Source organism: Oryzias latipes, chromosome 14, assembly GCF_053564925.1.
Source record: "Oryzias latipes strain Hd-rR chromosome 14, Olatipes_Hd-rR_3.1".
Taxonomy (NCBI): domain Eukaryota; kingdom Metazoa; phylum Chordata; class Actinopteri; order Beloniformes; family Adrianichthyidae; genus Oryzias; species Oryzias latipes.
The window spans coordinates 17,640,122-17,910,518 of record NC_136250.1 but is presented as its reverse complement, the minus strand read 5'-3'; the positions used below and the strand labels follow the sequence as shown (position 1 = coordinate 17,910,518).

Sequence of the window (270,397 nt, the reverse complement as noted above, 5' to 3'; positions counted from 1 at the left end):
TAACTTTTAAACATGTATTAGTGTGAGCCTGTTTTTTTTTTTTTTTACTTATATAAGAGCTGTTTTAAGTTTTGCCTTTAATTTAGAGCAAAAGCACAATGTAGACAAAATTATTTGATGTTTTTTACCTTATATGGTGTACTTTAACTTGGCCTAAGTTCAATTTAAATTTCTAGTCTTTGAGCTGTTAATTTAAGTTTTTTTTTTCTAATCATACATTCTCATAAAAAAGTAAATTTCTCTGTTACTACGTTAAATTATGTGTACATATTAGTACCTTTTAGCTTTTGTACCTACACAGGAAAAATGAGAGAGTACTTTTTTCGGAGTTACCATCAGTAATTTTTATTTAAGTAGGTGTAAAAACCTAGAGGAAATATGTTGGAGTAAACCAGCGAGACCACGCCCACTCTACTTTCTTAAGTTTCGTTTCTTCCGCCATTTTGTTATCCCGCAGCGGCCGGAGGAAGATAGAGGCTGTGACTGAGGTAAGTCTGCTAATTGCTCAAAAACAAGTTGGAAACTTTTTTTAAGCGGGTTCGGTTATTTTATCTGTAAGGAATAACTTTGTTGTAGTGGAAAGCTGCTTTTCCACCGTGTATGTGCCTGTGAGGAGATTGAAAACTACGAGCAGGAGTTGGCTAACGGTTAGCCTCAGCCGTTTGAAGTTCAGCTAAATGCAGCCATTAAATTAATTAAGCTGTTGTTTTTATTGGTGTTGTACCGCGTTCCGTTAAATACATTGAAATATATACATTTTTCCCTAGATAATTCCGTCGCCGTTTTACCGATGTACGCTGGCGTTGATGCACCGGTTGTTGTTGCCTACCCCCCCCCCCCCCTTTTTTTCCTCTTCTTTCTGTCTTTCTTATTTATCAGGTCCGTCGAATTCAATGCGTTAATCATTTTAATCTGTAATGTGTAGGAGTCCAATAACTTTTCTTTTTTTTTTTACACCGCAGTATGGCAGTCATTCCCATTTATCATATGTCAGCCTGCCTTAGCTGCTGTGCGCGGGCAGCCACCATTTCTCGAATGCAAGACAGTGACAGACTGTTTAGGTTGTCATGATCGCTCATTGTTGGTCAAGCGAAGTTTACACTGTGTTGTTGATTTTGATCATTCTCCTGCAGAGATATTTTTTTTAATGGAGGTCCGTGATTCCAGATACTCGTCACGATTTCCCATACCAAAAACTCATCTATAAACCAGAAAAAATATTGTTTTTAAATGAACTTCCAAGAAATAAATCTGTAGGTCCTTAGAAGAATTCTGCAACATTGCTGTGGCAGCTAGTGTGAGCTGTATATTTCCCATTACTATTTTAAAATGTATTAATTTATTTGGAACAGGGCATAGATCTGAATAAATGCTGTGTTGGTACCTTTTGGTGTTGTAATGTTTTTTCTTTTTTGTAATTATTTTTTTTCCCACCAGGAAAGATGCAAGCTGTGCGTGAACATGTCGAACGCCAAAAAAAAAAATGTTTTGAAGTTCAGCTGACCTTCAAATCCTTTTGGGAATGCGGTGAGTGGAAACATCACAATTTCCAGCATTTTTCTTTACAGGAATCAGTCAACTTTGTGGATAAACTGTCAGCTGTGATGCAAACAGATTTTTTTAATTGCTTTTTAATTTAAAGATAATTTCTGTGCTGTATTCTAAACATAATTTTGCTGTGTTCACAGCTGCCAAAAAGTTCAACATCCCAACCTTGGACTTGAAAGTGTTTGATGACTCAAAGACAGAAATTGATGAGCAGGTTTTTGATCTCCTGTTAAAAAACCCAAACCTTGGTGTGTTGGAAATTTGTCTGGCCGAAGATACAAATCCAGAAGGTGAAGTTTTTATTTTAAATTGTAATTTATCTATTTTGTTTTGAATGGTTTTGGGTAAATTCCCCTTTGATGCCTGAATTTATTTCCAAGGGAAATAATCTGTGTTTTTGCTTTCAAGTACATGCTAAATTAAGAACATTTATGAGCTGAAGAGTTTTGATTGTATATTTGCATCAATAGGAGTCTAAGGGTTAATGATTTATTTGACAGGATAGTGTGGGGAACAAAACACGGGCAAATAAGTGAGTTTTTTATCCTATTGCTGTCTTAGAAAAGATAATAAATCTGCTAAACTGTTAAGTTGGTCAGTATTTAAAAATCTTTGTTTTTACTTTTTTTGTTTTTGCTATCATACTAATTCGAATATTACAGTAACTGAAAGCTTTAATACTTTGACAGATCAGCCGAGTTGTCTTGCAAAGAGCTGCAATACCAGTTCAAGTGGAGACCCTGAAGTGGACTCGGATGACACAATAATATTACAACACAGTCCTACAACAAGACGAAGAGTTGAAGACACCTCTCTGGCCAAAGTAAGTAAATAATCTTTTCACAAAGTCATTTCAAGCATTCAAAGTCAGGCTTTCTTTATTGGAGCTATCCAGCCTTATAGATGTGAGCCAGATGCCAACTCGGACGAGGAGAATGAAGACAAGCGGAGCAGGGAGCTTGTGGCCTGCCAAATGTAGCTTGTACGTAACAACTACAAGCTTTCTCAAATTACATCTTTTCATCTGCTCCTGATTCATCCCAATTTGAGAAAATAAAAATTCAGAAACACAGTTTTATTCTTAAATCTTATAACAATATGTCATCATAAAAATGCTACATTTAAAAAAATAACTTTCATTGGAGTGGGTCCCCCATTTTTAACATGTCGCAGTATTTTTCTCATGATGGGCACGTTTAAAAGAACACTGCACATCTGAGTATTCACTCAAATTGGGATGAATCAGGAACAGACAAAATAAATGCAGTTTGAGGAAGCTCTCTATTGTGACGCACCACATGAAATGAAGTTGGTCCGAGTCCCTCTGCTCTGCTCTATTCTGATGCGTCCACTTGCAGACAAACAGATCCATTAACATCTTCATCATACTTGTCTGAGCTTGATCTAAACTATGGCCGGAAAGCTTCAATATTGCTCACCATTTTGGTTTCACCACTAATGTTAGTTTTAGGTTGGAAGGACTGTAAGCTAGCGGGAGAGGGCGTAAACAAAGGGATGATCGGACATCAGCAGAAGGTAACTACTGTGTCAATACACAACTCAGAAGTTAATTTCTGATCAACTCCAAACCACTCTGCACAAACTGTCTTCAAACATCATCTCAAAGTGCTTTAACCCCAGTAAACTTTGCTTGCAGTTGTATTTTTTATTATTAATATGGACTTTTAAATTTGATCCAATAGGTGGTTGCTGTCATTGGTGAGGATGCATCATCCGTTGAAGGTCATGTGAATGTCCTGCATATCCAGTACAGCAAGGTGCGAGAGGATATACTAAAGAATTACCCTTTCTTGAAGACAACCTCAGGGGTCAGTGACATTTTAAATCAGTTCTCAGCTTAAAATACATTTTGAATGTCAATATAAGCTGAGACATCTGCTAAAATGATCATTAACAGCTTTAACTCTATTGTAAAAACATTGTAATTTTCTAAACCCATATATAAATATATAGTCATTCAAGCCAAGTAATATTTATACAATGAGATCACTAAAGGGAAATGGCAATGAAAGAGGCAACAAAGAATATTAGAATGTTTTATGTCTTTGTTTGTTTTAGTTAAAGTGAATGATTAATTTTCTAATTTTTTTTCAATTTTCAGTTGTTTGATGTTGACCGAATGCATCCATCACCTGTCAGTTTAAGCCAGCGCTTCAAGGACGGCGTTTACCAGTATTGTGCCAAAGGTGCTTGAGCTTGTTCAAAGAAAAGCTCCATTAGCCAAAGTCTCCAAAGAAGCAAGAGAAGAGATGCTTGCAGAGGATCTACTAGGTATTGACATAAACGTAATCCTTGGTAATCTTTAGTGTGTTTTATAGTTCTTTTTAGAATTCGTATCAATATTATCTTATCACATTTATGCATTTTATTATTTAAATTATGCATTTAAACTTGGTTATAAGTTTACTTTTTTATTATCTATTTTTAGAAAATGTAGAATGCTGTAGAAAGATGTACTTAAAATGAGGTCTAGTGCTTCTTTTGTTAATGTCACAAGTTTTATTTCATGGTTTAAAAATGGTAACTGAAGTGCTATGTGCTGTTTACAATTGATCAAATGTTAAGGTTATAGTTACAATGAATGCAATGTGAACTGAAGGAAAAATATAGATTTTTCATTATTGTAAAATTGCTAATAATTGTAAATGTATGCATCCTGTTGTGACACTGTGAAGCTTAAAACATTCATACTGTGAAATGTCAGAATTGTAATTGTTTTGAATGTTTAATAAATGTGATAAACATTATACTGGTCTTTTAATGTGCTGTATCTGGTACAAATTTGCCATCAAAGGGTACAAAAGGCTTGTCACTGGGGCAGTACCCTTAAAAGAACAAATTTGTACCTTTTTTAAAGGTACATTATGGTACCATAGCACTATAAGGTACAATTTTGTCCACAGAGGTACATATTTGCCTTTGAAAGGTACATACTGAAAGGGTACAGATACGCACCTATATGAAAGGGTACAACATTTGTACCCTTGAGGGTACTGCCCCAGTGACAAGCCATTGTACCTCTAAAGGTACAAATTTTGCACATTTTTTCTGACAGTGTGGGCGTGTGTTCTATGTTGTGAAAAGCCTGATTTACCTCAGACTTAGACAGAGTTTGAGCCAGTATTTTACAGACAAACTACTAACTTGGGGGTTTGAATTGGCTGTGTGTGTTTCACTGCTATTCCTGGAAGGCGGGCAGGAAGAAACTGGCATGACACAGGGAATTGTGAACTAATGTCTGCACTACAGGGACGTTTCTCAAGGTTAAAAATAGCAAAGAAACCAATATAATAATAATAATAATTTAGGTGTGTCTTCATAGATGAAAAAACTCTGCCATAAACTAAATGTTTCCAATCACAGAGCTAACGTGAGGAACTTTGATAGCTTACTTTGAGCAAAATTGTAAGCCACAGTCAAAATCCTGTGAATAATATAACTTGTTTATACATTAACCCTTGTGCTATCCTAGGCACTTTAACATTGGGAGTTGGGTCATCTAGACCCACTAGACAGTGCGCTAAACTTTTTATCTTCAATGATTTGTGAACCTCACTGGTGTCCATGGATTACATGAAATCTTTCCACCTTTATCCTCCTTGTCACGGTAGAGACAACACGTCAATGTAAGGGTGGGGTCATCTAAGATAGCACAAGGGATAAAGCAGGCCTTACTACAGAAATGCACAAATACTCATGTTTGTGTGTGCCTGTCAGCTCCTCTGTTTCCTGTTCCCTGACATTTTCGGCTCCAAGAAACTATCAACAGCAGTCAGTGGTTTGCATGACTTGAAAAGTGTTTGCATGAACGACAACTTTGCCTGCGTCCTCGGTGTCAGCCGAACGTGTAATGCAAACGCAAGAGCATGCACAGCCTTTTTATCTGTTACTGCCATTGAGGACATAGTTGCTTTTGGTCTCTTTGCTCGATGATTACACCCCTTAAAGATCTGTAATACCTGGGTGATATTTGAAAGTGCACAGACATGGAATCCCCCCCCCCCGAAGGTGAAAGTGTAAAGTGACATTAATGGAATGAAGGCAAAACAGGTTGCAGATTGCATGGGTTTTTGTGTCCTCAGTGTGTATACAGTATACATAACCAGTATTTGCTTACTTTAAATTTCATTTGAGTCTTTGTAACAGGTAATATTTTTGCACATTCGAGACCCTTTTTAGTGTTTTTATCATTTAATTCTGCTATTGTTTCCCTTCACTTGTTTTTATTTAATGCAGAATATTTAAATGTGGTTGCCTCATTTACTGTGCACAGAGGTCCTTTCACTAAAACCACTACATAATGAATCAATCCTCTTGGGCAGCCGATGTTCAGAGGTAGGGCGTTCGACCTCTGATCTGTAGATCACAGGCTAAGTTCCCGACTTGCTCGCCCATGTGTCGAAGTGTCCTTGAGCCCCACATTGCTCCTGATGGTATAGGTTGTGTTCGGCAGCGTAGCCACCATCAGCGCTTTGGGAACTCTAAGAAGCTAGTAAAGCGCTATGTAAGTATACACCATCTATACATACTACAGGACAATGTTTTATCTCATTACTCGAACAAGAAGAAAAATACACAATTGTTTTGCAAAGAAAAATGACATAAATATAACTGAATAAAAATGACAAAATAGTAACAAACTCACAGCAGTTATCTTTGTTATTACTTGTAGGCTATAGGACAGAACTGGGAGAGCAGTTTAGATCAGGGTTTTGTATATCATGCCACATTACGTACATATTAACAGAAAGGAATCTGTGGACAAGAAGCATTTCCCTGAAGTAACATGGGTCATATCGATCTGCTTTTGCATCTGGAATGTACAATCCAGATGTTTTTACACCCAAATGGGATTCTGGATGAAGTCCGGCCTTATCCAGGCACATTGCCAAGTACACATCATCAATGGGGAGAAGGGGGGTGGAGTGGGACATGTTGTACATGATCAAAGCAGTATATCCAGACAAAAGAAAGCCCCCGCCGCCGCAGTAGGCAGGGTATGGGCCAGAATTGTGCACTTGAGTTGGTATGTAATATTTACTGTTTGGGCTTCGAATTGGCTTTGCGCCTTTTATCACATCACCTACATAGAGATGCTTGCTTCCATTATTGTCTGGCAGGTTTTTGAGGTACAGAATCATGTTGTCGGTGTTGGCAAAGACATCATCGTCTCCGTTGAGCATGAAGCGAACATGAGGACAGTTTCTCTCCATCCATTCCAGGAAGAGAATCTGCTTCAAGGTGAGGTTGAAGAAGGAGTCGTGAAAGTCCCACTGGAGAATGTCGTTGTATTTGCGTTGCTCCAATGCTAGAAGTCTGTTTAGCCTTTTCTTGTTATAACCATCATCCTGTGTTCCTGAGATGAAGAGCCTCCGGATCCACACTCCGTTCTGAAGTCTCTCTTTGGCCCAGGTGTTACGGAGCACCTCTCTGCGGTCATAGTTCATAGGTGAACTTTTAATGACCAGGAGTAGGAAGACCTTTGCAGAGCCCTTGGGTCCTCCACATTTGTGCGGTGTGTCCAGCAGCATGGGAAAATGCAGACAGTGTTGATAGTAAAGGAAGTTTTTTATGTGATCAGGTAGGGTGTCAAAGCCTGAGATGCTTTCAACGGAATTGTCCCTCACGCATTTAGACCAGAAGTGCCTTTGTTTTGAAATTTGGCTGGTCGGTGTTATGTGACTGTCATCCTGCTGCTCAACAGCATCATGCAAACTTATACGAGTTCCTGACAAATCTTGAAAAAAACCCAGATAAAGTACCACGACAAGAGCTGTCATCAGAGCAGTGGCCGATGCCATGGAGGGTATCTTCTTCGTGATGTTGTTGGTCAAAAGTCTGAAGTGACAGAAGAAGGTTTATGATATGTTTATCACGTCAGGTTTTACACCATCTAATCTGGTTTTGATCATTAAAATTAGCCTGCAGCTTAATAACATCCATTGAAAACCAGTTTTATCTGAATTTAAAAAGCATAAATTTAACACTTTTTGGGTCAGCCTTTTTTCCCAGTTTTTAACCCTTTAACACTGAAGCATTTTCTCCATGTACACCAATGCACCTTATTTTAGTGGTATCAGTCGGTCTTTTATCGTGTTGCACACAAGGATTGACGTTTACAGGTATTGCGAATATGGTAACGTGGCCAATGCTTCTAATGTGGCTGACCTGTAGCGTGTTACAAACAAGTTCTGTAATAAATCTGAACTCAGTTGATAAAGTCCGACTGACTGATGGACTTATCTCTGACTCCTTTGTCTGGTTTCATGCGCATTAGAGTTTGAAGCGTCTCATATATGGTATAAATTTAAAATAGACCATTCATTGATGGTGCACAGCATTGACCTCTGACACGATCACCGTGAATCAGCTTATTCCAAAGCAGAGAAAAGCAGCCTTGTGATGCTGCGCCACACTTTACTTTGGTAATGTGTAGAACATTGGTGAAAAGTCTACATGAAAACCTGCTTTTCTCTGCGTCGCAAAAATGGTCGAGTTATTATATGTCAACGTGCATGTGTGTTATTTAGACATTGCTGGCGACGTCTCTGATGTTCAAGAGTTAAGTAAGTGTTCGTCTAATAAAGATATTGTTGTTCACCTTCCGACATATCCCTTCAGGGGTCGCATAGGTGGTTTGGCAGAGATTTTTGCGACAGATGGCCTCCCTGACACAACCGTGTATTCTATCCCAGCTGGGGACAGGAATGGGGGGATCCAGACTTGTGCTCCCTTGTAGCTACATAGTTAGGCAGTAGCGCCAAGGATCTTGCCCATTTGAATCTTATAACGTGCGTTTGAACACAATCAATCCATACAATGTCATTAAGAAGCAGTCACACTAAGCGCTTGTCCACTGACATCATGCACATTTGATTAAAGCTAACATGTGATTTTGCACCTGACAAAAGGATAATTTATATATTAAGGAAACGAGGGCACTGGGAAATGTATGAAACTTCCTTTAAAATGAAGTAAAACTGGACAATCAGGAATCTGACTCGGCAGAACAATAGTTAGACTTATTGTATTTAGCATACCAAAAAATATAGTCAGAAAGATATCAAAGGCTTTTTCCACCAGGGGTAGATGCCTGGATCATAATAAATGTCACTAAAACATTAACATTAAGTACTGTGGCCTCATTGTTAGTTTCTAAACCAGTGGTTAATTGTCTTGCCATCTGCAATCACTTCCTCACGTCTGTCATAACATGAAGTCATGCAAGTCGTTGATAAGTAGACTACCCACATGTCATGGAAAAAAGTATTATGATGTTGAAACGCCACGACAGAATAAACTGGAGAGGTAGCTAACAAACATGTGGAAAATCTCCCAAAAAAGTGGACAGTTTTGGCATTAAAATAAACAGTTCTAAATATTTGTCGTTTTTTTTGGTAGACGAAAATTTAAATCAGTTAGATACTATGTCAAAAAACAACTTTATTTTAAAAATGAAACAAAAAACAGCAAAACAGATAAGAAATTAAGATAGGAGATGAGGTCTTCATAAACTTCATAAACTATACATATTGTTAAACACACAAAATACAGATACACACATAAATATAAATATAAATGTCAGTATTTGTTTTACACATTAGGTAAAAATGTACCACAAAGCAAAGATGATCAATTCAAAATGCACTATGGGTAAATAATGCATAAAACACCGCTCAACAATTGGGCAAAATGATCATCATTGTTTTTAAATGTTTATCCTTACCTACACTTGTTCATAGTTCAAAGCAGTTCAGAGTAGACAGCGGTCCAGACAAACGGGAGGTTGTTGGAGTGACTGAGACAGTTGTGGATGATATACTGGTTTACCTTGCAGCTCTGTTTCTGGGTGTGGTCTGTCAGGCGGATAGGGAAACATTCTTTACATAGAGCCACATTTGTACATATATTCAGTTCAGCTGTAAATATTTCCTATATCTAATACCCTTCACCTAAGTTTATTCTCTAGCAGTGTTTGATGACATTTCATTGCATTTTAGTTCAGTGTTGAAATCTGCCTCTGGAGGCAGTCTGGATCACATATGGAGTCTGGGATCAGGCTGCTCTACAACTTCTACTCTGTCCTGCTCTGCTTAAATTTATTATTACATTGATCTGTGCTATTTTTAAATACCCACTCTGATTAACATCGCGTTTTGGTTGTTTTTAACGTGTTCTTGTGGCAGTTTTTGTCACGATGGAAAATATATTTTTTAACCTTTGTGCTATCCTAGGCACTTTAACGTTGGGAGTTGGGTCATCTAGACCCCACTATATAGTGCGCTGAACCTTTTTTCTTCAAGGATTTGTGATCTTCACTGGTGTCCATGGATTACATGAAATTTTTCCACCTTTATCCACCTTTGTCATGGTAGAGAGAAAACATCAATCCAAAGGTGGGGTCATCTAAGATAGCACAAGGGTTGAAACAAAATAGCCAAAAATGAGCATTTCTGAGTATTTCTTTATTCAAATTGTGGTGAATCAAGAGCAGACAAAAATTGCAGTTGGAAAAAGCTTGTAGTTGTGATTTAGATGCTACTACGGCAAGCCACAGGTTCCCTTCTTTGCTCCATTCTGATGCATCCACTTGTAGACAAATTGATCCATGTTCGTCTTTGTTTTCCTCGTTTGAGCTGGCATCTGGATCAAAACTGTACAGCTGGATAGATCCAATATTACTCATCATTTTTTTGTACCGGTAATGATGAGCAAAGAACAATGATGGTTGATGGTGTGAAGGGCTGTAAGCTAGCAGGAGAGCATGTAAACAGATGACAGGAAATAAGGGCAGGCTTACTTTGCACCAACAGTCCCACCCTCAACTCAGATGCAAATTAACTCTTGCTGGTCTGCAAACGACACTACTTTTTTTATTTTGGCTAAAAATGACATAAACACAAGTAAAAAACAACACTGGGAACATTTGTAAAATACATCAAAAGATGATTGGAGTCAGACTTAAAATGTTGTGTGATTGACAATCAAAATGCCCTTTCAATCAGAAAACATGTTGTGTGATTGACAATCAAAATGCACTTTCAATCAGAAAACAAGAATAATCTTAACCCAAACCATCTTATGGACTGGACTTCTTCTAATTTAGAAACTAAAGAGACTATTTTGCAGTTCTTAAAGAAAATGCACGATAATCTATTAAAATGGATAAAAGAAAAAGACCTTTTTTACTGTATTAATGAGTTATCTCAAACTCTATGAATTCATACTTAGCTGAACTGTTCTTCTGACTAGAAAATAATTCTAAACCATTACAGACGTTTTCTGACTTGTTAAACCTACTCATGTTATGAATGTGGTTCCTGTATTTGTTACCTAAGCAAATTCAGTTTCATTTTCATCTTATATATATATATATATATAACACTGCATAATTGTTCCTGTGTTACAAGGAAACGTCAACTTCAACTTTTTCTCTCACATCTTCCTCTTTTGAGTCGAATATAATCGCCTCTGAATGTAAGGTTTTAAAGGAGTTTAAGTCTATAGGACAAGATTTCCTCTTTAGCAAACTAATGAACTTTTGAGGAATGGTAAAATAGTATTTAAGGCTTGCAGAAAAAAGAGAAAAAAAACTTCCATAGTGACAACAAAAACAAATTAGACAGAAATTGACATGAATTTTTTATTCACATTCAAAAAATATTGCACATGTAACCATTATACCATGGAATACCTTCACCTTTCTTCATATATCAGTTTGTTTTTCTGATTCACAAAAAGTGACCACATAAGAATAAAAAAAAATTTAATAAACTATTTCAAATGCAAAATTTCCTTATCAATAAATATACCTTTATTTTGCACTAAAGTTGCAACACTTTGCTAAACTGTGAAGTGGTGTGGTTTAGCTCATTGCACATTCTTTTAAGTGTCACAATTCCTTCAGTTAAAATCCATTCGTAACATTTATAAATGAGCTGCATTAAGACGCTGAAATGATGGCAGAAAATTGTTGGATTAGTACACTGATCATTAGAAAGCAGTGTTTTCGCCTCTGAATGCTGTTTCATTTGCTTAAAGGTTGTTTGTAGAGCCCAAATATCTGTTAGCTACATTTTAGTACTGTGTGAGCAGTTGATATGCGGCTCGTGTAAACTTTGCCACATGACATACATGTTGACCGAGAGGAATCTGTGAACTAGTAGCATATCCCTGTAGAAGCAGGGGTCGTACTGATCCGCTTTTCTGTCGGGAATGTGCAGTCCAGCTGTTCTGATGCCTAAATGGTGTTTAGGGCGAACTCCGGCCTTTTCCAGACACATTGCCATGTACACATCATCGATGGGAAGAAAGGGGATGGAGTGCGACATCTTGTAAATTATTGAAGCTGTATAGCCAGACAAAAGGAAGCCCCCTCCTCCGCAGTAGGCAGGATATGAGTTGGATTCATGAACCTGCACAGGTATGTAATATTTACTCTTTGGATTTCGGATCGGTCTGGGATTGTAGATCACGTCACCCGTAAAGAGATGATTGCTTCCATTATTGTTCCAAAGGCTTTTGAGGTACAGAATCATGTTGTCGGTGTTGGCAAAGACATCATCGTCTCCGTTGAGCATGAAGCGAACATGAGGACAGTTTCTCTCCATCCATTCCAGGAAGAGAATCTGCTTCAAGGTGAGGTTGAAGAAGGAGTCGTAAAAGTCCCACTGGAGAATGTCGTTGTATTTACGTTGCTCCATTTCAAGCAGTCTGTTTAACTTCTTCTTCTCGTAACCGCTATCCATCGTTCCTGAGATGAAGAGCCTCCGGATCCACACTCCGTTCTGAAGTCTCTCTTTGGCCCAGGTGTTACGGAGCACCTCTCTGCGGTCGTAGTTTCCAGGTAAGCTTTTAATGACCAGAAGCAGGAAGACATCGGCAGAACCCTCAGGTCCTCCACATTTGTCTGGGAAGTCCAGCAGCATGGGAAAATGCCGACAGTGTTTATAGTAAAGAAAGTCTTTCAAATGGCCAGGTAAAGAGTTGAAGCCAGAGATGTTGGTGACAGAGTTGTCCCTCTCACATTTCGGCCAAGAGTACGTATATGTGGCGCTTTGGTTGGCTGGAATGGTGCTATTTTTCTGCTTCCTTAAGTTGATTTGAAGGAAATTGGGTTTAGTGCCAATGAAAGACTCAAATGACAGGTAAACAACCATGAAGCACAGTATGAACCCCACAGAGGCTACTTTGATGGAAACTTTCCTCTCCATGGCGTGTCTGAAGGAATTTCTGCAAGGATACAAAAAAAGTCTCATTAGACATAACACTCCTTTAACCACCCTCATAGAACTTGCAATATAAATCAACCGAAACTTAAAAGATTACATGAAAAATAAAGCAATTTAAGACCATAAAAACGCCTTTATAATCAGTATATTTTAACAGGGGTGGGGTTATATACGCTTGCTTCTTCCCACTTCTTTTCAAGCAATAAATCAAGCTTAACTTATACTTTAGTAAAAAAAATGACTGTATTTAATTAAGTAAATGTGATTTAAGTTACTTTTTTGTTTTGTTTTATTTTCTGTCTTTTTAATCTATGCATTTTATCATTTCTGTAATGAGTTTGATAAATAGGTGTAAATTCTTTATTGCTTTGACTACAATGCTTGAAATAAATCAATAAATCAAACAAGTCTGGTCTATACTTAAAAAAGAAGTCTTCGGTATCAAATCACATGATGCTATCCCATATAGTTGCAGACAGACAAACAGGAACTATTTTTACTTCACCGTCTTATAAAAAAACAGTAGTTCCTTACCTGATTCTATTAAAGAACAAATGTTAAAAGTCAAATATTTGTTCAAACACGTAGACAAACCGCTCAAAAAACATTTTTTTTCATGACAAAAGTCAAGTTACTTTTAAATGCGTTTTAAACTTTTGATTAGGTGCGCGAGAAAGAGATGAGAAAATAGAAAGAACTACATTTCATAACTGAAGTCGCGCTTGTGCCCAGACAGTTATGCAACTTCCCTACTTGTAAATAATCAACACTCAGCATTTCACCTCTGAAAAGAAGTGAAATCAAAATCACACACGTTGATTTAATTCAGCAGTTTTTGTCATAATTTGACTACACAAGTGGAAATAGAAAAATTCTCCTTAAAATGAAGCAGAACAGGAATGTTTGGATGCCGCCAGACCCAGTTGAAGTTAGGGATTGATTGATATATATTTAAACTAATGTATTTTGTTTTGTCCTAAAACAGAATTTAAAAAAAAAGAGTTGCAAAAATAAAGTCATTTTACTGTTGGATTTGCAGCAAAAAAAAAGAGTGAGCTAAATCAATGGACGAATGTTCAGTGACAGAAGTTTTTTACAAAAACCTTAAATCTCATTTAAACTTTCTTTAATTTTAAGTAAGTCTATGAAACATAAAGTAAAATGACTTGGGTTCAGGCTGACTTTGAGTCAAGATTGAAGCAGAGAAAGCCCCGAAAATAAAGATAAATGATTCAGATCTGTTAAAATGATGTAATGTTTTTTATTGAAGAGGACTCACCTGAGCATCGTGTCAGACGGCAGCAGTCTCGAAGACGTCCACATTTGTAAGGTGTTGGGTGGAGGCGAAGTGAAAGCTTTTCTCGCTCCTCCCATTACCCTGATTGTAGTCTTTCAGGCAAGCGGAGCACTGGTCTTAGGATCGCCTCGCTTTCTTAGTAATAGTGGGCGGGAAAAAGCTGTTGATCTTTGTTAAAAGTGTAAGATCTGTCATAGCTGCTTGATTTAAAAAAATAAATAAAATAAATAAATAGAAACTTGAAGTTTATGGTACGGCCTTTAGAGTGCCTGAGAAAAATAACTCAGGGCAACACTGCTGTTGATTTTTGCCTTATCAGGATTCTGATTCGCAATTTAACAAAGATCTGAACTACATTAAGTTTGAAGACCGTCAAGGTTATGCTTTTAACAGAAAAATAAAAATAATAAAAGGGTGGTACTGTATTCAAAGGCATTCAATTTTAGGGATTGTGTTTCATTGACCTAAACTGCTTATAATAAGAATTTTTTTTCTTCTTTTATTTGTTTTTACAAGTTAGTGACATTTTTCAAGAATGTAATAAGATTTTTCTTAAGATGCTGAAAAAAAAGCATAATGGTTGATGTAATTTTCTTCAGAACAAATGTTCATTTTCCAGTAAATATAAATAAAATTCTAATTTCCAGCAGAGTTTCCTCGAAGGTCTTCTAGGAGTTTGCTCAGATAAGTATGAAGGTACCCCCTCTAAACCTAAGTCTGCTATCAAAGGCATAAAAAAACCTTGAAAGTGCCCAATTCATTCCAGAAACCTGGCAACCAGTTCAGCAGCATTTTAAGAAATTTAGTTACAATAACATCTTAAACTTGATGCTGTCAAACTTGACAGACAAAAATAACAACTCAACTGTTGCAAAAGACTCAAAACCCCACAGGCATCAGCACCGACTAGTAAAACTAAAGTGCCACATCTGGTGATTGATTGAACTGATTGTTGATGAGATAACAGATAGAAGCAGCAAGCCTCTTGAGTTAGACAGATTTTATTTTTTACAATCTTGTTACAGACTCTTTGGACAAAGAATGTTTATATTTGTACAAACCCCATTTGGAGTTAAAGTTGAACTTGTTGTAACCCTTGTGCTGTCCTAGGCCTTTAACATTGGGAGTTAGGTCATCTAGACCCACTAGACAGTGCTCTGAACCTTTTTTCTTCAATGATTTGTGATCTTCACTGGTGTCCATGGATTACATGAAATCTTTCCACCTTTATCCACCTTTGTCATGGTAGGAATAACACGTCAATGTAAGGGTGGGGTCATCTAAGATAGCACAAGGGTTAAATGTATTCTTTTAAGTTCTGGATCTGACAGAAAGGCGATGTGAGGTAGATTTAGGTGGAGGAAAACAAAATAAGAAAAACAAAAATTGCCAAGATAAAGAAGATAGAAAACACAGAAATAAACGATGCTTCAAATTTTATGTCGTCAGTGTCAAAAACAAAATATTCACAGGAGTGGATCCCATCCACACAAACACACGAAAGACTAATGGAAATAACAAAGGAAACATTTTTCTATTGTTGACTTTCATTTTTCTTACACTATATCCTCCTTAGAGCTGGAGAATGCAATAATTACAATGACAATTAAGATTTACAATTTATAGTCAAAAGACTTGATATGGGGTTCTGCTTGTCAACCCTGATGAATGAATTGTGGTGCTGTCACTTCTCAACTCAATTCTATTCTATTTTATTTGTATATCCCAAATTCACAACAACAGTCGTCTCGATGGGCTTTGTGTCGGTAATTGAAAAACATAAAATCAAAAGGATCATAAATACATGGAATTCAATAGGAAAATACTAAATTGAATTAACAAACTGACTAAGCTGGACATCCTTGCCCTTAGACCCCCCTTCGCAGTAAGGAAAAACTCCTGAAAATACCGGAATCTGGAAAAAACGATGGTTTTGCCTACATTGTCCTGCTTTCCCCAATTGATTTAAAGATTCTTTTTGTGTTTTTTGACATTTCTAATGCTCATGGGCCTTCTCATCTCAATGAACTTCTTATATGAGCCCTTGTGGACCCTGAGGTCATCTGGCGTCGGCTTTTCAATGTTCCTAAGGTGAGGACCAAAATTTGAAGTGAGGCTTCTTCCTGCCATTGTAGTCGTCACCTGTGGAACAGCCTGCCACAGAGCCTCAGGAACTGTACAGATTTTTAAGAAGAGACCCAAGACGCACCTTTCTTTTTTGAGCCAGAGTTAGAAAAAGCCATGTAAGCTGGTTATTTATAACAAAAAATATTTATTGTATGTATTTATTTATATTTCTATGTATTTATTTTAAGTTACGTCTGCTTTTATATATTTAAATACTTTATGTTAACTTTTTATTTTAACTCCAGTGTTTCCTGTGGGGATCCTTTGTACAAAGGCTTGCTGGTTTGGTCTGGGGTTGTTGCCGCGGTGCTTGCCCTTGCTGTGGCGACTGGGGCACAACATCGCAGCCTCACGGCTATGGAGTGGACCCTGCTGCTGTCCGGTGTTGGTGGGCTCTGTGGCGATGTTCTGTGGCTGAGCTGGCTTCTGGTTTAATATATTCCAGATATATTGTTTTCTTACAGCGGAGCCCAGCTCTCTTCTAAATTTATTGTCCTTTTTTCATGCCTCTGTGCAAAGTTTTTTCTCTTTTTTGTATTTTGTTGTTTCTGAAGCGTTTTGAGCCACAACACACGAAAAGTGCTTTTTTTCAAACAAATAAAGCTTGATTGATTGATGACAATCAGTATTGAAAAAAAAAAGCAACAACATTGCTACAATTATAAAACATGCCTTAACTTAGTGTGTGAGACATCCATTTTTCCAAACCTGCCTAATCCCTTTCAGTTGCAGGCACAGTGTGTAAAATAGTGTTAATACTCATATATGGAACACAGCCTGACACCTTCCAAGCACACCTAGAGGCACCAGTTAACCAAAGAACCAAGTGAGCAGTGAGGCTGCAAAGTTGTACCCCAGCAAGGGTAAGCACCACCGCGGCAAAAACCCCAGAACAAACCAGTTCTTCTTCCGGTTCTTGGAGAAGACGCCACGCAAGCGCAGAGCAGCTGCACTTCACAACTATTTACCGCATAAAAGCGTAAATATTGAGAAAAAATATTCTTAAACATAAACATGCGCCCGAAAAAAACCAACCCAGTGTCGGAGGATGACCGAGGTGGAACGGCGCTCGCGGAGCGCTGCCTAGATTGGGCAACACCAGGATCATCACATGCCTTTAGATTACTCAGCTCATGTTTTGTAGACATTTTCATGACGTGTCTTTATTTTCCATAAATATATTCTTTGCATCTGCCTTTAAAAACACATTAAAACACTTTCTTTTTCCTATGGAGGCCTTGCAAAAAATATTTGAGAAGCACTGGCGTGGAGTAAGCCCGTCCCCATTTCCAGTTATCCCACTGTTTACACTAGTTTACAGCTCCTCACAACCCCACAGCTCCTCACAACCCCAACCTGATATTACTGGTGCAGCAATAATGGCAAGCAATATTAGAACTATCCAGGTATACGGGTTTGAGCCAGATGTCAGCTTAGATGTGGAAAATCTTGTCGTCTGCAAGCGGATGCATCAGAATGAAGCGGAGTGTGGACCTTGTGGCTTGCCGTAGTATTTTCTACATCACAGGTACAAGCTTTCTCCAACGGCACTTTTTATCTGCTCCTGATTATCATAGTTTGAATAAAGAAATACTCAGAAATGCAATATTAAGCTTAATTTACTTTAAAAAAGGCCACAAGAACATTTTAAAAACGGCAAAAACTAAATTTTCATTAGAGTGGATCTATAAGGAAAGTGTGTGTGACAGTAAAATTTAACTATTATGTTTTTCTTGATTAAATAGTAACCCAACCAATTAATCAATTAATGATGCAATGTTTTCAATTGTTAATGTATTTGATCTAACATACATTTTCAACCCGGGCTAACTGGAGTTCTTTTTTAACACATCCTTCTGTGTTGCATCTTAAGCTGACCAAAAAGCCCTGGTATCATTAAAATGATAATAAAACCTTTTTTTGAAATATTAAAATAAGTTCTTAAAAAGTATAAAATGCATTAATTCAATGAAAGTGCACATTGTTTAACAGGTCGAACAAAGAAAAGAGGAAAAAGTTTACAGTTTAGATTTCAAGTTAAGCCCCATTTCAGCTACTTCCATCTGTGTGCAGAACTGTGGCTCACAGCAACTTTCCCCTGTTTGGTTCCACCTCCAGGTTGTACCAGCTGACAGTTTCCTGCAGCCATGAGAACCCTGCTGAGTTTGTATACCACATTCAGATCATGCATGTATTTAGAGTCTGTATGCATATGCTGATTGCCCTAATGTTCTACATTTTGGTTTGGCACGTCTGATTTTCAACAAGATATTCTAGTCATCTGTTCAGAAAATAACTTTTTGAGTGATAAAGGTGTTTTGCTATTACTTATTTAGGGAGGTAAATATGAATATCAAATATTTAATGTTTTATTAGACTGTTTTGGGTAAGTGTTTGATAGATTTTTTTTATTGTGTTCCTGCCCTGAATTCACAGTGTCTGATTGCAAAGTGACTCTAAAAGTTTAACAGTACTGGGAAGAAGCGAGCTCACATAATCCCACCACTACTGTCTTAATTCATTTAATAGTTTACATAGTTTTCACAATCCTGTTCCGATCAGATAAATCTTTTTTAAGTAACAAAATCAAGTGTATATTAATAATTGCTTATCTTCAGAAAACATTCATTCATGATTTTTGTAAACTGTAACAGTAACAGTTATGTAACAGTCATCGATTCTCATTAGAACACATCACATTTAATCAGTGAACTGTAAACTAAATGAGTCTCTTTATACATTTTCTTGAATATTTGGATATTTGAACATTGTTTGAGCTCATTACTTCCCCTATTTTGAAGTTTAGTGCCACACACAGAAACACAGAAACTTTTCTTTGTGGTTCTTATCAGTTTGATCTGAAAGTTCCTACATCCCCTCAGTTTGTAGCCTCCTTCATTTTCTAAGAACTGTTTTTGGATATTGAATGGTAATGATTTCCAACTGGCTCTGTATAGAATTTGTGTGGTGTAAAAATCAACAAGGTCATACAGTTTTAAAAGTCTGGATTGATAAAATAAATTGTTTGCCAGCTTATAAAATTCTGATGGCTCGTTTTTGAAGTAAAAAGAGAGGATATAATGAACTCTTATATCTATTCCCCCAAATTTCTATACAGTAGGTAAAATAGGGTAATATTAAGGAGCAGTACAATAAATGTCTACTGTGGTATTCTAATATATGTTTAGATTTATTTATGATTGAAATACTTGTTGAGACTTTATTTTTTATGTGTCTGATGTCTAGCTTCAAACTTATAAACCAATAAAAACCTCTAAGAATTTGATTTCTGTAACACTTTCCATTGAGACATTATTTATTTTAATCAGTATTGCTATGTAGTTACCAAAAAACATCACTTTGATTTGTTGTAATCAATCAATGATTTTATTTTGTCGAACCTTGTGTTCAACATTGATGAGTTCCCTATGATTGTCCGTAGAATAGAATATATTTGTGTCATCAGCAAATAATGTGAGTTTTAAGATTTACGAAACATTGAATATATCATTTATGTCAATACTGAATAGTATCCGCCCCAGAATTGATCCTTGTGGGACACCACAACTTATCTCTTTGGCTTCTCATGTAAATTCATCAATCTGACTACCGGTAATTGTTTTCTTCCTGTTGAATAGCTTTTGACCCAAGTTAGCGCTAGTCCCCTTATCCCATGCCCTTCCAGTTTGTCAAGTAAGATGTAATGATTGAGAGTGTCAAATGCTTTTTTTAAGTCAATTTCTTTTTTTGTCCAGAGCATTTGTGATTTCCTCCACAGTATCAATGATGGCCAATGAGGTTGATCTGTTTTCTTTAAAACCATATTGGTTTTCATTTATAATGTTGTGTTTATCAATAAATGTAACTAATTTATTATTGAATACTTTTTCTAAATTTTTTGAGAACTGTGGAAGAAGAGAGACAGGTCTATAATTTGTAAATAGGTATTTAGGTATCATTGATGTTATAGTTTTCACCATTCTTATCTGTAAAGTAATCTGGGTATGTTCGCTTTTTTGTCCCATTTTTTATTTCGTTATTTAATATTTCCCAAACTCGCTTCACATTGTTTTTATTTTCATTCAGTAGATGACTGAATTACACTTTTTTACTCTGCCGTGTTATTTCAGTTAGTTTATTCTTGTATAACTTTTATCTTTGTTCGGTTTCTCTTGTCCTCTGTTTTAAGATTTTTTTTATAGAGGTTACTTTTCTTTTTACAAGCATTTTGTAGAATGGTGGTTGACCAAGGGCATTTGGCAAATTTGTTCTTAAATTTATAAATTGGACAGTTCTTATTATAAAGTGAGCTAAAAAATAAATAAATAGAACATTTATAAGCAATGTCCACATCTTTCTCTCTGTACACAGAGTTCCAATTTTGTCTGGATAAGTCATTATTAAGAGAATTCATATTTTTTCCATTTCTTAACCTGTTGCTGTTTTTTTATATTTTCTTTGTCTTCACATTGATGTCAAATTGTCTAAAAACTATTTAATGATCAGTTATGTCATGTATCATTATTCCACTTATATGAATCCATTCTATATTATTTGTGAACATTTTATCAATAAGAGAAGCACTTTGAGTAGTGATTCTGCTGGGTCTTGTTATGGTTGAATGTAAACTCATACCATACATTCTGCTGATATAGTCGGCGAAAAGGACACTGTTTTTTATATATATAATTCATCTTATTTATTTTTTTTTGTAACCGCAAAGGAGGGTCTAAGGGCAGGGATGTCCCGTTTAGTTTAGTCTGTTTAGTTATTTCAATTTAGAATGTTTTACTTTTCCATTTCCAAAGCCCATCGAGTCGACTGTTGTTGTGAATTTGAGCTATACATATAAAAGTGAATTGAATTAAGTTGAATTGAATTGAATTGAATGGATTTGAATTGAATTGTAATGACCTAGTTAATAAGTTTTTCTTAATCAATTGTGTTACCTCAGGCTTCCATCAGGGGGCGGTATTCTCCCATTTTCTTGCAAATTTCATTTTCAAATTTCACAAGCATTGTGTCGCTTTCATTCAACTGCCTCTTATTTTTCTAAGTTTTAGATAAATATTGCAGATATGTAGATAAAAAAAGGCACATCACTTCTTTCTATGAATTGTGTGTTTTAGTTGCACAAATATGTACATTTTACTCTCTGAGCTGTTTTTTTTTAAAAGGATTTTGAACAAACTTTGTACTTTGATGTTATGCAACAGGGTTAAATAGTTTGGTTTCTTCTCTTGAACTCACTGTCTTGTTTTTTGACAAAGGTATGGCACGGAGCACTTGGAGTGTCTCCCAACCCCTCCCCTCGAGTTACGCTGCTGTCCTGCAGGTTTTCATGCTAATTTGCTCAGACAAACCTGATTAATCTCATCCTCGTGCTTTGTAAAGTCTTCACAGTTGATAAAGCCAGCTGTGTCTAGGCAGGTTAGAATAGAAAAGATGCAGGACAGTTTGTCCTAAGGGTAAAGGAACACTGGAGGAGTTTTGCAAAAACGATTACTGCTGCATTACAGTCAGTTGTAGAAAGTTTAATGCACATGTAAGTCGAGACAAAGGTTGAAATTCTGTCCTGGAACTGTTAACCTGTTTTGTTGACTCATAACAGAAGTAAGTTAAAGTCGCATTTGTATATGTTATCCATCTCTCCCCATATTTGGAAAATTTAAGGGGCATTTCAAATAAAAACAAATTAAAGTCTTGAGCTGAGCTTGTACAGATAAATATTAACTATGATAAAATTTTAAAGCGATGAATGTTACATTCTTAAAAAAGCTGTATAATGTAAGGAAGAAAAAAAGAAAAGAAACTACACAGATTAAATCTAAGTAGAGCCTCTTAAACTGGAGTGGCTGCTTTACAACTGTCATTTGTTGATAAACCAGTTATTGAGGAGCTAAGAGCTAAGGGGAAACTGCAAATCTGTTTGAGGAAAGAAAAGTGAGCTGTGATAAAAGGAAAGCCGCCACACAAACAAGGTGAAGAACTGGTTGGGAGAGAAACAAGTTAACCCTTGTGCTATCCTATGACCTCACCCTTACATTGACGTGTTCTCCCTACCACGACAATGGTGGATAAAAGTGAAAGGATTTCATGTAATCCATGGACACCAGTGAAGATCACAAATCATTGAAGAAAAAAGGTTCAGCGCACTGTCTAATGGGTCTAGATGACCCAACTCCCAATGTTAAAGTGCGTATAGGATAGCACAAGGGTTACAGGCCAACAAGCCTTTAATAATCAGCTACATTGAGTTATTACAGAAAAACTATGCCGGCGATTATCCACAAAGACATGCTTGTGGGGAAGTTCTAGAGGCTGTCAAACATGGTTATGTGTTCTAACTGGAAATAGAGAGTGTCAAAGTTTTGGTCATACCCAAGAGTTTAGTGCTGCAAGAAAGCACCCTTAACTTTGGATAATACTGTACTATTTTCATATAACAAGAAATACAGCTCAGTTGGTTAAGAACAGGACTGGAGCATCGGTTCGAATCCCAGGGGGCACGTTAAGCTTGTGGGTCACTAGGCAAGACCCTTTGTACCACTGCCTAAAAATAGGGTCCCAAGTCTGGGTCTGGGTTGTGTCAGGAGGGGCATTCGGCATAAAAATCTCTACCAGACCAACCATGCGAATCAGTGAAAATGGATTTGCTGTGGCGACTCATAGGGGATATGCTGAAAGGTATACAGCTATTACCGGCAACAGGTTTACTAGCTTAAGGGGTTAAAAACCTGAATAAGAACTTGTTTTAGCAAGGAAGTCCAGGAGGGTGACAGAACCAAGTCAACAATGTTGGCTTCTTGTTTTTAAGGTCCCACTCCAATCATCTTTTGATCTATTGTAAAGGTGTTTCCAGTGGTCTGTTAATTGTTATTACGCCAGAATCTGTGTTGTTTTCTAGAACATAGTTTCTGCAGAGCAGCAAAAGTTCATTAGAAATCCGCCTCTATGTTGTAGGCGGGAGCATTGGTGTGGACTAAGTCTGCACTTACTTCCCCTCATCCATATGTTTACACACCCTTTTGCTACAGCTCCTCACAACCCCAACCTAACAGTACTCAACAAAAAATGAGTTGAGTTAAACTGAGGAGCATTACTGGAGCTGTCCAGCCGTACAGTTTTGAGCCTGATCAGAAAGACATGCATGTTTTTTTATTGGAGTGGGTCTTCAATATTACAACACAAGCTTGAGTAAGTTCACCAGGTAACCACTAGGTGGTTTTTGGTTACAGTAATGTCTAACTTCACAAACTACTTCCAGTCAGGTTTCAATAACCATTTTATTATTCCTTTTTTATATAATTAAGATCAAGTTGCACATAGGTGAGGGTGTGGTCTTTGATTGACAGGTAACTGTTGCCAGAGCTAAAAAAAAAGTGGCCTGAAATGGGTCCAAAATAAACTGTTTGTGAACTTCTATAACTGAAGAGTAAATAGTAATATGACTATTCTGAGATGTTGGACTCTACTGACAAAAAGTAGCACTTGAACAAGTTACAAAGACTGAGGGACGATGAAGGGAAGGAGAGACAGGGTAGCGTGACTACAGAAAGAGGAAGTTATCGATCCAAACACTGAAGGCATGCAAAGAGAGACTACTAAATAAAATGAGTAGCTCTAAAAAGAGGGGAAAAAGGAAAAAGGAAGTTAGAAAAGCTTGAAGAGAATGGAGGACCATTTTCCAACAGCGTGGAGACAGTGGTGCACAGTTGGAGACGCCAACCGAATTTTGACTTAAAGGATTCAGAGAATGTCTGGGAAATGTAGAGAAAGTGTGGGGATGTCACAAAACCTTAAACTATTGAGCAACTCAGAATCGTGTCACTTTTTCACTTGCACATACAGAATAATAATATACAAAATATGAATATAGAATGTTATGCAATCCAGGAAAACAAAAACACATGGTACATAACAGACTTTCTGTTTGTTTTACTGGAGGTGTTTCCATCAGCATCAATACACATCTGTTTACCACATGAGACAGCAACAATATGCTCTGTACAGTAATAAGGAAAAAAAAGGAGCAAAGAAGCAAAACCCCTTCCACATAAATTTCACAGAAAACGAAGCGTAAGTTGTAGACAAAGTGCTCTAAAGAACCTGGGCTCTCTCTCTAAAAACCTTAAAATATTTGACACACTTCAGCTTGACTTGACGTTTTGAAAACTACAGTAACCTCAGCAACTTTAATGACACTTTTTCAATGCCATGTCTCCATAACTTTTTTTATAACAGACAGGATGATAATTACAATCTGTTAATGTGTTTTATCATTAATACTAGTTATACGATTATCATGGTCATATTTATACCAAGCTTGACTGCAGCACATTTAAAAGCATAAGGTGCTATGTATTCAAATCACAGGTAATGTAAAAATAAAAAATAAAATCCAGTGGGAAGATGCGCAAGAATCATGAAAAGGAGGGCTGTAAAATAAAAAAATTTCTAATCAGAAAAGTGTTTGAAATTGTTATAAATGTAGATTTGATGTATTAAGGAGCATTAATTTCTGCTTTATGTTAGGAATAGCATGACTAGCCGAGTTTCTTCTTAACGCTTTTTGTCTCGCTTGGTCGGGAAATAGCACCACCAATCGGGAAGTGTTTGGAACTGCATGATTTTTTTTCACACGAGTGTTCGTGTGAAGGCATCTTCAACTACAAAATACAGTTTTTATGTTTCATTTTAATTGTTCAACTAAAAACAGCACAGGCCCATGTTGTAAAGATTTTTTTAGTGCCATTTATGAAGCTACATGACCATTTCTACATGTGAATGTCTCCGTGTATTTTTGGTGTTTTTCCATGATAATAAAGACAGAACCTAAACTCCAGAAGACCACATCTTGTTAAAGTGTTTAAGTCAACAATGATTACAAAATTGTTTCTTTTGTTTTTGTTCGTGACAGCTGTGCCTCCCTGGACACTCCTGTTTCCATTTGCTGGCACCAAGTCTGCGTCAATGCATTGGGCTGGGCCAGAAAAGAAATTTCCCATCAAACTAGAGCCAAATCTATCATGTAATGATTGATTGGATGCATGATTAAGTGTGGCTAACCCCATAGCTAATCCTAAACCCAAAACAACACTTTTTGTTGTTGTTTGTAAGTTCCTGCCTAGAAGTTATGAATTGAAAAAAAGTTCAAAATGTACTCAAATTTAGCTTTGTTTGAAAAAATAAACCAGTAGATTAGTTTTCATTGATTTGAAACATTGAAACATGGTCACACTTCTAGAATTAGACACAAATGAATTCTTGACCCCAAACCTCGAGATCAAACATCATCCTGGTTTTCTGGAAATCCTGCCTCATTGGCCCTCGTGGCCTGGAGTTTGAGACCTGTGCTTTGGAGAAAAAAGATTTAGGAGAAAAAAGAAAAAAAGACAATACTCATGGTCAGAAGGAACCATGGAAATTCTGTAGTTTTTTTGCGGTTAAATATACAGCAATTCCTTTGTTTGTACTTTCTCCCACTAGCTTACAGCCCCTCATAACCATAAGCTAACATTAGCGTGGCAAAAAACAGCAAGAGTAGAGCTATCCAGCTGTACAGTTTTGAACCAGATATCGGCTCGGACGAGAAGAAAAAACTTACCGGTACATGGATCTACAGTAATTGTCTACAAGTTGTGGATTTAGAACTGGATGAGAGCAAATAGACTTTGGCCCACCCATCTCAGTTGTTGTATCACAAACCTGAGCTTTTTCAGACCGCTGGTTTTTGTCTGCTCCTGATCCATCACAATTTAAATAAAGACATACTCAACAGAGTTTTAAACTTAAAATATATTATATCCTCCATCATCAGAAAAAAGCTAAAAGAACATGTAAAAACACCAAAAAAACAATTTTCATTAGAGTGGGTCTTGAACAGGGTAGAAAAGCTCTTTACAAGTATAAAGTAAAATAAATGAAAGGGGCCAATTCTATGAAACAACCTTGATTACATTTTAGTAGTGAGTGAACAATTGAGTTGAGGATTGTGTAAATGATGCCACATAACAAGCATATGCACTGAGAGGAACCTGTGAACAAGAAGCATCTCTTTGTAGAAACATGGATCGTATGGGTCTGCATTTTTGTTTGGAATCTGCAGCCCGAGAGCTTTTATTCCACTGTGAGATTCTGGGTGAAGTCCTGCCTTCTCCAGGCACATTGCCATGAACACATCATCAATGGGCAGAAGAATGATGAAGTGTGACGTGTTGTATATGATTCTAGCTGTATATCCTGACAGTAGAAAGCCTCCACCGCTGCAGTAGAGAGGGTATGACTCAGACTCATGAACCTGCACTGGAATGTAATATTTACTGAATGGATCACGAATTGGTCCCACATTCTTAACCAGATGACCAGCATAGAGATGCTTGCTTCCATCATTGTCCTCAAGGCTTTTTAGGTACACCACCATGTTGTCGGTGTTGGCAAAGACATCATCGTCTCCATTAAAGATGAAGCGAACGTGAGGACAGTTTCTCTCCATCCATTCCAGGAAGAGAATCTGCTTCAAAGTGAGGTTGTAGAAGGAGTCACAAAAGTCCCACTGGAGAATGTCGTTGTACTTGCGATGCTCAATTTCAAGAAGGTAGTTCAGTGTCATTTTCTCAAAACTATCATCCTGTGTTCCTGAGATGAAGAGCCTCCGGATCCACACTCCGTTCAGAAGTCTCTCTTTGGCCCAGGTGTTACGCAGCACCTGTCTGCGGTTGTAGTTCTTTGGTGAGCTTTTGATGACCAGGAGCAGGAAGACATCAGCAGAACCCTCAGGTCCTCCACATTTGTCCGGGATATTCAGCAGCATGGGAAAATTCCGACAGTGGCGATAGTACAGAAAGTCTTTAATGTGACTAGGTAAAGAGTTGAAGCCGAAGATGTTGACAGCAGAAATGTTTTTCTCACATTTTGGCCCCATCATTGTGTCACTCTTTTGTTTCCTTTCCATTTCATGGTTTTGATCAGTCCCTGTAGGCTGAAGGATTGCAGAGGTGTAGTCATTGTAATTTAGGAAAAACACTATAGAAAAAATTACAAACACACTAATGGTGGCTAAAGAAATTTTTACAAAAGACATTTTCTTTCCTCTGTCTTCTTTGACGAAAACTCTGCTGTGACAAGAAAAGAAAAGAATAATAATATATTATAAATAATTACATCTAATCAAATCGAACTTTAGTGCTTCTCATACTCTAGAGATTTTACAGTTGAAAACAAAAAACACAGACGGTGAAAATAAAAAACCCAGATACCCAGCCCACCCTTTACCCTACCCCCTCCGCTCTGTTCCCCTTGGGGAACCTGCACATCTTATTTCATGGATTCTTGAAGAGTCTGTGTCCATACATACAAGTGTTGATCTGTAAGGTAGGAATAAAACCACTTAAGAACATTTACTAAAAGCCCCACCAGACTCCTAAGTCTATCCGATAAAATCTGGTGATCTACTGCCTGAATCTGAATTCTTCCCCTACCCCTCCAATTTTAGGGGCATTTGGACGGTTAGGGGTGTCCAAAATTGTTTTTCAAATGCACCCTCATAAATACATCTTTCATTTGCATATTTGTGTGAAAGACGGTGTCACAATTATCTGGTCTTTAAAGCATGATTATTTATGACATTCTTTGCATTCATAAAAAGAGCAAACTCATCTTAGGGGACAGCCTAATCCAAAAAAAAAACAGAATTTTTACTTTCCTGAAGAATATTTTTGATTTAAAAAAGTCAAAAAAAAAAACGAAAAGCACATGAATTAACTATAAATAGGGAACTAACAAAGTTAATAGAAAACTTGCTCAAGAAATAAAGGGAATGAATATAGAATAGTCTTTTTTTTTCTTCCGCAGTGTCAACTCTTAGTCCACGTAAAAGTGCAGGTTGGGTCATGATAAAGAGGCCCTGCCAGTTCAGCTGCATGAGCTCTAAGTTATCTTGTTGACACTTTGTTCAGGCCGGCTGCATTCTTCGAGCAAAAACTCAGAATCCTTCACCCCATCCATCAAGAGCATGAGACAGAAGTTATACTTTTGCTCAGAATCTCTAAATGTAGCCATGAAGACTGCAAGTATTGGAGGTCTGCATTACTGTTGCTATCATGCGTGTCTCGTGGCAAGGAAGTGTGTCTAAATTTGAAAAACACTTCAAGTAATTAGATAAATTACGAAGCCCATTAAGACGAATGTTATTGTGATTGACTTGAATAAATAAAAACACATTTTGCTGCCAAACAGACTTTGCTGCAAGTTTACCTTACAAAGTCCTACTCATCAAAAGAAATCTTTGAGGAGCGTGCACTTCCTGTACTAAAGAGACAATGGTCCTCTACTGTGGTCACAGCTCTGCACAATGCACAGATGGACAACAAAAGAAGAATCTACAGAACCTCAATCTTTATTTTTTTGTTTTTAATCTATTCAGTTGCACTTACCTTAGCATGCTGACACAGCAAAGTAGTGCTCCTTCTTTCGGTGAAATGATCAGCAAAGTTCTCATTCCATGCTCCCTCAAGCATAAGTTTCCCTGGGTGTAGTCTGTCAGGTGAGTGGAGGCACAATTTTAAGGTAAGCATGAAACATTTCAAATTGCTTTATACAGAGACAAAATACAGTCACCATTCAAAAGTGTGCTCTTTTAAAACAACAAAAAAGAATTGTGTAACTCTGATTTTTTTATCACATTGTATCTAAACTACATATATGTATTTGTAGTACTCAGGTGGGGAAGGTCTCATTCAATAGATTGAGTTCAGCCATTTGTTTAACCGGCTCAACGACATTCTCTTCTTACTATTGAGGGTTTGGTCTAAGACAAGGTGCCCAGCCTAGATGAAGGGACGATCATCTAACGAATTGTTTTTCACAGTCAAACCATTATTATTTGGGTGCTTTTGGTTTTTCTTATTTATCCCTACAGAGAAATGTGTCATATTGGTGGCTGAATCCAGGCAGGATCCTCAATAAAATCAGTTTATGCAAAATAGTAGAAAATAAATTTAGCATAGCTTGTCTCATAGCTCTAGTATGAAAGAAATCCACAGCAGAATTAACTAAAATGAAGTTTAATACAAAACCGGCAAAATTACATCATCCTACAAAAGCTTTCACCTTAAAAAATGCATCGTTCATTTTGAATAAATCTCATCATCCCCCAATACTCTGGGGATTTACCAAACGGCTTTCTTTCCTGTATCAGCAGCCTGATTGAACTTTTACTTTAGGTTGCTCATTCCTAACTGGATTGACTATTCCACTCTGTGCCTCAATAGAAGAACACACTTTAAGCCTCATGCTACATTCACACAGAGAATGTGTGTCTTGAACGCGCTTTTAGCATATGGTGTTCACACTGCACTGTAGCTATACCCAATAGTAGCGCATGTATCTACAGCTGGAGAGGCTCAGCGTGATTCTAGTTCTATTCTGATATACAAAAGATTTGGTGACACACCATTTCAGCCTGGTACAAACCGCAATTATTAATTTGTCCTCCATGATCAATTTTCACACGTTTGGCACTTTTGTTTATATAAAAATAATGGTATACATATGTCCCTATCTGAGTCCCTGATTAGTGAGAGTTCAACTGGTTTAACTGTCAACTCGTGTTCCATGGTCGTGAGTTTTGTACATAGAACCCAAAAACTGACTTAAAAATATTTAAGTCTGCACATATTTTTGATACTTGATCAGGATATGCTATGAAGATTTCTGAAACAGAATCATGTCTATTTTTTCTGATATAGTGTTGTTTAATCATAGTCATGCTTTTTTAAAAATGAAAATAATAAATAATCTGCACATATTTTACGCAAGATGGTCAAACAGATTTTCGTTTTTTCACCCCCCTAAGTCCTGGAAAGCATGCAAGAAGCCCGTTAGTGCTGTTCAAGTGAAAAGTGTGTGCTCTTTGGGTGTAGCCTGACTGTTAGAAATGAGAAATTAGACAATCAGTTTGTGCAGGCTTCCTACAGCCACTTATATATCCTGTGCCCACCCTGTGCATGTAGCGGGGTCAGTAAGTAACCATTACCCACATTTTACTATTGGCCAGAGTGTGGCGTAGGGCACCGCACGAATGCATCACCCGTATGTAATAAGTCATACATTAGCCTTACTAATACTTCACGATACACTTAACACAGGCACAGCAGTCTTACATTCCATTTTCAATAACATCCCTCATAATGTGGTCGCTCCTCTCAATAAGCCTCCACAAGACCGGACAACCAGGACTTTTACGGATCCATGTAACTAACGTGAGTGTTCACACACTGAGGAGCTCTCTTATCTTTAACTGATTTTGAACATTGCATTGTCTTTTGGACACTACTTCAGGGATTCTTGGAAATTAATGCCATCGAGAAGATAAATAAAGAACAATCCAGCAAGACAGGTTTTTCTTTTGTCAAATTTCAGAGTAAACCTTGTGCTATCCTAGGCACTTTAACATTGGGAGTGGGGTCATCTAGACCCACTAGACAGTGCGCTAAACCTCTTTTCTTTAGTGATTTGTGATCTTCACTGGTGTCCATGGATTACATGAAATCTTTCCATCTTTATCCACATTTGTCATGGTAGGGAGAACACGTCAATGTAAGGGTGGGGTCATCTAAGATAGCACAAGGGTTAAAAAACAAATCATTTTAGCAGGTTGCCTGTTCAACTGGTTGAACTATCAGGCCTTTGGACCTAAACAGGATTAACTATTGCATGTCCGCTGAGCCTGCAATCCAAAACACACTTATTTTCACTTGTGATTCTTCAAAGGACCACAAATTCCTTGTTGGTTTTTTTACTAAACATTTAGCTGTAACGTTTTTTTATTGACAGTATACGTGATCTAAATGTCAGGATCACATGGCGTGCTTTTGAGCAACAGTTGCTTACTCCCCTGGAGTGACCATGCTTTGATTTTGCATGCTTCTCCAGTAAGGTATTTCAAGCTATTGACTGTATTTGAGAACTGGACAGATTTACCCCAACCCTGGCATTCCAAACAGGAAGCACCTGCTGGCTACAAGAAGTCAAAATCCCATAGACTTCTACTGAAATATAAACAGCTATTACTCAGTCATTATATTTGTCAGAATCACCATAGGGGCAGAAGTAGGGTGGTTAACCACTAATTGGAAGATTGCAAGTTCGGTTCCTGCCTTGCCCGCCCATGCAACAAAGTGTACTTGGGCAAGGCACTTAACCGCACCTTACTTTTGGTGGTTATGGGTTGGCACCAGTGTTCAAGTTATAAAGTGACCAATCAGATGCCTCAAAAAAAGCATGTGGTGCCTGCTGGTCCCCATGTCAAACTGTCAAAATGTTTGATTGACAGATTCTCTTAAGCCTGCTTTCAAGTGGTAAGGGTGTGGACTTCCAACAAACTCACTCCTCATTTGTGAGACTGGATGCTATAGAAACAATGACTTAGACAACTTGGATCAGTCACTACTTACTGACGTTGTCTGGCTTCAAACCTTTCTGCGTCTATATCATGAAAAAATGGCGACTGAATTGACGTGATTTGGTTGGAGCCAGAAGTATTTTTCTATGGGTGAAGTCCCATTTACTCGGTCTGGTTCTTAGAGACTATAATGCTCTAACCAACCTTGTGTCAAATGGTAAATGGTAAATGGTGTATACTTGTATAGTGCTTTTCTACCTACAAGGACAAAGTGCTTTTACAGTCACCGACCCATTCACCCAGTCACACACACATTTACACACTGGTGACCGCTTCGCTGCCAAACACAGGCGCCCACCTACCACCAGAGGCAAGGTGGGGTTCAGTGTCTTGCCCAAGGACACTTGGACTCATGGTCGTGCAAGGCGGGAATCAATCCTGCAACCTTACGATCATGGGTCGACCGCCCTACTGCTGCACCACCGCCGCCCACATGGCCATAGTCAAGAAACTTGGACTATGAGAAGTAAAGAAGATCACAGGGAAATTGGTACACACCAGTGTCATCCATACATATAGGAAGCATGATGTGTGCTAGAATGATTTTTTTGCTGCTCTGTACTGTTAAGAGCAGGGCTACGCTTAAAAAAAGCAGATCAACAAACACAATGACAAGGAGTCACTGATGCATGAATTTGCATGAAGCAAAAATGTGATTTTAAACAATTATTATGTAAAAATGTCTACCTTTTATGTGAATCGTAGATCAAACGTGCAGCTGTGTTTCCCTTGAGTAAGTAACTTCCTGTTAAACTACATTCTTACAAATTATTTGCAGTTGATTTAATTTAATCTCCATGCTTTACTTACATCTCTGCATAAATCCTGGCACACATTAAATGTAAAAGTACTTACTAAGGGTGTAGATTAAGAGCTTGAATTTACTCAAGCTTACTCATGTAAGATCAGCATCTGTCTAACTCCAGTTTTGCCAGTTTGGGCAAAAACAGCCCAATTTGAGTAAATACCCACCCAATTTGTGTGGGAAACTGCCCAAACTGGCAAGATTGTCTATCTGTGTAAACAGCGCTCCTCCATCTCTCTCGCTGCTGCTTACACCTTGTCCTTCCTTTCCATGCTTCATTGGAAAGCGGAGTCATTAAAGGCAGGATTTTTAGGGTTGCTTATATTTTTATATTTATTACAGTATTGCTTTTGTTTCGTTTCTTCACTAGTGACTTTAGTATTTTATTTTCTGCCTTTATGTCTTTTTAAAAAAACATGTTAGTGGTGTTGTTATACTAACATTTTTGCTTCTTTTTTTTTAAATTTTGCACTAGTTACTGTTTCCTCTTTATTATTATTGTATTATGCCATTAGTAATATACATATTCTATAATTGATTTATGTTCGGTTCAGATTTTTGTAATTAGTTACATATTATTTCTGTTTCCCTAAAGTCCTGTGTTTTATTATACACTTAACAAAAAATGTGAATTTCCGAAATTATTCTATAATCAAACTTTTCAGGAAAAAAGTATCAGTGGTCCTGTAAATACTTGGTATTGGATTGATACCCAAATTCCCACTTAATGAGTTTGCTGAAAGACAAACACGTATCTCAAAATACAGCTTTGATTTCATCCACAAGGAATAATCAGATACACAGATTCTTTTAAATTATTTTAATAGATTTCAAAACATTTTTAGTTCATATTGACAGACCAGTCCTTTCATAACCCACATGAGCTCCACTAAAGAGTCATTATGTCTGTTTGAAAAAAAAACAAACAAAAAAAATGACTTTAAAATAAAACTTTACATGAAGAAAAGTTCAATAAATATAAGATAATCATACAATTTTAAGGTTAATGTTCATTCTACTTAGTAAAAATCCCATTTATTTGCCAGATAACATAAATAATGTACTCATTTGCTGTTGTGCAGTTTTATTTTAATTCTCATAAACATCTTTTTTTCCAAATTGCTTAAAGATTCACTCCAATGAAAGTAAGGTTTTTGGTGTTTTCGACACGTTCTTGACACATTTTTATGTTGCTAGAGGACAAAAATACAGAAATACAGCATTTGTGAGTATTTCTTTATTTGAATTGTGGTGAATCAGGAGCTGTTGGTTTAAAAACGATCTAAAAAAAAAAGTTCCATATAAGTTTCCATTTTCCTCGTCTGAGCTGGTATCTGGCTCAAAACTATACGGCTGGATAGCTCCAATAATGCTCGCCATTTTTGTTGCACAACTAATGTTAGCTTGGGGGTGTGAGGCGCCATAAGATAGCAGGAAAGAGTGTAAACAGACGGATAACTGGAAGTTAGGGCGGGCTTACTCTGTGCCACTACTGCCGCTCTGCAGAGATTATTTTCTAGAAAACTACACAGGTTTTTTCATTTTGGCAAAATCAGCATTGTCAGTATAAAAGTCGGAGCTACGATCTTTGAAAATAGATCACAAAATGATCGGAGTGGGTCTCTAATGGTTTTCTGTTATTCACGTGTTTTGGTGAAGTGAGAAATCACCCATGTCTTCAAAAGAATTACAAAAAATGTATGAGCCGAAATCTAAAAGTTTGTTTCAGCCAAAGTTTTAAATACAAGTATACAATAATAAAATCTGCATAATCTGAAAGGAGAAATGTTGTTTTTTTTTTGTTTGAATTTGGTTGCAAACCTCAAAGGGATACCAACCTTTTTTTATTGTCCTTTGTAATAGTTCGTGCAGTCAAGATTGGGGTCCTGCAAACTGTGCCACATAACATACATGTGGACTGACAGGAATCTGTGGACAAGAAGCATTTCCCTGAAGTAGCAAGGATCATATCTATCAGCCTCCTTGTCTATAACGTACAGTCCGGCTGTTCTTACACCAGGATGGGACTCAGGACGAAGACCTCCCTTCTGCAGGCACATTCCCATATATACATCATCAATGGGAAGAATTGTGATGGAGTGTGACATGTTGTAGATGATTCTAGCTGTATATCCTGACAGAAGGAATCCCCCACCACCGCAGTAAGGAGGGTAGGACTCCGGTTCGTGAACCTGCACTGGAACGTAATATTTACTCCACGTTTCTCGAACTGGTCCTACATACTGGATGAGATGACCAGTGAAAAGGTGCTTTCTTCCTCCTCTCTTAAAGTTTTGGAGAAACACAACCATGTTGTCGGTGTTGGCAAAGACATCATCGTCACCATTTAGCAGGTAGTGGACATGAGGACAGTTTCTCTCCATCCATTCCAGGAAGAGGATCTGCTTCAAAGTGAGGTTGAAGAAGGAGTCGTGAAAGTCCCACTGGAGAATGTCATTGTGCCTGCGTTGCTCAAACTCCAAAAGTCTATTTAGTCTTGTTTTCTCAAAACCATCATCCTGTGTTCCTGAGATGAAGAGCCTCCGGATCCACACTCCGTTCTGAAGTCTCTCTTTGGCCCAGGTGTTACGCAGTACCTGTCTGCGGTCGTAGTTCCCAGGTGAGCTTTTGATGACCAGGAGCAGGAAGACATCAGCAGAACCCTCAGGTCCTCCACATTTGTCTGGAAGGTCAAGCAGCATGGGAAAATGCCGACAGTGGCGATAGTATAGAAAGTCTTTAATGTGACTAGGTAAAGAGTTGAAGTCAGGGATTTTGGTAACAGTGTTGTTTCGTTGGCATTTTGGCCACGAGTATGTATACTTGTGTTGTGTGTTGATTGGCTTTGTGTCAGTTTCATATTTCCTCACACTGACTTCACGAAATGTTAATTTTCTTTTTGGTATGTTCTGGAAAAAACCCACATAAACGACCACGACAAGAGCCGCCAGCACTGTTGCTGTGGCGACTTTGTTCTGCGTCACCTTGTTGTAAAATCTGCGGTGACAAAAAGGAATCATGTCAGCAGAGTTAAGGCTTTACCAAAATTCAACAGAACAACAACACAAAAACAGGCAATTATTTAGCCGTATGAAAACAATGAATGTATGGAAAAAAGACATCCTTAGCTGTGAATGCAGCCAGACCATACTTTAGTCAAAATAAATATTTTAATAGTGGTATGATAGAAATGGTTGAGCACAAAAGGATGGATAAAAAAAATCACCTTCATGTTAGTCACCTGGTAATTTCTTTTAAATTCAGCATCACGGTAAAGTTACACCCAGTTACTACATGAATTCCAACGTGAGTAGATCATTACAGATGGGAACTCTTCTTGGCTGTGTCTTCAGTTTCCTTAATCAGTTTAAACTCCAGTCTGATTTATGCTAGCAAAACATTTGTCTCTTTATCTCTTCTATTTGTCGGTCATAAAACCTCACATTTACGCTCTATCAACATAAGACACTAAAAGATACAGAAACATTTCATGGCTTTCTTCTTCCTTAGGGATATTACTCAGACAGAAACACAAATGTGCTCTGAGGAACAAAAAGGAGAAGAAACAAGTCTAAACTTATAGTGCTTGTCATCTGAACACAAATTAGCATTTCTGATCAAATCATAACAGCCATTTTTCATGGATATACAACACACCCAACAAATTAAAATTGTCACCAAAACTACATCTATCTATCTATATATTTGAAAACATTCTGAAATTTGTCATTTAATCAGAAAGTTTTTTGAACATACCTGAACATTTTGAAAGAACCCAGCCGTCAGTCTCAATTCTTCAAGCAAAAGGAAAGTAATGAGGGCTGAGTCAAACGTAGCACACAAGTTCCCTCTGTCAACACATTGCTGTCCTTTGTCTTACCTTTCAGGCAGAGCAAGGGGTGTGGGATTGTTTTTCAAAACAACACATCCACCTGGTTCATTCATGTAGAAATAAATAATGTAAGTGATTTGAAAAAAAGAGGAAGAGATTCATTTTTTAAAAGGGAAGTTTTAGTCAAAGAACAGCTTTAAGACAGAAACTCTCTGTTCAAGTGACAATGTTCACATACCTTTCTCAGAGGATATGTTGAACATTTTTGCAGGCAAATAATTCAAACCAAGGTTTGCAAAAAAGGTTACCTATAACCAGTCTGGTATAGCTTTTACATCTTTTCAAAACATTTGAAAGATTCCCATAAAAATTTAAACCCCCATAACTCACTCACATTGCTTCATTGTCCCTCAGGTTTGAGAAAAAAAGACAAATGTGTTATAAAATGATTCATTTTGATGCTTTGAAGAATTTTAATCCATTCTTTGCAGCTTCCTCTTTAAGTCTTAACCATACACTATTTATAACTAAAATGTAGGTTAGAATTAACCCATAGGATATTAATTTTACTCTTCAGACTTTTTTTGTCAGCTTTCCTGAATCACCTCCATGTTGGTTTGGCTATAGTGACATCTAACAATCTTAAAGAATTTTAATAATGTTTATTATTATTTTTTCACACGCCATCTTAACTATACGTTGTAAAATTCAAAGATTTCCCTCAGGGTTGTTCCGGGGGGGAGGTTTCTTGTGACCCATTGTTTAACAAATACCACCTGTCAAGCCTGTGACGAGAGTTGCCGGTCCAGTTTTTCACCGCAGCTGTCATGGTGATGGAATGGAAAGAACCTCCTCAATGGATAACAGCTTGCACTAAAAGGAATAAGTTTTGCCACATGTGCTGGGACTTGTTGGAGCAGGTGTTTTTAATGTAACTACAGAAGCACTGATTCTGGGTGTTTTACTTGTGAGATCCAAAGGGGAAAAGCAATTGATGAAAACAATAAAATAAAATAAAAATAGATTTCAAGCCCTTGTTGTTGGGTAAAAAAAAGCACTTCCTTAATGAGGTGTAGGGACTAAATAATAGTTGGAAATACTATGTGAATAAAAAAAAGTTCAACGTCATTCTTGGTCTCAAGAACTTAAGATGAAGATTCCTAATGTGTGATGTTGAAGAAAAAAAGGCAAACCAATGTTGCAAACAAACTTGTTCCTTTTCTTAAGCCTTATTGTCACAGTTCCTTTCACACCTGACAGTACAGACGTGAGTACTGGGTGTATCAGATACGTACTCACCGACTAAACAAATATAAGGCTGTGTGACAATAGACCACTCCCTTGTAAGACGGCACCTTCCATTAATTTTTAAATAGGACCTAATGTTGAGAGTAATTATTTCCATCTCTATGCATTATTAGTTTGAAAAACTAACGTTTTATGTCTGGATTTTCAGTTAATCTGTTTTGTCAACGTTTTGTTGCTTCTTAGGTTCTGTTATTTTTGAGTATATTATTTCAATGGTTATGTTTCTGCCAGAAAGCCTGGTCACACATGACAGTGTGGGTTACTTGGTACCAGGCTGTAGAGTAAAAAATACTATCAGTTGTATTCACCATCTGATTCTGAACAATATTTTATATTGGGAAACTACAGGATTGCTCCCATTGACTGTATAAGAGAACTAGACTGAGCCGAGAGTGACGTCACCCATATAAAATGACTTGCTTTGTTTCTAACCGAATCAAATCAATGTAGTCACCATTTTTCCGTGATACGTCCATCGCCATGTTGGAGCCAGAAGCCCTTAGTAAATCGTGAATTGTCCGTGTTGGTCTGAGTCTACATTTCTATGGCAACCACTCTCTCCAATCAGGAGTGAGCTTGTTAGAAAGTCACACTCCTTCCACTGAAAGTGGACTCGGGACAATCTGTTAATAAAACACTTTGAATGTTCAGCACGAGGCCACCTACTTTTACTAAGGCATCTGATTGGTCAGCTTATAACTTGAATAACTTGCATCACAAAAAATTTGTATTAGAAAGAACATTCGTAAACGTATCAGAGCAAGAATGATTATACAGAGAAATGTAATGACTGAGTAATGACTGTTTATTTCTCTATAGAAGTCTATTGGATTTCAGCTGTTTGGGACCCGCAGGCACTTCTATAGAACACCGTAGGTGAGGCGGTCATTCAGTCCAGTACTTACATACAGGCTATGTCCGAATTCTCACCCTAATCCCTAACTACTAAAAAAATATATAGTGCAGGACCATGTAGTGCAATATATGTACTGTCACGACAAATGGATTTGTTGTGACAGTTGTTCACACACAACAAGCGTGCTCTGTTTATTATACAGCAATTCAGGTTCTGGCACTTCCTCTCAAAAGGAGATAAATTGCTAATCGATATTAGAAAATACCATTTGAATTGAGGTATGGTAGGTTTTTTTTACTATAATATAAAAACGATCAAGTGCATCACAGCAAACAACACACATGTGATGGCAGCAAAAACTGATCAGTCCATCATCACAGTCCAATGTGTGGAAACACTTGGATTTGCCCTTAATTCTTGTTTATTTGTTTGTTTGTTCACATATTTAATTTACGCTTGATTATCTAGGAAGAAATACAAGGAATCTGGAAAACTTCACCTGCACTGTTCAGTATTCGTGTATTTCTCTCTGAGTCACACTGGTTGAACTTTCAGCTAAAGATGGCCTGGATCCATTTTAAGTCAGTGAATCGGATCGTTCAAAATAAACAAAAATTGATTATGAATTGTATCAACAACCACAAATTAGGATATGAATCGAATCATTGTTCAAATGAGTAATTACACTCGTAGATTTTAATTTTTTTATTTAACCTTTATTTACCCAGGAAATGTCCCATTGAGATTGAGAATCTCTTTTTCAAGGGAGATAAGAATGAAGATTACAATGTATGTTTTCTATTTTTATCAGTCCTGTTTGAATGCCTCTAGTCTCTTTCCTGGAGAGGCTCTTAACTAGAATAGTGGCAAATGTATAACTTTATCAAGATGCTGAAGAAGTTTTGAGCCATACCTGCGTTTACTGCTCTCAATGTTCAGATTTTAGAAAGATTTGGAATAAATGTGAGTATATTCCAAAAGAAGTTGGTACAGCAGAAAAATCAGACTACCTGCTGTAAGGGGCTTTGGCTCCAAAGTGGTGCACTGTGACCCCGCTTATTGTGAATTTGCACTCTCCATGTCACTCTGACTCAAAAAAAGCTGCACTCTTCTTTCGGGAGAGGCTGTTAAGTGAGGTACCTGTAGAAACATGGTTGGAGGGGGGTTACATGTTCCCTGTCTGCTATTTAGAACAACATTGAAATTAAAAAACTGAGCTCACAAAAGGACTTCTTTAGTCACTGAAAGTGTTCCTTCATGCAGCATATAACAATAAGTAGCTGTGGAAAGTACACTTATTTGAGAGAACAACCTCTGTGGGGTAGATCTCACTGAAAAAGGTTTGGGGCTCATGTCACTGCATGGTTCTCTTGTGGACTCCCTGTTAGCATTACAGCCTGAACCTTACATTTCCAATGTGACAGAACTGTAAATGTATAAATATTTCTGTACAAAGAAAGACACATCCAGCCTCTCAGTTTGCTCAGGACAGGACAAATATGAAATACTTAATAAAAAAAAAAAGAGACATTACAGCAAATCTGATATTTTTTTCCACTACAGAGCATGATGTATAAGCTCTTTTCCATGATGGCCTTTAAAAATGTTATTATGCTTTTATATTGAACTGTTTTGAGCAAGTTTTTCATGTGATACAGAAGCTCTGCCCCAATTACATCACTTCTCTATAACCCCTAAATGACTATAGTGCAAGACTATCTTCAGTGCCCTTGATTTTAAAGTAATATTGACGCATTCATGTAAGTTCATTTATTTCAAATGACAAATTTTAAAAACGCAATGAATTTTGGAGTATTTGCCAATGTAATGAGCATGATGCACAGTCAAATATAGTGTTTTCGGATCCCAAAGGTAAGTTGACCTCTGTTCACTCTTCTGCCAGTAAAGCAGGACTTTCAAACTCAAACTCAAACTTTATTTATTTATATAGCGCCTTTCATTTTGGTTAAAAACACAAAGCGCTTAACATAAAAACAGATAAAACAGTCATAAAAAATGAAAGTTGTTCAAAACAGAAAACAAAGGACAATCCCACAAAGAAGGTACCCCTCCCTCACCACCCCCCGCCCCCATCCCCACCCACCCATTTACCCCAGTAGAACAGTGAACAGAAACAAATAACTGCAGTTGAAGATGGTCTGGCTTGGTACTGCTGTGAGGAAACGATATCATGGGGATCCATTCATTCCAAGGCCCAGCCGGACCACAGGGGCCATTACCGCAGCGCCCGCCCAACACAGGGCAGCCCAGGGCCCCATCCATGGCTATTAGACCACAGAGTGGGACCCCAGCCCGCCCAACCAGAACGGGCACCACAGCAACGGCACGCCCTACAGGTCAAGCTGGTGGAGCCCAAGAACGATGGATCCCCCAGAGGAAACACTGGAGTAAAAAACATCAGAATAAAAAATAAAAATGATCATAAAATAACAACAATAAAAATAGAAAAAGATAAAAAATAAAATAAGATATAAGAATGTTAGTAATTAAAAAATAAAAAACGTCAGTGATTAAAACATAACCTAAGTATCATTGGTAAAATAACAATAAAAAGAATTGCATATTAGAAACAAAGATAATAATAGTCCTTACAAGAAAATAAATAAATAAATAAATAGATAAATAAATAAATATGTAAATAAATACCTCAATTAATAAATAGATGAATAATAAAAGACATAAGGAATGATCAAAGTCATATAAAAGCCAGACTAAAAAGGTGGGTCTTGAGCCTCTTCTTAAAAACCTCTACAGTCTCTACAGTCTCTGCAGTAGCAGATGGTTGTCACTGAATTCAAATGCTCCCTGAAATCCTATCTTATCTGGCCAATCAAATTGTCTTACTCCTTCTTAATGGGGTGATGGATTGATAGTTGAGAGTAAGGCATAATTAGTGTCATAATTAGTGTACTGCAGGTCCACACAACACTGCATTTTCCATGAAAAAACTACATTTATGTAAGGGTTGATGGCAGAAGCAAGGCTTCAGTTCAGGCTTCCACGGCATGCATTAAAAAGTGATAACGCATACTTCGAAGGCCATTAACCAGCTTGTGCCATGGTAACTTACAAAAGAAAAACATAGTAACCAGTTTTTAGTCCTTAATTCTTGTTTTTTTTCCAATTTGGATCAGTTTTCTCACAAAAAGCAAATTATTTGTTATGTGGTCGTAACAACAAATAGTCCGTGTCGCGCCGCACCACCGCTGCAGTCAAAACTCGGCGATATAAGGCAATCTGTATGCTGATCTTTCCGATGGGTTGAATAAAGCATCAGTTCAGAGAGAAAGTTCACCTGTTACCGCTTGTTTTTTCCAGATGAAGAAGCAAAAAGTTGTTTTAACCAATGTGCTATCTTAGATGACCCCACCCTTACATTGACGTGTTCTCCCTACCTTGACCAAGGTGGATAAAGGTGGAAAGATTTCATGTAATCCATGGACACCAGTGAAGATCACAAATCATTGAAGAAAAAAGGTTCAGCGCACTGTCTAGTGGGTCTAGATGACCCAACTCCCAATGGTAAAGTGCCTAGGATAGCACAAGGGTTAAAGAAGCCGGCGCAGTGATACAAAACATTTAAGCTAGGTGACCGGAACTTCTTTTTTCACCGTGCCGTTATCCAGTGGTATATCAATTTTTAATGCACATCCAGCAGCCAGTGAGAATCGAGTTTTCACCCGGACCATGGTATAACTTATTTTAATTGATCATGTTTGTATTTCTTTTTGTAACTGTCTGGGTTTTTTTTACTTCTGCAAAACCCACTTACAAATTTGTCATAACTTATTTTCGAAAGGTTGCTGATCATCTAAAATCTGTCTCAAGATTGTTCCGAAATGATTCCTGCAATATTCCTGCAGAGTTGATGCTCAGCAGTGAGTTGGACAAGTTAGCTGTAAACCATGGTGGAGCAGTTATGCAATCGCAGAAAATCCCGTTTGGTAACCTTCCTGAGCACAAACATTTGTGGCACGGGCCCTTCCTGTGAGCAGACCTTCTTAAGAGGATGTTCATGGGGCAGCATCCTTCAATAAGGAAGCAGTTCAATGAGGAGAGATAGCAGAAGGTATAAAGCAAAGGTTGCTTTGTTTCATGTAATATGGATGGAAAAACAAAGATAAGTGCACACATCCTGCATGATTCACATTGAGGACAACTACTAAAAGATAAACATTTATGACTGTCAGCATCCTGTTGTGAAACAGTCTTACCAGTTTCCTTTTGGCTTTGCCCTCATTTTTTGGGTTTCTGTGCATGTGTGTCAGCTGTGGCTTCTCTTGGAGGGTCCTGCCCACTCACCTGTGGTTCTCTGTGGAGAACACAGCTGCCTGCGCTTTATGTTCATTTGTTTGAACAGTGTTTGTCTGTGGGAACTGGACTGAGTGACTACTCCGCTCTTGCGTTCCAAACAGGAAGTACCCGCTGGTCCCAAGAAGCAGAAATCCCATAGAGTTCTATCGAGATTTAAGCAGCTATTGACAGATTCTCCTGAGCCCAGAAGAATCTGTCAAGTGGTATTGGTGTGGACTTCGAACAAGCTCGCTCTCAATTGGCGAACAAAGTGAAGCACTTTGAGTTACTAAAGTAGGAAAGGTGCAATACAAGTAAAGTTTGATTCAATTTGATTTGATTGGATTTGTTTTATTTCCTTTAATACTATAGTTTTGCAGGCAGAGGCTCAATGAATATGGCAAAAAGACAGCGAGAGAGTGGGAAGCCATGGCTGGTTCCTCTTTGAGCAACAAATCTTTAGGGTGATGTACTTGGATACAGATAGATTATTTTATTCAAATCCTTAGAAATCCTAAAAGTCAAAGCAGTGCAAATCTGGCTAATTTTGCTCCATGACTTTTTCTGTTACAGCTCTATTCTGATATATGAAAGACTTGGTGTCATATAAATACGGTCAGGCACAACCTCAATTATCAATTTTTGATCAATGGATGAGTCCATTGATCGTGGAGGAAAAAAAGGCAATTCTATGAGCTTCTCTATTTTGATTTTTCTCTCCCTAATTTTTTTTTATGACGTTGTTTTTCTAAATTTCTAGATTTTTTTTCCTGGTTCTAAAAAAATATGTGGCTGTTTAGAATAAACAGATTTCTTTAACTAAATCTTTAATAAAGTTTTACTTTCTTTTTTTTTAAATGCCAAGATGTAATATAATTATCATTTTTTTCTAACTTTAAAAATTTTCATAAATGAAATCTGGTATTCTACTTTGCAGTGTAATTTAGTCCACCACCTGAGTTTTATTTTCTTCCTTTTCTGATCTCATCTGCATCCTCCTCCATTTTTCTTACTCTTCTCTTTGGAGGATTTGGCTCCCTTTCCTGTTTCATCCATGATTGCTTGTCTTGTTCAGGTGATTATCCACACCTTTGCTGATTTTTCCTACTTTGCATTTAAACCATATTTTACTGAACTATCCCAAAATGCTCCTGATTTTCCAACCACTTCTCGTTTTTGTCTTTGCTGTTGATCATTTTTCCTAGTTATTAGTGTGACTTGGATCCCTGTGGAGGAATGTGCTTTGATTGGACAGCTGTGCACAGCCAAAGGTCATGTGGTCTGATTTTAAATTCAAGGAAAATACAGGTATTTCCCAAAAATTTAGAATATCGTAAAAAATATTTTCTCAGCTCAAAAGTGCAATTATATCATAGATATAGTTAAATTCAATATTTCCACATAGAATTTTGTAAGCCTTGTTTACTTAAAATTTGGATGATTATGGTCTATAGATAATGAAAAGTTTAAATTTAGAAAAGCACAACATCAGATCCTGCACATAAAAGGATGTTTTTAGCTCAAAGGTCAGACTTCTGAAAACTATAAAACTGCGTTCATTCCCATCCAGTTTTGAAAAGATATAGTTTACAGCACTTTGTTAAGGAACCCTTGGTAGCTTGAACTCTTTTTGAAGGTTGTTGATGTCTTCTGGACATTGGTCAAGTTAGCAGCCTTCCCTGTGATTGTACTGTATAGCCTATTGTTTCCAAAAATTGGAAACACTTTATTTTCATTACCTGTAGGCCACAATAATCATAGTATCGCAAGAAAAAAAAAGTTTGGAAGGTTTAAGTATTAATTCCTAATGAAACAAAGTTCCATTTTTTTTAAATGACCAATAAAAATATACTGACCCCCCCCCCCCTTATATTCAAATTCTTTGTAACACACTTGAAGTTCTTGTTTGCAAATTGATTTTTGGATTTCAGAGTCCTTAAATAAAGATATATTTTTGACTAAGACCATTTTAGTTTACTGCTTAGCATCTCACGTTTTTTCCTATGTCAAATACAGAATTTACTGTCCATATTTAGAGCCCCTGACTTTGTGATCAGTGGTCGCTCTGTGTTGGTAGTCATTAGGTAGGTTCATGGCCACTTGCTGTTCCTCATAATAAAATGTTCATTTTAAGATGTAACATGTAACCATGTAAACCTATTTGAAAATTGCTACATTACTGGATTCAACAGTAATCACATCAGGAATAATTCACATTAAAGTATCTATGGACAAGAATGGGAAGTCTTGCTGAGTTTACTTGACAATTCTCGTACTCAAACATCTGCCTTATCATATTTAAGAGTTTGTGTCATCTCTAAATATTTGTAAAGTACTGACTCAATAATGTGCACACACAATGCCTTTATTTGCTTAGAAGTAAATGATAACCGCATCTGCAAACAAATCATTGGGGTCATCACCATACTTAAAAAAGAGCTCCAGGAGATGTCTACTCTCCCAAACTGCGGCAGGCATTGAGGTTTATTGGCAGATCCTGTAGCATGTCCTTGTTTAGTTTGAAAAGGCATGACACATAGGATTGTTAAACAATGTGCAACGTCTCAAAGAAGGCCATTAACTGACCCCTAAAAATGATGACTACAATATTGTACTTCATGTAGGTAATCCTTTGTGGCAACCTTTTCTGGAAAAGATCAAAAAGGCTGTAAAATAAAAAGAAAACCACAAAAGTAACATTACACAGACACAAACATTACATCAAGGTGTAGCCTTTGAATTACACAAAGTTAAGATAAAATACCAAGAGACACTTTGGGGTATTAAATGCTTGACTGCAAAAACAAATTTTTGATTTGGAGACTTTTACAGAAAATATGTGATGGGAAGTCCGGAGCTTTAAAGACAAACATTAAAAGTTTTAAATTGATACTAAAAATACGAGAAGTTTGTAAAGTGAAAAAGAAATGTGGTCTGGTTTTGCCAGATGCGGCGGCTGTTACATTTTACACACTTGTTGATGGCATCTCAGAGGACACAAAGACATGCCGTCCTGGCACTGAAGTCATCAAGTTTGGAACTAATTTATCCAGATAAATATTGTAAATCTGTAATGGTGTCTGGACTGGCCATCTTTGCCCTCTTTTTAGTATTTTTGTTTTTACACCCATTCATTTTCTAAGTTCAGTCAGTTCTGTGAGGCATGTCCAGGCCCTCAGAAGAAATGTGAAGAGACTTTTGGACACACTGAACACAAACAGACCTGTAGGCTAATACCTAACATTGTCTGTTTACTGAAAGCATATTACTTTTGACACCATTCATCTTGATTATGTATGTATGTCAATACTAAGAAGCCACTCCACTTTCAGGAGAATAGGGATCACACTGACCGAAAACAGAAGTGTGAAAAAGGGCTTGGCTCCAGTAGGAACATTTTTAAAATTAAGCTACATCACTGCACACATTTTCTTTTTCTTTATTAATTAACATATTTTTACTTTTTATCTTTATGAATTTTTAGTATTTTAATTACAAAAATCAATAATATTCTATTTAAGTAAATTACTGAGATTTTACTTTTAAAAAATGAGGAATAATTTAAACGAAAATATTGTTTGTGTTTCAAGACTACTCACTTTATTTTGAATAATTATTTTCTGTGTTGCTTAAAAAGTAGACTCAATGCACACAGCGTGTTTGTTGAGTTTGATGAGAGGATTCAAATGTATCAAACCACGGACTTGTCTGACTTATCAAACTTCAGCCAAGTCTATTTGCTGTTATGTTCGACCTGCACGCTGGAAAAATAAATGTCAGATATTCAGTCAAAATGAATTTAGTGTTTGCCATCGATGTGACAAAGACCTTTTTTACAGGCCTAGGTGAAAATTTCATTAGTTCATAATCTCAGTCTAAACCTTCCAAAGAAAGTAATTTTAAAAAGTCAAATAACATAAATAAATAAAAAAGTTAAGTAAATTTAAATTTACTTAAAGAAAATATAACTGTGATGACATCAGATCAGTAGTAAAAAAAAAATTATAATAGCAAATCAAAGAAAGGGTCTGCAAGAGTGACACCTAGCGTTTATATGAGGAACTGTAACATAACATAACTAACATGAGATAAAAAGAAGCTTCCCCCACTAGCCAAGAGGGTTGATGGTGCTGGCTTTCTATATTATTTCACAGGAATATATCTAAATTATGATATACTAAAAAATATTAATGTTAATCGAAATATTTGTATATGTTTTATTTCAGCTAACAGGCTTGTCTCAGCGAAAATCTGTGTTGGCAGTTTCCTCAAAAAGATTTTGTGTTTCTCTTTCTCAATGTGTGCACTGGAAATATGTCACAGCTCTGTTAATAACAGCTACAGTCACAGAAACAACATGACACAAAAGATAAGGCTTTGTCATTAAACAAAAAGAAGAACTTTTGATCAAAAAACTCTGGATGCTTCCTAAAAACATGAAAACATAAATGTTATGTTTTAGGGAAATAAAATGAAGTGTTTTTTTTAGGTAAAAACAGCAAACAAAAGATGATTTTTTTTAGCAGTTAGGGCAGAAAATACGTCTGAAACTATAAATTGTTCATAATCAAATTTGTACTAAAATTCAGATTTAATAAATTGAAGCCAAGACTTCAACCTTTTTGCTTGGACTGCAACTCCCCTACTTAAACAAGAAGAAGTCCTTACACATTATGCGCTAAGTTTGCTAAATTAGGTTTGACCTGCATCCTTTTGGAATTGTTTTATGGTTAGTTTATTTACTAACATTTATTATTTATTTAGTTTATTTTAAATACTATAATTGCACTGTAAAGATCCTAAAGAAAAAGGTATTTGTGAAGACTCCATCTAGGATTTGAAGCCAGGTTGTAAGGAAAAACCCCACTGACACTGATGCAATTGTTTTCATTGACAGTAGATGATGAGCTGGAGACCTGTTGAAGTCACATCGCCAACTATTTGAAAGGTTGAAGCTAGACTCAGGTTAGTTGATATTTTTCGCCAAATAAATGTGAATCAGGAGTTTAGCCCTCTTTTTATGAGTTAGACTAAATTAAGAAAGTACTGATAAAAATGTAATTGTAAATGGCTCCATTGCCTTTTGGGGACAAAATACATACAAGGCAAATCATATGACAGTGAATGTTAAATTGGAGGAAAAGGAAGGTCATAATTTTTAATCTGTGTTTGGTTTTATGTGTTTTGACTAGTTTACAGGTGCAGCCATGCGACTGAGGACTAAGAAACACTAAAGTACAACCAGTGAATGTTTACACTTGTTGAGTAACTCAAGATTCATATTATTGCTCCCACTTCGGTTCTGGTCAGGACCACACAAACTAGAGCAGACCAACATCAGATTATCTAATCCGGCCTGCTTCCTTAACACTTTTTTCACTGCTGTGTCACTCTTCAGATCAAGAGCGAACATGTTCAGAACTGTGCTGCAAGGATTCTCGTGTTGGCGTGCACAGCTGACTGTATCACACCCTTCTGCCAGAACTGAATATAAGGCCTTTCCTCCTCACTCATCAGAGCCTCCACTGCAAGCCTGTCTTCTGCCTCAAAGAGCTGCTCACCCCACAGATTTAATCTCGCCGTCTTTGTTCCGCAAATAAATTGTCCGTCTCCCCTCAGAAACAAGGCCGGGCTCCCTAAATGGGTACCTTCTGCTTTGCTGCCCCTCATCTCTGGAATGCCCTTACGTAAACATCTGAGGGCCCCAGTGCGTCGGAAATTCTAACAACAAAACTAAATTAATTTGTTAATCTGTCTTGTTTTTTCATTTTTGCTGATCAAGAATATTTTTAGTGAACAAAAAAACCTATCAGGATTTCTTTATTCTTTTCTTTTTTTTAATGGCATCAAAGAATAGGAATATCTTTCTGAAAGTCCAAAGCAAATAGCACATATAGTTTTTCTCCAGCAGCAAAAACCTGTAGCAATGTGCTATAACTACACAGGCTACAAAAATTGTAACAACCTTCAGCAAACAGCCCATTTAACAATATTTTTTTCTTTTTATGTTGCTATCTTTCTGTTTTTTTAATAATGTGCACATTTTATAATATATTCTAAATGTGTCATATTTTTCATGCTTTTTTGTAAAGTTTTGTGTTTTTTTAAAGCTACCATTCCTTTTTCCCACCTGATAGATTTTCAAACAAAATCCTAACTTATTAAAAAAAAATTGAAAAATCTGTCCAAATAGCAATAAACTTCTCCTCCATCCGTGGAGCAATCATCGAATGCAAAATATGATCTACGTTTTATAATTTATACCATGAGAGAACTTGTAATAACTCAGCTTTGAGTAATATTTCATACTGTAGTTGTTTGATTAATTCCTAACAATGTCACACTCACCTGATAAGGCTCCCAGTTTAAGCACATTGTGTCTCCAAAAGGAAATTATTACAACTGAAGTTTTAATCGCTGAATTGACACTAACACACACACACACACATTTATGCTTCTTCTATCTGTACTTGGCAAACCATAACATCTCAGGGTAGAAAACCAAATAAAACTGAGATCAGTAAATCAAATGTGGCACCAGACTTAAACAGGAAAGCCCTCGTATTTCTTCAAAGGCTTCTTTGAGCTACTTATCAGTAGTCTGAAGCTCATTTTCAAGGCTGCAGTCACTTTTGCAGACTTATTTTTTGTGTTTTGTCAAGGTTGTACGCTTCTTGTGAAAAGCTGGTCATTTCACAGAACCGGTCTTGTTTTTCTTTTGGACAATGATTCATGATTTTATCTGATAAAAGAAAGAGTTTTCCAGAATAAATTTACCACTGTAAATGATTGAAATCAAATCAAAGACAAATCAGGATTTTTGTGTCTTCATTTTTAACCCACTAAGTCCACTACATCAAAGAATGCACAGAAAATTCTAATTTTTTTGGAGTGAAAATGTTTTTAAACCCTTTGATGAAAAAGCCCCTTTTTTGCCACTATTATGATTATTAATTAATTATTAACCAATTTTGCATTCTTTCAATACAAGTAGTCACTTGCAAAATAAAAAACAAAAAACAAAACATGGGTTATTCTCACTTTAACATTTTAAAAATTAGCAAAACTTTTCAAGTGTTTCTGAGATTTCATAGAAGCAAACATTTTGAAATGAACATAAAAACCACTTCTTCTGCCCCCGTTGACTGTAGGCCTATTTGAGAACCAGACTGAGCATCCCTCCCCCCTCGCTTTCCAAACAGAAAGTACCTGCTGGTCCCAAAAAAGCTAAAATCCCATAGACCTCTGTTGAGGAATAAGCAGTTATTACTCAGTCATTCTATTTGTCAGAATAACCATTCTTGCTCTGATACCTTTTTTATTAACATGTTCTTGCTAATCCTATTTTTTTTTTCCATTATATTCTATCTATAGTGCAAGGTATAAACTGACCAGTCAGATACTTCAATAAAAGTATGTGGTCTTGAAGCATTTGATTGACAGATTATCCTGTGCCTACTTTCAGTTGAAGGGGTGTGGCCTACTGACATGCTCACTACTGATTGGAGAGAGTGATTGCCATGGCAATGTAGACTAAGATAGATATGGACCAACCACAGCTTACCGAGGACGCCTGGTTCCAACATGGTGATGGACACACTGCGAAAAAATGGCGACTGAATTGACTTCATTTGGTGGGAACCATAAGCAAGGCATTTTTTATGGATAACGTCTCATTTTCTAGGTCCAGTTCTATGTATACAGACAATGACTTCTCTTAGCGGAAAGATGATGCACCACAGGGCAGAAAACATGGACCAAGTTCTACATTACGGGTGTCACACTCCAGGCCTTATCTGCTGCTGATTACCTGGATCAGGTGTGTTTAGTCAATAAAAGAGCTTAAGTGGCAGGTTGGTTGGAAAACATGTAGAAGAAGAAGAAAGAAGAAAGAAGAAAATTACTTCATTTATTCCTCAATGGGGAAATTCTTTCCCCGCATTTGACCCATCCCCCGGGGGGAGCGATGAGCTGCAGGCTAGCCACGCGCGGACTGTCGAGGCCTGAATTCTGACACCCCTGTTCTTTATAATGGGTTTTTAAGGAAAGTTTATATGAGACAGGGTTCTTAGAAATACAAGTATCAAATATCAATATATATATCAAACATGATACGACTGCTTATATATAGGGTTAAGGGAGCTTTTTGAGAGCTTTTTCAGTTGTGCATGACTACATCAGAGTTGGAGGTGTTGGGCTTTGTTGATCCCGTGTGCTGCAGATATCCTCTATGATCTCCACGAGGGTCCGTCCTCTTAGGTCATTCTCTTTTTAAGCTCATCCTCTTTGAAGGACTGAAATTTGTTCCTGCAAGAGTAAACACCGTGAAGGCCATGAGTGACTGCCAGAAAAAAATGTCCTCGATAAAAAGGCCGACAGCAACATTTAACACCTGCTCCTTGTGTTTTCTTTTTTTAAAATTTCTAAGTAGCCTTGCTTTTTGCCTTACGTTTATTTCTAAAGATTCAAACGCAGCTCATCAAAAACCAATCGTAAAGCTTTTTTTGCTTGTTTGACTAAAACCGGTCTCTTTTTAAATTAAAGTGAATTCTTTTAAATTGTTATTTTTTTAAATTGTATTTTCTCTTAAATTAACTGTATATGAAGCTTAGCATTCCCTTCACCCTTGAGCTGAAGGAGGGTGGCAATAAGGTTGGGAATGTGTGGGAGAGTAAAGAAGAAAACGCAAGGGTTCCAAGAGGCACGGTGCCAAGGCTGAGACTTTGGACCTTTACTTTTCCCCCCAAAACACAGAGAAATCTGTGAAACCGAATATCCAAGGTTACAAACAAACTCCATGAAACTTCCCATTTCAGAAAACCTCAAATACGTTGGCAGAATGGAAAAGAGGTGAATCACTTTTTTTGTTCCTAAACCCATTTAAGTCAAATTGATCCATGGTATTTGGAGGAGGATGAAACACTGACGCTTTGGACAGCAGCAGTGTCAGCTTAACTAATGACTGGGGCAAATACCCATGATGCAGCACGAGTAGGTCCACAACCACTTTAATGTCTTTCTTTGCAGATACTAAATTAAAACTAGAACCCTGGTGTCGATCTCGACTTGAAACAGTAATTTAAGGCGATGATGCCTCTTAACTTTATTGTGAAAAGCTGCAGTGGGAGTCCCAGCAGTTTATCTGACATGCTGCCCTGCAGAGATGGTTATCCAAGACAACGTCAAGGTAAACATAGATCAAAGAAAAGGTCCTTGACCCACATGTAATGGTCAGTAGTAGTCCAAGGATTTGAACGGGAGCCAGGGAATACTTTTTACCTCCCTATGCATGTGTCAGTTTCTGGTTCTCATGTCTGTCTATAATCACCCCCGAGCACGTGTGAAACCTAAAATTCTGTTTTATACCAATCTGAAATGTTTGCACTGTCAAAAAGGGAAATAGCATACTTATAGAAAAAAAAGAGAAGATTTTAATATTGATCATAAAAAGTAATATGTATTTATAAACCATTTTAAATGCTTGTATGATGTCAGATCTTCTCATACAGGCTCCAAAAAATATAAAAGCACAAAAAAAATGGAGCTGCATGTCAGTTTAACTGGCTCATGGGCAGTTATTGCAAATGGACTCTGTAATCTTTGGGCCGCACTCAGACATTTGGAAAAAGTCTCCACGGACTCCTGAAAAACGGCTGCAGATGATCAAATAGAAGCGCACAGACTCAAACATTAGCGAGTCCTCGTCCAAACTTCTGTTACTGGAAGTAGTTAAGATGGTGCAAAAAAGACAGCCACAGTGCTCTGTTTACTTTTCCTTTCTGCAGTTTCAGACCATGTTCATGCAAAGATCTGTACAGAATTTTGGACAGGAATGTTGGAAAAAGATTGAGTTGAGATTGTGAAAAAAATGAGTACACATAAATGACATTAAATCACCTCATCCAGAATGAAACCACAAGATACTGTTCTTAAGCTAACTTAAACAGTAATATAAAGTTTAAGGTACCTTTGCTTGACATTCTTTTGCAAATACAACATTTCCTTTTTTTCCTGGAACATTTTCAGCTTTTCTTAAACTGATTTTTACTCAAGTGATGTAATTTAACTCTTTACATTAAACCTTTCTCTCATTTCAGTTAAGCATGTGTCTTATCCAGTGACATACACCACAAATTTAATCGGTTATGACATTAATGTTCATGTTAAAACAGAAAAACTCATTTAACTGACATAAATTGGCACCTGGTGACAAAATTTATTAGTTAATTTTATGTAAAGCCTCCTTTACGTGTAGAGGTTAGAACCGGCTTAATGCTGCAAAGCCTTGCTAGGATGAGAAAAAAAAGCCTTGACTTTTTCAGGAAGGACAGCAGAAATCCAAAAAGCTCCATCTGAAATCCTGCTGTTGTGAAAGCAGCTCGGCGAGGATGGCTGTGTCAGGATGACAGAAGCCTGTGTCCTGCACAGAGTCATCTTCTACCTGCTGCAGACAGAGAAAATAGTCTAAGAAAAATCGTTTTTTAAATAAAAAATTTAGAGACATCCTGAGAGAAAATTTAAAGCGTCAACACAGCTGAATGATACAGAACTGGCAGACACGACAAGAGCAATGTGGACTAAAAAATACAATTAGCAGAGACGTGTCATCTGACTGGAAAGCAGGACATTGTATCCCGAATAGTGATTTTGTTATAATCAAACAGATTTATAGATGAACAGAGAGAAGAACATTTGCGACATTCATGGATCCCATCAGACAGTCGAGAAGATCAGATTAACCACAGAACTGGAGCTTTATGATGCCACTCCCTGCAGCTCAAACAAATTGGAGCTTTGAAGGCAGACCAGGGTGACTTTCTGTCTTTATAATTACTGTCTTTTGGTTGCACAGAGCAGGCAACGTTGTGGTTTGGTGGTCATCACTGTTGCTTAACAGCAAGTAGTTGCATGGATTGAGCACGAGGTCTTTCTGTGTAGACAACATTCTCTCTGTGGATGAGAAGGTTGTCTTAGTGAACTCTAGCTTGCTGCGACAGTTCAATGACAGTTTAAGAGTAGGGGTTCTGTACAGTCTTGTTTTGTCTCTGTAGGAGTCTGTGTTGAACTGCTGTTGGGTTGAGTTAGGTCTAACACAAAACAGGAAAAATTGAATAAAAATTAAATAAATAGAAATCTATTACTATTTACTTGTTTTTCTGGGCAGGCCTGAAGTGTCTAACTGGGGACTTAATGTTCCTTGTGATCATTGGCTGACAAATAATGAAAAAGAATTGACCAATCACCTAACATATTTTCTGCACGGCACTGGATTGTAAGGCGCACTGTCAATGCATGGTCTATTTTCGAAATTATGGCCATGTCCGAATTCCCTCACTACTTCCTTTTTTTTTCCCTATTTCCTAAAAACCCTTTAATAGTGCTGGACTAGTCCCTTAGATTTTAAAACAATTCAGAAACCATGCCCACTAGTTTTTATTAAACACCAAATATGACGTCATTAATTTCTCAAAGTAATAACCTAATAAATATGAACACTTAAAGTCTAAACTTAGTCTCCTTGTCTAAACTGTCAGCTCAAACAAGGAGAAGACTGATCAGAGATGCAGCCAAGAGGCCCACGATCACACTGGTGAACTGCAGAGATCTATAGCTGAAGTGGGAGAGTCTGTCCATAGGACAACAATCAGTCATATTCTGCACAAATCTGGCCTTCATGGGAGAGTGGCAAGAAGAAAGCCCTGTCCTAAAGATATCCATAAAAAGCCCCCTGGGAGAGACACCAAACATGTGGAAAAAGGTGCTCTGGTCAGATGAAACCAAAATCGAACTTTTTGGCAACAATGCAAAATGTTATGATAGTGTGTTCCCCTGAACACACTATCCCCACTGTCAAACACGGTGGTGGCGGCATCATGTTTTGGGCCTGCTTTTCTTCAGCAGCGACAGGTAGTATGGTTTGAATTGATGGGAAGATGGATGGAGCAGGACCATTCTGGAAGAAAACCTGATGGAGTCTGCAAAAGACCTGAGACTGGGACGGAGATTTGTCTTCCAAAAAGAAAATGATCCAAAACATGAAGCAAAATCTACAATGGAATGGTTCACAAATAAACAAATCCAGGTGTTAAAATGGCCAAGTCAAAGTCCAGACCTGAATCCAATCGAGAAGCTGAGGAAAGAACTGAAAACTGCTGTTCACAAACTCTCCATCTAACCTCACTGTGCTCGAGCTGCTTTGCAAGGAGGAATGGGCAAAAATTTCAGTCTCTCCATGTGCAAAACTGATAGAGACACACCCTAAGCGACTTACAACTGTAATCACAGCAAAAGGTGGCACTACAAAGTATTAAACTTCAGGGGCTGAATAATTTTGCACTCCCAATTTTTCGGTTTTTTATTTGTTAAACAATTTGGAAATATCCAGTGAATTTTATCCCACTTCATGATTGTGTCCCACTTGTTGATTCTTCACCAAAAAAACAGTTTATATCTTTATGTTTGCAGCCTGAAATGTGGCGAAAGGATGAATAGTTCAAGGGGGCCGAATACTTTCGCAAGGCACTGTAGCTCTACAGAGAAAGAGGGTATGTGTGTTAGCCTGGGGGCGGTGGAAGCAGTGAAGACTTTTCCCTTTTAGGGGCTGTTTTTAATGGTCTACGTCACAATGTGAGAACCTACTCGTTTTCATGGATTGGGAGGGGCTGGTGCTCAGAGCACAGGATTTTAGAGGAATACTCATAAATGCATCAACAGGAGCCGGTTTAGCTCGTGCTGGTTTGCGGCACCTTCCATCTATGAAACCAGGGTTCAAATCCGGGCTGCTCCCTATTCTGTGCCAGTCCCAAGCTCGGAGAAATTGAGAGGGTTGCGTCAGGAAGGGCATCCAGTGTAAAACATTGCCAAGTTAACCATGCAACTCATGTGACCCCTGATGGGTAAAGCTGATAGAGAAAGAAGAAGACTCAGAACTGCATGAACAGGTCAAAATACCACATTGGAGTTGTTTTTTTGTGAGGAATTAACATTATAATTCACTTAAAAGCCAAAACGTTATCATGACAAGTCACTAAGTCAGCACTCAAATTTAAAAATGTAAAATTAGAAGCTGGATAGAAAAAAAGAAAATATTTATATGTAAGACAATGTAAATTTGCGAACTTTAAAGTTGTCCGTGCACACTACATTTTGATTTCTTTAGTAATCTGGCTAATGATGTGGATGCAGACACAACCAAAAGACATAAAAAGGCTAATCTAAAGAGATGTTTCCATGGCAATAAATATACCTCGTTAAATTTACTGATGTTTCCATTTAACTTTTTTTTCCTTTTTATGACTAAAGATATGCATGGCAAAAATTCAACACTTCAGTTTATGAAGAAAATATGAAGCTATCTAAAGTCCTGTCAGCTAAAAACAGTCTTTCTCTATTTCTTTAACAGAGAACCTGCATATTACTGCTCAGGCAGTGCTGTTTCAGTTCAGAAACCCTATAAACATTAATACAAAGTAAAGTTCTGTTGAAGAGTTAAATCTTGGAGAGTTTTTGTTAACATTGTTAGGATTTCTCTTAACCCTTGTGCTATCTTAGATGACCCCACCCTTACTTTGACGTGTTATTCCTACCATGACAAAGGTGGATAAAGGCGGAAGATTTCATGTAATCCATGGACACCAGTGAAGATCACAAATCATTGAAGAAAAAGGTTCAGAGCACTGTCTAGTGGGTCTAGATGACCCAACTCCCAACGTTAAAGTGCCTAGGATACCACAAGGGTTAAAAGTGGAGCTGGTTGAAAAGAATCTCCTTTCATACTAAGAGCTGCTGGTTCTAAATTGGGTCAGAGAACTGTCCAGCGAGGATCCTGTCTTTTGAACCAATGACAGCTGTTGAATCAAATCTGCCTTATTGTTTGTTTTACTTATGACCAAATAAGTAGTTTCCCTTCACAGAAATGTGTTGGTCGGCTACACAAAGGTTAATCCACCTCCAGTCGTGGTTTGTCAGAGTTTGTAATGCACAAAAACTTTCCTGCCATCTTTACGCCCCAGTATAATCTTAATGTTCCTTTTCATTAAAAGGTAAAGGTACAGGTAAAGGTAAACTTTATTGTCCTCAGAGAGGAAATTTGTTCTGGGCCACAGAGCTTCAAACTGTATAACATCCTTCATCATTCATCAACATCATACACACATCCCATACATGGAGTGAGAGTAATAAAAGTACATAAAACAATTACATCATAAATACATAAATAAATGAAAAATACAATAAAAAAAATAGGATAAAATAAAATGAAAAAAAACCCAGAGTATACAGATTTTTCCCCCAGACCTGACCTTCACAGTCGAGAACATAAATAGCAAAGTAGTAAAAAATAGTCAAATATCAAATTCAAACCTTTAAAACCACATTCCTAAGAGTAATTTCAGTAAAATGCATTATCAATTCACAAAAAAATAAATTAAAAAACTCTCCATTAATCTACAACAACTATTAAAACTAGGGACTGGTACCCAAAATGATAAATACATAAGTTCCTTTAAACAAGTAGGAAGAACACCGATTTTGTTATTTCTAGTACAACTCCTCTACAAAGATTTCCTCCTGCAAATAGAACTCATGCAGCAAGGTGCTGGAATAGATGAAGATCTGAATCGATTTGTGTTGTATTTGACTGCTCCTAATCGTCTGCCTGAAGGTAAAAGCTCACATTCCGGGAACAGAAAGTGACCTGAGTTGTTTATTATTTTCTTTGCTAGCCTAAGTGTTGTTTCCTCATATGTGACTTGCAATGTTTGATGGTCCCTACAACCACAGATCTTGAGGGCTGTTTTGAGTAGCTTGTAAAGTTTATTTTTGTCTTTGACACTTAGTGCCCCAAATCATACTGCCATTGCGTATCTCACTAGGCTTTCCAGTACTGCATTGTAAAAAGTGATCAGTATCTTAGACACCAAACAGCCTCAGCCTTCTCAAAAAGTAAAGTCTTTGGGCGAGTTTCCTCAATGGTTTGGGTGTGCGTGTAGGTGTGTATGTGTGTAAGTGTACTCTGTAATCTCTTTATATAAATGTGACAGCAAAACACCCCCACCCATTCAATCAAATGTGTTACAATTAGTTTAGCAATGATGCTTTCTTTGGTTGAAAGTCTCAGTCCTCTTAAGCCAAGTTCAAACCGGGCATGTGACGCCCGTCCAAAAATGCACTAAATGTGGGTTCTTGAACGCAAGTATAGCCAATGGTGATGTCACTGGACAAGCAGGGAGTGGTTTCTTCTTCTTTTTTTTCCAGCTGTTTACAAGTACATGTCCGCCGCCTACAGCTGAAAGAGGCTTGGTGCGAAATCTTGTAAATCTTGCTCTAGACTTTTCCTTTCACAGCTCTATTCTGAAAGACTTGGGGCCATAGAATTCTGGCACACGCCGCATTTATTAATTTCTCCTTCATGATCAATTTTCCCACGGTTGGCACTTCCTTGAATAAAAAGGGACGCTCTCCATATGTCAATACCACATCCGAGTCCCTGATTTGTGAAAGTTCAACATGGTTTAACTTGCAATGCGTGCTCAATGGCCATGCTTATTGTATACAGAACTAAAAAACAATAGTAGAAACTTGCGAAACTGCACACGAACGTGAGAGTTTTGAACGCTGCCAGAATCCCCAAACCCCCATTTACATTGGAAATCGTCAGGCCTTGACAGTTCCTGTCCCATCGCTGCCCTCTCCTGTTTCTTTTGGGTGTTTTTTCCCATTTGGTTCTGTTGCTCGCCCTCTCCCTATCTCTCCTCCACAGGTGTCCAGAATGAGGCTGGGTATCCTGACACCCCTGCATCTCATCACCCCAGCAGCATTTAAGGCCGGTTACTCCAACTTTTCCCTGCCAGTCTGTCTGCGTCTGAGTTAGCTTCCCTGGCCATTTCCTCCTATCCTATTTGGATCATTCTGCCTGTTTTTAGTTTGCTCTGACCCAAAACCATTCAGCCTGCTCTGACCTCCCTCCTCCTGGACCCCCCCCCCCAACGACAGATTCCCAGCAGGTATCCTTCAATAAATCTTTTGATTTTAATCATCTCTCTTCATCTGGCCATGACAGAAATAGCTGCTTGAACGAGAGTTGCTGAGGGCGGTGTGGACGTAGCTTTATTGTCTCTTCCCAAAGCTCTCCCAACAAAGCACAGAAGCTGTCCCAATGTCTGTTAAAGGTGATTCTGCTAGTTACTGTATAAGAAATGTTGACACAAGCCACAGTTAGTTGTTTTTAGATGTAAAACTCTTCTTCTCTGTGGGCTCGCAACCATAGTCTTTCTGAAAAAGATCTAAATGTTGACACTTGTGGAAAGATGGTTAAGGGCTAGCCCTAAGTGAGGGCTAAGAGTTGAGGGCTTGTCAATCAAAAGACCCACCTCCTGTTTCACACGATTTAGATTTTAATTATTAATCAAATTGTAAGATAACTTAAAATATACATCTAATACATTTAATATAATTTCCAATTAGGCCACAGAGTTGAAAAAAGTGTTTTTTGTTTTGTCTAGTGATCTGAAATTACTCTCGTTATTTTATTTTTAAGGTGATTAAGAAATCACCAAATTGCTTTCATTAAAGCCAGTTCTAGGACACAAATGTCCTTCACCCTGTAGAGGTTGGTTTGCAGCTGCAATAAGTTCTGCTCTGACCTCTGTTCCCAGCTGTCGTCAGTAAAACACCCTCCACTCCATTTAAATTGTTGCCTTTGTTAATTAGGCTTTTTTAGCGTATGGTTAGAGTCGACCAATGAAAGGGAAAAGTGTGGGTGGAGCACAATAAAAGCAGCACGGGACTTGATGAAATACAGATAGAGCTTGTTTTACAGATGACTTCTGACACAACAAGACCACAATGACAAGTTAATAGGCTGGGGCGCTGGGCTGCTGTCACATTTGAGTAGAGAGCAAAACATCACAGGAAAAAGAACCGCTTAAGACTTCTGTTGAAATTCCCAACAAAGAGAGGATTGTGAGGGGTTAATGTCTGGAACTCCAAAAGTCTAATATGTTGAATGGCAGTATTTAAAAAAATGTACAGGAACACTGCCAAAGCTGGAGAAGAGGAGTCCCATGGAAGGCTTCCCAATTAGCAGAGAAAGAGTGCAGCACTAGACAGAATAAAAAACAGAGTCAGTGCCAGAAAAAACAGTTAAAAGGAGGACAGAAATAATCTTTATGAAGTCTGTTCTTTGTAGACAGGTGAAAGGCACAAACACTGAGGCATCTGAGTGGAAACGCAGTCTCAACTGGCTATTGTGACACAAGGAAGCACTGCAATCAACATCCATCATTGGGTGTTACTCTTCTGAAAAATGCTTGGTGGAAAATAAGGACTTATTCTGATTTAATGCTCTTGGGGTCCGTGAGGAATGAAATAGGTCAAATATCACTGTGTTGTAAAAAAAAACAACTCATGTTTAATGGCTAGTTGTAAGTTTTCCCAAGTGATCATCTCCCATTTTACAGGTTGAACATAAATCTAAACGTTTTTTAAACCAAAGTATTAACACATGTTATAGATAGTAAATGTACACACTTTTCATGAAAAATGTACCATTTATTTCCATACAGCATAAGCTTTATGTGAAGTGGGTCTTGACCTAAACATTTTGATTCATTTATAGCGCAACAAAAAAACAACAAAGAAAAATAAAAATACTTATGGAGTGGAAAAACTTTTAATAACTTAATCACCATAGCTTGAAAAAAAAACTATTTGACAAGCATTATTTAAAGGTATTCATTCATTCATTCATTATTATTATTATTTAAACATTTGAAAATAATCTTTTTTTATGTACTACTTTTTGTATCTTTAAGTCTCTGGAAAACAAAATATATGTGTTAAAGAGAGAATTAAGTTGTGAATAACCTTCAGTACATTTGCACTGTAGCAAAAATGTTATCATTGTATTGATTTTTACTTTTATCAAATTCTCTTAGTAATGCTTTGAACAACTGTTTTTACATTCTTTAGCAGGATCCGCCTTATCTGGCTTCCATATCGCTCAAAAGTTCACAAAATGGTGAAAATTCTCCTGAGCTTTTTTTCCAAAACTCTGCACATAAGTTGTTTTGCAGATTCTACGTGTCACACATTTCACATCTTGGACTGTGCTATTCCACGCCTAATGTACAAACAAGTTTAAGACTCAGTGATAAACGGACCGAAAAAGAAAATGAGCATCTTTAACCTCTGTGTATATATATGACAACAAAAGACACTAAAAAGCAAATTTTTATCATATTTGCTGGAGATGATCAGATCTGGGGTACAGAGACTTTCCACTGAAAGGTCTGTCAGTCTTTGAGAGTTCCCTCTTTGGGGAGAATTATATTTTCTTATAAAGGAGTTCATATAACAAGCAGGATACTCTTGAAAAAGTTTCTTCTAACTTGTCTCAGTATTTTATGGTAAATTATTTTTGCATAACCATTTTTTCCATACGTCAGTAATGTCATAATAATAGTTTCTCTTTAAACTGTACTGCATGTGCTCAAACTCTCTAAACTGCAAAAGCTATTTCAACCATGATGGTTTAATCTTTTAAAGAAAACTTTTAATGGTATTGAGGTCCTGAACCTGCCTGTCTTACTGATTATATATTCCACCTTTTCATCATTCTCTACTGCTGGCCTTTGCCCTTCTATATGACCAAACTGATCACCTTATAGCATTTTACGACTTAATTTATTTCATATATCCAGCTCCCTCAGTGCCACAGCTCTAAAAAAATGATAACATTTTCATATTTTACTGCAGACGCTGTCAAATGATTCCATCATCTGAAGTATCAATGTTGTTTCTCTAAGAGCTTTGCTTTTGTTTTCAACAAGTTGAATAAAAATTATAACATTTTCCCTATTTTTTTCTAGTCTTTTGTAATGTTTCTGTCAATAGTGGTGCCCTTGTTGTCCATAGAGGCCAGCTTGTGCATTGTACAGCCTGAAACTGGCAGACCAGATCGCTCGAGGTCAGCCTGAACTCTTCCTATCTTTGTGCAATGTTTATTTGCCCTGTAACACCAGCCTGTACAGACATCTCACATTGTGTTTCTTAACAGTTTTCCAGAATCACAACTGTGAAATTTGTTTCATATTTCAAACTGAAGGAATTGAAATAAAAATGTCTTTGGCAGTTCCACTAAAGCACTGCCAGGATCAAACTGATTTTCTCTCAGATTTATAGAACGTTCCATTTTCAAACACTGAAACCAAACTATTAGTTGATCAATATATTAATTTCTAACAAAATATATAAAATGACACAGCTTTTAATCATAAAATTACCATAAAATAGTAGAACAAAAATAAAATAAGGTGGTACCAGCGTTTGAGATATAAGTAAGAACAAGCAAAACACACCTAATCCACCGCTGATACCTATCATTTCTATTCATTTTTTACTGCATAATCAATCATCCGTATTCATCCTGACTTAAGCTACATCAGAATGAGAACAGTGAATGCATTTTGAATCTTCCTTTACCATTAATTAAAAAGATTTCTGTTCACTATGAAGGAGGTGTCAAAGTTCGACATGTTTGCAATGTAACTTCTTATTGGCAAAAAACACATGAACAAGGTTCATCAGCGATGGATTAAGGTTTCTAAAAAAAAAAACAGTAGAAGGCCTGAAGTCTGATAGAAATGCACATACGATGAAATGTAGTGTTAACCCTCAACAATTGATTAGTTAAAAGCTCATAAGTTTAAGTTTTCAAACTTTAAATATCCAGGATTTGCCTTTGCATTACAATGTTTGGAAAATAATTTGTGGAAAATCTCTTAGGAGAGAGTTTTGGAGATCTTTTGGCAAGAAAACTAAAACATTGTCTTTAAAAAGGATTACGCAGTGAAAGAATTTAGGTATTTTTTGGCATTTTATTGTTTTACACTTCTTTAAATCATTCCAGGAATTCCCCCCACAGTGACCCAGATCATTTTTCATTAATATCACCCTTTTACAGCACCTTTTGACTCGCTGATTGAAAGTCTTTACAAATGTCTCCATTTTGGTTGAGAGTAATTTATTTTTCACAAAAAGAAGATAAAAATATATCTGACCCCATAAAAGTTTCTTTTCACTGGTCAACCCCAAAGGACCCCAATACGGGAAAAGTCAGGATCCCTTCTGGACAAAAGTCATCATGAGGTTTCTTTTTAGACTGTAAATTTATTTTATGGACTGTAACTTTAACTGCACTGGTGTCCTTTGATAACCAAGGGTGTATGGCATCTGTTCATTATGTTCATCGCTATAAATAATTATCACTTTGCATTTGAAAGACTTCATTTATTCCAAAAAACAGGGAATAAAAGAAACACTAACACTTTGTAGCCAGACTGCCTCCACTAAAATCAGTTCTGTAATCAAACCACGTGTTTGTGGGGCTGTTCTTTACTGTCCCAGATCTTAATCCTAGTAGTTGGATTATTTATGTGTATTTTATCTGATAGATAACAACATATCTGATTGAAAAAAAAAAACACAAACACAAAAAAGCATAAAACCTTACTGTGAAAGTTTGTACACTTCTTGACAGAAAAACAAGTACGGCAAGATTAGGAGGTGCATTTGAGCCAAAATTGTAATTAAAGAGTGAATTTATGGGTCTGTTTGTAGGCCAGTTGGTTAAGCCTAACAGAGGAAAGAAAAGACACAAATGTAACACAAGTAAATCATCATCACATAACGTTGACGCAATTTTTAAATACTTCCATTCGGAAATAAGAATCAATCTCAAACAGGACAGTACATCTGTGTCCTTTAATCTGTGCAACTAGATAGGTTTTCCTTGAACATTTAAAACGATAAAACATGAACTACTTTTTTTGTTTCTTAAGAGATGTGCGTTTCCATTATTTGTTCTTTCTTGTAGCTATTTGCACTTAAAAACACACACACAAAAACGTCTTCACATAAAGTTGTATTTCTGCAAAGACTTGGGTCAAAGACCAGTGTTTAGTTTAACTCTGCGTTTCAGCATAGTCCTGATTATTTTCCAGCCCTGACACACCTGATTCAAATCACTGTGACTCATTATTGGGTTTTCTGTAAAGCTGATGAGATGAATCAGTTGAATGAATCAGGAAAATAAGCAAAACATGTGGGCAGAAGAACTCCATGACCATGACTGGGGATCTTTGGTTCAACTGAAATTGAACACAGACTGACTGCACAGGGCACCTACAAGTGGCCTTCCTTAGTGCCACCTTTAATAGACCAAAAAAACCCAGGACATTTTGAAACTTGGCGGGATGAAGAACTGAAAATCCATTGGGAAAGCTAGGGAATTACAAAGAATGACTGATGGGATTCAAAGAGTTGGTGGCCTCCCAGAGTAGCTTCAACAGCACCCCTCAGGTTTTTCCAAATGCATTTTTTTGTCTGCTCCTTATTCAAAATGACTTGAATAAAGAAATACTCAGAAATGCAATTTTAAGCTTAAATTTCTCAAAATATGTTCTCCATCAAGAGAAGAATGCCACAAGAACACGTTAAAAACACAATTTTCATCAAAATGTGTCTGTTTTACTGTTAGGAAACAATGCAGCTAAATGTTGCATTAAATTGGACTAAATATTGGGACTCCAACCAATCATTAACCTATGCAATAAAGTATAAGTTCTGAAACTGAAACAACCAAATTAAAGTGTAAATATTTTTTTTAAACTTCAAAATCAACTACAACTAATTCGTTGGATTTATGGTTGGGTCCTCCGTGCATCTGAACTCATCAAAATTCCTGAAAAACAGTGTCAAGTAAATTGCAGGATTTTCTCTGCAGAAAAATTACCTGTTGCATATATTTGAATATGTAGGATACCCTCATCCCCTCCGACATGGTGGTGGAGGGGTCAAATATGTTCCCTTCGTCAACTGTACAGGCATGCAGGATACTCAGAACTACACTGACTGTAGACTTTCTGAACGATCTGCATCACTTCTGAACTCTTGAGCATAACAAGGATGAAGCAGTTGATTATAATAATAACCATTTGTCCAAACTCTTCAGAGTTGAGATCCCCCATTCACAAATTCTTTAAAGCCTCATTGTCATGTTGCTGCAAATATAAATAGGAAATGTTTGTGGTCACACGATGAAAGTCAGCGGGAAACCCTAAAAAAATGTGATGCACACATGCAAGTCTATAAAACGGCTGCAGGCGGCGGCCATAATAAATAAATAAAGGCTTTGTTTTGCTGCAACGTTTATACAGAGCGAGTAATAATATCTACTTTTAATCATCTCGTTAATTGAACTGCAGGGTGTTTTTATTAGTCCAAAGCGCGTGTGATTGAAGCAGCGAACTTACGCGCCTCCAACTCTAAACATCGTGGTTTAGGAGGAGTTTGCGGCTCTTGCAGCTCCTCTCAGACCTTCACCAAAGCGTTCCCATCTACGTGAGAGCGGCAGAGCAACAAGCAAGGGGACCTGCGGACACTTTTTCAGCGTGCAAAGTCCAGTGTCACTTTCTGGGAGATGAGCCAAACCAGCCGCCAGTTATCCTGCAGCAGAAACTGCTCACAGGGGACGAGGGGGAAGGCAGGCGAAGCGGCGGGCGCTCTCACCATGGCGCGGAAAAGCGAAGAAAGTGGAGGATTTTTCACCAAAACGCGCGCAGGAGGCAGACTCGGAGACTCGGAGAGCGGCGGCTACGGATCCGAGCGCGGAAACCCGCAAGTCCGTGACATGGAGACGCACTGCTGTCAGGCGGCTGCAGCTCCCAAGGAGAAGTTGCTGAGCGCTGACTGCCGCGTGGGGGACAGTCGCGCGTTCTCCGCCTGCGCCACCATCTCAGAGACAGCCAGGGAGCTGTGTAAAGCCGTGTCCGTGTCTCTGGGTCTCACCGTGGAGTCCAGTGAGACCAGCAGCGTGGATGCTCATGCTGCGCTCCCCCCGTGTGCGCCAAGCGACCAAATGAGCGCGGAGTGTTTTTACGGCGTCGACTGTCCCGGAGCGCCAGTGGCCGAGTACAGGTGTCCTGACCGAGCACCCCACGAGCACAAATACCAGCTGAAAATGTTCAGGAGTTCTGAGACTCCTTCACCTTACCACCACCCCAGCTCCACGCGGACATCCGCGCAAAACTTCCCACCTTGCGAGGTTGATGACATAACCAGCGCTGCCCACTGCCCCGGCTATGTCCCCCCCGCGTCATCGTCCGACCACCTGGCTCACTTCGGACACACGGCTGCAGGCAGGCCGTATGGGGGGTTTGAGCCCCCCGAAGGAGCGGGGGACGTCGGGGATGGCGCGGAGGAGAAGTCCGACGGGTATGCGCCAGAGCAGTACGGCGTCAGAGTCAAATGCGAGGGCAGCGAGAGCACAGGAGCGCCGTGGGCAAGTAATTACACCTTCAACAAGAGGTACAACACGCAGTTCTGGGGGTCGAGGCACTGCGTGAACTCCCAGGACGCTGGGGCGAACCCCGCGTTCATCTCTAACCCCTATGAGGGCAGCGTCGTGCGTCCGGAACAGTGGTATCCTGGCGGGATGCCCAGGACACCCTATCCCAACTCCAACTACATGAAAAGTGAGGTCGGTGAGTGGCTGGACGTTTCCTACAGCGACGCCGGGTTAGTCCTATCTTTATTATTTCAATTTTTTTATTATTATTTTATATTTGGATTAAAATGTCATCCTTTCTTGTTGGAGCTGCAAGAAACAAAATTTGATCATTTCTTTCCAGCTAAAAAGGTTTATTTTTAAATCTCCTGATCTAATCCGTGCAGATAAATTTAGCTGATTTGTCTCCTAGTTTTTCTTAAGGGAATGACAAAAAAAGACTCAGGCTGCCACTTTGATCAAAGGAAGTTTTGTTTTAAATACGGGCAAAGGAGTCCCAACAGGTCATGTGGTTAATGACAACCACTAAGCAAATAAAGGCCAGGGATGTCTGTTGTTCTCTGCGTGGACAGTTTAAAATAAAGAACAGAAAGAGGGGTAGTATAAATTCTGCTGTTTGATTTCTGTGGAGGGAATGCCTTTTTCTTACAAATCTGCAGGTATCATCAGTCATTTTGCAAGAGACATTTGGTCTCAACCCTTTTCTTACTTTTTGGTATTAATCCAAACCGTTCTTGGACGAACAATAACAAAGTAAAATAAAATCTTGAAATGATTTAATAAATAAGTCATTATTGGTGCTCTTTCACTGATTTCCTCCCAATGAGCCATCGGCGTGTGACCCAGAGTAACCCTGGCTTGGCTCTTGTGTCTGTTTTCAGCTTTGGGGCTGTGGATTGGACTCAGATTAGACCTGAGGAGTGACAGTTGTTTATTTCAGACTAAGGGCATGAACTTTCTGACTTCAGTGTCTCTGATTCAGCATGGTTGAATGTAGTGTGTTCTGTCTCGTTTTCCATGCACAGTTAAAGTTATCCAGATGTGTGAGCACACAAAACAGAAAGCTTAGATATTTATGGGAAATGTGCGTTCTTTACTCTTTTGTCCATTGTGAATTTTTTTTCTCAAATACCTGGAGCTAGTGTGTTTAAATGCAGTATTTCTGACTTATAATAAAGTAATTAATGAAACTCTAAAAAAAATGCACCAAACCATTATTGTGAAAAACTGCAGCAACAGTTTTTTGTTTTGTTTTTTTCATTTAAAACGATCATGTAACTCAGGTACTGAGTTTGGGGTTTTACTAAAAAAAAAGAAGAATTATCTCATTCACAAACTGCTGGTTCACCTGCCAGAAATATCTTGAACATCTGTAGAGTAAATACAACATAAGTGCGTTCCACAAGTGTGGGCCAGATCAGGACTTTTTTTCATCTGTGCATGTCGTAAAGGGAATATCCGTAGGGAGTAGAAACACTGTGAGCGTAAATCACTGCTGGAGATTCATATAACTCAAAGAACTCAGTAATGAAGCAAGTTCTAGGAAAACATTGTTGCACGCACGGTACCTATGATCTGCATCCATTCACGCTCAAATACGCCATTCCTGGCTGTTGACCAGGTGCCCTGGTCAACAGCTCTACACTTGAGGAGACTGCTGAAAGGGGAGGTTGAAGGATGGTGTCAATAACGACTGCTATTTTACGCAGTTTGCTCGAGTTTATATTGGTATATAAAGATGAGATTGGGGTGGTCCAAGCTGCACCACACATGTGAGGTCCACGTGTGATGCACAGATCAAACAGTGGCACAAACTTCTCCCTGATGAGGCCCCAATGTCAACAACAAACAGGAAGTAAATCCAGTTAACTCAAGTTTGGGATCAGGATCACGTCTACAATCAGCTAAACTCTTCTGCATTGTTTTAGGAAAGTCCTCCTCTCTCCATTATCCCTTCTGTCCTCCCTACAAATGGTCGTATCCATTTGTTCTCTCCTCCAACCCATACTCCTTTCTCATTCATTCATTCATTACATTGTTCCCTTTTTTATCAGTTTGTCCATCCATATATAGTCGGTACATTTGTTTTTCTGATCCATTCATTCATCCAATATTTACCTATCCCTTTCTTCTAATACTCAATTCATCCTTTACCCATCCACTCTAATCATCCATTCTCTTCCAGTTGCCTGGAAGCTCTCCTTATCCATTTATATTCCGTATCTCCTATGATTGTGTTTGAGTCCAGTAGAACTAATTCATCAGCATGTGAGGAAACCAAATTTCCTAGTAAACATCTCATTCATCTTTCACAGCATCACATGCATCGTTGTGGTTTCATATTGCTAGTTAAACAACAACAAAAATAAAGGGTAGGAGAAAAGAGTTTAAAAATCACAACTGTAAACTTTGACACTGAAAGTTTTAAGTTCATAAAAGGAGAAAATTTGTTTTAATTATAGGACCCCCCCCCCCTAAAGGATACTTAACTGGAGAAACAAAATTAATTGGGCCACCTCTTTTTATTAGACAGAAGCATCATGCCAAAGTATTTGTCAGTCTTATATTCTGCAAGTTGTCTTATTTAAAAAGATAAAGAGATGTCTATAATGTTCATCATAGAAACACTTGCACTGTGAAAGACAGAATGTCAAACAAATGATCCTGGAAATCACATTGTATGTTTTTTTTAAATATTTTTTTGTAGAATGGTGCAAAAAATAAGTACTTGGTCAATAACAAAAGCTCAATTCATTACTTTGTAATGTAAGCAATCAATCAATCAATCAATCGTTTCCTGTAAGTTTTCACCAAGTTTGGACAGACTGTAGCTGTTATTTTGGTCCATGCTTCCATGCAGATCTTGTCAAGAGCTGTCATGTTTTGTAGCTTTTGTTTGGACTTTTTAACTTACTCTGCAGACGGGATTGTCTGTATACTGAGGTCTGGGGACTGGATAGACACTCCAGAACAGGGATGGGCCGATATATAATCTTTTCCGGCCGATACAATAACTGATATTTCTCCTGCAACTGTGGCCAATATTTGCTGATACCGATACTTAAGTGTCTACAGAAACATGTTTAGATTTCCTTTTTATTTCTGTATTAGAAATGCGCAACTTTTCTTTTACTGGGCAATCACACTGTACTTGACCTTTTTAACATTCAGCAAAAGATCGCATTGGAAAAAGTATCACTTTAAAACTTTCATATAAATATATTTGCAAGCATTCAGACCTATTATTGAATATTGGACATAACTGTAAACCATACCTTTCCAGGGATCTATTAGGAACAACATGTATTTCTATCAAAAACAACATTTACCTAAAAAAAACAGTTAATTACTGACAATGACTGTAAATATAAGCTTACCAATCCATTAGAAACAGGTAAACATTTAAAAAATAAAGAGTTTCTGAAAACAGAAGCATATCGGTCGATTTTTTTTTTAAATATTTGACCGATACAGATAAACTCAAATTATACAAATATTGTCTGATACCGATACTGGGATAGATATATAGTCCATCCCTTATCCAGAACCTTAAAATGCTTTTTATGGCCAGTCCTTTGTTGCCTTTGTAGTGTATTTGCAGAAAATCAGCCCTAGCAAGATGTTTTCACCCTCATGCTTCACCGTGTTCTTGGGATGCAACCGTCCTTTCTTTCCCCGCCAAAAAAGACGAGTGGCGTTTATACCAGAGTTCAATTTTGGTCTCACCTGACTACATGACATTCTCAATCGTCCTCTGGATCATCCAGATGGTCTCTGGAGAACTTTAGACAGATCTGGAAATGTGCTGGTTTAAGTAGGGAGACCTGGAGCTCTGCAGGACTTGAATCCATGCCAACAGCATGTGTTACTATTGTAACTTTTATTACTATTGTGTCAGCTCTCTTCTGGTCAATGACTTGGTCTCACGTGTCATTCGAATTGTAAAGCACAGCAGGAACTTTAGGAGGCGGTATAGCCCTTCCTCAACCGTAGAAGACGAAGACTCGCGTGTCATGCTGCATTCACTCTGCAATCATTGATGTCTACTTCGTGATCATGTTTGCAACGGTTGGTACTTTCGTGTTTTGATCAGATGCCACCTTCGCGTCACTACTAAAGCCGAGTCTCTGATTGTTCACAGTGCTGCGTCGTGATTCAGCGTAAAAATGTTCCACTGGTTGACTGTCATTGCGCAATCAATATGTACGTAGAGCATGCAAACTGACATACTTTTGCAAACTAATTCAGGAAAAATTATTGTAGAATATTTTACTGTTCACTAATTGCAATGCAGTAAAACTTATGTTCATAAAATATTTTTGCTTACTAGGAGGGCGGTAAGAATGGGTGCCCTATCTAGACTACCCCACTTTGGTGGGACACAGCCTGAGTATATGGATGGATGGATGGATGGATGGATGGATGGATGGATGGATGGATAGATAGATGGATAGATAGATAGATAGATAGATAGATAGATAGATAGATAGATAGATAGATAGATAGATAGATAGATAGATAGATAGATAGATAGATAGATAGATAGATAGATAGATAGATAGATAGATAGATAGATAGATAGATAGATAGATAGATAGATAGATAGATAGATAGATAGATAGATAGATAGATAGATAGATAGATAGATAGATAGATTTCTATGGGAAGTTTAGACAATGATTTAGTGCAGTGATCAGGAACCGTATAGCTGGCAAGCCATTTATGGCATTTTTTATGCTAGCATATAGCTTATGTGGGACCTTAATTTTTTTATTTTTTTTATAAGGTGAAATTGAAATTCATGAACTAGACATGTAAAATTTCAATTTGCGAGAATGCACCATACGCCGAGCATCAGCAGTACCATACATGACGCAAAGCTCCAGAGACTGAGTACCAGCACTATCACCTTTTGTAAAAAAGAAGATTGCCCATCACTGTACATTAATAATAATCGTCTAATTGACTACTGAAATAATTGTTAGTGACAGCCCTAGGGGAGATTATCACTGATTTTGTAATTCTTCCATTTTCTATTAATTGCTCCAACAGTGGATCTCTTGTCTGTTGATCCCAGTCTTGGTTAGGTGCATCATTTTATCCCTGATGTCTTTAAACAGTTGTTTGGTCTTGGTCATGGTGAAGAGGTTGGAGTCTGACTGTTCACAGATGTGGACATGTGTTTTTCATATGGATAACCCGTTCAAACAGGTGACATTAATACAGATAACACGTAAATGACATAAGGGCTTCTTAAAGAAGAAATAACAGGTCTGTGCGGGCAGAATTCTTTTTTTGTAGTAGCTAAAAATTTATATTCTGCATCAGAATATAACTAAATTCTTTAATAATAAAGATAATTTTATATAATTTCTTTCATTCTTTTTACATTCTGTGTCTCACAGTTGAGGTGTACCCATGATGAACATTACAGACCTCTCTCATCTATTTAGGTAGGACAACTTGTAGAAGTGGTGACTGACAAATCCTTTTTTGCCCCATTCTAAAACCAACATTCAGTATTAAAGTGCCAGGGTGTGCGTTGAGGGCAAGGCATGACAATGTTTTTAAAATAAGCTCTGTTTCATTAGCTAAAATGGTTCAGTTCAAAACTTTGAAATGCCAAAGACCACTAAAACTACTATAAAACCTCTCACACCTTTTTTTTAAATGAGATTTAAATAAACACTTGTTACTAAACCAGCTTCTACAAATGTAAGCTTCCACATCCCAAATGCAAAACTATACAAAGCACATGCAATAAAACCCAACATCAAAACAAAAGGAAGAGTCTGCCTGTCAGGCAGGTTACTTCACACACAGATAATGCAAGCAGAACGTCTGCAGGTGGCTTGGAAACCAGCTCAGCTCCCACTAAAACCAACCTTATTTTATCCACTGTGTCCTGATCAGAGTCATGAGAGTCTTGTTCTGTCAATATAAGGCGGTGATAGGGTACAAACATGGACACCAGTCTCTGAAATAGATCTTCTCTTTAAAAAAGGGATAATTTTATTTCAAACAAATTTTTAAACAAATAAAATACCAGATTTATTGTTGGTTTTCAAGTAAAAATATACAGATTTTTTTTAAAAATAAAAATGTTACTTTTATCCAGTTTCAATCAATATGCGAATACCTTTAATATCAAAATAAAATACATTTTAGAATTGAATTTGCACCAAAAATGGTGTTAAATGGAAGCAAGTTGAAAATAATAGATACAACAGAAATGAGCTAACTAATTATCATGGTAGGTAGACCCAGAGTTATCTGCAACAAGTGGTTTTGGAACCGCTTAACACTTTCATTGCTAAATTGCAATGTAGGTTACTATGTAATTCAGGGCTACACTTAACTTATCACATTTAATGGAAAAAACACTGAAGAATATCATTTTATATGATTAGCAATAAGTTAAGGACGTAATTACACTGTAAAAAATAGTGTACATTTTACAAAAAAATGACAGAATCACACTGTAAAAAATACATTTTTACTGTTCTTTTTAAGTAGTATTCCTATTTTGTTTTTGCTGTAAATAACAATGTATTTACTCTTAAAAAAATGCAATGCAACACTATAAAATTAGCAGACATACATTCATTTTTACAGCAGAGGTTGCCAGAATTTCACTGTAAAGAAATACAGTAAAAATACATTGCTATTGTTTTATATTACAGCTTATTTGGTGAAAATTACATCATAATTTTACTGTAAGAACATCAAATTTATCCCACTAAAATTGCAATGTCAGTCTATATAATAATAAACACATACATTAATTTTTATGGTAAAAACCTGGAGTTACATATGTGGACAAAATTAACTTATAAATGACCAAAAATGTTTTGGGTTTTCCTAAAAGTCACCAAAAAAAGGAAGTATATTTTGTGTGGCCTATAGGGAAAGTTTAAGCAAAGTATTAATTGATTCATAGCAATTCAATTAAAAAAAAGTAGAAATCAATTCATTAAATTTTGCTGAATTCATTTTTCTTTAAACTCTATTTATTGTGGTTTTCAGATAAAATTAAAAACTCTGTATTATTAGTGTATTTGTCTAATTATGTGAAGAAAAGTTTCAATAACCAAACAAAATTGGTTAAATATAGATTTCTTTGAATCATGCTAAATCAGAATTGGAGTTAAATTGTAAACTTGTGAATCCAAATTGAATCTATTCTATAGCTTATCAGTCTGCTGCTGTCTGTCTGTGTCTGATGCCCCCCTGTAGATAAAACAGCAAAAAGAATCCTTTTCGTGTTTGGAAATTTGGAAAATTTTGGTCTCCCTGAGAAACTGAAGCAGCTGTTGTTGTTCGATAAAGATTAACAACAGTCAATAAAAACAAATCACGAAGGCACTGAAATTGAATTTTCCTGCAAACATATGATTCCTCTTTTGAATAACCATTTGATCTGCTAGATTTAGAAGAAACGGGGTTTGTAGGACATACTTTATGGGGGGAGTCATTTAATAAATCACTCTTGATAATGCAGTGTGCTTGTTAACAAAGTAGCACTATTTTTCCAGGAGAACTTGCAAACACTTCTGAACAATCATGCTAGTGTCCTTTTCGGTTGGGGGAGGGTTGGGATGGGATGTTTGAAGGTCTGCGTCACCCTGGATAATTGCTGGGTTAGAGAGTCTGAAAGCTGAGCGAGACGCAGCAGGTCTTCGAATAAACACGAAAGAAATCTGTTAATTTGCCCTTTTATTGACGAGTTAGGAATAATTTAGTCTCTCCCTAATAATTAGATTGTTTCAAATGGGTGGTTTCATAAATGTGGTTGGTATCTTTATATTTAGACAAGAAGAAGGGCTAGATTATGTATTTAACGTTAACTTTGTCGTCTTTTTCTAGTTTTGGGTAAACCCTTGCAGATCTCGTTCAATCTAAGACAAAAATCTTCCATGTGTTCCGATTAAGCTGCGTGACAGTTTTTATTTCCGCTTTTTTTTGCAGTATTTTGTCCAGATGTCTTTAAGCGTAGTCGAGACACAGAGGAGGATTCATCCTTGTCCGTCTCATGCCAAACCTTATTATCTCCACCGCACGTCACTGAGGCAACGTTATGTCTGTGTCGCTTACTATCTCCCAGTTTCAAGGCTTTAAGCCATCACACTTATCCCACATCTGCCACCCTCCTCCCAACAGCACCGCTTGCATTTAAGGCTGTCCCTCATTTTTGGAAATCATTGCACTCTGCCCTTCTTAAATGCTTCACCGTACAGACAGTGGTGATCTTTACAGCTTTCGTGTGAAGTTTTGTTCCATAAGACACAGTCACTCCGAATCTACAAAAACAGTGAAATCAAATCAGCCTGTTGATTTCCAGTTAAAATAACCATAGCATTGAAACCCTTTTATGACAGGCAGGTCTTGTTCATGGTTCTCGTGTTCTTCATGTGTTTGACAGCAGGTTCGAGGCTGGCAGAGAGCACATGTTTCCCATGGAGTTCTTCTTCCCCCCTCAAAGGACGTGTCTGATCTGTTCAGATGAGGCGTCTGGCTGCCATTACGGCGCCCTAACTTGTGGAAGTTGCAAGGTCTTCTTCAAAAGAGCCGCTGAAGGTAACGAGGTCCTGGTCTCTACTGGATTTTTAACTCCACCCCATCACGTCATTTTAATTTGCTTTTAATCAAATCCAGTGATCTGTTTTTAGTTTTGCTTGTATGTAACACCTTTCAGTAAGAGGCTATTGTTCCATCTGTTTCTTACACAGGCAAACAAAAATACCTGTGTGCGAGCAAGAACGACTGCACGATCGACAAGCTCAGGAGGAAGAACTGCCCCTCCTGTCGACTAAAGAAGTGTTTCGAAGCTGGAATGACTCTCGGAGGTGAGATGAATTTACATTTGCAAACCTTCGTCTTTAGTCATTGCTGAAATGAAATGTAGGTCATTGCTGAGAGAAATGTAGGAGCATGAATAGTGAAAAATCCCCAGGATTGAGGCTTCAAACCTTCCAATGCATCACACTGCCCATGAAGTTGGATGTATGAAAGTACATAAGCTTTAATTCAAAGCTTTTTTTTTTTACATCCATCAGGTGAGAAGGCACAATCCTAATATTGCAAATGTTTAAACTCCACGCCAAAGTTGATGACGTTTGCTGTAGAGAAAAAAAAAGTTGCAGAATTGAGCATCAAACAGTGAGCAAGTGTTTGACCATGAAAGGCTTTCCTGTTTTTTTACATGTTACTAACAAGCTTGGGAGTTACAGGTATTGTGAAATGTGAATACGGTAGCGTTTCTAATGTGGATGAAGTGTAGCATGCTACAAACAAGTTCTAGACTTACTGTGAACACAGTTAATGTCTGACTTACAGACTTATCTCTGACTCTTTTGACTCACTTGATGTGCCTTATAATCCGGTACATCTTATGTATGACATTAGTTTTGAAACTATACCACTCACTGACGGTGCGATTTATAATCCGGTGTCCGCTATGGAGTAGAAAAAAGGGTACTGTTGTAAACCAAAAAAAAAAATTTAATTAAACATCACATGCAAATTATTCCCTTTTTTTTTTTTTACAATTTAACAGCAACTTTAAAGCAAGTTAGGTAGATCTCAATGTTTCTAGCACAGTTTTAATTAAAAAAAAGGAAGGACGCTGTGGTTTCTTTCAGTACAACACATGGCTGCTACTAAATTAAGGAAATCCATTGTTAAATATTTTATGACATTTTTTTGTACTGCAAGCCTCCCAAGAAACTCGTTTAGCTAATTTATTGTTGTTGTTTTTTTTTACCCAATTGGCTTTTTGCCAGATAACATAGAGCCAAGCTTAAAAAATAACACACTCCACAACAAATTTGCCATTTTATTTGAAACGTTATTCTTTCATGCCACTGAGGCCTCTTTTTTTTTAACTTTTGACAGCCAATCACAGACAGTGTTTAATCCAACCGCAAAAGTATTGCTGCATACCTGTTGGCTCGCTGCACAGTTTTGCTTATTGAGCAACATGTTTGGTATGACTAATAGTTTTGTTTGCTTCAAGGAAGATACATATAAATTACAATGACGGTGAATATGCCAAAATTAGCTTACGGGCCATTAGACTGCACTGGACAAATTTTTATTAAAAAAATATGAAATTAAGTTTTAAGGGTATTAAGTAAAACTATAAAAAGAGTCAAATTTCATACTCACGAATATTTGAATATTTTGCAATAGGTGACATGTTCCAAAATATGGAAAGTTAAAGCATCAAAACCACAACATGTGACAGAAACCTATAAATATCTCAGCAGGTGGTGCCATGATGGCTTTAGTTATGAGCTGTCCTCTCAGCTGTTACTTAAAGTCACTTAATTCTCTTAAATTCCTGATACTAGTGAGAAATCGAAAGCAGCTGAAATAGGAAAGGCAGTTTGATCAAACAAACGTAATAATAAAGCAGTGAAATTTCTTACTATTCAGCTGTTTTAAACGGTTGATCGAAGGGAAGGAGACTTTAAACTGTAAATTTCTCCAGAAACCAGACGGAAGATGAATTTATTTGGTCGTGAGTTCACAGCTGAGTCACCTGTGTTGCTGTAATATTCTCCACTTGTGTTGACATCTGCTGTCGGATGTGTTTGAAATTTAAAGAGTTCAATTAAATCTGATGACAGATCTTTTATTCAAATGGAAAGATTGCAATCTGCAACATATTTGTAGTCAGTCGCAACATGCAGCCTCAACACATCTTTAATTAAAGTGGGGGAAGAGCCCTGCCGCTGTGTTAGATGTTTTTACCTGTCTGTGAGTGTGTTGCCAAGCTGTGATGTGAAACCCAGACTTTTCCGCCATTTACTATAATTCTGCTCACTAAACCACAGTATTGTCTGCATACATTTAGGTAAAAACACATGAAGGCTGATTGATAAGGAGAGTTAACAAAAAAGAACCTATGGACCCATTGATAGAAATAGATTCGATCCCAGACATGTTAATAATAATCGACCAGATATGGTTTAACATATTTTCTGAGCATTTAAAGTCCCACTCCAATCATCTTTTGACCTATTTTAAAAGCGTTCCCAGTGGTCTTTTAATTATAACCATTAGGCAAAATAATAATTAAAAAACTGACTTTTTTTAGGATGTAGTTTCTGCAGAGTGGAAGGATTTCATTATAAATTCACCTCTGAGTTGTGGGTGGGACTGGTGGCGCAGAGTAACCTCACCCCATAATTTCCTGCACATTTCAAAGCAGGGAGTTTGTTTCACAAATAAGCTCTTCCACGGCATGTTTTTCATCTGCTCCTGATTCACAACGGTTTGAATATATCCTCACTCATCAGATGGAAAATGCCACAAGAACATGTTAAAAACACTAAAAACTGCATTTTCAAAGGAAAAAAAAAAGGAATCATTTAATGATTATGTTTAAATGCACACATCTTTTCTTTTATGAAAAAGAAATTTAAATTAATTGTGTTTACATCTGTAATACTAGATCTTCCTGAGAATATTCTGCATTATAAATGATACGCACAGTGGTTACCTTGGTTAAAATCCCGACTGGGACCTTCACGTGAGGAGTTTGCATGTTCTTCCTGTGCATGCGTGAGTTTTCTCCAGGGACTCAGGCTTCCTACTAGAGTCCAAAAACTTGCTTCATAGGTTGACTGATTACTCTAAAATTGCCCCTAGGTATGACTGTGAGTGTGTATGGGTGTGTGATTGTATGACCCTGCATAAGACTGGAAAATTGTTCATGGTTTTACTTCGCCTTCGCCCAACATTAGCCAGGTTAGGCTCTTGTAGCCCAGTGACCCCAAAAGGGATAAAGCGGGTTAAGAAAATGGATGGATGGATTTCTGTCTTATTATAACCTAAACAATTATATTTTGAAACAGCTTAGGTCCTATCTTAAAGTAAATTATCCTAAGAAATGAATCCAGATCACCCCGATGAGTTTAAATAAAGTAAACAAAGTTAAGACATACAGACAGGAAACACCATATAATTCAGAAAACATAGTCACCCAATAGAATGAGCCATAAAATGATCAAGAAACTGTTGTTATTGGATGTTAAATACTAAAATACTGAAAGAGAATTACTACCTTTTTTATCCCAACAATTCAAGAGAATGACTAAATAAAAATAGTATACTAAGTTTGCAGTATCTTACTTTCGGAAAGGAGGTTGTTTTGAATCAGTTCTGAATTTTGGTTTGTATGTAAAAAGTCAAACTCCTTCAAGTTAAAAACAATGCATCATGAACATCGTCTCAATGCATCATTCCGCTGATGTTTTTCAGTGAAGAAACAGCCCGAGACCCAAGGTGAATCATTGTTTCTGCAGCAAAACTGCATGTTGTTTACACAGTAAAAGCTTAGGGATAAAAGCGGTTGATTCATCTGTTTTGTTACTCTGCAGTTTTTGGTACCGTAAGTAAAATGATGTGTACTAAAACTTGATTCCAACCTGAATTGTAAAGTCAACACAACTATTCTTTTGTTTGGTTTCACTGCCAAATGTTTACATCTAATAAAGTCTGATTGGAGACGGTTTGATATTCCAACATTTTAGATTTGTCAACACCACATGGCACAAAAACATTTCTCTTGTGCATACGTACAGAGTTTTATACTATAAATACATACAGTCAATATGCATGTAATATATAATAACAGCAGTGCGACTTCATACTAAACCAACAAAGTACACAGCAGAGAAATGGAAGTCCTAAAAGTGAAACTATTAATGGTTTCCCAAGACCAAAGTACTTTATTCTCTGTACACTGCACATCTTAGCTGGTTCTCTTCAATTGCAGCATCATCACAATAGGGGATGTTACTGATAATCAAGCCCCTGACTGAGCTGCCATGCAATTTAGACCTCTTCCATTCACTTCTCCTTACTGTCACCCAGACCTACTCGTCATATTAGGCTGAAAGATTGACATGTAGTGGACTAATTTTAGTCTTGTGTTCAATTTTCACTCTCTTCCATTTTCTCATTCTGTTAACGGTGAAAATTGTGCTGGAAGCACAAAGCTGACATGAGACACGTGAATTAAAGCTGCAGACAGGTTGGTAATTTCGCCACCAGTCAGTGACAAACCCATGGAGGGAAAATGTGATCTAATGCTGTGATTGTAGTAAAAAGGCTCATCTTTTCAAGTTGTGGCTAAAAAGTTCTTTTCACTTATGTTCTCATCATGGACTTGTAATTCACTCCCAGCATTTCCCAGGGAAATTTATGGCAATGACTCGTGGGAGTGATTGTAGAAAATGATTATGTATTTGACCAGATTTTTCAGAATTAAATTTTTTTTTCATAGCACTGGCAGAAAATGAAAGCTGCAATTTACTAATTGCTTTTTGAATAGTATTCAGCAAAATTACAACACCTATTTGCCTGGTGTGTCTAGAAAATTTTAGAATTTATAGTCAACATATGCCATTTTCTCTTTTACTTTTATTTGTGAAGTTGACGCCTTTGCGTTAGACTTTGTTTTTATCTTTTTAACATAAAAACAAACCTTTTAATTGCAGTTTTGCTTCATTTTAGATCCATAGTATGTCTCAGTAGTAATTACATTCCCATATAAAAGCAGGATGGAGTCTAAAAAAACCATCACAGTGGTTTTATTTTTGCAAAAACCTAAAGTAAGCTGATTATCCATCTGTTTTTCCTTTCTTACTAACGGGGAGATACATTTTAGACTGGTTTATGTAAAAAAAAAAAAAAAGCCTAAAGTCTGCAATTTTAATAGCTCTCTAACTTTACATCAGGCACTTTTTATTGTTTCACAACCACCATGTTGGGGTTAAACCTTTTTGTTTAACGATTGACATTAACAAAAGTTTTCCGTCTGTGTGTCGTTAAAGGAAAATCTGTCCTTCGAGTGTCGGCTGGTCTGCCAGCTTTTGAGTCACCGTTCAGCTTTCATCCAAAACAATCAAAATCCATTTGACATCCAATAATGATACATACTCACTTTATCCCGTTTATTGACATTGACATGTTGAAACCGTAATAATTCCACTCTCTTTGAGGGTAACTCCTTCAACCTTTGCTGGGGATCACACGTGAAATCACAAAAGGGTTTTCCTTCAGCAGGTCTTAGACAGTTTTGCCCAGAGGGATGATTTAATCCAGTCAAGCGAGAGCTTCTTTAATCATCTAATTAAAAACAACATGTAGGTACTAGATATATTAGTCAGAAAAAGTAGCCACTTTAAGGCAAAAGTAGACCCTTTAGTGAAATTTTATTGATATTTCACGTGTAGTGAAGGTGAGGTAATAATTAATTGCAGTTGAGTCTGACACGTGGATAGTTCATTGAAATAGTTTATTGAAATGCGATTTTGATGCCAGCTCATTACTGAAAATAAACCAAAAAAAGGTGTGGAATCTTCTTTTTTTTCTTTCATCACATAAAGATTTTCATTACATTGGCGTGCTGTGGTACTTTTCTGGCTAAGACTCAAAGGTGACTCCAGTTTCTGTTTTGTGTTAATATGTGTTTGCTTACTTTATCTGAGTTTGTCCAAATGAATGTTTCAACCTTTTTTTCTGAGTTTATTTTAAGTGGTTTTAATTGAATTTTTACTGCTTTTCCTGTTTGTTTGAGAAATTAACAAGGATATTTATGTTAACTTGTTTCAGTTATTTTTTTTTGGGGGGGGGGGGGTGATGAACTGTCAGTCTTCTAAACTGTAGGCCTTTCTGTTTTTTTTGTGGGTCTGAACACACACCAAAAAAAAAAAAAAACATTTTTTTGGAGTATCTCACTACGTATCAAAGTCTTCATAAAATCCATACTAATAATAATTTTTTTAGGCATCATCGCACCTAGAAATAAGAAAAAGTTCTCAAGAATAAAAAATGCTAGATTGCCTCTTATCTTTTTCCTTTTAATGTACCTATATTATGCAATGTTGAGCCTTTCAGAGTAATCTATATCCATAGATATGATAATATATTGTTTTTGGCATGCTTAAGTACAGTTTGTTTATGAAATATGAGTTATTTTCACAGCTCATTTTCCTACCTAGAAGTAGGACGACACAAGCTCTGAGGCGCCCGCTTTCGTTCCTTGTGGGTAGCCCCCATTTCATGACGTCAACCTAGAGTCTGCCTCAGCAGCGTGTCTGCATCTCGTCCACAAAAACAAACAACATCCACATTTTTGCAAATATGGATTTTTATATCATGCATATTAAAGGAAAGCATTTAGGCGATCACCGCTAGCTCTGAGAAGAAAGTGTTTGTGTGTCAGCGCAGACTCTTCCTGGAAGGGGCTGTTCCACACTTGTCACAAAGTGAGAAATACTCAGAAATGCATGAATGGATCAAAATACAGCTTTGGGGTTGTTTTTGTGAGGAATTAACATTATAGTAGACTTAAAAGCTCAATAGAATTGATTTTGCATGATATAGGCCATTTAAAAATGACTGAATATATAATATTAATTAAATTATGTTTGCTGCATTTTTAAGCATTACCTTGAAAGATTAGAAAATCAAATTCTTAAATCTGTCAGGTTTGTGGGTAATCTATTCCCACCAAATATTCCACAAAACAATGTAGACTAGTTAGAGCTTAGTTCTCCAAGAAACGTAAAAAACATTTTGTGCAAACGGAAACCTTTCTCGTATCGTCCAGATCTCTTTTTTTTTTTTTTGCTCCTAATGGCTTTCTTTTGGTTTCACTGGTGTAATCCTTGTAAAAAGCTTTACGCCAACCATCTCAAAGTGTTATATAAAAGATCATTAGACAGAGCTCGGACAATAAAACCTGAATTAGGTCAGAATGAAAAATGTGTCAAACGTTTGGCTCTGCTCAAATCGTGGCATGATGGGTGCAGTTAAGTTATGACAAAAGAGGATAATGAGTTCAGGGCAGGAGCCAAAGTCCATTAAAGCACACAAGAAGAGGGAAGTCGCATTTGAGTCAAATTGTTACACAAAAGCTGGTAGGCAGGTCAGAAGGTTACTCAGGTAACAAAAAAAACAACCTGAAAATAACTTTTTGTTAAAAAGCACATCAAGTCAAGGAATTTCCTTAATGATCGTAGGAATAACGACGAACAGAACATTGCTGTAAAGCCAAAAGACTCGAGCCAAAATCAGCGGATGAAGGAGGACGATGTGTGGGAGAAAAGCGTGTTTTTTGATGCTCCTCTGTTAGTTGCCAGGTCGAGTCCAGTTGATTGCTGGTGTTGCGGGGTGGGATGGGGTCCCCGCAGCGGGATTCGGGGTCTAAGGACTGTCATCACACCTTTTGTTCTCCTTGTGGTGCCAGTCTCACCGCAGACTTACAAAACGTGTTTTTACTCAGCAGTGTTTACCAAGAACAAAGAACCTGAGGCAGACATGTGTGTTCCTGCAGTTTAAGGGAGATCTGCAAGAGACAGATGAGGGGACGGCCATCTGAAGAGAAAGAGGAAGTTAAGTCCTGAAAGAGCTGTGGTTTTGATCACCACTGTGGGTGGCTTTAACCTGAATTTACCTTCAGAGTGTCCCAAATCAAAGCATTTGCCCCTCCAACTGTTCAGTTTTAATTGATTCTTTTAACTCTGTTGATAAAGCAATTGACAGTTTTCATGTGTAGAGGTTTTGACTTGGTCTGGCATAAAAATCTGCGGTGCAGTTTGACAGCAGAGCTGCATGTGCACCGGCAACACTTTCCCGCAACTGAAAGGCAGCCATCATTAACTGACTTGTGCATTTCCTGTCGTGTCATGTCAGAATGACTGCTGTGAAGAAGCTTCATTGTGTTCAAATGCCCTGAAAAGCTGGTTGACCTCGTAGATACCAGTTTAGACTTTGTAATTGTCAAATAGACCATACTCTGGTAATTTGCCTCCTCAGTCGCTCCTCTCTTGCCCTTATTGTTCCACAGTTCTTAATTTTCTACCCTTGAATCCCATTAAGACATGTTATCAAGAAACATTTACTGTAAAATAGTTTTTTACTTTGTTTAAATGTGAACTTTATTTACTTATTTATTAGGTGGAGCAAAAAGTTTTGGAGATCAGAGGCCATAATTTTTGCATTTTTATTCAAAGTATTTCATAAAAATCTGATTAATTTAGTATGTGTCATAACCTCTACAACCAAATTTATAAACAAATGTGTAACATGTGAATGCAGATCCAGGTTACAAACGCCAGTTTTCCTGGAAATGTAAACTGGATCTTTGTCCAACAGTCAGTCAGGTCTCCCTTCTTTAAAAAGGGGGACCGGAGGGTGTGTTCCAACTACAGGAAGGAATTACACTCCTTAGCCTCCCTGGGAAAGTCTATGCCAGGGTACTGGAGAGGAGAGTCCGTCCGACAGTCGAACCTCGGATTCAGGAACAACAGTGCGGTTTCCATCCTGGTCGTGGAACAGGGGACCAGCTCTACACCCTATCTAGGGTACTGGAGGGATTGTGGGAGTTCGCTTACCCAGTCCAAATGTGTTTTGTGGATTTGGAGAAGGCGTTCGACCGCGTCCCCCGTGGTATCCTGTGGGGGTTGCTCTGGGAGTATGGGGTCCGGGGAGCCTTACTGAGGGCTGTCCGTTCTCTGTATGACCGGAGTAGGAGCTTGGTTCGCATAGCCGACAGTAAGTCAGCCCTGCCGGAGTCCACGTTGGACTCCGGCAGGGCTGCCCTTTATCACCGGTTCTGTTCATATTTTTTATGGACAGAATTTCTAGGTGCAGCCAGGGGCTGGAGGGGGTCTGGTTTGGGGACCACAGGATTTCCTCCCTGCTTTTTGCAGATGATGTTGTCCTGTTGGCTTCATCGAGCCAGGACCTCCAGCGTGCATTGGGGTGGTTTGCGGCCGAGTGTGAAGTGGCTGGGATGAGGGTCAGCACCGCTAAATCTGAGGCCATGGTTCTCGACCGGAGAAAGGTAGTCTGCCATCTCTCGGTGGGTGGAGTCTCCCTGCCCCAGGTGGAGGAGTTTTAAAAACCTTGGGGTCTTGTTCACGAGTGAGGGAAGACCAGAGCGTGAGATTGACAGGCTGATTGGAGCGGCATCCGTAGGTCTGCGTTCGCTGTATCGGTCCGTTGTGGTGAAGAGAGAGCTGAGCCAAAAAACAAAGCTCTCAATTTACCGGTCGATCTTCGTTCCAATACTCACCTATAGTCATGAGCTATGGGTCATGACCGAAAGAACGAGATCCCGAATACAAGCGGCTGAAATGAGCTTCCTCCGTAGGGTGGCGGGGCGTTCCCTTAGAGATAGGGTGAGTTCGGAGTAGAACCGCTTCTCCTCCACATTGAAAGGAGCCAGTTGAGGTGGCTCGGGCATCTAGTCCGGATGCCTCCTGGACGCCTCCCTGGAGAGGTGTTCCGGGCATGTCCCACTGGGCGGAGGCCCAGGGAAGACCCAGGACACGCTGGCTGGCCTGGGAACGCCTCAGGGTCCCCCCAGAGGAGCTTGAGGAAGTGGCTGGGGCGAGGGAAGTCTGGACATCTCTGCTTAGTTTGCTGCCCCCGCGACCCGGTCCTGGATAAGCGGAGGAAGATGGATGGAAGGATGGATTCTTTTTTTTTTTTTAGGGATTTTTAGTTTATTTGTAAAGCAAATTATCATCACCTTTAAGTTTATATAAACCACAAATTGTTATAAAATATGAGATACTTTATAACCTGATCATTGTGACAAAATGATATATTTATGAATTTTTCTTTTTTGTACTTTGTTTCTTCACTTCTCTGACTGCATAATTTAATTGATGCTCAGATTTTCTCAAATTAAGACAATATTGTATATTCGCCCAGTTTTACATTTTATCAGATTAGCAATACGGATCCTTTATACGGATCGTTTTTTCAGATCTCTGTCTAAATGCTCAGTTGCGATAAGGCATTGAGATGAGAATCAGTACCTCCAAGTCCAAGGCCATGGAGAAGGCAATGTGCCCTCCCTAAGAATGGGTCACTCCCCCAAATGGGGGAGTATATGAAGAATGGAAGTTGACGGTTTGGATTAGTGCTACGTTTGCAGTTATGCAGGCATTGTATGAGTCTGTTGTAGCGTGAAGGAGCTCAGTCTGAACTCAAGACTCTCGATTTACTGCAGTAATCTATGCACCCACTCTCCACTGAAGTTGTAAGCTGTTGTAAGAGATTGAGAGAACAAGATAACCTAAAATGAATGAATGAAATAGCCTCAACAGCTCAGAAATCTTTAAGAAAACTAGAAAGAGTCACTTCTTTACCAAAAGAACCTTACATTGTGGAGGTGGTGCTTTCCTGGTGAGTTTAGGTCAATAGACACCTACCTTTACTATTTTAGATAATCAAAAGTAAATTTTAATTTTTTCAAAATTTGCAAAATTCCCAAAACATTAACTTATTGTTTAAAAAAAAAACATTTGCACAACAAATTATTTTTCTCCTAAGGGTCATAAACAGCTGGATGAATAATTTCTTCACTAATCCATCAGGTTTTAGTCCAAAGCCATCTACAGTTGCATTTTACTGAGACATTAAAAACCAAAATCTATATATTTTTGAAGCTGCTTTTAGTTTAAGTTTTATCGACTTTGGCAAACAGTGACTTTTTAGTGTTTATTTAATATTTTCCAGTGTTTCTGGTGTTATCTAATGGATTTGGAAATGGTTTATTCCAAGCAATCAAAGCAAAAATAATACAAACAAGACAAACAAGAGAAATATATATCCTTATAGAGATATATCAAACCTAGGATAAGTAGTCACAAAATTGATTGGAAAATACACATACGTCCACATACACATACACAAAGCAAGCTTTTAAAAATCTTTCACTGTATATTTCCCCAAAACATTTAACATGGAGTAAGCATATTTTGTGATTTACTTCTTGTGACACCTCATGGTTTTTGTTTTTTTCATGTTTACAAGCACATGACACCATCCATATATTAAACCAAAATAAAGTCCTTCAAAGTTTGACCTGCGTTCAGCGGCAGCTCATTTTAAACATAGAGCCTGAAAATGGTCACAGAAACCTGCTTAGCTACGTGGGGTAACACAAGATTTTTGAACAAAATTACACTGACTTTTCATTGGAAGTGGCCATTTGAAAGCACATTGCCGAGGGCGGTGTAAATGTATGTAGCGTTACGCTGAGTTGTAAACTGAAGTACATGGCATTAATTCATGTTTCATACTTTAAAATTTATTGAAAAACAAAATTTTGTTTAATTTTTTTATTATTAAGGTAGATTATTTTAATGAATCATGTGATAGCATACCTGTGACAGACTGGCAACCTGTCTAGGGTGTACTCCGCCTTCGCTGGGACAGGCTTTGGCAACCCCATGGCCCTGAAAGGGATATAACGGTTTTAAAAAAAATGAATGGATGGATGTTTTTTACATATATTTGCGCTTGTGTTTCTGCTGGATTTACATGGATGAAATCAATATTCTGACTGACTGTTGGACAAAGATCCAGTTTACATTTACAGGAAAACTGGTGTTTGTAACCTGGATCTGCATTCACACGTTACACAGAGAGAAAAAGATAATAAACTAAACCATTAGGTTTTTAAGCATTCAAAAGACAGATCTGTCTAAAAACCTTTATGCCAAAACACAGAGAGGGCAGAGAAGGTTCAACAAAATGTAAGTTAGCTAAAGAAGGAAAGCACTGATAGATTTCCCATATGCTATTTGATTTGGAAATCTGCTTGAAATGGATCATTCTGCAGTTTATTTTCTGAAAGCTTTAGCTGACAGCAATGAAAATGACCCTAAATTTTAGTTTTCAGCTCAACCCAGACAGACTGGCAATACTAATGTTTAAGAAAAAATGTCAATGTTCGTTGTGTATTTATTTTGCTGAGTTTAATACATTTGTGTAGCAACTTTCTGCTCATGGGTGGATCTGTGGTTTCCACTAAACCACAAACTGTCTTTGATTTGTGAGGTTTTTTTTTTAAACGACTGTTAACTGATATGTGTGAATGACTAAACGTGACTGCGAGCGGCCAGTAAAACCAGAAAAGCTCAACATAAATCCCGCCCGTTTTCTATCACTTGTCAGTTTATGTTGGCTTTATCTCAAGTATGGTGATTTGAAGGTTAGTTCAACCTAACCTATTTACACTGTGCTCTGCAAAGATCAGATGCCTGCCTGTATCACGACCGACTATCCCAGAAGGAATTTTTAATTAACTGTTTTTGCTTGAAATGTTTGTTATTGGATCAGGAATGGAAATGGAAATCTTATGTAATCCGCAATTTTCTTTCGACGCAGGTACTTATGAGAGAGACTTAAGTCATGCTTATGACTAGTAGTTCAATATTTATCATTGGAGAAGCTAAGCTGCAGTTTTTAATGAGACTCTTCAGAGTTTTCCAGTGACTGACAATTAACCGTTATTTCATTTCTGTCAGTCAGGAGCGATTATTGAGGAGTTATTGTTCTTTTTTCTATTTTTAATTAGTTGAAAGTTGTATTTTTCACCCTAAAACTAGAACAGATTCTCTCTCACAGAAGTGATCACAGATTTTTATACTTTTCAGAGTTAACAAACTTAAATCTTTGTTTTTTAGGTGCCAAATGCACATTAGTCTTAGTTTTTAGACATTTTTTCAGGTTATTGTATCATTTGCTTGTTGACAAAAATAAAGTAAGTCATTTATTTATTGTTGGTGATGCTTTATTATTCTAAACCAGTCTTACAAAATATGGAACCATCTCCAAACAGGTTAAAAACAAAAGTATGATGTCTCTCAATCTTTAAAAAGATATAACACAAACCAATTTTTTAAGTTAGCCTGAGAAGGATTGGATGGTCCACATGTTTTTAGGAGCCACATGATGACCTGCTGTCCATCTGATGAGGCGCATCTGTTTGAAGAGTTTTCCTTCAAATGAAACATGATTCAATATCGTTAAAGCTATTAGTGCATCAGCTTTGAAGATTGTTGGGGACAATTTATATTTCCATGAAATGGTTTAAGAATCCAGGAAATCTGCTTCATCTGTGTGAGAAATCTCTAACGGATCATTTGAGACGGAAATGTCGTCACAGTGACAAAGGGTCTTTTTGTTTCCTCCAGCAAGAGGCTCAAGACTGATCATTGTTATCATAAATTAAAACTATATGGAGTATATCAACAATCTTTTTTTTCATTATGATTATCAGCACGCAAACTAAAGAAGATTGGACAGCAGAAAACCTCAGAAGATGATCTTCCTGTGCAAGAACCCGCAGAACTCCCCCACCACACTTCTCCTCAATCAGGTCCCAACTTCAACTCCCAGCTGGTCTTCCTCAACATTTTGGAGTCCATTGAGCCAGAAGTGGTGAACGCGGGACATGACTGTGGTCAGCCAGACTCCGCTGCCAGCTTGTTGACCAGCCTCAATGAGCTGGGGGAGAGGCAGCTGGTCAAAGTGGTCAAATGGGCAAAAGGACTGCCAGGTAAGATGCATGAAAAACACTGGGACATCACAGAACCCATCTCCTTCCGGATGATTTCACCATTTACCATTTTGATCTATTGTAAAAGCGTTTCCAGTTGCTTATTAATTAAAATTACATCGTTTTTAGCCCAAATCATTAAACCAGTATTGTTTAAAATTCGCCTCGGTTGTGGACGATGCTGTTGGTGCAGAGTAAGCCCGCCCCCTTCCTGTCATCCATCTGTGCATGCGCTCTCCCACTAACTCACAAGCTTTCACACCCCCAACCTTACATTACCAGATAAAACCAAAAAGGCAAGCAATATTGGAGCTATCCAGCCGTACAGTTTAGAACCAGAGGCCCAGATGAGGAAAACAAAGATGTTCATGGATCTAGTGGTCTACAAGTGGTTGTATCAGAATGGAGCGGAGCAGGGAGCTTGTAGCTTTTTCTAACAGCATTTTTTTATCTGCTCCTGATTCACTACAATTTGAATCAATAAATACTCATAAATGCAATTGTGAGCCTAATTTTCTCTACATATGTTCCATCAGGACAAAAATACCACAAGAACATTAAAAACAACCAAAACACAATTTTCATTGGAGTGGCTCTTAAACTGTCTTCAGGAGGATGAAGAAAAGTAGACATCAGGTCCAAACCTCTCACCAGAAACAAAGCCCCTGACTCATCGGTGGCAGCATTTGTGCATGCACACGTCTAAAAATAAGCAAAGGTTACATTTATTGCTGACTTCTTCATCCCAACAAATAGCTTGCCAGCGACATTGCAGTGAAAGTTACTGTACTGTGGTTAGTTACGCCAACAAAGTGGCTAAAAACCAACACCATTATCAGTGATTACAGATACTTTGACTAGCATGAACTTTGGATTCTGTATTTTGAAAATCTAGTCAAAAGTCTCCTTTCAATATGAAAACAAATTATGAGTTTTTTAAATAATTAAAAGGATCAAGGACAAGCTGTCTTTATGGAGCATTGTTATCAAGATATTGAATGAAGCTAAATAAATTAAAGGTTACTTTACCTCAAACTAACTGATACCTATTTGGATGTGAATTAATAAACCTTTCTGATAGTTATATTGTTTTTAGTTGTCTGTATACATGTATATATTTATATATATATATATATTTTTTTTTTTGCCTTTTAATGCCTCATATGACATTGTCCCAACGTTCTCTTAGTACATCCAAATCATCATTTTTATCCCTCAATTAAAAAATGACAAACAAGCATTCCTCTTTTACAAAATAATTATTAATTTTTAAACAAATGTATGTTTCTTTACATCTTTGCCACATGTCCTTATTCGGAGATGAAAACTAAATCTTCAAATGTCCTTGTAGCTGTTAGATTTCCTCAAGGTAACATAAAAAAACAGAATACAAAAAAATACTAATAATTTTATTAACAAGCATTCATTTTCGCATCAGATAAAAAAATCTTGAACCAATCCTTGTGTGTTTTTGTGTGTAACATAAGCAGTAATTCTTTGCACCTCCTGTGTAGAAGCCAAGTCACTTTTAATGAGGCTGTTACCTTCTGGGGTCCTTTCTGGATCAGTATTGTACACCGTTCAGTGTAACTCTTCGGACAGACTCCTGAGTCTGTGAGTCTTTTTTCTAACGTTTCAAGCATGGACCGTTGGTTGGATCTCTTTCTTCATTACACTTCCCTGAGGTTCTGATAGGTAGCTGACTTCTCTGCATGCCTTCTTGATAAGATGGTGAGTGTCTGATACTTTCAAAGCACCTTATTTACACTTTCCTCCAGAGAAAAACCTACTGTTGGACATGCATCTATCCTAATGTAGACAGGCCTGTATGTCTTACGGTAAACATTGCTCTCACTTATTGCATGTTCTGGAAGCTCTCAATACAGAAAAAATTTGTTTATAACTTGTAAGACATTCTCTTACATTTGATTATTTGCTGTTTTAAGTTTTTTAAATTGGCAAAGCGTGATCCACTCCCTACCATTTGACAATTCACCATGGCCACAAGCAGCAAATAGAGTTGTTTGCATTTTTCTGTTAAAGCTCTGTGGATGCCGTTTGCGTGAATTGCATATCTGAAATATTTTGCGGAACAAGCCAGAACCCCAATCTCATTATAAATAGTTTTACTGTGGACAGAAGCAGTGAAGCCTGAGGCCTGTATGCTAACCTCTATTTGCGTCATGGCGTGAATGACAGGGATTACTTTGATAAACATTGGCCTTTGAACGCAACTTTGGGCTTTTAATTGACAACACAGCTCGTCAGAGGAGTATTGCTGGAAACAAACTTGGCTAATCATTACTATGAATGGGACTAACGTCACAGTAAAACAGTGGCTGGCTGCAGTCAAGGAAACAGTAAAGTATATTTATTTTAGTTTAGCATCTGTATCAATCAGAGTGTAATAGGCAAACTTTCCAATTTAACCTCCACAGATTTAAAAGTTGATTTTAAGTTGCTAAAATTTTTAGAGAAGTTGAAATGTTTGTAGAAATAATGTAATTTATGTTAGGTTTTTGAAGAACGGAGATGCAAATACATGCCCTGACCAAATGGACAGGAAACTTTTTGAATGATAATAATGTCCACCATAGTTCTTTAAAAACTAACAATAATATATGTAACACTGTAATTATGTAATGTAATGAAAAATGTTGAAAACCACCATAGAAATAAGTAATCATAGAATAGACGTGTCTAAACATTTATATTTTATTTTTATTTTTAACATAATTTGTAACGTATATAATTGATGTATTTTTTAATTTTTTAAAATCAGCATTACCTGCCTCCCCTGACAGCACATCACTGAAAATGCCTAACTGTCTATTGCCCTGGATTTTAAAAGCAATTTAGACGTCATGCTCACTACTTTCTTTTATATGATGTCACAGATTTCCCAAAAGTAAAAACCTCATAAACATGAACAGTTTACGAAGCCTATTTATGAATACACTGTTTTCTACTATTGATAACTTGGATAATTTATTAAAAATTCCTTTTTTTTTCCGCAAGAAAAATTGTTCAAACGCAATGCCTTGTGGTCTACATTCGCAAATATAGTGAGCATCGATGCACACTGGTTTTTTGCAGAAAATTCTGGGAAATTTCCTGGGCATTGGATTTTGGAATTGTTGATTGGAGTAGCCCTGCAAAATGGCAAGCGCCCTGAATAGTGAACTAAGAAGGGAGTAGTGACGGAATTCGGACACAACCCAAATTTTTTGTTTGAAGAATAAAAGCAGCAACAAAGAATAAGGACATCTAGTGGCCGACAGGAGCTTTAGCAACCTCTAGAGAGCATAACTGAAGCATTGAGGCTTCAGTCTCACTGAAGCAAGCATGGAGTACCAGAGGCGGCGCAGAGGTTTTAAATTACACACGATCCGAAACAGAAAAACAGAGCAGATCCTGTTTTGTCCAAGTTAATCTGATAAATTTAAGGATTTACAGAGAAACTCACATCCCAGTTTTTAAAAATTGTTTTTCAGCCAAAAAGAGCAACATGGATAATTGACAATTAAATGATAAGATTAAGAAGCACTTTATTTTAATTTGACACAATTTTTTAAATTTGAAAGTAAACAGAATGTACAACCTATTATTCAGTCATAAAAATTAAATGTACAGATGCCTATTGTTAAAGAACAGACTCAGTGTAACAAAAGTCAGGAACAGATGTATCTGTATCATGGAGTCGGACAATGTTTAAATATATATATTTTCAAAAGTACACATATTAATTATAAAAAAACATGGATTTTGTAATCTAATAGGATTAAAATTTGTAGATAATATGGGGTCAAATCTGTGCTTTAAAATTTCCAATTAGGATTTTTTTTTATTGCACTTTAACCCCTGGAGCTCTTGTGTGATGTCCTCATATGTGGACGCCAGGTCTCTCAAACATGATAACGGTGTTCCATGTTCCTAGGTTTCAGAAATCTCCATGTGGATGACCAGATGACCGTAATCCAGCAGTCGTGGATGACTGTGATGGTGTTCGCTTTAGGATGGAGGTCATACAAGAACGTCAACGGCAGAATGCTGTATTTCGCTCCAGACCTTGTTTTCAACGAGTATGTACAGTCCTAAATACTTGAATTCAATTATTCCCCTTGAAATGATTTCATTAGTGAGTGGCCGGCGTTGCTGCACCACTCTTTATATCGGAGATTACTCCTCATTGAGCAAGCCGGCATGCTCATTTTTCTTAATCTCTTTTTCTGATTTGCTTTCCTGTTCAGGCACAAACACAAAGAGATCCACATTTTAAAAATGTTAAACAGGAACAGTTGCAGACTTCTTAAGGAGCAATTTTGTCAGTAGGTGTTCTTTTGTTGCTGAGAAATTAGATTCAGGGACATTTTCAGCTTTCAGAGTTTCGCGGCTCTCCGCAGTTTAGCAGCGTCTGATCTGAATGAGTCGGGGACCCGTGTTACCGATAAACTCATTTAGCTGCAGCTAATGCATACAAGCACTGAAAGAGATGGCATGCATGAGCTGTGACATAATTTTCCATTGTTGGGGTTTCCTGTAATTTCACTGTATTTGACCTTTTCCAGCTGGTTTTAAACACAAATATACATCAAAATAATGCATGCTTCTTGCTACTGTAATCAGATGTAAGTGCATTATTTACCAAATGCTTTGGTTTTTGGGGTGTCAGAAAAACAAGAAAGATGTTGTTCAAACTTTTTCAACCAGCAAATATCAAGTGATATCACATCTCCTTCTTGTTAGAGGCTAAACAGTAAATAATGTTTCACTTTGCTTTCAAAGAACAGACATAAGCTATTAACATTTAGGTGGATGTGCAATTAAAGTGTCCATCAAACTGACGTCCATTAGAGTGGTGTTTTTAGAGAATCTGCTTTATTTGTCTACAAATCCATTTGCTGCGATACACCACGGTGTCTGCCGTGAGAAGATGTGCCCAAACTGTTCAAATATGCAATTGCATTTTAAAAGCATAAAATTTTGGCCGAAAATCCATCTGAAGTGTGAAGCTAAAAGAGTTTTTCACAGACAGACGGAATTATCTCTGTCTGTTTTCATTAGTTTACGTTGGTTTAACCAGGCACACCACAAAAACACCATTATTTACGTGGCAATTAAAATGAACACCTCTTAGGGATTTACCAAATTGTTTCTGCATGTTTGACTTTTACGATCGCTGGATCTTTGATCGGGCTTACTTGTGTTTTTTCCAACAAACTAAAGCCCACACGGGACCAAATATCACATAGATCATGTGTTCGGATGGACAGCCGACAAAACAAAAACTTTGATGGGAAATATCTAGTCCTCATGGTGTTAATAAACATTGCACAACTGCGACAGCTGCAGTTAGGAAAACCAGGGCTTTTTCTGTAGATCCTGAGGCTTTTATTTTTGCATTCAAGCTATCAGTGATGGAAAATGTTAAGATCCAGCTCTAAGATGTGCCATAATTGCAACTGATCCACCTTTTATAGCTTAGGAAATTACAAGTTTATCAAAAAACGGAATTCGTAGACAACAGAAACAGAAGGATGAAGGGGAAAACTTTTCACTTCTCTTTCAAATGGATGACATTTCTCTTCCAATTTTCTTTTTTAAAATGTGTTTCATTCTGCTTTTATCTGCACAGTTTAGGAATGTGAATAAGTTATCTATTTCCACATTCATAATAAAAGGCAGAATGATTGCATGTTGGAGGAGATGGCAAACTTTGATGATAATGTCTTATCATTCAGGCACGGAGGAGACGAACTTTATCTAATCGCTTTCTATCGTTGCTCTAAACCGCAGAGAAATGATGGGTTCGCAGTGGAACAGATTTGTGTGTTTGTCGTCCCCCCCCTCCCCCATGTCAAAGATGGGATATCACAAATCTCTATTGTTATAATGTGGTTCAATCACTGCTCAAGTTATCTGGATGATATATCTGGATTTAACCTCTGATGTTTTTCTCCTGATTCTCACTGAGTGAATGTCTCCACCTCTTGGAAAATTGAACATCCCTATTAGCCCACACGTCTCATTTTGACCCTTTTTTGCATTTGCAGACATCGGATGCATATTTCTACAATGTATGAGCACTGCATACGGATGAGACATCTGTCACAGGAGTTTTCGCTGCTGCAGATCACCCAGGAGGAGTTCCTGTGCATGAAGGCCTTGCTGCTCTTCAGTATTGGTGAGTCCCATCATTGGAAACTTTTAGGTTGACAGAATCTATCCGAGGACGCTGGGGAAAAAAAAACACTTTCTTTTATTTCCACAGTTCCTGTTGAGGGCCTGAAAAGTCAGAAGTACTTTGATGAGCTGCGCCTCACCTACATCAATGAACTCAATCGTCTCATTAACTGCCAAATGGCCACTAATTGTCCTCAGAGGTTCTACCAGCTGACCCGACTCCTAGACTCTCTTCAAATGGTGAGATCCTCTGCTGCTTAACATTTTAATGCTGCAGAAGCATCTTTTCCATGAAAAAAGGGAGTGGAGAAGCTGGAAAAAATGTGCAAAAGCTTTAGCTGCTCTGCCTGAGTGGGGAAATTTTACCAGTTCTGCTAAGTTTGGGGACTAAAAGTGGAAAGAGGTGTAATTTCATTACACTAAAATGTTTCATGGCAGCTCGTGCAGTTGCTCAGGGGGAGGGGTTAATAACTCACAATCTACTCTTTATTCCTGCACAGTAGAAAAGGCAAAATCCGTAACCTTCCTGAGTCACAGTTAAAGCACGTCTCATCCCACCGTTTATTAAAATTACTTTCTCCTTTTTTTGTCTTCTCCTCTGCTCCAGATCGTAAAAAAGCTCCATCAGTTTACGTTTGACCTTTTCATCCAGGCTCAGTCTCTCCACACCAAGGTCAGCTTTCCGGAGATGATTGGAGAAATCATCTCAGTCCATGTTCCAAAGATCCTGGCAGGGTTGGCAAAGCCAATTTTGTTTCACAAGTAGATCTTTTTTTTCTCCCTCAAAGAGGTTTTTTTTTTCTGCATCCACAAATTTCAACCAAGGCTGTGAACTGTTTCCACACAAATTCAGTTTGACTGCTTTTAGCTCTGTCCTGTATGCACAGTATTATGGCTCTCGTTTTTTTGTTATACCCTTTTAGTCATAATTACAGTTTGGTATTCATGGCTGGTGGAGATTTTATCTAAAAAGCTACGAGGCATCATCTCCTGACAGCTTCAGTATCTGAGAAAGCTCCATGTGTGTTCACAAATGGAGCAGAAATGCAAAATAAGTTTAAAGTCGGAATTAAGTCTCAACTATAAAACCTCACTTGTGACTTTTATTAAACATTATGAATTCCACAAATGGCTCATAGAGCAGATGGAACTGGATCACAGAAACAAACTGCTATAAATTTAAGTATTACTTCATTCGCCCCCAAAGGAAAGTCAGGCTGAATTTTGCAAATTTCTTAAAAGCAATGCCCTGAAGTGCACTAGCTAAGCTAACTTTGCAGAAGAAGAAAAAAGATTTAGATTGTTTTTAAATAACATTTAATAAATTTTGCAGAAGTGTTCATGCGGCGCTCCTTCTGTTTCCGTTCACATCCTAAAGTGGGCTCTTGGGCAGTCCGCAGGAAAAGAGGCTTTTTGTGGCTTTGACTTTACAGCATTCCTGGAAAACAGTCTCAAAAGCAACACAAAGGGAACGTAAATGTTTAGGTTTCACTTGTTGGTTTTTTCAAGTAACATTAGAGCAAAGATAATCTTATCAACATTTGGACAGAGGACAGGTTATGTTGTCTTTTTTTGTCAGTCATTTTAAGGTTGTCTGTCACAGAAGGGTTGCAGTTACAGAACATTTAGCAAATTCCACAGCTCAACCCAGCAGGCGGGTTACAGAAGCAGAGCGCTTTTAAACAAAATCTGACATTCCAGGAGATGCACGGCCTTTAATGACAATCTTTTGTTCCTTGACCCTTTCTTTTACTCACACTTTCACATCCTTGATCTCTTTGAAGTGTACGGTTTTTAATCGAAAGGCATTTTATTGATAATAAACTGGATTTGTATTCCTTTATTGGGTTGGTGTCCTTTCAGCTTTATGTAGAATTTACAAATTGTAAGCTCCAGTTAAAGAAAACTCTAATTGGCTCTAACTTTTTAGGTATCTGGCCAGTTGCAGGCTCCCTGTTTGAGCCAACCCTTATGCTGAGCAATTAAAGCCATGCATGACATCACCTCTGTCCTTTTTATTTAAGTAGAGCTGCATAACCCTGCAGGAGTCACAGTAACATTTACTGCACGTTGGGCACAGAAGCTGAGATGTATACTGAGTTTATAACAAACATTTAGAACAAATAACTTTTTTAGGAGCAAGTTTGTTCTGCAAAGTCAGCCCAGGCTTAGGAGGTTTATGCTCCTAGTTAATTGACAACATTCTTCACTGCAATTCTCACGCCTGGAAATGTCATATGGGATATTTGTGTCTTATGTTTTGAATTTAAGCGCACAGAAGGACAATTGATGCTGAAGGATTGGAAGAAAACTTCAGAGGAAGGGGAGGCGTTTTGCATGCAGGGTTTCAGCTGAGCTGCAGACCCCATGCAGAGGCGTTGCTGTTGACCACTTTCTCAGTGAATATATCATGTTTCAAGAATACAGTGGATCACTTTAAAGCATAAATGTTATTTTAATAATGCATTGCATCAGCTTTAGCACACGAACTTGTGCCGACCTATTAATGTATGAATATTTTAGGGTTTCTGCTCTGCAGTTAAGAGATGAGAAGCAAAGCTGACAACAAAGACATGTTCCATTAATGTTCCAGTTCCAGAAAACTATTTACTGACAAAAAAATTCCAAAAGCATAAAAGCTTCTATGCGTAACTGTTGCTACTATGTTCCTTATGCCTCATTCACACTGAGCTAAAGACGCATTCTTGAACGCACTTTCAGCATATAGTATTCATAATGGATAAGCAGGGAGGGATCTACGGAATAGCACATTTACACAAGTTTCTTTAGACTTTTTATTGAAAGTGGTTGCTTGAACACTCGTTACAGAGGCCGGTGTGAACATAGCATTACAAATCTGTATTCGCCCAAATAGAAATGAATTATAAAATTTTCCACCAAACTTTTTTTTCTTGCATAGCAGAATGGACCCTTTTAAATGTGAGCCCTTGTTAGTTGTTTTTTCCCCAAACATTTTTCTTTTAGTTTAGGTTGGTGAAAGGAGAATTTTGTATCCAACAATCCTTTATTTTTATTTTTTTTAATAAGCAAATTGGACATGTTTTGACCCACACCATCACACTTCTTCTGTGGTGCTTTGAAATGAAATCCACGAAAGACGGCTCTTTGTTCTATTGTTTCACCTAAAAAATTATTTTGGGGACCAAATTACTATTCCAATATTACAAACATAATTTTTTTATTTGTTATTATAAAAATAATTTTTATATACTTGTTTCAAAGTCAGAAATTTGTTTTTTAGAAAGTAAATGGACCCCCCTCCCCTCCTAATATTTAGGTTTTGTTGTGGTTGCTGTAGTTACAGCTGTTTAGCAACTACTATATGAGCATTCATGCTGAGTTTTACACACAATTATTTGATCTTGGATTCATTATGAAGACATGAAGTTCCTTGAGAAAACCTGGGTGGTTCCTCTCGCTTTTTGAAAATTAACATAGAAGAGAAAACAAGGTTTTAAATCTGTCAACAAACAGGTGGAGGATTTTCTCAAATATAAAATAATGTGCGCTAATAAGCATAAAAGGCTTTACAGTCAGTCGTAATTATTTATTCTTGCATACTGGGGAAATTTACTTCAGGAAGTGACAGCAGTGCAGGCAGGAGGGTGTCCGCTGATGGTCATAAAATCCACCCAGCCTGGGGTTTTTATACAAAAACAATAAGTACCCTCTTCAGATTTCACATGTTGTCTTCATCAGTCTCACAACCTTTCCTTCATGTTGCCTCTGCAGCACAATAAACAGCCACGGGCAGGGCTCACAGCATGATCTGGATTTAAAACTAGTTCTCAACACTCTGAAAGCCAAGGTGCAAAGCCTTCGTTTTACTGGCCGGTGTTTTAAACTGCTACAAACCCACACTCCGTTAATCTCAGTTTTTAGGCAGAGAAAAAAAAAGAAAATAGATATGACAATTCAGTCCAAATGCAGCATCAATAATTTGTTGGTGGCTGTTTTGCGGAATTTTTCTTCTGTGATGCAACTCATGTTGCAACACCTTGTGCCCTTGTCCCATGCATGCAACATTCTATGTAAGCAAACACAGAGTCCGCATTAAGTATTCATTTCTTTCTTTTTACGTTGAAAGTTACCAAGCAATCACATCTCTGGAGCAGAAACAAAGGGATTTTTCAATTTGAAAGCTTGAAGGAAAATTATGAAACTACCAAGGTGTTAGTTGAAATACACAGATGCCTCTTCTTCAAGCAATTCAAGAGATCTGTTACAACAAAATAAAGCACCAAATTCAGGTAAACGGGTTCTGACTGTGATTGATTAAGGCCAGATATCACAGATTAAGGTGGTAATGTTGCAAAGCAACAGGTTTAGAGTCAAAGCCAGTTCACAGCTTGAAAGATGGAAAGTGTAAAAGCTTTGAAGTGCCTCCAATAAACCAGAAAAATACCTTCAAGTTATACCTTAAAGACAAAAGTAAAGACTCCCCAAAATTATTTGATTTTATTTAATAAAATAAGCATTTTGTGCTTAAGACTTAGGTTTAAAAAGCTGCAGAATATCCTTCAAACTGCAAAATAAAAAGATTTTGTGAGTCTGGGAAAAGTGAAACAAGAGACAAAATTGTTGATGATTGTTTCCTTGCGTTGAACTTCAGGTTTTAACCCAAAATAAACACTTGTGGTTTATTCTGCAGCCCTTAATCACTCTGTAAATTCAACACTTTTTAAAGGTTCTTTTATAAGCTTGTAGATGCATGCATGTGTTTTTATAGCTGTAACTTTGACTGTAGCTTTACAGACGCACGGACTTTCACTTTGTATGCCTTCAATAATCTGTTTAATGTGCACCCGCTGGTGATGCCATCAGCATATGACGTACTGGAACTTTTTTTTCTTTTTTTTTCTGATTATAACAGTCTGATTAACTTTTTTTGTTATTGTAAAATGCTTTTGGACCCACAGAAGTATGTGCTAATCATGTGTTCCTGGGCTTTCCTTCATATTATCTGTTATGTAAGAAGGAAGGGGCATGTCCATACTAACAAGAACAGTGGATTCACACAGTTTAAAATGACTTCAATTGTATTTCAAAAGTAAGCCTTGAAGCTAATGAGAGACAAAAATAATGCACGGGGCAAAACAAAGCTACCTTTCTTGAGCAAAAACAACAAAAAAATTATATAGAATAACACCAATCAGAAATTGATATAAAACTGTTGATTTTATAAGACTGGGCAAACAGTCAGCAATTATTGCAGCTTTCTGATTAAAGTCATAAAGCGTTACCTGTTTATCAGCAGTGAGCCACTCAAAGTACATGTTTTATACAATAAAAGATAGTCAGCAGCTGGTATGAGCCCACTGTCCTGCTATCCTCTGTGTACATGCTTCAGTAAGTGTAAATATTGACCACTTCATTGTACGTTTTGGTGTTCGAACACTTTTGAGGTAATCTTCTTGTACGATTCATAAACTTTTGTGACCTGTGATTTTCAATGTGTGTTATTTTTCAGAAATGTAAAGTTGCATTGGATTTTTAAGACTATTAAAATAATGCTGACTCTGAAGCTGCCTGGTCTGCAAGTTTGTTTCACAGGATAGAAGACGCAAAAAGGTTCTATCATCTGGTGTAAAAAAATCACAAAGGATTTGTTTGTTGTTGTTGTAGAAGACACGATAGGAAAGATTATGGTTTTATATAGATTGCTGCACAAGAGGAAATTAAAGACTAATGGACAAGTTTTTATCATTTATTCAATGATATAGCTGAAGGTTTTGCACACTTTTTATTTTATAAGAAATATCCCATGTTAATTAGACTAGAGTACCCAAATGCAGAATATCAGTAATAAAAAATAACCACTCATTACATAAAACCTATAAAACAGATATTACAGCTTTTTAACCTTTGTGCTATCTTAGATGACCCAGCCCTTACATTACCGTGTTCTCCCTACAATGTTAAAGGTGGAAAGATTTCATGTAATCCATGGACACCAGTGAAGATCACAAATCAATAAAGAAAAAAGTTTCAACTCACTGTCTAGTGGTTCTAGATAACCCAACTCCCAATGTTAAAGTGCCTATAGGATAGCACAAGGGTTACAGTGATTTACTCACTTTTTCCTGCAGCTTATATTAAATGCACATCAGTATTTTGGTGAATTTTTAAAATGACGACTAGTAACTGGAGCCAGGTAAATAAAATGTAAAAAATATAGTTTGCTTCGAAAAACTTTTCATCACCTCTGTGGTTTATTCTCCATGTCAGCTGTTTCGGGTCATATTTCTATGAAACGTATCACTTCCTGGCCTTTTCAGGGTCCTCATTTATAAAACTTTGCATAGGATTTGCGTCAGAAGTGGCGTACGGATGAAACATAGGATGTGCGTACGCACAGAAATATTGGGATTTATAAAACCGTGCGCACGCACATCCTACGCATCTTTCCCTTAATAAATCACAACCAATTCTAAATGCAGCGCAGCTTTTGCGGCTTCATGACACGCCCATAATTGCCCATAAATAGTCCGTGAAACGCCCACAAATGAATATTCATTGATTGCGAAACCATGGCAAACACAGAGAGGAAATCAAAAAAACGTAACTTCAATCAATGTGAAGTAGAAGTTATCGTTGGCGAGGTGGAAAAGAGGAGAAAAGTGTTGTTTGGAGGACACAGTGTGGGCATTACTAATGCCAAAAAGGCACGTGAGTGGCAAACGGTGGCAGACGCCGTAAATGCTGTAGCCTCCCAACCTCGGACCGTGGCCGAAATAAAAAAGAAATGGTCGGACATCAAAGTCGAGGCGAAAAAACGTCTGGCGCTCCATCACCAGAGTGTGTCTGCCATGGGTGGGGGGAGGGGGGGGGACACCGGAGCTGACCCCTCTTGATGAGAGACTGGCGGCAATAATTGGGGAATCCCTTTTAAGTGGAGTGGTGACTGAGGCGCAGGGGGACGCCGACGCGCCAGATGCACCGGGTGACACCCCCCCAAAACCCCGCAGAGGTCCAACAGGACGGCTCGAGGAAGTGGGAACCGGCTCATAAGCCACTCGTCCTCGTTTGCCAGCAAGTCTTGCTGTCTAAAGATGCGTTCAGTCCGAATTCTTCCATTTGCCACATCTTCTAAGAGCGCAAGATCAGCCATTGTGCGTCATTACGCATTGTGATGGGGCATTTTATTTACATCCATTTAATTACATCTGACAAGCTACAGATGTCGGGAATAATCGACGAGGAAATGGGAAATTGATCAGCGCAAATGTAATTTCTTGTTGCTTTCTGAATGGTTGAGACATACGCCATACATTGTTTTATCAAAAATAAAACAAACTAAAGGCATATGCATGAATACCATAATTCCATAGCTTATGAAGAAATGTTTTAATATGAAAACAACCCAGTGGACAATTAATATGTCCGTCTATCTGTCTGTCTAATTGCACCTCTATCTCCTCCGCCAGACGGACACATTTACGAGAATATCAGTTTTGTAAATTATTTCGTTCTGTTAACTATATTATTTATATTATTTATGAGGATGAATTGCACAACATGCCAATATTGCAGAACATATTTCACTTTTCTTTCTGCAAATAAGTGTTCATTTGAATTTCTGTTGTAATTTTCGTTTGATTTTTTTGTTTGTTTCACTGCTGATCGATCAAACGGGTGTTCGTGTAGGCTGTTAATTGTAAGACTTGCTTTGTGAAGTCTTCATGTTATTTATGAGAGGCAGTATTGTCATTTTCACTTTCACGTGTTTCTTCCATCTGCCGATGGTGTCGCCGTTTCTCATTTCACCCGTTTTTGTGCGTACGCCTGGGTCAGAGCTTGCGTGAAGGACCGCACATTTTCCCGTCAAGTTCTCTTTTTATAAATCTCAACTACTGCGTAGAGAGTGGCGTACGCCTTCTTTTGTGCGTACGCAACCTTTATAAATGAGGCCCCAGGTGGTTATGAAACCGTCAGCTTTACAACCACCTGTCTGTGAGCTGGTTGTGGACCCACTAACCCCTTATTTTTTCCCTTTTTGGAAAGGTCGGGATCTATTTGTTTCACATTTTGCCATGTGAGTTTGAAATCAGTCCAATCCGAACCAGTGAGTCATGTGATCACAAACTTTGTCCAATCTGGTTTGCAGTTATTGTTGTGGTGGAACCAAACACGCACTGTTGCATTTATGATGCGGCCTGGTAACAGATGCTGCGCTAAAGATAGATGGGGACTCTGCTCTAGCACGATACGACAAAACCACCACAGTTTACATGAATGGAACCGAGAGCAGACTGGAAGTCTTTATCAGGGAGAAAGTATTAAAAAAGGATATAATCTGCTCTTTTGATATTATTTTTATCCCAGGTGTTGAATAATTGTGACCTCAGAGGTTTATTCTTGACAACATTTGGTGTTTCTAAAACATGCTAGAGGAGACCTGCAGAAGCAGTAAAACATCATAAGAGCAACATCATTACCAAACTGCTTACAAAGGCTTCAACGGGGGAATTCCAGAAGGCAAACTACCCGACTTTAACCCTGAACTCTTGCAAATATCCACCTGAACTTGCCTACTCTGGGTATGTTGGTTCCAAAAGATATGAGTTGGCGTAATTACGCCAGAGTTCAGGGTCAAAGTCAGCGTAGTTTAACCCTTGTGCTATCCTAGGCACTTTACCATTGGGAGTTGGGTCATCTAGACCCACTAGACCAGGGGTCACCAACCCTGTGCCCGCGGGCGCCAGTGCGCCCGCGAGCACCCCTTGTGGCGCCCGCAGGGAATGCACCCAATTTTTTTTTTTTTTTTTTTTTTATTGAAGCAAATATTCAACAAACAACCACGGCATGTCTGTCAATGACAACAATATCAATTCTGAGATAAAGGTAGACAAAGAAAACCCAAATATGTAAACAAATATAACTTAAAAAATAATCACTAAAAGTAAGGGTCTATTACAAAAGTTTCAATAGATCAAATAAATTACACAATTTCTGGACATTCTTATGATTCATGTAATGTAAAGATTTTGAGAATAGGTTGAGGTTGAGTAATCCATTAATGTGAGGATTAATATTCCTGTCTTTTTTTATTTACATTTATGTTTAAAAAGTTAAAATTAAGTTAAAGTTTTAAAGGTTTAAAAGTTTAGCTTTAGTGTGTTCAATAAATATTTATCTTGTTCGGCTGCAACCTAAAGTCTGTTTTGAAATTAGGCTCCCTCTGCAACTGAGTTTGACGACCCCCCCTGTAATACGAGTCTAGAAAATTCATGCATGTTTTTGTGTGTAAAATGAGCAAATAAAAATAGGGCACACAAAAGGAAGTCCTCAAATTTTGTTGTTTTTTTTTGGGGTGGGGGGGGGTGGGGGGAGGGGGGGCTAGGAGGTTTTTAGTGGCGCCCTTCATACCACTTGGTGCCCATGAAATAGCCCTCGGTCTCAAAAAGGTTGGTGAACCATGCACTAGACAGTGCTCTGAACCTTTTTTCTTCAATGATTTGTGATCTTCACTGGTGTCCATGGATTACATGAAATCTTTCCACCTTTATCCACCTTTGTCATGGTAGGGAGAACTCGTCAAAGTAAGGGTGGGGTCATCTAAGATAGCACAAGGGTTAAACATGCTTTCTGGAATTCCCCCCAGGTTATGTTCAGAGCATGAGTTGCTGTGGCAATTTGACATATCCTCAAACATACTTCTGTTTTTGGAACCGAAAGCTGAGGTTATCCACTGCCTTAGCCTCAAACTTACCGCGGTAACTCACATAACCTGCTTTTGGGAATACCCCCCCGGGTCTAAGAGCTAAAACACATAACCGAAAACGGACACGGAGCAGGACAAACAGGAAAGAAATCAAGACAACACAATCTGGCAACAACTGAGAATAGGATGACTTTGTACTGACGGAGGTAAGGACTAAATAAAGGACAGGTGTGACAATTAAAGCCCAGGTGGAAGCAATTGCCAAGAAGCTGGACAGAAAAGAGCAGGAAGTAATGAATCCAACAAAGTAACCAAAAGCATAAATACAACTATAGAGGAAACTGCATCAACATCAAAAAAACCACAAAACCAGTGTGTAGCAAACCAAGCAGTGAAAACATCAAAACAGAACACGGATCCTGACAATAAATGTTTGTGAGTAGGAAAAAGTGGACCCAGTGTTTTTGTGCAATCACCATTTATGCATTTGGGCCCTGAATAAAAGGACCAACCGCTGGGAAAAAATTCAAAAGTGAGGCTTTGTGATGGACTTGTGTCTGTGCATTTGGCAAACTTAAGATAAACCTCTGTGATTGCAGCATTAATGCAGAAAAGACTCTGAGACTTTGGAGCAGCTTGCCTGAGAGATGACAAAATTTTTTTTGACATCGATCCATTTTTCAACAAATGTTCTGTTGTGAAGGCATCACTGTAGACCTACCAAAAACATTTATCCTTTCTGCAGGAACATAACTTTCATCGTAAAGCTGGGAATCACTTTTTTTAAGTTGTGATCACTAGTTTATATTTAACCTATAGTAGTCTGGAACCTTTACATTAAAGTTGCTTTTAAAATGTATCATTAAAGACCCACTTGGATCATTTTTTGATCAATATTAAAGTGTTCCCAGTAATCTTTTAATCATGATTGTGCAATTTTAGGCCAAATTAAAAAAAAATCATGCAATTTCCTAGGATATAGTTTCTGCAGTGGCAGGAGTTCCTTAGAAATTCACCCCTGAGGTGGAGGCGGGACTATTGGCACTGAGTAAGCCTGCCTTCAATTCCCATCATCCCTTTGTTTACCCTCTCTCCTGCTAGTTCACAGCCCCTCACAACCCCACCCTAACATTAACAACTGCAACAAAAATGGCGAGCAATATTGGAATTATCCAGCTGTACAGTTTTGAGCCAGATGTCAATGAAAAAACAGACAAAAATGAATCCTTTTGTCTACAAGCAGACGCATCAGAATGGAAAAGAGTAAGGAGCTAGTAGCCAAATTGTGGCCTGTATGTCACAACTACAAGCTATTCCCCAACAGAAGATTTTCAAAAGAAGTTGAGACTCTTTTTCTTTAACAAGCTACTAAAAAATAGGCTTAAAAAAAGAGAGAGAATTTTAAACTTTTTTGAGGGAAATATTTTTTTAGGAAGGTAGATTAATGTGCAGTTAGGGGGGTGTTCACATCCCTTCATTAAAAACCCACTCCTCAGTTCTGCACTTGCGTCTCAGTCTGGGGTTGCCAATCTTTTCACTGCATGCTAATCACTGAAGCTCAAGGCCATACGGTCTGGCACAAAACAGGCATGGGAATTTCCACTCGTTTCTGATGTGGGCCAGCCATTCACCCAGTTCAGGGGGACTGGCAGTTTACTCGGTATGTCATGGAGGAATGGACGGTGACAGAAATCCCAATTCCAACCTCTTTTGCACGCTGTTAATAATATTCTGACAGGATGCTAAGAGTTGCTTTGTTCTATTCACCATTCAAAGGCTAACCCTCACAGATCCACATGACTGGTTATGCTGGTAGAGATTTAGGGGGGGAAAACAGAAAAAAAATGACAATAACAATAAATAAGTTCTTTTAATGTCCCCACAGGAAAAGCCATCAGTCTCATGACTCCATTATTCATGCTGAGGCGCCACTGGTCGACATAAAATTTGATATGGGTATAAATTTTTTGCAAAAAAAAAAAAAGTCAAAATAACCATAAACTGGTTACTGTGTTGATGTTAACTTCCTGGAGTAAACACAGACGCCCCGCTAAGCCACTTGAATGTTGAGACGCAGAAAAGTCACTCATTGCGTGCGTTGTCCTCCTTTTCCGTTATATGCCTGTAATTTAGCAGTAGTCATTTTTAGTGAACAGCGTGGCTTATTTAGGGCTTCTGCGGGGTGCAAATAAAACACATCCAGACAATGAGTGTGCATCATAAAACACTGGACAGCTGCACAGAAAAGAGAGCTTTCTCAAATCACTGAGGTTCCATTTAAAGGAGCAAATTTTTAACAAGTTTTTTTACTCTCTGAAAACCAAAATAGATTTTTTTTTTTTATTTAAAAATTTAATGATATTCATTGAAAACGTCTATGGAGTTTTGCCATAGACTTTGCACTTATGAAAGTGTAACAATTCTCGAACAAAAGACAGCAGATTGAAAAGTAGGAGGATGAGATATGCAGGAGAATTGCAGAAAATTATATTAGCATTTCTGATCATGAACCAAAAAAAAACTGTACAGTTTGCTTTCTCTCTAGACGGTGCACAACAACAACAAAAATGTTTACAATAATGATACTGTCAGTACATTTTATTACAGCTGTGTATTCTATTGACTGAATAAAATGCCAAAAGGCATTCTTCTCTTTCTAATTCTGTCCCAGGGGTGTCATGGCTCTGTGTGCAAACAGGCATGTGCAAATTATATCCGACTGCTCATACAATGTTGTAAAAAAATATGTAAACAGCCACAGCCCACACACTTCTCCTGAACGGCTGTGGTTTAGAAGGTAGTGAAGTTGTCTGCCAGCAGAAGGGTTGATGGTTTGGTTCCAAGCTTTTTTTAAATAAGTTGTTAAACCGCTGGGTGTGCCTTTTTTTTATTTTTTAAAGAAAGTGGACAATTGAAGGGAAGTAAAATGAAACAACTCTATAAAGGTAGGTGTCATCTCTGAAACTGCTGTTTGACCTAATCCAGGATAAAAAGCTTTAAATGTGAAAGGCACTTCAAAAAGGAAGCTGGAGGTGGAAGACTTTTTAGATGCTGGAATTTCTTTTTTGGGATGAAAACGAGGGAGAAGATCAGGAATGTACTTTTAGCAAGGAATACACAGCTAGGACAGTTTAAAGCAGGCATGTCCAAAGTCCAGCCTGCGTTCAAGCTTTCATTGGACCACAGCTAATGTGATTGGTTAATTTACATTATAAACCTGTTGCATGACCCTCCTGTGATACCTTTTTAGCTCAATTCTAAAATCTTGGCTGTAAATTAAAAAACTAAATGTTGATAGCAAAGGCTGCCCCTTCCGGGACAAGTGGATATGGATTATTTTTTAGGAAAATGGGTCTGCCTAATAAACCAAGAGAATTTGGCTGTTGTTTTCAAGGAGTTCAATATCAAAAGGCTTAAACAAGACATGATAACAAGATAACCAGGAATGAATGAAGCTTCTGGAAAGTATTTTATGTTTTTTCCCAAAACAGTGGGGTAGAAACCCTTGTTGCTGAACACTGCAAACCATGTACTGAGGACACATTTGTTAAAGACCGGGTGATGAAAATAGTGAACAACAGAAGAAGCAAGAGTTTACCAATCTACAAAGCATTCTATTGAATTAAAATGTTCATTTTATGTTCTTATAAGGATTCAGAGATCGTCAGGCTGACTGGTTGGCCCTCACACATTATTTTACTTAACAAATCTGGCCCTATTGGCACAAAGTTTGGACAAACCTGAGTTAAAGTAAAGGAGTCAAGACTTAAATAGTTTGGTCACGTTCAAAAAGAGAGCGTAGAGGAGATTAATGACAAGGTTCATGGATCTAGTAAAAAAAAAAAAGAAATGAAGAGAGGCTGATGTGGCAGAAGAGCACAGACTGAGGAAACCACTAGTCTACGGTGAGCCCTAAAGGGAGAAGGCAATTCAAAAAGAAGAAAGAACACCACACAAAAAAAACATTGAACACATGGTTTAAGGTAAGTAACTATACATTTAGAAAAAGCAACCTCTTGGCTTCTCAAACCTCTTGAAGAAACTCACAACTTTAGCCTGGTGCAGTTCCCACAGTTACCTCTAGGGGTTGGTTTAAGAAAATCACTCCAATATTCCAACAATAAATGGTCCAAATTTACAACAAACATAAATATTTTTCGTCTTGTGATAAAAAGTTATCCCCTACCTTTTAAAATTCAAACTTCTCCATCAATGACACATATAGCAGGGATGGATTTTTAGGAACCTCAGCTTTAGTTTTGATTTGTCATCAAAACTGCAAACATACGTTTTTTTAATAATTAGCTGCTTGTCTACAAAGACCATAAATATTGTTTGTTGGTCTTGTTTGTACATTTTTTTGTAAAATGCCAGAGATTTCATACAAACACTGAACAACACCACAGTCCTCATAATCACACATATCTTTTTTTATAGGCTCTTTATTGTGCCTTTTATTTACAAACTAGTCCACTGTAAGTATAGATGTATGAACATGTGATGCTGCTGTGTCAGGTACAGTTCTGCTTTTTTCCTGATCAAATAAAGAAAAGGGGGGGGGGGGGGGGGTAGGCATCTGCTGCTGCTGTTTGTCAGAACCACACCAGCGGTTGAAGAAAACCATTAAAGACCCACACCAATGAAAATGGTGTTTTGGGAGTTTTTAATATATTCTTGTGGCATTTTTCTGAGAATGTTTTTTATTTTATTTTGGCTAATCATCATAATAGATAAAGATCAGTGGGAACACTTTACAATAGATCAAAAGATGATCGGAGCATGTCTTTCAATAAGATACTACACACTGTCCAGTCAGTTTTAATCAAAGCACTCTTTAAAGAAATACTTTCAAATCATTTTAATAAACTCCTTCCTTTGTTTATTTTTCTCGAAAAAACAAACAAGTTGTGTGTGTTTAAGCATTTCAACAGCAGAATAATTACATACAGACACTAAAACAAAACATTGGAGTGTCGTCACATACCGGGATTAGGTAAAGAAGTACATTTAAAAGCATCATGGGTAAATTGAAGTTAAACTGGCTGGAGTTTCAAACCAAAACAACTTTTAATACCCTATATTGTTAAAAATTGGTTTCATTGTTTTTGGCAAGCATGTTGTTAAAAATATTTAAGCAATAACTTTTCCATCTGTGTGTTCATTCGATTTTTAAAAACACATAGGTTCAGTTTTTTTTAAACATACGTCAACACTGTGGTTACTCTTTTATAGGGTCAGGATTTAACAGTTTTAACTGTTAAGTTATGAATTAATAGTTAATCTGGACCCAAAAAAAAAATAGATCACACATTTTTAAAACCAATAAAAGTATCAGTTCTGAAGTTGGGTTTGAGTTAAAGTTCAAAAGGAAAATATTCCCGTTTGACTTTGGAGTAAGGATCTCAGCCAGAACTCGACACCTTCTCCAGTCCTGCTTGTTGCCGTTACCCCACAGCAATTTTCTTACCACAGATTAACTCAAACCGAATCAAGTAAATCCTGTTTTTCATATATAACAGAGGGGTGCTTCCTCAGTCTCTAACAAGTTAGAAAGTCGTGTCCACCTTCAGTTTAATGTACACCTGGGCCAGGGTGGCAGCGCCGTAACTCTGTGGAAACACAGACAGTCAGTTCAAACCACAAATGAACAAAAAACTTAACAATACAATAGTTTAAAACATAAAAAAAGAGTTTACCTCCTTTTCTTAATTTTTCTTCCCCCCTGATGGTGATGGAGAGGCCAGGGGGCTGAGTTTAAAGAGAGAAAAAAAAACCTTATACACTCATTTATGGTTTATAGGCCTGTTTTCTCTGTTTACAGTCTAACCACCTGTAATGATTATAGCACAGTTTAACCAACAACCATTACATCTAGGTCTGTTCGACTAATTCCTTTTTTTTTTTTCTTTTTTGGTTGTGGAAAAACATTTACAGCAGGCTGTGCTTTTGTGTGTCCAAAAATGAAAACTTACTTTAGCAGAAGCACAAAAAAAACGTCTGGACACTAAACTGAACATTTTCCATGTCAAAAGAGAGAAAAAAAAAGCATAAGAGAAATGTATTTGAGAAAAGTCTCACATTCCTTATTTACAGTCTTTGATTTAGGTCTTTGGTACTCTGATAATCCATGCAAACCCCCCCCCACACACACACGCAAAAAGAAAGACAACCATTCGCTTTCCTCTAAGAGACTCACTTTAATGCATTCTGAGAGGAAGAAACCTCGCATGAGCCAAAATGGAAGATGCCAAGTTCGAGAAAACAGCTACTATTGGCGTACAGCAACGCTTTGTGTGTGAGCGAGTCTGTGTGTGTTTTGGGGGCAGGGATTGTGGAATTTTTACAGACAGACACAGACTGCCAGACTTGAAGCCCTAAATGAGAGCCTCCCTGACTCTCAAAAGGGTGTCTGGATCTTTAGGGACTTCAATTAGGTCTCCACAGTTTGGTGTGAAATGAAGCAACACTTGGGTATTAAAGCAACACGCACACTTTCATCCCATCCGAGCCTGTAGATCTTAATGAGCCTGGACTGAAAACAGATTTATCACCTTAATAAAAAAAAAGGGGAAAAAAACCCTCTAATCTGTGAAAGTATTAACTTCAACAGCTTATATTCATCCAGTTGAGTAAAAGACATAATGAAAGTGTAAATACTACTACTGCTGCACATTCCTCTCATTTTTGGCCTCAAGTGTCGAACATTTGCCGTAAAAATTTTTTACTCCATGTGCGATTAATCAGAAAGCTAAACAAAAGAAAACAAAATGGGAAAAAAGGCGTACATACCTGCCAACCTGCCTGGATGCATTTTCGAAAAACTTGGTTTTTGATGCAACGCTGCAGAAAAAGATCAAGTTTATGAGCTCGACAGGATAAAGGATAGAGAAAAACCTGCATAAGGCTGTCATCTCTTATTTACCACTTTCTTTCTTTCTACATAAAAACAGTTTATTTAGTCATCACAACCACAACGCAGAGTGAAAGCCAACCAGAGAAGACAGCTGAACCTGCAATGACTTCACTTGACCACTAACAAGCAGCAGAAATAGAGAGTTACGAAAGCATCTCTTAGGTAATTTCTCCTCATTTCTTTTTTAATTTCAGGTTCTTTTTTTCACAAACGATTTGGTGTAAACTAAAACTACCATAATTCATCAGTTAAATAACACTTAAAAAGATATGGTGGAGATTCGTAGTTTTCGACCCTGTCAGAACACACACAGCTGCAATCAGTAAAAGTTGGAGTATTGAAACCGCTTGCAGAGGATGCAACAATTGGATGACACACTGATCCATCTGAGTTTATGCAAAGTGTGGCTCAACCTGAACCTCATGTTTTGCATTTGAGTTATAATCAATCACAGTCCTGCAAATAATCTCAATGCTACAAAAAAAAAACATGCATGCAATTTCCTGCTTGTTTTTAGTCATAAATTTTTGTGCTTTATTGACAAAAAAAAAAGACTTGAGCTTTAAAACCTCTTCTGTTGCAGTTGTGTTTAACAGTGTGAAATAGGAGACGTTAGTCGTAGCACTTACTAAGATGTGATGGTTGCCTCACTGCTGGCTGCAGCTGCAAGCTTTTGTGTAACAGGGCTTCTGTTGGGGGGCTCCGGAGGCCGGACTGGGGGTCTGCAGATGACCGGTTTCTCTGTGGATTTTGTCTTATTCAAACCGTCAGAGTCCCCTGGAAGAAGCAGTGAGAGTCGGCGCTTATTAAGATGATTTTAAAAAATTACATCTCTTTACACCAAACCAACTCAGGAAGAGCAGAAAGTAAAACTTCTGGAGAGTTTAGGAAACCAAATTTCCGATAACATGTGACCCAGCTTTAGGTCTTTAGATTCCAGAGTCCAGCGTACCTTTTGCTAGCGGCTTCTTGCTCTGAAATGATGGAACCCTGTTCACGAAGGCTGCAGACTCGCCGTTTGCTGCCAAAGACGTATCTGGCTTCAGCCTTGCATTGCAGATCTTTATGAGATCAGAGTCAGCTGGTTTGTCCTGACGGTTTGCTGGTCTGGGCATAGCCGCTTGCCTCAGAGGAAGCTCTGTTGGAACGGGCGAAGCGTGGCTTCCAACTTTGGTCCGCTTCTGGGGAGCAGGGTTGGTGGAGGCATCCCCATCCACGGTGGAGGTGTAATTTTGCCCATCTGCCACAAAGTAACAACATTAAAAGTTCAGACCTCAATCCTCTGTTAAGTTCTTTAACCACACAGAAAAAACAAATTCAAATATCCCAGTTTGGGTCAATAGGGTTATGCAGAAAAACATGCTTTACTATTCAGGAGTTATTTTGCTCATAAACACACGTCAATCTCAGCATTATGAAGCTAAGAACAGCTATTTTTGTTGCAACAAAAGGGTAAAGCAAGCTCAGAGTCCATCAGCCACCTTCATGAGGATGCTGAAGCTAGAAAAAATAACTACCGTGAGATGAAAGTGTGGAGTGAACACATTTATTTGGACTTGAAATAAGCATTTTAAAAAAATCATTTGCTCTGATAATAACATTTAAAAAACACAGGAAACATTTAAAAGATGAAATTTGACAAACAAATTACGAGTTTAGTATTTTGTGGTGATTAATGAGATGAATACACACAAACAGGTCCGTGCACAGGCTTCAATAAAGCTGCATTTAGAAAATGTCAAGAAATGACCCTTGAGTATGCAGCGGCACTGGCTTTTATGAAAAAGAACAATCATTCTCAAACATCTACAGCTCGCTAAGGATGGGATTGGGACGAGGGCGGTAAGGAGGAACAGGTCGGCGGAGGCTGATAATTACTCTCTGTGTGCTCAAAGCGATCGTGACTAAGAGCTTGATAAACACGAGCGGCCCGCTTGGAGATGGTGATGGGCTGCCGCTTTCTGGGGTTGATCCGCGGGGGAGGAATGGGTGGTGCTGCGCTGTCCCCCGGCAAGCCACTGAAGATCTGCAACCACATGAGACATTATTGCAACCCGCAAGAAATCGGTGTAGCATCTGACACCTCTTTGTTTTCAGTTTTGTTTAGTCATTTCTACAAGAAATCCGGTTGTAATTTCAATTTCAACTCAAATGGCTTTTGTTTTGTCTGGCTGTAAAGTAAAATAAAAACTATTTTAGGGTAATCTTTATTCTTTTAAAAAAAACAACAGATTAAAGAGATTATGATTGTGTTTCACCTAAAAAAAAAATTAAAGTTCCTAAAAAGAAGGAAAACTTTTTATGGGAAGACATTTTCTGATGCTCCTTTCTGAGAAACATGAGGTCGTTTAAAGATCTGTTCCGATGAAAATTGTGTTTATTTGTGTTGTTAAGATGTTGTTGTGGCATCTTTCTGATGTAGGAGGACGTATATAAAGAAAATTAAGCTTAAAATTGCTTTTCTGCATATTTCTTTAGTCAAATAACTGTGAATCAGGAGCAGACGAAAAAAATGTTCTCTGAATAAGAATGTATTTGTGACATGGAAAAAAGCTCCCTACTCCAAGCTCTCAGCAACAGGGAGGGGAAGGGGAGGCGGGGTTACTCTGCGCCAATGGTCCCGGCAACACTCAGAGGTGAAATTCTAATGAATTACTGCCACTCTGCAGAAAATATGTCCTAGAAAACGACAAGTTTTTTTTATATTGGCTAAAACCTTAATAATCGTTAGTAAAAGACCACTGAGATCCATAGGTCAAAAGATGATCGTAGTGGGACTTGTTTTTATTATGGTTTTGTTTTAATTTTGTTTTTACTATGGTATAATAAAAGAGATTTCTTGTTTTGTTTTTTTTACTTCTGTGCATTACGGTAACCACTCTGACTGTGACAAGACCATCAAGTTACCCAGAAAGATTGACTCCATTACAGCTACTTGGTAATATTTTTAGAACTGAAAGTGTGTTTTCCATGGGGAGGTGGGGTGAAGATCTACTACAGGGCTGGCCAACCCTGGTCCTCAAAAGGCCTCAACCTTGCCTGTTTTCCAGTTCTCCCTGGACTGCTTGATGGTGACTACCTAAATCAGGTGTGTTCAGTCAATCAGGATGTGGAATGAATTGAGTCAGCTAATCAGCAGCAAGCTGGTCAGGGAGAAATGGAAAACATGCAGGATTGAGGCTCTTGAGGACCAGGGTTGGCCAGCCCTGACTACTAGAACAGGTCAAATGTGCAGTACACATAAGGTTTTTTAACCAAAAAAGATTAAAGTGTTATATGTCATAAGTGTGGTACTGCTGCTTTTGCCTTTTTATAGATCCAGTTTTGAATTAAGATACTTCTACTGATCTGCTTTTTTTAAGATCTATATAATGACCATTTACTGTATAAAAGAACTGGACAGAGTGACCCCTTCCTCCTCGCATTCTATGGAGTCATTTGGTTTGAAAGAATAACCATTTTTGCTCTGCTAGCTTTTTAAAACAACTTCTTGTTAATCCTATTTTTTTTTCTTTTTTGTTGTAGTGTAACTTATTACATTTATAAACTGACCAATCAGATATCACAATAAATGTATGTGGTCTTACGTCACAATGTTTGATTGACAGATTCTCCCGAGCCCACTTTCATTGAATGGGTGTGGACTTCAAACAAGCTCATATCTGATTGGCTACAGTGGTTGCCATGAAAAAGTTGACTCAGACCACTTCGGAGCAATCACTGTTTACTGACGTCTGGCTTTAACATGGCGGCGTCCGCAACGAGAAAAAATGGCAACTGAACTAAATCCATTCTGTTGGTCCCGAAGGTGTAATTTTCTATGGGTGACGCCACACTCACTCACTCCAGTTCTCTGATACAGTCAATAATTATGAGAATTATTTTTCCTAACAAAAGTGGTTGAGACAACTGTGTTGTAATATTGGTCAACATAAATAAAATTGACCTGAATTGGTCTATAAGGATCAGATTAGTCTTCTTAAATTAAAATATTTTTCTGTCCAACTTTGGTGTGATTTCCAGATGCTTGATGGTGCCACGTTCATTTGTTTATACAAAACCACCCAGTGAGCAGATGGATTTTCTTCCTAAAGAAGAACTAGCCTTGGTATGAAACATGCAAACGAAGAACAATAGGCTGTGTAAAAACGCTGATGAAACACCATCTCTATTGTTAAGTATGGTGGTGGAAGTATCATGGTGTGCAAAAGCTGGGCTTAAAAAATAAAAATAAAAAATCATAAGAAAAAAATGAAACATCAACCAAACAAGTCAAAGTTGGAAGAATTTGATGTAAATGTGTTGTCCATATAAATTACAGCAGCTAGAACAAGTCATGGAGCCAAATTATTAAAATCAGAATGAAATTATAGGAGTGCCTTTCATAAAACCCCAACCTCACTCCAGGGGAACATTGAAAATACATGTAAGGGCAAGTAAAACTCAAACATTTTGGAGGAAAATAGGCGAAAAACTCCAACATCATGTTTTAAGAAACATTTGGGTTAAATTAAACAAAGCAGTTCTGGCAAACAGCAACTTCTGAAGGGAACAAAAAAGTTTTATAAACATGCAGACTTCTACAGACCTGAAAACAGAAAATGGTTTTCTTAGCTGAGTTTGTTTGTCTTAGTTGTACCTTTTCATAATCCTCAATCAGAATCTCAACCACAATATTCTGGAACTTGATGTCAAGCATGGCCGCCACCGTCTCCTCCTTTGCTCTCATGAGCGTGGGCCCAAAGACGACTGCCATGTTGGAGGGAGTCATCAGGTTTTCATCACTGTGGCTGCACACCCTGCCAAAAAAACGCCAAGCTGGGTTGAATAAATTGTTACTCGGCACAGACAGTGACACAGTATCTGAGCTCATTTCAGGAGGGCGGAAACAATCTGAAAGAATAAAACAACTAAAGAAGCTTGAACTCACTTCCCCAAGTGATTAATCAGGAGCTCCAGCATTTGCCGGTTCTTCCCTGGAAGTTTGTAGGTGAGTGAATGAATTTCACTGAGCCGAACGTCTGGATTATCTGATTCTGAGACGACAAAAAATATATATATTTTGAAGTGATAACCTCTTAAGGTTTAAAAAAAACAGAAAAAAACACAAAAAGGCAAGAAAAATAATTATTTTCTATTTGTTTTTAGGACACTTTCAATAAAAAACATCTCCATGCTACCATCAGTACAGTAAAGATCCTTTTAGATAAACTATTTTTCCGCCAGAAGACTATCCCCTCTCCTACTGCTGTTGCTTCACCAAAGAATTACAAACAATGGCCGATAGAGAGAAGTGGTATTTTTGCTGGGGAGCGGCTGATCATGCTCCACCAGGTCAAAGGGGTCAGCCTGAGGGAAGAGCTTTAACATTAGGTTCATTTAAAAGTGAGTCCTATTAAAAAGGAATAATCAAGCTGCTGAAAAAGGAGCGTGGCCGCCCACAGCAGAAGCAGAACGCTAATAAAAAACTAACTTAAAAAAAGCTAGGATGCTTTACAGGAGTCCCCCACATATACTGCATCCTGATGGGAGGACACTGATGCTTTTAACTGTAGGTTTACAAAAATTTAGAGTGCCGGACCAAAACACATAAAGCTCAGATTCCCTTTAGTGTTCAAACTGATAAACTCACAGCCTCTTGTATTTCTTCAACCTGTACCAGTTTTTATTTTTTTTTAAGTATCTGCCTTTTTCAGGAGTTCATCTTTAATCCAAACTCTGTGATGTTAGCATGGTTTCGTTTTTCAAAACACTTACTTGCTGCACAAATGAGGTCTCTGTGCAGATCGTAGGTCATTAAGGGTTCAGACAGACTCCTAGGTATAAAACAAAACACACACACGTGGAATTCAGCAACACGTTGATCAAGTTACAATGAATGCAACGATTCGTCAGTGGACCTGGAAGTCCACAGATGAATTCACAAACCTCAAATAAAACTTTAAAGCGCTTGTAATGGTTTTAACTTCCCAGTCGCTGCTGTGAAGGTTCACATCTGTTGAGGATGTAGAATCTGGAGGAAACAAAGCACTGACTGCAGAAATCAGGTTTCAAAACAAGTATAGAAAATAATTGTAAAAGTTTTAAGTCAAACTGCTATTTATCTTTTTTGTTACAGATATATTAAGGTACTTTATTCAAATCTCTGTAAATCCGGAGCAAACGCAAGGGCAAAAGCTTGTAGCAGTGACGAAGAAGTTACAATGGCAAGCCATAAGCTCCCTGCTCTGCTCCATTCTGATGCATTCACATTTAGACCAATAGATCCATTAATGTTTTTGTTTTTCTCGTCTGAGCTGGAATCTGGATCAAGACTGTTCGGCTGGATAGCTCCAATATTACTCGCCTTTTTTGTTGCACACTAATGTTAGGTTGGGGGTGTGAGGGGCTGTAAGCTAGCAGGAGAGAGGGTAAACAAAGGAATGATGAGAAGGGGGCGGGCTTACTCCATGCCAACAGTCCCACCCACAACTCAGAGGCAAATTTCTAATGAACTGCCTCCTTGTCTAAAAACAACATAATCATAATTAAAAGACCACTGGGAACACTTTTACAATAGATCAAAAGATAATGGGAGTTGGATTTTAATTAAAAAGTATGTGTAGAGTTGAGATTTACTTTTCCTTAATTGTTAAGGTTGCACAAATACAGACTGAAATGAATAAAAGCGCTCTACTTTTAAACCATAAAAATGTCTAATCAAAATATACTACCAAAAAGTGCAAAAGCAGTTTGTAAAGAGTAAAATATAAGCTGGAATAAAGAGTAGAAAATACTGTACACCTCTACCGGTAAATAAGTTTAGCAAAAACACTTCCAAAAATGTCCTTAATATTTACAATAGTATAGATATTTTATAATTAGAACAGTCATTCCAGACCAGCAGTTGGTCTGGAACTAAATTGATTTATAAACATGAGTGAAAGAGTTGTTGTTTTTTTAAATCAAACTGGAAAAGAAAAGGTCCATAAGGATATGACCCCAGAAACTACAGGCCACACTTGGCTTGGAGCCCAGCAATACAGGCTGGAACTGTTGATTTCTGCAAATCTGAGAGGAATTCAGCAGCTTTTTTTTTTTTAACTCAATTGTGTTACCATGATAGACCAGTATCTTCACTTGATTCTTCTTACCTCGATTTAACCCTGTACACCCCTCGACTTCAAAGAGTTGAAAGAATAAAAAAATAATTTTATTAAGATGTTTTTAAACCTTTTGATAAAATCTTTAAAATGTTTATGTAATATAATTCTTATAAGATTTAAGACAGTATCAATTATGGTATGTTGGGTGATTTTCTATGTTTTTGCTCAAAGCAATTTTAGTTAAAGCAGAGTGTTCAGGACAAAAGCACCTTATTTTCTCACTGTCACACATTTGACTTACACTTTTTAACATGCTATAACTGTACGTAAACAACAATGAAAAAATTTTCCACATAGCAAGTCGTCAATTTGAAAAAGTGAAAAACAATAAATGGTTTATTGTTACAATAAAGTTTAGAAAATAACCCAAACTTTTCCTGCCAAAAGTGTCATTGATGGAAGCAGCCATTTTGAAATGAACAGGAAAAGCCCTACTTTTAGGTGTAAAATGTCATCAAATGGCCCAAAAAACAAAATATAAAATCGTACGACTCTTAGAACTTCAACCTTTAAAATACAAAAAATGGGTGTAAAAAAAAAGGAAAATAGGCTCATTAAATCCAAGCAAATAATATTTATATCCAACCTTAGATTCGACTGACAAGAATCACTTTCAGCAAATGTTAAAATTACATTTGTTAGTATAAAATATTTTAAAACAATGTGAATGTATTAAAAAGAACTGTAGTTTTGTCTAAGATTGACAGATTCTGACCTCAAAGGGAAAGTATTTAAGCAGATTTGCAGAAAAAATAGGTTTCTACTGTTCAAAATATATTGGGTTAGTGAGTTCCTGTTTATTGATCCCATATCTCGTACAATATATCCCTGTATTTCACAAATAAGCTGAGTTTTGCCGGACGGCTAAGTTTAAGGAGTGTAACTGTACAAATGAATCATGTGCAAAGCGAGTTATTTCCTCACCAAAGAAGGCATTTAAAAGCCTCTGCACTTGGATGTTGCTGCCAACTGTTCTGTACACTCCTTCCTGTGTGACTCCTAGACAAAGAAGAGGGGGAGGTTGTAAAAAAAAAAAAGAAGGAATAAATATAATGAAAGCGGGAGTGTAGTCTGGACAAATAGCGTACAGTGAAAATGTACCACATGCCTCTCTTGCGACCTGACATGAGACTGAAAACGCTCCTTCTTTCAATTAACCGCTTGCCTAGAAACAGTTCAAACGACCTTAAGAATTTAGATGAGAAGACTTTTAAGGTTGTGCAAAAGGAATGGGAGGGTAATTACACTTAAGCAACAATAATTGCATTCAAGATTGCAAAAAGATTTTAAAAAAAACGCAATATTTGTTTACAAATGTTGTAATGTTGACGTTTATTGGGGGAAGCCTTAAAGAAGTGACTCAACTGCGCCCCACTAGGCTCCCGAGAAAATGAACTGAAAACAAATAGTTTTGTATCAGAAGCAGTTACCTTCAGTTTCAATGCAGTTGATGCATTTCTGCACAAATTTAAATCCAGTTTCATTGAGCTCCACTGTAGAAAACAAACACATGTAAATGAAGCCCAAAGAAAACTCATCGCACCTTCAAAAGTGATGGCCAACTTACTTTCAGCTTGCTTCTGAATTGGGGAATGATAAATCTGAAAGGGAGACGGAAAAATGTAAAAGGGAAAGCTTTTGTGGAGCATGTGGGGAAAATTCAGAGGTGTCGTTAATCACAGGCTTCTTTTTTTTTCTGTCTAACTGAAAAGAGAAGAAAGAAAAAAACCTGATGATAGTTCAAGGCAACAAATCTAATCCTTGAGATCAAGGACAGTTCATGAATATACGAGCTTATTATTCTGCTTACAGTGAACTGTGATAATACAGAAAGCAGGAAGAGCAGAAAAAATGTTGGACTGCATGAGTGCTGGCACAGTTCCTCAGTTCATAAAGATTCAAATCTGAGATCTGTTTAAATATTTGATTCTCTGGTTGAAATAGCTCTTTACTCTCCCCTTTTCCCACTAATGAGTCTGCGCTGATGCCTGTCGTTCAGGGCGCAGCTTTTATGCTGTCCTTTGCTCCGCATCTAACAATCTGGAATACCACAGAAACAAAGTTAGGAGCAATGAGCGACAGCCAAAATCAAGGTTTCAGAGCACGCTTTTAATGCGGGAATTTGCTAGAATCCGCATCTGTCTGATCGGCACACATTCTTATGGTTAAAGTTTGAACAAATGTGTTGTTTTGGGAGAGCCCGTCAGCTTCTCGCACGTGTTGGAAGGAAAATGTGCAAAAATCTGTTCCAGAAGTGCAATAAATAACTTGGGTTAGTTCTCAAAAAAACTCTTGAGACTGTTTTCATGTGAGCAAAATCACAGGAGACAGTTTCTGTCGGTTATAATTTTGGATAATTGGATTAAAGAATTAGATGTTTTTCCTTCTTTCCTTCTTTATTTTCTAGGAAGAAACAGACTACGTGAAGACATCTCAGAGCATCAGTAGTGCTTTGGTTTGTGTGTGTAGACTATATTAGGTTTCAACCAGGACAGCAACAAGGCCTGAGATGGAAGGGCCATAGAACAGCACAAAAAAAAGTGGAGATTTGAAATCAGAGCAGTCGGTTTGCACTGCGCTTTGGGGCAAAACCACAGGAATAAGCTTCCTGTGAAACTACTGACAGTATGAAGAAGTCGGTGGGAAGCGGCAGAGGAAGGGCAAAGGAAAATGTTCCTTCCGTGACTTTAACCTTTGTTCACATAGGGAAAAACAGATTTTTCTAAGGAGATAGCAAACAAAATGAAAAACAACAAACAAAAACAAATAAAAGCCCCTTTTTAATTTAACATTTTCTATTAAGTTGATTCCTTTGATTGTTAAAAGTTTGATGTTAACCAAACTAAGCCAATAATTAACAGCACCCCAACTGCTAAAGTTCCTAAAAAGAATCACACATGACATATAAAAGCCTTTTACACAAACGCCACAATGAGATCATTAATGCCTCCACCATGCCATAAATAAAGAAATGGAAAACTGCACATTTAGAACTGGATTATTACAGATCTTCAAATGGGGCTTTGCGGTTGCAGATGAAACAATTGGTGACGCATTTTTCACCAAATAAAAACACAACAAACTCACAGGTTCTTTCCCATCCATGGCTTCCATCCACAACTTCCTGTCCCCGTCCGCAAGAGCCTGGAACGTGACGGGTGCGTTTCTATGGAAACAGTTATAAAACGCCATTAAATGCGGCAAAAAAAAGGCTGCAATTTACTTATTAAGTTGAATTGATGCACTTTGCTAAAACAAACAAAAAAACCCATAAAAAGGCAGAGCCCTTTGAACAAAGTTGAATAAAACACTGACATTTTGGATCAAACATGGAGAACACCTCAAGAGGAAGCAACCATCGGATTGCAACCCCACGTGGCAGCTATAAAAGCAAAATAAATAAGACAAGTGAAGAAGAGATGATAAGAAAAAGGGTCACTGCGATTTGTTTTACTGCAGAAACATCACAAAGAGCCAACTTTAGCAGCTCACAGGCTGATGCATCATTTAGCTTCAGCAAGTTCTCCATGAGATGAAAGCTCCTGCTGCAAACTGCACCGATCTTAATTAAAAAACCTCACAACACTTTCAATAAATAAAAGTTTGGAGCATTGGGAGGAAAGAAAGTCCTGATATGACATAAGCTTTTTATTATTTTAAGCTTTAACATAGAAGAAGTCAATAAACAGTTGCTCCTCAGATCATTTCGACTTCATCCATGCAGGTTGCTGCTTGTCTTTGGCCTCACAGCATCACTTCCTACCTTAGACAGCAGTGCCACCTTCAGTTCACTGAATTATTTAGTATCCCAGAGCTGCATTTCTCCTCTTTAATCACATTTTTTTCTACTTTTTGATGAAACAGTTTGTCATTGGGCTTAAAGGAAATCAGAAAAACCATTTTAGCCTCCTTTTTCAGGAAAAAAGATGAAAGAAAAGTCTGCATTCTAATTAAAATTCATTTTGCTCCTGCTTATATAAATATGAGCTTGTTGTGTTCCTTCTTCCAACCCCGGCTCCTGCCATCTGTCTCCAGCGCCAGCCCATTGCTCAGGGATTGTTTGGGCTACAGTCCATTTAGCTTCACACTCTGTCCTTGCAAACCACCTGTTCACCTCGTCGCCCGGACCTGTTTATCCCACAAGGCAGCCTCCCCCCGGTGTCTCAGGTTTTGTTTGCACCAACCTCTCGACGGTTTCCACGTCGAAGCAGAAGCGCTTGTCAATGGACTCAGTCTTCCGGCGGATGCAGGACTTCAGAGTAAGAATCGTCGGGCTCTACGAAGGGAGAGAAGGAGGAGGGGGGAGAAGCAGCCATGAGACCAAACAGTCTGAGGAGAATAAATCTGGGATAACACATCCTCAAAGTCACATGGGTTTATGGGTTTACAGCCACTGAGCACCTGTTTCACTGAAGGCCTCTGTTCACAGGGCACCATGATCAGATGCTTTTTCTCCTTGATATACTTGCAATAATATTTAACCCATGATGCTCCCAGAGCGCCTTAGTGAACAAAAGGAGAAGAGACAGAAACAGGATGAGCTTTAGCATTCTGGGAGACAAAAGGAGCAATCAGCAGCTGAACAAACATCCGCTTCACTTACGCTTCTCCTGGCAAAACAGAAAACCCTCCATCGGAAAAAAGTTTTGCATTTTAGAGATGTAGGACGGGTGCTTCACCCTTTTCATCAGATCCTCTAACTCCTCACACGTGCTCTCATAGTGGTTCCTCGTCTGCAAATAAAACCCAGCCACATTCAAAGGAAACACATGTTAGAGGAGCGTGAACCTCGCTGCCAAAAAGTACTTACGTTCTGCAAGCTGAGCTGCAGCTCTTGCTTGTAAGGCATGAAGTCCTGAGTCATCTCCACTGTCAAGTTATTGAGCGTCAATATGCTGTGAAGAAACGCCAGAACCTGAACGACACAAAAACACAAGACCCACTCCAATTAGATTATGTTTTTGGCATTTTTAACATGTTCCTTCTCATGATGATGGAGGACCTATATAAGAAAAATTAAGCCTTCAAAATGGGTTTCGAGTATTTCTTTCTATAATCAAATCATTGTGAAACACACAAAAAAATACAGTTGCAAAAAGCTTTTAAGTGTGAATTTCTAATGAACAAATAACATTTGTTCATAAAAAAAAAAAAACTACTTTTTTTTTATTTTGGATAAAAACGGCATAATCATAATTAACCCTCCTATTATCCTTGGGATCAATTTGACCCCAATTCAATGTTTGTAATTAAAAAAAATATATATAGATAATTTTTTATTTTTACTTCGTATTTCACGACTTTTCCAAATTTGATGGGTACAATTGATTAAGCATAAAATTATCATGATGATATTTTTTTCAAAAGGCTAAACACATATTGCATACATTGGTGTTACTCTGGGGTCAATGTGACCCCAGGCTGTTTTAGCTGTGTAAAACTTGTCTGTCTGTGTGTGCGACCTCAGATACCCACACCTGCAGGAGCTGCAGAGGGGGGTGGGGTAAACAACTATTCCTACGAGAACTTTGATATTTCTCGTGGTTTGGAGTGAAATCCTGCCAAAATGAATGTGCACCCCAAATTAGAAAAGATTTGGATGAAAGATATTCAAGATCCACTAACTCTAAAACTGAAAGTTTAACCTTTTGGTGGCGCTACAGCAAAGGTCATGTAATCATTAAACCAATAGGGTTCCAACTCTTGTGGTCATTAATGTTGTCAGTAAATTTGAGAAGATTTGTATGAAAACTTTTGAAGGTACATTCATACAATTTAAAAGTTTGGCCTGATGGTGGCGCTAGAGAACAAGTCAACCCACTGATCTGTTTCATTCATCAAGGGTTATTTATGTATTCAACAAATAAACAATGTGCCTGACACTAAAAACCTGGTTAATAATTTTTTGTAAATCATTTTCTGAAGGTCAATATCCCTAGGATCAAATTGACCCCAAGGGTGAAACGTGCGAGTAATATTTGTGGACAATACAAGGGTTAAAAAACCACAGGGAATGCTTTTATTACAGATCAAAAGATGATCAGTGTGCAGCAACATCGGAATCGAAGAGGAACAAAGTGAAATCTGGGGCAGAACTCACCGGCTCGACAACGTCAAACTTCTTCCTGTCCTGTACTTGGTGGATCTGGTACACATACTCCACTGAAGATTCATAAAAATTCTGCCGCTCTTTTTCCACAAGCTCATCCGCCTTATGTGGGGAATCACGGACAGTAAAACATAATCACTCTCAGTTTTATCTCCAGAATAAAAAACAGAAGAAAAAGAACTTCAACCAACCTCCTGAAGCTGACTGTCCTTCTTCCTGGCAGAAATACTCAAATGTTTCTCTAATTGGGAGTAATATTTCTCACTCTCCTTCTCGAACTTCTTCTTCTTTTCCTGCAGGATTATTAAAAAAATGAGATTAGGGTTGGATTAAGTTAAATCTAGCAGGTTGATCAAATGTTAATAACTTTAAGACAGAATTCTGCATATTCTCTCAAAATTGTAAGACTTGAAAAACGTCCCATAAAGCAACACAAAAACTGATTCAAAATAGTAATGGAGCGCACAGGACATAGAATAAAAATTACATCTGTCCTGAAAACACGTCAAGGATAACTGCCAGGATGTGCAAACAGAACGTTTTCCCTTTTTCGCTTCAACAACTAGCATAACGCTTCCCTGAATGGTCTATAATGACATAATGCAACCAGATTTAGCTCCGTTGATGACTTATCAGAAAAGAAATGTGCGACACTGAAATGAAAAAGCATATTTGTGGGTAAAAAAAATGACCAAGCTAATCATTCCAGTTCAATGTGTGGAAACATAATTTAGCAAAGTCATGTGACCTTACAGTGCGGTATGTTCTAATAATAATGTTCCGTTTTGGTCATTTTGATGTGGAAAAACAACAGTGGGCTGAACTTTAGGAATGGGTTTGACATTAATGTTTGTTTACTTGTGTTACGGCTGTGGCCGTATTTAGTTGTTTTTTTATTTATTTTTACATTCCTGTATCAGTGTGGGACTTCTGTGTTTTTGTGGATCTTTGTGTGTCTGTCTGATTACTTTCAGGTGTGGTGCTGGAAAGGGTGTGGCTCCCATAGCACCCAAGCTGATGGCAGCAGCCTTTAAAAGCACTTTATGGACCTCCAGCCTGCGAGAAGGGAGTTTTGCTGCAACCCGTCTCCACTGCAGCTTGGCGCTCTTCTCCACCTGTTCTGTAGTTTGTGTTGCACTTTGTAGATTTTGTGTTCAGGCCCACTCTGTGTAGTCTTTTGTTTGGAGTAGTTCTGTTTAAGTGAAGCTGTAGGGGTGAACTGTCATTTTCTTTCACAAATGTTTTCTGCTGTTTATGTTAGTCTAGGGAGGTTAGTGTTTAGTCATTGATTTCCCTTTTCTTTCATTTACAGGTAAGACTTCAGACTTCATTTAGGTGGGGTTTGTGTTTGTTATTTTGGCCTTGGTTCACCCTGAAACCTTTTTGCTTCACCTTAAGTCATTGTTGTTTGGCATTTATTCATTTGTAAATAAATGTGTCATTTTTTTATGGAGGCAATCTTTTGGTGTTTTGTTATTAATTTAAAGTTGGGCATTAACAACTTTTATGTTATGCTCCTCTAGGTCCCCCTTGACATAAAAAGGGACATAACACTTGTTTGTACACATATTTCATTTTAGGTCAGAGAATAGAATGTCATTGTTCAAAATGAACCAATAACGACTATGAATCGTATCAGCAACCACAGATGATGGCATGAATTATTAGCTCAATCGTAACGCCTCTATGATTATATGAAGACTTTAAAAGTTGGTTTGTGCTGAAAAATGCTGGTAGTCAACAGATCTGATGCTTAGACTGTTTTCTTCCTGTCAGATGTAAATAAACACTCAGACAAAATGTGATGCTAATTATATATGTGTAAGCAACCAGTTGCATACAGTGATAAAGTACTAAGATATTCTGTGTCAAACCAAATAAATTGTTTCTTGGAAAACCTCCTGATTTAAGAAAAGTTGATTTTTGAATTTAATCCATTCAGTAATAAGATTTTGAAGGGAATCTAGAGAGAATAAGTTAATAAATCAAATGGTGCTAATAAAGCTCAACTGCTAGCTGAATGCAACTAACATTAAAGTTTCTACTGAATAAAAATGTCAAGTAGTAACATCAGTATGATGTGACTACAGTGAGAACAGCCAGTCAAATCCACACTTTCAAATCCTCCCTATTGTCTCCAGTCAGTCTCGATTTAGTTTTAAGGTGGTCCTTACCTCTTCATATAATGTCTTGTGTATCTCACACTTTCCAAACTAGTTTGAAAGTAGATATTTTTTTGGAAGTTCTTGCATTCTAAAGATAGATTCCCACACCTGAGTGTGAAATCCTTTTCCAGCACTTGACCCATCCCAAGGAGGAGCGGTGAGCCGCAATGACAGCTGCACTCAGGAACCATCTGATGATCTAATGCCCCCCATCTAACCTTTGATGAGTCAGCCTCTCAGCCAGTGAGCATCTTCATAGTAAAGATGTGCTGCATATCATTCGGTAAAAATACTCTGTTGTGAGACATATCACAGATGCTGTCATTTGTAACACCAAACTAAAAACCCAAAGAAAACCTGACAAGACCAAACTTCAAATTAACCGAAATAGAGACTGAATCAAAATTATATAACATAACATGCAGATTTATTTTATTTTTTTTGCATTGGAGTTTTAAATTGCAGTTTAAAGTTTTTCAGTCCCACTTCTATCATCTTATGATCTGTAACCAAATCGTTAATTCTCAGTGGTCTTTCAATTATGATTATGTTGATTTTAGCCAAAATCAAAAAACTTGTGTGGTTTTCTAGGACATAGTTTCTGCAGACCGGCAGAAATTTCACTTCTAAATTGTGGGCGAAACTGTTGGTGTGGAGTACCGCTACAAACTATTGCACCTGACCCACAAATATTTGTCACAGAAATGGGGCCAAAATGGGTGTAAAAATGCTTCTTTTTTTGACAAGACGATTGAAATCATCTTGATGTGTAAAACTCACCCAAGACGGGTTGACCTTTTCAAAATAATGTTCACTTCCAGATGTCTTTACAATAAGCATGATGAACACTCACTTTAGTTGCAGATATCTGCTCCTTCCTGAACTTCTCCAGGGGTTTGATGAGCAGATCCGATGCGTTCTGAACCTGGACATGAAAGCCGAGCAGCTGTCAATGTAACATTCCTAAAAAATGCTTCTGTGATGCACGTTTAAAAGAACTCCACGCACCGGATCGCACGTGCCAAAAAAGACTTTAAAACCTGCTTTATGAGGGCGCTGCTCTACAACATGTCTTCTTAATTAACAGCACATAGCTCTGTAGTTAGATCAGACTCCAGAAAACCCAGTCAAACTGGTTTTATTTCTTTTAAAGGTATGTTGTGACTATTGAACCAACATCTCTGGATAATATTCCTTTACAGTAAATGCAAAGAAGAGTCTGAAGGAAACAATATGAAACCATTAGTAAAGTAGGAAGAAGACAAAACAAACAGGGGAACTGATACTAAAAAGAAAATTGCCAGTATTGCTTTTGACGGTCAAGCCTGATGCCACACGTTTACACAATCAGCATCTCTGTTTCTGCTTGCTCCCTGAACTTCCCTCATAACAAACAGAGCGTCAGCTTTTTTGTTTGCAGTAGGTGCCAATTGTTTCCTTGTAATGAAGATATCTTTGGAGCAGGATGTGGCTCCAGAAGGATGCTTGGGGAGGGGGGGCTGATAACCCACCAGCATCATCCTGTCGTGCTCCACTTCCTGGAGGAGGCCAGCAAACTCCTGGAATGACTCAGCTGGGGAGCAAAAGGAAACAAAAAAACAAAGCTAAGCTAAATTGATATATGATGACCGCACATGGAAGCAGAAGCATTATCATTTTGTAAAACCGCTGGTTGTGTTTGGAAAAGAGGAACCACAGCCTTTCTTGTCTGAAAATAATCACAGGGAAGTCATTTTTGTCAAACAACCTCTACGAGTCTTTCAATAGCTGCGTATTAAGGTGCGTGTTTGCGTGATCTTACCGATGTTGACCTCATCATCTGTCAGGGAGTCACCAATGAAGTCAAACTGGAATGCGCTGAGTGTCTGGGAAAACTTTTGCACCGCCAAGGAATAGCCTAAAATATATATATATAAAAAATAAAGATTTATTCCTGTTAAAAATCAAATAAATGTTCAACCACAAGCTTCATTAAGAACATGCACATTTCTTTATGGCCCCTTAAAGTCAAACATGTGTAAAGCACATTTATTTTAACTTATTTGTTGCTACTAAATCCAGCCAAAGTTGGCAGGATCTAGCAGCGAACACTAGGTGGTTGCTGGTCAGATCCCCCACCATGTCTGGCTTTGATTATCAAAATAAAACAGCCCGTCAGATCAATATAGTGCAGCAATCATTGGGGGAACTTGCCTGGGGAGAGTAATGTCGTAAATCCCATGTTTTTTTTATGCGAAATGGCTTTCAACTTCTTGTGCATTTAATGCATTTTGTTTGATTTGGGATTTTTAAAGTGGAGCTGCAAGGAACCGCAGTCAGGGATGAGATTTCAAACCATGAAGCCAGAAGCCAATAACACTCTCTGCGACCAGTGTGCACATGATTGACTGGCTCGCTCTTAAACTGGTTGGCCTCAAAAACATCTGCTCAAACGATGCTTTGGCGCTTTTATTGATGTATTGACTCAAATCAAAGACCAAAATAAAAAATATTGCTGCTATCAAAGATCAAATCCTAAATCTTAAGTGTTTGGAGAAATGCAGAAAACAAGGCTGACAGAGCAGACTAGAACACCTAAAGCTGTAACGACAACAAAACCTCAAATGGTTTATTTTTAAGTCAATCTTTGAGCCAACTTCTTATTACCTGGTGATAAAAAACATGCTTTTATATATGAATGACTCAAAAAAAACAGAAAAGAAAGCATCTGTAAACTATTAAAAGTTGGGAACAGAAATTGGTCACAATTAAAATGTATTTAGGAGAAGTGTGAGGTTGCTTGACAAAACAACTGCAGAACCAGGGAGAACAGGCTGCTGAAATCCTCATCGACATTAGGGAGGAACAGAAAAGTTTCACATAAACGTGATGGGTGGTGTGTGGGTGCATGTGCGACTTCTGACTGGGAGACCTCACCACCCACAAACCCACAATGACATTTTCTGACAGAAAAAAGCTCTTGAGAAAATGATCAGTGAGGGTGACACAGACAGACAGATCTGCAGCTGCTGGAGTGCTGTTGTAGCAGTCACACACAGCAAAACTGGAGAGATGCACATCTGCTTCACATCTGCATGCATCACATCAGTGACCTTTGCAGGGAAGGTCAATGACCCCACTCAGTGCAGGCCTCCAAGAAGAGGCCCACTGAAGCTCATCCTCATCATCCCTAAAGAAATGCAAGTATGGTTAGATCTGCGCATGCTCACCTTTGATTGCATTAATTACACTGTTGCCATCTTTTATCAACTCTTTCAGGAATTTGCTGGTCCTCTCCAGCTCTAATTCATAGCACTTGAGAGTCTCTCTGAAGTCCGGACTGTCCTTGTAGCAGTCACAGAACTCCAGGGGAGGATGCCCCATCTTCTGGCCGAGACAATGGATTTTGTCTCGGAGACCCGCTGCCCACGCTCGCTTATGGGACCCCGCTCATTTCTGCTGCTACGACGCGACTCCAAAAGAAGTGTTTTTCCCCGCCGAGAAGTGCAAACCTCCCGGAGGAGCTCCTGCAGCCGCCGCCGCTAACACCGAAAGAACCGGGCGGTATGGGCTGCACTTCCTCTGGTTGCTAATTTCAAGCGTTCTTTGAACTGGTTTCACACTGCCCTGGTCCTCTTTAGACACTTTAGCCTCCGTAGTGCTGTGTCGTGTGATAAGACGGGCAGTTGGATCCCTTCTGGACGCGTTCCATTCCGAAAGCCTGCACACTTTTACCAAAGCTTTTCGTAAGCTCGTAACCTTTGTTGACAGCAGTATGAAGTTTAGTAGATTTTCTGATGACTAAATATACATTTATCTATATTTGGTCATAAAAGACACCTTACTGTTATTTTTGAGCGAGTAAGATTCAAGAGGAGCAGAAAATGAACGAAACGGAACGAAGCCTGAAGAAATAAAAACGCAGCTACCCATTTCCACACCCAGGAGATTCTTAAAGGGGCTGCTGGCGCTGCCTTCAAGGACCGTCGAAAAATAGATGGAAGGAAGTATAGATATAGATAGATAGATAGATAGATAGATAGATAGATAGATAGATAGATAGATAGATAGATAGATAGATAGATAGATAGATAGATAGATAGATAGATAGATAGATAGATAGATAGATAGATAGATAGATAGATAGATAGATAGATAGATAGATAGATAGATAGATAGATAGATAGATAGATAGATAGATAGATAGATAGATAGATAGATAGATAGATAGATAGATAGATAGATAGATAGATAGATAGTTTTAACAACAGTATAGTATCCACTGAGCACTGAAGAAGCTCTTGATCCAAAACTGCAGTAGAAATATAAACATATCATGGGAACAATGTAAATGCTTCATATTTAAAAGTTGAAGTCCCATTTAGTTGTCAAGCAGGGTTCCAATTTTACAGTCTTTGGTATGACTTGGCTGTGGATTTGAACTCACAACCTTCCAGACACTCCTCCACAATGCCTTTGAGCTGGTTAGGCAGCTCCTACAAGTATCTGCCCATATAGTGACCTTTGCTAAGACTGCACCTATTCTGCTTTTGTAATGCTGCAACACTGATCTTACAATCTATTTGCAGACAAAAAGCTGTAAGAATGTATGAAAATATGTGTTTTGTTTCTGGGAAGAAAAACAGAGACTTGTTTTCATAATGCTTTGCTTTGCACTAACAACCATTATCTTGTTTTTCATAACATTAATTTTAGAATAAAACTTGCAATTATTTTTTTGTTCTTTTCCCTTAATCTCTTTACAAACTTTATTTCAAACATTTTTTTTATTTCAAACACAAACGAAAATAACTTCAAGAGTTTAAAAGACAGATAAAACAAGACAGTGCGCTTGAAAAGGAGTGGATTGAAGAGAAATCTTGTATGATCCCACCCCCTTTTTTACAACACCTGATGATGTGCATATTTCTAGTTACAGTTTTGTTCAAAACATTCATATTACATTCTGCATACCACCTATGCAGCAGTGACATTTTTGTTTTTATTGATCAGTTCCATTAGTGACATCTTGTATGTTTCCAAAAACTGATGCTTTCCATGGTTTATCTATTGTTTCTAAAATACAAAATTTGTATTTTATCTTATCCTTACAATCATTGTGGTACACATTCATTACTGTACTTGCTTCTCAAGGCATTTTGCTGGGTTGCAGTGACAGTATTTGAACTCCAGGTGTCCTTCTGTCTAGTAAATTGGAGCAAATTGCAGCAGTTGTCCTGCAAACACAATTTTCATCTATATTTTTACCCCCATTAGACCAACCCCATTAGTATGAAGAGACACAGAGGTTAATGCTACAGACTGTGCAAATCCTGTTCAGAATCAAAACTTCCAATGATATTAATGTAAAGTTTAAGGACCGTAGGACTTTCTTTAATCTGGGTATGCAAAGGATCCTGAACAGAGTTAAGCTCAATCCTTGTTTCTACATCAAAAAATAGCGAGAAAAGATAGTTTTTTTAAATTCGAATCATAATATCAAAAATAAATCGAAAAATAAACTCTTGTGATTCCTGTTTAATGCAAATGAGAACATTTTGCCAACCGTCGCCTATTTAGTGAATTCCGTCGACTGATGATGGGAAATGCTTAATTTTTATCAATCCAAGAACTGGTTTGTTGAATAAAGCTCAACAGAAACCATGTTGAATTCAGTTTCTAATCATCTTTGTTTAAAGTCACATTTTTAAGGCTGGAGATGAATTTTGACCTCACAGGTTTTTTCAGCCGCTCCACAACTTCAGATTTTAGACTCAGTCTCCTCAGAAATGTGTTCCATTTCACTGATTTTAAGGGAAAGGTTGAGCTTTGCTCTGCAGCCTTTGCTCAGAGGAAAGGAGAAATGCAAGTGTGTCAGCTGCAATAGAAGTGTCTTTTGGATTTAACAGCGCTTGTTGTGATGCTATAATAACTCTTCAGCAGATCATTTTGGGCAGTGTAGCTCCTGAATTCAGCACTATGAAACCACAAATCACCAAAGAGGTGGATTGTTTTGTTAATAAAGGTTTAATTATCATCATTATTAGTTCATAACATCCATTAATGGCAAATGTTGGGATTTCACCTATTTAAAATCCTCTTCAGCATCCATCATTACAATCATTACCCTAGTATGCACTGCAGCAGAACAGCCCCACACGATGGTGCTACCACCCCCATGATGGCCTTAACTGGCAAACCCTATGCTGAAAAACATAACAACCGTCATTTTAACCAAACAGGACATAGTCAGTTTATCAAACCACAGACCACAGTAAATGTTAACACATTGTTTCTGTGAGCAGCTCCAGAAAAAAGCTAACATCAGCAACCCTTTTTTATGATCAATTTAGACTTTTCCATGATTCAATGCACACAGAGATAAATTGTTTGAAGCCATTGAAGCCTTGAACTACCTCCACAGACAAATGTAATAATCTGACTCGTGTTATTTTAATACCAAATACAGATTACGGTTTATTTAAACATAATCTTAGACTGAAAACACAGTTTCTTTTCAAAGATGTAGTATTGTTTTATTTTGTTAAATTATGTAAATGTGACCAGTTTAATCTGGAAGCACTGAGTCACGACCTCAGTCACCCCCACTGAAACAGGAGTTCAATATTCAGCAAGAACTTGAGATAAGGAAATAATTAGCTGAAATATGGAGCTTGTTTCTTCTTATCGTTAGATTTAAAGGTTCCGTCTTTGTTTAGGACCTTTTATTTTACTCCATGTTGCGTCAAGAGCATCCTCCACTTCCTCCACGCAGCACAGCACAAAGAGGAGCGGAGGACCGGCCGCAGTCCCCACACAGATTCTTGAGCAGGGCAGAAATAAAAACGTCTCATGTGAGCTCTGAAGCTGTTTGTTCATCTGTGCTAAATGGAGCTATTGTATGCAAATTCTCTGCACAGAAGCATCTGACCCTCTCAGTGCAGGGCAGTGGCTAGTGTGAGAGAAATCATTAGCAATGCAAAGTCATGGTGCTCTGACAGTCTCGTTGAGAAAAAAAAATTCTGCTCCCGTCAATGGTTCTGGATGTACCTGGTTCTGAACTGTAGCTGAAGGTAAGCTCTTTCTTCAGATCTAAAGATGTGGTTTTCAGATTGTTGTTGGAGTCCAGCAGATCTCCTTTGTGCATATTTAGAGATTAATGTCATGTCAATTGACATTTGAAAAAAGATTTGACAAAAAAGATGAAAAAATCTTGATTAAAAATGATTCTGACATGACCTCATAACAACAACTAAATTAACATATCTATTTGATGTCATTCTATGCTATAGAAAGTCTTTGGTTTTGGTGCTTCATCCTCAGATCTAGCAGACCAGTCTTCATGCATTCGTCATCAGAACATTTTTGGGCATAAATTTCCTTCCAGCCAACAAATTGGGGGGGGTTACAGAGTGTGCTGGGCACAGATGCCCACTCCGTGTGCCTCTCCATGTCGACTGATGAAGGCATGTCACATGACACGTTTTGTGCTTTTAAGAGGCCAGCAAAGCCCTGGGGGGCGTCACAGAGGCTTTTTCCTCCTCTGGGGTCACATCCATGCCAAACCAGCGGGTCAGCTTTGTCCTCCACGCCGCTTCCTATGCCTCTTAAGCCTCCAGCTGAACCCGGTAACAACTCCGGCTATTAGGATAAAACAGCAGATACAAACATAATCCTGGGATTATGAATCAGCCACCGAAGAGCCAATCTGAGACTTTATTTTCATGATTTCTTGACTTTTTAATGTTGTGATTTGGGGCAGAAAGAAGAACATTTTTGATTTTTTTCTTATGTAATAATTGTGATAAAAATATTTGGACAAACCTGAACTTTATGAAAAGCAATATTATCCAAACATTTTGAAAAATGTAAAAAAAAAAAATTCTGATAGCTGTCTTAATATTTTTTTATTTTTTGTAAAAAAACGTTTGAAAGTTGCAGATTACAAAGTTTTCAATGCCAAATATTCTTTGAGTTTCTGGAGTTAAGTTTCTGAGAAAAACGTTTTTATCTCAACAAAAATATTTTTTTTAATATCTGACTGATAAAATTCAAGAAAATGCCTTTTCTGAAAATCTGTTCTAACAGAAATCCAACATATTTAATGTTTTTTTTAAAGTAAGCAACAATTGAATTTTTTTTCCAGTTAAACTAATGTTTAACTGGAACACAGTTAACACAGTTTATTTGAACTTTTCACTCTTTAAAAAAAAATGATATCTTGAATTGGTAAAACCTCATTTAAGAAAATAAAATTAATGTTAGGTTCAACTTCACATTTTTTCCCTGATTCTTTTTTCTCTTCAGACCCGGAACCAAAGATGAACTGGGCATCATTTTATGCCGTCATCAGCGGTGTGAATCGGCATTCCACCGGCATCGGCCGCATCTGGCTCTCCGTCCTATTCATTTTCCGCATCCTGGTCCTGGTGGTGGCGGCTGAGAGCGTGTGGGGGGACGAAAAGTCTGGCTTCACCTGCAACACCCAGCAGCCCGGCTGCAACAGCGTCTGCTACGACCACTTCTTTCCCATCTCTCACATCCGCCTCTGGGCGCTGCAGCTCATCCTGGTCTCCACCCCAGCACTGCTGGTGGCCATGCACGTGGCTCACCGCCGCCATGTGGACAAGAGGATCTACAAATTGTCAGGACGGACCAACCCAAAAGACCTGGAACAGATAAAGAGCCAGAAGATGAAAATCACAGGCGCTCTGTGGTGGACTTACGTCATCAGCCTGTTATTCCGTGTCATCTTTGAGGTCACCTTCATGTATCTCTTCTACATGATTTACCCTGGTTATAAGATGATCCGGCTAGTGAAGTGTGACTCCTACCCCTGCCCAAACACGGTGGACTGTTTTGTGTCGAGGCCCACAGAGAAGACTGTCTTCACAGTGTTCATGCTGGCCGTGTCCGGGGTCTGCATTTTGCTCAACATCGCAGAAGTGGTCTTTTTGGTGGGAAAAGCCTGCAGTAAACACCTGCACGACGCTGGAGACTCCTCCATGGGAGCCTGGATCCAACAGAAGCTCCGATCCCTCTAACAGAGGTCAAACTGCAAGATTTTGGCAGAAATAGAAAGTTAAGACTACAGTTTGGCACCAGCAGCTCACAATTCTTCTGATTCCATGGTAACTGAGCTACAAAGAATCAAAACACTGGACACACATAACTCATCAAAGCTGTAACTTCATCCATCTAAAGCTTATTTATTTAATATTTGATGTTAAACTGCATTTTGTGCTTTATTTTGATCTTGGAGTGATAATGCTCTGACATGCATTGGATTTGGTCTCGAACATATTTTAACTATGTACTATGTTCCAAATGTTGTGAAACAGCATGTGTATTATGATGGTATAGATGCTTTTAGTTTTATTTCAACATAACTTTATGCCAACAGACTGTGCAGCAAATTTAATGCGTGACCAGATGCCAGCGACGCTGAGACAGGTTCATTGTTTGTAACGCGCTAAAGTAAACAAACTACTCCTTATCCAACAAGTTCTTGAATTAATTCTTGAGTTTGAAACGTACATACTGTAACAAAAAGGGGCTCATTTACAAGATTTTTAAAATAATTCATATTTTCTAAAATATGTGAAGTCAAATTCAAACTTTATTTATGAAGCACTTATTATACAGCAGCAACACATTGTGCTTACAATTAAGTGTTGTAAGAATAAAAAATGGTATATTAAGAGCATTTTTTTTCAAAAAGATTACTCAAGTAATTTTAACTGGATAAATCTAACAACCTACGTCTGGGACAAACCTGGCAGATCAAACCATATAACCGGTACTCATGTAGGTATCCTATATCTACCGTAAAAAGCACAAACAAACTAAAAACAGAAACACTGACTTGATGCCTTTTGATGAAAACAAGCATTAAACCACCCCTACTCCAAAATGACATTATTTAGCATCTACTTGATAGCAAAAATATGTGAATCTTTTATTCAAAGCTGGAAATGAATTGGGGCATCAAGAGGTTAAATGAAAAAGACAATAATGCTATTAAACTAATAGAGCTAAAGTGCATTTTACTTGCAAAAAGAGAATCAATTGCTTCGCTAACACCCTCTGTTGTTCCACTTAGAATATGTTTTTAGAAATTAATATACTATCACTGCTTATGCTTTTATCATGTGACAGTGTGTTAAAATGAAACCAAAGACCAATATTCTCAACTTTTTCTTTTTAAGAAATTTAATTATTATAACATTATAAAAAAGCCAGTCATGCAAAATCTTGACTTAGCTTCTGAATGCAGAGGCACATGCTGAAATCACACCAATCTGAATGAAACAATGAAAAGAGCCTGAAGCAGCTTAGATTCATTTCTTTGACCCCTTATGTCATCCAGCATGACTTCAGTGACATTCTGCTTTGCCACACAAATGGCTCACATTCCTTCCTGATGGGATTCCCTGTCTGAGTGGATCTGAAATTCCACAAATCCCAAGAGAGCCGCAGACCTGGGATCTTAAATCAGCTGCAGTCACAGTGCTGATGCTTTCCTCTCAGCTGTTAACAGTGAGACTGCTAGGAAAACAAAAAAAACCATCTCCTTTTTGTGGTTCCACCTGTGAGGAAACATCTGAGACTGAAGAAATTCTCCTCATGAGTGCAGAGTTTTTAGGGTCATCAATAGCCACAGGGTGTGAAGAGCAAGGGGTCAGTGCATGGGGTCATTATGGTTGACCCTGAAGACAGCTGGACCTGCTGAGGATTGAGGTTGCTTCTCTTTTTATGGAACAACATCTATTAGCTGATGAGAGGCATGTTAGCCAACTCCTCCATTCAGTTTTCACATTTCAGGGGGAAGATTTGACAGGATCTCATCGACATCCATCAAGAAGACCAGGGGTCTGCAACCTCAGACTCTGAGGTCACATGCGGTTCTTTTACCTAATGTAATGTACCTAATGTAATGTAAATGTTTTTCATTTTAAAAAGTGAGGTTCTTTTTTTACTACAATGTGCATCAAGCAAAGCAAAGCAGCGAGATAAGTCAAACTTTATTTGACTCATTCACAAACAGTTCAAGCACTGTATGCATAACTCAGCCAGGTTCCTGACTACAGTACCCATGATGCTCCAATGATCCATCAAGTCGTTCAGCTTTGTAGTTTGCCAAAGTCGAAGGTTTCGACACATTTTTGAGCAGCTTGTACAACAGAAAATCTATTTGAAGTCAGTAAGCACAGCCAGAATTCATACATAAGGCGCACCAGACTAAAAGGCGGGTCCAGAAATATAGTAAGGTTCACTGAGTTAGTTCTGATTTCATTTTGGTTTGTTAAATTTACCAACTTTTGTCTGAGATGCACCAACAACAATAAAATAAACTGTAGGTTGTTCTTTTTCGGCCTATCCCTTCAGGGGTCGCCACAGCAAGGTGGTTTGGCAGAGATTTAATGCTGGATTCCCTTCCTGACACAATCCTGTATTTGATGTGGACTGGGGACCAGCACAGGGAGTTAGGCATATTATGAAGGCTCTTGCCAAAGAACCCACACTTGGTTAAGCTAATTGTGCCCCCTGGGAATAAAACCCTAATTTCACTTGCACTTAACCAACTGAGCTATCCAGCCACAGATAGAAAAAAAAGCATAGTTGACATCACACTACCTAAAGTTGCTGCATTTAGATTATCCTATTTGGTACAGGATGCCTTTAATTTTGAATGGAAGTCACGTGAACATTGGTCAAAAGTTAAGTTGATGTTTTATTTATGTCTCCAAAACACAACAGTCCATTTAATTAACAAATTCAAACTTCAATGTGAAAGACTTTGTTAAAAGTGATGCTTTTTTGATTCTTTGCATGGATACTTCCCAACATTCAAAGGGGAGTGTCTCGAAAAAATAACATTTTCAGAAGCTAACATGCAATCTTTTTGAAAAGTTTTGGAAAAGCAAAGTACAGCAAATTTCCAGTCCAAAATATGAAATGTGTAACTTTATGTCCCAAAATCAACCAAAAAAAACAAGTATTCTTGGATGCTCCCTGTCCTCTTTTTTCAGATGAATGTGAGGTCACTTTGAAATGTATTAAGGATCTATGTTTTACGAGATTTATGTACATTCTCTCTGATGTAAAAGTCACAGCACATTCTAACGTAATCAGAGTTTACTGTTACTTCCAGAAGATCCAAAATCCAATTCATGATAAAGTTTTGTCTGGAGCCGTGCATAAATCCAGGTTTTAACCCTGCAGCAGCCCCTCACGGTGGCACTAAGTCTGAAGTTCCTCCACCAAGTCAAGGGTCAGATCAGCAGCAGAGTGACAGCAGAGCTTCTGCCTGCACCCTGTCTTATATTTAGAGCTCCCTGACAAGGGCTGCGTTTTTACTGGACAGCTCAGCTGCCACTCACTGAAAATGTCCCCCTCCTGACGGGTTTCAGACTTGAACTATGAATAGTTAAGTTTTCATCAGCGCTGACACGAGCACAGACAGGAGAGTTCAGCTGCAGGGGCTGCTTGAAACACCAGGTCTTGGTGAGGTCTGAGTGGACGGAAACTTCATTTCTGTGCTGTATTTTCCCGTGAGCTTTTGGAGAACATGGCCTCTCAGAGAAGTGAGGAGGCTGTGTGACCTTTGAGAGAGATGAATATTAACAGGTAAGTTTTTATTTATTAGTACTAAAGAAACTTCGGATTCCAAACTGGCTTTTTTTCCCCCCTTTAACTGTTGTTTATTCTGGCAAAACAACAAGAGCAACATCTTCTTTGCAATTCTGGCCTGGCAAGTGCCAGAAAACATTTGAAGGGAGGGGGAGGGAAAAGACACAGTTACATTAGATAACAACACAAATGTTAAATGTCTGTAATTTAAAAAAAAAATTCAGATTGTGGTAAAACAATATTTGCAAGAGTGAGTGAAACGTGCTCTTAAATGATCTTTAAATAATAAAAAAAGGAAGATACAGAAGGAGTTGTGTTTTGCATAGCAGGTTTTCTCAGTACGACAGAAAATGAAAAAGACACTTGTCCAAAAGAAGACTTGGTTTCAGGGATGTTAAACTCTGGAGACTGAGTGTTGTACTGGTTGTAGATCATTTGTCCTGTGATTTAGGCAAATACTGAAAAATCCTAAATTATGGCGTGGAAAAATGAATAGAACAGTGTTCAACTGTGCTAAAAAACTGCTTTGCCTGACTATCTGTGCATTGAGTCTCCAAAAAGTAATGAGTAAAGAAGGATATTAAACTATTTCTGCAAGTCTACATTTTTTTCTTTTAACATTTGGCCTGATTTGAAGAAAAAAAAAGAGTAAATAAAACATCTGGCATTTTGGGGAATAATTGAAGAAGTACTTGTTACTTTTGGGGACTTTGGTCAGTCAAAATGGAAATTAGATGTTAAGGAGTATAATATTACCCCCAACTCGGCGTTTCTAACCCCTGATGCTCGACTTATTATTATGTATATATAATAAGCTGTGGAAGAAACAATGGTTCCAGCCTTCAGGGTGATGATTGTAGCGAATATTTGAAAAAAACTAGGGGTAAAAATATATATATATATATATATATATATATATATATATATATATATATATATATATATATATATATAAATACATCCATGTTTATTTTTGTTTGTTTATTTTTAAATAATTTTAACAGAACCAAATGTATTGGTTTCCTTCTTGTTGCACTGGAGTTGCCCTACAATGCAGCTGTCACCTTGGCTTTGGTGCAGTGGTTTTCTACGATTGGCCGATTTTGGGATTGAAATAAGGATGTAAACAATACAGATACGTATCAAAAAAATCAATCGACCATTGATATTATCAGTAGTATCAGCTAAAAACAACAAAGTAACAACAATAAAAAAGCAGGTTATGCAAAACACTAATAATTTCTTGTTTCTCGTTATGAAAGAACCAGGATGATGCAAATGCTTCTAGTTGTCTCTAATTACAGATTTTGTAAGGACTTCAAGATAAAAAATACAAAAGAAAAACGTAAAAAAATCACCATATTTTCCCTCTGCTATTGGGAACATTTCAAATAAAGTTATATTTAAAAAAAAAAAATTCACGCTGATAAATTTCCTTTCTTGTTGAGACACTCAATGCCTTAATTTGTAAAAAGCCCAAAAAGATCATCATCATGTAGTGAAAAAAGGCTTTCCTTTAGCCCTTTGGCACATCTAATATCCAAAAGAGGGCTTTGCTTAGATGGATTTCAAGCTTGATTTCCCACATTTTATCAAAGAGTTTGCTTAAGAAGCCGTATAATTAAATGATTTAAACAAAACTGAATGAACTAGAGATTCAAAAGACTCTTAGCTCAATAAATATTGCTGCTCCGTTGTGTGCAATGCAATCAAATACAGACGTAATTTAGATATTTAAAGGGGATAGACACACATCTGAGTGGAACCTGGTTTGAACACTACATAAGAAATTCGTCCTCTGAAATAAGAAGTCGGCTCTCGAATGCTTTGAATGGACAAGTGCAAAAAAAAGGCTGAACTGCAGTTGTTTTCTGATCACCCTTACCCCAAAGACCGAGTGCGATGATTTCTAAAGCACTTTGAGACGTACGTTTGGCTAAGGAGTCACAAGATCCACACCATGTCCAACACAGTTTCTGAGCCCGCCTCAGGGCTTCTAATCATACACAGTAAGTTATGTGCTGGGATTTTCTCTGCGCTCTCTGGAAAGGGCACAACCTCAATGAAAGCCTGCAGCAGATTCGCAGTGGATCAATGTTTCTATTGCTCTGTGGCTTTTCTGATGCACGATAAGTTTTGAATGTTTCCACAAAGTCTGAGAGCAGCTTGAAGACATAACAGTAAGTTATGTTCTAAGATCATTTGTTTACCAATGATATGATTGAAATGATTTGGAGCAATAAAAAGGTTTAGATGTTTCTGAGCCTGGATGACAAAATAAACTGATAATTACTGTTTCAAGCAGCACGAGGGGCGATGAGAAGACAATCAGCTGTGCTCTAAAAAACAAAACTTCAATTTTCTGGAAATTTTAGTATTGAAAAAAAAAGTGTCAGAGACATGCAGTGGTATTAAAAACACACAGTGTGAGTTTGCAGTTGAGGTTTTGAATCCTGTAAAGGAAAAGAGGGGAATGGTCATAGAACGTTTTGCTCAGTCATCTGGTAGTTGCAAAATGTTTTCACTAGAGCCATCAAACTTTTGTGCAAAATACCCTCAAAAAAACAAGCTGCTGGAAGACCTTTTAACCCTTGAATTAACAACATAGGCCTACGTTCATTTTTAGTTTTCTTGCTCAAGTTGATAATTTTTCTTTCCAACTATTTTTAAGTATATTTTTCTTGACTACTACCGATCATTTTGTCTTTTTTTCTAAATGATCAAAAACTGGGTTTTTGTTATGTTGTTACAGCAAATACACAGAATTGAGGGAGGTAAATCCACTAATTTATGTGGGATTTAACTCCAAACAATAATGGTAAATGTCAGAAAACAACTTTTTAGTAAACAGAGACATTTTTCTGCATGTGTTATTTGTTGAACGTTTGGATCATTTTGTCTAAAAAGAGATTTTACGGTCAAGTCATTTTTTTTCATTTAAAAACAACATGGACAAGAAAAAGTAAAACCTAGATGAATTATTGTTTTATATGTTAATTGCAGCTAGAATTTATCTTTTTATTCGTTTTTGCAGCATCACCTTTATACGCCAGCGTCACCTAACAGGATTTTAAGTAAAGGGATGTAAATCAACATTTGCAGTGTTTTTGTCCAGAAGAAATTTACAATAACTTGTTCATTATAGAGTCAAAGTTTAAATAAAACGGCTGCTTCTTTTTCTGCTGCTGAAACCCACCCGTCTTGAGTTCTTTGCTTACATCTGTCAGTTCTTCATGAATGTCTGTTAGCTCTGTTTTTAACCCATGTACTCTGAGTTTTCTCTATCACTTGCCTCTTGCCCCTCGTTTCTAAAGTCCCTTTGACGTGCTGATCCTGACCGTCCTCGACACTCTCAGAGAAACCCAAGCATCCTCTGCTTCCTCCTGTTTAACCACACTTGTTTCTCACTACAGTCTTCCTCTTTACTATGACAGAAATGTTCTACAACAAAATAGACTTTTCTCAAAATCACGATATCCTGCTTTCATTCGTCTTTGACATCAAGACCACCAGGCAAAACAAGGGAATCTAGAAAAGCCACAGTGTTTTGACTTCAAAATAGGGTTAAATAAACTGAACTGAGTGACTTCTGTATTTTTGTGATTGAAATTAACTCAAATCCTGGGGTCAAAGTGTGGAAATCTGAGAGAGTGACTGAATATTTGTGTATTTATGTGCACTTCAAATAAAAGACCTGCATATAAGGTGGTGCATTCAAAACTATCATTAGGAACATAAAATAATATGACTAGGATTGATTAATCTTTCATCTTCAATTCAATTACTGTCAAGAATATTTTTTTATTATTTAAAGATGTCAATACAAAGCTAGAAACAAAGTCTCATTTTGTAATTGTTTGATCTTGACTTTCACATCTACTTGTGGTACAGGGGTCTGCAACCTGAGGCTCCAGAGCCACACGCTGCTCTTTTATCCCTCCAGTGTAGCTCTTTGGTTATGAAGAAAAAAGTTTATGGTGGTTTATTATTACAATAAGCTCAAAACACATTTTCTGATCATCTGCTCCTAGTTGATGGTCATTGACAGTTCTCAAAATAAATCATCGCATTTACATGTATAGATTTTTTAACTAGAGTTTTCACCAATGTCTTCATTTTTCAATTTGATTGTTATTGGAGAACACGGATGAAAGCGCTCCAAAGTTATGATGACAGAATTTGTCATGTTTGACTTTCTTGCACTTTAAATTAAAGTAAATCTGCTGCAGCAGGAAGATCTTAGGTGACACAGGATGTATTTTATTTTACAAGGCACTAGAATCTCATAAATGAATGGCTCAATGTTCACATGCACTAAAATAAATTTATTTTTATAAAAGGTGAACTCTCACTAGGTTTTTTTTGTGTGTGTTAAATATTGCAGACCACTGCTCTAACCTCCCAGGTTCTTAAATTCTACAGGAAGCAATCAGCTAGTATAACTGTGTGTCAGAACCAAACCCTGTGAAGCTGCTTTCAGCTGCTTTTCTGCAGCTTCCCTAATTGACTATATGATCACCAACTGTTTCTATTTTTAGGTTTAAGCTTATGTTACTCTTTTTTTTATAGAGCACTACATGTCCTCCGGTTGTTTAATGCACTTTCATTGATTCAATGCTGTCTTCCAGCATGCTGAAAAAACTTTTGTATCTTTAAATCATGTAGAACTGACTCTGTGTTTGAAATGTGCTGAACTAAAGAGCTGTGTTACCTTGAATCTAATGCAGTCATTCATTAAATAACATTTTTAAAAAACATTTTATTTGCAACTATCCACTTTCTTTCAGAGGTTTCTCCTAGTTTTGACGAGAGGACATTGATGAGTCACTATGGGAGACTGGAACTTGCTGGGGAAGCTGCTGGAGAGCGCTCAGGAACACTCCACCGTCGTGGGTAAGGTCTGGCTCACGGTGCTGTTCATCTTCCGCATCCTAGTTCTGGGAACAGCCGCCGAGAAGGTGTGGGGTGACGAGCAGTCCGGCTTCACGTGTGACACCAAGCAGCCCGGTTGTCAGAACGTCTGCTATGACAAGACCTTCCCCATTTCTCACATCCGCTTCTGGGTGATGCAGATCATCTTCGTCTCCACGCCAACACTCGTTTATCTGGGCCACATCCTCCATCTGGTTCGCATGGAGGAAAAAGAGAACCAGAAGCTGAAGGAACTTGAAATCCAGAATGAAAACCAGCAGCAGCTGTTGAGCAAGGCAGCCAAGAAGACCTCAGTGAAAGACAATCAGGGCCACGTCCGTTTGCAAGGTGCACTGCTGCGAACATACGTCTTCAACATTATTTTTAAGACTCTGTTTGAAGTGGCTTTTATAGTAGCTCAATACTTCCTGTACGGGTTTGAACTGAAGCCTATGTACACCTGTGACCGCTGGCCTTGCCCCAATATGGTGAATTGCTACATCTCCAGACCCACAGAGAAGACAGTCTTCATTATTTTCATGCTGGGCGTGGCTTGTGTCTCTTTGCTGCTCAATCTGGTGGAAATGTATCATCTGGGTTTCACAAAGTGTCATCAGGGTCTTCGTTACAGACGATCCCGGGCCACAAATGCAGCTCCCAAATCCCCAAATGAGGCTGTCCCACCTTTTGCTCCAAACTACACCTACCTTACCAGTCACACGCTGTCACACGAACCGTTCTCTGCAGATTCCAAGTTCAACGTGGCAGAGCCAAACTCTGCCTACAACCCTTACAACAGCAAAGCAGTTCACAAGCAGAACAGAGACAACCTGGCTGTGGAGAGGAAAAGCAGAGCTGAAGGGGATGATTCAGAGAAGACCAAGTCCTCCAGTCCTGCCTCTGAGGCTCCTGCTGAAAGCCAGCGCAGAAACAGTCAATCAAGCAAGCACAGTAACAACAAAAGCAGGCTAGATGACCTGAAGATCTGAGGATCTTCTATCTTTTCATGCAAGTCTGAGGTCTAACTTTCTCGTTGTGAAAATTGTGTTTGGAAATTAAAACCAGCTGTAACATCCACCATTTTTTATCTCAACATTTAACAAGTGCCTGGTAGAGTTTCTGGGATTTTGCTCGGAGTCTATGATGTGGGAGGTCTGTGAAATGTACATCGATTTTTAGAAAGCAAGCATCTGGTAAAAATCAAGTCTCAAATCTTTACAAGGACAAGCTAAGCCTTGGTTAGCATTTCAAGAAAGCAATTCTAACTTAGGGTTTAGCTGGTTCTTAAAACTCAGACAAATGGTAAATGGCGTATAATTATAAAGCTCTTTACTACCGTCTTAGGAGACTCAAATTGTTTTACAGTCACACTCCCATCCAGCAATACACACACACTCATTGCGGCTCAGCTGCCAAGCACTGGCACCAACCTATAACCACAAAGAGAAATGTGGAGTTTAGTGTCTTACCCAAAGACACTCTGACACATTGGGGAAACGGGTGGGAACCCAACCTACAATCATCTGATCAGAGGTCGACCGCTCTACCTCTGCCGCCCCCGAATTTACAGGGTCCAAAAGGATGAAGAAGATCAAAGTGAAAGAATATAAAAATTAGGAAATGTGCATTAAGTGCATCCACAGAGAGAAGTTTTTTATGGCCAAACCTGTCAAAGACACCAATCTCTAACATGTGCACTGTAAAAATCTAAGAATCAATCTGAATCCCACCATCAATGAATCATTGATGGTGGGAGACTAAAACCTTCACTGAGGGCTAATTAGGCTGGTGTTTACATCATCACTTTAACATCCACAGCCATAAGAATCACAGGTGTTTTGGCCTAAGAGAAAACATTAATTTTAAACCTTTATTTAGCCTGAATTTATTGAGTAAATGACTAGGATCTGGATTTTAAAGTTCTAATTTACCACATACCCAGTACTGCAAGTGCACATCTCTCATTGGGTGGTGACAGGACCCTTTTTTTGTGTAATTCTCCAAGAGCAGCAAGTTGAGTTGCCTTTTCGGCAGAATGCAGGATTTAAAATCCGACTCTGAACATCTTTTGATCAATTTTAAAAGTGTTCCCAGTGGTCTTTTTGTTATGATCGTGCTGTTTTTAGGCTAAATTAAAAAATCTGTGTCATTTTCTATGACATAGTTTCTGCAGAGCAGCAATTCAATTCAATTTTATTTGTATAGCCCAAAATCACAACAACAGTCGTCTCGATGGGCTTCGAAGTGAAACATGAACTCAAAAGGATCATGAATACAAAGAGTTCAATAGGAACATACTAAAATGAACTAACAAACTCACTAAGCTATACTGGCATCCCTGCCCTTAGACCCCCCTTCGCGGTAAGAAAAAACTCCTAAAAAGCCGGATTCCGGAAAAAGCGAAGAAACCTCAGGGGTGCCCACATGAAGGAGAGATCCTCCCCCAGGACGGACAGGCGATTTATCAGAACTCATAGAGAAGAATTAACTTATCTAACTCTCCAACTACATATATAAAGTCCAGCAGACGAGCTTCATCCAGCCGTGGTTGGGGGGGACAGTCAGGGGCGCGAGTCGAGCCAGAGACAGGAACCACAGCCAGGTGTAGGAGCAAGAGCAGAGAAGAGGTACACGGTAAGGTACAGCAGCAGTTCTTCAGAAATTCCCCTCTGATTGTGGGCGAGTAACCCCACCCCACGTCCCTTCCCCATTGTGGAGCGGAGCAGGGAGCATATTTTCTACAATCTTTTTCAAAAGGCATTATTTTGTCTGCTCCTAATTCACAGTTTTAATTAAACAGTATTAAAAAAATGCATTTAACAGCTTCATTTTCTTTAAATTTGTTCCCCATCATCAAAAATGTCACCAAAACATGTTACATTACTACTTTCATTGGATGTTTAAACTGGTTTTCTGTGAGTTTCATGTGCATCACTTTAATGATCCATGTGGAAAGCACTTTCTCTGTCTCAATAACTTCATGTTTCTTAATGTTTACTGAGCCTGCTACTTAGACGTTTTTCTCCTTCACTTATGATCTAATTTGACAATTTGAATGCAAACTAGATTGCCTGAAATGTTTACTGGCACATGTTTACTGTTAACAATGTTTACAAAAATCTAATGGATAAACTTGAGATGCATAAATGAGAGCAGGATGGGTGGCTTGCATGTAAAGAAAAAAGGAAAACCTTTTTGTCATTAGAGTTCAATGTAAAACTAAAACTGTGACAACCTGAAAAATCCACTCTGACTGGTCTATTGTTGGACGCTCAATAAACTAATGACTACACCAAGTTATGTACAAGTGATCACATGACTTAATGTTTTGTAGAAATCTTACTGCTGCACTGTGGTTGTTGCTTCTCCTTTTCTGGAGGTAATAATTCATAATTCCTTTAGAAAAAATGGTCGGAATTTCAATATGAGTACGACATCCTCAAACTGAAACCACTAAAGCTGTAAAGCAGACACAAAGTTCACTGCTGTCACACACTGCTCTGTTAAATTTTCAACAGTTTGAATACATTTCGTGGGATACTGAATTCATTTTTTCTCTTGGTGTAGGTTTGGAAATTTACTTTTGCATTAGAATTTCATGGGTCATGTGTGACCTGGGAGTAAAGGAATTGTCCACATATTTTCATTTCTTCTCTACTAACATAATTACTGCATTTTTTGGACTAGAAGTCACTCAATGCATGATAAAAAAAGAAAAAAAATGATTTTTAAGTTGCACTTTTGGGAGAAATTGATTTAACAAAGTGTGGGAACAAGAACAAAATTTCTTCTTGAAAGGTAGATCATAAAAATGGAATAGATAACATTAATAGACTGAATATTTACAGGCTTCACTGACTACCAAAACCGTATTTAGCTCCATGAAATATTAGAGGAATTGAACAATAATGGTATATAGACGCAACATATTAACAATTGTTTAGAGAACTGCAGCACAAAGAACATGCTAACAAATCAACTAAACTCTTTATTTCCCTTTAAATCGTTAAATCCATTCAATTCTTCATTGTGTTTGGAACAACACCGCAGACTAAGCAGCACTTCTTCTTCTGCGTTGCTGTCAGTAGCAAATACTGACAAACACACCTATAGTGCCCTCTAGTGGTTGTTGTTGGGAAAATAACAAACACGTGAGCCTTTTAATTTTTTTTATTATTCACATGTAAGTCGCACCTGAGTATAAGTCGCACCCCCAGTCAAATTATGCAATAAAAATAGACATCCCCCATTGAAAAATATGGCAATTAATTCCGAACAACACTGGGTTGAATTTGACGAGGCCTTTCTACCTGTTTGAAATGTTTCAGATATCCGTTTCCTGCTGGTGACTAAAAGCTCAGGTTACACTGCTTGGTCAACTTATTTGTCAAAAATGTAGGGCAGCTGCCCCTTCCTAATTTAGTATGCCGCACTAAATAGACTTTAGGCACACATGTGACCTAAATGTGTCAGGTAAGGAAGCAGCAGAACAGACAAATCCCCTTTCAGTTACAATCTGGTTTTTAAAAAAATGATGCATCACTTCACAGTTAAGCTCTCATAGAAAAGCCCCATCAGGAGAAAAAATACAGATCATATTTTGTGATTACCAATTACATACTTATCAACTAGTGTGTAAACTGGCATTCACAGATGCAAGATCCCCTTTTACCGAAAAAACGTTATTTTAAATCTTAGAAATACTATCCTCATGATATCAAATGCATATGAGGTATGTAAATGTAAACAGGTTAGATTGTGTCTTTCATAAACATTAAGGATGGTACAACCTGCATAATTTCTTCAAAAATCAACATTTATTTTTCTCTGCTCCTATTTATGGTGGCAAGAATGTGGTACTTATTTTAAAATTGTATTCTGATTTATGAACTAAAACAGCCTAAATCCCATTGCATTAATACTTGTTTCATCATAAGAAATGATAGACTGATAACTCATTCCTAGAACCATTATCTCACATTATCAGCCTTGTAAGCCAATATTTCTGTAGTTTTTCCCTGCAGAGTCATCATTTACTGCCTGAAATGTTTTGCAGAAGTTGTGATTTTACCTTAAATAAAATGCCAAACCCCCACTGTTGATGCCTTTGCTGTTGTCTGCTGCAGAGATCATTAGAACAGAAAGCAGCAGAAATATTTGTGTAAAGACTTTTCATTAATTTTAAGAGCCAATAAGAATTCTTCAACTTCTTCGCAGTTAGAAAACAAGGCTGCTAACTCCACAGGTTAGAAAGGTTGAGGTTGGATCTTGTAGGTTACAACCTCATGTTACTAGACCTCCGAGCCAGAATAGCACGTATGTGATATGCTGCTACCAGTTGTCACTAAAATCCTACTGCTCAGCATAAATCAGAAAGACTAGAGTGTTTGCGTTAGGAAAGGCTAAGGAGGGCAAAGGCAAGCAATGACTCCCAGCCCAGAGGTTTTCCACAAATGAATTAGTAGCAGAAAACCTTAACCCTCAGACGATGAATTCAACATGACAGATTCAATTTGAATATTGTTAATTAATAATTTTTATTATTTTGGGAAATGTTTTTGGGTGTTTGGGAAAATGGGGATGCACCGTGGAGTAGTGGTTAGCCACTAAAAATGCCCCCAGTTCAAGACCCTGAACAGAACACCTGTATTTGCATGTTCTCCCCGTGCATGCGTGGGCTTTCTCCAGGGACTCTGGCTCCCTCCCACCGTCCAAAAACATGCTTCATAGGTTAATTGGTTACTGTAAATTGTCCCTAGGTGTGCCTTCGCCCATGAGTGGCCAGGATAGGCTCTGACAGCTCCGCCATCTCGAAAGGGACAAACAGGTTTAGAAGATTAATGGATGAAAAAAAACGGGAAATGTTTTCACTGAAATACTTTCATAATGTAATAATAATGCAATCGATTTTTAGTTTGATTAAGATGCAGATAAATTCTGGGACGTGTTATCATATATTTGAAACCTATACCTGCCGTTAGGTATAGTTTAAACAGTTTCCTGGAATGTGTTTATAAGGTTTTAACTTGTACAAGTGAACTTCAAATCCATCATTCCTCCGGTTTTCTTTATTTAGTCTGGAGCATTCATACAGAAAAGAAAGCAACCAGTTTAAAGCAAGAAAAGCAAAACATCACATTGCACTTTACAAAAGAAACAGTGAAGATTGTAATGGCTGCAGGTTTTGGTCGTTTCACATTCTGATTCAAAACAAAAAAGTTTTCATTCCAAACAAAATTCATTTGCATCAAATGTATTTGCCATCAAAAAGACAAAATTATTAATTCTTAAATCTTGAGCTGAAAAGCTTTATTTTGTAGTTAAATATACAGCAACTTAATAAACATGCAATAAATCATAAACCAAGCACATTCTCCTGGAAATGATTATTTTAATTGCATTTTTATGAAACATCTGGAAGTTTGGAGATGTTAAAAATGACAAAAAACATGATGGAATAAATCAAATCATGCTTAGTTAGGATTTTTTTAAGGGAACTTTAAATGGTAGCAACCATCATTCAACCAGCATTTGAGATTTATGACTTTTAGTGTGTTGTTAACTATTTATTTTAGTTTAATCTTTAACATTTAATACATAAATAGTGACAGATTTTTGTGTACTTTTCGGAATATAGCTTTCTTTTAAGGATGCATTTCAGAAATAAAATAATTTCCCCAGAAAACTTTAACCAACTCTGTATTTTTAAAGCTTAAAAAAAGTAAAGAAATAAATGCAAAATTTAAGATATGCTTAAGAAACATCTAAATGACTTCATCCCCATGAGGAGCAGATATTCTGTAAAGCTTTATGTATTCAAGAATTTGGCCCCTAGAGATGACGAGCTGCAGTTGAAGCGGTCATAACCTTCAGGAGTCCCGTGCCGCTGAGGAACAGGCTCGTCTTCAGTCTGCAAGTCTCAAAAAATCACCCAAACAGAAGCACGAGGAAAAACAGAGGGCAAAAAGAAGTAGTGTAAAATCTGGCCTTCTGTGGCACGTAACAGTAGTGTACCAAAAGGCTGGTAAACCCTGCAACTGTGCTAAACACGCTCCATATATTTGACTCTTACATACTAGCTAAATTATCATATATTTATATTTCCCACTTTGCCTTTTGACAAATTTCACCCTGAGATTTGATTAACTAAATATCCCTCAACAAGCTTTTGTCATTTTTGCGATATTCATAAATACATTTATAATGCATACTGGACTGACCTTTGTTTATAATGCTGCACAAACCAAAGCGTGAATCCTACAGACTTCCGTATGTGAGCAGTCCCACTGTAAAGACGCGGTAGCAGCAATGTGGAACTGATTTACACAAAGACCTATTGACATACAGCAGCAACCTCATGCTGCAACACCATAGTCCTGCTTTCTTCAGTTAAGAGAAATGCATAGAACAGCAGTTCCGTGTTTCCTTTCTCCAAATAAATCATTTTATTCTGAAAATCCCATTCCTTTGTGGCTTCCAGAACACTAAAATTCAGCTCACTACACTACAGTATAGTCCTAACTAAGCTGGCATTTCTCACAATATATATTCTTCTATAAACATGTAAAGACGAAGGACCTACCAGCAATAAACATCTGTTTTTACTTTGAAGCAGCGACGGCTAACGTGATTGAGAACAGAAGACATTCGTCTGCCTTAGAAATGTGATTTCCCTCTGTTCTTCTGGACGCAGATGATACAAAAAGGCTCAGCGTTGAAGTTTGGACAATGAGCGGCTACATCAGACCACAGTTAAAAATGCATAATCAGATGTGGGAAGGACCTTAGCCTACGGACATGTTTGCATCAAGGCTGAAGATGGAACAACATTTAGAAGGTGGATTATCACACTGTGTTTTTTACATGTTTTAGCAGCCATTTCTGCTAATTTCCTTATTCCAATATTCCAATCCCTTTTCCTATACTCTGAAACTAAACTCTCAGCTGCATTTAAGTCCCCTTCCCCGATCAAACAGAAAGGTGAAAACTCGTGGTAACCTGTAAGTGACAGCTTCAAGTTTCAGTTCCCTTTTGAATCTTTTCCCTTATTTGCCTTCAGCTTGAGCTGGGCGACCCGAGCTAGTCCCAGTTTGGTCTGAATGTTGAGAGGCCTGTCGAAGAAGTCGACTATAGTCGGCTCGTTGAGCAGAGACGCTAGAACCTGCTCGAAGGAGAAGGACCACTCTGTGTCTGACAGCTCGGACCCCGCGTCCTGGCTGTTGTGGGAGCTGGAGGTGTCGCAGCTTTCCGGGGTGACGGGCCCCTGCTCAGTGGACGAGTCCTCTGCCGGAGATGTGCCGGCGGCCTTTTCAGACTCAGATGGGCTGCTTGGCTCCTGCAGCCTCCGTCCCACCTCCTCCATCCTCAGGAGGAGGCTGGTCACGTGAGCAACAGCTCGATACAGAGACTCCTCCTCTGGAGCCCCATGAAAAATGTTGTACAAGGTCTTGGAGAACTGGATGAACTGAGTCTAATAAGAAACATGGCACAAGTTATCATCTGTGAAAACGTGACTCCACAGATAATTTGATAAGGTATAATCTTAATTACCTGGTTAATCCTGGGGAGGTCCTTAATAGTTTCCTCCTTTTTAAGAATTTCATTCTGCCACTGCTTCAGATAGGCCTGCAGGTCAATCCTCCCCCTGCCTGACAGTTCCACAAAATAGAAAACAAGAACCATCTTCAACAATGATGTGTCACAGCTTCAAAACAGACAAGTATTTTAATGAATTTCTACCTCTCTCTGGGCTTTTCTTAATCACACCATCTTCGGGGAGGTCAAAGGCTGAAATGCAAACCACATTCAGATACGTTTCCATGCAAAGTCTGAACAGGTTTATAACAAAATTTAGATAGAAATAGAAAGAGGGGAAACTCTGAGAGGAAAAAAAAGAGTGAAGAGGCTAACCAGAAAGTCTAGTCAAGTGAGAAGAGTCTTCAGGCACTGGAACATAGTGCAGGATTCTTTGCTTCTCTGAGTGCAAAGGGCTGCCTGTGAAGGCTAAAAACACACAACTGTAAGAGGACTGAAAGCAAAGAAAGGACAGGCGTGAAAAAAACAGCAATCCAGAGAAAAAGAAAGAAAGGACAATCTGTTTAGTAAATACAATCTGATGATATTCTGTAATCCACTGATCTTCTGCTGAGCTCCAACTCAGACGCCAACTGTCCCACCTGAGACCATGAGGTTGTGGGTTTGAATCTACAGTTGGGTCACATCAAAAAAACTTGAGAATGATGATGGATGTGACTGCTCCCACAGGGGGGCTTAGGCCTTAGTTAAAAAATAAATAAACAAAAGAAGAAACCAGAACTACATGGGATATCACAGATTAGATGATGACTTTTGTCCATCTTTTCAGCCAAAATTAATTTGGCATGAACTTTACTGGATCTGCTCGGTGCTCACCCTAAAACTGTTATTAGCATCTGAAAAATCTTAAACATCAAGAATCAAACACCATTTTCAATTACTGTTTCTGGTTTCTTATTACATTTAGTTTTTTAACATTTCATTGTGATTTCTGGAAATTCCTTTTGCTTTCCAAAATGTTTCATTTTTAATTCCATTTCCTTTTTTTGGAATTGTGTTTTGGTTTCTGGAATTTTATTGTGATTCCTAAAATGTAATGTTTCTTTTTAGTTGTTTAGCTTTTGTTATTGTTGTAGTGGTCTTTAATATGTGTTTATGTTGAGTGATTCAGTGTGATTTGGACTTCAGGGCCACCATACTAACCAGCTTTTCTGAAAAAACTGCCTCCAACAAATTACATTTTAATGGAAAACACTCAACTTTTGAAATTCTTACTCAAAAAAACCTCTAACATTTTTTCCTCATAACAAATAATTAACAAATATGTCTACTAGAATTTTTCCCTTCCTCTGTGGGATTCAGAAAGCTCAAGACGGCTTCCTTTTAGCTCCAACAAAGAGTATTCAATCCTGTAAGAGGCGCTCTGAAGTATACGGCTAACAATCTGCAAACTGTTTCAGAGGCATGAGTCTAATCATTCTGCTTTAAAGACCTTTCAAGCCACATTGCTTTGAAAAGTGCCAGTTTATCTGCAGAATTGTCTTCCTATCACTGTTTAGCTTACAATGTTTACTTTGCATCTCTTGAAAAAGCATTTAGATTGTAAAAAAAAACCAGAAACCATAAAAAGAGTATTTTTCTAAATGACAGAGTCTGTGTGCACAACTGCTTATAAGAATACTCTTCTGCATTTTTGCATCCTTTCCCACTGATGAGCACATGTGGGTGCAGACATGCGTGTCGTTTTTATACTTCGTTTAACCAATTATCCTCACGAGCCGAATGTGTCGCTTCACTCTGCATCATCATTTATGAGGTAGGTCTCTTGGAAAGTAAGAAAAAGAAATATTATTTGTGATATTATTGGGCTAATTTCTTTACCTTTGACTGTAGTATTCAAATATCAGCAGCCAAGGTACTTCCCATACGTAATGAAAAACCTGCAGGCTTTATTTTATGAGCACAAATTCATTTAATCCCATTTCAAAGGAGAATTTTGTTGACTTTCTTGGTGCTTTTTTTAGATGGCAGATTGTGCCAACAGTCCAGAATGTGAATTGAAAGTGAAATTGTGCCAACAGTCTGGATTGTGGCCCAATGATGTGACATGTCCTTGGTGCTGAAGCAATGTGCACACTCTACGAGATAATAAAAAAAAACAGTAAGCTTTGCTGCTTGATGCTTATTGGCCTGGCACAGAATAAACCATGACTAAGGTCTCATCTGCTGCTAAGCTGTCAGATGTAATTTGAGCAGCTGCTTCTCTGCACAGATCCTGTGTTTTGAGCAACAGGCCTACTTCAAAATGCCTTCACAGCTCCTTACGAAAACTGTTGCCATGGCAAGTTCTTTCACCCAATGTAGACTATTCTTACCCCCAGCCTCTTAGCAGGCAATGACACATCATGCAGATGTGAGACACACATCCAACGGCACATCGGTACCCAAAGCTGCATGTTCATGCAAAAAAAGTTGAGTTATGACGGGGATTTTTAGACCGACGACGTGACAGGAGAGCATTTTACATTATCTGACCTTTAATCAGCTGCAGCAACACAGCTGCACTTCCAAATACAGCAAAATTTGGAAATTAGTCATCTAAATGAAACCTTTTGAACTATGGATTCACAGGAACCCATCTTCATTGTCCAAATGTTATGAAACAAACGAGAGAAAAGTTGAAGACAGAAGAGACACAAAGAACGGCTACAGTTCTGGGTAAACGCGATTAATGTTAACATGTTGAGTTGGTCATCACTAACCTGGGGGAAGGTGCAGCTTAAAGAGAAACTTCAGCTTGTTTGTGAACGAGCTGGAGTATAAAGTGTCTGCAGGAGAAGCAACACATAGTTAGAAGATAACAGAGACTCGGGTGGACAAAGACATGAAAGCAACCCACCAAGAGCACAGCAGAACTCTTTAAAGTTGATGAGACCGTCCTGGTTCTCATCTATGAGGCGAAACACCCAGAGGGAGAGGTTGCTCTTGTAGGTGCAAAAAGCCCAGGGCTCCAGCAGAGAGAAGAGTTCACTAAACTGCTGGAAACCCAATTGGTACTGCTCCAAATAGGCCAGGCTGGGGTCATGGTGCAGCAGAGCCGGGCTTTTCATGGTCCAGTAGCAGCTGAGGAAATGCTGCCTCTGAAAAGAAAATTATAATAATAATGAATATTTTTGATATTTCGTAAAATTAAGAGTAAAATTTGGTTCCTTCTTTTTTGACTCACTTTAAATAGATTATAAAGCTCATCAAGCTGTGTGATGTTGAATCTGACATCCTGGGACACCACTCGGATCTGAAAAAAGACATTTGTAATCAGCTCAAAGTGTCACTTTGGGTCACAAGAATAAGAGAATAAACTCCTTCAATTATGAGTAAGAGTCAATATTTTTCGATAATAAAGTTATATAAGTTATACATTGAGAATGTACGAGATTAAAGGCGTATATTTGAGAGGCAAAGAGCAGTGAGTCACCATTGTTTTATTGCAAGTATAAGGACATTTTCTGGAATACAAGAACATTGGAGATGTTCAGGACATGGATGAGAGCTGGAAGACAGTAGAGAGATGTTCTGGTTTCTAAGTTTGACAGAGGAGTTGAAGGTGGAGGTGGGACTGCACCATGTGGGACTGCTGTGGTGATGGACAGACTGACAGATGAGGTTAGACAGGAATCTGTGGATCATGTCTGCAGATGACACTGATCTGCAGTGAGAGCAGGTGGAGGAACATCTAGAGAGGTGGAGGTCTGCTCTGAGACGGTGAGGAATGAAGATCAGCTGTGGCAAGACAAAGTATCCGTGTGTAAATGAGAGGAACTGCAAGCAGGATAGAACGTGTGGAAGAAGGTTTCAGGTGTGATGTGTGACTAAAGAGTGTCATCAGGAATAAAATGAGAGGTTTAGTAGACGGTGGTGAGAGCAGCCCTGTTTAGAGACTGATGCAGAGACTGGAAGCAGAGCTGGAGGTAGCAGAGATAAAGATGGTGAGGTTCCCTTTGGGAGTGACCAGGATGGATCAGGAATGAATCCCTCAGAGGAACAGATCATGGTAGATGTTCTAGAGATAAATGCTGGGAAGCAGATGGAGATGTTTGGACATGTTAAAAGGAAGAACAGTGATGATGTTGGTGAAAAGATGCTGAGGTTGGAGCTAAGAGGTCTAGAGAAAGACCAAAGAGGATGTTTAGGGATGTAGAGAAGGGAAGTTGGTGGGAGTGAGGAAGATGCAGAGAAAAGTTCGATGGAGGCAGGTCATTTGCAGTGGCACCCTCTAAAGAAAACAGCAGAACCCTTTCAGTGCTGCTGTTTTCTTTAATTGTTGCTGCTGACAAACAAGGAGTGGATTTCCAGTGGGCGTGCCGTTTACACCGTCAGCAGTGCTGTTGTGGAGGTCCAAATGCATCATGGTACATAGATTCCTATGATAAAGCCTTTTGGCATCTCCACAAATGGATGCATTAATAGACTTAGTCGGCATGTAATGTGGACGGAGGCTTAGACCACCAACTTTATTTTCAAAAAAGTATGGTTTTCTCCTTGTAAAATTATGACTTTTTTCTCACCCTTCTGTCAATTGATTTTTTTTTTCATGGCAGCCCTGATACGCTGTTGTACCTTCTATATACACTGTTCTGACAGGTGTAAAATCTCACCACATTTTGTTTGGTTGTGTCCTCCAGTGTCTGGATCACATACAGCTTGTTTCTTTTCCGTGAACTCTCGACTTCCTCTGAGCGAATGCTTCCATATTTCTGTAGAGACAACAAACCAGTTCTGTCAGCTGCAATACAGACGATGCTGTGATCCCCGACACGGAAAGTCAGATAATACCTCGTAGGCCTCTCGAATCAGCTCACTGATATCCACACCCACGTGAGATGCTTTGCCGTTATTGCTCACTAAAGCTTGCTGCACTGTTGGTGGCAGCGGGCTGTCCCTGTTTGTCACACTATCAAAGAACCTGTGATGGGAAAAACAGAAAGCAAATCACAATGGAATATTGCTTAAATTGTCAGGCCAGGATTAAAGTGCATGGATACAGACTTGTTCAGTATGGTGACGGCCTCCGCGTCGTCACTGCAGCTGATCAGAGCGTCCATGTTGTAATCCAGCACAGCCAGACCGAGCTGCAGGATAGATTTGATGCCATCAAAGAAAAAGCAGTCCACCACATTCACAGCGCTCTCTATGGGTAAGACGCTGATAAAAAGCGTGAGAAACCAGGACAACGACACGGATGAGAAAAAACTGAGGTCAGTCATGTGCTCCACCAGCTGAGGGAGGTTTTCTCTGATCAGGTCCTCAAACACGGCCTGGTCAACCAAAGCACCTGGGAGGACAGCAGTAAAGGATCCGGTAGTGAAGTTGACATTACCAACACAAATGGTTCTAGATTTGAAAGATTACCGATGATTCTGCGGTTAAAGTAATCTGGTAGCATCCTCTCGCAGACTGCTACCAGCAGCCAGAAAGCTTCCTCTTCTTTAGCATACAGAAGCAGGACTGAAGTGAGGATGTTCATGGCCTAAAGAGAAAAGAAAGCGGATAGACTTCTTTGGTTTACAGCAATTTTTCCAGACCAATATACCTGAAAAAGATATCAGAAGTGATGGATTCCAGTCAAACTAAAATCTATTTGATTAGTAGAAAAATTCTCTTTAATAAATACCTACAAACGAGTAGATTTCCTCATCATGAGTTTCAGTACTAAAATAGATAAACTGATATGAAACCAAAATCAAATCTACATGACCGTACAAACGTGCATTGTTTCAATTACTATACAGCGTTTCATAACTGCAGCTACACAGTTAAATTTGCAGTTAATTCTCCGAAAAAAGAGTCTTTAAACTGGAATTTCCCGATTAAAAAGAAAAAAAAAAAAGGGCAAATTACTGAAAGAATATTACTCTTTCTCCTTTTTGCACATTTGTATATCTGTCGCATGTTTTTCTGTGTCTGTCGCAGCGGACCAAGTCCCAGTAGAAACTGGAGTACCTGACAGTATCCTATTTTGGGGTTCCTATAGGCATAGGCAGTGAGGACTCTGCGCAGAGCAGAGATTCCCGTGTCACTCTGGAAGGCGGGGTGTTCAGGCAGGGAGCGGTGAAGGTCTCTTTCGATCTCATCTGTTGCCAGAGTGCTGGTACCCAGAGACAGTTCCACCAGCTCGGTGTAATATCCGGGGTGAGTGGCCATGTCGTTCACAGCTCCTGCAGAGTCAGAGTCCCAGTCAGTCCAAACACTGAAGCTGCACTGATCCCACGCTAGCCTACATCCTCCTGCTTAGTGAGCACTTGAGTGGGTGCACAGAAAAACAAAAAAGCCTGATTTAAAATCGAAAGGGCATTTCAAGTCACTTCAGTGCCTGGTATATAGTTTATGCATATGTATAATTTTCCTAACCAACCAAAAATACTGGACAACATCAAACTCTCGCACAGTTAACCTGGGAGTTGGGGAGTTTGTGTGTACAGTTGTGTTGTGCTTCTCATTGTGCATAAGCCTTTGAAAAATGAGGATGTGGAAAGAAGTCTATAGGTTTGTGAAGAAAAGAGGATGACATCAGTCAAGTTGATTTTTGCAAATATTTTATAGCAAATAGAAATGACAAGACAAGACATCGGAAAGTGCGTCAGAAGATAAGGAAGTATAAGAACAACGCTGGCAAAACTGAGAGAGATCCATAATGCAACTCGATTCACAGACTTTGAAGACAGATTGATTCAGTTTTGGTAAGAAGGGAAGACTAACAGCTTCAATGGTTGTTTTAGAGCCGACGACTTGGCAAACAACCATTAATAATGAGACCACATGATGAGGTTAGTGAGAATTCTGCTCCAGAACAGTGAAATGTACGGTAATCACACAAACTGAAAATGTTTTTCCCACAGGGAAAGAATATGTATTTGAGTTCTAAAATCGGCCCGTCTTACAACAGAATGAATAGAAATGTGACTTAGTAATGGTCACTAAGCAACCATTAGGTATGCTGACTCCAGTTACTTTGAATCTGTTAGTCAAATGGTTTCACTTTAGTGTTTAAAATCAAACAAAAAGGAGGAATTTTGTTTACTATATTTATGCCTTGAATGAAAGAGGTTTTTTTTTTCTTCTTACTTAAACATAAAGATAAATACCTGAGAATAGCATCCATAATTCTCCTCTCAAAGACTCTGGAACTCCTCGAACTATTAAATCTCTGGTTTTTCTGGTGAAGAACATGCTGGTTCCACGGCCATATTCAGAGAAATGGATGTCCCAGGACTGTTCCTTCATCTTCTCTTTAAGCTAATAAACACACACACACAGACACGCACACCCACACACACACACACACACAAAATAATATTACCATCTAATCTACAAGTGCTTGATGTGATCACACGTGTATATTCTGTAGAGGACAGGAAGGTTCTGGTGATTCAAAGTCAGTATAATAGAGTAGTTAGAAGTGGATGAGCTGCTTTTGTATGACAAGATGGACGCAAGTGGCATCAATGTGAGCAGGATGTTGGCGTTTACCATTTTAGGATCGAGGTTTTCTACGTCCTGGGGGTGGAAAACTGTCATGAGAGCCTCGGTGCTCACAGCCTTGCTGCTGTCTTTCTGTCCCACCATGAGAGTCACGTCCTCCGGATTATCCTCAAAGTGATTTATGAGAGACTGACACTCTCCTCGTATGGCCTTGGTGTCAAAACACATCGTTTTTAACAGTCAAAGCTGCAGCCACAAGCCTAACAACAAAGGCCTAAGAGGAACATGTGAGTGTGTTACCTCTGGTGACGCAGAGTGCTGTGGGCTGGCACTAATCCCACACCTGCTGCGGATCGTGTTTGCCAACCGTTGGAAGTCCCGCACCTCTGAGAAACGTAGCGCCTTCTTTCCACGTACGAAGACGGTTAAAGCCCTGCTGCCAGAGTCTGGCTTCTCCACATTGACAACCTGAAACAGGACAATGGTGGGTAAGAAGGCCAGAACCACACAAGTCAAAAAGCCTGGCACTGTTGGAGTCTGTTAGTCCTGCATTTACCTCCCTCATTGGAATGATAATATGGCACTGGCTTCCATCCTGACTGGCAAAGCACAGGTAGTTCTCAGACAGGCAGATTTTTCCAAGAGTGTTGAAATGACTGAAGGGCACCCATAGGAAGCCCTCGTGAACCTCCAACAGGTTTTCCTCTTTTGGGAGTCGAAAAAATGTCCGGAACTGCTGACTTTTTGCGTGAGCTTCAAGGCCTCTGTGGGGAAGCAACAGCACAAAGTTCCAGTTTAAAAATCACGATTGGAACAAATTAGAAACCAGCCTGGAAGCTGCAAAAGGTTTAAACAAACACAAAGCCCTAAGAGGATCGCACAAAGTACTGGAGAAAATACACAGTACCTCTTGGTAATTTGCAGCGGGTCTGAGAGTGCCGGCTCTCTCTCGAATGCCTCTTTATCAAAAAGACGCTTGATGGAATAGTCCGCCAGTTGTTCCATGAGGGAAAAGGTTTCGTTAAGATGCAGCAGCATGGAGAAATAGTGATCCTCTCCATGAGCCAAAACATGGATGCTCTCCGTCAGGATGACATTGGAGGTTTTCTCCAGCCTCCAGATCTCGTCCCAGGAGATGACAAGTTTCACTGCAAATTGAGCACAAGCCCGGATAAAAAACAGTGATTAAGACGATTCCACAACTAAAAGAAAACGCTCAGATAACCACTAAGAAATGTCTTTAAATGTCAGTCTGTGACGTGAAATCCAGAGCTGCCCATTATCAGAACAACTTTTCCCGTCTCCTCTTGGAGTTCAGTAATAACAGCTTTCTCCAAATTTGAGAGCAGCTATTAGTGTGTCATATTTTACAACTTAAAATAATCTTTCTTATAAAGCCCCAATCCCTCTGGATGAAAGCTAGTAAACGGACAAAAAAAGATTATCAATAGATAATAATAATAAGAAGAATAAACTTTATGTGTATAGCACCTTTCGAGATAAAAATCACAAAATGCTTCACAGTAAAACACAATAAAACACAGTAAAACAGGGTAAAACACAGTATGACACAGAATATAAAAAAGAATTAAAAAAAGGCTATTTTAAAAAGATAGGTTTTTAGCTGCTTTTTAAAAGAAAACACTGAGTCTGCAGATCGATCTAAGGCTGAGGGGAAGGGAGTTCCAGAGGGATGGAGCAACTGCTGCAAAGGCTCTGTCACCTTTAGTCTTTAAATGAGTTCTCTTTACAACCAGCAGACCCTGGTCACATGATCTCAGGGACCTGTTGGGAGTGTACGGCTGCAAAAGGTCTTTTGTGTAAACTGGTGCTTGGCTATTGAGAGCTGTATATGTTAAAACCAGGATTTTAAAATGCATTCGGCAGCGGATGGGGAGCCAGTGCAGCTGGATTACTAACGGGGTGACGTGTGAAAACTTGGATGAATTAGTTAAAAGCCTTTCAGCCGTGTTCTGGACAACCTGGAGGCGTTCTAGAGATTTTTAGCTTAAACGTGACAAGATGGAGTTGCAATAATCAAGACGAGAAGATATAAAAGCGTGGATTAGCATCTCCATCTCAGAACGCGACACAATTCGACTCAGTTTTGCAATGTTTTCAAGATCATAAAAACAAGAACGAACAAGTGACCCGACATGAGAGTCAAGGGATAAAACCGGGTCGAGGGTCACCCCAAGGTTCCTGACAGAGGGCTTGATGGAGGACGCAAGGGGACCGAGCCACTGGACCATATGGGGGAGGCAACTGTCAGGAGCACAGAATAGGACCTCATTTTTGGCTTTATTTAGTTGGGGAAAATTATCATTCATCCAACACTTGACTGAATCCAGACAACTGCCTAAAATCTGTATTTTAAAAACATCCTGGGGTTTAAAAGACAAATTGAGCTGAATATCATCAGCATAAAAATGATAAGAAATATCATTAAAAGAACTTAAAATATGCTGCAGAGGCAGCAGATATAAAATGTTGTGACTTACCCTCAGCTCCCAGAAAGTAAGAGTAGAAGCAGAGGAAGTTTGTGCTGAGGTAGAGCCAGCCCTGGCAGGGTACTTTGCCTTTCCAGTAGCTGCATGAGTAATAGGTGACCAACTTTTCCTCTGTGGGAATTTCAAACCACTTTTCAAACCTCAGAAGTGCTTCTCGGAATTTTTCTGGATCATCTTCCAGTACCAGTGAGGTCTTTCCCTCCTCTGCAATAAGACCCTGGAACACAGCAGACACATTCTCTACAGCTTTGCTCCTATAGATACATTGATCACAGATGTTTATCACAGTCTAGGAAAAATCCTCCAGGGACTGTGGGATTTATTTTCTCCTCTTACTCTGATCTTGCCCTGGACAAAGCTGGTAATGTCTTCACTGGAGTCAAACACAGAGAGTGTTCTCATGATATTCTGCTGCAGCCACTCCCAGTGCTGAAAAATCTCCTCTCTGGTGACACCTGACCATACAAGAGACAAGTGTACAAAGCTGATCAGAAGCACTTTGGATTTGCTCTACTGTCTTAAGACAAAAAAAAAGTCATTTTCACGAGATTGTGAATACCAGGATTAAACTTTTTATAGTCAAACCTATAAAAACTGCATAATCATAATTAACCGCTTTTTGGGAACGCTTTTACAACAGATCAAAAGATGATTGGAGTGGGACTCTGTTATTTAACAGTCAAAAGCTATCACAGCTGCAATGAAAGTAAAAAATAGATCTGTAGTCACTTACCACATGCTACTGACCAGTACACTTGTGAGTCTGGAGTGTGGTGCAGAATGCGGTAAGGAGCAACTTTGGATGTGGAGTCCAACACCGTATCCAGAGTTCCCACTAGGAGGCCTGAAATAAAAACAGGGAATGCATCTCCTGGGTTTATTTAACACAACCATGAAAAGGATTTAGTCAGGATGCATCTTTCATTTCATTTATGCCTGCTCAATTGGGCTTCCTGATTAAGAATAAATTATGCAAACTGCACAGCAGGCTGTAAACTTTAAAGTATAATTTTTTATTCCATCAGATCCACCCAATCAGTAGCTGGTTTGACGTAACTGTTCCAAATAATTTGCTAGGTTGGTTTTGCATGAAAATCTTTGTCACGTTTGATTTTCTATTGCATTCTTGATTTTCTATTTTTATTTTACAGCCTTTTAACGTTTTATACTGTTGTTAAATTTTGGCTTTTGATCATAAAGTCAAATAAAAGTGTGTTTAGTTTATTAAAAACATAATTATAAAGGTTATAGAGGTTTATTTTCCACAAAAAATGAAAACAACAATGCTTTGCAAAAACAAAAATCCACTTTATATTGGTATTTAAGCCTTTTGTCTTATTTGTGAATGATTATGTGAAGCATTTTTTAAACAATATCTGATAAATACACAATAGTTATAATCAGCTGACCTCAGTGTCTGTCTCAGTGTCACTGACTGCGTTTTTGCCCCCAGAATAAGATGTCAAACTATTTAAAGCCAAACTGATAGAAAAGAATGGATCATTTGGTCCATTTCAGATCTAAAATTAGCTGAATTTGTTACCTTAACGCTTTCTTGCTGCATTAATAATTAACAAGGTTATTCTGAACCCGCTATCTAATGCACTGCATCAGTATTCCCTTGCCTGCTGGACACACGTGTGCCCTCCACATGGCCTAAAACTGAGCAGCCAAGCTGTGAAACATTCAGCACATCAAACAAAAATGTTAACTGCTGTGTTCTCATTAACCCACAGCAACCGTTAACAGCAGAAAGACACAAAAGATTCTTCTAATGGAAGGGGTTGAATCCTCAATGAAACGGCTGCACAGACCTTTGGCAGTTCTCTTTGTGGTCCTGAACCTCCTGTGTTACAACCACCTTTTACTTTAAGGATCCACTCTGGTTAAAAATGTGGTTTTGGTGTTTTTAACATGTTCTTGTGACATTTTTCTGATGATGGAGGACATACACAAGATTACCAAAAGTATTGGCTCACCTGCCTTGACTCACATGTGAACTGAAGTGCCATCCCATTCCTAACCCATACAGTTGACTCTGATGTCAGTCCACCTTTTGCAGCTCTTACAGCTTCAACTCTTCTGAGAAGGTTGAGGAGTGTGTTTCTAGGAATATTTGACCATTCTTCCAAAAGCACATTGGTGAGGTCACACGTCCATGTTGGTGGAGCAGGCCTGGCTCTCAGTCTACACTAAATTCATCCCATAGATATTTTATTGAATTCAGGTCAGGACTCTGTTCAGGCCAGTCAAGTTCATCCACACCAGACTCTGTCATCCATGTCTTCATGGATCTTGCTTTGTGCACTGGTGCAGTCATGTTGGAAGAGGAAAGGGCCTGCTCCAAACTGTTCCCACAAGGTTGGGAGCATGGGATAACCCAAAATGTTTTGGTATCCTTGAAGCATTCAGAGTTTATTTCACTGGAATTAAGCAGCCATGCCCAGAGTCCTGAAAAACAAGCCCACACCATAGTTCCTCCTCCACCAAATTTCACACTCAGCACAATGCAATCCGAAATGGTAACCTCCAAACCCAGACTTGTCCATCAGATTGCCAGATAGAAAAGAAGAGAACGTTCCTCCACTGCTGTAGAGTGTAGTGGCGGCGCCCGTTACACCACTGCATCAGATGCTTTGCATTGCCCTTAGTGATGTGTGGCTTGGATGCAGCTGCAGGTGAGACCCATTCCATGAAGCTCTCTGTGTGCTATACTTGGGCTAATCTGTGGTTAGGACACCTATTGGATGAGTGAATACTTTTGGTAATATAATATATGTACAGAAAATTAGGCTTAAAATTGCATTTCTGAGTATTTTTTTAATCAGGAGGAGATGCAAAAATGCAGTCTGAAAAAGATTGTACGTGTGACGTAGAAGCTACAAACTCCCCAACCCCGCTCCATTCTGATGCATTCACTTGTAGACGACTAGATCCATTTACGTCTTTCTTTTCCTCATTTAAGTTGGTTCAAAATATCTCCAATATTGTTCCACAACTTAGAGGTGTATTTCTAATGAACTCCTCCCACTTTGCAAAAACTGTCCTAGAAAACAACACAGTTTAAAAAAAAAAATTTCTTTTGACTATAAACAGCATGATCATAATTAAAAGCCATTAGGGACACTCTACAGATAGATGATTAGAGTGAGTCTTTAACATTTTCTCATAAAAAAAAAGTCAGAAACAAAGTGTTTAAAATCTTGCCAAAGCACACAGTGTGTTTAGAATTGTATTTATAATTAAATGCAAGTTTCCCATTCTTGTGAAGAAAATCACAATACTTTGTTTAGTAATAGGAAAGAAAAAAGAATCATAACAAAATAAATGCATCGTTTAATAATAGTAATAATACAAATAAAACAAGCATTCAATCCGTTAGCTTGTGGTAAAGTTGTGGAAACGGTTGTTAGTCAGTAATTGACAGCAAAGTGATAAAACTAATAGAATTATCCCTGTGTTTAGTGAATCCATTGTAGTGAGTTGGTCATTGTAGTAACTTGTTATACGTGTGGTGAAACATGGGTGTGAAATGAGCTGCAAACAGAATACTAGTGCCACTCTTGTCAACTATTTTACAGGTAAATCAAACCACAGAAGCACATCTGCTGACACCCCGCTTCACTGCATCGTAACTCACAACCAGATGTTACGCTCCAAGCCTAAATAAAATTAACTGCTATTTTCCCACTAGTCTCCTCTACCTGTTGCAAAGAAGCTACCCCCACCCCCAAAGACTACAACACCCATCTTATAAACATCGCCCAGCTTCTTCGCTTTTGATATGATTGTTAAGATAATCCGTAGATAACTTTTTTCCTGGTTAAAAACCCGTTAGCATCCGACCAAAACATATTGGAGTCCATAGCCGAGCTGTAAAGCTTACCTGTCAAACCGCCACCACCTTCTCCGTACCCTCGTCTCCTTTGCAGCACGAAATACTCGTTATCCTTTTCGGTGACCCATAATTTGAATGCGTTCTTCAGCAGAATCTCATCAGGTTTGAGCCACATCGTAAAAATGAGCCACAGTTTCGTGTTTATTCAGCTTAGCATGTCACGGTCATTTTTAACGACCCCCCCAACTGCAAACCCGTAGACATTTGTTTGTGTCCGAATCCCTCCCTTCCCACGTCGACAAGAAACGCTGCCAAAAATCGCAATGTGTTGTGGGGATTGTAGTTCAGTTATTTACTTAAAACAAAAACAAATTAAATAAATTGTTATGAAACGCTGTCTGACTTGAACACACGTTTAATGTATTGCAGCCCTCGATAATGATAGAAGAAAAAGTAAAAAAAAAAAAAAAAGTCGGACCCAACAAACAAGGTTGCACACGTTCATATATTCAATCAATGGTTGAACCCACTTTAATAAATCAATTTTTTGTCGTGTTTTAATTGCGTTTGGATTTTTTTTATTGTATTATTAAATATATAAACCACATTTTAAACTATGTTTTAAATCATACTTTTTTAAACGCTTGCCTCGATGACGTCACGCCAGCCGGCTAGCGCGTGTTTTTAAAACGGTAATCTGCCGCTTACACTACGACCGAGTTTTGAAGTTAAGATTATATACTTCACAGTTATTATTTTTAAAGTACTGGATCACGTTAAATAAGAAGTAATTTTTGCGTTTATTTCCTTGTTGGATTTTGTGAAAGATGTGACGCAGTTGGCTTTTTTGTATTGTTGTTTAGTTTAGCTTGTACTGTATTGTCGTTTCCTCCGATAAGGAAAGGATATATTTTTTGAGCAGCTTTTTGTAAGAGGAGCTACTTATGTAACACTTTGGGTACTAGAAGGGTTGGTGAAAGTTTTTTTTATTTGTCTAATAATGCGAGTTTATTCATGCCAACAAAACACGGCTAGCTAAAAAAAAGCTAACATCAGACGATCCTAACCAGGCAGCTAACTTCCACTAATGGAGGACAGCTCGTCTTGTTCCTCGCTGGTTCCTACTCCCTCCCAAGCGTCTTTTCTCCAGAGGACGTTGGAGCGGTTGTCGTCCGCACAGTGTCTGAAATTCGGAAGTGACCAGGAGGAACCGGTCGCTGTCGTGGCGCTGCAGAGGTATCTGTCAGAGCGGACTGATTATCGTGACGAGCAGCTCCACAGCTACAGCTACGACGTGACCGTCACAGACGGGGTCCGGAGGGTCAAATGCTTTCTTCACGCCAGTTTAAACCACCTGGTGCACTCGAACACACTGCGGACTGGGAGGGACATCTTCATCTCCCAGTGCTCCTTTCTTTTTAGTGAAAGCAGGTTGGGACACGGTTACATGTGCATCGAAAAGCTCCGGTGTGGCGCAAGGAGCTCCGCCGTTCTGGCCCGCATAAAAGACGTCAGCTTGTTGCCCATGCTGGTTAGGCATGGCATGGAGAGGAGCGTCGTGCTGCACAGTGATGTCCCCCTCCAGTTAAGCCGGAAACATTACCTCCCACTGTGGAACAACGTCGACCCGGAAGGGGACATGTGGATCTCAGGAGCCCCACCATCAGATGCTGTGCTGGATGGTGAGACCTCAATCCTCACACTCACTGTTTGGTTTTTACATCACTGGTACCTCTCAGCTTCACATTGCTGTTCTGATTTATAAAGTGGATCTAATCACAACTGCAGGTGAAAACAGATCCATCAAGCTGAATGATGTTAAGATCCCCCACAGTTGATCAGAATCCAGGATTGTGTCTTTAATTATATCATATTTTACTAAAATTCTTGAAATATTCAATTATTTATATCAGGGGTCTGCAACCTTCAACACTTAAAGAGCCAAGTGGGTCCTTTTAGAAAAAAAAAGTTTTTTTATTGTCACTATTATGATAAGTATAAATGAATTATTGGGTTTTTTGTCCTAAAAGTAACATAAACTATACGAAAAAATTGCCTTTAATTTCTAAATAAAAATAATCTACAACTTTTTTACAGAGGTTCACATGACTTCCTTTCAAAATACGACATCCTGTTTCATATAGGACCACCTCAATGCTGAAGATGTACGATTAGATCGTGTACTGTGAATAAAAACAACAAACATAAACCTAAATGGCATTTATTTTACCATTTGTGGTGCATCTCAGCCTGAAATTTGTTAATCAAACTAACCTAAGTTAAATCAGAGCTAAGGAAGTGACTTGGTGGATTTTTCAAACCATAAACCGCTCTTAAAACCTTAAAAAAATGTTTTCAAAATTGGAAAATCTGCCTTAAGTAGAGATTCTGGTTATGCTAACTCGCCTCCAAGTGATTTTTCTGTGGTACATGGCGCTCAAAAGTGTTTTTTATGATTTTGGTTAACTGAGAAGCCTCTCAGCCTGATGGATTGTGAGAGAATTATGGGTACTGTAGTCTGTTGCCTTGTGGAGTGGTGCATATTGTGCTTCAACTGTTTTTGAATGAGTGGAATAAAATTTTACGTATCTGACTGGTTAGTATCACTTGATGTGCCTTGTAGTCTGAAAAGTTACTTTTTAAAATGAAAACCAGAGAACCACAATGGAGGGTAGAAGAGGCAAAAGTGGCCCTGGACTCTCAAGTTGCAGACCCCTGATTTATATAAATTTATATAAACATTTGCTGGAGAGGCACAGATGACCCTGCCTGATAAATGTCTCTTTTGATTGCAATATTCTTGAAGTAACTGTGTAGTTCAAAATTGTACATATATTTGGATCAAATTGTTTTTTAAATTGTTTAAAGGTTCTTATTATACCCAGAAGCCTACAAAAAATACAGAATAGATACTTCAAATGTGTCCAAAGTGATAATTAACGTTCCTCATGACAACCTTTTTAAAAAGCCCATTTTTGACCTCAAAAAGTCATTAAAATCTGTCTACGATATTTAATTTCAGTATCCAAGATAACACTTATAAGGCATTTGGAGTCTTCAAGAAGCACCCTGAATAATCTCCCTCTTCTGGTGAAGGTCATCCACAAATCCAAACTAAGGTATTATGGGAAGTTTGGATCTAAGATTGATTACCCCTACATGGTGAGTTGGGCTTTTTTATCACATCACTTTTTACAAAAATAGGTTTTCCACAATCTTTAATGTTGTATGACAGTGATTTGTACAAAAACAGTTTAAAAGGTGGCTGCAACCTTACACGGTCTTAAATGTACCTGAGGCTTGTGAAGCATTACTGTTTTAGTTTCTGGTGAATGGGTCTTACATTTTTCTTGTAAAAGTGTTATGACGTCCTGTCACACACAAAAAAACATTTCCAGGATGCACACTGTCAAAAGGTCGTGACCTGGTCCTAAATCATTTTTCCTCAACTAGTTAATTGGCTCATACTTGATTGTGCAGGAAATGGGAAAGTGCAAATTCATGGAGAAGTTGTTTGAAAATAGGGATAACTCTTAGTGGTTAAAACTGGTTAGTGGAAATCCGGATGTTGCAAACTGTACAGTTTGCCAAATCACATTTAAACTTGCAACAATGTGGACCAAGGCAGTCAAAATCATTTGTAGAGCAAACAAACTGTGTCATTCTCTTTGTTCAAACTAGGGCTGCCCGATGTGAGGAAAACTCGTGTTTTGCAATATTAATGATCAATATTACGATGATGAAATAACCTGCGATACATGAACAAACAGCAAAACAACCAAAACCATCATTTCCTTTTCACTGCAACAGTTTCATTTAAATAAGCGTCAACCCTCGTCTACATAGGAGGCGAGCATGTAGAATAATCAGGCTCCATCCGATTGGTCAAATGCATAAATGGATTTATTTGATTAGTTAAATACTTCAAGCTGCCATAAGATTGTTTTAGCACATTCAAGGAAACCATTTGTTGCAATTTTCGCTGACTTTTGCGAGATGCGCATTGCACAGCTTGATAAACGATTAATTGTGCGATTTATTGTGCAGGTCTGGTTCAAACAATCTTAAATGAGCTTTTAGGTGTTCTTAAAAAGGATCCTTAAATTAGATTTATTTAAATTAGAAGACACCCTGTATTAACACTTCTCCATTTGCTACTTGGAAATATTTCAGGCGTACTTCGAAGTAGCTGACCAGAGTGGAATCATGTCGCTTGTGCTTTGGAACGAACTCTGTCCGAAGTTTTACCAGCGATTGAATGTTGGCACAGTGCTTTACCTCCAAAACTACACCCTGAAGCCGAGTTATACGAACCGAACACGACCACAAATGGATCACCACAGAATGAAAAGCTATAACTCTCTAGGTATGTTTCTAACTAAACTTTACTTTGCCTCAAATTACCGTAGTATAGTACTGCTAATATGACTGCTGTGCTTCAAAGCTTAAATGGACCCTTCCATCTTGGCCTCCTACAGCATAAACTCTAGAGTTTTAGTATTATTTGAAGTCCCACTCCGATAATCTTTTGAGTCATTTACAAAATTAATTTATAGACTTAATTTGATTATGATAGTCCCTGCATATTTTCACAAATAAGCGCTTTTTCAAACTGCATTTTTTCGTCTGCTACTGATTCTCAATGATTTGATTAAAGAAAATGCTCAAAAATGCATATTAAAGTTTAATTATCTTTATGCATGTCCTCCATCATCAGAAAAATGCCTTCAGAACATGTTAAAAACCTCAAACAAAAATTTTCCTCAGAGTGGGTCTTTAACCCTCTGACGAGAACTACCGTACTCTTTCTCTCTTAGAAATTGTCCTGAACCCTCATGGTCCAGCTTCGCTCATCACTGTGGTCTCACCTAAGACTGTTCAGCCTCAGTGGGGTCTGCCTGACGTTTCCTACCGGTTCATCAGCAGGTGATGCGATCTTATCATTCAAAAGGGATGTAGATTTGAAAATAATTCGACTCATAACTTGTATAATTTTCCCTACAGATCAGAGTTGGACAGACAAGCGGATAATTTTGCCTGTGACGTCATTGGTTTGGTGACATTCGTTGGCCGTGTGGAAAGAGTCAAAAGTAAAGTTGACAAAGGTGATTGTATAATTGCTTCATATATGAAATTATTAAAGTAATGCTAACAATGAATACAGTTTTTAAATTTCTTGATTCTTTGCCTTTAGGTCCAGAAAAGTACTGGACGTACCGCTGGGTCCACGCAGTGGACGGAACGTCCAGCCAGCCGTTTATCCTGGAGCTTTTTTCTTCCTCTCGAGTTGAAATCTTCAACAACATTTGTCCAAGTGAGTTGACTGCTTCCAGACAGATATGACTGCTCTGCTAAGCTCGCCATTTTTATACGTTTTCCCCTTTTGCCTCTTCTTCCAACAGTGACATACCTGGTCTGCACCCAGATGAGGGTTTGCCAGGTGACCGGCTCTCAGCCCTACCTGACTAGCAGCTGTGAGACTGAGATGTTCATCACGGGTTGGTGCAGCCGGTTCCCCTGTTGTTTAGTGGCTGCGTGTGGAACAGAGGTGTCGATTGGTTTTTTTTTGTTTTTTTTTCTGTGCAAACAGGATACCACAAAAGTCAACCATATGTGGGCGACCCCAGAGTGAAAAGCTTCATCCAATGGACCAAGACTTTAAAGGACAACATTGTTCTGCAGAAGACGGCTGTTGGAGGCCATTATTCATACCCCCATTCTCCACCAATGTTCATACAGTCAGCAGCAGGTCAGAACATTTACTGCGTTTAGTATCGCAGTGCTTCAATCATGGTAATAAAGGTGAAGATTGAAACATTTTCATTGAAACCCTGTGTCACGTTCAGCTCGTAGTCTCGGAGGCCATCATCATGGTAGAAGCACAGGTGGAGTCTCAGGACTTGGGTTTAGCTCAAAACTTTATTTTCAATGTCTTCTGTCTTCAGTCATGCCCCAAGCTCTAACCGCCAACCAACAACCACCCTCCAAATGGTTACAACTCCCACCTTTATAGGATTTCTCCTTTGGGAGCTACCATCCACCCAGGTTCCTACAGATAATCTATTTACACAAAATATTAAAATATTTTTTTCATTCATTCAAAAAAAAAAAAAATGAATGAATTAAAATATTTACAGTCAAAGTTTCCCCAACCCCATACAAAAATAGAACTCACTAACTGTTCCTAAACCATTTCAATAATTCACTCAAATAATAAAATGACTACTCTAAATCTCCCCTGTTAACTTTACAATGATTTTGGTTCCCTCCCCGGAACCAATATAAGGTTCTTGTACCCTTAGGGACTTCTTTTGCTGGCGGACCAATCCTGCCACAGAAAACAGAGGTGAGTCACCACAATCAGACAAGGCATACACAGACATGCAGCAGCTGTAAAACCTAAATATTTAAATCCATGTGCTTTCACAGGTGCTCCTGACCTAGAAGAACTTTGCTGCTGCTTACCTTTACCTACATTAACTTATAAAAATCTGTCAGTTAATCATCTCTGCCTGTTTCTTTAATGTGACATCTGCTCGTTGTGACACCCTGTCTTTTGTTATTCTAGGTCAAATTCCTCTTGTTCCTGCAGCTGACCTGAAGAGGGAGCTAGAGACCTTGCAGTATAGAGAACATAAAAGGCTTGCCTATCAGGGACAAATCACAGCGGTTACATATTTAAGAAGCCCAAAAACACCCCGAACGGAAGGAACAGAGGTGTCAGGCCTCATATTTACATGGTTATTTCTTTTACAGATCCTATTTGTTTAAAATTAAGCTAAACTACTTCCTTTCCTGCAGGTTTCAGAAAATAACTGTGAGCATGCTGAAGGACACCGTTCTCCCTCACAGAGATTACGGTCTCCATCGTCGGATGAGACTCCAGCTACTTCAAGGAAAAGGAAAATTCAAATGAGGTGTGCATTGGCCCCACATTTTCTTTCTTTGTGTTAGATCTTCACCGGTTTTGCTTTTTATGACGTGAATTCTACACTGTGGCATCATTCAAACTAAAACCTATCAGTAAATGATCTCAAACACTCTGAACTCAAAAAGTTCCGGCTTCTGCAGTACGCTTGGATGCAGAAAAACACATGAAATGGTGCCAGAGGAGGAAGAGGCCAACCCTTCATCAGAAGTTCAACTCCAGGAACACAGCTGTGGTCATAATTCAGGTCCAGGTGAGCTTCTGGAGCTTTAGCTGTACAGCCGTCTGTCCTCCTACACCAGGGCTCTGCAACCTTCAACACTTAAGGAGCCATTCAGCTCGATTTCTCGCTGACTACTATTATTGCCATTATTATGATAAATATAAAGAACTGTTGATTTTTTTTGGCACAAATAAAACATAAAGAGAAATTGCCTTTTTTCAAAAAATGAAATGGTTTATAACTGTGGACAGAGGTTCACATGACTTCCTTGCAAAAGAAGACATCCTGTACGTTGTAGAACCACCTTGATGCAAAAAATATAGTAGTAGTGTACTGTCAGCTGTGATTTAAAAAAAAAAAAAAACTTTACACTTCTATTTTAACATTTGTGGTGCTTCTCAGCCAGAAATCTGTGAGAGCTAACGAAGTGACCCATGCTGGGCTTTTCTGACCTCATGGCACACTTGAAATCCTTGACTTTTTCTCAAAATAGAAAATTTAAAGTAGGAATTTAGCAAGGGATTTTTGGTGCTCAAAAATCAATTTTCAAGTGTTTTAGTACGACTTTGGTAAACTAAGTAGCACAGCTTGATGGGTTTTGGAGCATTGTGGGTAATGTAGTCAGTGCGCTTCGCAGAGTAACAAGTATTGTGCTTCCACTGTTTGTGAATGAGTGGAATAAATTTTAACTTATGCTTGATGCACCTTATAGTTTGAAAAAAAAGTTACTTTTTAAAATGAAAAACTTCATTTGTCTCCAACCAGAAAGCGACAATGGGGTGTCAAAAGAGCCTCAGGTTTCTTGGTGACACCAATACTTTTTGTCTTCCAGCAGCGTCCCACATTCTGTCCTGGGAAGGCAGCAGCTGGTCAAAGCAACAGCAGGAGCTGTCCGAGCATCTGAGTCAAGGCGGTCTGCACCAGGACAGCATCTGTCGCAGGTTCACATTCGATGAGAAGAATGCTCTCCTGCAGTGGGGCAACCTGCAGCCATCACGGTGGACGTCCAAGCAAAGCTCCGAGTCTGTCCCACCCGTGCTCTGTTCCGGGTATTACCAGCTAACCATCCTGGGTAAATACAACTCCTCCAGCTTCTGGATGAAGACCCTTAACCTGAAAGCCGAACGCTTGGAAATGATGGAAAATGGCACTGAAAGATGTCATTTTCCAAAGCCTTTTTGTTGGTCTGTAAGTGGGTGTTTAGGCCCGACAGACGTCTTTTTCTATTTAGCATTGAAGTAGACAGCTAAGTGACCCTTGTGCTTCTACTGTATAACATTTACGTCATCAGTGAGTCACTTTGAGGTATTGTCAGTGGAAAACCAAGCCTCACAGACAGGGGTCTGAGTCACCCCAGAAAGGACCAGGATTTAGGTAACCATGCTGCCGAGGTGTTTCTTCAAGTGTTCATTTCTTCCACTGTCAACGTGTTTATGTCAATGTGTTCATGTAAACTTCCATTTGAAAAATGTGCTTTTCAAATCTCTCCAACAGGTATTAACAAGCAGATAGCCGTCGATGCTGCTTTTCTTCCGGTGGCTTCCTCCGATGACCCACAGGCCGTCAGCCTACCGCAGGATTTACACAACAACACAATGCTGTCCTGCCTTTCCTCTGGGTTCCTCTGCCCTCTTACTGCCACAGAAGACAGCAGAGACAGATCTCTGCATGAACCAGGTAACAACAAGGTAACAGCCATACGCAGAGCTCCACGACGCTCACTCGTGACTCATGGTAGATTTCATATTTTTTCTCTTTCAGAGGAGATCTTGGAGACTGCTGGTGAGCTGGAGGACATGCACGTGGTGTGCATCTTGGACCTTTGTCATTTAGGTGAAGACAAATTGGAAGTCCTAATCAACAAGGTGTACAAAGTGGCAGAGGTTGCATTTGATTAAGAAGGAACTGGCAAATTCTCATAATCCTCCAGTTAAGGTTATTTTTTTATGAGCTGAATTTGTGTATATATATATATATTTATAATTAAAATTAAACTCACTAAACACAAAAAATATATATTTGTGTGAGTTTTTTCCTAAAGAAGATACAACTGAGTAACCCTTAAAGTGAAATTTTTGCTCCAAAATAGCAATACATCCATTTAAAAATATTTATTTTCAAATAGATTTCACAGTATCCAAGTTGATTTATAAATAATTTATTGTATCTGTAATATCCAGAGAGTGTTTGTTAATTTTGACTGTAAACTTTAGTCAAATAATTGCTTGTATGTCATTTGAAAGCTATTTTTGGAGTAAATATAGAAGGAATACAAACCATACAAGTGAGTGTGCAACACAAAAACAGTATCAGCTCCTCTAACAAAACAGTTTCTTTATCTGTTACAAAATTACTTTAATTTGTAAATTATGAACATATACAGTTGTAATCTGTGAATTTTATAAAATAAACAACCATTTCGCCTACTTTTTTGTCCTTTTTATACATTCTATTGAAAGATTTGTTTTGCTTCTGTTTTGAAAAGGCAGAAATCTCCTGGTTTCTTCTCTCACCTCTGCGTCTTGCACAGAAAGCATTCCTCTGCTCACACGAGGGTGGCGTTCATATGGCGATCAGTAAAAAAAAAAAAGCAAAACATGTGAAATAAGGTCAAATCACATACCTTCAAGAACAAAAACTCACACTAGATGAAAAGCCTCGTAAAGAAAGCGATCTGAACTTGGAATAAAAAAAAACGGATGCATGAGCAACTTTAGGGCATTTTAACTACAAACACTGCAGGTGCCTTTATATACAGCCTTTGTGAAGTATAACAAAATGAAGATCACCTTACATCCCATGCAAAATCATTTACACTGAACACTGGAGTTTGATCGATTGTTTTTTTTTTTTCTTGGGTACTTCCACAAGGCAAACAATTGAAAGTAATACTTCTGAAACAGAAAATAAAAAAGGGAATTGCATTCTTAGAATATCTCCAGTACTATAAATCTCTGTATATTTAACTTTAAAATCAAGTTATCTTGTCTTTTTTTTTTAATATCGACTACTGTAGGCAGAAAACAGTGGATTCATAACAATGGCACCTGTTGAGTTTCTTGTATAGCCAGACCTTAGTTCATAACCCCTTACTGGGTAAGAGAAATGGAAGCAACCCAGTGGCTAAGACACAAATTTAGACTTTTCATATCATGAATAAAAGGACTGGATGATGGTAGACAAATTGCACTTTTTCTTGTCACTATTTTATTTTGGCTGAGTATCTGTCCAACAGATGGAGAAACTGAATCTTCCCCCCGTAATCTCCTTTTCTATGGTGAATGCATGAACCTCCACTTTAGAAATGTGTGTTTGGTTAGCAAGCAACTAGTTGTGCACACACATGCACACACAAAAAAGACCCTGTGTGATCCTGCTCTTCGGAGGACTAACATCCAAACAAAAAGATGCGGTTACAGGAATGTTTGGACATTTCCATTAAAATTTTCTCCATATAAATTACAGCTGCATATAACTCATCTAAATATACATCTGTTCTGAAACATTGCAAACAGTATAAATTAACATTCTTCTTTTGAATTGCACATTTAAAAAAATAAAAAGTGTAAAACAGCACTGAACGCACATGCTGAGTGGTGCAACTTGTGCAAAAAACGGGCAGCACCACTCTCTAATGGGACTTGCACATCTAATCTGTGGTGGCAGTCTGCCTTTTATAAAGTGTGGCAACAAAAGTGGGTTTCCTGTAAAACTGGGCCAGTGTAAAAGTTTTTTTTTGTTTCAAACTGGTTTATCAAGATTTCATCCCTGCTTAAAAGCATTTCTTTGTCTTCTGGAATCGAGTTTCGACAACATGCTCCATTCATCCTAACTGTTTGTTGCAACTGTCATTGCATTGCTATTGAGCTCTGGGAACTGCAAAGAGCGCACAATGCTGCATTATTCCTCCGGCTTATAAATTCGTTTGTTCGTCTTTAAATCCCAAACTGGCAAAGACAAAAGTGCAAAGCAGATTAGTCGTTACACATCATCAATTCTATCATTAAACCAGCACAAAGAAAAAGTGCGGATTATTCCCCAATGTGGCTAGAAAAGTTTAAATGATGCAACACAAAAAGATTGTAACATTTTCACACAGTGACAATGATCCTTAAGAGAAATGCAGCTTTGATTTTCTTTTTCAGGAATAGGGCACATCCGAATTTTTCTGTTTGAATAAAATACTAATCAGTTGGACTAAACATTTACTCTTTAATAAAATAATAGAATCTCCCGGTAACGACTAAAAGACTGACCAGGCCTGAATAAAATCTGCAGCAGTGTGTTGTTGCACTACAATCAAATGCGTTCAAGAAAACACCACGTGCCAATCAGTGGTGGTGCATGGAAAAGATGTTTTATTAAACCATGAACGGGACAAGACACAAGGACCAGGGAGCAGGATTGACCTCTCATTGTCTAAAATGACACAAAAATCTATTAAAACTTTTGTGTATAAAATGGATTTTTTTCATCATATACTTTTTTTTAAAAATAATAATTCCATTTATATCTGATATCATCACTACAGACACTTTCAGGGAATTGGAGACTAGCCAAACATGTAAAGGTTTCAAGTCACCCATTACACAGTATTTATGTATGTAATATATCCAATACAAATCTATTTTCGTAATATATTTTCAATCTGATGCAGAAAATTAGAATTATACTCTTATGAAAATAAACCTTTTATTTCTCAAATGGACCTGAGCTGGATTTTTAAAGCCGTAATCAGACAAAACTATCAAACCACAACAGGTATGGCTGAAGGCACAAGTTTCCCCCCTTTGGTGGCTGTTCTTTATTTATTTTAGGACTGCATAACTTCTCAGAAGCAACTAAAACTACAATTTCAGAGCTTTGTGTAAGAAGTTCTAGGAATTTCACAGCACCCGTTCTTCAGTTCGGATTGAGGCTTTAAAAATCTAGATCGACCTTCCATACGGTTGAAGACGATCCCGGCTTCCAGCAGTTCCGTGTAACATCCATCGGATCTGCTAATAACATGCTTTGATATGACGGTTGCCTTAAGGTTGTATTGCACTGTAAAGCTTGTCTCTGCGTGCAGTTTGAGAGACGGTGGGTACCGTTAAAGAGCTGTGACACTTTTTGTTTTGACTAAAGACGTTTTAAAGATGTGTCACTGTGGGATGGGGTGTCAGACTTAAGATTTAATAGATAATCTCAAAGTGAAGCCGAACATTAATTTATGGGTCAACAATAAATATTTGACTCTCGGGTAGGGTATCAGGCTACAAACAGACACTGAAAAAGAGGACCTTCCACATGTGGGCCTTAAACCTCCTCCTGGTGCGATGTGGCCTTGTGATGACTCTGATGAAGGCCCGGCGACCTCAGGCTCTGCTCAGATCCTGCAGCCCACGTTGGGTCAGTGCAGTCTGCGGCACCTTGTGTGCCGGCTTCCTCAGAACAGGCGGCTTTACGTCAAAGGTCAGATCCCCCGCGAACGGTCTCCCGTGTCCTGGGGGGAGGGGGGTCTTCCAGTAAAGTTTGACCGATCACAACGGCGCCTGAAGAGCCGCGCCACAGCGGCAGATTTTAGTGCTCGGACTGAGTCCGCGGTGCTACCGAGTCAACATGTTTCGGAACTCTGAAACGTTGCCAGTTTGGTTTTGGGAATGTTGGTACTGCCGTTGCTGCTGTTGCGTCAGTGACAGCTGCTGTGACTGTGGCTGCTGCTGAATGTATCCCACGGTGCTTTGCTGTGAGACATTAGTGGTTTGTAAGAAAGCTTGAGTGGATCCACTGTGAACAAGTCCTTGAGTCATCTGCACAAAAAAAGAGAGCATGAATGTGTTCTGGCCTTTCTTCTATTGTCCAACTTAGCATTTCAAAACTCGTTACCATCAATTTTTCAAATTAATTCTCATCTTTTGTAGTATTTTGTCTATTTTTTTTTTATTATATGGTAAATTATTCTCATATATAGGGATTGGCATACCATCTGTCTCTATTACCGGCTCTCTAATGATTAAGTTTAGCTTATATTACCTGAAATGCTCACATGATTCATCAAACTTGTGAATTTTGTACCTGAAAGAACTGCTGTGGCTGCTGAAGCTGCAGGGAATGCTGTGAGGCCTGAGGCTGAGAGTGGTAGGCTGGCTGGGACTGATGTGTGATGAAGGTGTTGTGTGGGATCATTATGGGGGACGTGAACACTGGCGAGGGCACAAGCAGGGCGTTGCAGTTGACCTGCTGCATGGAGAAGGAGGGGGCGATGATTGGCTGTTCCAGGTTGTATCTGCATGGAGGAACGCAGTCAGACATACTGTGACCAACACGCAGCAACCGTGAGCGTGCGTGTGTGTGTAATCTGATGGCTTACAGGGTTTGGGAGATACCCATGTTGCACTGGGAAGGCTGTGAGGTGACACTGCTTGTAGGGACCAGAGTCTGCATTGGCTGATTGAGGAGCATCCTGTTAAAAAATGAAATCTTTCAGTGGAGGACCTGCATGAGCCGTGCAGCCTTTTTCGTCATTTTTCGGAGTCCTTACCTTAGCTGTCCCTCTTGGCTGAACTGGTTGTCTGTGTGTCTTTGGTTTGCATCCTGCTGTGGCCGGGCGTTGGGCTGAGAGAACATCATAGGGTTGCTGTAGAAAGGCGTCGTCCGACTCGTGTTGGTCTGTACCGGCAAACTTACTGAATGTGATTGGTGTGAGTTCCTCTGCTGGCCCTGCAAGACAGCGAGAAAAAAAGAAGCTAAAAAATGTAACAATTCTGCTGAAACTCATTTAATGAGTTAAAGAGCTCCTAAAAATACAACCCTTCCTCTGCACCACTGGTCCCAAACGTTTTTTAAGACAATATTTTCAGTGAATGGTCCAAAGTTGTTGTTTAATTTGAGTACTTGAGAACTTCCAGTTCCAGAAAAATCAAGTTTTTTGCCTTTAAAAAGAAAAGTTGAAATTATCTGTAAATATTTTACAGAGGATGAAGATTCAATGAAACAAAGTTGTTGATTGGTAGAAAAAAACAATTTTTTACAATTTTGTAAAAAAAAAACAAGGCAACATTACAGGTTTTTATTTTCACAGAATGTATTATAACACCAAGAACTCAATTCAGGCTCAGATTATCTTTCAGGGTAAAAGGATTTCTCATATTATGTTTGTAAATAAAACATTTCTCTTTAACACAGAGAAGGATTTTCTATGCAAACGCTTCTGGAAAAATTCTTGTAAAAAAAAAAAATAAAAGATGTACTTCTAGTTATAATTTTGTCCTCTTTGCACCTGTGTCGTAGGTGAATTGTTGTCACTGACAGCAGAGTGAGGGGATGTAGTGTGAGTCCCGCAGGCGCCTGGTTTGGGGTGTCCGGGGAGCTGCCTGATGACCCCCGACTGGCTCTGCTGAGCTGGCCTTCCTGGGCCCTGCTGCTGCGGCTGCTGCGCCTGACCAAAGTCGTGGGCAGGCTGCTGTAACAACATCTGACGCAAACGTAAAAGAAAGAGACAAGGAGATTAGTTACCAAAAATAAATACGTTGCTCCCATAACTGCTATAAGTGAGTAATAAAGAAACTCTGTGATCAGACCTGGTTGGTAAGCTTTTTATGTGTAGCAAGCTTGGAAGAGCAGTGACATAACAGACAGAGCTCCAGATATCTGAGCCTCAAGTTATCTAGGTCATGTAGTATCAGGTAAAACCTCTAGATGGAGGCATTTCACCATTACTGCTGATTATTGTTTATTTCAATTATAATAATACTAGGTTGTTTCTTTGATGAAACTCAGGGGTTCCATAATGTGCAGGACAATCCTATATTTACCTGCAGGTTAGCAAGCTGAAGCTTCTCCTTAATGTCGTGCAGCTCTTGTTGCTGTGTCTTGATGTCGGCCTGCAGAATGCGCGTCCGCTCCTCCAGCTGCTCTTTCAGCTGGTTCATCACGCCCAGCTGAGGCTGCTGCAGCTGATACATGGAGGACTGTTGCGATGGCGGCGGCTGCTGCTGCTGCACACAACACAATAATGTTCATCGTTCTTTAGTCTTCACTGAAGCCAAAATGTAGTTTTCTGATCAATTCCCGATTTTTTTAATCGCTGTTAACACAAAACAAGTTAGATCTCGTGCACAAACAGAAGAGACAGAGGTGTTAGGCAGGAGAGGAAGTCTAAACACGAACCATTGCTGAGTGCTGGCTGCAGGTAGGAGAGAGGGGGAGGCTCATTTGGGGAACAAAATCAAAGGAATTTTGTCTTTGGGCCAAATTCTAAAGGAAAAAAAAATAACATTTTTTTTTTTACAATTAAGAGCCACTTCTGACATGATGTTGTCTTTACACAGATGTTTCCTATAGATAAAATCACACACAGGGAGACACTCATTTGTTTCATGAAGTACAAACTGACCTTCGAGCCGCTGGATTGGAGTCTGGCAGGTGTCTTATCCTGCCCGATGGAAGCGGACTGCCATGACGGCGTGCAGGCCTCTGTGTAGGAGTTTGCTGCTGCAGAAAAGACATTGTGATCATCACCACACATTTCCTGATGCTTTCTTTGTGACCACTCACCACCACCAGCCTTCTGTTACCTTTAAAGTCCTACTCCAATCATCTTTTAATCTTTTTTTTAAGGCTTTCCCAGTGATCATTTAATCATGATTACCGTATGCCATTTTTAGCCAAAATACAAAAATCTTGTTCACACTTTCTACAGAGTGGTTCATTAGAAATTTATCTCCGAGTAGTGGGTTGGGCTGGTAACATGGAGTAAGCCTGCACTCATTTCCCATCATCCATCTGTTTACATGCTCTCCCGGTAGCTTACAGCCCTTGCATTTTTCATCTGCTACTGATTCACAAAAATTGAATGAAGAAATACTCAGAAAATTCCCTTTTTAGCTAAATTTTCTTCACACATGTCCTCCATCATCAGAAAAATGCCACAAGAATAAGTTAAAAACACCATTTTTCATTGGAGTGGGTCTTTCATAACAATAAATTCAAGTATCTTTTCATTTTCATGTAATTGCATACTCCTGAATGGTTTATGGACCTTCACATATTTGTTTTCCTTTAGTTTCTGTGTCAATAGAAAATACATAGAGGAGGATGATAGTAAAGGACAGAGAGTGGCTTTCAAATTAAGCAAAAAAGAACTTGGCATCTTTTTTCTTTGGTTGTGTGACACGGCCGATTCATCAGACGTTGATCAACGTCTTAAACTGCAACCTCCCAAACCCCACGAACATTTGCTTCATGGCTTTCAGAGTAGCCCACACAAAAAGGCGTGAAGTAAAAACATGAGCCGTTCAATGGAGTTTTAAACCAAAATAGCCTGAAAATGGCATTTTGAGCTATGCTGAGATTGTATAACTCAAACTGAGACTCCAGTTTATCTGCTGCTGCTGAGTCGTCCTCATAAATATGCAGGAAATGAGATGTTTCAGTACATCTGAAGGTGGGTGGAACAGCAGTATGTTCAGGAGAAAGGAGGCTAAAAGTAGCATAAACTATACCTTGGAAACCTTTTAATGCTGATGCTTTCTCATTAAAAAATATAGCCTAGTTTGCTAAATTAAAAGGACTTCTACCACTGATGAGAAAATGAAACAAAAACTGCTCAACTGCAGGAGATTCATAAAAAGTAATCATTTGGATCTCTTGTTTACACATAAAATTCACATTGAGCTGTTTGCTGAGGGGATTCAGATCAGCAACAGACCCTCCAGCCATCTATGAGCCAGCTTTCTTTAAATAATGGCCAGCTGTGGAGAGAGTTTGCACTCTGGAGATCAGGGGATGACTCACATGCGGAGTCCGACAGCGCTGTGTGGGAGGACTTCCGGGAGCTCTGGGAGGACACTGAACGTGCACCGCTGTTTCTGTCCCGCGAAGCATCCAGAGTCGAGCAGATGTCCAAGTACAGCTCCTGAGCCTGGGATGCACCATTGCAGCAATCAGTGCAGTCCATCGCAGTGCAGTCCGTGCAGCTCAGCTCTGATTCTTACCTTCACTGAGGAGGGCGCTATCTCAGGTGGTGATAGCTCTTCGAGTCCAAAAGCTCTTCTCCGCTCGGCTCTCACCTCAGCGTAGCTGAAAACATACGCAGGTTTTTATGAGACACTAAAATGTGACCCCCACAATGGTTCACACTATAACTTTGTTGAAAAATTAGCAAATGTCAGAGGAGGAGGATACCTGATGACAGTGTGAGTGCACACAATGAACTCAGGCTTGGAGGTCCATTGGTGGTATGTTATGTAGTAGTGAGTCTGCAGCCAAATCCACTGCTGTCCTTTGGTCAGGAAGCGATAGTAGCAGGACTTGCCCTTTCCAAACTGCAATACTGAAGAGACAAGACAGAAAAAAAAACTCCTATATTCTCACTCGGAGATGAGGATGAAGAGGAGTAGATGAGGGAGAATCCTTACATTGTTTGTGACATTGTGCAATGAGCTCCAAGTCATCCACATGATAGTAGTCATAACCAGACGTTCCAAGCACCTCAAAGGGTAGATAGCCTATGATGGGTGGAGCTCTGGAAGACAGAAGATGATTACTTTGAGTTTGAGTTGACACCGTTATTTATCCCAATTTTTGATCCCAATTTTTTTGTTACCTGTGATCCAAAAACAGAAACTTCCATTCAAGGCTGTGCCTGGAGGTGAATTCATCACAAGGATCATCCACATTACACAAATCCTGCAGCAAAACAGAAAACACGAGAGTGAAGGTTTCCCTGCGGATCAACAGTACATCCTGTGAATCTGAGGCAACATTTCTAAAATAATTCATGGTAAAGTAGCTCAAACTAGAGCTTCTTGCTGAGAATTTCGATGAACTTTAAATGAAAGACAGCTCTGCTATCAAAAATTTGTGGTCATGTTTATGTTTAAGAGTTAGTTTCCATGTTCTAAGTGAGTCCATAACTCTTGAAAATTTCACAAATCTGTGAACAAAAGCAACACTTTATAGTCTGCAGGAGAAAATGTGAATAAAAGCTGTAAAAATAAAAAAAAGTTTCAGTTTGATTGCAAACATCTGAGATTTTTTTTAAAAGTGGATAAATATGGGGATCCAATTCTCCTAACAAGAGATTTTTGCAAACTCATCCCTGTAATAGATAAGTTCGTCCTTTTTACAGTAAAAATAATCAGATTTGACCTATAATACCATTGAACTGTTTACAATTGCTCGTCTTTAATTTCTCCAAAGTTTGACTTCTAGGAAGAAAAGGATTCAAAGGTGGAAATTCCAAAAAAGTCCAGATGAATAAACCAAATAATCCAACTCCTTATTAACATTCCTCTTTGACTATAAATGTTCTGACAGTTTTATTCCTTTAACAAAAACAGATGTTCATAACAAAAACTGAACACAAAAAAGTCTGCATTTGAATGAAAAAGCTGCACACACCTTCAGAAACTGCGGAGTGACTAATCGTACAGTGGCAATGAGGCAGACCTGCTCCTCCAGAGATGACTGCAGACTTCTGGGTAACGTTAATTCATGTCCGTTACAAGAAGACGTAGGCACTGCAGGAAAAGACCGTGCACGTTATTCACCAATTAACATGGAGAACATTTGATTTTAATTTTGAATAATACAATGCATAAAAAAAATCTTACCATTGTTGTGAAATTTGAAATCTCCGACAAACTTGACATACTCATACACCGGCGGCTCCTTTGGGTCCAAGTTTCCTCTGGCTAGATGACAGCAAAATTCAATATGCGTCTCGCCTGGAAAGCAAGGTCATTTCATTGTTAAGGCATAATGCAATATGAATGCATTTTAAAAGCATAAGCTTAGGAGTGCAAATGAGGAGCCTAACAACACACAATTACATAAAAATATTTCACAATCGACGTTTGCTTTTAGGCTGAAATGAATGGAAGCAAAACATACTTCTTTCACACTGGAAAATAAACATTTTAAGTGCATTTTTTTTTTAAAACAAAATAATATTCTGGTAGTATGATTCACTTTTATATTTCTTCGTAAATTAGAACAGAACAAATTGGGAGGTTATGACTAGGAGACTGAAAGATCTGTATATTAGTCAATGAAGGTAAAGATGAACTACTAGAAGGCTGAGTCTTGAATTGTCTCTATGGTTTTCAGGGATCTTACTGCTGTTGAAAGCGAAGGATTCTGGTTTTGTAGACACAATTTTAACCCTAATGAGGAAAATGGCTCCAGAACTGGCTGTGTGACAGTTTGCATTAAGGTTTCTTGTGTCAGCCAAAGACTTTGGTGGCTCACCGTCTCTCCTCCCAAGAAAAGCGCGACAGAAACACGGGATTAAGGTCAGCTTCTTTAGTCTCCTATGCTACATTGCTTTGGATTACTGTTAACATAACAGTGATTTAAGGTCTTAAGCATGATACTAAGTCATCTGCTATTCTTAGGTAAAAATCTAACCATAGAAACAAGCTAATCAACAATCCAATAACCCACAGCCGTCCAAACAGCAACTTGTTCTGTATGTGAGAGTTCAGTCGGGACAATCTTTGAAGTTATTCTGACACAATAACACTGCAGTCATGAGGTCATGAGGCAAAATGGGATTTCCTTTCATAAAACGACAACAAACAAGTTTTGAGGCAGACATTAGGTGAATAAATTCACCCCCGACAGTGAGTTTGACCTCCTAAAATAAAGGCAATGTTTGGGCTTTGACCTTTCCACTGTGCTTCATCATGATGACCCAGACAGCGTGAGAGCAGAGAGGCCGCTCAGCAGGACACTCACTGTCAAGGAAGTCAGCAGCAACGGGGTCAGTCATCAGCATGTGGGATGATAGCAGCTTATACACCTCCCCATGTTCCCGCTCCGGGAGGAAATTCAAGATACTTTGGTCCACCATATCTGACTGGTGCAACACAACAAATGAATGATGGTTAGTCTTTGAAACACAATGTATTCCAAACAAAAGTTTCTGTTGGCAATTTGTTACAATGAAAACTTTAAAGCCTGATTGCCCACGCAATCTTTAAAATAATGATGCTGTTTTAGACAAAGTGTGTCATGATTTGAACTTTCCTTTACTTATTTTCAATCTTTGAACCATCAAAACTGCTCCAGAACCGTTTACTTCTTTATTCTTTCTTTTTAGGACTTATCAAGAGAATTTTTTTTGCTGTATAGACATTAATTATTTACATACTTCTAAGTCTTTATCTCTGTGAGTTAGTCTTTTTATGCTAAATTTAGACTTTTTCAAAGCAGGAAGTGCATTTTCAAACGCTAATAGTGCAAAAATATAGAAGGGAGCCAGTAGAATGACAACAAGCTCCCCCACTTACAGGTAAATGGCCAATAAGTGAAGAGACGCTGTCAGATACATATATGATGTTGCCATCTGTGGTTAATGCAACCAGGAATCCATCCAGGGCCTGTGAGGAAGGAGTGCAAAAAGGTTAAATTCAATGAAAGACAGGCACAGCTATCTTTTTCAAAACTGGGATTTAGCAATGAAATGTGTTATTAGTGCAAACTTCAAAAGAAAAATAGTAAAAATCAAGTGAACTTAAATAGGGCACTTTGAAAAAACCTTTTCATGACATGTTTTCTTTGCTGAGCCAAAGCCCCATTTCTCTGTGTGCATCCTGCTGAGTTTTACCTCCAGCATGAGCTGAGTAAACTCCTCATTACTGAGGAAAGAGGGTTTCCAGTCCTGCCTCACATCGCTGACTTCATTCTGTGCAGTGATGTCTGAAAAAGTTGAAGAGAAATCAAAGATGAGGAGGGATCCAAACTGAATGGGAATGCTTGGGGGGAAAATGCAATCAGCAAAAAAAAAAAAAAAAATGTTCCCACCTTTCTGTTTTTGCAAGAAGTCAATAGTTCTTTGCAGTATCGTGGACTTATCCATCTTGCGCGGATGGCCCTGACCCTGTAGCATGGTGCATAGCTCCTTGATGAGAACATTGAATTGGTCTCTTCTTTTCTTTTCCGATTTGTTTCGGGAGGCCCTATATCAGGCAGCACATTTGAAGTGATCAGAGAAAAAAAAAAGCTGAATCAAAACCAGACAAAACCAAAAAAGAGATAAATGAGCACCAGGTGATAGTCCTAAAAGAAGAAACGTCTGTTGGTGAACTGCCCTAAAAGTATGTCTGCATAGTGAAGCTTTTGGTGCAATTTCAATAAGGAAGATCTACCTCATTTACCGGTACACTGGGTCGCTGATTACTTCACTACACACGCCATGAGTTTTCACTCTGAACCAATAGCTTAAGTGCCAACTGTCTTCACAGCCAATCACAAATTCCTGCCTTTAAATCCATAGAAGTTTGTTTATCTGCTTTGCAGACTTTTTGCCGGCCCATCATTCTCCTCCTGGTTCTCCACTTCGGCGCAGTCTAGCCTCAACCACCATCAACGTCTAGGCTCTTGGGTTTTTCACCGCGGTTCCAGGTCATTCCAAGCATGTAAAAGTCTAACCGCCACAGTCTATGGACTTATTTCCTTTCCCCTTTTTCTGTCTCACTAATAAATCACATTACCAAGATCTCTCCTGATTGAAAAAGACATTGATAAAAGAAATTTCACTCCCTAATATTAATTCTGATTTTTAAGCCCATTTTTATGTGGAAATGTATTAAAGTAAAGAAGCTGTGAGCCCAGTTTTTTTGTATAAAGTGTAAAATTTATTATTAGCTGGATTGATAAGTAATAAAAGTAGGAACATAATCCGCCAGCCTTTAACTCCATGGTCTCATATTTTAGTGCCTAATCATCTGGTCCTCAGCAGTTTGAGAAACGGTATAAAATCCAACTCCAGATCAATATTAACATTATTAACTTGTGAAGAGTTTCTATAAATATCACACAAAACATTTATATAGACATAGAACAATTTTGGTTTATTTCTCCTGTTTAAAAAAAATTATAAACAAAGTCTTCCTAATCAAATGTACATCATTACCAGATTATTAGAAATTACCTAAAGGGTAATGTTAGGTTGGGGTGTGTGAAGGAGTTTAAGCTTACGGGAGAGCATGTAAAAAAAAAAAGAAGATAATTGAGAGGAAGAGGGGCGGGGTTTCTCCACGCCAACAGTTCCAACCACAATTCAGATGCAAATTTCTAATGAACTACTGACGCTCTGCAGGAAATATGTTCTAGAAAATGACAGTTTTTTTTTGACTAAAAACAGCATAACCATTTATTAAAATGTCATTAAAATGATCGGGTGGGTCTTTACTCTGGTGTGGTTTGTTTAGTGCAATTGAGCATTTAGGTGTGTTCAAGTGTGAAATGCCAAGCCCGACATCATTAGCGGTAATCTTTTATTCTGAATTCTTCCACCCAGTAATCTAGGAAGCCATTTTTGAATGATGTGAAGTCATCATCCAGAGACTGTTCTCTGGTGATAAACAGCTGCTGGTCTTCCCAGGAGGGAGCATGCCTGCAAGTTAAGGCCAAGTTCACAACACTAAAAAACAAATTCACAAAATACCAAGCACTGCGTCAGAGTTAACAGGCTGCTGTCATCATAGTTATGTTCATGATAGTTTCCTGGAATTTTTGTTTTAGAAAAAAAAAAGAAAGGCTCTTCCAGGAGCATTGAGGAGCATGTTGAAGGCCATCCTCATGAACAAAAGGCGCCCGCTGCATGTGACCCTGGCCTCTCAGAGGAGCAGTCGCAGTGAGAGAAGCCTCTTACTGCGCTGCAGAACTGAGATGTTCAGAAGGTCTTTTATTCTGGCCGCAATAAGAGAGGATCTTACTTATTTCTATTTTTATTTTGTCATTTTTGCCCTTTTATTTGCTTTATTTCTTGCATTTTAAATTAACGTTGAACTAATTCATTTATGCATTATTCATGAATTGTATTTATCTTGTGTTACTCTACTCTACTCTACAATGCTCTTTAAGGTGTCCTGTTGGGCATTAAGTCCTAATCTTTAACTACACGGTTAGTAAAAACCACCCTAAGTGCATCTCACAGTGGCTTTCAAGTATGGCGAGTACAGAGAGCTGGTTTGCGCTTGTTTTGCAGGTATGAGACATAGTAACAGCAAGGTCACTGAGTTGACCATGAACTGCTGCAACACTAGAGTATTGGAGATTGAAATGTAAGGCCATCTGTCCAAAAGCTGAAACTGCGCTGAAAGTGGGTCATGCACCAGGACGATCCAGCAAACAGCAGCAGAAAGGAAACAATCAAGGTTTTGCAATGACCCAGTCAAAGTCCAGATTCCAACCCAGGGAAAAGCTGGGCTGGGACATGAAAACGCCAACTGTGCGCACACACCAAGACCCTCAAACATAACAGAACTGAAGCAATATTGCCAAAAGTAAAAGAATATAACTTTAAATATTTTTTTCTAAACCCGGAACTGTTTAATCTTGACATTTGCTAAACTTGTCACACACTGTTTTAGAATTATTTTTGTTAAATAAATCATTTGTGGTGGACAAAACTATAAGTTGAAACACATTTAAAGTTGTCTTTACTTTTCTTGAGTCCAGACAGAAGGCATGCATATTTTATAGATTGCTTAGTGATTCTTAACTCACTTACTAAAGTGAACGAATGTATTTTTGTTTTCACGTCCGTTCAACCTAAAGAACAGCACAAACAAAAAACACAACTTCACTCTTCCAGTTACCTTTTTGCTCTGTCTTTTTCATCTTCATCCATTAAATCGTCCACGCAGCTGTTGGTACTAGAAGAAGAAAGGCATTTAAAATGTAGTTTATGTGATTATTTCTCTAATATAGCTGATTGAGATTATTTATTTTATTTATTCAACTTTAGATAAATACAATGTGATTTTTAAAAAATGCTTTCTGAACAAACTGCAACAGTAGGTTATTGTGACTTTTCAGTGAGCTAAAATGAAAAATACTGAAAAACTAAAAAAAGACGCTAATAAACCGTGTTCTCTACAATAAAAAAAACACCTTTTTAAATTACTCGGATTGCAGAAAACAAAGTCTGGACACTACAAGGTCACTGGCACCTAAAGCTGAAATAATGCTGTGTATGCAAACATGCTGAGATGAGTCACAGTTTTCCAGTTTATGCCTTGTATTACTACTGGTAGTATTTTAAAACATCAGTGCATCTTCATTTATGAATGGCAGTAAAGATATTAATTCGTAAATCATGGAGTTTTTTCTGTTTCCAGCCTCTCCTGCCAAAGATGCTACCCTAAGTTTAAACAGATGCAACTTAGCCGAGCTTCAGTTTTTTTTATGTCTAAATGAAATATGTTTACATTTTTCTGTGACGGAATCGAGTACAAAACAGCGTAGATCTAGATTCTAGTGACCTAAATTGCCTAGATTAGGTTTATCCAGCCAAAAAATCTTGTGTGCACCAGAAACATTCCCTTCATGTATTTCTTGAGTGCAGAAGAAGTATGGTTGGGTTACCCTTGATCACAAAGAACACTTCTTATGATGATCTTTGATGTGGTTCTGTCGGACGTTTATGGCGACAACTGAAGCAACATTTGTAAGCAAAACCCTCTGATTTAGATTTTACTGGAGCAACAGAAACGTGACAAAATGTTCACTCGGAATTTTAGAACTCTTTTATATAAAAAACAAAAAAAACTTCATTTTACCACTGAAATATTCAAAATTAAACTTTTGCCCTTTTTCTTAGTCCTTAAACATTCATCCGTCTGCGCTACATAATAAAAGAATTTGGGGTTTTTCCACATGTAATTCTCTGCTTTCTTTCCTCATCTTTCCCATCCATCTCTGACTGTCAGCATTATTTGATTGAAAATTATTTTTCCAAAAAAGATCTTTTCTCCAACATAATAGAAACATTTGTCTACTTGTGAGCTCATTTAACCAGTTTTCTTTAGCTAAAAATATAAATAGGATTGCATTTCATCGACCTGTATGCTTAATCAGTGATGTAAATGAAAGGAAAAAAAGCGTGGATGAATAATGTAACAACAGAGCTACAGTACAATCACAAACTGAGGTGGACTTGATCGTATACTCACTCCCATTCCCGGCGGCTGGACGGACAGGGGTCACAGAAGTCAGGAAGGTTGTCCATACTCACTCCCTCTCCCAGCCAGGCCCTTTCTGAAGTTTTGGAAGTCCCATCCGAGCCGGCCTCATGGGAACACTCTTTTAGAAAAATCTAGCAGGGACCGGTCAGCCGCCACCTCCGCAAAATAATAAAAGAAGCACAAAACCCTGTGAAAACAGATGAAAAGGGCTTCAGTTTCAGCAAAGGACTCTCCATCACAAACAATTAAAAAATGACATTAGAGAATATCACATGAAATCCAAACACAACAATTTAACAATAGTTTAATTTAAGTGAAAAATGTATAAAAATGACAGCTATAACACAACAACTAAGTATTCTTTTACCTATACTTGAATATCCTAGAGAAAACCATCATCCTGGTTGCCAGGGCAACTCTCTGTGGATGCTGCCTGCTTGTAAGTCTTTTTCAGTAAGAAACCAGCATGATCACCAACACTGTAAGTCAGTGTCATTTTAGAAAACAGCATTTTTTCCATTTTTTGTCTTGAAACATTTGAGACATGTACATTTGGAGTGTTTGGCATGTCTGCTCTGCTGAGTCAGTGTGGCAGCCTTACACAGAATTCGAGCAGAAGGTAGAACAAGCTTGACACATTTCAAAATTCGCCATGCTTCTGTCAGCAGTCACACCATCAATGAACACCAGTGACCCACTTCCACAGACAGTCACACTTAGCCCATTCCACAACGGCGCCTTGACTCTTTGACAGATGATGTGGTGCTTTGGACCATAAGCTCTTCCCTTCCTTCCTCATACTTCCAAAACTCTCACACAACTCCATTTCTCTTGTCATTGTAGATACCGTTTTCATTTACAGCAAAGCATTACACGTCATCTCAGGTTTCTTTGGCCACTAGCTCGTCTGTGCTCTTTGTCTTTTCAAGAGGGGGCTAAATTTAGGATTTGGCCCCTCTATAAATGTGTGCTATTTATAAAATGATGTGAAAACAGGCCACGCTTGGCACTTGGCCTTGAATTCTTAAAATGCAATAAAATCCCAAAAACCACCCTATCTATAACTGAATATTTTCATCACATCCCTCGTATTTTGAAAAAAATTGGGAAATAAAACCTAAATATAGGACGAACAATTGCCACTGCCCTGATACAGACAAGGCATTCTGACAGGGAAAGAATACTACGGTAAGTTTAAACTAACAATTGATCATCACTAAATACATTTTTTCAGAAAACTCCCAGAAAAACTGTCCCACACAAAACATCAAAGATGCGAGCTTTGTGCAGCCTGACCAAAAAGTAGAAATCAATTACAAATAAACTCAACAGAGTAAAGCCTGAGGCTCAGCTGTCATTTCTCTGCACTATTTTTTGATCAGCTGAGTATTCCGTCTTACTGACCCATTTTACCCAACCTGAGCTGTAAACTCAGCACTGAATTGGATCACTATTGAAAAGAGACAACACAAAGAGCACTTGTTTCCCTTTCCACTGTAAACACAGGCCTTCTGTGGACAGAAATAAACCATTTGCTCTAGAAAGACTTGACATCGTGTCTGTATCATGTTCAAATAATAATTTGGTTTGCTTTTTAGGCAGTCGTATGTGTTGCTCCGAAAGATCCGTGTGCATTGCCTCAGGAATATGACTACTAATCTAATCAGTTTACAACCATCAAAGAAGGAACACAGATATATGCAAGTGACGAGTTGATGTGCCCTTTTCCCCACAGAAGAAGAAAAAGAAAATGTGATAAGGAGAGTGCTTATCTTATTCATAGTTAACTTATGGCATTTCTGCATTTCTATGAGATACTCAAACTGAAAGCTGTTTGTAGGGTAAGCAAAAGTCAGCCAAGGCCTCTCCTACACAAACCTTGCATGATTTCCATCATTTTAGAAACTTCCCGGTCAAGTTGAAGCAATCAACACTGAAATATTCCTTAAAAAGTTCCACCCTATCCTATTCTGGTTGACAGAACCAAATGTTATTGGTACAATTTCCCTTCAAATGCACGGAATCAACAGTGAAGGTTTTCCCGCTGTTACCAGCAAATACCAGTTGTTGTTGTTTTTTTGCACAGATTCTTTGGCAGAGATGAAGCTCCAATAAAACAAATCTGTGCAACACCAAGTTATTTACCAGCTTCCAGATCTTACTTTGGCATCAATAATTTGAAGTGGCTGTTTCCTGGGAGTTATTTTTAGCCTCACATTGTTGAGGAAAATTTGAGGCCAACACTTTTTTTCACAATACGTCCAGTGATTGAACGTTTTGGCCATTTGTGTACCTCCCTTATAGTCCTCTCAAAGCATTTTAATACTTCGGTGCTCTGAACTTAGACTACATCAATCAAAACCTCAAAGGATTTGGGAGCTTTTTTTATTTTTGCAATTTTTCAGTCAAATATCTTTATATGTGAGCATGACTTTCCCATTTCTCCACCTTCCTGGAATAACCTTCAATTTAGAATACTTCCAGATTCTCTGATCCGCTAAGAACCAAGCAGACCTCAGAGGGCACCACAACAAGTAGCACAATTAATTTTCCTTATTTGTATCACATTTTCACAGGATGATCTCACCAGATAACAGTGAAAGTATTTTTTTTCTGGAAGGAGACTAAGCTGTGAGGCTTTCTTTGCTTGCATGGAGCTTGCTGAACAAGCGATGTGCCTGTGGTTGTATGCCTGCGTTTGTCTATCATAGAGTATTAGAGTTCTGTGCGTAATTAAGAGGTATTTCTGGAGTAAAGTCTGCTTTTTTGACTCACTACTGGAGGAACCAGTCACATAGACATTGATGTAAAGCTTCTTTAGACCACTTGTTTATGAACTAAATACCCTCACTGTCACAGCAAACATATGATGCAGTTATAAGAACACAACTGCCCTTTCACTGCTATGCAAGATCATTCAGGTTAAAAAAATGTTCTATCATAAATGACCACAAAATTGTTAGATAAAGCTGCAAGCTAAAACCACAGTCTGATTTTAACTCTAAACAAAGGAACAGAAAATACACAGTAAATAGCTGTTTTCACATTTTATTTACAGTGATAATGTCTTTCTTTGTAAATAGCATTCTTGCTACCTTTGACTGAAAGTCTTCCTGCGTGTTTTCTAACATCCCATCTGTCTGTGCATGAAAGCTGGTGCAATCTTAAAGATCCACTCCAATCATCTCTTGATCTATTTTAAAAGCGTTCCCATTGGTCTTTCAATTATGATTATGCTGTTTTAGCCAATTCTGTGGTGTTTTTCCAGGACATAGTTTCTGTAGAGCGGCAGGAGTTCATTAGAAATGTCATTCTGAGTTGTGGGCAGGCCCATCAGAATGGAGTAAGTCGCTCCGACTTCCCATCATTTAACTATTTAAACGCTCTTCACTAACTTACCATACCTCACATCCCCAAGCTGACATTGTGCAACAAAAATGGTGAGCAATATTGGAGCTATCCAGCTGTACAGTTTGGAGCCAGATGCCAGCTCAGACGAAGAAAACGAAGACGTACATGGATCTAGTAAGCTTCATTGTCCTTGTATATATACTCCATCATGAAAAAGAAAAAAAACGCCACAAAACATGTTAAGAGTAACAAAAAACCCAATTGTATAATCGGAGTGAGTCTTTAAAGCAGTGCGCCGAATGCAGGGCATCCTGCAAAAACAAGACATCCTTTTTAGTCAAGTTTACACGAGACATTTCTTTACATGAGCTCTATGAACCACCACACACACAACAAACAAAACAAACAAAAATACAAACAAAACACTGGTCTACAGCTTTTCCAGATTGGAGTACAGGATATAGTATTCTTAAAAATTAGGTTGGGAGTTCAAGATCTACTCTGTGACTGGAAGATGTTCAGGTCTTGCAGTTAAAAAAGAATGCCAAATCATCAGCCCTACATCATTGTCTTTGACAGCTGGTATGAGATGTTTCTGGCAAAGATCTGTTTGGCTCTAGCCAAAAATAGCATTGGACATTAAAAGCCCAAACAACTCTGCTTTGGTCTCATCTATCCCACATTGTTTTAAAGTCTTGCGGTTCGTTCAGATGCAGATTGTGGAGCTGGGTTTTGCTTCTTTGTTCTTTTTCGACATAAATGGCTTTCTTTTAGAAACCCCTTCCAAAGAAACCTATATTTGTTTAGTCTTCCTCGTACTTTGTTGTCACAAACGTTGGCCGACTGAGAGTCCATGGAGTCTGAGATTTTACTCGTAGGGGTCTTGAATGCCTAATTGTGTTTACAATAATCTATCTGACTGTAGAGCTCTGAACTCCAAAATCATTTGCTAACAGCTTTACTTCTCTCAGATGATTATCCATTTTTTTCATCTTGGAATTGTGTTAATGCAAATTTGAATGCTCCAAACTGGGAAAGAGACACAATAATCATCAAATTTCCGGTAACTGCAGAGATGAACCATTTGAGAGGGGTTTATATTAGAGCCCTTTACAAACTTGTAAGGGTATTTTTTATTTCGATTTTAGGCTCAACCTTTGTTATAAAAGTTTTGGCAGACACAGGAGTTTATTAAACACAAGTATGTGCCTGATTTTGTATTAAATTTAACTTTAAATACCACCCAGTTAGAAAATAGTATTCAAATAAAACTTTAACAATATCAATATCAAAATAACGCAATAGCTGCTCTGCCAAGAAACTAATAGATAAACTAATCTAAAACTAATAAACAAAGATTTTTTTTAAATAGGCAATAAGCAGCTTGTTTTATCTTTTGTGTATTCAAAGGTCATTCGAGTGTGGATATTTATGACTGTGTTTATTTTGGCAGGTTCCATTCAAAACCCTCTTGTTTGAAGACCAGCCCCAATCATTTTTTGATATATTTTAAACGTGTTCCCAGTGGTCTTTTAATTACTATTATTTTTAGTCAAAATCAAAAGAACCTGTGTTGTTTTCTAGGACATTGTTTCTACAGAGCAACAGTAAATTATTAGAAATACGCCTGTGAGTGCTCGGTGGGACTGTTTGTACGGAGCAACTCTGTCCCCCTTTCCCCTCCCTGTTGCTGAGAGCTCAGAGCAGGGAGCTTCTGGCCTGCCCAGCGTATTTTTAATCTCACAAACAAGCTCTTTTTTTAAATAGCATTTTTGTTTGCTTCTGATTCACACCGATTTCAATAAAATTACATTTTAAGCTAAATTTTCTTGATAGCTTTGAACTTTTTTTTCTTGATGTCCTAAATGTTTTGAAAAATGCCACAGGAGCATGTTAAAGTCCCACTCTAATCATCTTTTGATGTATTGTAAAAGAGTTTTCAGTGGTCTTTTCATTATGATTATGCTGTTTTTAGCCTAAATCAAAAAACCTGTGTCACTTTTTGGGACATAGTTTCTGCAGAGCGGCAGAGAAGTTCATCCGGATTTTGCCTCTGAGTTGGGGGCAGAACTGTTGCCATGGAGGAAACTTTACTTTATTTCCCATCATCTCTTTGTTCACACACTCTCCAGCCAGCTTACAGCCCCTCACAACCCCAACTTAAAAGTAGCGGTGCAACCAAAAAGTCGAGCAATATTGGAGCTTTCCAGTCGTACGGTTTTGAGCCAGACGCCAGCTCAGACGAGGAAAACAAAGATGTACATGGATTTATTTGACTGCAAGTGAATACATTAGAATGGACCGAAGGAGGGAGCCTGTGGCTTGCCGACCGTAAATTTTACAACTGCCAGCTTTTTTAAATGTTTTTTTTTCTGCTCTTGATTCACAACAATTTGAATAAAGAAATACTCACAAACACCATTTTAATCTAAATTTTTATCTTTTTATGTCCTCCATCATGAGAGAAATGCTACAAGAACATGTTAAGAACACCCAAACCATGTTTTTTATTGGAGTAGATCTTTAAAACAATACTCAGAAGGAAAAATCTAAATAGAGAAACATCCCAATCCCATGCTGGAACCATTTTAATAGTCTGACAGCTGTTGGAGTAAAAACATTACATTTAGGAATTTAAAAAACAGACGAATAAGAGAAGTATATAAACAATCAATAATTACTCAACATTTTAACCACATAACCCAGGGGTGTCAAACTCATTTCCACCGAGGGCCACATCAGCATAGTGGTTGTCCTCAAAGGGCCGGATATAACTTGTACATGTAACTAAATGTAATGAAACATACATGTAACTACTCCTTAATGTTAAACAAATAATTTATTTATTTATTATAACTTTTGAAAGTGACAATTACAGTTGCATAGAAAACATGTTTGCTAGTATTCTAGCATAAATCCTTTTAAATTTGATTCTGTCAGGTTAGGTTATATGGACAGTGTTTAAGTCCTAATGTATAGTTGCCCAATCCGATATTTCAAGGCAGATTCCCCCTAGATATGAATAAATACACACCAATTTTTATTTTTTATTTTAAGAAATCAAAAACTTTTATGCTCTCGGGGGCCACATAAAATGACATGGAGGGCCGCATTTGGCCCCCGGGCCTTGAGTTTGACATATGTGACATAACCCAACGATCTGTGCATCGGGGTGCTTCACCCAAACTCATTCATTCATCAGACCTTCACTCCCAAACAAACAAGGTCAATTTATGGTTCTAATGAGCTGGTGTCGTTTTATTTTTAGCTCACCATCTTGAATTTACTAGACGGCGACTATTGGTTTACAAATGTACACATTTGCTTGACCTCGCTATTTGCATGATTCAAAAATAGAAATGGATAGGCAAATACGAGTCATCAGACATTTTCATTTTTATTCTTACTGAAGGAAAACTAAAAGTCTTTTCTGTTTCACTTTTAAGACAAAATCAAGACAAACAAGACAACAAGAAAGGTTCCTTCCTACCATGCAGACTACTAACAATCTGACAATGTCTCATAAAAAAATGAAGAAAAACCCTATTGTATATACGCGCATGCAAATCAATACAGATTATATTTCCTGTATAAACAGCACCAATCAATTCATATAGGCATTAGTTCATTTATAACCTAACGTTAGCTGGGTTCAGTCACTGTGCAGCCATAACTGGAATGTCTTCATCCTGCAGGGCTGCAGGTAAAATGAAACCAAATTCAGAGCTGAAAGACATCAGCGTCTAATTACACTCATGCCCTCAAGCTTTTAAAGTGTTTTGCTAAAACCTGAACTCGCAGCACAAGTCACGGAGGTTCAAATTCATCATTAACACTTAATGTTAACACGCTCTTAAAGGGAATGAATGTGCAACAATGACAGTCCACTCAGACAGCTAATAATTTTGACCATGTTCTATTGCTTAGGGCATATCGAGCTTTTGAGTTAAACTAAAGAACCGAGACTGAAGCAGTGCGGTCTGAAAGCTGCCCCACTGAGAATAAAAGGATTTCTCTTAAAAGGCTGCAGACGCTGCAATCCTGAATCTAAAGCCAGAAAATATAGACTAGCCATAGAGGAAAGTGAGAATGTTTAGCCAAAAAACAAACCATTAAAACATCTGGACATTTTCTATTAAAAAAGAACAACAAATTATTTACCACTGTAATGTTGAGGAAACAGCTTCTTACCCAAAGCTGGCCTGTGGACACCACTCACAACTGAAAAGGAATATTGCAGAGAATAAAATCTGAACTAAAACCTTTGCTTTCATTTATCTACCAACATTAAGTAACATCCTAAAACTGAAGTAATCACAGCTAACATTACACAGATATATCTACATCTAAAGTTTTAACTATATCAGCTAACTCCAGCGTTTCAACAAAAATCTTGTAGAATCATAACTTTCTGTAAATTGGCCACTGGGAGATTAAAGCTTCTATTATATTTTATGCTGCTCACTCCAAGGAAACAACTGATTTAAAAAAAAGACTATTTCTTTGGAAAGAATGGAGACAGCCAGAACTTAATTCAAACTATCGTCCAGTTAATACAGGCACAGGTGTATATAGCTCAATCTGCTAACTATAACAACCCCCACTAATCTGAATCTGTGCAAAACTGGGTGTGTTGTTGGATGTCAAACCTTTTATCATCTTATGTACTTATGTATCCTGATGACCTTGTCATTTTTAGCCCCTACAGTGCTGGGTTACAAACACTTTAAAAAGTTTGTTCTGACTATGGCAGAGACTTTGATATAAACTACAATCCCTCCAAAAGAAAAGTAATGATTGTAAGGACCAAAGACGACAGAAATGTAAACTTTCCTGTTTTTAAGCTTTGTGGAACGCCTCTGGAACAAACCTCATCTATCAAATACCTTGGACATTTCATTACTGATGATTGAAGGGATGATAGAGACATTCAGAGACAGTACTGTAAACTCTATGCTCAGGCAAACATGCTGATGAAAAAATTCAGTACGTGTTCTCTTCAAGTGAAGTGTTCGCTGTTCAGAGCTTACTGCACTCCTCTGTATACGGCCCCTCTTTGGTGGAACTATGGACGTGGGACATTCCGCAAATTCTTAGTGGCCTATAATGATGCTTTTAGGCTTCTGCTACAGGTGCCCAGGTGGTACAGAGCCAGTCAGCTGTTTGTGGATGCTCACATCCCTACCTGTGAAGCACTACTGCGTAAGCTTACATACAGCCTTATGGAACGCCTGGACAAATCTAAGAACTCAATTATCATGTCTCTGACTGATCCCAAAAGAAGCTCATGCCGCTACACTTCTGCCCTGGGAAACACTGGATACAGCGATTATACTCTTTTTAATTTATATCTTTTTACTTTTTATTATGTATACTGTATTTGTATCTTTTTTCTATGGACCACATCTGAGTCTGAAATAAAAGTGTGTTAATCACAAAAACCTTTATCTAAAAACACAAACTGTCACACTGATGTATTTGTGGATTAATTATAGCACCTGTAACATATTGCAATATTGAAACCAAAAAGGACTATATTTATTATTGGACTGCATGGGGCTTGTCCTCTAGAAAGTCTGTCAGACTGTTTTTAATGTGGGTGCTGCTCTCATTGGTTTTGTCTGTGTTGCAACCCTGCTCTGTCATTTTTTTAAGGACTCAAATAGCCAAAATAAATAAATAAACGTATCCGTCTAATAATGCTTGATTAGGGAAAGCCCCTTTCATCAACACAAGGCTTAAAGACATCAACAAAAACTAGTCTAGTCATTTTGGTACCCACTGAGGTAATAAAACATCATGGAATATTTTCTATAAAAATGGAAGCTCAATAATTTTTTCTTTTTTAATTTTTCACAAAAACAAAACAAAAACAACTCAGAACATAATGCCCCTAAACCTACAATGCTGATACTAACAATACCACAGAACCCATCTAGTTTACAGTCTGTCAAGACTCTGTTACTACCTTTTAAAGTCCCACTCCAACCAAAAACATTTTTTTTGTGGCATTGTTCCGAGTACTCTTTTAATTCTGACCGTAAAATACTTAACTATGGTACAAATTCTAAAAAGAAAAAAACTCTGATCATCACAAAATTAAGACCCAGGTCATGGTGTTAATGTTTTTGTACAAGATGCAACAGATGCACAATATCTCAAACTTTTTTTAAATAAAAATATTGTTATAGTCATCATAAAGGAAACGCAATGCGTATCTGATAAATGGCTGTGATTGTATTCAAATCTACACACATACTAAGATTTACACACACTGTTAGACTCCTCGGTTCATGTTTGAAAATGGGTAGCCAACATCGCCGCAGACCCCTTGCGCTCATTGTATGGGGGCTGGTCCACGCCTGGGGCGGACTGAGAACTGTGGAAGACAATTTCACCAGTCCGGGGGGCCCCACGGACAGGAGCGAGGAAGTAGTGAGCACTTCAGTCCATGGGCCCGGTGCGGTAAGGTCCGGACAGTGTTCGCTGTAAAGCACGCCAGGGCTTGTTGAGTTAAAGCAAATCGCAACACACCGCTGTGGGGGATATGCCCAGCAGTCTTCGCTTTCCACTACCAAGGGAATCCTGGTTAGTTTATTTTCCTCTGCTTAGTATTATGAGTCAATTCAATGGGTCATCCTCCAAAAAACAAGAGATAGGTGGTCCTGCCAGAAAACATGGAAGTAGTGAGAACTCTAATGCCTTGGCTTTTGCTCATTGGCTTTGAATAGACTACAAGATCAACCTTAACATTCAGTATTCTGAGAGTGAACTCACTCAGATCTTCCTAAAATGTTCTCTAGACATTCTCCTTTATTAGCTGACAGTAGGCCTGCACAATATACCGCAAATTTGTCGTTATCGCAATATCAAGCTGTGCAATGTATATATTGCAAAAGACAGCAAAAATTGCAATAAATGGTTACCTTAAATGTGCTAAAACAATCTTATGGCAACTTGAAGCCTTTAAGGAATAAAATAAATCCCTTTATGCATTTGGCCATTCGGATGGACCCCTTCACGTTGTTGACCAATCAGATAGAGCCCTTTCATGTTAGATGTTCGCCTCCTGCTCTTTCTTTATATACCGCAAATTATTTCGTTATCGCAATATTAATCACCAATACCGCTAGTTTTCCTCATATCGTGCAGCCCTGGCTGACAGTAATCATTTACTTGTGGAAAAGTCACATCCTTGCTTTTCAAGCACTGTTTGTGCAATTGTATCAACAGTGAGCCGCCATCTTGACCTATCCAATATGGCGTCCAACTTTGCGTGCACAACAAGTTAGTGTAGCACCTCTAGCCTATATACCTCATTGATTGGCTCAATCCAGTTTTCAGCCAGAGGCGAGGTAGGACATAAGCACGAGCAGGCCAGGGTGCGCGTTAGGGTTGGGGAAGAGAGACTTTGGCACGCCCAATTCAGTAACTGCGTCATTAGTCTGAGCTTTTTCAAGCATCTGCTTTTCTGATCCAGCACATCTTGAATTAAGAAATACTCTGTTTTAATCATACATTCTTTTATATAGGTCATCTGTTATGAAGAAAAATGCTAAAAGAACATGTTACAAAAATAAATAAATAATATTTTCACTGGACTGGGTCTTTAAGGTGTTACTAAAGTCAATTCAATCACCATTTTTTGCACTATGGATGTTGCCATGTTGAAATCAGAAATCGCCACTAATCTGTGATTGGTCAGTCAGAGTCCTCGTTTCTGTGGCAACCATTCTCGCCAATCAGGAGTGATCTTGATGAAGCTCCACACCCCCACCACTTGAAAGCGGACTACCTGAAATCTGTCAAACATTTCAAGTGTTCAATGTGAGACATACTTTTACTGAAGCATCTGATTGGTCAGTTTAGAACTGGAATAACTTGTACAACAAAAGACATAATGAAAACAAAATTAGTATTAGCAACAAGGTATTAAAAAAATAAGGTATGAATGGTTATTATGAGAAATGACTGAGTAATAGCTGTTTATTTCTCATTAGAAGTCTATAGGATTTTAGCTTCTTGGAACCAGCAGGCCCATTTTGAATGCCATGCGAGAACAATAAATGGTACAGAAGCTGTATGGAGAGCCAGCATGATGACAGGTCATTACAGTTATTTTCATAAAGATTATGATATAAAGAGGCAATGAAAAACACATTATACACTTTGTTTTCAGTTGCGGTTGCTTCCTTATGGCCTAGTTTGACGTCAACTTGTGGTATGTTTGGTATTATTGTACAGCTGACATCCTGCAGAGGTTAAGTTATATATACCTAAACACAAACACACTTTATACTCAGTGTACTTTCTCATTTGGAAGCTCAAGATAAAACACATGTTAATTATTAACATAACACAGACAAATGTCCTTTTACCATGAGTTTTTGCTCTTTAACGCATCGTAGTATGCATATATGCTGCACTTTCAGATGAAAGCTTTTATCTTTATCCTTTTCATTTACAACTTTATAAAAAAAAAGCTGAGGTCAAAAGGTCTGAGTTTTTAAACTTCTTACTCTCTGTTGGAAATTCAAGGCCACTGTTGCAGCTGTTAAAATCAAAATACTCTGTGTCCTGGGCTCAGATTAGAACCACAAAGAACCTCTTGTTAGGATTCTTTGTTTCTTGTATAACAGTTTCAAACCCAACATCTGATTTATTTTTTGCAGTTTTGCTCCTCATTAGGATTTCCCTCTCAAACAGCATGGGAGGAAAAAGAGAAATGCAGACCTTACTCCAGTGGTCATCAAATGAATCTCTCTCGATGTATGCATACATTTAAAAGAAATTTTAAATACACTTTTTTTTACTTTTCTCACCAAGTGCCTTGATGACTTCTTTCTATCACAACCCCCAAAATATTTCACCTATATTTTAGGGGTGTGACGATTAATTGACTCAATCGATTAACAGTTCCTGCAATCCAACCAGATCTATCTGTCTGAGGCAAATTGTTAATTGAATCATCCTGTACCATTATAAAATCATCTCAAAATGAAATAAATTGAATCGAATGGACATTGGAAAATAGCATTTAAATTGAGGTATGGTAGGTTTATTTAACTATAACGTAAAAACGACTAAGTTCTATCCCGGCGGACAGCACACATGTGATGTCAGTAAAAAATGATCAACCATCATTCCAGTCCAATGTGTGGAAACACTTTGAATTTAGCAAACATGTGACCGTACAGTGTGGTAGAATGTTTTAATAATGTTCCATTTGTATTATTTTGATGTGGAGAAACAACAGTGGGTTGAACTTTATGAAACTAAAATGTGAGTGGGTTTCATAGAGACACCCAGCACAGAGAGATCCTGACCTGGGCCCCCCTGTGGCTACATAGGTAGGCAGTAGTGTGAAGGGTCTTGCCTAAAGATCCACATTGGTTTCAGCTAATCGCACCCCCTGGAAAAAGGAACCCTGGTTTTCCATGTGCCAATCCTGCACACACCCAACAGAGCCGTCCTTTCATTTAGTCTTAAGTATCTTGTTAGAAATACAAGAAATCTGGAAAACTTCCCCTGCGCTGTTCAGTATCAGGTATTTATCACAGACTCACACTGGTTGACGTCTTGGCTAAAGATGTCCTGGATCCATTTAAGTCAGTGAATCGGATCAGATTCTTCAAAATGAACCAATATTGACTATGAATCGATGTGAACCATGAAGTAAAGATATGAATTGAGTTTTTGTTCAAATGAAAAATTACACTCCTTCTACAGTCTGAAGTCTGACAAGAATGCTGGATTTTCAGTCAATCCGAAAATAGCTGCAATTATATAAAACAATTCATCATAACTGGTCATTGGGATAATAGCAGTTCCTTTATGTTTCCAATAAACAGCATTCACAAACAAAACGTCGTCTACAAACAGCACACCCACGTATGAACACCGATGAATGACTCTACCACCCTCAGGTATGTAGCCTATGCACCAGATCCTCAGCGGGTTGTGCAACCTTTCATAAAGTGGAGTGTCTTGCCTTGAAAAAAAGACATAATAATTGCAAGCGCACACATGAAATGGGCTCAAACGCCCCCCGAGAAGTAATTTACTTTGTACAGATTTCCAGCAGGCGTTCTAAAGGAAAGTCTGTCATTTGCAATAATTGTCTTCAGTAAAGAGACGAAGGACAACAAAGACGGGTTTCACCTCGTAATCGATGCGATCGGAACACTTGTCAGCATTCTGAGCTCCGGGCTGACGAAGCACGCTTTAAAATGACACATGCACTTTTCTTTTCTTGCTGAAAAGAGGTCACCCGTGAACTTTGATGATGTAAGGCTGCTAGCAGAATTATGACAAGTTGGAGAGAGGTTTCAATCTCACCTACCTGAATAACGACAGTCCGGGTAAAAAAGCAGATCGGATTTCAAGTTTAATCATCTTTTCTATCTCTTTTTTAGTAATGATTAGTATAGTAGCCGAGCTCTGGTGGCAGCCTCCGACTGACCAGACTGAAATCGTTAAATTGCATAACAGCTCCTAAGTTTAAGCGCTGATCTTCTCAGCGATCGTCCGCTCAGTCTTACCCGCCGTGAGCGGGTGCTAAGATTTTTACCCCGGTGTGGTGAGCGCGAGCGCCGAGTTATGTCGGTTTCCCCGGTCCGGCCACTGTACTCCACATCCTCGCGGAGGCTTGTAAACAGGAGCGGGCGGCGGAGAAAGTAGGTCAGCTGGTAGCTCAATACCAGGCTAACGACGCCAGCAGCAGCAGGAGCGGCGGCTGAGCGACACGAGCGAAGGAAAGCAGCGGTGGCCAGCATTAGGGGGCAGATTGTAATCTCAAACACGCGCTTAATGCATAAGTAACGCACTTTAAATGTCCCCACAGCACTGTTTACATGAGTAACCTCTGTGAGTCCGCTCGAGGGGGTAACCTTTAGCAGCAAGAGCACGAGCAAGTCCTTGAAAATGGGTTAAAATGAGGAGTAAATTTATATAAGAAATAATATGGTGCTGGTATTTTTAAAGAAGTCGGACATAAAAGGGGACCTACCATAAGTGCTGCCTCTTTTCTGTAAGAGTGTATTTTAAGTTTCAAAGACACCTGTTAAGGAAAATAACCTGTGACACACATTTCAACCAATCAGCAAAACAAGAACGAGAAGACTTTTGTTTTTCTCTGACGACTTCCCCATGCACTTCCTTTGTTTTTCTTTTCTTCTTCTTTTTCTTTTACAACTTCCTGTTACCTTTCCCCTCAAATGGAGTTCCAAATGTGGGTCAGCCATCGTTTTTTGCCTGGCTTGCTGGTAGGAGAAATGATAACACTACAGTCATTAGCTGGGAAACGAAAGCTCAAATTTACTCTATATTCTCTAAGAACTTTGGTCAGACACAATTAAATCCAGTATTGCCCAAGTAAGTAGCAGCATAGCTTCTTTATAAATCATTAAATTCGTTTAAAAGTCACATTTGGGCATTCCTGTTGAACTGAAAGCAGGATTCTCTAGAAAAAGATAACAAACCAAGAGAATCCAACAATGAATATGAATTCATCTCATATATGAGATAGAAATTTAACAAATCTGCTCAACAAATGATTAAAACAAATCAACCGGACTCAGAATATAATCAGATTACGTGTCGGATGATTAATTAATAGATTATTACATTAAAACCAAAATTACCATCCATGTGTATCTAAATAGTAAATAAAGCTCACAATTGAATGGGATTAAACGGTAGCATTTTCACTTGGACGTCGTAATTGATAGTTACGCTTACAACGGTACACATATGTCAAGCCCAATAGAATCAACATATTGACTGCAAAAGGAAGCAGTTGCTGAATTGGTCCTAATCAAATTTAATTCCTCAGAGGGTGCAGGCCGTCAGTTTTAGGAAGAAGTGAAGTGCATTAACCAGACTTTACTTCCAGAGCCTTAGCTATATTTACAGGATTTTTATAGTTACATTTTAAATTTGGAATGTTACTGAAGATAGAACATAGAAAGCAAAAATATATTTCACAATTTTAATAATAATAATAATAATAATACATTTTATTTATAAGGCGCCTTTCTGGGCACTCAAGGTCAAGTCAATTTTGATTATGAATTTGTAAAGGTTGCCACAGATGTGTCACTAATTCCCATGATTCACTAGTCAAACAGTGTATCCCAGAAGTGAAAAGATCCACAATTTGTTTCCAGAACAATATTTTTCATTATGAAGAAACTAAACTCCACATTAAGAACTAAATGCAACCAACCAAATAAAAATGAAAATAAAAATTGTAAAATTTTAAGCCAGGTTTTCATTAAAACCTTCCTGCTGCTTCAATGTGAGGCTTCCACTTTGCCATGTTAAACATAAAAAGTATGTCAGCGCCATGCTGGCACATGCCAAAGCGCCATCGTTGGGTGGAGTCTGCACACTGTTTAGAAAGGCTGTAAGTCAGCCCAGCCTGCCAGATGACCTACTCTGAAAGGTCACAGGTATGCATACATCCTGAGTGTGGAGTAAAAGTATTCTCAAAGTCTGAGAAATCCATACAGATGGGATTGAGAGGGCATCATGAAAGGGAATTATTGAAAGGATTAAAAAAAGGAACTTAGAATAAGATGAAGCTCCCTTGAACACCTACTTAGTACCACTGTGCATATAACAGATACATCAGGTACAGATACACAACAGATACTTTATGGGCTAATAGGTACAACTATCAAATTACAATTCCCTCTGCAAACAGGGTCAGTTTCCTTGAGTTAAATCAAATTTGGGAACTGTGCTTGTCAGTAAAAAAGACATCCAGAAATCCTGAGTTTGTGTATGGCTCCACTCAGTAAAGTAGATTTACATTGCAAGATCTTAAAAGAATAAAACAAAAACATAATTTAATACATGTGACAGTCTCTCACTCTGTGAACGCTAGGCTAAGCTACAGTTCTCGCCCCCCAAAAACGGATACATTAAGCAAAAAAAAAAAAGAAATCTTTGGATGGCTGGACGAATAGACACGGAAAACAATTACAACAATGTGACAATCACACTGAACATTTACTGAAACTAATATACATTCAAAAGTGTTCATATCCTGGATAAACAAAGAGGTACCAGTATATCTTTCCCTGTTTTATAATTGTTTATTTATTGACATCCCATATGCCACAAGGTAAATCATTTAAATTCCTTATGGAAAAGCTGGGCATCACTTTTTAAATATAGACTTATTAATTTATTTCTATGACATAACATTGAAATGAGAAATCTGAAAATAAAAAAACAGCATCTTATAAATTTACTTTACACAAGTCTCTCTGCTATTAATACAACAAAACAGCCTCAACCACATAAATCTATAAAAAAATTGAAATGGCAAGATTTTGTCCCAAGAAACAAGTTTTGACATTCTAGGTAAGAATTTACTCCTGCAAAATGTTTAGAGTTAATTTAGTTTACAAAATAGTTATTGGTAAATTGATCTAGTGGACACCAGACAATGGTCCATGAGTGAGCTAAAGGTATAAGATGTAAATATATCCATCCATCCATCCATTTTCTGTACCTGCTTAGTCCCAAACGGGGTCAAGTGGAACTTACTGGTTACTGTTGGGCAAAAGTGGGATACACCCTGAACAGTTTGCCTGTCCATCACAGGGCCTCATAGAGACAATCAGCCACTCACATTACACTCTACTTCCATTAACTCAAACAGATGAAAAAAAATACAAAAAGCAAAGATTCATTCCACCATATATTTTTCCTTTTTATTTTTAGAATAAAAAATTAACCTGTGAAGCATTTTTTTGGACTGTGGAAGGAGGTCAGAGTGCCCGGAGAAAACGTGCAAACGCCACGCAGAAGGGACCCAGGTGGGATTTTAACCAGGACCTTTATCACTGTGAGACAAGACTGACAAAATTTTAATAAAAATACTGTAGAATAAGGGTGTAAACATAAAGTTTGTAACTAAAAAAGGTTTACTGCACTGACCTGAACCAAACAAATTTTTTAGAAAAGAACCATCTAAGTGGTCTTATTTACCTACTTTAATATTTTATTTCCCCAACTTAAAACTAAAAAATGAAATAATCAGATCGAAATAGGTTAACATTCTATTATGTTCTATGAAAAAGGAAATCCAGTTGTGACAAACTAATGACAACAAAGGAAACCCAAAAAGCCAGAAAAACACTTTCATGTACCTATTGTTACATTTTACGTTAAAGACCTAAAGTACATCACTTTCCAACAGTCAGAAGAACATATTCATGTAAAAGTGAACATTACATGTAAAAAATAGGTTGAATGAAGACAAAAAAAACTTTAATTTTAGGGGTTATTTTTTTTCTTTAGTAATGTTCCTCAATTGTAAAGGTATGACTAGTAATAAAAAAAGATATAGAATAAATATATCCAAATAAAAAAGAGGTGTTCAATCAATACAGAAAAAAAGAAGCAAAAGTATCATTTTTACAGCTGAGTCTAATTTTTACAGACCAAAGTTTTATGACACTGTATCTAAACTTAATCTCCACGCCTGTGAAGTTTTGATGTCAGCGTTATTTAAATTAACATCTCAAGTCACAATTTACAGTGAACACATAGCGCAGCTATTTTAGTGAACCCATTGATGGTTCTTGATGTCGACTGAGAAATCATTTATGGACTTAGAGTGAATTAAAGCCAAGGAGCAAATGAATGCTTGTGATTCATCGAAGCTTAGTTCAATAAGAGATTTTCACAACACAATTACTGACAGAATTAAAAATGACTGCAACACAGCACAGAGGTCAGATATTTAACGGACGGTAAGAAAAATTGGTGGATTATTTTTTTTGTGTGCAGTTTGCACGTTCTCCTCATATGGTTGCTCCCATGGTTCAAATCATCTTAGGTTGATTGGTCGACCGATACTGACTGTGAAACCCACAATTAGATGACTCTTTGCTTTCTTGTCATTTTGTTCCCCATCTGTTTGAGTTAATGGAGGTAGAGTGGGGTGGCTGTGGATCGGTTGATTTGTTGGTCACAGGTTCAGTTCCCAGAATTAATGTTCATTGTGACCTTGGGCAAAACTGTAAAATATCTTTGGAGAAAAAGCATCTGCTAACTGATGAAAAGTAAATTAAGCTTAGGTGTTGCCAGGCAAGTTTTGGTAACACCCTGATCATTAGTCCACTGAAAGATCAGGCAGAGAAAATCATAAACAAGCACTCTTGTGATCAACTAAAAGCCTTTACCTGACAAATGAGTGCTAACTAGAACTTCCCCATATCGGAAAATGGACAAAAATTGAGTCAGTATTATTGTTGATTGACAATTTGTGCCAGATTTTTTAATGAATTTCACTTACAAGGCAAGTACAGAGAGAGAACAGCTGAAACGCACCAAGAAGAAAGTAAAAAAAAAAATTTGCTTTCGTTTTCTCAGATGACTCATAAATAAGAGCCCACAACACCTGCCAATAACTCAATTTAGACTAAATCCAAAAAAAAGCACACAGCATGATGTAGTCTGTGAATCTTTACCGTGTCGCCTTGGATTGCTTCAGTCTAAGAACCTTGTTACAGTTCAACAGGAACCACAGCGCAGCCACAGGGCATCCCAGGTTCCCTAATGGATAGGTCATACTTTGGCTTCCATTCGTTCAGCACTGTCGCTCTCTGTGCACAGCTCCCCTACAGTGCATATAACCTCACGACTACCAGCAATGCAAATGTGTCCTCTTTAGAAGACATCTCTAAACCTGAATACCTCCCAACCACTACATACTACTGAATTAACTCTACTGAAAACTTTAGGGCTTCTCAATGATGCCAAATGTAAAGGGGTGGGGCTCTGGGAATTGTAATTTCTGGTGGATTTGAAAAGGTTTTGACAGGTCAAAATGTTTTTAGTCTGGTATTTAAAACGATAAGACTGGGAAACATTGACACAGGACAGTTTTGGTCAATCAGTAATAAAACAATAGAAGAGAATCATAAGAAATATGCTTTCTTTTTGGAGCAAAAAAAAAAAAAAACATGATGTCGTTTTCAATTAATTTCTACTTTGTTAATAACTCAGTTATTACATTGTATTTAGAATAAAATGTTACCTAAAACAGTGTTTAATGTCCAGCAATGACACAGCTTCACTCTCAATGAAACTAAGGATGTGCCAGGGAGCAACAAGTATGAGACATCTAAGATTCATAAAGCTCTCCCACATTTCACTGCATTATTCACCATCCGCCTACATGGAGATTAGTTCTGCTCTTTTATGTAGGTCATGCTATTGGGTAATGAGATGACATTTTGTGCTCATAAGCAGTGATGGAGCATAATAATAAATGCTTATTGTTTTTTCTGCGTGCTCCTCTGCACCTCAGTCCAGATTGTTTGCTCTTCCACTGGTGTAAAAGGGGGGGTGGGGGGGGGATCATTTGTTTAATTACTCAGATATTAAGCCATATCGCCCCAAGCGACATCTGCGGTGCCGGTATTGATGATGTCATTGCGGCCGCCTGCTGAAGCACTGGCTGTCATTAATTAGACCAGCACGGCTGTTCCCTCTGCGTTCCCATGGTAACAATATGTGTCTGCTGTCTTGGCTCTAGCCAAGACAGCTATGTCCATCATTCCTTTTGGACCAGGAGATTTTTTCACTTTTTGTTTGTTGGATATTAATCAGCTCACACATAACCTTTTTTACTTAAACACACAGAGATAAATCTTTTAACTATGAATTTGAATATTGAAAAGTGAACTTTCTCCAAATACAACTGGAATTTAAAACCTACCAGTAATATAGTAGATATGAGTTGCAGATATATGTTGATAAAAGTCTCATATCATATGCAGAAGTATGTCCTGGACTCCAGTATGTCGATTTAATAGATAACTTACTAAAGAAAAAGTAATAGTGGTTGTTCTGACCACTGACGCTGTCACCTATCAGAAGAACATCTTATAAGCGGGACCTGCTCTCCTTGCAAGAACCAAACCAGATGGTTTCATAGTTTTCCCCTCATGTAGACATTCTCAAACCCACTTTAAGACATTTCTCATCAGGTAAATCAGAGAGGATGCATCAAAATAATTACAACCTTTGGCCCTTTTCAACCATAAAGAAACTTGAATTTGGACATGCTGGCTTTGTACAGTATTTTCTTCTATTAAGTAGCCAAAGAGTGAGGATCTCTTTAAAAAAAGGTTTCCTCTGTGGTGCTGAGCTGTAAGTATTGTCTTTCTCAACCAAACAACAGCTTCACGCTAATCCTTCCCTGGGCAACAGCTGAACCCTTAGACTCTTTGAACTCTTGTCACTGGACAACTCCGTCATTAAGGAAGCGATTCTGTAGCATATTTAAAAATAAAAGTCAAAACATGAAAAACTTTTTCATTTTCAAAATGTAACTGCATTTCTTGACTCAAAATTAAAATGAAAAAGCATTCCTTCAAAATGCTTTTTCATTTTCTTCTTCAACTCCACTTATTGTGTCACTTAATTAAAATGATAAAGAAAATGGTATTTGACATTTCGTTTTCAAAAAGTTTTCTGGTAAATGTCTAGCAAAATTCATTTAGAAATGTCTAATTTGACAATTAAACTGGATTAACAGAAATGCTTTTTAATTTTCAAATGTAACTGCATCAAATTACTCAAGATTAAAATGAAAAATCAATACTTCAAAATGCTTCAAAATGAGACATTTGATGCAGCTTCATTTTGAAAATTAAAAAGCATTTCTGTTAATCCAGTTTAATTGTCAAATTAGACATTTCTAAATGAATTATCCAACACATTTACCAGAGAACTTTTTGAAAACGAAATGTCAAATACCATTTTCTTTATCATTTTAATTAAGTGACAGAATGAGCAGTGTTGAAGAAGAAAATGAAAAAGCATTTTGAAGGAATGCTTTTTCATTTTAATTTTGAGTCAGAAATGCAGCTTCATTTTGAAAATGAAAAAGCCTGTCTGGTTTTGACATTTATTTTTAATTATGCTACAGAATTGCTTCCATACATCATAACCAAGTTGAACACATGCTCACCTGCTGTGCACAGAAAGAAAAGAGGAAACCCACTCTCCTTCTTGGTCAAATCTACATCAGTTCACACACAGCGCATAATACTTTATCTGATTAAAGAATTTAGAAGGGAAATGCTACTTTAAACTGATTTTATACTCAATGTAAAACCCATTTTCTCAAAAGCTCATTAGTCATATTTTATGGTGAAATGAGTTTATCCCTCTTGTGTCTCTGAACATTCAATAAAGGTATCTTAAAATGATTCCAGAGCCTTGTAATTACATGCAGACTCATTGTGGGTGGCCACGTTCTTACAAAACGGCCTATAAAACAAACCTCCTTTCACCAGGTGAATCTACTCTCAAATTTTCTCATAATTATATTCCTTTAACAATTCCAAATGAATCGCTAAATTATTCCAGGCCTGTTATTGTCTGCTGCTACTCAGGAAAAGATGCAATTACCTAAGGCACTGTGTGAGCAAAGAATGTGGGTCACAATTCTAGGGCATGAGTGGAAAGGGCAATGCAGCTCTTTGTTTTCACCCCTGTCTCAGGCCAAAATGGCAAGAAACATTTTTTTGATTAAATTCCTGGGCTGGAAAAACTGAAAGGCTACGGATTTGCTCCCACTACCCCAGAAAGGACATTTGGGTCTAATAAACAGAATAACGTCGTGCAGGTCTAACTTCATTTTGATGTGTTTGTAAAACCAAAAGACACTGTTCACTCATGCACACACTCTCAAGTGAGCTCTAATAGCTTTTTTTAGAGGAGTCCGTGGAAAAAATGACTTTATGTCTCCATTCCTATGTGTGGCTGTTTCATTTTCCCTGTTATGAAACACTGTCTTTCATATTTCCAACCCCTTTTCTGCCAAAAAAGCTTTCTGTGTAGTCAAATTCAAGGTTTTAAGACGAAAACAGACAGTAAAATAATACATGATTTATATTCTATTCAGAAACACAAACACAAACCTACTATATTTGACTGAATTGAAGACATAGACTCCTTGTTTTTTTAACTTAGAATAAAAAATTAATTTATGAATAAAATATTGTTAATATTTGGTAGGATTATTAATTCCACGCGTTTCTTTTTTTTTTTTGCTATTTAAACAAATAATAATAAATAAAAATGCCTCAATTTAATTTGTTAAAACAAACTACAGTTGCTCTACCACACATGACTCTACATTTCTCATGTGCGACAGCTGAATAAGACGATAAAAAGAGACTACAGCTGACAGGGAAGTGCAGATATGATTCACTACAGCAATATTTGATCATCTAATCACGGCTAAATCACTGAGTGCAAAAATGCGGTTATTCAGACTCCTTCGAATACCGGAATTACGTTTTCCCAATAGGTTTGGCAAAAAAAAAAGGCCCATTTATGCTTCACGTTAGAACAACACCTGGATTTTGGTTAACAAAAGAGAAACCTGATTAGAAAAACAAAACAAAAAGGAGGTAGCATGTGAGAGGCTTCATCCAGAATAAAAGCTTTGTTGAAAAGATAGATTGTAGGATACTTATGGCAGAGTGGGAGTGCTCTTTCAGGCATCTGGCCTGACATGCTCGTGTTGTGTGTACTTGTCTCTTCAAAAACAAACAATACCGTAATGCACACGCAGCCAACACCCTGAACTAAAGATCTGAATCAAATCTAGGTCACACACATATGTGGGCTGGGCTCAGGAATATGGTGGAGTCATTTTGTTTCTTTGTCTGCATTACTTGTAGCCAGCGACGCATTCTTCTGAGAAAATGATGGCTATTTGAACGTCACGTAAATCACCGATGTTTACCAGACGTACACACAGACGTAAACATGCTCAGTCAGAGTTTATAACTTTGCAGCAGTCATGTGAACAATGGAAGCTAAAATATTTTGCAGTAAAATATCTTTTTAAACGGATTTAGTGTCATTGAGAGATTCTCTAATACCATTTACAGTAGATAGTTTCCTTTCTTAGGATCTAAGAGGAGGAAATAAGAGGAATTTAACCATTTTTCTGTGAAGCTTAATATATTAATCAAGTCGCAATAGATCTAAGCCTGAAGCTACTAAGGACAATAACTGTGGGCTTCGGAGCAAGAGATCAGCAGCAGCAGTGAGGATGATGACGTCTGTGGAGGATGTTACATAAAGGAGGCTGAACGTTTTGTCTGTCACAGTTCCAAGGTCAAAAGAAGTGATATGAAAGCCCGTCACAGTCTCAGAAGTCATCTGCAAAGATGAAGCTCTACTTCTGAAACAAACTGTTCCATGACGAATGAAGGCTAACGACACAGTATAAACCGGGGAGGGGGGTCCTTGTTTGAAGTAACTATCTAGCCTCTGTTGTGGCTACAGCATTTGCTATGATACTCTTCTCAATCTTATTTTTTTTTTGGTATTTCACAAAACTAAAAGGAGAGGAAAAGAGTCGGGAGCTTACTTGTGAGGAGGCTGTCATTTCACAATAGAGATTTGTGTTTACATGCTATAGCCCCAGCAGAGCTTGACAGGGTGAATCTAAGGCTTTCTTAAGTTTCATTTTGCAGAAGGCGATAGTGCTTTTTCGCCCTAAACCTGCACAGACCAAATCATGAAATTCAGTAGTAGCACTTTGTTTCGATGGATTAGATAGGCTGAGCAGATTTCCATAACCATCAATAGAAGAAGTAAATGTTAAAAATGATTACCAGCATTATAAATGAAGGATTACTCTTTGCGTGAAGCAAACTGACAGCTTATTTATGGTCTTCCTTCAGGATTTCACAGAGTTCCTACATTATTTTATCTGTTAATGTTTGCTTTATACAGTAAATATTCTCACTACCTTACCAAGTCAGGCCTATTGCCTACAGCAAAAGGAAAATGAACCCCTCAAGCAACAGATGCTCACACCACGCATTTGGCATTTGTCTAAATATAGCTCACAAACAAGGAGTTTGTTCTCAGCAAAAATATTGCGAAGGAATCAAAATTGCAAGACCCCATTAAAACAAGGGAAAGACCAGAAAGAACATTTCTTTTAGAATCATAGCCCTAAGTATCTAGCTTCTGTTGTTTCAGTTAATGAGTGACTTCTATTATTAAAAGCCTCAGAGGCAAAGATCTGGCCAGTTAAATTGATTGTATTTTGGAGCAGAGAGAGGCAGAAATCTGCATCCGTAAAACATATTTTTTAAGCAGGATCATGCGCACAAAGAACAGATCGTCAAGGACAAGGATTAAACCTTGCTCCACTGGAAGAGAATCAGCTGTGTAACCTCTTCACCATGTGCTCTGTAGAGAGAACATCCTGCTCTTCTTCACAGTGGCCGTTTTGCCCTGTATTCAACCACATATGATCTGATCAGCTTCTTTAAAAACAAACAATAAAGAATTATAGGGCTTTTTCAAAGTTATTCAAACAACAAAAGGCTAATGGGTGACTATTAAAGACCCACTCCAAAAAAACATGTTTTTTTTTTGGTTATTTTGCCTTTTTTTATGGCATTTTCCTGATGGTGGAGGAAATATATAAAAAGCTTTAGCTCAAAATTGTGTATTTCTTTATTCAAATTGTTGTAAATCAAAAGCGGCCAAAACATTGCGGTTTGAAAAAGATCATATTTGTTACACAGAATACACTGGAGTCAGATACATTGGGTTGGCCATGAGCTCCCTGCTCCGCTCCATTCTGATGCCCCTACTTGCAGACAAATAGATCCACGTCCATCTTTGTTTTCCTCGTCCTTGCTGGTATCTGGCTCAAAACTATACGGTTATATAGTTCCAATGTAGCTCAAGCATTTTTGTAACAGTGGTAATGTTAGGTTAGGGGGTGTGAGGGGCTGTAAGCTAGCCAGAGAGTGTGTAAACAACAGTTCTAAGTGATGAGTGACAGGAGGGGGGGCGGGGGTGCATCACACCAACAGTTATGCCCACAACTTAGAGTTGAAGTTTTAATGAACTACTGTCGCTCTGCAGAAACTATGTCCTAGAAAACGCTACAGGTTTTTTGATTTTGCCTAAAACAACATAATCATAAATGAAAGATGACTGGGAACACTTTTACAATAGATCAAAAGATGAATGGAGGAGGACTTTAAATGTTTTAATTCTAACTTGACAGACTTTTTTTAATTAAAATTAGATAATGCATAAGATTAGACAGTAATAAGCATATCTTAATCCTACTATCAAATATTTGATATTTCTAAATATTTTAAGAGCTTACTCCATTTTTTTTTATATATTATCTGAATATATGTGTTCTTTGCTTAAAGCAATCGTGTTGATTTTGCAAAGATTTTACAGCAGCAGCTTCTGACACTATCTGACTTAAAGAAGTTCATTTATTTCTTGTAGTTCACTCATGTATCTGTCAGTGTAAAGTTTGGACAAACCAAACCTTTTCCTGCTAAAACACATTGATCAGCACTAATATAGCTCTATAACATCTTCATCTAGTGAGAAATGCATCACCCTGAAATTAGATTGGCCGGGCTATTGTTACTTTAGAACATGGGAGGCGGCTAAAACTTGAAATACTATGGACGTTTATTTAGCACTATACTATGAAGAGAGAAATCTAAACTAGCTCTCATGCGCAAAAAGGAGAAGAGTTTACTCGTCTGCAGAAGATAAAGCTGTTATCGGGTCACAGAGATCTCAGCCCACATCAAAACACCACTGACTTCAAGGACCAATGGGATCTCAACATGAGCGAGGGATGATGTGCAGAAGACGTCGGAGGCAAACAAAGCTCCACGGAGGAGGACAAATAAGAAGAAGTACAGAGACTAAAAATGGACTGCTACGACTTTGGATGGCAAGTGTGGGGAAAAAATCCACCTCTTTTTAAAAATACAAAGACTTTTTTTCCCTTTACTGACATGTCCAAAGTCACAGAACATGTAGTTACTCAATATCACAAATTATTTTGCAAATATGACCTCCCTAAAATTAAAATTGGAACAAAAACCAAACAGTAAACAACAGAATCCAAATTCAACGTGCAATAGAATTAAGCAATAAAAACAACGACCAAAAACCATGCATTAGTTTACATAAACAAATACATTATAGCTTTTTTTATGTTCCAGTTTTTTTTCATTTTCAAACCACATAAAATTGGGGCTCAGTTTCAAAAAATGACATTTACAATTTAAAAAAAATGTTACCTCAGAATTGAATATGTCATAGAAACCAATGACATGTGTTCATGTAATTATTCATGAACAAATGAATGTTTTCTTTTGTTGGAAGTCAATCATGTAAATGCTGCCAAAAATTAACCAATTTACAAAAAAGAGGTTTCTGGGTTTAATATTGTGTTTACACAAAGGACATATATTATCTTGAATATTGAATGTAATTCTTAAAAATTCTTCATATTTCTTAATGAATTTAAAGGGAACTTCTTGAAGTAAAGCATATATGAAGAAAAATCATATCGACCACATGGTTTATGGGTCTTTTTTTGATAAAGTTGGGCGGAAAAGATTCTTGTAAATACGAAGACAGTTAACAGACTGATGAGTAACGTTTCCACCATGACGCCTGCAGGAGGAGCGTTGTTGGGGAGTGTTTAGGCAACCTGTCTATTCCTGTTTAAGGTCAGAAGCATATTCAGAGCTAAATGCATTATTTAAAGACAACATTCAGCCGCAGCACACACAGTTGTGGGATCCCTCTCCACAAGGAAGTCACACAAACTAAAAACATCAAAGAGGTTTTTTGATCAACAAGAAGAGTGATGGAGATCCAAAAAAGTGAAATTTGTTTTAAAATAAAGTCAAATGTGGCTTTAACTGACTCCATTTTTACCATTCCAATAAAACCTTTAATGCAGGAATTATTCAAGCACTTTAAACAAAGACATGTAAAGTCTGGAACATGAAAAATCTAGAAACTGAAAGGGAAGGCAATTATGTTAAACATCTCTTTGCTGCAGCGTTTCCCATTCCTCTGACCTTTTTGTCTGAATGCACTGATCCAGCTGGTCTTTCTGGTATTCAACACGATAGATCTCTGAGTAACTAATCTGAGTAAACAAAGTTTCCTTATTGTCTTTAGTTTTCTTCAGAGCTTAGTTTTAAATAAAAGGGGGAAAAAATGGCATGTTTTTCTCTAAAAAAACAAAATCATTGGTACAAATAAACCACATAGTGTGGTTTTGTTCATCCGCTCAAGAATCTATTGCTACAGCAAAATTGATTTTTTTTTTCTCTATTGTTTCTAATAGAAGTTAGAAACATTACAAAAGCGTTCATCCGAAGGCAGGGTTTTTTGTTTTTTACCTAAATTAACCCTTACACAGGAGTCACAGGCTTGCAATCATTGCCCAAACTCAACCGTTCATCTTGAGATTCTAAATGGATCTTAAACACTAAAAACAACATCTGGTACAGATGATTACCATTAAGTCTTGGTCATTTGTTTGTCTTTTGGTGGTCAGAGCTCACTTCCTTCAGCTGAATCTACATCAGCTGAAAATTCAACATTTATTCACCGTGGAGCGCCGCTCCATTTTCTTAAAGAGACAGAGCGAGGAAACGATCCCGTTCGCTCCTGCAAGCCCTACACCATTTGTGCATGGCCAGTCACACTAAGCAGCTCTAGAGCAATATTCTGACTAGTGTTCAGTTTAAGCTTGCAGGACATGGCCCAGTAACCTACTTTCCCCACAACATACTCTGTAACATCAGAGAGGAGGCTGTGTGTCATCCGTTAACTAACCTTCACCACGGCATAGCTTTTCTGTGGGATGAGCAAAAAGCCAGTCAAAGCACTGCAGAATCAAAAAAAAAAAGTAGCACAAATGATGTTACAGAAAAGGGGATGTTCAGTACAGAGAAAGAAAGCATTTCATCAGAGTGAATTTGTAGGTGTTGCTATCAAAACAAGTAGTGGTAAAAGCCTATTTTGAAACCGGGGACACTAAGAGTGAAAAGAAAAATATTTAAAAGCAAAAAAAAGATGAAAGAACAGAAATAGGCTAGGTCTCGCCAGTATCTTATTTCTCCAAATTAAGGGGGGCAGTATTGCACAGCACAACAGGAGTAATGCGTTTTTGCAAGTAGCAATGTGCAGGTAGCCTCAAACTGTTTCCTTGCATTCCCTGCAGCCCACAGATTCATACATCATTAAGGTGACACACCACTAATATAGTTTTAATGCTCTGTCAAAAATAGCTGAAGGTCTTGATAATAAATCTGAGCAATGGGAAGAAGCAGAAGAGCTTCCATTCAGGTGAAATTTGATTTCCTAAAAAATCAGTAGTGTTCAGATTGACCTATTTAAAATTAGGTCTAAAAAAAAACTAGTTGGAGTCGAGGTGATGCCATGAGTCATGAGGATGCCCCAAATGTTAAACAGTATGTCATAAACGGGCCATATGGTGCAGTGATGGATCAACCCACTCTGCCCCACTCAGCTGTCAGCATCCATCCTCATCGCCAGCTTTCAGATGCAAAAGGTTAGGACAAGACCTTCAATTTGAGAACAAATATGGAGCCGATCATTTGTTTCATTTAGTATGATCTGCTTAAGATCACTAAGCAGGAAGAGATTTGACACAGATTCTTTGTGTTCATTTTTCAGCAAATCAAATGGGTCTTTCCTGTACTCCTGTGAGAACTTAATATCTTGGGACATATAAATTGTGCCTTATGTATCTCCCTATAATTCTGACACCACACTCCATCACTTGTAGTCCTTAAACAAAAAAAGAACAATAAAGTGTTTGTTTTTTAAAACCCCTGATGAGCTTTTAGAGTGAGTCCTATAGCAACAACAGCGTTTTAGTTGTCAACACTATTGACTGTAAAAGTTTCAAAACAAAGTTTTTACAGTCAACACCCACTAAGCTTCATTATGCAGCAGCCACGGCTCTCCAGTAATGGGGTCGAGCTTCAATCTGTCACTCAGCTTCTTCACACAATACTAAATCCAAAGGAACAAACTCATCCTCTTAAGTCCAAATCAATGGCGCCGGCTCTCTTACGTCACTGGGAAAGACGATTTTATAACCGATCATTCAAAAACACATTCGATGATCGATGGCGTAAAAACCCCTTCATCACGATTTAAGATCGATAATTTTGTTTTATTCATTAAGTATAACCAAAACTTTATTTTTAGCTATTTTTTTAAAATTTGTGTTGGAAAGTTTTTCCAGCACTTAAACTACTCTGTAACAACTGTGACATTAGACGTAAAACACCTTTTTAAAAAATGGAGGAAACCTACCTTCTTCTTCTCCGAAGTCCAAATTAAAACAGGTGAGATGAGCTTTGACAGAAAGAAAAAAAAAAGATCTATATATATATTTTTTTTTTTTTTATTGAAGCTGCGTCCAGCGATCCGAAAGTTACCCGGCACGGCTCTAAAGCCCACAGTAATCCCAGGACATCTGTAGAGATCCCGCCGCAGTCAGGTTGTTCCTTGCGGTGGCAGCTGTGGAGCTGACCGTCACCCGGCACGCACAGCGCGAGCCTGTCCACTGACACGCGCGAGCGCTGAATGACGATCAGCCAGCCAGTGTGAGTCTACGCTTCAAGCCCCGCCCACTGGAGTGTACATTAGATACGCCTGGGGTGACTTTACTGGCTCATGGCCGACATTTCAAACTAAAACGTCAATTGAGTTGTTGACATATAACTTGTATACATTAGGATACACACTTTATTCTAAATATTGTTACCCGTAACCAGTTGCTCCTACATTCTTTAAATCATTTCTTCCTTTTTTAATTATTTTTCCGTGAGTATTTGTCTTTTTAAGGGCATATATACTGAATTATTGGTCAGACTTTTCGCCTATTAGTACAAAAGTACAGGTGAGGTTTGCCCGCCAATCATTTACATTCGATGATTAGATCCTACAGCGACATCTACAGGCCAACCGGTGTCCTACATGGAGCAAAGTTTTAATTGATACGCAAATAGTTGATACAATAAAATCTTTTTATAAAAACTATAAAAAAGGTTACAATTTAATGTTTTCTTATGTATTTGAGACATAGCAAAAAATGTAAAAGAATTTGTGGCAGATTTTAAGGTAATAATGCTTTTGTTTTTAAAAATATTGGATAGATTCAAGATTCAAGGTTTTATTGCCGTTTGCACATGCGGTACATCGGAATTTTCCTTTGGCATCTCTCATGTCAGGGTAAATTAAAAAGAACAAAAAAAAATTTAAAAATAAATAAATAGAATACTGTTAAAAGTTAAAATTAGACAACAAAATTACAAGGTATATAAAAAATAGAAATATGAGTAAAATATGAATATGAATATTGCAGCGACCCAGTCTGTACAGAAGAATTATTGCACATATTATTGTTTATTGCATATTGATAGTATGTTAATAACCCATTTTAAATAGTGCCACATATGCAGGATCCAATCATTTCTATACCTGACCAGAAGAGTAGAGCATATGAGTTGTAGCCATTAAAAAAATGTCAAATCCTCTCTGCCAAACAAGTTATTCTCCTATTGATTAAATGTGATGTTTGGTTACCTGTAAATGGTTAAAACTTGAGAAAGCAAGACACATTAGAAACACAACCAACTATTCATTTAACAAACCTAAATCTCCGTAGTATGAAGAAGAACCACACAGCTACAAAAGCTTGGCACTTCCGACTTCTGCTTTAGTCACCATTCTGCTCACACACTGCTGTGGGAGCGTATCCCATTCACCAACTCACATTCATTACAAGACTGCTCAAAAAGGTTGTGTTGGTCACTCTGGCGCTGACTGCTTGCCCAAGATGATCCCACGAGTTTTCAAAGGGGCTGAAGTCATGTCTGCTGGCAGGACATTCTATTCTCTCCACTGCCAAGTTCTGGAGGTGGTCTCTGAGAAACTCTGCTCAGAGGAGACAAGCGATGTCATCTTGGAGAGTAAAGATCCATACAGCTGAGACATGGGATTACCAATGGTGGCAGATTCTCGTTTAAATATCCCTCTGCAGTGACATTATGGATTGTTCGTTAGGGAGCAACTGGCCAAATCCTACTGGAAATCTTCACTGCAAATCCAGAAGACATCTTGAGGTGCTGTTTACCTGTAACATCCCCATGTTGGAATATGGCTTTAAATGAGAAGATGGCATGAGATTCCAAACAATACCAGAACTTGTTTTTTTAGAATACCAATCACAAAGGCCCTGTTGAGAACAAACTAACGTTTATGTTGATGCTTGGCGCAGACACCTACCGACTACAGTGGCATACAGTACCAGGGCCTATGCTTACAACAGTGCTCTCCACACAATATATGCAATGTAAACCATATATTTCAATGAAATGGAAACAAATAATCCAACAGGCTCACATTTCCTTATTATTGATCAGGCACCAATGAATAGTACCTGTAATTGAAAGAGAACCAAAAATGTTTACACCCAATCCCAAATTAAGACTTTTTCCTTTCTTTCTTCAATACTGTTGTAAAGGTCAAATCACAGCGGAGAGAATGACGTGGCCTTTATCGTTGACATACCACACATGCTTAATGAAAGGTTGAATCTGCAGAATATACAGCTACTCTTTTGTGCTGTAATTTAGCAACAGGTTGTGATTTAAGTGGTTAACCGCATCTGAGAGGTTTTATTGTGAGGCCAGCCTTCAAATAAGCAGTGAGACACCTGGTTCTTCTTATATAACGGATGTTGTTTTTGTGTTTTTCTTTCATTCCAGATGACTTCCAAACAGTTTTCTTCTGCAAAAATAAAAAAACAAGCATTTTTTATGAAAAGCATTTAAAACTTTAGTCGCATTCACATCAGTAGTTTTGGTTCTCTAACATACTAGAGATGTGCATTAATAAAGAATCAAAAATACATTTTGTGGGTACTAATCATTCAAGTGAAGCCTTTACTGACTCATGTTTGACTTTTTAAGTATAAACAAAAGTATTGGTGAGTCTCGGAGTCTTTTAGGAACTACTTTTCATTTGTGTCTTGATCACCTAATCTGTCAGCTCCTCCTAAAACAGACATGAGGACAGGACAGAGCCCATTCATAAAGGAAAATAACAAGTTTGCTGTTTTTCATGTGATAGATGACAACCTTGAGCGGGTGTTGTGCGTGCCATAGTATGTTTAGGATAAATAAACGTCTCCATTTGTCTCAACAATCACCCAATGGTAATCATCCTCAGCAAAGTGTACGTTTACAGTCAATTCTAATTTTACCATTAGCTTTCTTTGGGCTGAATATAAAATAAAGCTGATAAAAAAATACAAATATATGGTAATGACACATTTTTCACATGGCAAAAATGTTTTTCAGTGTTTGTTTTTTAGGATTTTGTTTTTAGCTAAATGAAAAAAACAAATTATTAAAATCCCATTGTTTTTCACATGCAGTTGGAATATGTCTTTGTCACGTTAGGTCCTAAAAAAATATGTGCACTCTTTTATAATAGTAATAATGGTCAAAAGTTATTTGCATCACTTATTGTTTACATTAAAAATAGTGCAAATATTCTTTATTACCACATATTATTACCACATAAACAATCTTATTTTAGTGTCCTACTGACTCATCATAAAGGCAGTTTTAGACTAAAGATTAGGGATGTGACAAAAAAAGAGTTGCAATGTTATGATTTTACATCAGCACTTTCTAGTCTTCTCAAAACGACAACAGACATTTGTGGCACTTGCAGAAAAACAGTCTGAAACTGTAAGGTTTGTGACTAAGAAGAAAAAACACTGAATAATGCCAGCTGTAAGGAGTTACCAAGAGAATGTCTGACTGCCAAGCTAGACTGGCAGCAGATTTCTGTAGAAAACACAGCTGCTTCATGAGATCAGCAACAAAAACCTTCATTTACTCTGTGGACTGAATTCATTGAAAGCCAACATTTTTAAGCCTCACCAAAGCATTTCTCATGTCAATGTAAAGCCACAAGCAAAGAGAGCGTCTCCTCAGACTTTTGTGGACGGGAACATATGCTGTCTGTTCTCTCAAGCAGACTAAATGGACAAACCGCAGCTTACTCTGTTCAAGAGAATTTCCTTTTTATGTTCATCGGAGAGAAGAAAAATAAGCCGCGGCTCAGTCATCGCCTTTCCAGCTCTTTAAAAAAGGCTGCTAGGTGATATCAAAAACACTAAAAAGCTTGTAGAAACTACTATAATTCTTTGAAGTACACCACTAAGAAATATTTCAACATTTTATTGTTACTTTTTGGGGGGAGAGGCCATAATAGTATAATTTTTTTTTTAATAACTAACATCTTAGCCTTATGGCTAGTTAGGAGACAGACATGTTGTCAAGCTTTCCATTACAGTTTCTGTGAATGAAAATGAACACTCTGTTGGTTCAAGCAGCCCTTGCACTGAAGGAGGACTGTTCAGTGGGCAGTTTCAATCCCCTCCATGTCGAGTACAGCTGGATGAACTGCCTTAAGGTGGTTTTTTTGTTTCTTTGAAGTGGCCCTTTATGAGTAGTTTTTCCAAGAACTCACGTTGAAAACATTTTCTAAGGAAGCGTCTGAAAATCACAACATCACAAAATTCAGAGTTAAAAAATACCCATTAATATCAATTACTGCTTATGTACATGAGGAATGACCTGCACTTTAACTTGCATTGCTAGAAAGCTACAGAAATCACAATAACGGAGTCAAGTATGGAAAAAAGGCAAAATTAAACTAAATATAATAGGTAAGCTATCGTCTATTTTAAAAATTCAAGGAAATATATAAAGCACAACTTTAAAAAATGACAATAATCATTATAAAAAAAATAAACAGCTTATTGATATCAAAGCAAAAAATATCTGAATAAATATAAAAGTTTTAAGATGTTTTGATTGCATTTAAAGTGAACTGAAAAACACCTATTTGTGAAGCTATAAATGAAAAAAGTAGGTATGCTGGAATTATATCACCTGTAGACAAACTGTCACATTTAATAAAATTCAAACATTTTAAAAACAGAAAACTTTTCCACCTGCATAATAAAACCGGCGGAATAGTAAAAGTACCGGTAATTTTAATAGCTGGGTGTTTGAAATAATTCAACTGTGGGGTTTTTTTTGTATAAATAATATATAAAAGCGAATTAACTTCAAAATTTAGAGTTGACAATGTTTTATTAGTCATTCTTGTTATTTTCTACAGTTTTTGCTGGTATACATTTCTCATAATACTGTAAATGAATGTAAACTGTTTAAATGCTAGAGGATGTACAGTGAGGTAAAATATTTTCAAACACTACACATTATTTTGTATCCTGCCAAGTAATAATTAAAAAGGTTAGATGAAATAAAAGCAAATTAATAAAAGTGAGTAACGAGCAGAAATAGAAATGCATCTACATATCCTTTCTGCGTTTTTTTGTTTACATTTTAAATTATCCTTTTTAACATTTATAGTTTTTAATATCTATATTTTATAGATACTGATGTTCAAATGTTCACATATGGATTTGGAGTTTGACCACCTCTTTTTACACATATGAAATTCACCTACACGTGTCCCCACTGCCCGATAAACCCCTCAATATAATCTTTCTATTCTCAAATGGGTGGCAAAAACAAACACAAAAAAAAAATCATAATAATAAATGACGCCGCTAGAGGGCGCTTACACATAGCTTCAGGTGCAAACAACTTGAGAAAGGGGGAGGCCATTCACTAGCTTTTTAGCTACACACATCTAGCTACTGTTAGCTAGCCGGCGGCTAGCAAGCGAGCTAAAATAGCAGTTCAGCTTAATGTCTCCTTCCTTATGAAGTGATGGCAAGAGAACCGTGCTCACAAACCGAAGCTGGTGAGTGCTGAGTGTACCTTCGATGTAAAATAAAATAGCGTGTATTTACAAATTATGTTGTTGTGTGTCAGCTGGTGGGCTAAACAACTGAACGCTAGCTAACGTTAGCCCAGCGCAATAGTGTCGCTAGCCGTTTCAAAGCTAATTTCAATTTTTTTCTTCTCAGAATTGTATTACCTCATTGCCAGATTTCTCCAGTCAGGACCTTGTAAAAAAGCAGCACAGGTACCGCCACACAACACACATTGTGTTACATGAAATGTCTATTTGCTTAAATTCTCTGCGTTGCTAGTGTCTCATGCTAACTGTGTCTGTTGTTAGATTCTGGTTGAGGAGCTGGAAGAGTTCGATGTGAGTTCTTCTCAATCTTTCTGCGTTTTTTTAAAAATCCCAAGTCTGCTTTGTAATGTTGCCTGTGTTATCGCTGCGATCTCGATATTTGTGAATATTTTCCCGGTGTCTGAAAAACGACCGCATTTCTCCGTAGACTCGAAGCTGTTAGCTTGTTGTCAAGTCTAATGAATTCTTTTTAACTTTAAGTTGGTCCCGCAACGATGGAGCTGGGACGGAGAGAAATACAGACGGACCTTTCAAGACTGGGTGAGTGCGAATTGCCTTAATTAAAAACATATCTAATCAAACGTTTTTATATTTTTTAGAGTCCACTTTGGTTCAATAAAAGATGCCATTTCCCTGATTAAATTTATACATCAATACATGTTTGGTAAAAATGTATTTATTTAATTGAAAATGCTTTAAACAACTATTTTTGCATAGGCCTGTTTATAAATCACTTAATACAGCCTGTGCTTTTGTTGGGCTTTGTGGGCGGGGAGCAAGGAGAGTAGACCCATTCTGATAGGCCAAAGCGGGTTCTAAGAGTTGTCAATCATCTCTGGGGACCAATCAACACTCACTTTTGTTTAGGAGCGAACAAGAAGGATCTCGAAAAACTCTTACGAATTGCTGAGCTTTTCTCTCAGCCTTCTTTCCTTTCTTGTTTCCTGCCATTGTGTCTAATTTATTTAAAATTTGAAATTTATTCTTATCTTTATATTCATGTTATTAAAAATTCACAGTTTTCTGAATTTTCAGATTGAAATTAGTGTGAAATACTTTAAACCAAATTTCTTCTTCTTCTTCTTCTTATTATTGTTATCATGTTCTTAAGATAAAGCTATATGCCTCACAAATGTCAGGAAGAATTCGCAAAATATCCTAGTTTCTATACTGATGCTTATAGTCCATAAAGCAAAACAAAAAAAACCCATTTGTATTTATTTTTTAAGTCTGATTTGAGATTTACCTCATTGGCACAGCACCTTACATTTGAATAGTTCAAACGTTGTGACCCACTGTTTAATTGTTTGATGGCATCCTTTTAATTAAAAGGAAAATTCTAAACTAACTTCTTTATACAAACATAGCATCTATGTTTGGTATACATGTTTTTTTCCACTGGTAAAATGTCCTAACCCTTGTGCTATCTTAGATGGCCCCACCCATACATTGACGTGTTCTCCCTACAATGACAAAGGTGGATAAAGGTGGAAAGATTTCATGTAATCCATGGACACCAGTGAAGATCACAAATCATTGAAGGAAAAAAGTCTTCAGAGCACTGTCTAGTGGGTCTAGATGACCCAACTCCCAACGTTAAAGTGCCTAGGATAGTACAAGGGTTAAAAATAGATTATTTTCAAAGGTTAAGGTTGATGTGTTTTTTTTTTTAATAAACTCTTTAAACTAAATTGGAGACCATAACTGATTAATGGTGTTCTTGTGTCATCACATAAATAACTATTTCCTTCTGCAGATGACTGTAAACCAGCACATTCCTGCAGACTATTTGCTTCGGGTCTGCCAGCGCATCAGCCCACTGATAGAGAAAGAGATCCCACCTAGTGTTCCTGGAGTCCAAACACTACTTGGGTTGGGAAAACAGTCCTTACTGCGCACGACCAAAAGTAGGCATTCCTTGTTATAAAACCTTAGGTTCTTTCTCTTTAAAACACAACTCTTAAAATGATTATAGTTACAGTTATTTTAATCCATTGTTTCTCTTTTAACTAGGTTGTTGCAAACAAGTTTGCAGTGGCTCAGCTGTTGCTGCTCTCCATAGAGGACGTCCACCAGAACCTCCAGTCAGTGATGGAAATGCTCCCAGTGTTGGTGTGTGAAACATGCCTCGTCCACATGCTTTATTCCTTTTTAAGTAGTCTTTGACCTGTGGTGAGTTTCCTGTATCTTTTTATTCAGTGCCCATCATAGGTGCTCGCCAGGCTACAGGCACGGCTCGCTTCGGCCAGGTCCTGCCATCTTCATCCTATCAACACATGAAGATACACAAGCGAATTCTTGGCCACCTTTCTTCTGTGTACTGCGTAGCCTTTGACCGCACTGGGCGACGGATTTTTACTGTAAGTGTTTATTCTAGCTTAAAAACTACAACGGTGAAACCTTTTATCAAACATCCGCTTTTGGGCTCTCTTTAGCGTAAATTATTGACTGTCAATTTACTTTCAGGGGTCAGATGACTGCCTTGTGAAAATCTGGGCCACAGACGATGGCCGACTCCTGGCAACCCTCCGCGGTCACTCGGCAGAGATCTGTGACATGGCTGTGAACCACGAGAACAGTCTCATTGCCTCAGCCAGCTGTGACAAAGTCATACGAGTTTGGTGCCTCCGCACATGTGCACCCATATGTGTTCTGCAGGCCCACGCTGCTTCCATCACATCCATACAGGTGCTCAACATTTCACAGAGAAATCACAAGCAAATATTGCATTAGCTATTACTTTCCCTGAATGTAAGAAATAAATAGTAACAGCTCATCTATTCTACTTTTTTGACTCAGTTTTGTCCTGCGGCCAAAGAGACTACACGCTACCTTGCGTCAACAGGGGCAGACGGCATGGTGTGTTTTTGGAAGTGGCACTCCCTCAGCATGAAATTTAAGTAAGAATGATCAAGTCATTTTGCCGTTATCCTTTTTTCCTTTGTGAAAATGACCACTTTTTTGTTTATTTTTTATTTTTTCACCTCCAATGTAGTGATCAGCCAGTCAAATTTGTTGAACGATCCCGGCCTGGAGTCCAGGTTTCCTCCTCTTCTTTCAGTAGCGGTAAGTAGCAAACTCTTAACGTTCAATCTACATAACGGTCGACTACAATCTGACCAACCCACTCTTACACAGTAGACATCTTAACAGGCCGGCGGTATCGATGCAAACAATTGCAGTTAACGGTGGCTTTCATCAATGGATTACACACGTGTTGGTATTAAAACATAGAAGCAAAAAGACCACAAAAACTATTATTAATCAGAACTGTTTATTAAAGACTCACTGAGATGAAAATTGTGTTTTTAGCATAGCATTTTTCAAATGATGCAGGACATATGTATAAGAAAATTAAGCTCAAAATGACATTTATTCACATTTCTTTGTTCATATTGTTGCCATCAGGAGCAGATGAATAAAAGGCATTTGAAAAAAAGCTCATTTTTGGTGTAGAAAATATGCTTTGCAGGCAACGGTTCCCTCCGCTTCATTCTGATGCATCCACTTGTAGCCGACTAGAAAACAAAAAAAATGTTTTTTGTCACATCGTCACACCAATGAAGCTGAGACAGAATTTCCTTTGTTAGAACAGCTTGTAAATGTTAAACACAATTAAAAAAAAGTTTTTTATTTTTAATTAAGATAATTTCAAATTTTTCTCCTGTCCAAAGAAGTGATTTTGATCGTAGTCCAATTTCCCTGTTTAAATTTGTGAGAGTTTCACGAGGAATGCTCCAGTCTTGTATATAAATTGAACATATATGTTGTTTAAAGAGCAGAGAATGTTGTTTCAGATTATTTTCTCACGCTTTTATTTGTAAACATTTATTCAAAGAGGTTATGCTGTGATTTAACCACATGGCTATAGTTATAGATTTTGCCATGTTTCTTTGAATTTCATTCCATTTTATCTGCTATTAACAGGTGGCATGTTTATGGCTACTGGCAGCACAGATCACATGATCAGGGTCTACTACCTCGGTGGAGAAACTCCTATGAAACTGTCCGAGATGGATGCTCACACGGTAACTAATAAACACAGCATTTTCCTGAGGTTTCCTGTCACTTTGCCATGTCCCAAATGCTTTATCCCCTTCTGACATCAATTATTCATTTTAGGATAAAGTTGCAGTTGTCCAGTTCAGCAATAACAGTGAGAGGTACGATTTCAGACTGTACCATTATTTTGTGATTTATGTATAGCTTCAGAGTGGATTGTGTTTTTGTCTCCAGCTTAAGGTTTGTAAGTGGCAGTCGGGATGGCACAGCCAAGATCTGGCACTACCAGCAACAGGAGTGGAAGAGCATTGCTTTAGACATGGCTGCAAAGCTACCTGGGTAAGAGGAGCAAGTGTTCCACTCATTCCTTTTGTTCTACCTGTGTTATATCTCATGTCTTTTGGATGTTTAGAAGTACTGCTACCAATGGGGACGATAAGGCCAAGCTGGTGGTGACCATGGTGGCCTGGGATCGCACAGATACCACAGTGATCACAGCTGTGTCGAACTTCCTCCTCAAAGTGTGGAGCTCAGCATCTGGACAGCTGCTGCATGTTTTATCCGTGAGATGATTGTTTTTTTTGGTGAAGACGGTTCCTTTGAGAGACCTTGAAAGAGGTGAAACTACTTTTTCTTAAACAATCGGATCACTTTTGAATGTCTGTGCGTTCTGTTAAAGGGACACGATGATGAAGTGTTTGTGCTGGAAGCTCACCCCTTCGATCCCAGAATCATGTTATCCGCTGGTCATGATGGCAACATTTACATCTGGGACCTAACCAGAGGAGTCAAGATCCGCAATTTCTTCAATATGGTAACTAAAAAGAGTCCAAACAAACAAAAAACAAGAGAAAAAGCCTCTGCCGTGTCATTTTCTCTTGTTTTTTGTTTGTTTGGTTAAGCTAAAGTTGTGTTTTCAGATCGAGGGCCAGGGCCATGGTGCCATATACGACTGCAAGTTCTCCATCGATGGTCAGCATTTTGCCTGCACTGACTCACACGGCCATTTGCTCATCTTTGGCTTTGGGTGCAGTAGACCATATGAAAAGGTGATCAAAATAAACTTTCTTCTGAAAGACATTCGTTTGGCCCCAGTTTTTATTTTCTACACTGTGTCTCGAGGATCAAGGTTTTGCCTTTCCTCTTCAGATTCCTGACCAGATGTTTTTCCACACGGATTACCGACCTCTCATCCGCGACTCTAATAACTATGTTCTGGACGAGCAGACACAACAAGCCCCCCACCTTATGCCCCCTCCCTTCTTGGTGGATATCGATGGAAATCCTCATCCTCCTCACTTCCAGCGCCTGGTGCCAGGAAGGGAGAACTGCAAGGATGACCAGCTAATACCCCAGCTGGGATACGTGGCAAACAGTAACTACATGACTCCAGACATTTGTAGTAAATTGTCTTTAAAAAATGTCTTACTTCAGTTAAGGTGACAGAATTTGACCGCTTGCTTCTGTAGGTGATGGAGAGTTGGTGGAACAGGTACTTGGGCAGCAAACAGCAGAAAATGGAGAAAGTTTATTGGACAGCCTCATCAGACAGTTACAGAATGAGCAGGACGAAAGACAGAACGCAGAACAGCTGGTTGATGCAGAAGACGGTACATTTCTACATCACTTCGATTGCCTCAGCATACATTAAGTCGTACTTTTCATCTAGAGAATTCAGAGCATTAAGATGTTGATTCTGGACATTTTCAGAAAGATGTCTTCAAAAGTCATTTAGGGAGACTTGCCATTTCTTTTTAGTTGCTGATGAAGCAGAGTTGGTACCCTCCTCCCCGGCTGTTGAATCTCGCAGAAGTCGGCAGGTTGACGGGGTGTGGCAGATGCAGCATAACTCTCTTCAGAGTCAGGTGGCCACTGAGAGGGACCTGCTGGCCTGGAGCCACAGAGTTGTGGTTAATGAGATGCCACACGGGAACTTCAGGTAATTTACTTTAGAAGAATTAAATGATTTTTAATTGGGTAGTTTTAACGTGGATTTTTTTCTCAAATATTTTTAGGATTTCAGAGGAAAGCAGACAAGCCAAAAGTGAACTGGAATGTTCTCTTTACAATGCAGAGAGGAAGAAAAAACCACTACTGAGCGCAGACAAGGTCTGCTTTATTCACTAGTTCAGTTTTGCTAACAAAAAGCTAAACTTTCGGAGTAATTCTTGTTTTTTCCTCTGCTTTCATTTTCACACTTTAGAATAATCCATTAGCTACTCGACTGCGCTCCTTGCGACCAACCAAGAAAAAAAAGCAGGGCCACTCCTATCAGACCCGCTCGGCTCAAGTGCGCCGACCCGCGACGAGGAGTCGAAATCTGAACGCTCGGCGCAATTCTGAGAGCCATTCGGAGAATGGAGATGTATGTTCAACCGCTCTTCGCTGTATTTCCAAACATTTGTTTAAAAACAGTAAAAACATTTTACATTCCGTTGCTTTGCAAAATTCACAAGCAAATGTGCGTGTGGAAAATAAAAAAAGTATGGCTGTAGTAGCAAAGCCAGAACCAAACTGCATCTGCTGTCGGTTATTTATGGCGACATTGATGTGTTTGTTTGCGCCGACAGACAGTAGAACAGAGAGGGCAGTCTGAAGCCTCCTCTGATGGGGAATCTCCGTGGCAGAGTGAAAGCAGCTCCAGGTAAATTGGACTGAAGACTGTTTCCAGATCCCAGATTTAAAGCTGCTGGATTTAATGTATTCTTCTCTATACCTCAGTGAGTCATCTAGTGAATATTCCGATTGGACAGCCGATGCTGGGATCAACCTCCAGCCACCCAAGCGACCAACCAGAAGGCTTGTACAACCCTCAGGATACAGCAGCTCTGAGGAGGAAGAGGGTGGGGATGAGGCCAAGGAGGCAAAGAAAAAGGAAATTGAGAAAAGGAAAAAGCCCAAAGTGACCAAAAAGGTTAGAGCTGACATCACCTGCTGCCTCAGAGTTTTCACGGGGGGAAAAATATTTGTAGGGGTATATGTAGGGCAGATTTATGCCTAAAAAAGAAATGCATATTCCACTAAATCAAGTGCATTTGCTCAGAAACCACCTTCCTCTCTGGCTGGGCTCAATCCTGAAGAATGGCTGCCACCATCATGGATCATGGAGACTGTCCCCCATCGCTCTCCTTTTGTTCCACAAATGGGAGATGAAGTAAGAAATCTTACTTTAGCCCAGAACAACAAAAACATTTAATTACAATCATTTATTGTACTTTTTTGTGTACATCCAGCTCATTTACTTCAAGCAGGGCCATCAGGCCTATATGCGCGCTGTTCGGAGAGCCAAGGCCTACAGCATCAACCCCCAGAAACAACCGTGGAACAGATTTGATCTCAGGGTGAGGGAGGCCATTACTCTGTTCTAGTTGTCCTTCGGTCATCCTTTTATTGTTTGATACTTGCACACTTTGCGCTCAAATCTTTCATCAAAAATACAGCACATAGATTATTTAAATTCCACTGTCTGGCCGTCATTTGCAGTGACTTAGTAGTAGGGGTGTGTATTGGCAAGAGTCTGGCGATAGGATACGTATCCCTATATGCGCCTCGCGATACGATACGTATCCCGATATTTTACCAAAACATATTTTCTCTTCTTTTTTTTCTTTAAATATGACTTTGAAAAAACTTTACCTGAATTTTAATGTCTTTCACTGTAATAAAATGGTCAAATTCAGTTTATTTAATGATCACAATGTTAAGCACTGCAACTGGATCTCATATAGAAGTTGCGTTTACCAAAGCGAATTCATAGTGCTTTTATTTTGGTAAGTTAAAATATAGAAAGGGAACAGTCAACATTGTATGATTTCCACAACAAAATATTTTTCAGTATAAGAAAAACAAAGAATGACTGTGCCTCAACCAATAAGTTTACATTGGGGAAAAAATGCTGTTTATTTTCAACATTGCTTAATGTAGCTTCTCCAGTACTTTTAAACGGTTCAGGAGCCTGAATAGTGCTTCAAAAATAAAGGGCGGGACACTGACTCTTTCCAAAAACAATAAAGTTTGATGATGAGGCAGCATGACAGAATGAAGGAAAGTTGCTTTAATTTGACAAAGAAGTCGTTTTGTTTACATATCAGTCTGCTCTGCTGCACCTTTGCAGCCATGCATCTCACTTACGCACTAAACTAACGCTCCTCACCACAATGTCAGCCTTTTTTCAGAGCGTTGTACACATTCCTCTGATCCATCAGGTCACTAAACTAGAATCCATTGCTGGGAGATTCTACAGAACCTTGGCCCGCTTTGCCGATAGCATTTAGCCGATGCTAAGCGCAATAGCCTATTAGCCGCTGCCATGCTTCACTCGTATTTATCTGAGCCGCTAAAAATGACCACAATCCTCATTTTTATATGTTGCTGTTGTCTTGTGTGGATTAGAGCTGCTCAAAGAGGCTCCGTGTGCTCTGCTGCCAGCTAGCGGTCGGAGGTTTAAGTGGACAACAAGAGTCAGACGCTGAAGGACGCTCAGAAATAATCTAATAAATATCGTCCTGGCAGCATTTTGAAACGATACAAGTATTGCCAAATAAACTATCGCGATATCTTGCCGAATCAATTTTTTTCTTACACCCCTACTTAGTAGCATATACCTTTATGAAAACATGTTGATGCCTCTTTCCCCCTTTCAGGACCAGGAATCTGTGAAGGTTGTAGGAATTAAGTATGAAGTCGGACCTCCCACCCTCTGTTGCCTAAAACTGGCCTTCCTAGACCCCGTCTCAGGGAAAATGACCAACGACTCCTTCTCTTTAAAGTAGGCATTTCCTTTCATTATGGAGATTGTAATTAAGATTTTCTGCAAAACTGTGCTAATCTTTTGGGTTTTGCTTTTCCTGTACCTTCAAGGTATCATGATATGCCTGATGTCATCGATTTTCTGGTCCTCCAGCAGTTCTACAACGAGGCTAAGGAGCACAACTGGCAGCCAGGTTGGTCACTTACTCACCTGTGGTCTTAAAACATGTTTACTCTCATGTTGACAGTTTTGTACCTTCTTCCCTATGTGCAGGAATGAGGTTCCGCAGCATCATTGATGACGCCTGGTGGTTTGGGTCTGTGGAGGATCAGGAGCCTCTTCAGCTAGAATATCCAGACAGTCTGTTTCAGTGTTATGCTGTGAAGTACGTTATTGTCTGCCCCCGCTGGAGTGCAGTTTAAAGCAGGGCTCGCTCACCACCTGATACTCTAATTTGTTTGAACTGAATATATGTTTTGTTTTTTCTTTCACTAGATGGGACAATGGTGAACGGGAGAAAATGAGCCCCTGGGATATGGAGCCCATACCAGAGGAAGGTTGGCATTCAAATTTTGGGATTTTCTGTTGTCAATTTTTTAGGGCAAGGGTATTTATAAACACTTACTCCTTTGGGTGTGCCTAATTATTTTTCCTTACATATATCTCTGCCGCAGTGTTTTGGTCTGGCTGAAAATCATTTTAGTATCACTAAAGATTCACACCAATCATCTTTTGATCTATTTTAAAATCATTCGCAGTGGTCTTTTGACTGTGATTATGCCATTTTTAGGCAAAATCAAGAAATCTCTGTCGTTTTTCAGAGCATAGTTTGTGCAGAGCGGCCGGGACGGTTGTTCCGCAGCCACCTCGCCCGCTCTTCTCCTCTCTGTAGCTGAGAGCTTGGAGCAGGGAGCTTGTGGGACCCAGTGTATTTTCTACATCACAAATAATTTCTTTTTCACACTGATTTATTTCATCTGCTCCTGATTCAGAGCGAATTGAATAGAGAAATTCTCTGAGATGGAATTTTTTGCTTAATTTTCTCTATACATGTCCTCCATTATCAGAAAAATGCCACAAGAACATGTTAAAACACAACACATGATTCTCATCACATTGGATCCTTTAAAACAGCTTTCCTGTTTCATTCCATAAAATCTTTATTTTCAAGAAGTTGTTTTTTTTTCCTAAACACTCCTTAGGTTTTCCTTTCCTCAGGTGAAAAAAAAGAATAGGTCAGATATCTTTGTTACTTTTGTTTCCATAGTTGCTGCTATAACTGTATAAGAACTCAAGGACATGTGATGCATGACTAGTTGGTTCCTTTGGTTTTTCCAACTCCTTGGTCAACGGCAGTTTAGAGTTGTTAATATTATCAGAAAAAAAGTTTTTTAGCTAAAAAACCTACTATTAAGAAACCACAACCAAGTTAGTGTACAATTTTAAAATAAAACTAAGCGATGCAAAAATTCAGGACTACCGTGGTCCCTTACTATATGGCGGTCCACCTTTGACTGGTTCATGGATTTTTGGAATATTGTTTTGCATGCTTTTTTTATGCTCCGTGCTCTGATTAGTGGTAAACCATTATAAATAAATCTTCTTTTTGCTGGATCTCCTCGACAGAATGCTTTCCAAAATTTTCAATCACTGGCAGATCTCTGTTTTCATTCCAAAATAAAATGATTTTTTTAATGAAGATTTCAGTTTTGAGATTTTTAGGGGAAACCAATAAATGAAAACACTGTAATTTCAGACTTAAATTACCAATGAAAGAATAGCTATGACTCTACTACTGCCAAATTTAAAATGTTTAGTAGGCAGGATGTATACAGGCTTACACCTTGCTTCAAGAAAATGCTCATTTCCTTTTCTTGGCCTTGTTCACCTGTTATGTTGAGCTGTGACCTCAGTTTCCTGTTCTTAACTGACAGAAGCAGCTTCTGTTGTGGTTTTCTGCTGCTGGGACTCACCTGGTTCCCAGTTCAACTTGTTGTGTATTCACAGCTTTTCATGTGTTATGCCTTTACCTTTTTAGTTCTTATGTCCCCTTCGGTCAGTTGTAGACTTTTTTTTTTAGATTCTGGTGTCTGGAAGGCATCTTTAACCGTAGAGCTGCAAAGAGTCTGGAGACTTTACTGAACATTTCACAAGTTTTTGCTTTTGAAACACTCAGATAAGGGGAAACGGCACAAACAGTTGAGTTACGTTCAAAGCCAATATGTAGGTAATAAAGTTACTAACGGGAAGCTGGTGAAACTTGCCAGTGTAAGAATACATAACAGGCCATTTAATATTTGTGACTTAGCATATAAGATGGGTAGAAATTGGGTTCATATATCAAAATTGATAACCCCCAACTTTTTGGAGTCAAAGTTTTTTGTAGTTTTTCTCTGATTGTCTTAGAGAAACACGTTTATTGAACAGGGCTGTGTACTATGGCATTCACTCCAGATGACGTGTTTAGCACAGCTCTTATTTGAATGCAGAGCTGCATGTCACTCCAAAATAACCATGCAAAACAAATCCTCAAGCCATCTCTTTTAGTCATTAAAGCAAGAAAAACCTTTTGTGTTCCTCACTCATCTGAACCCAATGCAGTTGCAGTTAAGTATTTTGTTTGTCACACATTTGTTTCTTTGCCAGCTCTCCTGCCAGAACATGTTGGTGATGGTGTGGAAGTATCGGAGGACGAGCTTAAAGCTCTGCTTTACAGGCCACAGGAAGGAGAATGGGGCGCTTTCACCCGTGACGAAGAGTGTGAAAGAGTCATCTGTGGCATCGATCAGCTTCTCACGCTCGGTGGGCCCTTGAAGTGTTAATACCAGTAGTTTAAAACATCTGACTTGCTTTTTTTGGCTGCATCTCATTGGTGTTTTTCCTCAGATGTAGCGAAGGCTTTTGCATCACCGGTGAACTTGCAGGACTACCCTTTGTACTGCACCGCCGTGGCGTACCCCACCGACCTCAGCACCATCCGCAAACGGCTGGAGAATCGCTTCTACAGGTGAAGCGCCCTTACGTTGTTTTAGTGTTTGTTTCATCCCGATGGGTTTCCTGTAGCCATTCCGTTCTGCTGCTGCAGGCGCATCTCTGCTCTGATGTGGGAGGTGCGCTACATTGAACACAACGCTCGGACCTTCAATGAACCCCAAAGCCCAATTGTAGCAGCTTCTAAGGCGGTTACCGATGTCCTTCTTCACTACATAGGGTAAGACTCCACCCAATTCACCTGCTCCTCTCAAGCTAGGTACAGACCGGGCATTTGACACACGTTCAAGAACGCGCTGAACGCAGGTTTTTGAATGTACTCTTAGCATATGGTGTTCACTGGACTGTCACTACCCGATACTAACACATGTACATGCTGTTGGAGCGGTGCAAATCTCATGAGTCTTGCTCCAGGCTTTTTCTTTAACAGCTCTGTTTCAACATATGAAAGACTGGGGGTCGTAGAATTCTGGCCCGGAGCAAATATTATTTTCTCCCTCATGATATATTTTCAAAAGGTTGGCACTTCTGGGAGTTAAAAAGCTGCTTTAACTTCCAATCAATGGCCGCCTGTTTTGTATGTAGTGAACTTTTTTAGTATGAACTCTGACTTTAAAACTTGCCTAGTGACACGTGATTTCAGGAGTTTTTAAAGCGAAGACCAAAATGCGCATTTATGCGCTTCGCAGAGGCCGATATGAACGTAGCATTACTGGTGCAGTAACAGTATGATTCACGTGCATCCAAATGTTTCTACCGACCAGAGACCAGAGCTGCATAGACATCTTGGAGTTGTATCACAAACTGAAGTCTGAGGTCAGCAGTGGAGAAGAAGCTGAGGTGAGAATGTTGTGTTTTTGTTTTTTCAAAAAACACAACAGTGTGGACGTTTTAGCTTCAACCTCCTGTATGTTCTTCTGCAGGTTGACTTGGATGTAGACTCTGACACTCCAGGAACATCTACAGGACATCTGGTAATTAGTGTTAAACTTTATCTTCAGATGAATGAGAACTTTCACTGATTTATCTTTTAGATGTGACAGTTCTCTTGAAAACCACCTGTAGGAGCTCCAGTCTCATTTGTTATTTCTCTCTGTTAGGGCTCCAAGTCCAGCTCCAAGAAGCGAGGTGTGGTTCTGGATGTGAAAGCATGGCACAGTCAGTGCCGAGAGCTGCTGCGGCGGATGCTGGCTTCCCCGGATTCAGGACCCTTCAGGCAGCCGGTCGATCTTTTTGAGTATCCTGTAAGACAAAATTATTTAAATTATTATTTAATTACAATTGTTTAAAGTAACATTTGGGTTCACAGAAGTTTCCTTTAACATCTTTGCTTTAGGACTATCGGGACATCATTGACACACCCATGGATCTGGGCACTGTGTCCGAAACGCTGTTGGCAGGAAACTATGAAAACCCAATGGAGTTTGCCAAAGATGTCCGCCTCATTTTCAGCAACTCAAGAGCTTATACACCCAACAAGAAGTCACAGGTGTAGTATCTTATGTTAGTGTCCGGAGCTGCTGTTTGAATATTCTAGTGATAAAAGAGTTTTTGTTTTTGCATCCTTTTCTTTCTAGATCTTTTCTTTGACCCTCACCATGTCGGCCTACTTCGAGAAACGTATACTCCCCATAATCTCTGACTACAAGTCTGCCATCCAAAATGAGCGGCGCTCCCGTCAGAGAGTGAATTACAGCGGCAGATTACAAAACGGAACCAACTCTCAACCCAACAGGTCAACGTCCAGGTTCTCAATGTCCTTCACAAAATCAGGATATGATCTTAGCTTTAGGATTTAGGGGAGGGCTGGAAAAAAGTTCAGATAATAATAATTTCTTTTTAAATAAGCTACAGATTTGCTCTAACAGTTTTAAAGATTAACATTGTGTTGTTTGTAGTCATATAAGGTTACTTTTCTCTTTTTATATTTTACAGCTCGAAGAAACGGCAGCGGTCAGGAAAGATGTCAGAACTGAAGAAATCACAGACGTCATCAAAGAGGCGGTGCCAGAGATCCTATCAGGGTACAACTTCTCTGCAGTGTCTGATTGCATTTTACCTGACATAAACATCACACCTGTTAAAAAAAAAGCTAGTTCCATTGTTATTTAAATTAGAAGAAGAATACAAACAGTCAACATCCAGAAACTATTCAGGAGATAAATGTAATCACAAGGCAGCAACAGCACCTTTTATTGTTTGCCTAATATTATTTTCTCTGTAACCGCTTGGCACTTTCAGAGCAAATAATCATCCAGAACGATTTACTTCTATCAATTGTGTTATTGAATTCTTGTTGAAATGGAGAAGAGATGTGACCCTTCACAAACGGCCTTGATGGGATCTGTCTCGCAGCTCTTTTTAGCAAAAAGGATAGAATTTTGTTCTGAACACAAAACAGGCTTTAATTTTGAAACAAAAGCCAGACAAGGGCCTGTCACATTAAAGGCAGATGACAGACTTCACCTGACGTTAACAGGCTGTGAAAACTGCTGCATCCTATGGGCTTCGTTCCATGTGGAACTCATTTATGCTTTAAGCTGTAGATCAGCTGGCCCAAAAGAGTCGGCCTCTCCACGTTTACGTTTTTCTGAATTTACTAACAGATTGATTGCATAAAATGTTTTTCTATTGTCTTCTGTCAGTATCATCTTTAATTAATTATTTATTCATAATTAACCTCCTTTTACATTTCAGAAGTTTTTTATTCCACCTTTTTTATCCATTTTAGAATGAATACTGTTATTTCGACCAACCTTAAGTACTAATGTGGTCACCTGATCATTTTTCTTTAGAGCACCAAAGCAGCGGTATAGCAGAGGAGGAGGACAGCCAGCCGTCTTTACCCAGTTCAGAGACGAGTGTGGAAGACAGACCTCCACATCGAGCGAACCGCACCAAAGCAGCACCAGTCAATAAGCGAGGTATGAGGGGAGATATTTTTGATGATTGCATTCACTTTTACAGTGGCACAGCCCAGAACCGAACCCTCAGCTTCTTGTCTTGCTCCAGGGAAGCGGCAAAACTTTGCTCAGAACAAAAGCGCCAGACAGCAATGCGGGGAAGAACCTGAAGACCACGACGAGGACGTATCCAGCTCCACTAGCTCCTCGTCGGAATCGACTTCAACTTCGTCATCGTCTTCCTCCTCTTCCTCCTCATCCTCCTCTTCCTCAGACACGGAGAGCAGCTCTGACTCTGAAGTAGAGAAGTTTGTCGAAGGAGGAGATCATGACTACAGCAAAGCCCCCCGTCAGCCACTGCGCCTGTCACTGAAGGGTAAGGTGGTGGCTTTGGGGAAAAGGAAAGCCAGAGCAGAGGAAGAGATGCCACAGATAGCTAAACGGACACGAGTACAGCTTCCAGCTGAGGAGGAGGACGAAGATGATGATGAGGAGGAGGAGGAGGATAATGCAGAAGAAGATGAAGAAGAAGAAGAGGAGGAGGAGGAGGAAGAGGAGCAACAAATGGAAGTAAAACATGTACAAGAAGTAGAACATGAAGAGGAGTCTGAGGAGGAAGAGCCAGAGGAGGAAGAAGAAGAAGAAGAGGAGGAGGAAGAAGAAGATGCTAACTCTGAAGTGCAGCAACAACCAGCAGCTGCAGCTGCAGCAGCTTCGGCTTCTGCAGCTAATAAGCCGAGAGGAAGCCGCTGTCGGTCTGGGAGGGTGAACACGCGCAACCAAGGCCGCAGGACAGTGGTGTACAGGGACGAGTCCGAGGACGACGGCCACGGCTCGAAGGACGACCCTCTCAACCTGGGCATGTCCCGCTCAGGACGGGTTCGCCGAATGACTGAGAAGGCCCGGGTCAGCCAGCTTATGGGCTGGAGTCACTGACACGCTACTCTCTCTCTCAAACCTCAATTTAAAAAAACTTTAACGTGAAAATCAGGGATTTTTTTTCTACAAGTGTTTGTATATATATGATTAAATATATATAAATAGAAATTTTTTTCTTTATCTGAGAATGCTTATAACTCTAATACTGAAAGATGGTGCTCATGAACTGTTGCCATGGATTTTTCCTCCTCGGTCAACAGAGCTTCTGCTCAGCAGGGACCCCCGCCCTCCAACTGGACTAACTCACTTTGGCCTTATTACTTGTTTGAGGAGCATCAGCTTTCCTCTCCCAACACTTCTTTTCCATCATGGGTGTTTTAATTCTGGGGCAAATACACTTTATTTCCCCACATTTCCTCTCCAATTATGTCATAAACTGGTCACCAAAGAAAGATGCCAAAAGGAAAAAAAAACATTTTAAAAGGTGCTCATTTTGGATCTTTGTGAGACCGAACAGGGCTTTAACCCATTTGGTCATGATGGGACAGGTGCAGTCTTGTTTGTGGTTTCTGATGTCCACCTTTTGGGTTCTTGCTATGGCGTCACAACAGCATGCCGTAGGTATTTTCTTTTTCTGACCTGGTGGTATAATTGTGCTTTTAGACTAGACAGGTTTGAGGATGCTGTGAAAAAGCGAGTAGAGTAATATCCCCTCTCTACATCTGTGATTTATGAATGTCTAATTCCTTTGTTTTGATCTTATTTTTTTTTGGATTCCAAATTGTGTTATTTAAGTGAAACTGCTTTTCTTTGTGTTTTGATTTTATTTTTTTTTTAGGTCATATTTTTGTAGCATATTTTTTAAGCTGTTTTCCATTCATAGTTGCTACTCTTCCTTCCAGGCTGTCCAAAAGCAGAAGGTTTCCTTGTACAAATCTTCCACAGATATATTTATTTTTTTTATTTGAATATCCTTGGCTCACGTTATCTATTTCATATGTTAATACTTGTGTGAAAAAGTAGATATTTGCACATTGATCTATTCCCTGTGGCAGCTGAGAATAAAGATAGTACAGATTTACGACCTTATGATTTCGTGACCTGTGCCAGCACACTTTGATTTCATATAGCACATTGCTATCTTTCATCCTGTGCATAACTGAATGTCTCGTCTGATTTGTCTTCATCATTGTAAAAGAAGAAACTGCCACTTTCTTCTCCCCTGTTTTCCTCCATCAGTGACTTTCTAATCACTGGATCTTGTTTGTTTCATGAGCTGTGATTCTTGACTGATCACACAATTATTCCTTTTTTAATGTCTGTGTGTGTTCATAATGTTTACATACAATTTTGCACTATCGTGCAAACACTGCTAAGGTCATTGGAGGCAGTGCTCAGTCAGACGAAAACCGAGAAAAAAGATGAGTTGCTGAAATCCAACCATCCTCTTGCATCGGTGCGAGAGCAAACTTCTTTTTTGTGTCGAAATTCCCAGAAATAAAACTCAAATTGGCATCAGCATGTAGGAAAATTCACCAAGATTCACTGGCGTCCTGAAACTTGGTGTATTAGCTTGGTGTAAAATTAAGATTCCTTTCTGGAATTGTTTTTTTTTTTTTTTATTGTAAACCAAGCCTAGTCTTGTTTGAGAACATTGTAATAAAATAATTACATGTTTCTGTAGATGGATGAAGCTTATGTGAGCGTGCTTTATACAAAATGTTTTGACCATGTCTTATTTTTTAATAAAATGTTAAAACTTCAAAAATGTCACTTGTTTTTGAGCACAAGTAATCCTATACCTTGCGTAATAATTGGTGTAAAAACTCACCATCTTGAGGCACTGCTGACATGCTATGAGGCTGACTCATCCGTTATCAGAACTAAAAAATCGTGGACATCCACCAAAGGGAGACATTTAAAATCAAAGACGATGATGAATATTGGGTCGGACTGCGGCAGGCTCTTGTAAATCCAAACGTACCCTTTTGCTTGAATGCTTTGTAGGCTCAGGTGAGTCAGACGAGGAACAAACACGGCTGAGCTGTGACGCACTGCTCCACCACACCTAGAAACTGCAGATACTCGAGGATCACATGGACTCATGCATAATGGATAAAAAACATTTGCTAAACACATGTTGGTATGCATATTTATCACATCGACTGTTGAAATATGATTATCAGTGTGAAAGTACTGCATAAGATAAACATATTCCATATGGGTATGCTAATTCAGTGTCCACACGTAAACAATGAACCAGTAATGAGTGCCACCACCTCGAAGACCACTAATTTGTGTATTCGCTCACACAAAATCTAATTATTTAACTTTCTGCCACTCTCCTGAAGCAGTCAGCACATAAATGGACTAAATTCCCACACCAGTAGTTAGAACTGAAGAAGCTACTTAGATGATCAGTGGAAGGTCATGTCAATCGTGGAAGTCCAATTGCCCTGAAGAACAAAGTCCTGCAGTAAAATAGTCTAGATGACTGAAAATCCACACAGACACGGGCATAAGTAACAGGATGGATGTCTTCCTGTGGAGAGTCCATGAGGAGCTGTCACACGACAAGACTGCTTTCTGAAACAAACTTTAGATAAATCATTATGCAAAACTGAAAGATAGAAAGCTCTAAATACATATTTTACCATCACTTTGAGGTGTTACGATTGAATGAAGGTGAATGTTTCTCTGTCTCACCTTTTAGCCCTCTCGAGGCAACTACAATATGAAACATGAAAAAGTAAAGATGTGGTGGCTTAGACTCAGATCAACTCCAAACAAATGTCTTTTGCATCACATTTATTATCACAATAACACAATGATAACAGCAGGATAACAGAATCTAGATCATTCATTTTCTTCAGAGACATAGCATATCTTTGATGACACAAGTCCTAAAGATGCATACAGCTACATATTTTATAACAGCAGAAGAATCACAAACCTTTAAAACACATTCAATATTAAACAGCATCTAAGTGCATTTACAAAGTGCTCCAGTTGCAGAGTTTCTTACACCTAAATCTGTGCTTCAACTTGCTTGTTTCATTGCCCAACATGTGTGCAACTTGCAAACAAACAATGAAAAGCACACTCGCAGTTTTTAGTCACAATGAGAGATGTTTTCTAACGAACTAAGCCTCTACTTGATCCACTACATCAAAAGTGTCACAGAATTACGGTGTGGAATCCGCTGAAGACGCTTAAAAGGATTTGGAGTGTCATGTAAGTTCAGTTTGTTGATCTAAAACTGCTGACCTCTTTTTAGGAGAGTGGGCGACTTTTTAAAAGTACAACAAACACTTTTGAATGTTATGGTAATATATATGTATGTATTTAACCTTTTTCCATCTGCTCCAAAAACAAAGAAAGGCCTTTTAAATGTCTTCATCTAAAACATTTTTAAAGGAAATAGAGACAGGTAACATAATGCAAAATAGACGAAACTGCGCTAAAATGTCTCACAGTCGTTAGAATATATATTGCTTCATGCTCCATTAGAAGTAAAAGCTTTTGTGTGTTTTTAATAGATTAGGGATGAGAAACTCTACAGTCCAGTGTGGGCTGACAGGTAAGAAATTTGCTCTATTTGAGAGACATGATCTACATTGAAAGTCATGTTCTCTCAAATTCAAAGTAAAAGCTCGTACTGCAAGAAACGATGCATCTGGTCTTGGACGGCTGCAGAGTAGAAATTAGTTGGAGTTTTTGGAGCTTCACTGTGGCTACATTTTGTCATGGCTCAGTGTGACAACTTTAACTTTACTTTTACCCTTTCTAAGAGCAAAAGCTTTTTTTTTGTCTCTTTTGCTTTAAAAGTCTGGTCTTCAACTCCAAACTAGCTATATTTGTCACTGCTGTCACGCCTTTTGTTTGTTGTTCCAGTTCCTGCTGTACTTGGACTTCACAGGACTTCACACTCAAGCTACTGGGAGATTATGAACCATATCTTAAAAGAGCCCAACAGGTTTTCCAATTAGTGCCTTTGAAAAGCATGAAGGAAGTGTTGTTAGCTCAAAAACACAGATCATTTGATGCCATGACTATTTGACATTTGACCCTTTGTAAAGACCTTTTATAATTTTTCACATGTAAGCTTAAAACAGAAATGTGATCTGCCTTTTCCTTTTAAAAAGAGCAGACACGAGGCTCTTGAAGTTGAAAATGAGTGAGAAGATCTACTCAGCAATGTTACTAAGGATATCAATGAAAACCTATTTACTGACACTAGAGCCCCACTGATGCACAGGAGCATGCTGGGATTTTGGAGGAAGAACACTTGTCTTCAAAGAAGGTTTGTGTTTCTTTAAGCAGAATTGAACCTCATCGAGAAAAACAAGTGTGTGCTGGACTTGCCTGCCTGCAGACCACTTCTGCGTGGAACATCTCTTTGGATGACAAACACAACAATGACCATCGACTGCTGGGAAACCTGAGCAGTGCAGTTCACAAAACACAACAATAAATCAAACACATGGAGCAAAGCACAATACAGAATTGATGAAAAAGCACACAACAGCTATGTTTTTTTCTTTTTGTCATAATAAGTACATTTAAAAAGAAACTCTGGAAATGTCAAATGTGACATGCTATAATATGTACAGCTACAAGACATTACTGCATTATCACACTCAAAAATAAACAATAAAAGCATGAAAAGCTCTGAAAACAGCTGTCAGGTGAGCTGTTTCATTTATAATTGTCTCCATGTTAACTTGAAGAAAGTTGTTTGATCTTTGAGTGACATTTAACTGAGTCGGGAAAAAATTTCAATATTATTTGAACCAAAATGTTCCCTTTTTACAATCATCCTGTCTATACACTGTATGGATTTTCATAAAATTGTGCAACAATATGAAAAAAACACACAAATGTTTCACAAAACTCGCCACTTTTACAACTTAATGTAATTTGATTGGATGAGATGTGCCAGATTACACCCTTAAAATGACACATTTGTTTCAAACAAGTAAATCTTCCCCAGTTGAGCCTTAGAAACACCAGATCCTTCATGACTTCAGACGTTTAAAGAGGAACAAAAAATTACCAAAAGTTACATGAACAGAACTTGATATCACTCCACATACCCTAAATTGTTTAGGTTTGTACACCACAAACATTTTCGAGGTCTGACTTACTGAACCATGTTGTACACTTAGATAAGAGATGGCTACGATTAGTTAATAAAAATACAATACTGAAGAATGCTTTTTTTTCTATATAAAATTACACAAGGACAACAATCTGTGCATTTTCTACTTTTAAGAAATAGCTAAATATCCCACTCTATTTTAATACTTGACAAAAAATCTGCACTTGATCTGATAAGAACCTGATTATGACAGCTATACAAAAACATAACATCAAATTACTTCTTTCCACTCCTTTTCAAGCAATAAATTAAACTGCACTTGACTTTAGTTCATAATAAACATTATACTTTTTGATCTAATGTGACCTAAGTGTGTGTTGTATTACTGGAAAAATCTCTACTTATGATTATGGATAATTACACTGTTAAGAAGATGATATCTTCTCATATTTTTTGATAAACTGTCTTTGTTTTAAATCAATGCGCTTTCTTATTTCTGAATGAGTAATGCATCTGTGATTTCTTGTTGTTTTTTCTATTATTAATGCTTGAAATGAACCAATAAATCTAATATAATCAAGACATAGCTAAATATACTGTATTTCCATTTATGTGTTTCTCTCAACATGTCAATAATTGAGTGCAGTCTTTTACTTTGTCTCGTAAACTACTCTGAAATGAAGTTTTCACAATAACAAACACATATTGTGTTACAACATGGAGGAATCGCAGGAGAAATTGTCAAAGTGTGTTACTGTGGAGTCCTATTTGTTAACACATTTGAAAAAACATGTTAAACATTATCTCCAGAGACGAAAGATTCACAAAAACACATACGAGACTTGAATCTCTAGTTGAATCCAAGCTAAGATATTTTTTTCCTGACATATAGTTTTTGATAGAGACGTTTATTAACCAGCCAGATTCCAGATTCCAGCATCTCCCTCCACACATGCAGGTGAGAAATACAGACTTATTCTGCTTAGACAGCCATTCATAAAAGTCAGTCCCCTTTGATGATATCCTCTCAACGTGTTCTCTTCTAATAGCTTCTTGGTTGTTTTTCCAGTGTTTATCTTAAAGGGCCACATGCTTTACCTCCAGCCCTATTGCTGTTCTGACCTCTCATTGTTCACAATAGATGCTGGAGAGATTTGAAAACATTAAACAACACTGCGCCCATAGGTGCCTGTTGTTAAAACTTGCACGTGCCTCTTTTTGCAGAGCACTTTGCTTAAAGCAGCTTTAAGGGCCCTGTGTGGGCGCGTTACTGTCGCTACACCAGGCCAGTCTGCATGTGGACGTGTAGAGGATAGGGGTGGTAGACAAGTGGGGGCTGGGCCTGAGTTATGTAGTAGCCGTTGTACATCGGCTCCGCCATGTACGGGGCTGGCTGGTAGAAGCAGGTAACGTTGGTCGTGTTGGGAATGGCATTCTGTTCTCCCAACACGCGTAAAGCCAGAACCGTGATCATGTTGAGCGTCTGTCTCCTCTCGTGTCCCATTAAGCACACCGTGCTTTCGTCGATCACACGCCGCAGGGTCATCAAGTAGTCATATTTGCTCATCTCCTCGTTGCCGATGAAGTGACACTGCAAATAGGCCTCGATCTTCCGCTGCTGCTCGCCTACGTCAGGAAAGTCAATGAAGAAGCGAGAGCACATGTAGCGCTCCAAGGACTTGATCTCGGTTTCGCTGGCTGGCCTGAAGTTCCTAACCAGCAGGTCGCTGTACTTTAGCAGCCCACCTCCTCGGATCTCCTCTGGGTTGTGAGTGGCAATGAGGCGATGACGAAGGTGGTGCAAGGCCTGCTCAAAGTCACCGTACATACATTCAGCTTCGACTGTAATGATGGGCTCTCCTGACGCCCCGAACCACGAGTCTGACTCACAACTGTTTGGAACAGTGTCTCCCAAATCCAATCTATTACCATCTGTTTTAGGTTGGAAAGATGTGTTTGTCGTCACATCAGGAGGTCTCGTAGAGTGTGCCGTCTCCACAATCAGGTCCACAGGTTCACAGGAAGATGAACCTTCGTGGAAGGAACTAGGTGGATTGCATGCAGATTCTGCAGGGAAGTCTGCACCCTCAAAGTTCTCTGATTTGGAGCTCAGCATGAGTGAGTCACTAACTTGAGTTGCATTAAGTGAGAGAGGTTTAGACTGAAGGTTTTTTGGTATTTCTATTGGAGGGAACAACTGTGTTGTAAGGTCTGACAAGTCATTCAGGAGAGACCATTTGTCGGTCTTGGTGATTGTCTTCCGAGACATTTTTCTTTGTAACTTTGGTGAAGGACAGTAATCCGGTTTGATGTCCTGTGTTGTGCTGCAGGTTTTTTTCGCCGGTGGAGGAAAGGAGAACTCAAGGTGTGAATCTGTCAGGTTCTGGGCATTTTCAGTGCTGCAGATTACCGAATCTACCTCATTATTTTCTTGACAGCAGGCTGCTCCTTGTGACTGTGAATTCTCCGGCAGGGGAACCTTTGGTTTACACCCTTGCTCATTACTCTGAAGCTTTAAAAAAGCGTGTGACACTAGTGCATCCCCGGCATCTGTGAATTCAATAAATTTGCAGGGTGACACTAGTGGATAATCACAGTTAAGGTATTCTTTCCCTTCTCCCTGTTTTTCACACAACTTGAACCCAACAGAGTTGTTTTCCTCTAAACAAACACCCTCAGTTCCATTTATCTTTTCTTCCGTCTGGTTATTCGCATTTTTCTTGGGTTCTAACCCTTGATCTACCTTGAGCTCCCCTACAATAGGCTCAGTCTCGTCATGATGTTCTTTCTCAAGCACTGACACTTCCTCATCCTGGCATGGACTTTCATCCAAGCCTGACGAACCTTCCTCAACACCCTCTTTGGTATTTTGCAGGTTAAGTTGCTCCTTCTTTCTATCCTCATGCCTTTCTCTTTTTGACAACTTTGTGTCATTCAGTGCCAGCTTTCCTTCTTGCTTCCTCTCCATGACCCAGTAGGACTCCAGCACGCGATCTAATATTATCTGAAAAGAATCCACGCTGAATTCAAACTGTCTACGAAGGGAGCTGACAAACCGAAGCTCCACGGTCTTAGCTCTGTTGTTGGAGAGTGAAATGAGGCTCCATTTGTCGTACTCATTGAAAACCTTTACCATCTTTTGAACGTATGCTTCCTTCATCGTGAGGCAGGTGATCTTCCGCCTGTTGACCCCGTATGGCAGGAGGTCTCGTAGGCTGCTCAGCACCACCTCTTTGATCACCTGGAAATCTTCCTGTCTGGGCAGCTCAACTCCAAAAATGATATCCAAATCTCTGTAACCCAGGCCGTTGTCTCTCACTAAGATGTGACTGGCAGTGGCTCCATTGAGACGTATGTCTTTGACCATGATGTCCCGCTCAACCAGCCGGTCCTTGACCACACGAATTATGTCTTTCACTCTCACCTGCAGCGTAGGAAAATTTCCCCGGCCGTGGATAGGGATGACCTCAGTCAAAATTCTGTCAAGAGCCTGGATTTGCTCAATGCTCAAGTTGTTGAACCTCTTCTCTGTTTGAAGCTCCATAGTCGCCTTCTGTCAAATAGAGATCTGATATTTACATTAAACCATGGTTAATGACTTGAAAAGTATTTTTTTTTACATTTTTATGTGTCAATGCAGGTCATCATGAAGGCAATATCAGAGCAATCCAGCTGTACGGTTTTGAGCCAGATGCCAGCTCAACTGAGAAAAACAAAGACGTGCCAGCTCAGTGGCCTTGTGGAAAAGAGTGTCCACCCTGTGACTGGAAGGTTGGGTGTTCAAATCCAGACCGAGTCACACCAAAGACTCTACAAATGGGACCCAATGCCTCCCTGCTTGACACTCAGCATTAAGGGGTTGGATTGGGGGGTTAATCCACCACATGGTTCCTGAGCGCGGCTATGTCTACAGCTCACTGCTCCCCCAGGGGATGGGTCAAATGCAGAGAACAAATTTCACACATCTAGGTGTGTGACAGCTAATGGTACTTTAACTTTAACATACTTGGATCTATTTGTCTGGAAGTGGATGCATCTGAGCAGAGCAGAACAGGAATCTTGTGGTTTTCCATAATAGCTCCCACGCCACACCTAGAAACTTTTTCATATGGCATTTTTCGTCTGCTCTTGATTCACAAGGATTTGAATGAATAAATACTTAGAAATTAAATTTTACACTTAATTTTCTTTATACACGTCCTCCATCGTGAGAAAAAAAAAGCCTTAAGAACAAGCTAAAAACACCAAAAATACAATTTTTATTGGAGTGGGTCTTTAAGAGCTGCCATCTTAACAGGTTAATAATTTTCAGTTTTGCCTTTAGGCCTTTCTGCAATATGTTCGAGCTCACAGAAGCTGAGCTGTTTTAGTCTTTTCTTACATTATTTTTTGACGGTCGTGCCAGATAAATGGTGACTAATCACTAGGTTGAATTTTTCCATCGTCATGTGATCCTGTGCTAGTTTACAAGTCACATTTGTCATTCACTAGGTGAGAGGTATTACATAAAAATTGGACAGATCTTTCATTATTGAACGCTTTAACTCATATTTCAGGTACTTTGCTTGTGTTGCATTAACTTATAACTAAAAGCAGTTAAAATATTCCTCTGCCTCCTAATTATTGACAAGTTGAAGAAAGACTTTAAGCAATTATTTAAATTTCTTTTGTTCCAAACTCTCTGAATTACAGAGAGAAAAGAGAATAAATAGGAGAGATAAAAACGATGTACGTCATCCCTTGTGACTCATTCAGGCAAAGTCCACTTCCTATCCACTTGACAGAAAACATTATGCAGAACAATGCAGAAGAGCGTATAGGTGTGTGCCATCTGAACAAAAATTGGGAGATTTTTAGCAACTACGCTGCTTTTTGACAGATGAATTCAAATATTTCTAATGTAGAGATCTTGTGTTATTTCCGAACATACAGTAATGATATGTAAAATCTCCTAAAACCCAGAAATAAGCATCAACTTGATTATCAGATCCATAAAGTTAGACTCAAGCTGAACTAACAGCATCTTTTATATTCGATTAAATGTTTGTGTTTATAATGATTGCATGACAGAAGCTCCTTGTTTATTTAGTTTTTCAAAATAATGTACAGTTTGTGACTAAAGAATAAGAAAAATCTATTTAATTTTTACATTAATTAATTAATTGTTTTATTCAATTGTATGCAAAAAAAAATCAGTGTGGGGCCCTATGGAGATTTGCAAATTTCACATCCGAGCTGCACTTTCTGCATCATCAGCCTTTGGGGGGGTCAGTGTTGGGTGGGCATCAATGCAAATGCAGACAGTGGCATCTGGGGGGGGGGTTACATCAGTTTGGTCCTGCAGCAGGACTGCTCCTCCACCACTTGGCTTCTTTATAGATAAGACTATATGAGTCATACAGCCAGTGAACAAGGCGTTACACGCTTGCTCCCTTGGATTCTTTGCATTTGCGCAAGAACAGCGCTCGTTGACGTGGCGTTTGGGGCATTAGGATTAGAACAACAAGAATGTTTAATCAGTGAATCTGTGACATTTTTGTGACATTCATGATCCACAGCCACGCAAACTGGTGCGCGCCATAGTTTGATCCCATTTAGCAGAGGTCACTTGTTTATCCCTTTTTAAGATTTCTAAGATCCAAATTTAAAAATTGTTTGGCAGCTGCAAAACACACCAAATATATTTCCAAAACTAAATTGCAAACATAGAAAGTGAATAAATAAAAATAAAATGTTTGTAGTATGAGAAACACTCACCTGCTCTGTTGTCAAATTAGATCAGAAATTAGAGGCAGAGCAAATATAAACGAAAATGACATGCAACGGGGTATCCAACAGGTTTATCCGACCCTTTTGGGGTGTTGATGTTGAAGTTACCACGGACAGTTTCCTCTCAGCTCAGGGAGCACTGTTTCCATGGCAATCTGACATCACGAAATTTACTGTAAATCACGACGCGCGGTCAACTCTGCGATGACCGAGTGACAAGTTGGAGACCACAAAAACAAACGCAACTTTAAAGTTTGCTCAAGTTTTTCACCCTTCTGCTCTTTTCGGTGGAGCTCAGCGACCTGTGAGGCTGATCCACCGGCGTGCCAACGCACTGCCGAGCTGTTGCGGGGTGAGCATCACATCAGACGGAGTGAGTCATCCTCTCTCCCCGCCGTGAACCGCACCGTAAATCTGATCATCAATCAGCCGCCCACCCCTCCGTTAAAGCCAGACCTCTTCGTTCTGTACGTGGGGGTCTTTGCTACCCCCCTCTATGCCAAAACTACTAAAAGTCTTTTGATATTTGTTTTTATTATATATTTTTCGTCCTTTCATTCACATTTGGGGCGGGGCAAACTCGTCTGTGACGTTTTGACGGGGGAATGCCGACACCACGTGGCAATGACGTAGTGGATATTTTGATGAGACCAGGAAGTGCCGAAGAAGGCGAAGCTTGAAGCCTTGATGAGCTGAACTTTCGGCGACATTTATTAGCCTTTTTTCATCGACTTGTCGCGGACTGCTTGAGAGGACGTGTTGGTGTGAGTGTTGAGCTTCCGAAGAGCCACTCTAAGATGCCGAGTATCATGGAGAGTATCCTTTAAAAGACCGCTGTGGTGTGACCAACGCTGGAGCTAACGAGCAGCGAGCGGTTGTTTACGACTAGGCTAGTTGGACTTAGGCTAAACAAGATACCAGAAACTGCTCTAAATGTGTTCTAAGTTGACAAGAACTTTATATCGTTTTTTACTGAAATTCTTTAGCAATTTAAAACGTATTTTAGGCGATAGTACAGGGTTCAACGCCGCGCGGAGGGCCTCGAAAGCCTAAAACTAAAAGCTGGTGGAAACACGGTCACCAGGTTACTTAGTTTAGCCACTTTAACTGTCAAAGTAAATAAACTACAGGATATGCAGGGATTGTAGTAATTTGGTTTAATACTTTAGCACCTCAGTAAACTAATAGTAAAACATTTTTGTGTTATTTTACAAAATAACAAGGTTTTCACAATAAAAGCACCAATATAAGTTTTAAATCGCGTGCCGTTTGTTAATTTAAAGACAAATAACAGATGAACCTTACTGCTAATTTCAAATAAATTTTATTATTTAGATATGGGTTGCCAATATACTGAAATAATTTAAAAGGTATTGCATTCATTTCTATATCAGAAGGGAGTTTACATTTTATTTTGAAAAAACAGATTTGACTGCAATGGAAATTGAACTTTCATCAATGAAATTTGTTTTTTAAAGGTTTTTTTCTCTTTCCAACAACATTTCAACAAATGGAGTTAGTGTGTTAATAATTTGTTTTTTATTCCAAAGTATTTATTATCAACACACCATCTGACTGTACATTTGATGAGAAACTCTTTTATTACTCTAAAACATAGTTTAGTGTTAAGGTTTTTTTTTCCAGATATACACAATTTTCAGCCAAAATTTTGAAAATTATTGTGTGCTTCCCCTTTCCTTAACTCCAAATATCAGAAAATCTGTTCAATTTAAAGTTTGCTGCCAAAGAACTGCAAAGAAATGCCAAAAAATGTGACAAAGAGGAAAAAGCAGAGAAGGCAAAAGTCAAAAAGGTGAGTTCTTGTTTGATATGCTAATCAAAAGAGCATACTGGGGTTTACTGAACCAGCTTCCCCTGTTTGCAGGCCATCCAGAAGGGAAACATGGAAGTGGCGAGGATCCATGCAGAGAACGCCATCAGACAGAAGAACCAGTCGGTGAACTTCCTGAGGATGAGTGCTCGAGTAGATGCAGTGGCTGCTAGAGTCCAGACAGCAGTCACAATGAACCAGGTACTCCATGTTCACTAATCCAAGCATGGGGGGCGATACACCACACCCATGCACGTTTCTTTGCATTTTGCTGATTTTTATTTTTACTTTTCACAGGTCACGAAGTCTATGGCCGGAGTAGTGAAGGGCATGGATGCCACCCTGAAGAGTATGAATCTTGAAAAGGTAACCTTCTGAAAGGAAAATGAATTCCTTTTGTGGCGAAATCCCTTACAGTTGTACTGGGTTCCATAAACATTTCACTGCATTTGTCTGCTTTCAGATCTCTGCTCTCATGGACAAGTTTGAGCATCAGTTTGAAACCCTGGATGTCCAGACGGCCCAGATGGAGGACACCATGAGCAGCACCACAACACTCACAACACCACAGGTGCCTTTTGCTGCATTTCTTGTTGTCCCAGGCTGAAGTTGCTTTGGCACTGACCTGTGCTATGTTTTTTGTTTTTCAGAATCAAGTGGACTCTTTGCTGCATGAAATGGCTGATGAAGCTGGGTGAGAATGTTACTGTCCTGGAGTCCTTTTTATTTAAAAATAGTCGTTTTTGTAGACAGATGTAGACACCGACTGAGAAGAAAAATAGCAGCTGGTATTATTTGGATATTTCTGACAACTTTGTTGTTTTTCCTGTTTAGTTTGGACTTGAACATGGAGCTTCCTCAAGGCCAGACAGGTTCAGTTGGTACCAGCGTGGCCTCTGCAGAACAGGTACATTCTGTTGCTGCAATAAACTGCTATAATAAGTACTATAAAATTCTGCATTTCTTTAGTCTGTTTAAAATTAACCCAAAATGTCAATGCGGCTCACCTCCTATTCTTCTCTTGTCGTCTTCTTGCTTACTGACGTCTCTTGTCTTCATAGGATGAACTGTCTCAAAGGCTCGCCAAGCTCCGAGATCAGATGTAAAGATGGACTGCAGGGTTCTCCATCGCTTGTACACTACCTGAATATGTCTCGCTTTTATTTACTTTTTCTCTCCTCATGACATCTCATGCCTCTCTGACAAAGAGCAACTGTATAGATTTATTTTTTTCTTCCAAATCGAGAGCATGTTCAGGTTTTCATTTATGGGTTGTGTAAATTGTGTCGGAGGAGTTGGTGTCCTCTGTGTAGCGGTCACTGTGTGGTCAGTTTGGAGAAGCATCAGATTTAAAAGAACCAACAAAAGAACCCCCATTTGAGAGTTTTATCATACATCCAACTTTCAAAATGATTACAATTTCAAAAATTCTGCCCCCCCCCCCCCCCCCCCATTTTAAGGCTGTTACCTTGATTTCTGATCGTTAACTGAAGTTCTACCAAACCTACCCACAGAGTTTATTCAGCAGCACATCTTCACTAAAAGGGCTGTAATTTACAGTCCCTCTAATCACTTAGTATAAAAGCAATTGGATGTTAAAATTCACAAGAAAGAGCAGTTTTAATGGGGAAATTCAGAGCTTTAATGGAATATGTTAAAATGTAGGCCCTCTGGTGGTCAAAAAAAATGTAATTTATGATGTCTCAAATCTTCAGTTCTCCAGAATTCTAAAAACTGAACACACTGGTTCCTGACTTCTGCTGGTACAAGCTACTTTTAAGTATTTTACACAGTTCATTTCCAGAAAAATGCTCTACATGTTTTACTGATTAAAACAGTCTTATTTAAAAAAATATACCTATTTAACTTTATTAAATTGTGATTTCAAATGAAAGCCAGTTATCACTTTTTTGTTCTGTTTCATGCACTTCTGGTGATAAAGTTTAAAGTTTTGGACAGTTTTCTGTTTCCTTATTTTTCTATTCCTAGATTATTCAAAACTTCTCCCTTATATGGTGATTTCACACCAACTTGTATTTTTTTTGTGTCCATTGTTTTCGGAAAGTCCTGAGATGGTTGGTTTCTTTTCTGTTGTCATTTTCACAGTAATGGCTTGTCTTTTTGGAAGAGGGCTACAGTTTGGGGATTGAGCTGTGATGGAACAATAAAGTTTTATGATACTTACAATTCCTTTCATTTTCAGTAACTGAAGTCTTACTTCCAAATTTCAGTTATTCCCTGTATGAGAAAGTTAAATAAGTCTGCCAGAGCACAAAAAAGTGCAAGTGTATGAAAAAAATCCAAATACTTTTAGAGTCTGTATAGGATATTTTAATACATTTTAATGGATTTTCATATGGGTATTTAAGTGCAATTGTCTTAAATCTACCTGTGTTGCATGTATATAAACACGGCTACCATGTTTGAACATTAATCCATTTATTGATACATTTTTCCTGCTGAGTAAGCTACGTTTTTCCATGCCATGGGATGGAGGATATGCAAAATTTCTGATGTTATATAAGAAAAGTGTTACTGATGCTGCACTAAATCTAACAGTGGGATAAAGGTTTGGGGTTCATCACCATATTTATCAGCAAAATATCCTTTATTTTGAAAGTAGGATTTCAGCCGGAAAACTTCCGGAACGCCGGTCCTTCTCTGCCCTCTAGTGGTCACAAAACACAACCCAAGTTCTGTTCCACGTTCATAAAAACTAAAACATTTATCAACAATATTAGGACACTAATATGTCCCAGCAAAATTTGTTTTGATTGTAAATTTATGTTTTTCCTCAATACAATTTTACTTCTCGTTCAACTTTTCAAAAAAGCGAAGCTGCGCCTTTTGATAGAAAATCTGTGGCAAGTGTTTTGCTGTCTTTCAGATGAGATATATCCTTTGCCCAGAAACCGTTTTTGTAGTTAATGAACCGTTTTCAAAACTTTTCAAACATGGCAAAGACTCAAACATGAAGAGTTTGCTTCCTCAAAGTTTTATACAAAAAAAAAGCATTGTGTTGATCAATTGTAAGTGGATGTTAAGATGTTTCGTAACAAAAGTCCTTTGTTTAAATGTGCTGTGATTGTACTTCGGGTTGAACTGCAACCAGATAAGTCCCTCTTTGCCTTAAGCCTACTGGGTTGCCTTGCCAGGTGCTTATATTGTGTTCCTGCATTTCAAATCTAACAATTGTTAAGTTTGTAGTTTGTAATCTTTATAGTTCACATTGCTACAAAACTCGTTTTCGTAGAGGTTGAAACATGATTTGAAACCTGTTTAATTGAGACCCAATCGTCTGACTTGTGCCTGGAAGACAAAGCACAGGGATATCACAACAGCTTTTCATCATGTGACTTTTGGCATAAACAGGAAGCAGCTGATCGTCACCTCACTGTCTGTTTTTAACAAGTAACGTGTGCAGCCGTTTTTACAAAAAGGAGCAAAAGCAGTAGTCGAAAGTTGCATGAAGATAATTAACTGGTGTATTTCTTCGAGGTAAGTGGAAAACCACGTTTGAACTTAAGCAACTTAGCCGCTGGTCTATGCTAGGCTATCTTTTTTTTTTTTTTTTTAGCCTACCTACTAGCCGTTAGCCTGCGTGTTTACTTAAGGGAAAGAAGATAGTTTTCCTAACTTAAAAAAGACGTTTCTGGATTCAAATCTCCAACCTTGTTAAAATATGTTTGTTTTGAATCTTTTAAAAAGCGTTTATCATAAACTGTTGTTAGCTCGACGCTTTTGTTTCTTTGGTGCAACTTAGTGATCGTCCTGGTGAAAGTGTTTGTTCCGCAGACAGCTGCTGCAATCAGACTGAAGTCATCTGACCTTCAGCTCAGAAAAAAACTCGTGTCTGCTGAGGGGGATGTCAAACACAGCAATGAAGAAAAAGGTACGGATTACCATCGGTGCCCTAAACCAATGCCTAAAGATCATCAGTAGATCGATTAGTTTAAATTCAATCCATTGATTTGTAGTTTTAAAGGCTTTTTTCAGATATTTATTCACCGTCGGATGTCGTTCGCTTGGCCTCTATAATCTTTTTTTAGGTACTTCTGATGGGGAAAAGTGGGTCTGGAAAGACCAGTATGAGATCAATCATCTTTGCCAATTACATTGCTCGGGACACACGTCGTCTTGGAGCTACAAGTAAGTACATTTTCCTGTTCTGCAGACGCAACCCTAATTTATCTTATTATTCATACTTTGGAAGTCCATATGTAAACAAACAAACAAACAAATAAAATGAGCTCTCAAAAGATAAGATGCCTTTCTCCCTTTTGGTGGAGAACAAAACAAAAGGAAAATGTGATTTTATTAATTTGCCACCTTAACATGTTTGCGTAAACTAGTCGATTTCAATTCAGTATGAATGAAATTAATCCAGCAAAAATACTTATTGTTCTTCACAGTTGAAAATTTTACTTTAAAACTTTTATGTGTTTTTTTTGTTTTAAGCATAAATGTATGCTTAAATCTTTTTATGGTTAATATTTTTTTTCAATACTGCCTAGTCATTGATCATTTCTTTCAGTTTTCATGACCAACTGTAAATATGACTGATTGTCACTGAAACAACTCAATTTTTATCTTCATTATTCTTTGCTTAAAAAGAATCTCTTTTTTTTTTTCTTGACTAACATTTGATTTGGCTTGTATGTGCTCAGAAATGTTACTACAAAAATGTTTAGTCCCGCCATCTTATTTTTATTTCCCATTTTAGCTGATGCACGTCATTTTTGGGGCCATGCTTCCTATCACATGACCTAATTTCACAGCTCGTTCAGCATCGCTTCTTTGAGCAATATGTTGGCTGGGACATTTAAGCTTTCAGAAGTATCGTGTATAAATTAATTGTAAAAAGGATTTTTGAAAAAAGTTTTCTTATAAGAATATAACTGTTTATTTTCTATCCTGTGCTTACAGAACTATACGTTTTAACTTCCTTTTTTAATACTCAGTTGTTTCATAATTATTATTCTTTTTGTCATCTGTGCAAAAGAAATCATCTAAATGAACTTTGTCTTGGCATAGTTATAACCCTTTTTTCTGGCCTTGTATGATAGTTTATGTTGAGCATTTTGTTAATTTCATTTATAAATCTTCTCATCTCCTCAATAGTTGACGTGGAACACTCCCATGTTCGCTTTCTTGGTAATCTAGTTCTAAACCTTTGGGATTGTGGAGGGTAAGCATGCTTTTATCATCTTTTGCTGCATTTTGATTAGCTTTTACAATTCCTATTGAGGTTAGTTTGTGTTCTCTTCTGTAATATCGTAGACAGGACACATTTATGGAGAACTACTTCACCAGTCAGAGGGACAACATCTTCAGAAATGTTGAGGTTCTTATTTATGTATTCGACGTTGAGAGCCGTGAGCTGGAGAAAGACATGCACTACTATCAGTCGTGTCTGGAAGCCATTCTGCAGAACTCCCCTGATGCCAAAGTATTCTGTCTTGTGCACAAAATGGACCTGGTTCAGGAAGATCAGAGAGATTTGGTAAGTGTTTATCCACAGATTCACTTTGATTCAGTCTAAAATCTTTTATTCAAGCGTTTATCGTCTTTTTGTCTTCCAGTTGCTCCCTTTAGTGGAAATAACCTTCCTCTCTTGTGATTTCTGCATTTTATTTTGCGTTTGTTTTATGTCTGTTCTTCTTCTTGACACAATTCCCCCGCTTTTTCGTACCCACTTGGGATTGGCACCTGAAAGCGCTGGATTGCGCCCTCTTGTGGCAGCATTCTGTTCGATAAATTGCTTTTAAAGTTTTGGTCAACCATAGGATCAAGCCAATGTTAAAAAAAATGTTTTTTACAGGGGGTGGGGTAACAATCAAAATATAACAAAAAATATTCTGTTTAAAAAAATAAAGCTTGTTTTTCCCTCTTAATCACAGCATTTTTTGGCATAAAATCTTCTCAATAAACTGTCATTATCTTCCAAACAGTCTCATTGAGAAACTGAGCATATTTGTAGAATTCAATACTTGCTGTTTAAACATAGAAATTTTGTAAATTATTCTTATTTTATTTGATATAGAAGCTGCCTAGAAAACTAATTTTATATTTAACATCTGCTACACATGGAATATTTTAATATTTTCTACTTTAGTATAGAGTATGTGGGAAAATCTCTTTTGCATTGGTTTTTATGTTGATTGTGGTTATCCTAACGAATGTAAATGGACTTCCAAATTTTAATGATGTAATTTGTAGAGTAGATAAAAAATAATTGGACTAACATTTTTTATGTGTTGGGTATATTTTGCCTTTGATGAAAAAGTGATTTTTCTTTTTCTTTTAAGGTACAGTTTGTGCAGATTCCCAAATATTTAACATTTACATTTTTATTGTTTTTAATGATTTAAAAAAAAAAAACGTTTTTTTTTACCTTTCAAAGAACAGTAAAATGTAGAATTAAGGGCCACTATTTAAAGAAGTGATTTAACAGATGGAACTAAACTGATTTTTAAAAAACATTTTTAGCTTATATTCTATGTTCAGCCGTGAGTTTTTCATTTTTATCTGCAGATTTTCAAAGAGCGAGAAGAAGACCTGAAAAGGCTTTCCAGACCTTTGGCTTGCACATGTTTTAGGACGTCAATCTGGGATGAAACTTTATATAAGGTTGGATATCAGACCGGGCAGAGCGCTTGCATGATGCTTGATGATGTTGTAACGTGCACGTCTCATCGTTTCCCTGCAGGCCTGGTCCAGCATCGTGTACCAGCTCATCCCAAACGTCCAGCAGCTGGAGACAAACCTGAGAAACTTTGCTCAGATCATAGAAGCAGATGAAGTCCTCCTGTTTGAGAGAGCCACTTTTCTGGTGAGAACACAAGTTTTTCTGCTGCTGCAATAAATCTGGATCTGGAAAATCATTTGTTGTTGTTTTTTATTTGTGGAAAATATGCAGGTGATTTCCCATTATCAGTGCAAAGAGCAGCGTGATGCTCACAGGTTTGAGAAGATCAGCAATATTATCAAACAGTTCAAACTCAGTTGCAGGTATGTTGGGTTAGAAATAAGTTACCCCATTATTCAGGCTTTCTAAAAACTCACTGATTTGTTTATTTACTCTTTTTATTCCAGTAAACTTGCAGCCTCCTTTCAGAGTATGGAGGTGAGGAACTCTAACTTTGCAGCTTTCATTGACGTCTTCACCTCAAACACATACGTCATGGTCATCATGTCTGACCCCTCCATCCGTAAGTACCCCTCTTCAGTAAACTCGCACACCCGATGAGTGCTACTCTTAACAACGCAACCCCGTCTGTCTTCCAGCGTCTGCAGCCACTCTCATCAATATCCGTAATGCTAGGAAACACTTTGAGAAGTTGGAGCGGGTGGATGGACCGAAGCACAGCCTGCACATGCGAATGCGCTAGCCTTTTGCTTCACTGCACGGCGAGAGCCTCGGCCAATCAGTTGACAGACGGAGCGCAGACCGCATGCCACAGTCCTGCAGCTCCCATAAACATGAGCAGCCCGGCATCGTTTCTTCTTTAGGCTCACATCCAATCACAGGTCGTCCCGGGAAAAAAATACAATATTTTTCTTTAAGTTTTAGTTATCTGAAGTGTTTTGAAGAGTATCGAAGTCTGTGGAGAAAGAAATTTGTTCTGCCTTGACATATTAAAGAAAAAACATGTGTTTACTACAGAGGCGACGATCTATGCTGTCATGGTTTTTTTTTTTAATTCTTTAAAAGAAATGATGGAATTGTTCACTCCATGCAGTAACGGGCAGTTTTAGATTTCTAAAATGAGTCGGAAACATAACCGCTTTGGTCAGAAACCAGTTTTTTAGCAGTGGACCTCTCATTTTTGTTTATGGATGCGGGTCTCACTCCACCCTTTGCAGAACTGCATTGGCACATTAAGTAGTATCTTGGAGCACAATCAGTTAATGTCAGTTTTGGACAGCTTTATTTTCAACATAATTGTTAAATTCTAAATAAATCTTACAAATCTGAAAGAACAACACTTTACTCTTCTGCAAGTTTAGATGTTAATTTTTGTGTGTAATTCTCAGTTCAAATATTTAGATTTGATTCTGATATATTTTTTTCTTTTATTATTTTGGGGAAAAAATTGCCTGAAAAAAGATGAACTGCTTTAATATTGTTATAGGAAGGGTAGAAAATGAACTTTAAACCATAGTATGCAATAGCAAAATCTTAAAAAATACGTAATGCTTAAAAATGGGACAATTTGTCAGCTCATGTGAGTCAATAGTTGAAGTTGATAATTTCCAGAAGTACTTAAGATTTGTTTTAGGGCATGTGCTGATGAACAGAGGGCGAGGATTCAGTTTAAGACGGCTACTGTCAATCACCAGCAATTAATGGGGATTTTCTGAGACGCATCAGCTCCCTTTGAACTGCAATCACACCAGGCTGCAGCTGAAAATGAGTTCTTTCTTTATCCGTCTTTCATGGATAAATAAAGATTAAATAAATACATTATAAATAAAATCATCTACAGAAAAATTTCTCATAAAAAATGAGGAGATGCTGCAACACTCTTGGAATGACAGTTTTAATGTTAAGTATTTGGCTTAAATATTTTTTCTTTTTCTACAAAATAACGCAGGTGAAGGACGAAGCAAAAGTAAAGATCTTATTTTTTAAACAACTGCACCTTTTTTCCCCAACCATTTTATATTGATGATGCTGCTATTTAAGTTAGGATTCTTAATTCTCAAGCTTTGTGTTGAATAAATAAAGATTTACAATGCAAACAATTTTATAGTCCAACATATTTCACCTTTAAAGAAAACTTCATCAGAATCTTGATACAAAGACTCCATGTGAACTTCTGTGCAGCCAGGAAAATACTTTAGGCTTACAATGCAAGAAAAAGACATGAATGTGTTCTAAGTGGGAACAAAATGCTGTTTGTTAGATCACACAGAATTTGTTGTTGAATTTGATGTCAGATTTACTTTTCACAGGATCTCCTTTTTGAAATAAAATAATAAAAAAAAGGGGAAGTTTGAGCACCCAAACAAGTTTAACCTTATCAACCTATCTCTTCCACTCCTAACTCTATGGATGAAGCTGATTTGAATTTAGATTACTAATCTGGATTAAACTTTTTTTTTTATTCTGTCATAAAGACAAACGAGACAGCATTTATTTGTGTTGTAAAAAGGGCATACCCTTCACTTTTTAAGGGATGTAACAGATCTACATCCTTTCTCCTGCCCCCCCCCCCCCCCCACACACACACACACACCTTAATGCAAGAGCTGCTGTTGGGGAGGCATTGTTATAGCTGCTCTTATCAAACCAGCTCATGTGCTTGAGTTGCATCCTGGAATGCAAAGGCGGAATGACTGGAAAATCCCCAGTCCATTTTAGAGTGAGTTCACACAGAAAAAATGGGAGAAACTCAGGAGCAGAAACATGAAACAAACCCCCCAATTGGGATGTATAGGACTCGATTTAAAACCAAATTCAAAATGGGACTCACACCTTTTGGGGGCTTTGAAAACTGTCATTCTTTGTAAAGAATAAAATGCCAATCAAAAAGAATCAATTTTTGAGGAAAAAAACATTTTTCCTGCCATAAAACATCCAAACTGTCAGAAGGGCTTGAACAGAAAAGCAAAAAAATAGGAACACTTCTTTGTTTTTGTTGTCACCTGGTTTACGCAGGTTTAACTAGGAGGAGGAAAACTCTGGAGACAAATCACCTGCATCACACCTGAGATTTCATTGTCCCAAGAGTAGCAGCAGGAGATGGTGTACAGAACCAGAGCAGGACATGCCACGTGTTCAGGGATCTGAATCCCTCTGCTGACGGAAGCCAACATGTTTACAGATAACCCAAATGACTGTGTCACCCATCGATTCCAGAGCACCTGTGATATAGTGGATCTTTTATTTAACCAAAAGTGACATCTGTACTGATTTAAGGAGTTTTTCATGTTTTTACTTTTCATTAGTGGAATATCCAGCTTGCTCTTTCTAAACACGCATCCAATGCACTTTGTTTGGCATCCAGCAAGAACCTCATTCCTGTTCTGAAGACACATATTTGTAAATGGTGGATTTGAATGGGTGTTTCTTTAGTCCTCGGTAAGCAGTTTTAGGTCTGGTGCTTGCACATCAATTTGATGCAGGACCCGGGTCAGCGTCTGTGTTTGTTTCTGCACTATAATCATTTATCTGCTGCTCCAGCAGAGTGACGCGCTGTTTAAGCCGCTGTTGAGTGTGTGTGTAATCGTTCAGCAGACGGGCAAAGCGAGTCTGAAGGGTGTCCAGAGACATCTCCAGCCTCTCCACCTTCTCCTCCGTGTCCTCCTTCTGGAGCCCGCCGCTGTCTGCGTTCTCATCCAGGAGACCCTCCTTCTTAAGGATCTCCCGGCCCCTCTCCTCCAGCACCGTCTTCGCATCCGGATACTCTATCACTGCCTCCATCAGGTCATCTTTAGAAAGGCAGAAGAGGTCTGAATATCCCAGGCTGCGGATGTTTGCAGTCCGACGGTTTCCCATTTTACTCCCTTTTATATTCAAAATGCTGATTTCCCCAAAGCAGCTGCCAGAGGTGAGGAGGGCATACTGTGTGACTCCATCGTCAGCCACAACAGCTAGCTTACCCTCTTTGATGATGTACATCTCCTTGCCAATGTCTCCCTTCCTGCAGATGTAGTCTCCTGGACTGAAAACCTGCTGGCGCAGTTTAAGAACCAGCTCCACCAGGAGTCCAGCCTCACAGTCTTTAAAAATTCGCACTTTCTTCAGGGTCTCCAGGTGCACATTGATCGCAATCTCAGCCCGCAGTTTATTTGGCAAATTCTTGAGCACTTCCTGTTCATCTACGGCCTTTTTGTTGGTCCATAAATAGTCGAACCATTTAATAACGCGTGTCTCCAGTTCTCTGCTGACTTTGCGGAAATGCATGTAGTGTTTTATGGCATCAATGCGAGCTTGGAACTCAGCACGAGTTGCATTCATGTTGGAAATCATGGAGCCTACATTTCCAACAATAGTTGCAAAGATCAAAACTCCAACAAGGAAATCAAAGACCACAAAAAGGTATTCTTCGTCTCGCACAGGCGGCGGCATCTCCCCGATGGTGGTGAGAGTCAAAGTCGACCAGTAAAGACAGTAGACGTACGACTCGGATAAGGTGGTGAATCCAGTTCTGGAGGCATTTGGGAACACCCAGGTGTCTGAGCCGAATCCCAAAGACTTGGATATAGCGTAGTAGATGCAGGCGTTCCAGTGAATGATGACTAGAATGTAAAGCACCAAATTGCAGATGCGGAAGATGTTGGGGTAGTTGGTGCGCGTCTCTGTGCGGTCAAAGAATTCAAACATGCGTGGGAAGTGGAGCAGGCGGTTAAAGCGCAGCTGCGGGGTGTGAATGCCAGTGGCAATGTAGCCCAGGTCCGTGGGCAGGATGGAGGCCACATCCAGCTTGAACTGCAGCGTTCGGACATAGCTGTCTCTCAGCTTGATGTGGTCCTTCACCAGCAGTCCTTGTTCCAGGAAGCCTGAGATGGCGCAAAAAAAGAAAGAAAGCATTTATTCACTCAATAAAAAGAAATACAAAAAGGCTCATTCTCTTACTGTCGGATTGGAGAATCTTTTGAGAAAAGGAAACCAAACAAACAGGTGGTTAAATGGGGCAATAAGATGAAGATTATTTTCAATATAAGGGTGGGGTCATAGGATAGCACAAGGGTTAAGCCTGCCATCATCAGTAAGCAGTGATTGGTCTGAATTGATCTGAGTCATCATTTCTATGGCAATCACTCTCACCTATCAGGAGTGAGCATGTTGGAAGGCCACACCCCTACCACTTGAAAGCAGGCTAGAAAATCTGTCAATCAAACATTTTGATAGTTCAATGTGAAACCTCGTAGGCAACTGATTGGCCAGTTTATAACTTGAATAACTTGCACTGCAGAAAAAGTATCATAAAATAAAATATAATTAACAAGAGCGAGTTAAAAAGGTAGCAGAGGTTATTCTACAGACTAAAAGCCGTTTATTTCTCAAAAATAGAAGTTTATGGGATTTTGGCTTTTTGGAGCCGGCGGGTACTTTCTATATGAAATGCGAGGTTGGAGGGGTCACTCAGTCAATGGTTCAAATCCTTTTTAACTTGCTTTAAATGAGCAAATTCACCAAGAAATTGAATCTAAAACCCATCTTTAACAAATTGTATTTATGAGTTTTTATCTGAAAGTTGCAATCCTGAATAGAAATCAGTACATCTAGTAGTAAATGATGAAGAAATTGTATAAAAAACATTTACAAGCAAATTTTGTTTTTATCAGAGAAACGTGTTGTTTTTAACAATGCTCCGAATAAACACACTTCCTATGAAATAACAGCAGAGCTTGCTTTATTGGGCGACAGTGGCTCAGGTGGTTGAGCGGGTCGTCCAATGATCGAAGGGTTGGCGGTTCAATCCCCGCTCCCACCAGCCAAAATGTCGTTGTGTCCTTGGGCAAGACACTTCACCCTCCTTGCCTCCAGTGTGGCTCCACTGGTGTGTGGATGTGTATGAATGATCCCAGTGATGGTCAGAGAGGCCATCACTGACAGAGCCACGCCTCTGTCAGTCTGCCCCAGGGCAGCTGTGGCTACAACAGTAGCTTACCATCACCAAGTGTGAATGAATAATGGACACAATGTAAGTGCTTTGGGTGTCTTGAAAAGCGCAGATAAATCCAATCCATTATTATTATTTTTGTGGTTGATCTTCTGATGCTGACCATCCAAATAATTTCTCACAATAATGCAATAAAGCAATGACATGCCAAGCTAAGATCCTGCTGAACATGGATCAAGGATCAATTATCTGTCTAAGTTTAACTGAGGTGTAAAACCAAAATTATAAAAGCAACCTAGTATCATCTAATAACAGTTAAATGTAACAAAGTGAAACAGAATGACATTCTCTGACTAAGTTGGAACTCTGCAGATACAAGCTTGCCCTTAGATGTAAATTTGTAATGAAACATGACCAGTTTTCTACTGTTTCCCTTTTGTAAAGTACCACACTGTAAACAGCAATGCAAACTGGGAGAAAATATTACAGTTTTCTGTTTTTTTTTGTGATTTACAGAAGTATTCGTTGCAATTCAGCAAAATAAAAGAAGGCTATTCCCAAAACAAACAAAATGGATGTTATCTTAAAATAATTGAATCAAATAAAACAACAGCAGAACTGGACCATCCTGGCTTCCATAATTCCATTTCATCAGTAGTATTCAGCTGCTATATTTATTCCAGATCTATCATTTGATCATACTTCTTCCCATTTACTCTTTTGTTGCTTACAGTAATTTGTTACTGTTTGTTAAAAAAAATATCACGTTTTTCTTCAGAAAATAAAGCATTTTTACGGGTCAAGGAGCTGCTTTTAATGATTACCTGTGCGAAGTCGTACAATAGTGTCCAGTATGTACACGGTATCAGAAATGTAGTCCAGAACCAGCCACCAGATGAAAAATGTCACCTGGAGTTCGTCAAAGCACGCCCTGAGAAAATGAAATCATAAAAACCTTAGAGCAGAGGAGGCTGCAAACAAACGGTCCCAGCTGACCACAGGTAAACCGTCGTCTCTCACCTTGCAACCACAACAAACCAGTTGTAGAGCACTGTGATGCTGATGACCAGTAACCAGCGGTAGTAAATGTCATCAGAGGGGGACACCACAAAGAAAGCCCACCTTTTTCTGAAAGCAGTAGAAGAAAATGTGTCAAATCGGTGTACACAAAAACAGAGAAAAAACTTTTTACCATTACTGAAATACTTCAAAATAACTGAGCATGGCAGGATTTTAAGGATATTCGAGGGTGATGTTGAACAGAAACGGCAGCTTGAAAACTAACACAGATGTAGACAGATGTAGATGTAGTCAAAGATAAACGTGCTTTTATTTGTTCAGGAAAGCCTCCCTGTCGCCTTGGTAGCACTTTATCCCAAAGCTTTATAAGATCTTGCTCTGGTGTGCGTCAAAGTTATGCTTTAACAGTTGAGGGGCTGCTGCCAGGAATACCTAAAGATCCCTTTGGCATTGTTGCCGTTGACATCTGGTTGCGTGTTGCTGTTGCGACTGGGGGCGGTTTTCAGCTCAGGGCCACGAAAGCGCTCCAGGAAAGAGTCGGGTCGTTCTTCCTCCTCCAGCAGACTCCTGTGTGCCCACTCCCTCAGTCTCACCACCAGATTCACCAATCTGCAGCAGAACAAAAACATGTTTTTTTAGGTGAAAACAGACAATTTCCCTCTAATTGTTCTTCATGTACAGCCAGGGAAAGGCCCAATCACATCAGAAAGAGGAATATAAAAACTGTTTATAAAGGTACACTTTATATATCATGCACTAATTGGTCCCAGCTTTACCTGGAGATGGCTCCAGTTCTTTGAAAAGAATTTCTTGAATCATTTGGGTCCAGAGCAGCTACTCTTTGCAGCTCAGAGGTCGTGTCATCCCAGACGGATGGTACCCTGGGATGAATGAGGGAAAAACCAGGAGTTGTAACCAGGACATTTTTTGTTCTTTTCTCTCACGAGGAAATGACAAAACAAAGCCCTTACCTGCTTAGAATACTCTCAGATCTCTCAATCTCCTCCTCCAAGGTTGTCTTCACTGACAGGTTGTGAGGTGACCGGTCTCTGTCCGCCGCCTGGCCAGTCATCCTCAAGTCTGACAAAGACAGCAAGAGCTGAAACCAAAGTTTGGCTTCTATCCATTCAACCCATGTTGTGATAGGGAGCGATGAGCGTGTTTTCCTGCGGCACCGAAGCAGGAGGAGGAAAAGTGTTTATGATGCATATGTCAGGTTAGAGTCAGGGGACAAGGGACAAATGGGAGTGTCTGACAGTACATCACACCAGAGGTGGTTGCCTGGTTGCTGTGGTGACAGAAGCAGCTAAAAAACACAGAGTGATTTACAGGACTGTTCTCAGCAGTTAATTCATCGATTTAGAAGAATTTTACACCTTAATCATCATTTTGGATTTTTTTTCCAAAGTGTTTTTGTACCATAACACAAAATTAAAACTAACAGTTTAATAAATAATTGATTAATAAAAACAGGCTCTAACCCAATCCAGTTTTGAACACGAATAAATGTGAGCCTTGTTCCAATGATGGCTCATTTTGACTTAAAACTTTTCTTTGGAAACAGATTCTCCTTTTGAGTTTGAACTAAACTGATGTTTTTCTTATTTACACTTAAAGCGTAAGTAGTACATTTTACAATAAACTTCAAGCATTTGATTTCAATCTGTATACTGACAAAAACTTTCAAAAGTAC

The 270,397-nt window shown here is 38.4% G+C and overlaps 17 protein-coding genes across 48 annotated transcripts; 8 read left to right on the top strand and 9 right to left on the bottom strand.

The window, feature by feature from the left end:
- Positions 1-375: 375 nt before the first annotated feature.
- LOC144983574 (uncharacterized) lies at positions 376-4,316 on the top strand. The gene is made up of 6 exons (XM_078930310.1): positions 376-488; positions 1,443-1,527; positions 1,689-1,838; positions 2,238-2,371; positions 3,252-3,377; positions 3,671-4,316. Exons 2-6 carry the CDS (start codon positions 1,443-1,445, stop codon positions 3,761-3,763), a joined length of 588 nt encoding a protein of 195 aa, XP_078786436.1. The 5' UTR covers positions 376-488; the 3' UTR covers positions 3,764-4,316.
- A 1,456-nt stretch (positions 4,317-5,772) lies between these two features.
- Positions 5,773-9,412, bottom strand: LOC101173646 (N-acetyllactosaminide beta-1,3-N-acetylglucosaminyltransferase 3-like). 2 transcript variants are annotated; one of them, XM_004076549.4, is made up of 2 exons: positions 9,296-9,412; positions 5,773-7,407 (listed from the first exon to the last, which is right to left on the bottom strand). In XM_004076549.4, exons 1-2 carry the CDS (start codon positions 9,307-9,309, stop codon positions 6,243-6,245), a joined length of 1,179 nt encoding a protein of 392 aa, XP_004076597.2. In that variant the 5' UTR covers positions 9,310-9,412; the 3' UTR covers positions 5,773-6,242. The 2 variants fall into 2 exon arrangements, with proteins under 2 accessions (XP_004076597.2, XP_011481954.1); XM_011483652.3 differs by having other exon boundaries at positions 9,300-9,372.
- Positions 9,413-11,198: 1,786 nt separating this feature from the next.
- Positions 11,199-14,245, bottom strand: LOC101163432 (N-acetyllactosaminide beta-1,3-N-acetylglucosaminyltransferase 3). Its single transcript, XM_004076508.4, has 2 exons — positions 14,080-14,245; positions 11,199-12,801 (listed from the first exon to the last, which is right to left on the bottom strand). The coding sequence occupies exons 1-2, from the start codon at positions 14,172-14,174 to the stop codon at positions 11,640-11,642; spliced, it is 1,257 nt and encodes a 418-aa protein (XP_004076556.2). The 5' UTR covers positions 14,175-14,245; the 3' UTR covers positions 11,199-11,639.
- A 9,121-nt stretch (positions 14,246-23,366) lies between these two features.
- Positions 23,367-28,993, bottom strand: LOC144983639 (N-acetyllactosaminide beta-1,3-N-acetylglucosaminyltransferase 3-like). Of its 3 annotated transcripts, none has more exons than XM_078930604.1 (2): positions 28,659-28,993; positions 23,367-27,341 (listed from the first exon to the last, which is right to left on the bottom strand). In XM_078930604.1, exons 1-2 carry the CDS (start codon positions 28,721-28,723, stop codon positions 26,180-26,182), a joined length of 1,227 nt encoding a protein of 408 aa, XP_078786730.1. In that variant the 5' UTR covers positions 28,724-28,993; the 3' UTR covers positions 23,367-26,179. The 3 variants fall into 3 exon arrangements, with proteins under 3 accessions (XP_078786730.1, XP_078786731.1, XP_078786732.1); XM_078930605.1 differs by having other exon boundaries at positions 23,367-27,338; XM_078930606.1 differs by having other exon boundaries at positions 23,367-27,205.
- A 4,304-nt stretch (positions 28,994-33,297) lies between these two features.
- Positions 33,298-36,379, bottom strand: LOC101173163 (N-acetyllactosaminide beta-1,3-N-acetylglucosaminyltransferase 3-like). The gene is made up of 2 exons (XM_004076547.5): positions 36,249-36,379; positions 33,298-35,489 (listed from the first exon to the last, which is right to left on the bottom strand). The coding sequence occupies exons 1-2, from the start codon at positions 36,254-36,256 to the stop codon at positions 34,337-34,339; spliced, it is 1,161 nt and encodes a 386-aa protein (XP_004076595.1). The 5' UTR covers positions 36,257-36,379; the 3' UTR covers positions 33,298-34,336.
- Positions 36,380-65,099: 28,720 nt separating this feature from the next.
- ar (androgen receptor) lies at positions 65,100-95,658 on the top strand (the record flags this gene model as incomplete). The annotated part of the gene is given in 8 exon segments (NM_001104681.1): positions 65,100-66,379; positions 74,572-74,726; positions 74,879-74,995; positions 88,249-88,527; positions 92,465-92,609; positions 94,581-94,711; positions 94,799-94,950; positions 95,318-95,658. Coding segments are annotated over 8 exon segments (2,235 nt in total). The 3' UTR covers positions 95,477-95,658.
- Positions 95,659-109,238: 13,580 nt separating this feature from the next.
- Positions 109,239-130,090, bottom strand: ophn1 (oligophrenin 1). Its single transcript, XM_023962406.2, has 24 exons — positions 129,937-130,090; positions 128,529-128,624; positions 128,239-128,300; positions 127,581-127,652; positions 124,754-124,855; positions 124,554-124,664; positions 123,264-123,368; positions 123,057-123,186; positions 122,855-122,955; positions 122,638-122,729; positions 121,541-121,619; positions 120,021-120,054; positions 119,884-119,946; positions 119,378-119,452; positions 117,237-117,321; positions 117,066-117,124; positions 116,239-116,344; positions 115,948-116,107; positions 113,187-113,334; positions 112,261-112,548; positions 111,938-112,085; positions 111,185-111,235; positions 110,092-110,143; positions 109,239-110,004 (listed from the first exon to the last, which is right to left on the bottom strand). Exons 1-23 carry the CDS (start codon positions 130,088-130,090, stop codon positions 110,101-110,103), a joined length of 2,364 nt encoding a protein of 787 aa, XP_023818174.1. The 3' UTR covers positions 109,239-110,004; positions 110,092-110,100.
- Positions 130,091-130,128: 38 nt separating this feature from the next.
- gjb1a (gap junction protein beta 1a) lies at positions 130,129-136,426 on the top strand. 4 transcript variants are annotated; one of them, XM_023962407.2, is made up of 2 exons: positions 130,129-130,270; positions 135,014-136,202. In XM_023962407.2, exon 2 carries the CDS (start codon positions 135,028-135,030, stop codon positions 135,748-135,750), a length of 723 nt encoding a protein of 240 aa, XP_023818175.1. In that variant the 5' UTR covers positions 130,129-130,270; positions 135,014-135,027; the 3' UTR covers positions 135,751-136,202. The 4 variants fall into 4 exon arrangements, with proteins under 4 accessions (XP_023818175.1, XP_004076554.1, XP_004076555.2 ...); XM_004076506.5 differs by lacking the exon at positions 130,129-130,270 and adding an exon at positions 133,643-133,779 and having other exon boundaries at positions 135,014-136,426; XM_004076507.5 differs by lacking the exon at positions 130,129-130,270 and adding an exon at positions 134,093-134,334.
- Positions 136,427-139,146: 2,720 nt separating this feature from the next.
- gja2 (gap junction protein, alpha 2) lies at positions 139,147-147,546 on the top strand. The gene is made up of 2 exons (XM_004076505.4): positions 139,147-139,336; positions 144,127-147,546. Exon 2 carries the CDS (start codon positions 144,169-144,171, stop codon positions 145,237-145,239), a length of 1,071 nt encoding a protein of 356 aa, XP_004076553.1. The 5' UTR covers positions 139,147-139,336; positions 144,127-144,168; the 3' UTR covers positions 145,240-147,546.
- A 2,757-nt stretch (positions 147,547-150,303) lies between these two features.
- tbc1d8b (TBC1 domain family member 8B) lies at positions 150,304-167,092 on the bottom strand. Of its 2 annotated transcripts, XM_011483649.4 has the most exons (21): positions 166,661-167,092; positions 163,508-163,618; positions 163,111-163,229; positions 162,766-162,991; positions 161,172-161,412; positions 160,821-161,028; positions 160,565-160,732; positions 160,313-160,474; positions 159,928-160,078; positions 158,786-159,000; positions 158,195-158,312; positions 157,832-158,117; positions 157,619-157,748; positions 157,441-157,539; positions 156,012-156,080; positions 155,685-155,925; positions 155,548-155,613; positions 153,161-153,253; positions 152,990-153,037; positions 152,801-152,898; positions 150,304-152,720 (listed from the first exon to the last, which is right to left on the bottom strand). In XM_011483649.4, exons 1-21 carry the CDS (start codon positions 166,785-166,787, stop codon positions 152,271-152,273), a joined length of 3,426 nt encoding a protein of 1,141 aa, XP_011481951.1. In that variant the 5' UTR covers positions 166,788-167,092; the 3' UTR covers positions 150,304-152,270. The 2 variants fall into 2 exon arrangements, with proteins under 2 accessions (XP_011481951.1, XP_011481952.1); XM_011483650.4 differs by lacking the exon at positions 153,161-153,253.
- Positions 167,093-167,263: 171 nt separating this feature from the next.
- On the top strand, positions 167,264-176,189 carry radx (RPA1 related single stranded DNA binding protein). Of its 7 annotated transcripts, none has more exons than XM_078931287.1 (14): positions 167,264-168,294; positions 169,635-169,774; positions 170,786-170,978; positions 171,430-171,538; positions 171,617-171,717; positions 171,807-171,926; positions 172,015-172,110; positions 172,203-172,361; positions 173,181-173,329; positions 173,414-173,529; positions 173,684-173,793; positions 174,599-174,835; positions 175,258-175,440; positions 175,525-176,189. In XM_078931287.1, exons 1-14 carry the CDS (start codon positions 167,700-167,702, stop codon positions 175,659-175,661), a joined length of 2,445 nt encoding a protein of 814 aa, XP_078787413.1. In that variant the 5' UTR covers positions 167,264-167,699; the 3' UTR covers positions 175,662-176,189. The 7 variants fall into 7 exon arrangements, with proteins under 7 accessions (XP_078787413.1, XP_011481949.1, XP_078787415.1 ...); XM_011483647.4 differs by having other exon boundaries at positions 174,596-174,835; XM_078931289.1 differs by having other exon boundaries at positions 174,596-174,835; positions 175,258-175,451.
- Positions 176,190-176,947: 758 nt separating this feature from the next.
- npas2 (neuronal PAS domain protein 2) lies at positions 176,948-221,554 on the bottom strand. Of its 13 annotated transcripts, none has more exons than XM_020708975.3 (23): positions 221,405-221,554; positions 221,280-221,321; positions 191,712-191,910; positions 190,356-190,412; positions 187,555-187,709; positions 187,358-187,449; positions 187,041-187,130; positions 186,487-186,607; positions 185,361-185,474; positions 185,149-185,267; positions 184,352-184,434; positions 184,164-184,270; positions 183,931-184,078; positions 183,741-183,825; positions 183,541-183,667; positions 182,141-182,238; positions 181,915-182,001; positions 181,560-181,742; positions 181,025-181,219; positions 180,287-180,465; positions 180,116-180,208; positions 179,821-180,031; positions 176,948-179,555 (listed from the first exon to the last, which is right to left on the bottom strand). In XM_020708975.3, the coding sequence occupies exons 3-23, from the start codon at positions 191,765-191,767 to the stop codon at positions 179,352-179,354; spliced, it is 2,604 nt and encodes an 867-aa protein (XP_020564634.2). In that variant the 5' UTR covers positions 191,768-191,910; positions 221,280-221,321; positions 221,405-221,554; the 3' UTR covers positions 176,948-179,351. The 13 variants fall into 13 exon arrangements, with proteins under 13 accessions (XP_020564634.2, XP_023818395.1, XP_020564635.2 ...); XM_023962627.2 differs by having other exon boundaries at positions 180,287-180,360; positions 180,433-180,465; positions 221,280-221,527; XM_020708976.3 differs by having other exon boundaries at positions 221,280-221,527.
- A 5,076-nt stretch (positions 221,555-226,630) lies between these two features.
- brwd3 (bromodomain and WD repeat domain containing 3) lies at positions 226,631-244,176 on the top strand. Of its 4 annotated transcripts, none has more exons than XM_011483640.4 (40): positions 226,631-226,823; positions 226,990-227,048; positions 227,145-227,174; positions 227,364-227,423; positions 228,640-228,790; positions 228,897-228,995; positions 229,083-229,243; positions 229,350-229,571; positions 229,683-229,783; positions 229,879-229,949; positions 230,811-230,911; positions 231,006-231,046; positions 231,120-231,224; positions 231,298-231,448; positions 231,565-231,699; positions 231,806-231,934; positions 232,035-232,260; positions 232,355-232,495; positions 232,644-232,824; positions 232,901-232,994; positions 233,089-233,250; positions 233,456-233,529; positions 233,607-233,799; positions 233,929-234,039; positions 234,119-234,226; positions 235,529-235,653; positions 235,746-235,828; positions 235,909-236,020; positions 236,131-236,192; positions 238,282-238,437; positions 238,522-238,642; positions 238,721-238,846; positions 239,391-239,466; positions 239,550-239,600; positions 239,727-239,870; positions 239,963-240,115; positions 240,204-240,361; positions 240,562-240,650; positions 241,422-241,550; positions 241,639-244,176. In XM_011483640.4, exons 1-40 carry the CDS (start codon positions 226,790-226,792, stop codon positions 242,463-242,465), a joined length of 5,352 nt encoding a protein of 1,783 aa, XP_011481942.1. In that variant the 5' UTR covers positions 226,631-226,789; the 3' UTR covers positions 242,466-244,176. The 4 variants fall into 4 exon arrangements, with proteins under 4 accessions (XP_011481942.1, XP_078787404.1, XP_011481941.1 ...); XM_078931278.1 differs by having other exon boundaries at positions 241,621-244,176; XM_011483639.4 differs by having other exon boundaries at positions 240,204-240,373.
- Positions 244,177-246,945: 2,769 nt separating this feature from the next.
- On the bottom strand, positions 246,946-253,408 carry LOC101171933 (terminal nucleotidyltransferase 5D). 2 transcript variants are annotated; one of them, XM_011483637.3, is made up of 2 exons: positions 253,267-253,408; positions 246,946-251,062 (listed from the first exon to the last, which is right to left on the bottom strand). In XM_011483637.3, exon 2 carries the CDS (start codon positions 251,051-251,053, stop codon positions 248,786-248,788), a length of 2,268 nt encoding a protein of 755 aa, XP_011481939.1. In that variant the 5' UTR covers positions 251,054-251,062; positions 253,267-253,408; the 3' UTR covers positions 246,946-248,785. The 2 variants fall into 2 exon arrangements, with proteins under 2 accessions (XP_011481939.1, XP_078787416.1); XM_078931290.1 differs by having other exon boundaries at positions 246,946-251,077; positions 253,267-253,407.
- Positions 253,409-253,891: 483 nt separating this feature from the next.
- On the top strand, positions 253,892-257,296 carry chmp1b (charged multivesicular body protein 1B). The gene is made up of 8 exons (XM_004076503.5): positions 253,892-254,094; positions 254,994-255,091; positions 255,164-255,310; positions 255,407-255,475; positions 255,573-255,680; positions 255,760-255,803; positions 255,944-256,016; positions 256,171-257,296. The coding sequence occupies exons 1-8, from the start codon at positions 254,076-254,078 to the stop codon at positions 256,213-256,215; spliced, it is 603 nt and encodes a 200-aa protein (XP_004076551.1). The 5' UTR covers positions 253,892-254,075; the 3' UTR covers positions 256,216-257,296.
- A 1,170-nt stretch (positions 257,297-258,466) lies between these two features.
- rraga (Ras-related GTP binding A) lies at positions 258,467-262,774 on the top strand. Of its 3 annotated transcripts, none has more exons than XM_023962397.2 (10): positions 258,467-258,607; positions 258,873-259,001; positions 259,159-259,258; positions 260,231-260,297; positions 260,390-260,612; positions 261,644-261,739; positions 261,819-261,941; positions 262,029-262,120; positions 262,205-262,320; positions 262,397-262,774. In XM_023962397.2, the coding sequence occupies exons 2-10, from the start codon at positions 258,975-258,977 to the stop codon at positions 262,498-262,500; spliced, it is 948 nt and encodes a 315-aa protein (XP_023818165.1). In that variant the 5' UTR covers positions 258,467-258,607; positions 258,873-258,974; the 3' UTR covers positions 262,501-262,774. The 3 variants fall into 3 exon arrangements, with proteins under 3 accessions (XP_023818165.1, XP_023818164.1, XP_023818166.1); XM_023962396.2 differs by having other exon boundaries at positions 258,468-258,607; positions 258,905-259,001; XM_023962398.2 differs by having other exon boundaries at positions 258,470-258,607; positions 258,891-259,001.
- A 1,940-nt stretch (positions 262,775-264,714) lies between these two features.
- cnga2b (cyclic nucleotide gated channel subunit alpha 2b) lies at positions 264,715-270,123 on the bottom strand. Its single transcript, XM_004076541.4, has 6 exons — positions 269,676-270,123; positions 269,481-269,585; positions 269,137-269,313; positions 268,705-268,812; positions 268,509-268,615; positions 264,715-266,617 (listed from the first exon to the last, which is right to left on the bottom strand). Exons 1-6 carry the CDS (start codon positions 269,774-269,776, stop codon positions 265,227-265,229), a joined length of 1,989 nt encoding a protein of 662 aa, XP_004076589.1. The 5' UTR covers positions 269,777-270,123; the 3' UTR covers positions 264,715-265,226.
- Between the last annotated feature and the right edge of the window lie 274 nt (positions 270,124-270,397).

What these genes read in the sequence shown, in the direction of transcription:
- LOC144983574 (XM_078930310.1), top strand. Translation starts at nt 1,443, where the DNA reads ATGCAAGCTGTGCGTGAACATGTCGAACGCCAAAAAAAAAAATGTTTT. An exon ending in CGAAGATACAAATCCAGAAG is followed by an intron (nt 1,839 to 2,237) that starts GTGAAGTTTTTA and finishes ATACTTTGACAG; the next exon opens with ATCAGCCGAGTTGTCTTGCA. An exon ending in AAGACACCTCTCTGGCCAAA is followed by an intron (nt 2,372 to 3,251) that starts GTAAGTAAATAA and finishes TTGATCCAATAG; the next exon opens with GTGGTTGCTGTCATTGGTGA.
- LOC101163432 (XM_004076508.4), bottom strand. Translation starts at nt 14,174, where the DNA reads ATGGGAGGAGCGAGAAAAGCTTTCACTTCGCCTCCACCCAACACCTTA. An exon ending in CCGTCTGACACGATGCTCAG is followed by an intron (nt 12,802 to 14,079) that starts GTGAGTCCTCTT and finishes GTATCCTTGCAG; the next exon opens with AAATTCCTTCAGACACGCCA.
- LOC144983639 (XM_078930604.1), bottom strand. Translation starts at nt 28,723, where the DNA reads ATGAGAACTTTGCTGATCATTTCACCGAAAGAAGGAGCACTACTTTGC. An exon ending in TGCTGTGTCAGCATGCTAAG is followed by an intron (nt 27,342 to 28,658) that starts GTAAGTGCAACT and finishes TTCTTGTCACAG; the next exon opens with CAGAGTTTTCGTCAAAGAAG.
- npas2 (XM_020708975.3), bottom strand. Translation starts at nt 191,767, where the DNA reads ATGGACAACCTTCCTGACTTCTGTGACCCCTGTCCGTCCAGCCGCCGG. An exon ending in TGCTGCTGACTTCCTTGACA is followed by an intron (nt 185,475 to 186,486) that starts GTGAGTGTCCTG and finishes CTTGCTTTCCAG; the next exon opens with GCGAGACGCATATTGAATTT. An exon ending in TCCAATCCAGCGGCTCGAAG is followed by an intron (nt 182,002 to 182,140) that starts GTCAGTTTGTAC and finishes TTTTTCCTTTAG; the next exon opens with AATTTGGCCCAAAGACAAAA.
- gja2 (XM_004076505.4), top strand. Translation starts at nt 144,169, where the DNA reads ATGGGAGACTGGAACTTGCTGGGGAAGCTGCTGGAGAGCGCTCAGGAA.
- rraga (XM_023962397.2), top strand. Translation starts at nt 258,975, where the DNA reads ATGTCAAACACAGCAATGAAGAAAAAG. An exon ending in ACACAGCAATGAAGAAAAAG is followed by an intron (nt 259,002 to 259,158) that starts GTACGGATTACC and finishes ATCTTTTTTTAG; the next exon opens with GTACTTCTGATGGGGAAAAG. An exon ending in CATGTCTGACCCCTCCATCC is followed by an intron (nt 262,321 to 262,396) that starts GTAAGTACCCCT and finishes TCTGTCTTCCAG; the next exon opens with CGTCTGCAGCCACTCTCATC.
- tbc1d8b (XM_011483649.4), bottom strand. Translation starts at nt 166,787, where the DNA reads ATGTGGCTCAAACCTGATGAGATTCTGCTGAAGAACGCATTCAAATTA. An exon ending in TTGTCCAGGGCAAGATCAGA is followed by an intron (nt 162,992 to 163,110) that starts GTAAGAGGAGAA and finishes GCTGTGTTCCAG; the next exon opens with GGTCTTATTGCAGAGGAGGG. An exon ending in ACACAACCAAACAAAATGTG is followed by an intron (nt 156,081 to 157,440) that starts GTGAGATTTTAC and finishes GTCTTTTTTCAG; the next exon opens with ATCCGAGTGGTGTCCCAGGA.
- radx (XM_011483645.4), top strand. Translation starts at nt 167,700, where the DNA reads ATGGAGGACAGCTCGTCTTGTTCCTCGCTGGTTCCTACTCCCTCCCAA. An exon ending in AGATTGATTACCCCTACATG is followed by an intron (nt 169,775 to 170,785) that starts GTGAGTTGGGCT and finishes GAAATATTTCAG; the next exon opens with GCGTACTTCGAAGTAGCTGA. An exon ending in TCCTACCGGTTCATCAGCAG is followed by an intron (nt 171,539 to 171,616) that starts GTGATGCGATCT and finishes TTTTCCCTACAG; the next exon opens with ATCAGAGTTGGACAGACAAG.
- LOC101171933 (XM_011483637.3), bottom strand. Translation starts at nt 251,053, where the DNA reads ATGGAGCTTCAAACAGAGAAGAGGTTCAACAACTTGAGCATTGAGCAA.
- chmp1b (XM_004076503.5), top strand. An exon ending in AGAGTATGAATCTTGAAAAG is followed by an intron (nt 255,476 to 255,572) that starts GTAACCTTCTGA and finishes GTCTGCTTTCAG; the next exon opens with ATCTCTGCTCTCATGGACAA. An exon ending in CAACACTCACAACACCACAG is followed by an intron (nt 255,681 to 255,759) that starts GTGCCTTTTGCT and finishes TTTGTTTTTCAG; the next exon opens with AATCAAGTGGACTCTTTGCT.
- gjb1a (XM_004076507.5), top strand. Translation starts at nt 134,157, where the DNA reads ATGTCGACTGATGAAGGCATGTCACATGACACGTTTTGTGCTTTTAAG. An exon ending in TAAGCCTCCAGCTGAACCCG is followed by an intron (nt 134,335 to 135,013) that starts GTAACAACTCCG and finishes TTTTCTCTTCAG; the next exon opens with ACCCGGAACCAAAGATGAAC.
- cnga2b (XM_004076541.4), bottom strand. Translation starts at nt 269,776, where the DNA reads ATGACTGGCCAGGCGGCGGACAGAGACCGGTCACCTCACAACCTGTCA. An exon ending in AGAACTGGAGCCATCTCCAG is followed by an intron (nt 269,314 to 269,480) that starts GTAAAGCTGGGA and finishes GTTCTGCTGCAG; the next exon opens with ATTGGTGAATCTGGTGGTGA. An exon ending in TGGTTTGTTGTGGTTGCAAG is followed by an intron (nt 268,616 to 268,704) that starts GTGAGAGACGAC and finishes TCATTTTCTCAG; the next exon opens with GGCGTGCTTTGACGAACTCC.
- ophn1 (XM_023962406.2), bottom strand. Translation starts at nt 130,090, where the DNA reads ATGGGGCATCCTCCCCTGGAGTTCTGTGACTGCTACAAGGACAGTCCG. An exon ending in AGGACAGTCAGCTTCAGGAG is followed by an intron (nt 124,665 to 124,753) that starts GTTGGTTGAAGT and finishes TCCCCACATAAG; the next exon opens with GCGGATGAGCTTGTGGAAAA. An exon ending in AATTCAGAAGCAAGCTGAAA is followed by an intron (nt 119,947 to 120,020) that starts GTAAGTTGGCCA and finishes TGTTTTCTACAG; the next exon opens with TGGAGCTCAATGAAACTGGA.
- brwd3 (XM_078931277.1), top strand. Translation starts at nt 226,790, where the DNA reads ATGGCAAGAGAACCGTGCTCACAAACCGAAGCTG. An exon ending in GCTGGTTGATGCAGAAGACG is followed by an intron (nt 232,496 to 232,643) that starts GTACATTTCTAC and finishes ATTTCTTTTTAG; the next exon opens with TTGCTGATGAAGCAGAGTTG. An exon ending in GCCATTCGGAGAATGGAGAT is followed by an intron (nt 233,251 to 233,455) that starts GTATGTTCAACC and finishes TTGCGCCGACAG; the next exon opens with ACAGTAGAACAGAGAGGGCA.